Genomic DNA, 254,679 nt, shown 5'->3' on the forward strand with positions numbered 1-254,679 from the left:
AGTCCCCGGCCGTTATCCCCTGGGAATTAAACAGCAGAGTCAAGACCCCAATCCACAGCCTTTCTACACCTTTTTCTTCCCATTTTGCACAGTATTGGGGAGTTTTATTATCTCCCATTCCCTGACCCCTGCCCAGGGAACCTCCAGCCCCTTGTCTGGACCGGCAGACACAGATTTCGAACCACCTTGGAACGCTACGGAACATCACCGTGCCCTCCCGCTTCCCCAGTCCTCCCGAAATCTGCCTTTCTCGCTCCAAAGCTCCCCTGCTCCTCAGATAAATGGCAGCACCGTCCAGCCACTTGTCCCAGCTCCAACGCTGGAGTCACCCTCATTGGACCAATCCCTCCTGAAAGCAGAAACCGGGAAAGTCCAGAGCCCGGGGCTGATCCAGGAAGAGCCAGCGGTCCCTGGCGCGGGGTGCGGCCCCGCCCAGGGCGGCGCGGGGAGCGGCCCGGAGACCCGGGAGCGGAACACGGGGCGAACGCGGAAGCGCGAGGAGCCCGGAGCCGCCGCAGCCGCAGCGCCCCGACGCGCCGAGCGGGCCGCGTCCTCCGCCAGGTGCGTGGGCGGCCGACCCGGGCCCGGCGGTGCCGCCGAGGGTCCGGCTGTGCTGCCGGGGGCGGGGGCGGGGGCGGGGGGGGCCGCGCCGACTGCCCGCGGGGGCGGGGGGGCCCTGCGCTGCGGTTCCGTCCTCGCGGACGCCGGGGCCTGGAGACGCGCCCCCCCGCCGCCCCCGCCCTACGTCCCCCCGCTCGCCCCGCCCCCAGCCCCCGCCGCGCGCGCTCCTGCGGGGACGTGGACGCGCCCTCGCGCGGGTGGCGGGCCCAGGTGGCAGGACTGGGGGGCAGCCCGGGTCTCCCGGTGCGTCCCGAGCTCGCGACAATGAGCAGAGGCGATAAAACTTAAGTGTGTCTTGTTTCCAACATGCTGTGCAGCCCGGCCTTCTTCTGAGTTAGATTTCAAAGGAAAAGACGTGCAAAATGCAGTTATTTCCGTGAGCCCTCAGAGAATGTAACCCGACCTGGGGAGTGACCGGAGCTCCTGAGGGAAAACTGGGGCAGGTGCGTGCTGAATCCAGGTCTGGAAACCGGAGTGAGCGAGTGCGGCCTGTGCGGACGCGGGCCTCGCGGGGACCTCACCCAGGGCCCCACCCGGGCCTCACCCGGAGTCCAACCCCGGGCTCAGTGGGGCCTCGCTCAGGCCTCATTTGGCCCCACCCAGGCCTCACCTGGGGTGAGAGGGACCCAAAGTCTCCGCCTCCAGGAAGGCGGGCTCGACCTGTGGATGAGGACTAACCCTAAGGGAACAAACACTGCGCACGGCGCCCTAATGAAGGGGGGAGCGCACCCCGGACACCCGCACACAGAGTCTTTCTTCATGTGTGATGTGAGCACTTACCAGTGAGCACTGAGAGGGCCCCACCTGTGTGCCTAGAAGAGGCCCAACACCTAAGTAGGCGGCCTTTGCTTCCCCAGGGGTCTGATGGTCCCATTAGAGAGGTGCGGTATTGAGGCCCATTGAGGCCCTTTGAGTCCGAATATGCAAATAGTGTCAAATACGAGGAGAGGCTCTGTGTGCACTCACTGTGGAGAAGTGATCAGAGGCCTAGAGGAGCAGAAGCGGGGCGACAGTCAGGGCTCTGCTGCTGGGGGGGGGGGGGCGGGGACGGGGAAAGTGCCTGGATTCCAGGGGCAGGATGCGTAGGTGCACTGGTGCGGTCAGGCCTGGACCGCAGCCCAGCGGACAGGGGCCACCATCCGCCAGGAGCCGCGCGTGGGGAAGCGTCAGACAGACGTTCTGCCCTAAATTGGGGGTTGTCTGCAGACAGACGCCTTTAGGGCCCGGAGTTGTGGGCACAACTGCCCAGCAAAGGCGAAAGGGAACAGGGGCCAGGGGAACCGCGGTCAAGGGCAGGTGCGGCTGAGGAGGCCGGTTGAGGAAGGCCACCTGCTCGCTGACCCTCAATCCTGTGGGACCTGTGAACCCCTCGCAAAGCACCAGCCCACTGTGGGCAAGCTCTTAGAGATGACTCCAGGTTAAAATCCACAAATGGCTACTGTAAATTGAACCCAGATCTCACCATTTATTAGTTTTTTGTTAAACACACATCAAAGTTATTTCAATTTAAAATACGCTTTTTTTCTTAGAAGTATTTCTCTATATGTGGGAATGTATGACATGGTAAAATAAATTAACTTCAAATGTTTAAAAGTAAAAATAAAGGTATTGTTATTATTAACTGTTCAGTTTTTCTCCAGACTGGCTTAACAGAAACTCACTTAACTGATGAATCTCTTTGAATTTATAGAAGAATTACATATAAAAACCCATGGTTTTGAGACAGGAAGAGGGCAGGGCACAGCCATTCAAGGAATGCCACAGCAATTTGTTGGTGTCGCGATATCATGTACACATACACACCGTATGCGGAGAGAGCTGATGGCTACTCTGAAGCTTTATTAAGTTACACAGTCTTATATAGCAAAGAAGAATGATAAGGGAAATGGTTAACAGGCAGTGTCTGGCTCAAGGTCAGAAGACTCTTTATGTTTTGGTAAATCACGGTGTTGGCACCAGCGAGCCTTACGGCTAATCAGGGGGGAACGTGTGAGAAATGGCTGCTTCACAACTTTCTTCTTGGACTCAGGCGGCTGTGCCTGTCTTAGGTTCCCCCCCTCTGGGGATCTTACCCGTGATTGGCTAACCAGCCTTCTCACCTCTGAGTCTGCAGCTTTTTATAACTTGTTTACCAATCCAGCCCAAGGCTCGGTCCTTTGTTCCCACAGTTGGGGGGCCTACACAATTCACATCAAAATGGTGAAAGAGTCAACCTCCAGGAGGCCTTGAGGCTCAGGATGGTGGGAGATTTAACTTCTAGTAGACCTGGAGCTTCATTATACGCCCATTGTAATGTATCAGCATGCTGGATAATATGCCCACAGGCACCATGGCAGTCCCAACGCTGGCCACAAAGGGTCCAAGAGTGGGAAAATCCTGGGAATCCCAGCCCCTTCCCCAGACTAGTTCGAATGGTCCTTCCACTTATTAGCACATGAAGCCACTGAGCCCATAAAAACTGGCAACACGGTGCCTCACGCATGCGGCCTCCCTCTCTCTGTCTCTACCCCTTCTGAGATGGCCCACACTCTTGTCTATGGAATGTGTACCTACTTTTACTCTAATCTGAGCACCCAACCCCCACACTTCGTGGCCTTTCTCTTGCCTTTCAATGTATCTGTCTGAATAAATCTACCTTTACTCAACTGTGGCTCGCTCTTGAATTCTTTCCTGTGCGAAGCCAAGGGCCCACACCTGGCGGCATGTTCCAGGGGCTCAACCGAAGCCTGGGACACAGCCCATCTCAGGCCCCACATCCATTTTCCTGCATCATCTTCACTATCACATAATGTTAATTTTTAATTTAGAAATAAATGCTTCTGGGTCAGGGTATCACTCAGTGGAATAATGTGTGCTTAGCGTGCACGAGAGTCTGGATTCAATCCCTAGTATCTCCATTAAAAGAAAAAAAAAAAGAAATGCTTCTGTAGTCTTAAAAGATGCCCATTTGTAACTGAAATCTCACATTTTCATAAGGATGCATATCATAAGCTTATGCAAAAGGATTTTGGGTGTTACAGTATTAACCATAAAAATTAGAAACCAACATACATATTGCAAGCTTGGGTAATGTTCAGTTTTTGTGATTACTACATGGTTGCAATGTCTTGTTTTAAAACAGTGCCTGACTGTCCCGCAGTTTGCCTGAGGGCATTCTAAATTCACTGTCAATTACATTCACTGAAAAGAGAATCCTTAAAAACTATGACTTGGAATTTTTTTTTTCCTACAGGATGACTGTGGGGATCTTTGCAAATTGTACCTTCTGTTTGAAACTCAAGCACTTACCTCGTCAACAGAAGAAAAAGCTACAAACTGACATCAAGGAAAATGGTGGAAATTTTTCCTTCTTATTAAATGCACAGGTATCTGCAGGTTTTCTAAGAACCGTGTGATAAATGTTGCGCATCAAGGGAGTCGAGTCGTGGTTAAGACAAGCAGTAGAGAAAACTGGAGCAGGAGGGACTAAGGTCACCGAGAGGGAGGTGGACTTGGGGGGCGAGGAGGGAAGCCCCCCCCAGGCCCATCCCCTCCCTGTTCCCTGGCTGGAGGACAGCCCTGTGTGCTCTGTGGAGCTAACCTTATTGGAGCACAGCCGCAGGCATAAATGGAAATCATTTCAGACCGACCTGTTCTCAAAAGAGCAAGGTTACAGCGCACAGCGTTGCGGACAGCACTCTGCCTAGGCCCTCACAGTTACCCCGACGCTGGTGGGACCCCATGCGTGTGGCTCACGGGGTGGAAAGGAAGCCTCACAGCCTCAGCGATCTTTGCAGCACAACTGGTACTGTTAGTTTTGTTCATTTAAGGCCCAAGGAAGCTCCCGTCTGAAGTGAACTGTAGGCCTGACAGCTTAGGAATAGGAACTCACAGCTGGACGAAACCTCCACAGTAATTAAGGCCACCCCCCTCAAACCGCCTCATCACCAGAAGTGAGAACTGAAACTGGAAGCCGTGAGACCCCAGGCCAGCAGGCCCGGACCCGTCCCTGCCGGCCCCTCCCAGACCACAGCTGGGGTGTGTTCCATGGGGCTCTGGCAGCTCCAGCTGGGGGCTGGGGGCTTCCCTGGGACTCAGGAGTTTGCTGTGAACATCAGAACTGGAATGTCGCAGTTTGCCCCCAGTTTAGGCAGGACTGTACGTGCTTCCCTCCAGGGCTCTCCTCACTTACCTGTCTCAGCGTTTCTGTGGGAGGATGAACAGTTCATGCTTGTTACACCTCAGTTCATCTTCTGGGCCGAGCATGCCAACATGGTCTGCCACTTTTAAGACCGTGAGTGCAGCCTTTCTGTAAGCTGTTTTCCAATGTGCATAAATCCTAAGCTGCACAGACAGCTACTCGAGCAAAAGAGACAGTCGAATATGTGACAGTGAGGAATGTCTTTCGGATAACTCAGCATGTGCGTCTGTTGGGCTGTCCACACAGACAGCAGCCCCAGGCGGGCGCCCGACTGGTGCCTCTGAGGGGAGGAGCTGGGACCAGCAGTGGGGAGTGAGTAACCTTAGCACTCTTGTTTTACCTTTTAGATATTCTCCAATGTGTGCATGTCGTATATTTACTCAAAAGTAAATTGGCAAAATTATTGGTGAACCGATTAAAATAAATAAAAATAATGAATACCTTTTGAACGTCTTGATTCCATTCCTAAAGGAGTAATTAAATACATGTCTGAAGATGTGTAGATGAAGACATCCAACCCAGCATTGTTGACAGTCGTGGAAACTTGGGCACAACCCCTGGGCTGTGGTCCAGGAAGGGGCAGGGGGAGTCAGCTCCCAACCACTGACAGACGGAGAGCAACCTGCCTTTGCAGGCCTGGGTCCAATGACTTCAGACTTCAACTTTTACTTCTTACGATGCGGTGGTTAATTGGTTAATCAGTCCTGGGACATCCAAACCCATGCTCTTTTAAAACTTGGTTTTTTTTTTACATTTATGTAACTAGAAATTGTATTAGTCATAAAAGTTTTAGGAATCTGAGAAAAATGATTACAAACAAGGTTGAAAATGACAAGTGCAAACAATTTATTTGAGTTTTGTTTTTGCTAACGCATGGTGGGTTTATGTTTTCTTAGTGCACGCATGTCATCTTGGACAGCGCTGATGTTCTGAGCCAGTATCAGCTGAGCTCCATCCGAAAGAACCGTATCCATATTGCCAACCCAGACTTTGTATGGGACTCTATCAAAGAGAGGAGACTCGTGGACCTAGGGAATTACGGTCCCAGGAAGTCACTGGACAGCACACCGACTCCTCGTCAGAGGGCGAGCAGCGCTGGTAGGTACCTCGTATCACGCACTTACTGTATTACAGCTACTAGAGCAGATATTTCGGTTCATCAGTGATACTGTGGACAAAGGATTGTCCAGAAATACTATGAAGATAATTAGACTTTCTATCTCAGAAAATGGGCAGCAAACTACTGAAGGACAAGCAACTACTTTAGCAGCAGAACTGGGTTTCTCAATATCTAGTCTGGTGTAGTTAGATGCAGAAGGACTAAAAAAACCATGATAACCTCAGAAAACTTGATGTGTAATTTTTAAAGACCACACAAAATCTTATTGGAATCCTACAAAGGTTACATTAGGTCAAATACAACAAATACTATGATGTAACTGGGCATTTATTAAACTCCACTTCAAAGCACAGGTTTTCACATTCTGTATACACTGAACATATCCAATGAAGTCACACTGGTCTTCCACTGACGTCTGATATATCTGGGTGTAAGAAATTAACTTTACAAGACTTTTTAACATGGGTCCTTAGTATAAAACAGTGTACTTGTATGTAAACGGCGTAATGGGGAACCCAGGTAATGGGCTTCTGTCACCACTAGGTCATCCATTTTGTTACGTATTTTATTTTACATGCTTAAGGCGTAGGGCAAACTGGTCAGTTTAAATCTGGATGCATTACCTAAATCTCCCAATTACCCCCAGTGAATCATAGGTGAAAGCTGATTTCAGCTGGTCCCAAATAGCTATTGCTAATACTTTTTGTCTCCAAGAGAATTAACAGACTAAGATCATTCAAATTCTTTCCACTCTGAGATGAGGACCAGACAAGCTTCACCGGCAACTTCGGATCTAAAGAAGGGTTAGTGTGGGTCCGAGCTTAGTGGAGAAGCTGCCTTGCTGGCTCAGCTGGTGAAGTGGGGTGGGGGGAGGTTCTCCATCATTGTGTCTGAAGTGACTCCTGTGTCCTGCATCTCGTACAAGTTGCTGGACAACATGTCATGACTGGCTGGCTCTGAAAAATCATTAGAAGCAGATGGTTCGTGGAAAGAATCTGATCCCAGATTGTCAAGGAAAAGCATGTGTCCCACATTCAGGAGGAAGAGTTTTCCCCAGTTTGGTCAAGCTCTTCACAGGATGGAACCCAGGGCTGTTGTTAACAGGTTCGTCGTCCTTGTGTTTCTTTGAACCTGTGGGATGACAGCTAGAGCCTTAAACAGTTTACTTGGAAAAGAACCATCAACACCATCATTCATATAAGACACGAAGGCTGGTGCATCACATACGGCTTTTTCTACTCTGGAGGAAAATTTATCATTTCCAACAACTTTCTTTGCAATAATATTAACTGCAAACAAAAATGCAGAAGACATGTTGTATCTTCTGGGATTATTCTACTGTCAGATCCTTCAGGAAAGCAGACATCCAGCAAAGGGCTGGTAACATGATTAACCTGTTCTAGCCAAAATTCCGTTCCTGTGGAGCCTCCACCAACGTCTGACACGTTCACCGTGAAGCCAGGTTCACCAGGCACACAGCAGAGCATGGACGCATACTGGAGATTTTTGCAAGCACTTAAAACATGAAATTTAACCCCAGTAACTTAGACAACAAGTTCCTTAAGACATTCCCCCAAACACCTGCCATTCTTCTGGGACGTGTCAGACTTCCTGTCACCCTCTCCCCTGCAATACTGTCTTCTCCTGCAGTGAGTCGTGAGACCCCAGGTGAAGGGGAGGATGGTTGGGCAGACTCGGTTCACGTCAGCGGCAGCACATGTGAAGCCTGGATGGGGTGGCGGTGCATTGGCATTGCCAGCGCTCCCAGTCCAAGATGGACGAGTCCAGGGAACTAACGAAATACAGCCCTGGCTGTTGGGTGATTGTGTGTGATTTTCTGCTATTTGATTTAGTCACATGTTGTGATATTCACTCCAACTTTTGCTGCACACTTTATCTGGGGTGGTTGCTTGCAAGGAGTTATATACAGTAGGTTTTCTGGTGAGATACCCAATCTTGCCCTAAAGCCATTTCAGTTTTACCAGAACAAGCAAGTCCAGTTCCAAGAGCTGCCAAAATGTGAAGCCGGGCTGGAGTGGAGCCGCACTTCACTGTGTGGAACAGCTTTATCTGAGCGACCGACTGTGTTTCTTCAGTCTTTCCCAGATCTCCCACAAAAAAGGCATTTTGGCTGTCAGGGTATGTTCACAAACACAGTTATCGATGACATTTCCAAGGCCTGTTCCTTCATCCAGCAGGCCAGCTGAGCCGCTCGCTCTTCTCTCAGCCATGTTGCACAAAGTCAAAGTCCTAAACCGGGAAAAACAAGAGACAGGCCAGCAGGCCTCGTGTCCAGGACAGAACGGACAAGCTAGGAAACGGGCCCCATCATCAGCTGGGTCCCTGAGGGGCTCGGCGGTGAGGCGTGAGGTTGGACTGCTCTCTCCCCGGCCTCTGGGTGGTTGTGTGCTTGGTCAGAAAGTTCACCCTGAGATAATGGCCCGAAGCGTATTCTCTTTTTTGGCGGAATTTGAAGAGAGGGTTGTGGTTACCTTGAGCAGAAATGCCCAAGGTGGCGGGGCCCTGAGCAGCGGGGGCGTCAAGGGGGAAACGCAGGCACCCCTGCCCCAGGCTGTGTGGCTGCGGCAGGAGGAGGGAATGGACCGCAGAAGGACAGGAAGGAAGGTCAGGCCGCGGGGTTTCCAGCGGAAACACAGCTCCTTTAGTAACCTGCATTTTATCTCAGAATCTGTCCAAAACGAAAGCCTTTGGACATAGAGAAATGCACTCCTCATCAGTCACGTCAGAAGTCAAGTCGTTCTTGCAAATCAGAACTACAGTGAGATACTGCTTCATACCTGCAGGCTGGCCATCATCCAGAAGTCTACAGATACATGCTGCAGAGGGTGTGAAGAAAAGGGAGCCTCATACACTGTTGAGGAGAACGTAAACTCATGCAGCCATTGTGGAAAACAGTATGGAGGGTCCTCAGAGAACTAAAAATTCAGTAACTGTATGAGCCAGTAATTCAACCCCTGGAAAACAAAAACAGTAACTCAAACAGATCCATTCACCCCAATGTTCACAGCAGCATTATTTACAATAGCCAAAATATGGAAACATCTAAGTTTCCATCAACAGACGAGTGGATAAAGAAGATGTGGTATATATACACAATGGAATACTACTCAGTCATAAGAAAGAATGAAATTCTTCCATTTGCAACTGTATGGATGGACCTGGAAGGTATTATGCTCAGTGAAATAATTCAGACAGACAAAGGCAAATACTGTATGTTTCCACTTACATGTGGAATCTAAAAAATAAAATGAATGAAGATAAGATAGAAACATTCACAGATATAGAGAATAAACTAAGGGTTACTAATGGGGAAATGGAAGGGGGTAGGAGCAGGAGAGGGGTGGAGGATTAAAAGGTCCAAACTACTCTGTATAAAATAAACAAGCAACAAAGATATATTGTATAGCACAGGGAAATACAGCCATTATCTTGTAGTAACCTTTCGTGGAATGTAATCTATAAAATATTGAATCACTATGGCATATACCGGAAATGAATACAATATTGTAAATCAACTATACTTCAATTTAAAAAGTCAGGCAGTTCTATTTTTTGTTGTTTTTGTTGAAGTATAGTTGATTTAGTGTTGTGTTAGTTTCAGGTGTACAGCAAAGTGATTCATCAGTATATATACTCACACACATATGTATTCTTTTCCATTATAGGTTATTACAAGATAGTGAATATAGTTCCCTATGCTATACAGTAGGTCCTTGTAGGCAGTTTTGATAAATACTGATTTATAATAAGCACATGACATCATATTGTGTGATGTCAGTTGTATCATTTATGAGTTATAGAAATCTAAATGTTTTGGTGTGGTGCAGCCTCTTTAGACAAGTGATTGCCCAGAAGTGCTGTTATATCAGACTTTCTTGCTCAGACATTGGTAGCTAAAACAAAATAGGAAGGGTAGTAAACTCCTTTTACATTGAAATATTTTTCAATATCCAGAGTAATACAGTCTGATTCAGAATTACTATAAATACATTGATGACCTTTGAAATCTTGAAAGCATAATTAAAATGAAAGAAGTCCTTGCATTAAAAGTTATTCCTATATATCATAATGTTATACATAGCATTACAATTCCTCTGTAAGAAAAATGTGAAGCAAAATTGCTGGCCTCACATAGAATCCTGGATTTCTGTCTAACCTGGAACATCCCTGGTTCCTTTGTCTGTAGCGTGATAGCACTCGGGCACTCATTCTGGTCTGCAGAGTGTGAGAAATGCACTTCCTGGCTATGTTTGCCATAATCTCCAGAACCGAAATTGTGTACCTATCAGTGAGTTCCAAACGGTACATATTCCAACAGAAGTCTCGCTTGTCTAACAAATAGAATTACAATGTGTCCTGACTATCTTTTAATCACCTTCCTCTTTTCCCACTTGTCCTTAGATTACTAGTAACTATAGCTAACTTAAGGACACCTAAGAAAATAGAATAGCATGGCAAATATGACCACATTCAAGAATCTTAACAATTCCAGCATTTATTGTTAATTAATTTTAATAAATCTCGAAGCAGTAAACGTGTTTTATTTGTTTTAATTCTAGGAGTGAAAACTGGTGATGTGTCCCTGGACAGTTCCCCGGAGAAGGAAGTTGTGCAACTCACTAAGTAACTTACTTTTGATCCTTATGACTCGACAGTTTGCAAAATGTTTTGTAAACCTCGCGCACAGCATTAAATGCTGTTGGCACCTCAATGTTTTTGCAGTATTTTAATGGATCTTGCTTATCTAACTCTTTATTAAGTTTTTATTTAAGCCTTACTTCAGCTACTATACTGATCCTTACTTTTATCCCATCAGTATTATAGGAGATTAGATGTAATTGTTAGATTGATTTTAAAAAAGAAGACCACTGGAGATGAGATTTGGGCGGTCTGTTCGCTCTGCTGCCTTGCTGAACAGCCTTCAGAGTCAAGGCGTTACTCTCTACGTGGTATTTTTTAAAAATGAAGATAACATACATGTGGAATCTTCAAAAAAAAAGGCACAAATGCACTACTTATTATTTATAACTAAGATGGCTGATATCTTGAATGTGTGTCAGCACATCTGACTGTCCTTTATGACTGGATTACCGCATTCTGTTGATTCTTATTTTGTGGTTGGCTTTATTCATATGATAACTATGTAAGTTTAAAAGGCTGAAGCTCTAAACTGTCCTAAGAAACAATGAACAGTACATATATGTTAATTAAAGAAAGATATCCAGAATAGATAAATCCAAAGAGAGACTGAGAAGTGGGGGTTACGGGGGGCTGGGAGGAGGTGTCCGTAGAGGAAAGTGCTTAGTGTGGAAAGAGGTTGTATTTTGGGTGGTGGAAATGTTCTGGAACTAGATAGAAGTGGTGTTTGCACAACACTGTGAATGTACTAAATGCCACTGAATTGTTCCTTTTAAAATGGTTAATTTCTAGACTGTGAATTTCACTTTAGTAAATCATTTAAATAAATAAATAATGAAATACAAAAAAAAGAAAGAAAGAAAGAAAAATTTTTTTAAAAATGGAAATAACACAACCTTCCCCAAATGGAGTCTGTGAGTCTGAAGTTCTGTATGGCTCCTTACACTGCAGGCCCCTAACTGCAGCATCAGTTAGACATCATCACGTTTGGTCTTAATTTATTTGTTAATCTTCATGTTAAAAGAGAGAACAAATATCAAAATTAAAAGTACAGTTTAGGAGAAGTCTGACACCTTCACGTCATTCATTCACGTGTTTGTTTGTGTGCACGACACCTTTATCTGGAAGGGGAGTTGGCATGGCCTGCCTGGAGTGACCAGCTTTATGGCCGGAGCCCGGGTGAGCACAGGTCTCCTGTCCCTGGACAGCGGTGCGTCCCCGGTGCCCCTGCCGGTTCTCCTTCACCTCTGCTTCTGCCACCGCCCTCCAGGGCAGACCCCCACAGTGCTGGCATCGGGGCCACAGGACTGTGCAGAGGGGACCCAGGCATTTCCCAAGACCTCTCAACCATATTTTGCATCTCCAAGGAGGCGTTAGGGGCTTTATTTCATGTGAGCTAGGAGATCTACGTTTTTATGGAAATTCTGTTTAGTCTAAAAGTTCATTTTAATGTTAAACTTTTATTACACAAATTTCAGGTTTTATGCAGAGAATGTTGAAATTCCTCATTTTCCTCAAGATTTTGAAGTTGCAAAATACAACACCTTGGAAAAAGTAAGAGTCTGGTTTCTTCTTTTTTTAATTGAGGTATAATCAGTTTACAATGTTGTGTCAATTTCTGGTGTGCAGCACAATTCTTCAGTCATACACAAATATACATATATTCATTTTCTTATTCTTTTTCACCAAGGAGTCTGATTCTATTTGGGGGAAAAAAAATGTTTGAAGGCTTCAATTTTTCCTGTTTGATAATTTTCTCATTCATTTGAAAAATTGTGCATATCCTGAATAAATATTCCTTAATTTATCAGTTGATTTTTAATAGTCAAGAAAATTGTTACATTTAAGATTTAATTTGTTTAGCATTTTCTATAAAAGAAATGCATGCTTATAATAAAAATGTAAACAGTACAAAATCTTAGTAAGACATTAAAAATAAAGGTACTCCTCCCTGTTCTTAACAGTTTCTTATATTTTCAGAGTACATTTGACACCAAGTATTTACACTATGTTGAATTTCCATTACTTTTCATTAAAAAGAAAAACAAAAACTTTTTCTCCAATATCATACAAATGCAAAATAACACCAGCATTCAAAATGATGCTCCATTTGTATTTTTTAGGTATTTTAATAAAATGTAGTGTAGAAATAACATTTCCTCTGTGATTAAGAAAACATCAAAAGCAGTGCAGTTTAAATATACACAGATGAGTCTGAAGGAAACATACTGGAAGGAAATATAAAAAAACCAACAGTGACTAGATATCAGTGCATGAGCTCAGGTGACTTTTATTTTTTCTGTTTACTTTCTGTATTTTCTAAATTAAATCTGCTGATGAACATGTATCTATTTTGTAATCAGCATTTTAAAATGGCACATGTGGGTTGTTACTGAATGAGTCCAGCTTATGAAGGAGCACCCTGTTTTCCAGGCGGGGCCGCAGCAGGGCACAGAGAGGGCAGTGGTGGAGCTGCGGTGCTCCCAGGACCCTGGGGACCACACCTTCCTGATAGCCGCCCACTTCCTCCAGGCCGACACCGCCAAGGTAGGGGCTTCGTGCTGATGCCTCGGGTTTATCCACCCTGCTAGTGACTCACCTGCTTAGAACTGGGCACGTGAACCAGCCTGTGCGTTAACTTTTTCGTTTTAGCTGGTTAAGTTTTGAGGGGTGGAGGGTGTTCTTCTGCGATGTGGAGGTGGGAGAGCAGGTGAGACCTCACCGCCCAGAGCAGCAGGAATTCTTGGCAGAGGGGGGCATCCACTGGGTGCAGGCTCCTGCCTGAGCCACTCACGGAAATGCTCCCAGTGGTTACACCATGCAAGTAGTCCCCTCACTCACTCCATTAAGCATCTACTGTGTACCAAGTAATCCCGTAGAGGCCAGAACCCACAGACGAAAAGACTTCCTACCCCACCTGTGGGGAACAACACGCCACTGCAGCCCCCCAAGACTGAACTGTGCTGAGATGTGTATGGAGTGTCGGGGGCTCGGGCACAGCCAGAAAGGCTGTGCAGAGGCCATGATCCTTGCTTGGTCAGTGTCAGGTCAAGGGCATGGTTCCAACCAAAAACAATTACAAAAGGAAACCCAAAGCCGAAACCTAAAATTCAAATAAAACCTGCAGCCCCCATCAGGGTATCCTCTGGACGTTCAGACTTACAGGAGGAGACACGTGCAAGGGGAAGGGGTGCTGTCCACGGGCCCCTCGTCTGCCTTTGACAGGACCTGCCAGGGTCCCCGCCTTTCCCCTCGCCCATGGTTGTCCTTTCTGCTTGCTGTCTCCTGGCTCTCACAACGCCTCTTTCTGAGGCATTTTTCCTTCCATCTCCTCCCCTGATTTTTCTCATTTCCAGAAAGCTAGAAAGCCAGGCCTCATAGCTGATCAGAATAACATGTAGAAGACAGTGTGGGCTCTGAGGGACTGCCTGAGGCTCTTGGGTGAACCACACGTGTCTTTTCTGCAGGCTGTGCCTGCCCAGGCTTCCCCCTTACTTTCAGGTTTTAGGCTGTTTTGTGAAGAATTGAAGATGTAAGTAATTCTTTAAAAAAAAAAAAAAACTAGTTTCTAAGCTCCTGAATGTCAGGGAACTAACACCTCCTTTGTGTTCTGTCCCCAGGGTACACAGCAGGTGTTCAACAAAGACCCTTCTGTTGGTAAGTTACCATATCCTCACCTCCTAACCCTTTGCTCCATCTGCTCCATCCTGTAATTCACAGACTAGAAGACAATTCTCTGTGAAGGAGACGTCAGCAGATGCAAGCGAATACTACGAAAACTACATTGAAGAGCTGAAGAAACAGGGATTTCTACTGAGGGAACATTTTACACCTGAAGCAACCCAGCTAGCATCCGAAAAGCTGCAAACGGTGGGGCTGATTTCTTCACGTTACTTTGTGTCACTAACTGAGCACCTCTAATAGGAGCGCTTCCACGATGACACATAAGCTGGCGGGAGATAAAGTGGGAGGTGGGAGAGGGAAGGTCAGCCGCCGAGGGCTGCGGAGCGGAGCGGGAGCGGCCCGGCGGAGCCACACCCCACAGCCTTCCCAGCGGCGAGCCTCCAGCCCTCAGGCGGCGACACTGTAACCTGCGCCCGCATCCTAGCCCTGGGTGCCGCTTCACCTCTTTGGGTTGGGTTTGGTTTGGGTTTTGGGAGGGGGAGGTAATTAGGGTTACTTGTTTACTTATTTCACCGGAGGCCGTGGGGACGGGCCCCAGGACCGCACCGAGCTGCGCCTTCCCCGCAGCTGCAAGGCCGCTAACGCCGCCGGGAGCTCGCAGGGCGAGGGGGCGGGCAGCGGGGGAGGCGCCGGGGGAGCCGGGGAGGCGGGGGGAGGCGCCGGGGGAGCCGAGGAGATGGGGGGGAGGCGCCGGGGGAGCCGACGAGATGGGGGGGAGGCGCCGGGGGAGCCGACGAGATGGGGGGAGGCGCCGGGGGAGCCGGGGAGGCGGGGGGGGGGGCAGACGCCGGGGAGGCGGGGGGAGGCGCCGGGGGAGCCGGGGGAGGGGGCGAGGGCGGAGGCCGGGAGTGCGGGGGGGGCGCCTGCAGGCGGCGGTCCCGCCCCGCGCTCGGTGGCTCCTCGCAGCTCCGTCCGGTGTGTTTAGACCCACCCACTCACGTGCACGTCTTGCTGCTGTTCCTTTGTTACTTTGTCGTCGCAGTTGCTTTTGGAGGAGGTCATAAATTCAGGTGTTCCGAGCCAGGAGGTGAGCGCCTTGGTGGAGATGGTCTGGGCGGAAGCTCTCGGGCGCCTGGAGCACACGCTGTGCACACCTGTGAACGGGATGAGCCTTAAGGATGTGAGTCGAGGGGCTTTGGCGCAGGGCCTCGAACGCGGCTGGCCTGCCTCCCGCTCTGTCAGACCGCCTTTGCCCGAGCGCAGGTCCAGCCGCTCCACCTCCCTTTACCCGCAGCCTGGAGGTGGGGACGCCGGGCGTGGGGAGGGAGCGTCCAGCGAAACCGGGGTCCTGGGAGGCTGCCCCCGGGTCGGCAGGCCGGTGGCAGGCGAGAGGCTGGGGCCGGGATCTGCCGGGTCGCGTCGGCCCGGCCCGGAGCCTGCTCTCTCGCTGCCCCGGGAGCAGGAGGTGCACTTGCCGTCTGAGAAGGCGCCTTCTTAACTGCAAGCCGTTGAGGGAGCGAGTGAGGATGTCCCCGGGGGGCGGCGTACCACTGCCCTGTCCTGTTGAAGTAACAGACCATCTTCCTCCGTGGAGTTAAACTGATTCATTTCCAGAGAAGGAGGTTTCCTGGGGCAAAGTCCGAAAGTGCTTGTTCAGGAGGGTTTCATTCCTCATCTGATCCTGACGTCTCTCCAAAGCTCTCCTGTGGAGACGGTCACCCGCACAAGTGCTCCTCTCCGTGGGGACGGGTGTAGACACAGACCCACAGAGAGTCGGGACCCCCAGCCAAGCCCGGCTTTGGAAACGAGGTGCGCCTGCAACAGCACGGCCCTCGTTCTACGACGTGTGCTCGCAAAACGGTCGTGATGGACCCAACACCGTGTTAGGTGTCTTCTGCGTGTTCCTCTACTCTCTCTAGATTATCTGATTCAGTTTTTTTTTTTTTTTTAACATTTTTCCATTGAGTTACAGTCATTTTACAATGTTGTGTCAAATTCCAGTGTAGAGCACAATTTTTCAGTTACACATAAACATATATATATATTCATTGTCACGTTTTTTCCGCTGTGAGCTACCGTAAGATCTTGTATATATTTCCCTGTGCTGTACAGTATAATCTTGTTTATCTGTTCTACATTTTGAACTCCCAGTCTGTCCCTTCCCACCCCCTGCCCCCTTGGCAACCACAAGTTTGTATTCTATGTCTATGAGTCTGTTTCTGTTTTGTATTTATGTTTTGTTTTGATTTAGTTTTAATAATCGTATGTCTCCTCCTATATAAAGGTGAGCAAGGCCGAGGGGACCCTCCTTCTAGTAAAGGCGGCACTGAAAAACGGGGAGACCCAGGAGCGACTGCAGACGATGATGACCGAGTTCTACAGGCTGATCCCCCACCGGGACGCCGCAGCGGGAAGGGTCACCCTGAGCCTGCTGGCCAAGAAGGAGGACCTCTGCCAGGTGAGGCTCTGGAATACGAATGCCATTTAAAATTTGCTGGGTCAAGTGGGGCCTTTTCAAATCTGATGACTGAGGTAACACTGAACCACAGAACTTGCCTCCAGAGTTTGCTCGATAACAAACTTTCATTGAGCCGTTTGGGGCCATTTGAGTGTTTGTAGAAGCGACCTGAGCCGTGCACTCACGTGACTGTTGGAATCGTGGTGCGGGTGCACGTGCGTCAGTATTGACAGGCTGCAAAGTGACTTTCCAGATCAGGGGAGGAGTCAGGTATAGGGCACCGTGGTCCATTCACCTGGAGGCAGTGTTGTCAGCAGGGTCCGCTGCTTCTGTCCAGTGCCTCCTGCGGGCGACAGCTCCCCTCGCGGCTGCTCCCCGTCCCCCATCCACTTACAGCTCACAGCATCCCACCTGGAGTGTTTCTGTCTGTGTCTCTTGGAGGAAGCCCCCAGCAGAGAGGGCTTTTTAAAAAAAACAATTTTTTTACAGCACAATTCTTCAGTCATACATGAATATACGTATATCCATTTTCGTAATCTTTCTCACCATCAGCTATTACAAGATACTTAATTTATTTCCAAAAATAAAAATTTTAATTGAAGTCTCGTTGATTTGCAGTATTGTGCTAGTTCCAGGCATGCAGCAAAGTGTTTCAGTTACATATGTATATGTGTATATAGTATATATACTTTTTCAGATTCTTTTTCATTATAGATTATTACAAGATACTGAATGTAGTTCCCTATGCTGTACAGTAAATCCTTGTTGTTTATCTATTTTGTAAAGTATTTTGTATCTGCTAATCCAAACTCCTAATTTATACCCCCCCCCTTTTACCTTTGGTAACCATAGTTTACTTTCTATGTCTGTGAGTCTGTTTTTGGTTTATAGCTAGAATCAGTGTCATTTTTTTAAGCTTCCACATATAAGTGATATATGATATTTGTCTTTCTCTGTCTGACTTATTTCACTCAGTATGATAATCTCCAGGTCATCCATGTTGCTGCAAATGGCATTGTTTTATTTTTCATGGCTGAGTAGTATTCCATTGTATAAATACACCACATCTTCCTTATCCAGTCATCTGTCGGTGGACACTTGGGTTGCTTCCAGGTCTTGGCTGTTGTCAGACTCTTACTTCTTTGGTCAGAACTGAGTCGTGTGTGTCCCTAAGCCAGTCGCTGTTGAGGCAAATAGAATTACCAAGAGTGCTCAGAAGTTGGCTAGGTCTCTCTCAAGCTCTGGGGGAGGGGCAGACTCAGTCCTAAGAGGAGGCATGAGGGCAGCTCCTGTGTCCGCCCCATGCTGGGTGAGGCCTGCATCCCTGTGTGGCTCTGGCTGCCTTCTCTGGGCTTGGGTGTGGGCTTGGGAGAAATCCAGAGCTTCGTGACCTCCAGGCTTCAGAGGGGTTTGCAGAGGGGAAGTTCTACACTTCCCGCAGATTCCCAGAGGAGTCTACAGTCCAGAGGAATTGAGGAGCCAGCAGATGAGATGAGCCAGTGACTGAGGAGATCAGGGACCAGGGTCAGAACCATCACCTCCCTGGCGCCCAACACGCAGGACCTCAGCTGCCGGCTTTGCGGCTAAGAGGGCGTGTGTGGTGCCTCCCAAATAGTGTTAATTTAAATTCTGTATTTTCTGTAGGTAATACATCCGTTTGACTCAGCAGTCAAAATCGCGAAAAGGTCCCCTCTGTCCCACCCTGTCCCCGCCAGCTGTGCAGCTCCCCTCCACGACGGGCAGCCATTTCTGTTACCTTGTTGTCTGTGCACCATTGCTTCATGCAGATAAGTCTGAATGTGAACATACACATGTACTCTTCCCCTTGTTTTACAGAAGAGTCATTTCCTCCCTTTGCCGTTGGCACCCGCTCTCCTCACCGGGTGCGCCTTTGCTCGGGTCCCCGGTGCACGGGTGGACACCCCCCGCCAGACGTGGCTCTGGTCCCTGGATTTTGCTGCTGCAAATGGTGCCCCGGGGAATACCCTGCATGTGTGATTTCAGACATTTGCAGGGGTGGGGGTCTCTGAGACACGCCCCAGGGGCAGGAGCGCAAGCTGCAAGGACACGGGCATCTGTAGCTGGGGCGCATTTTGTCTCTTCCGGGACTTGTTCCGTGTTGCCCTCCCACCGTCAGCGATGGAGAGGTTGTTTCCTGTCCTCTTAGCCGGTGAGTTTGTCAACCTTCCAGACTTCCCAAGCTCGCGGGAGAAGCGGCCCCTTGCTGCAGAGAGCCCAAGCACTCTCCAGATTTTAAGCGACATTTGTGTTTCTTCTTCTATGAACTCTACCTCTTTTTCTTTTGGGTCTTGATAGTTTTCTTCGTGATTTTTAGGACCTGTGTACGTTAGGGAGCTTCATCTGTGATGTGAATTGCAAGTATTCTCTGCAGTTTATTTATTTATTTTTCTTTTCTTATGGTGAGTGTGGTGGTTGTGGTGGCGGTTGGCTTGTTCTGTTTTACCACACAGAAATGTTTTACTTTTATGGAAAAATACATCAGTCTTTTATGGCTGGCGGATTTGAATTACAGTTTAAGAACCCCTCCCCACGCTGGTGGCAGCAGACACCTCCTTCACTGTCTCTTTGGTCTCAGAGATGTGAGACCAACAAGTCCCTACAGTAAATGTGACTCAGACCATTCAGGAGCTGTGTCCCCTCATGCGAGCTCCTGACCTGCAGGACACTTGGTCCCCTCCCAGGGCAAGCCTGCGTCTGATTCGTCTTTGTAGCTTTCACACCTAATGCAACGCACGCAGAGCACGCCAAGTGAGGTTTTGTGACGGCGGTTAGGCTTGGAGTCTGCCCGTCTGAGCTCCTGTTGGCTCACCACCCTGTCCTTGCTGCGGGGACCTCTGAGCCTCACTGCCCGTGCACCCAGTGAGGACAGTGAGACTGGATAGGACGAGTGGCTGGTGTGGATGAAAGGAATGACGTCCTGAACACACCTGTGTAACAGTCTTGTCCTTGCTGGCACCGTTACTATCATCTTATATCATGCGGTCACTGAGGCACTGTGTCCGCCTTAACACACGTACAGTCCAGGCAGGTATCGGTCTCATGCTTTGGGGAAAAAAGCTTTTGGGAAAGTGTAGTACAATATAAATATTTTGATAATTCTAACATGTGTGAATCATTTCCACCTACAGCTAATCAGAGACATGGTTAATGTCTGTGAAACTAATTTGTCCAAAGCCAATCCGCCGCCTCTTGCCAAATACCGAGCTTTGAGATGCCACATTGAGCATGTTGAGCAGAACACAGAAGAATTTTCCAGAGTCAGAGAAGAGCTACTGCAGAATAACCACAGGTTCGCATGAGGGAAATGTGTTAGGGTCTGCTTTGTGTGACACTGTTTCAGATTCCGTTGGTGTTGATCTCCGTGGTTGCCCGCCGTCAGCATGATTGCGGTGTGATGGCGGTGACTTGCTCCGTGTCTGCTGCAGGGCTCGGGGCCACATTCTGGGCTTGAAAGCACTCCCTACTACTCCATTTCTCTCCATTTCGAGTTTACCTACTCTTGCTGAGAATTACATTTTAAAGCTTTAGATGGGAGACTATTGGTGTACATTCTCAAATACTGTTTGCATTCTGAAGGGTATTGCGTAGGAAAATCCACTCAAATCAAGATGTTAGAATGCAGAAATACAGGCATGGCAGCTTCTAAACTGGCCACTCCAGGGCATGGGAACAGCTGAAACCCGGAAAACAAGCTGAGAGGGACAGTGCCCCTGACGTGGATCTCCTCGCAGACCACTCTCTCCCGTGGACGCACCTTCTGCAGCCGGGGCAGCAGCAGTGGAACAGCGGAGACAGACCCTGCTGGTCAGCACCCTGTGGACTCGCCATGGCCCAGGGTCTGGAAGCTGACTGGTCAGGGCCTTCCGGCCAGCATGCGGATTAACAATATAAGGCATCAACGTGCAATGGAGTATTATTCAGCCATAAAAGAGGTGAAGTCCTGATACACTGCTGCAGCATGTGAACCTCGAAAACCTCCTGACAAGTGAAAGAAGCCAGACTCCAAGGATCACACGCCACATAAGTCCATTTACGTGGAACACGAGGAATAGACAGGTCAGCCCCAGGGAGACTGAGGCAGCTCCCTGGGGCGGGGAGGGAGCCAGGAGCCTGCCAGCTGGGTGGGTGTGGGCGTCCTTTCGGGAGGGGTGTTTGGAGTCGGGTGGAGGTGGTAGTCACGGAATGCACTAAATAACACTGAACTGTGTTCACAACAGTGGATTTTATGTTATGTGAATTTCACCTTCGTTTAAAAAAACCCCTTCCTGCAGATCTTTTCCAGGCTTAGTTTCTGTATATAATTGGGTTATTTTGACTTCTTGATTTGATTTGACTTTGACCCTCCCCTTGGTATCTAGAGTCTGGTAACAGTGGAGGCGTGCTCAGGAGGGGTCCCTGCTTCCTCCAGGGGTGGAAGGAAAGAGCTGCTGCGTCTTCAAGCCCTGGGGAGGGTGCTGTCAACCCCGTGATGCCCTCCCGGAGGCCCCTGGAGCCCTCAGCCCCACCCACATGCTGAAAAATTCATGCAGCAAAAGTGGGCCTCTCCCTACAAAGAGATTCCGCTGCTGTGAAAAGTTAGGTTTTCTCCATTTCATGTCACTAATAATGACTTTTTCATAATAATTATTTCTAGTTAGAAAATTCATATTCTTTGCTAAAAGTTTAGAAAATGTGTGAAAGCATGAAGAAATTAAAGATGACCCCAAGTCTTGCCACCCAGAGGTAGCCCAGAGACGGCAGGACCACTGCTGGCCCTCTGGCGTAGAACGTACGCCCGGTGAGGAGCTGGGGACCAGCTCTTGGAAAGAAAGGCTGTCATTTGTAGCTGGCTGATTTGCTGGGCAGGCCCCCCTCCACACCCCAAACCTGGTGCTGGGCAGCCCTCCACTTCCCCGTCCCTGTCACCCAGACCCACTGCTGACGCCTCCTCCCTCACCCTCACATCGTGGGTTCTGCCTCCAGAATGCCTTTAATCCTGGCTTCTTGCCGCCTCCCTGACGTTCTGTGCACCTGCCCCGTCCCGTTAATCTCCCTGAAATGACCGCTTAGAGCGTAGCAGATGGACTGGATTCTGCTGCCTCCCTTAAACACCACTCCAAAGAAAGGCCCCCTTGGCCGCTTTCTCCGACCCTGGATGGCTTTCTCAGCCACACTTAGGAGTAGGTGTTGTTGAGTTCTTGATTTCTGTCTCTCTGGTGAGAACATGAGCTCCACGAGGCAGAGACGGTGCGATCTTATTTCCAGCGCTGGCAGAGCACTCGGCTCAGAGTGTGTTTGTTGAATGAATGCACGAGTGAATGAGTGAGCTTATTCAGGTTGTTTATTCCGTACATTACGGATTTGACAAAATTTGGGGTCACGCTGTACGTAAGGTTTTGTAACCCTCTTTTAAAGCTTATTGTACTGTAAGTTTTCTTCATATCCTTATTTATTTTTAAGAGTGTGATTTCTTCAGTGGCTGCATAGTATTTCCAAGACATGTTGCATTGTGAGTCATTGAGTAAGTTCTCTAATAATTCGGGTTTTCTGCTCCTAATAACAGTTTTTTACTTTGCCTTCGATCATGTAGTCTCAAGGTTTTCTTCTGATTCTTACAGTAAGAGTCCAGGGAACATCTTGCAGATATTTAGAGTTGGCCGAGTGAGTGAAACCACGGAGTTTCTGAGCCAGCTTGGCAACGTGAAGGCCCTGCTGCACGGATCTCCCGTGCAGAGCTTCGTGGGGATCCTGTCCCGGTAAGCACGTGCCACTTTTGCTTTCCAGAGTTTTCAGCCTCAGACAGGTGAAGGGTTTCCTTTTTATGTAAACGACATGGTGTCTTCCATTAAAACCAGCCAGCTTATTGGATTCCAGACAAAACTGAACACTGTGAATTATAATTGAATGTATAATTTAAGTTGTGTGCTTATTAAAGAGGAGTGCATGGCTGTGAAACGCTTCTTGAAGACTGTATTTTGTGAAGAAAGGGGGCTCTCTGTGTGCTGACTCCCCCCTTCTCTGTATCTAGTCCAGGAACGTGCTAGAAATTAGTGCCCAGATACTGGGAATTCAAGGCGTGACTGTAACCATCTGCTTTGAATAACCAGCCAGCACTGGGGCTGCAATGGAGGTCGTGGGGAGCGGGGGGAATGTGAGTAAATCTGGATCCTTAGTTGAATACCTTTGAAGAAGCTTAAAGAGAGACATCAGATCCACCAGAAAAGCTCTAACTGCTGCTGACGCACCCAGAAGACGCTACCCGGAAGGACGCAGGTCTTCCTGGAACTGGCCTCTGCGTGCAGCGCCATCACAGTAATGCTCCTAACAAGAAATGAAAAGCTGACTCCGCAGCATGTTTTTTTTAAATTTGACTTTACCAGGGTAAGAATATTAAGGGAAGATCAACCAGTCAGGCATTAAAAACAGATTATAAAGCTTTACTGAGTGAAGCAGTGAGGTGGTGCAAAAACAGACAACTCAACGGGATAAAGAACCCACGGATAAACCGAGAACCGTAGGGAACTACATGTGTGATGAGAGCGGCTTTTATCTCCACGGAAGGGCTGTATTTTCTTACAAAGTTGGATCCTTACCTCCTTCCTCGCACTTCAGCTCCACACAGAGCAAAGATTTTATCATTTAAAATAAAACTGTAAAAATAATCTTTGAGTAGGAAAGATCCCACTACCCCTTTGAGCAGGTCTAAATCCCAAAGACCATTTCACAAAATGAATTCCATTTGACAGTACAGAATTCAACGTGCAGATGTAATAAAAGGCGGATGTCTCCCTCCCCGCCTTCCCAGATTTCAGCACAGTCACTGTTGATCACAGAGCGTCCTGAGAGGGTGGAGGTCTGGGGAGCCCGTGTAAGTTGGCTTAGCCATGTCCCCTGGGCAGCCCGGGCAGGTCAGCGCAGGGATGGGAGACCAGCCTTGGCTTGGTCCGTTTTCATGGCACCTGGAGTTCCTTCCGTGGGGTTAACTTGAAACACATTTTTCTTTTCATTTTCATGCGAATTATTTATGTATTGTCTTCTAGTTAGTGTATATTTTCAGCTTTATTGAGATATGATTGACGAATAAAGGTTGTGTATGTTTAAGTTATACAACTGATGATTTGATGTACAGATACATTGTGAAATGACATCCACAGGCAAGTTAGTTAACAGTCTGTCACCTCGTGGACTTAGCTTTTTTCCTGGTGGTGAGAACACAAGATCTACTCTCTCCCCAGATTTCAAATATGGACCACAGGCTTTCACACTGCGGTCCCCTTACTGCATGCCACGTCCCCAGAACTTACTCCCCTGGTAACTGAAGCATTGTAACCTTTCACCAGCCTCCCTCGTTCCCACCCCCACCAGCCCCCAGAGACCACCGTTCTACTGTCTGGTTTTGTGAGTCTGACGTTTTTAGATTCCACACATAAGTGGAGTCATGCGGTATTTGTCTTTCTGTGTCTGGCTTATTTCACTGAGCAGAACGTCCTTAAACAGTGCCTGTCCCTGCTAGAATTATGAGGCTATAATGAAAGATTCCTTTTCTCTAGTAAATCATTATACGGTTCTTTTTTTAGTGGGTTGCTTTTACCCGAAGCCGTTGAAGATCGTGGCGTGGAGAGAACAGACATCGGAAATCTCGGGAGTGGAATATACTTCAGCGACTCGCTCAGGTCAGCGCGCCACCTCCTCAACCCTGTTAGCCCATCACCGGGGAGCCGCGACGGAGCCCTTGCTCTGTGTTGTCCTCTGTCTTCCCTCAGTGATGGGTTTCTCACTGAACAGGTGATTAAAGCAACCGATTTTCTCAGTTTTGCAGAAGCCTATCTTGCAGTGGATATTTGGGAAAAGATACTTGAAATCACCTCAGTGATTTTACTATCCTAAGAGCTTTCCACTATATTTACTCACTCCGTCCTCACAGCAAAGCCCTGCGTCGGTCCTGCTGATGTCCCGTCTCGCAGTCGGGGACCCTGGGGGGCAGTGGGGGTGTCTTGCCAGAGGCCACACAGAGCTTTGTCGTCCTGCAGAGCCAGCAATCGTAACTTCTACAGCACGTGAGCTCTCTCCTGAACAGGCTGTCTGCTACCCACGATCTTTGTGTCTGGAATGTTTCTTCTTCAACATCCTCATTAACGTCTGTCCTCATTACAGCCACAGAGTGTGGAGCTTTCTAAGCACCAGGCTACATGCTTCAAGTGCGTGGTCTGAACACCTCACAGCTGGTGTTGTGAGATCATTTTATGAAAAGGAAACAGACTCAATGGAGGTTGTCACTTGCAAATCAAACCATAATGAGGCCATTTCACACTTACCATATTGACAAAAAAGTTCAGCACCTTTAGGTGCTGGTGAATCTCCAGACGCTGTTGTGTAAATTGATAGACCCTCTAGAGGAAGGTTGGGCATTTTCTGGGAGAGCTGACGAACGCAGTTGATGGTGGGCTCGGGGATCTGTGGATGGGCCATGGAGCCAGGAAGCAGGGCTCCTCCATCCCGGCTGCGCCCCGGACCGCCCCGGGGAGCCTTAGACAGCATGGGTGCTGATTCCACCCCGGATCAGCTAACGCGGGATCTTGGACGAGATCCAGTAGGTTTTCGGCTCGCTGGGTGATTGTAATAGTCTGGGCTGAGCATCACTGCCTTGCCTGGTGAGGCTTGTCTTCCTAGACCAGCAAGGGTGCAGAAACGACTGCGCTCATGGGACGTGATCTGACAGCGGGTGGACTGATGAGTCTTGGTGTGGCCACGTGGTGTCCTCCCTACGCAGCAGTTTAAACCAGTGCCCTAGAGCCACGCGTGTCAGATGGGTGAGCTTCAGGGCAGAGCGTGGAGCAGCAACTGCTGTGGGACTCTGTGTGCAAAGTGCAAAGACAAGAAGAGCTAACGTTATTACCGAGGGACACACTCCTGCAAGTCAACATGGTTAAAGACAGGGTGACACACACGAAAGCCCGGGCGGTGACGAGGTGCCCTCCGGGTGCGGGGAAGGCGACCGCGTGGGGCGGTGTAGGAACGTTGCCCATGGTCTGTTTCCTGAACTGGGCGGCAGCTGCGACCAGACTTAACGTTTATGATACGGAAGCTCTTTCCTGTGTACAAAACATTCCAAAGTAAAAATTTTTCTATGTTGAGGTATTTTTCAAAAAGTAAACTGGCGTGTACTTGAATTTAATCAACTGACGTCCTCAGTGACTGTGCACAGAGGGGTTCCAGTAAGGAAGTACAAGCAGACCAAACAGCAGGGGGCTGCAGGCTGGTTCGCACACGGGCCAGAGAGACAGCTGCTGAACTGGGGGTCGGGGGGTGCGGAGCCAGGCAAGGATGGGCGGGAGCAAAGCCAGGGTCCCACGTTTGTCAGTTACAGGGAAGAGAGGTGTGTGGGAGGAACAGAAAACTGATTATTAAAAACAGAAGTGCAAGTGTTAGAGGTATGTCCCCAAAAAGATGTGCTCCCAAAGGTGTCCCAGCTGTGCCCCTGACACACAAGTTGCTTCATTAAGGCTGCTGGTTCCTGAAGAAAGTTAGACAGGATCTCTCGTTCGGGCATCACTTGAAATTTTGTTTTTCTACTTGGATCCGGAGGGCTTCGGGGAGCGCAGCGCTGCCCATCCCTTGACCAGTTCTTTCTTACTTGGCACTTAATGGTCTTTCTGAGCTTTAGTGCCGAGAATCAGTCTACTTTTTCCTCCTGTGTATCTTGGTAGCCAGTGAAGACCTGCAGGAGCAGGGGGTCCCCGTGTCCCTGGAACAAAGCACTGAGCGCCGTGAGCACGCGGGAGGGCGGTATGTGCTCCTGACAGTGAAACTCCAAGTACACATGTGAATAATAAACTTCTAGATGGACTCTTTGGAGACATCTCAGCAACAGTGAAATTGGGACTGTTGTACCAGCGGCGTCCTCTGAATACTAGCTTCCCTGTGCGCTTGGTCAGTCAGTGTCGCCACGGAGCTGTGGGCTAAGGCACGCGTGTGTTTATTCCCTCTCACGCACAGTACGAGCACCAAGTACACACGCCCAGGACAGACGGATGGCACCAGGCTCCTGGTGGTCTGCGACGTGGCCCTGGGGAGGTGCGCGGACCTGCGTGAGAAAGACTTCTCCTTGACGGAAGCTCCACCCGGTTATGACAGCGTCCACGGGCTTCGCGGAACAGCCGCTGTCCCCACGGACTTTGAGGTACTTCTACTGAGAAGCGGAGAGGCTCCTGTTTGTATTGAATACATTTACCTTTGAATGAATTCAACATTTTCTAAATTAGCAAACATGAAACTCTGCTTTTATGAAAACGTTTGCCTGTAAAAGGTTTTCCCCCCACCTATTAATTTGTTTGTTCTAGGATGATGAATTTGTTGTATATAAAACCAACCAGGTGAAAATGAAATACATTGTTAAGTTTTGTATACCTGGAGATGAAGTAAAGGATTTTCATCCGTGTGGTAATACTGAATTAGAAGAATACAGACCTGAGTTTCCAAAGTTTTCTAGGCTTGAAGGTAAGACAGTTTTGTTTTATGTGATGTTTACAGAACGCAAACACTGTATTTTCCATGAAATTTGTATTCACGTTTGGTAACTGTATCTATGACCACTTGCATGAACACTTCATTTCTTTTTCTATCTTGTAAATATAGAAGCCTAGGTGCTTGAGAGAGGTGAGGTGATCTCAGAACCATGTGCTGCTTCATTAGCACCTGGCAGCCAAGCGCAGCTGCTTCAGGGCGATCAGCGCTGCCCTGACCAATTTAAGGTGCCAGCGTGCACAGGTGTAGTCATGAGGGTGCATGACGAGACCGAGGTGCAGCCTTAGAACCAGGAAGCTTGCCCCTCACTAACGAGGCTGCGTAGCCCCGGACGAGCCACGTGGCCTGTCTGGGCTCAGCCTCTCTCCTCTGGGAGGGAGACCACCATCTCCATTAAGCGAGGGTGCTCCAAACCTGCCATGTGGGCTCCGTGTTAGCAGTAGGACACGTGTGGGACAGTCACAGCGTCTCAGAGCATCATGAGCCCAAACTAGCAGGATATTGATTGACAGCACTTAAAACACATTAACATAAAAAGAATTTTAAAAACCACATTAACATTTAAACCGTGATCAAGTTATTTTTTATCAGAAATGTGTGACCTCACGTACCAGAAGGTGACTCTGATTTTTGCCCTGGGAGTCGCTGAATGAGAGGTCTGGCGAGAGTGTGTATTTGCAGCTTTAAGCGTGCCTGCACTTCTGCACACCTAGTTTGGTCATGGACATTCTCAGTCTGCTGTGTGAGGACGTGGGTTTCCCTGGACTGAGATCCAGGGGCCTCCAGTGGGTCCAACTTCTGTGGCGCGGTGAACGAAGGTGACAGCCCAATTCACGGTTACAGGCCAGGGAACGCAGAAACCTGGGTTCATGCTAAGATACACTTACTTATTCTTAAGACCTTTGTGTACTTGCTGTATATGTTTAAATGCATGTCTTCTAAGTGTTAGTCTGACTCTGAATTTTCAGGCTGACTCCTCAAAGTCAACAGGTTAAAGAGGCAGTCTCTCTCCTGAGAATGTTGCCCCATTTTCTCTTGTGAGTTCACCTTTCAGAATTAGCTGTTAAAAATCATAAACGCCATTTGTTCATTTTTCCTAAAATGTAACATTTGGAGGGAAGGGAAAGGAGTAAAGATCAAGATAAAAATAGACAGTCAGAGGTGGCTTTAAACCCTAACACCCACATTTCCACCGTGCAGATCACCAGTTACCAGACTCCAAGCCCTTTCCCGACGTCCAGGCCGGCCTCCAGGACCCCGCGGGGAACGTGGTTCCTCTTGAGGATGTTCACATCAAGGGGAAGATAATAGACTTCGTAGCCCAGGTGTGCGCTCTATGGCCTGACGGTGCTTAAACCCAGTAGTGTGACTCGTCCGTGCGAACTGGATTACAGTTGCATGAACTAAACAAAACGTGCATTTCTAAAATTCCTTTATCCCTCGAGCACCTACTGCATGCCCGGGACTGTTCTGGGATGCAGGCCTACCGACCGCAAGGAACAGCACGAAAGCTCTGCCCTCAGAGAGCCCGACTAGGCAGTGAATGTGGTAAATAAATACAACGCATGGTGCGTTAGATGGTGGTGCTGGCATGGAAAACCAGAGCAGGAGGGCTTCAAGCTTGTGAACAGGATGGCCAAGGAAGGCCTCACTGAGCACAGACGGGCAGGAGGCAGGGGTCTGGGCCGTGTGGACATCAAGGGGCAGCTCATTCCCAGAGGGGAAACAGCACGTGCAAAGGCCCTCAGACGGGAGTGGGCCTGATGTGGTCAAGGGGCCCCAAGGAGGCCACTGTGGCCAGAGCAGAGCAGGGACTGTGGTCTCCCGCTGTGGGTGGGAGAGGCGGAGGGTGGCTCTCATCAGGACTGCCCCTAACTCAGTGAACTGGGAGCCTCTGGGAGATGTTTGCCGAGGAGTGGTGTGTGTTCTAAGGGGTCACGCAGGCTGCGGTGCTGGGAACAGCCTGAGGAGGGCCGGTTAGGAGACAGAGGTCAGGTTCTCTGGGAGCTTGTTAGGACCTGCTCTTGGGAACAACACCTGAAAGAGAGCAAGGGAGGCGGGACCCCGGGGAGAGGTTGGCGGGTGTGACACGGTGGAGTCCTCGGACGGCCCCAGAGGGAGACGACATCCCAGAGATGTTCTGAATGGAGGAAGGGGGCCCGGCTCTGTGCCCTGACCCCGGGGACCAGTCACTGTCTGTGGCCATCCCTGGGGAAGGCCAGAACCCTGGGCGAGGCCAGGGGGTGAACACAGCATCTGTGCGGGTGACGTTGAGGAAACTGAGTCAAGGACGGTGGCTGGGACCAAAGTGCCAGAGCTGGGGTGGGACGCGGGGCCGCGCCTGACGGGGTGGTGGCCGTCCAGGGGTCTCGCTGACGGGCGTGCAACGTCAGGGACTGGGGCCTGAGCACCTGGGAGGATGGAGCGCGTCTGCATGAGGTGGTGGGTGGCAGGAGGACTGTGGGGTCATCTTTGGCCACGTGACATAGGTGCCGATGTCCAGATGGAAGATCAAGTGGGCGCCTGCTTATGAGTCTAGATGTCGGAAGAGCTGACTCCCGGTGGGGGTCACCAGCATCAGATGCTGTTTGAAGTCACAAGACCACAGAGATCAGTAAGACGGTGGAGCCAGGGAGCGGGGGCCAAGCCAGCAAGGGGCCCAGTAGGGACCCGCCAGTGACACAGCAGGAGAGTGGGTTCTCCAGAAGGACAAACAAGGAGGAAGGAGCGGTCTACTCCGGCGAAGCTGCTGGGGGACCCGGTGAAATTTGGGCTGGACGTGGCCCTTGGACTCAGCAGTGAGGCCTGGACAGCCACCTTTCGAAGGAGCTGGGGGGAGAGAGCTGAATTAGAGTGAGTTCCAGAGAAAAGTGGAGGAAGGAACTGGGAGGCTGACAGAGAAAATGACGGAGCTGAGTAGTGGGATCAGAGCATCTTCCTTTTACGACGTAAGAGCTCAGCCCGTGTGTGAGCGGGGCTTCCGTCCCCTGGACGTCACTTCTGGCTGGATGCCGCCTGCTACTTCTAATCTGATGAGGCTGTTCCCGCGGGGAGCTCTGCCCCCAGGGAACTCGAGAGTTAGCAGTGAACTTTCCGCGTTGGGGTCGGGTCAGCAGCCTGTGGGCTGGCCTTGAGCGTCCAGGCAGGGCCCGGCAGCAGGGGCCTTGCCCATCATGGCCCACGTTGGATTTGTCGGAATGAGTTTAATGTTTTCAGTTTAAACTAAACTAAACCGGTGGTTCCATTTGAAGAAGAAAGATTAAGACATCAAAAACGTGTGTGGTGCGCTAGTGTCCGTTCTGAGTCCGAGTAAAACTCCTTTATCCTGTTGTCGGAAATGTCTTCCCTTTTGGGTGCCCAGTCACATGAAGTGGTGTCAGAGACCACAAAGTGGACAGAGAGGCTGACCTCTGGGGACTCGTGTGCGAACCGCGTCCATCAACCCTTGTCCCTGCGAGTGTCTCTCCACCTGGTCTCACAGAGTATGTGTGCTTTTCCTTCTCCAGGTCGTTGTTTTTCAGACGTACACAAACCATAGTCACGTGCCCATCGAGGCAAAGTACGTTTTTCCCCTGGATGACAAGGCCGCTGTGTGCGGGTTCGAGGCGTTTATCGGCGGGAGGCACGTGGTGGGAGAGGTAAGGGGTCCCACGACTGCTCTGGGGTTTCTGTTTTCTGCTCACCCGAGTTCGCTTCCGCAGTTCCGTGGCTGTAGGGTGCAGAGCGGCCTCGTCACAAAGCGAGTATCCTCTGAAGAACCAGGCCCTGCCAGCCTCCACTCGGGGTCCCTCCTTGACGACCTGGCTTCTGCTCCCACTGCCCAGTCTGCAGCGGGCAGCACCCGGCGGGTCCTCTGCCGACGCACTTCAGAAGCTGGAGCGGCACGTTGAAAAGCGGGCGAAAGCCTGATGCGTTTCTGCAGAAGCTGAGCCTCTGGCGCCTGCCGTCAAAGTCAGGCTGAAGTGAAGGCTGTTGTAACCTTTTAAGAAAATTTGTACCAAAAGAAATAAGTTGATTCATTTTTGTTTATGCTGAGATTAGCCCACAGTTGCAACCCTCACATTATATCAGATTTAAGATAAACTTAATTTATTCTTTTTTTTGTTCAGTGTAAAGTCCCAAACTTTCTTCTCGCTATTGACTCTGTGAAAACTTTTAAGGAGAATTCTCCTCTTTTGGCCTTTTCTGATTCAGACTTGTATGAGATAAGTACATCGTTGTGACCACTTTAGATAAGTTTCCATTCGTCTTAGACGCTTAGTTTTCTGTTTTTTAGCAGAAAGATTAAGATGTCAAAAACGTGGTTTTAATAAACATTGATGAAATTTTCCTTTTTAAGGTCTGAAATCACGATTCATAGTATGACTGGTGTAAATAATCTTTTCCAGGTAAAAGAGAAGGAAACAGCCCACCGAGAGTACCGAGAAGCAGTCAGCCGAGGCCACGGAGCGTACCTGATGGACCAGGATGCACCTGTAGGTCTCCGCCGTCGTCTGTTAGTCCCGTGTACTTCCGAGAAAGGGGGAGAGGTGGAAATTGATTTGGGATAAGAAATTCGTCGTCCTAGAAACTGGAATAATTCTTGCTTTTTTAGGCCCTAGAGTTTCACTTGCTGTTAGTGAAGGGAGGTCGGACACATCTGACTTATTTAAATAAAGGAGGAAATGGCGTTAAGATAGCAAATGAGTAAGAGCTATTTCTGTCACTGGGAGCTGAGTTTCCCAGAAGTGACAACAGAAAGGAGCCACTGGGACAGGTGATTTTCATTTTCTGACGTTTTCCCTGGAACTAATAAGCTCACCAAGCTGTTCACCTAAGTGTCACCAGGTTGTGTCTCAGGAGGCATTTCTGCAGGTCCCGAGCTGGTCCAGGCTCTTTCCTTCTGGCTATTTGCTTCGAAAGGGCTGGAACGAGGGGCACCTGGAGGGAGGAACACCTGCTGTGTCCACTCGCTTCCCTCCAAACTGCCCCTCCTGTTGCCGTGGCCTCAGAAGCAGGCTCGCCAGGGACCCACCGGCCACACCGCACACCTGGGAGCCGGCCTTCGCTTCTGCCATCCCCTCCCCGCCCTCCCGCCTCCAGGTGCTCGTCTGTTTCCTAGCAGATGTCTGCGGAGTCCGCCCGCGTCAGCGCCTTCCCTAACCCGTCACTTACCTGAGGGTCCACGTTTTTCCCACGGTTACGGGGGACGCCGGGGCCGGGCTCATGCGGCCTCGTCACTCTCCGTTCTCCTCCCTCCACACCCAGCCGCCAGAGTGCCCTGACGTTCCCCGGACAGCACCGTCTGCGGAGGCCCTTGCTCTTCTGGCAGAATGCTCTAACTCTGCTTGCTTGCTCGATTTTTAAAAATCAGCTTTAAAATTTTAGCTTAAGCATTGTCGTGCCTTTCCCCAGGTTGGTGCCTTGCTCTCCGCTCCTACCAACAGTGCACGTCCCTCTCACAGCCCTCAGTGTGCTCTGTCCGGAGACGGAGGCCGACCTTGCAACCCCGTATGTAAGCAGGGAAGTCACAGGAGAGTTAGATAAAAAGTTCATGGAGAAACAAAGGGAAAACTTCAGGGCCAAAGCCACGGCTGGAGAGAGTGCCCAGCTCCTGTGGAGAAAAGATTCTGAGGGAGTCAAAGACCCCCGTGTTGGGGTCCCAGTTACCCCAAAACGCATGCCCCCTCCGTCCTCCTAACTCTGTGGGACTCAGTTCACTTGGTTGCTTGCAGCTCAGCTTTCTGTCTGACGGGTTCAGGGCAAGTTAGGATTTTGTAGGTTATCTGGGTCGACGTGACGGAAGGGGCGTCTTGCACCTTCTAGATCCTACAACAGACCTGCCACCCCACACGCTCAAGGGCGTCTCAGAAGATCCCCCGGCCTTCACACACTTCTCTTAGGGCCGAGTGCTGTTTATCCCCGCCCTGCAAGTGGGTGTCCTTGATGTCAAAAGTAACCATGTACGCCTTAAGTCTGCGTGATAATAATGTTATAGTTAATCTAAAGGCACTAAGTAGAATGGGGGCTGTGCTGGATGGGGGGTAGGTCGAGAGATTCTCCGTGTGTGGTCAGAAAAAATCCATCCAGCCCCTCTTTCCCTGACCCAGCTAGTCATGAAGTTGTTTCCTGGTGCAGTGATTATCCATACCCACGGAAAGAAAACAAAATACCTTTTCTGAAAAATAAAATGATGACTATTCCATAAGATGAAAGAATTAAGTGAGGGCCAAGCTGGTGAAGACGGCTCTTGGTCTGCAGCCGCCGGTGGAGCCGCTCTGGGTGCTGTGGCCACAGGGGGGCCGTGTGCAGGGGGCAGAGGTGACGCCAGGTGACGCTCTCTGAGGGGTAGGATCCTGCTGCCAAGGGACCTGCTCTCCCTAAGCCCCCTGTGGACGCCACACTGTCCCCTGCTGGGGACAGGCTCTGGGACTCCCCTGTAGGCTGCTTCCCTTTTCTGAGGAAGGACCAGGCAGGTTGCAATTCCCGGTGTTTCTGTAATAGGAGGGACTAAGCAGCAGGGAACACAGGCTTTTGAGGCACAAGCGAGGTGACATGTTTCTGTTTCAGGACGTTTTTACCGTCAGTGTTGGGAACTTGCCTCCCAAAGCTAAGGTCCTTATCAAAATCACCTACATCACAGAGCTCAGCGCCCAGGGGGCCTGCGCGGTCTTCTTCCTTCCTGGCACCGTGGCGCCCTGGCGGCGGGACAGAGCTCTCAACGAAAACACGCAGGTTCGTACGCGTAGGGTAAGATGTAAAGCAGCTTTTTTTGTGTGAGTTATGCATCGGGAAGAAAAAATTACCTAAAATAACCTAATCATTTGGGCATAAAGTCAATTTTAGCGACATTCTCATGTTTAGACACATGTAATGTCTGTGAAATGAAGAGAATAAACACCCTAATGTGCTCAGCGGTTCTGTTTTTATTCTATTCACTTAAAGTTTTGTGTCTGTACCCCATGCTCATTGTGGAGTATTTAGATAAACATAAAGAATGCAAAGAAGCCAAAGGGGGAAATTTAAACCGTCCTTAATTCCGTTGCCACAGATGGTAGCCCAACCTCTGGGTAGCGCTTTGGTGTAAATCCTTCCAGACTATACTCTGTGTGTGTCTGTAGAAATTGCGTGTACACGTGTGTGCTGTGTGTGTGTACACGTGTGCACTGTGTGTTGTGTGCGCGTGTGTACATGGGTGTGCACATGTGTGCACTGTACTGTGTGTACACGTGTGTGCATGCGTGTACATGTTGCACATCGGTGTGTGCGCATGTGTGCACTTGTGTGCGTGTGTGCGCACAGACACATGTATGGCTGAAATCTCTGTAAAATGGCCACACACCATCCCTGGTGTCAGCTGCGTTTTAAGTTACTGTCCATCCATGAGCAGATGCTCGTGACAAAGTGAGTCCAAAGTGAGACCAGCCGTCCCGTGGCTGTGGCTCTGGTGGCATTAACTCAGCCTGGAGTCTCATGGTGAACCTTAGCAGATGCTTATTTGTATATTTTTTTCTTTCAACAGGATGCAGTAGAGAAGATTTATGTAAAGGAAATAGGAGCAAAGCAAAGGTCAGCACCTAAAATACAAAGCCTGTCAGTTAACCCTTCAACGGACGTTCGCTTTATGCTTTTCATTTCCACTTAAAATTGTGTAAAAGACCTACAAGCAGTTGTCTAACATTTAAGACGTTCGACTAAGCCGGCTTTGTCCTCGTTTCTGGTAGCTTTTCCCTGAGCATGTCCATCGAGATGCCGTACGTGATTGAGTTCATCTCCAGTGACACGCACGCGCTGAGACAGAAGGTCAGTGAGTCTTCACTTCCACGTCTTCAGAACTCCTGCTTCAACGTTCATTTTATTTTACCAGAGGCACACGGTTTACCAGTTAGATCACGCACGACCACTTCCAGCAAGTCTCCCTGGCCTCCCCAGACCAGTGTCCAGAGACCATGAACCACTTTAAATATTTTAGCTCTTTTCTGGTGGCTTCCAAAGCTTTAATTTTTTTTTTTTTCCTGCTTGTTCCTGATTCATCTGTTTCAAAACCTACCACGGTAGATGGAAGTGGACCCTCTTACCTCCTCTCACCCACTGTCCACTCCGCTCCCCTTTACTCCAAAAGCTGAATCATGTTTTTGGTTAAAATCAATAGTCAGTGGGGGGAGGGTGTAGCTCAAGTGGTAGAGCGCACGCTTAGCTTGCACGAGGTCCTGGATTCAATCCTCAGTACCTCTACAAATAAATAAATAAACCTAATGACCTCCCCCACCAAAAGAAAAAGATTAAGAAAATAGTGCTTAAATTATTATGACTATTTTACACTGAGCCAAGAAATGTACTAGATGGCATATTTTTTTCTTTTTACTTCTTTATGTAGTTTTTCAAGTTGCCCTTTTCACTTAATTTTCTTGAACTGCTTAATTTTCTAGAACTGTTCCTTCTCACTTGCTCTAACGTGTCAACTGAAACCCTCCATCCATGTTTTTCTCCATCAAATGCTTCGGGTGATCCACTGATCTCCCGCGAGTCCCCGCCCCGCCGCTGCCCTGGCCTCCCTCACTTCTCCCCGAGAGCTTTCCTCTGCGGCCTCCTCTCTCTCGTTCTTCCATTTGGCAGAGCACAAGCTCCGCTAAGTCCCTGGGACCTGAGAGTGTCCTGGCCGCGTGCCACCCGGGCTGCTGGGCGCGGTGACGGATCCCAGGCTGGGCCACCTCTCAGGAGGCTGACATCGCCATCGTCCGGCTTGCAGGGTCTCTGCTGAGCTTGCGCGGTGTTCTTTGTATGAAGCCCGCCGTTTTTAATCCTGCTAGCATTTCAGAACTTCTCTTTGTCCTGGTCTTCTAAAAGTTTGTAATAATGTGATGTTCACTTATCACACGTAATTTGTGGCCTGTAGTTCTGGGGGATTTTCTTATATTTAAAAAACAGAAGTGTTGCTCTCCCCTTTGCCTTCTGCAGCGCCCTGTGAACCAGGCGTCCCCGGGCTGAGCCCCTGTTTCCTTACGTTCTCTCTCCTATTGCCCATTTTATTGTCTTTTTGCTTTACTTTCTGGGTGATTTTCTCGCTTTTAAATTCCATTCATTTTGCTGAAACTTTCATCTGAGTTCTCACTTTGTTGGTAAGAGCCCTTTTCTGTTCTTAAAGCATCTTTGTGTTTCCTGGATGCGCTATCCTCTCGCTCTCGACTCTGAAGACATTATGTCTTCTGTTTCCTGTGCTGTGTCTCCTTTTTTGAGTTCCTTTTTCTTCTTCTCTGGCGTTTTGTTTGTGTGGTCTCCATGTTCACGTTAGAGGCTCGTCCTCACACGTCCGGGTGGCCTCCGTCTGTGTTCATCTTTACTCGGGACACTAGAAGCCAGTTAGGTGCCCTGAGGCGAGTGGAGCGAGTGGGCAAGGCTGTGCCAGCGGCCGCCAGCAGCGGGTGGGGTGAGTCTCGGTGGTGTTCACCCTTGTGTGGTTCCTCAGGACCACCGGAGGTTCGTAAGTTTCGTAAGGTGTTGCTGGGGAGGGCGACTAAGGTCCCATGTTTAGGGTGCCAACTTTCACTTCATTCTTCTGTGCTTCATTATTCGGAGGAGTCCTGAGTCTGGATTCTGTTTGATGGCATTTCTCAGAGTGATAAATCCTCAGTTTCCCTCAGTGAGAGGACCGGATGCTAGCCACTGGCTGTGCAGGACGGGGAGAGGACCTGGGCTCTGACAGCCTGGTGCGTAACCTGTTCACTGGCGCTGCTGGTTTGCAGCACCCAGCACCTCCCCCGGTAACTTCCCGGGTTGCTGCCGACCAGGGAGCCCACTGCATCCACACACACACACACACACACACCCCAGGACTCAGGTGACAGCTGCCCCTGCTCTGGCTGAGCCACTTACACACCTCTGTCAACTTTCCATCTTCTTAAAACTTGTTGACATCTCTCATCTGCTTTTGTCTTTGTTCCTGTTCTCAATGTCTCTATGGTTCATCCCCTTTTCATTGCTTCCCTTTTACCGCAGGGAGTTTTAGGATTTTGCTGGGGAATGGAGATGAACACACGTAAATAACCCGTCCTGAGCAAGCAGCCCTCTGCAGCAGACAGCTTTTGCTGTATAACAAACAGTCTGAACACACTGTGGTTTAAAACGAGCATGTGTTGTTTCTCACAGTTTTGTGGGCTGGCTGGGCAATTCTTCTGGGCTAGGAACCTGTCACATCACTTTCATTGTTTGAAGATTCCCATCTATTTTTTCAAAAGTTGTTTTATATTAATGAAAATATAGTTTAAAAACAAAGTATAATTTGGGGGAGAGGGTATAGTTCAGTGGCAGAGCACATGCTGAGCATGCCTGAGGTCATGGGTTCCACCTCCCGTACCTCTGTCAGTTAAGAGGATAATAATAATAAATAAGTAACCCTAATTACCTCTCCCCCCAATTTTTTTGAAGGTATAATTCTAATATTCCTGGTGAATTTTCTGCTTTGCTATTCTCTGTCATGACTGGTGTACCTTCCACTGAATCCAGGTGACAGAATACACAGACCTACCAGTGCTGCATGCAGGGTTTGAGACTCTCCCGAATTACCTAAACCTTAGAATTTCAGGAGGGTGACTGATATACAGTAATGGTCACACTTGTAAACCCTACAGTTCAGAATTTCGGAGCGTGTTACTAGCCTGCTGGTTCTGAGTGGAGTCCTGTCAGTCGTGCGGGGTTTGCTCTGTGACAAAGTGCTGTTGCTCCATGATTCACCTGGTCATCCTGGCTGCTTGTTTTGCAGAGTACAGACTGCAAGGCTGTGATTAGCACTGTGGAAGGCAGCTCCTTGGACAGCAGTGGGTTTTCTCTCCACATTGGTTTGTCTAATGCGTATCTCCCAAGAATGTGGGTCGAAAAACATCCGGAGAAAGAAAGCGAGGTATAGTCCTCCTTACTTCCAAGTGGGAGACACTGACCACTAGAAATGGTAACAGCAGGAAAGCTGGACAAGTTATAAGTATGTACAAATTAAACACTCCTGAAAAACCAGTGAGTCAGAGAATAAATCACATGGGAAATAAAAAATTCTCAAAACAACTCAAAGTGGACATGCAGCAAAAGCAGTTCTAGGAAGGAAGTTCATAGCAAGAAACACCTGCATTGGAAAAGTGGGACAACTGCAGAGTGACGTGCCACCGCTGAGTGTGGCGTGTGAAGACCATGGTGGGTTGATGGGCCCGTGAAGTGCCGGGAGCAGCGTGTCGTGGCTCATCTGGTCTGCGACCTTCTTGCTCACTGGGTTTGCTCTCAGTGGCCTGCACACAGTGCCTGTGTCGCTGCTTTTATGCCTCTGTCATCTTTGGGGCTTACAGAGTTTTTGCCAACCACCCCCACGACAAGTGGCCCATCTGCCCCGGAGCTGAGACCTAGCGAGGCGCGGTGGGACGGAGCCGCGGGGCCCGGCAGGGTCAGTGGGCCATGCTTAGGTCTTTGTCATTCTATCCCAACTGCGTGTCCGTCATTTAGAAAGATTTTGGGGTGGGTTTTTGGGTTGAAATTCTGTGGTCTCGTGGCACACAGAGCAGTACCAGTGCAAACAACCCGCCTAGTTTACCTGATGAGCAGCACCCAGCTAGCCGTTGTTTCTCCTTGCAGGCCTGCATGCTTGTCTTTCAGCCAGACCTCAGCCTCGCCCTCGCTGAGCGAGCTGGGGCGAGTGAAGTGATCATTTGCCTTGATTGCTCCAATTCCATGGAGGGCACGACGTTCTTGCAGGCCAAGCAGATTGCGCTGCATGCACTGTCCTTGGTGGATGAGAAGCAGAAGATAAACGTCGTGAGGTTTGGCACAGGTGAGCTCTCTCTGAGTCCCTCCGCAGCGTACTGCCCCCTAAACGTCAGCGCCGCAGGGATGGAGCAGATGATGGCTGGCGGAGGGACCTGCGCAGGGACACGCAGTGCAGCGCGGCGTCACGAGCAAGGACTCTGGGGCCAGTTCCCCAGTTCCAGTCTTACCTCTGCGCTAATTAGCCCTTGGTGTGGCCTTGGGCAAGTCACCTGAACTTCCTGTGCCCCAGTTTCCCTGTCTGTACTGTGGGAGTAATAGTCCCCACCTCAGGGTGCTGTTGTGAGCACTGAGCTAGGGTATAAAGGACTCGAAACGGCACCTATTGAGTGGTAGGTGCGGCATAAGTACCCCTGTCATCAGTGTTACCAGCTGACCCAAATGCAAGGCCCTGGTCTGAGGGTCCCAGGGAGGAGGACGGGACGCCTGAAGTCCGCACACCAGTAGAAGATCTGTAAGGGATGGTCTCAGGAAGCATCAGATCAGCCCTATTAAAAGAAAGGTACTGCTGTCCTCCGGGGTGGGAGTTGGGGGCCGGGGACACGTCAGCCACCAGAAGAAGGCACTTCGGGGAGGAGAGAAGCAGCAGAGTGGAGCGAGGGGACACTCGGTCCTGCCTGCTGATCCCGATCTTCCAGCTGCTCATCAGAAGGCCCCGCGCCTTTACGAAGGAGCCGGGGTCGCCACTGCTGGGGGCAGGGGTCAAAACGCACGGGGTGCAGGGTAGGGAGGGACAGCGTGCCCCTGCAGAGGCCTGCTGCCCGGGCCCCACGGCCTGCATCTCGCTCTGCGGACCGTCTGCTCCAGAACAGGTGTCTACGCACCTGACTTGACTCAGAGCATTTGGCTCAGTAAAGTGCGTAGCTTGAAGGCACTAGAATTTATTATTTAAAGGAATCCTGCTATGAATTTTTACACGTTAAAACTATCAAACGTTATTGTTTGTTAACAGTCAAAAAAGTGAATATTTAATGACAACACCTCTTGCCAATCTTATTACACAGGTTACAAGGAGCTGTTTTCATACCCGAGGCACATCGCAGGCAGTGACACGCCCACAGAGTTCATCATGGTGAGCACACAAAGCGCCCCTCGTCCCCTGAGCCTTCTGCCAAGTGTTGGTTCCCTCCAGGACTTACTCCCAGTGAGACGGCCACCGGAACCCTGGCCCTTCAGTGTTTGTGCGCTAATGGGCTCTTTTAGTTCATTGATAAAAGTGGTATGAATGCGTTTGAAAAATGAGAAATTGTAAAAGGTAGAAAGAAGAAAGTCACAATTCCACCACCCAAACACAGCACTGACAGCTTGGGAATGTTTTTTGCTGTCCCCTTTTTTTTCTTTTTTTTTTTTTTAATTGAGCAAGCTAGGAATGCCCAGTCACCACCTCAGTCTAGGCTGGCAATCCCAAGGGATGTTTTGATGTAATTTTTTTGAAAACCATAAAAAAAAAAGTGCCAAGTGATAATATTGTATTTACTGTGTGACATGAAATAAAACTAAAAGGATATATGTGTAGTTGGTCCACAAATGAATAATTAGGAAAAAAATTTTCAGTGATGATGTCTCTACATTAAGAGATGTGTTTCAGTAAATGATTACCGTCACTGGTGAATGCACCCAAAAAGGAGTAAACACTCTTCCACTTCATTTCTCCAGGCTGCTGCACCCACCATGGGAAACACGGATTTCTGGAAGCTGCTCCGGTATTTGGCCTTGCTGTACCCCGCTCAGGGGTTACGGAGCATCCTCCTCATTTCCGACGGGCACGTCCAGAACGAGAGCCTGACGCTGCGGCTCGTGCAGAGAAACGCCCAGCACACCAGGCTGTTCTCCTGCGGCGTTGGGTGAGCGAGGGGCTCAGGCACATGGAGACCGCGAGGAAAAGGCCGGGAGGTTTTCTGTTGGCCTGACGGGTTCTGGGGACATTTTCAAGTCCATGTTGAGGTGCAGGCTCTGGGCAACCGCCCGCGTCTCAGAACCTGAAGTGGCTGCTTATTAGCTGGGACCTCGGAAGGCTTCTTAACCTCCCTCTGTGAAACGAAGGGGATAATGAAAAGGCCGGGGCTTTAGTAGGTTTGCCCTGAGAATGAAGTGAACTCCCATTTACAGAAGGCGCTTAGAGCAGCCGGCACAGGGCAAGCACCCAGTCAACACTGGATATTATTATTTCACGGAACAACCCCAAATTCCAGCTTATTCTCTGAAGCCTAAAGATCTGGCCGGGCTGGGCCCACACACCGTGGCTGACTGTGCCCCGGGCTGAGGACTGTCCCTGGCTTGGCCCACCCCAGCCCGGGCTACTTTGTTCTATCCCGACCCCAGCCCTTCTGACTGCTGTGAGCGTTTGTTTTCTAACCCTGTGATGTGTGGAAAAGCTAAAACCCCATGATTGTTGGAGGTAACTCCCTCCCCAGCTGTAGTTAGCTTTTTTGGATTGATCTGAGGATTATGATGAAAATATACAGAAAACAGCAACAGAGGGGCCAAAGCAGTCCTGTCCCTCTCCAGTGCGGCTGCCATCCTGGCAGGTGGTCCCCAGGCCCCCTGTTTGAGGCAGTGCCGAGCAGGACCCTCCGTCCTCCCATGGCAGGGGATGAGGAGGGTGTTGCATCTCTGGGTGGGCCTCAGTCTGAGCTCCAGGGGCTGCCCCCCACTGCCACCAGCCTGGTGGGCTCTCTTCTGTCTGCCCCTCCTCAGTCCTGGCTCTGGGTCCCCTTCCTGTCGTCTGAGGCCTAGCAGGGCAGCCAGACCAACCAGCAGGTTTGTCCAGCCCACAGTGGACTCCCATCAGGAAGGTTCCAGCAGAAGTTACCCGGCTGACTGGCAGCACTGGACACAGGTGCCCAGATCTGACCCCTCACCTCAGATCTGACCCCTCACCTCAGGTCCGACCCTCACCTCAGATCCGACCCCTCACCTCAGGTCCGACCCCTCACCTCAGGTCCGACCCCTCAGCTCAGGTCCGACCCTCAGTGCAGATCAGGCCCCTCAGTCTCAGGAGGCACTGGCCTCTGTGGGTCCTCTTCAAGGACAGACACTGCTCTGTGACTGACCAGGGGTCATGGGGACGTGCACTTTCCTAAGTGCCAGGAAGTGGATGAAGAGGAGCAGATGGGTGACAGTGGAGGGAGAGTGTGAGACTCCTCAGGGAGGTGACTTTGTGCTTAGACGCCCCCACCCTGAGGACACTGGAATTGTTACCGATGTTCTGTCCAGTTTTTAGTACCTTTCTCCATGTTTCGGCCTCATTTTACGTGTACTCGTTTGTGTCACAAACTCTAGCAACGTTTGTGAGTTCTTCAGGAGTAGAAACTGTCCGGCCTGTTTAACAAGCTGTCCTCTTAGGTCCACACAGCAGCCTCCCTAACCTACAAAATCTGCAAATACAAATAAACTCCTGCTTAAGGGTTATCTCATGGTATTGTAATCACTGCCAATTAATTTTGACAGCTGAAGACAAATTCAACTTTATCAATAGGCTCAAATATATTTCCAAAATCACTTTCTTGAGCTCTTTTTCTGAAAAATTATCCATCATTTCTCTAAAATTTCAAGAGGAACCTCTCTAAGAAAGTCATTCTTGATTAGTTGTAGAATCATTATCAAGAGAAATTTAATAGGACACAACACTGTAAAATGATTATGAATCAATAAAAAAATGTAAAAAAAAAAGAGAAATTTAATAGGACGTTGTTGTTTAAATATCATAGATTGTCTTTGCTGGAATGAAAGTTATTTCTCACATCTTTGATCTATAAATGTGGGTCACATTTTAAGATGCAGACTGTATGAGCTATCTTGCCAGTCTTGACTTTGGGGATCAGATTCGGGTAGCTTTATATGCACTGGTTGGTATCCTTATCAGCACTCTGATGCCTTTTGGGGATTTCTCAGAATCATCTACTCCCTCCTTTGGTAAATCAGAAGGCGAGAATTTCTGCTTTTATCTACCATGAAGGAGACACAGATATATGGGCACTTAGATTACCCAAAGCTTCAGATGTTTCATAAGTTTTATATCTAACCTCAGCTGCAGAGCAGTAAGTCTTCTGCATGTGATGTCTCTTCCATTGAGTTTTAAGCTGTGTCAACATTAACTGTATGTACTTCAAAATGTTTCTAAAATTTCTTGAAAACTGAAACGTGAAATGTTATCAGTTCTACAGCAAATCGTCATATCTTAAGGACTTTGTCCCAACATGGTGCTGGAGTATTTGAATATTTTAACTCAAAATCCAAACATAGTTGGAAAAAACAGGTATGTTTCTCAAACATCTAATTTCTAGTCTTATGTCTAAATATGGAAACATTATCTCCTTAGAAATCTAGTGACAGTAATTTCTGTGTTTTCATTAATGGAAAAGGGAGCTAAAAAGAGGCAAAAGCTCCCTAAAGCACATGTCCCTACCCTCAGTCACTGCCAGACTCGCACTTAGCAGGAACACAGGAAATAACCTCATTGGCGTGTTCTCCTAGCTAATAGTTTGATTTCTGCTTTATAAAATACCATGGGTTAATGTTTTTAAAGTGAAGCATTACACACATTTTGCTATGATTAATTTTTATTGTGGCAAAGTATACAAAAAATTTATCATTTTAACCATTTTAAGTGTACAACGCAATGTCATTAAGTTCAGTCACAATATCCACCACCATCCATCCATCCCTAGAACTTTTCCATCATCCCAAACAAAAACTCTGTCCCCAAGTAAACAGTGACCCCTCCCAGCCCCAGGCACCAACACTTCTACTTCCTGTCTCTATGAATTTGACTACTCTAGGGATCTCATTGAAGTGGAATCCTACAATATTTGTTCTTTTGTGCCTGGCTTATTTTATTTGGCATAGTGTTTTTAAGGTCCATCCATGTTGCAGCATGTGTAGAATTTTCTTCCTTTTTTAAGGCATAATAGTATTCCATTGTATATATAGACTGCATTTTGTTTATCCACTTATTTGTTGCTAGACATTGGGGTTGTTTCCACCTTTTGACTATTGTGAGTTATGCTGATATGATTATTGGCATGCAAGCTTAAGTTTGAGACTCCAATTTCAGTTCTTTTAGGTATTTACCCAGGAGTGGAATTGCTGGATCACATAGTAATTCTGTTTCGTTTTTTTAAGAACCACCATACTGTTGTTCACTGTGGTTGCACCATTGTACATTCCCGCCAGCAGTGTGCGGGGGCTCCACTTTTTCCCCATCTTCACCAACACTTATTTTCCATTTTTTTGTTTTTACGTAGCCATCCTAATGGGTGTGAAGTTGTATCTAATTAAGGTTTAGATCTGCATTTCCCTAATAACTAATGATGTTGAACATCTTTTTATGTGCTCATTAGCCATTTGTGTATCTTCTTTGAAGAAATGGCTATTCAAGTCCTTTGTAGTGTTAATTTTTATAACTGGAATCTACTTCTGCCAAAGCTGTATATTAATTATTAACTAACAGAATAATTTTAGGATGTTTTGTGAATTTAAATTACATGCTAGTGCTGTTATTAAAAATTCTACATAAAATCTTTTTGGAAGAGTACCCTGAAGCAGGAAGGAGGCAAAAAAAAAAAATAGCTACAAATCCCAAAGGAGAGAATATAAAATTATTTTAAGTGTTGAGTAACCATTTCTGGATATAACTTTGAAAGAGAAATAATTCCTCTCTCACACGTGTAGATAGAAGACCAGATGACTCGGATGCGTTCTCCGAGTTGCCACTCAGTCTCGGTCAGATGGCAGCAGCTGAGCACAGAAGCCCCCGAGCCCCTGCAGGCCCCTGCCCAGGTGCAGTCCTTGTTCCACAGTGACCGGCTCCTCGTCTACGGGCTTATTCCTCATTGCACGCAGGTAAGTAGCACACAACTGATTTACTGGGGGAAGAGCAATGTATTTTGCTCATAATTTTCTTTTTCTTTTTCTTTTTTTCTTCCCTTTCCTTCACCCTCAAATTCTCATTAATATGCTGGCAGATTTTCTCCTGGGAGCACAATGGCTGGTTAACCGAGGACACCGGGGAGCCTTCTGATTCTCATGGAAACCACTGAAAGAGTCACTGCCGAGCTAGCCAAGACCCTGTGACGTAGAAAAGCTCACGAGGAATTCTTTTTTCCCCATTTCAGGCAACACTGTGTGCATTAATTCAGGAGAAGGAATTTTCTACAGTGGTGTCAACTACTGAGCTCCAGAAGACAACTGGAACTGTAAGAGTCAAATCTTGAGCTGTGGACTCGCTGTTTTTGAAAGTTTAAGTGACTTTCTTTTCCCCTGTCATGCTCCGTGTATGTCCTGTGCTGTTGCTTTCTGTGTGGACGTTTCGCACGTGGTCGTTATCTGCACAGATCAGGACGTTTTCCTTCAGTTTCTAAGGCAGCATGTCTTCGTCTGGGGTCTTGAGTCCAGGTGGATCCATGTGGGCATCAGAATAACTGCAATTAATTTTGGCATTTTATGCATGAAAAATTTTTAGGGCAGTTCTCAAAGATGTCCGCATCTCCATAAAAACTGAGTGCCACTGGTCCGCCTATGCCACTTTAAAACATGAAGTGTAACAATACCAGACAGGAGTAAGATGGGTCACGTACTGAGGGAATGTTTGCTTTTTCTACTTTTGGATTAAAAGCAAGTGAATTGTCTCCAAAAAGCTTGTAGTACTTGCTTTAGTACTGAATCTGCTGTAGCTAAATCTGGACAACTCCTGACCTTTGTCTATGCTGTGTACGTAACTGGCTGTTCTTGGGAGAATTTGTATAACCAGGTAAACTATTTCCCAAACATTCCTGGCTGTTCAGTGTTTTAAATAAAGCACAGCTTCCGTTTTGGCCCTGAGTCAGTAAGTGTAACGTTACTCGCTGACAACTTACGTGTAGAACTGAAGGGCATCTTCATACTGTTTTAAAAACTGAGTTTAAGGGAAGTAAAAGGATTTTCCCTGGGAGGAGGTCGTGCTGCATACAGCCACAGTTGTTAGAGTTGTGCTTGCTCTGCGAACCGTGGCCTGTTCAATAACAAGACTGCAAGGGTTGGAATTATCACTGAAAGGAGAGGCTGCCTTGTAAGTTCTGTTTCTTAGTCGTTTGAGGAGACGGGGAGGAATCTTTCGCCTTGAGCCTCCTTGTGTGCTCTTGGCGGCCCCTTCTGAGTGGAGACCACACTCGTGGTCTGGCGTCACAGCACGAAGTTGGCTCCTCCTGTTTACATCTTTTGAAATAAGTTGAATTGGCAGAACGGCCTTTTATGGATAAGGCAAAGTGTAGGGACAGAAAACAGACAGTGGGCGCCCAGGCCCAGAGGGGGCCACGCAGGGACAGGAGGGAGCTTTTTAGGGTGAGGGAACCACTCTGTGTTCATTTCAGTGGTGGTCACACAACTGTGTGCGTTCGTTAAAACTCATTGAACCGAACACTGTGAAAGTCTTACCATGTGGAAATTACACGTCAAGTTTTAAAATCGCTTTCTCTGTGTGACTTTAATCAGAAGCCCTCTGAGTCTTTTCCCCTTTGCTGCACAAACACAGATGATCCACAGGCTGGTGGCGCGTGCTCTGATCCGAGACCATGAAGACGGCGTCCTCCACGAGGATGAGAGGACTCACGAGGTTCGCTCTCTCACAGTAAAAGCCCTTGTCCACGGCTCTCGGCCTTTCTTACCTTGATTACCCATGGAGATGTCACGTGAGGACAGCTGGGTGCAGGGGGGCGTTGGTCACCACGGCTGTGATTTCCGTGCTGGGGCGCAGGGTGTGCAGGAGTTCCTTGATTTCGCGTTTGTTAATTTAGTTTGTTGAATGAAGTTACAGGTGCCAGTGGCTTCCTGAGACCTCTGTGATGATTTGACCATCAGAGGGAGGCCAGAGAGGCCCAGAGGCCGCTCTCTAGGCGCTGGGGTGTCCGGTTGCACTGAGGAAGGAGCGGTGCAGGCCGTGACCCCAGAGCCCAGGCCCCCTGCAGGGACCCCCACGAGCCCCCCCACCTCAGATGGCTGGTCCTCTGGGCCGCTGTCAGATGAGGGTTGGGGCATTAGCACTTGGTGCCACCCCAGAAATAAGGCGCTGGCGTCCCACGCAGGGCGGTGGGTTCCCTCAGACAGCCAGGGTCCTCTGGTCCAGCCTCGGCTTCTGTTTTGCGTATGGCCCTTTCGCCTCTGAGGCAGCTGCCCAGTCGCACCCCCAGACAGCCCTGAACTGGTCGTTGCACCCCTCGCACGTGGGAGCCGCAGGCTGTCTGCGAGAGATGTGGGAGCTCAGCACCCTTGACGGCGAGGGTTTTCATAAACCAGCTGCAGAGGGCTGCTTACCGAGGGGTTCTTCCGTGGCTGAGCCAGTCCGTGAGTCCATTTTGCAGGAACGCTGAGTCACCTCCTTGAGATACTCAGACAGGGCCGCTGACTCAGTGTTCAGTTGGAGACTAATTACAAGGTGATTTACCTTTCACTCAATAGCACCCTCTTAGATTATCTAACGCTCGTTGAATCGGTCATGCGTAGCTAAGTAGTGAACAGTAAAACCGGACGTGATTTCGTGTGTTTTATTCTATCCCAGATGAAGAAGCAAACCTTAAAATCTCTGATTGTTAAGCTCAGTAAAGAAAACTCTCTCGTAACACAGTTTACAAGCTTCGTGGCTGTTGAGAAGAGGGTATGTATTGCTAATTCCTGGTTATCTAACTCATATTCACACACCAGGAAGATCACTCTTGCTCTCGCTGTGGCTGACGGGCAGGGAGGGGAGGGCCTCGGCGCGGGGCCGGCGGGGCTGGTGGGTGGGGGGTGGCGACGGTCTCCAGATGAGTTCCCAGTGTTTTTATTTTAATGTTACAATTAGATTACTTGCACGTGTACATTAAGATGCACTACAGTTTTGTTACATTTTTGGCCTTTCCCATTTTTATTAATCCAAGACCCTCAAAAACAGAAAGGCCTGGGCTCCCCTTACCCCAGAGAGGCCCTCTCTCCCTCCTGACTTTAAGAGCAGAATCGCAGAGGCTGTAAGAGGAGGGAGGGCCCAGGAGGAGGAGCTCCCAGCGTGCCATCCTCTGCGCCTCCTCCTCTCACCTGTGGCCCGGGACATACGCTCCCAATCCATCCGACCCCCAAACGTATTCCAGACGAAACATTCACGAGGCTTTGGGGTTTCTAATAATAGTTCAATTGATAATATCTGTTTTGTTTTTACCTGATTGTGATTCAATGTAGGATGGTAATGAGTCACCGTCCCCCGACAGTCCAGATATTTTGGAACTTATCGCCCAAGAAGATGTAGATTTTCTGCCGTACATGAGCTGGCAGGAGGAGCCGCGCAAGGCCAGCACGAGCCAGGGGAGCATTAGCTACCAAGTAAGTCGCTGTTGTGTTTTCTTACTTTCACAGTGGTGGGGGGAACCCTTAGCCAGAGCAGCACCCTTTCACCCATGTGCACGGAACCATTGTCTCCCTGATGCTGAAAACTTTTGCACATTTATAAAAACGCTGTCACGTGACCGAGAAGGTCACTGTACGTCAATGTAGTTGTTGTAGACAGGCGTCACCCAGCAAGGTCAAGCCATTTACTGAGTGAGAGAGTAGATGTGTCATAATAATCTAAACTCACCACCCGTGTTTCCTGTAGTGCACAGGGCTCTGTACCGGGGCTTTAAAGCCAGAAACGTGACGACGTCGAGAAGCGTGACTTGAGTGAAAATTGGGAGGCATAGTCAAAAGCCAAGAAATGAAACGGTGCCCACGAGACTCTCAGGCACCCAGGGTCAGAGAAGTAAAATTGCCAAAATTTAGGAATTTAGAATCTAAGGAAAAACTTTGTGAAGAGACAGATCTGGGGGAAAACACAATATATGCAATATATTCATTTCCTTTGATCCATTTTAACATTACTGTGTTCGTTAAGCATATAAAAACAGTTCGATGTCACCTGCTTTGCTCCTAAAATCGCGTTTAGTGTGTTTGAGATGGTGAATCACACGCAGCAATCATTTATACTAATTCTTCAAGTACCCTTGATACTTCCAGATCTAAACTGGTGAGATGAAAAATTACAGATTACAAAATTACAAGTTAAATTGATGACTTGATCATTTATCTTTATTTTAGTCGAAATAATTTTTCTGAATGAACCATGTAATTTAGCAAAAATCTTGAAGCCTCGGTTACTCTTCCTCAGAATTTATCTCACTTGCCAGAAATGTGGCCGTGAAGCATCCCCCTTGAATTACTTCAGGCAGTGGGAGCTCACGGGAGGAGCACCGGGCCCTGGGGTCCGTCCTGGCTGCGACGACTCGCTTGAGCTGGGGGTCTCGGTTTTCACGGCGGTCAGATGAGCCCCTCGCAGGTGCTCAGCGCCTTTCCTCAACTGCGCATTTGGTGAGGGGGTGTTCACGCTCAGGCCTGCAGGTGGGCGGGCACGCTTGATTTAGGGCCGTTCCTCGTGCACTCACCCCGACCACTCCTTTCCTCCTCACCTGTGAAACCACGTGGAAAACACGTAAAAGGCAGAGATTTTGTAAAAAAATAACTTCTGATCTAATTTTCAAAGTAAGTTGTTTCATTAAAGTCAATGATTTGCTGTTAGTAGCAACACACTGACGCGGCCCTGAGGCTGCAGCCCTGCACTCCCTGTTTCTGCATCTCTCTCTTGGGAGCAGGGCTGCCCCTCAGGAGATGGCTAAATGTAACTAGAGACTGTGGGCCGGAAGGGGAAGAGGAGGGTGAATGAGTTTGGTGAATGGAAGATTCATGCTGGGAAGTAGGGCTTATTTTGTTTATTTAGTAGAATTGGTTCTTACAGTCATGTGGTCCAGTATCCAGACAGTACAGCAGGGAGGCAGTGGACCCTCCCCGACTTCGTCCTTCACCCTGGTCCCCCCCAGAGGCATCCATTACTATGGGCTCCTTGTGGTATCTTTGCAGAGACAGCATGTGCATATAAGAGCTTAAGATGAATTTTCCCACCTGTTTAAAGGGACATGCTATACACAGTGTGTATACTATTACACACTGTTCTATACATTGTTTTAAATCTGTACCTTGGAGAGCGATTAAAGAAGAGCATCTCTGTTTTTATAGCTGAACAGCATGATGTCGTGTGGATACACTAGGGTTCACTTAGGGAAGTGTTTTATTCATGGACAGTTTGTTTCCTGTCTGTAACAAACAACACTACAGTGAATAACCTTGCACATGTTATTTCCCATGGGTTGTAGTGTATTTGCAGGACGTATTTCTGAAAGGAGGCTTAAAGGGCCGGAGGGTATGCGCATTTAAAGTTTTAGATAGCTAGGGAATTTCTGCTACTGACTGTGATGAAGTAACGTCACCCATTTAAGAGCTGGACTTATTCTCCCATTTTAAACAACTAAAATAAATGACAAAAAAATACCTGGACCAGAATATTTGAAACAATGGTTTCCAGACACTGGACAACAGACAGAGCAGAGGTGACCCCTCAGGGAAGAGAACACATGGGTGGGTCCTAGGGTCGTGCAGCCTGAGGCCTGGGAAGAGTTTCCAGACTGTAGCCTGAGGACAGTGGACCCTAGCAGAGCCTGGTGGTGTCGCTGAGCTCGGGAGGCCATGGGGGGGGGCAGTGTGCTCTCTCTGAGGGAGAGAGCCCCCGAGACCTGCAGAGGGTCCCTTTGTGGTCTTGGCTGAGTGCCTATCAGTGTCTGTGTGAGGAAGCAACCTGGGGCCCGAGGAAGAACCACCAGAAAGGACCAGCCTGAGAGGAAAGATCTCCGAGCAGCCGGGCGTTGGTGCAGCACCCAAAGAGCTGTGGCTCCAGACCCAGTGCCTTGCCAAAGGGTCTAGACTGAAAGCTATCCTCACCCCACCTACCAAGCTGGAACGCAGGACTCAGAAGGATCAAGCTATTTCCAAATACCTGAATTATGTCCCAGAACAAAGCTCGAAACTAGGTAAAAGAATTTTTTAAAAACTTTCAGCACCCCAACAAGGTAGAACTGACATGTCTGGTATCCATTCACAAATTACCAGGTAGGCAAAAAGGGGAAATAATGAGCCGTAATGAGGGGGAAAACCAATCAGTAAAACAGACCCAGAAATCAAGGTATCCCAGAGGCAGCAGACGAGGACATTCGAGCAGCTACTCTAAGTGGGCTCTGTGTTCACCCAGGTGGAAGGACTGAGCACGTGAACTAGAGATTCAGAAGATACAAGAAAGACCCAAATTGAACTTCTAAAGATGAAAAATACAGAGTCTGAGATAACAGATACGCTGGATGTGATTCACAGCAGATTAGATCTTACAGAAGAAACAGTGAGACTACAAACACAGCAACTAGAAACTATCCAAAATGAAATCCAGAGGGGGCAAAATGGACAGATAATCAGTGAACTGCAGGACAAAGATGGGCACCTGTTGTACAAGAAATCAGAGTCCCAGGAGGAGGACAGGCAAAAATTTTTTTCAAAAAAAAAAATAGCCAAAATTTTCCAAATTTCAATCAGACTGTAGACCCATAGACCCAAGGAGCTCAGCAAACCCAAGGGAAAGTATGGAGACAACGAGACCAAGGCACCTCATAATCAAATTTCTTGAAGCCAGAGATAAAAAGGAAATCTAAAAGCAGCCTGAGGAAGAAGACGCTCACACAGAGGAACAAAGACGAGGAGCGGGCAGGCTTCTCGCTGGAAACAAGACAAGCCAGAGGGCGGTGGAGCAGCATCTTTAGAGGGCTGAAGGGAAAAAGGAAGAAAACCCTTTGCACCCTTCCCTTAGAATTAATCCTTACTTAAAATATCTTTTGAAAGCCAAGGCGAGGAGGACTCTCGGAGGAGGGTGGAGGAGGGAGCACAACCGCCGCCCTGGCAGAAGCTGTCTGAGGCAACGGTGTTGGACCTCTGGAGTCTGTTGAAGGCTTGAAAGATGGCAGGGCAGGCTCGGACATTGAACTGCACCACATTGGGTTTGGCAGTGATTTCTTGGCTGTGAAACCAAAAGCACAAGTAGAGGAAAAAAAGGCAAATTGGACTTCATGAAAATTAAAAACTTTCCGCATAGAAAGACAAAATTTAACAGAATAAAAAGACAACCCACAGAATGGGAGAAAATATTTGAAAATGATTTGTCTGATAAGGGGTTAATATCTGGAATATATAAAGAACTCCTAAAACTCAACAACAAAACAAACAACCCATTCAAAAATGGGCAAAGGACTTGAATAGACATTTCTCCGAAGAAGGTATATGAATGGCCAATAGGCACATGAAAACATGCTCTACATTACCAATCATTAGTGAAATGCAGATCAAAACTGAACTGAGATACCACCTCACTTCCATTAGGAATGGCAACACCAAAAAAAAAAAAGGTAAACAACAAGTGTGCTGAGGATGTGGAGGAATTGGAACCCTTGTGCACTGTTGAAGGGAATGTAAAATGGTGCAGCTGCTGTGGAAAACAGTATATAGCAATGCCTCAAAAAATTAAAAACAGAATTACTTACATGATCCAGAATTCCACCGCTGCGTATATACCCAAAAGAGGTGAAAGCAGGGTCTCGAGGAGATATGTGTACACACATGTTCATAGAAGCATTTGCATAATAGATAAAACATGGAAGCAACCTGAAGTGTCTACCACTGGGTGAATGGATAAGTAGAATGTGGTCCATACACACACAGGAATATTATTCAGCCCAAAAAAGGGAGGAAATGCTGCAACACGCTGCAACATGGATGAGCCTGGAGCACATTGTGCTCCATGAAATAAGCCCGTCGCAGAAAGACAAGCGTAGTACGATCCCACTTCCATGAGGTACTTACAGTCGCCAGAGTCATGGAGACAGAAACGAGAATGGCGGTCGTCGGGGGTGAGGGGAGGGAGAATCGGGAGCAGAGTTTCAGTTCCAGAGGGTGAGAGGAGTTACGGGGCTGGGGGGTGGGGACGGCCGCACAGCCGTGTGCGTGTGCTTAACACCACGAACTGCGCACTGCAAACGGCCAGGATGGTCAACTCTATGTCGCGTATGTTTTACCACAGTTTTTAAAACGGGGGGAGAGGGGAGGTGAAATGAAAAACTCTTTCAGAAATACAAGAGCTGAAAGCATGGATCAGGACAAGGCCCTCACTACAGTAGATGTTAAAGGAAGCCCTCAGAGGGAAATGGTGCCTTCCCGTATGGATCCACACAAAGGAAAGAAGAGCACTGAAGCGGGGACCCTGTTTAAATGTAATCCAGTTTTTTCTTATTCTTTAAATCTCTTTAAAATGTAGCTGATTCTTTAAGACAAAAATAATAACAATGTCTTGTGGGATTTAAAGCAAATGTAGAAGCAAAATGTATGACAGCACAAGGCAGGGAGAGGGGCGTTGGAGGTGCTGTTTTTAAGGACCTTGTATTATCGGTGAGGTGGTGATACATCCTTGAGTTCAGGATGTGTATTGTAAACCGTAAAGCAACCACTTCAAAAAGAAAAAACCAGCATAGCTAATAGCCTAATGAAGACTAAAATGGAATCATAAAGAACATTCATCTAAGAAAGTGTAGTGAAAAAGGAAAAAGGGAAGAATGAATAGGACAGATACAAAATGAGTAACATGATTGTAGATTTTACTCAAACTATATTGATAATCACACTTAATGTAAGTGGTGTGAACACTCCAACTAAAAGGCAGAGATTGTCAGATTGAATTAAAAAGAAAGACCCAACCATATAGGGGCTATAAATTCATTTTAGACATAAGACTCTAAATACATTAAAATGATGGGAAAATGTTACTATACTCAACCTAAAAACATAGAAAGAAATGGAAGATAAAGCCTAAAGTGGCCGGATCTTTCTCCAAGTAGATTTCAGAACGAGGAATATCACCGGAGACAGAGGGATTTGTTTCATAATAAAAAGGGGTTAAGTGACCAAGAGGCTCTTTCCATCCTAAATGTTTGGTTATCTAGAAACAGCACTTCAAAAATACGTGAATGGCCCTACAGACTTACAGAACTAGGAGGAGGAGACAAATCCGTAATTAATATCAAAGATTTCAAGACCCATTTCTTAACTGTTACAGAACAAGTGCACAGAAAATGGGTATGGATGTAGAAGACCTGACTAACATCAACCAAATTGACCTGTGGATTTAACATCCCCCCAGCGCAAGAGAGTACATATTCTTCTCAAGAATTTACACAGAACATTTACCAAAATAGACCATCCGGTGGAGCATTTAAAAAGTCAGTGAGTTCAGAGGATTGAAATCATACAGAGTAGCTCCCGGAGCACAGTGGAACCAAACTAGGAATCAGCAACAGAAAGACACCGGGAAAACCCCCAAAGGTCTGCAAAGTAAACAACAGACTTTAAATAAACCGTGGGTCAAAGGAGTGATCACAAGAGGAAGTAGAAAATATTTTGAGCTGAATGAAAATGAAAACAAAGCACAACAAAAGTTGTGGGATATTTCTAAAGCAGTGCTCACAGGGAAACTTACAGTATTAAATGCTTAGTTTAAAAAAAGTCTCATAATAACACTGTCATAGCTTCCACTTTAATACGATCAAATTAAATACAAAGTAGAATAAAGGAACCCCTTATATACTCATTCCTGTTGCTGCAGCAGCAAATCACCAGAGTTGGCAGCGTGAAACAGCATTAACTGATACACTGCATCGCCGTGCAGTGGGGCAGCAGTGTGACGGGCTCAGCTGGCTCCTGGGCTTCACAAGGCTGGGGTCACGGAGCCCCCGGCGCTGCACGTCTTTCTGAAGGCTCTGGGGATGGACTTAGGCTAACGCAGAATTCAGGTCCGGCTGCCGTGGGGCTGCAGCCCCACCTCCTTGCTGGCCGTCAGCTGTGGAGCTGTTCTCAGCCTCTGAATGTGCTTGGACTGCTCGGCGCCTGGCCTCCTTCCTCCACCCTCAAAACTAAGTTCAAGTCCTCACACTTCAAATCTCTGCCTTCCCTCTTCATCTCCCTTCTGCTGGCCTTAAGGATTTATGTGATTATGTTGGGCCCACGTTGATAAATTTTTCTGAATTTCACATGTAAACGTAAAGGATCTTGGTTTGCCAGAACAACAGTGGAAAGGAAGAGGAGGCTGGCGGTCTCACACTCTGGTTTCCAGACTTACCCTGAGGCTGCAGTGATTAGGAGACTGTGGTATTGACATAAAACGGACATACAGACCTTTGGAACAGAGTCGAGACGTATGTCCACCTGTATAAAGTCAACTGATTTTTACAAAGGTACCAAGACAAGGCAATGGGGGAAAAATGATCTTTTCAGTAATGACTCTGGGAAAGTTGGCTAGCCATATACTAAAAAACAAAACAAAACAAAAAACCTCTACCCTTGCCTCACACCCTGTAAAAAGACTGGCTTATTGATTTTAATGTAACAACTAAAACAAGAATATCTGGAAGAAAATATAGGAGAAAATATTACTGAACTAGGGTTGGACAAACATTTCTTAAATTAAAAAAGCAAACTAAAAAATATTGCTGAACTGGACTTCGTTAATACCGACTGTTAAGAAGGTGAAAGGGCAGGCCACAGACTGGGGGAGAACGCAAAGCGTGCCTGACAGAGACTTATGTAAAATGCAGGAGGAAATCTCACAATTCAATAATAAGAGAACAACCCAATAAAATAATAAGCAAAAGATTTGAACAGACATTTCACCAGCGAAGATGTACAGACAGCAAGCAAGCACCCGCGAGGTGCTCAGCGCCGTCTGTCACATAGGGAGACGAGACGCAGATGGGGACGGTGCCTCCCGCACGTGCCCTCCAGACGGTGGAAAGGGAGCCGTGTGCCAGGGTGGCGAGGACGCCGAGCACCTGTAGCACTGCTGCTGGGCGTACAGAATGGTACAACCACTTCAAAAGACTCTTTCACGGTTTCTTAAAAAATTAAACATACACCTGTCGTTTGACCCAGCCAAAGAAACGAAGGCACGTGTTCACACAGGGAGCTGTGTGGAGTGTTCACTGTGGCTCTGTTTGTAGCAGCCAGAAGGTGGAACAACCATCGGGCGATGAACGAACAGACAAACTGTGAGAGCCACAGGATGGACTAGCACCCGGCAGTAAAAGGGGATTAACCGTTGATCCATACCGCAGCCTGGGTGAATGTCAGGACGGCTGTGCTGAGTAGAAGTCAAACGAAAAATACAGACTGTGACTCCACTGATAGAAAACGTATGCAAACCAGCCGAGAGCGCTCGGTGGCCGAGGGGAGGGTGAGGCGGGCTGCCAGAGGCACAGGGGTGCTTTGGGAGTCATGTGTACGCTGTTCTCTTCGTTGTGAGGGTGGTTTCGTGGACCTATGTTCACTCCAGAGCTCATCAGCTTGGTGTCTGTTCCGACCAAGTCGGTCTGTTTTGAGGTTTTAAACAGCTCCCAGCACGTCACCCTCTAGCGGGCTACACCGGGTCACACTCCCGTCAGCCGCCTACCAGGGCCTGTTCCCTGCTCCCTCCCCAGCCCAGGGTGTGAGGCGACTTCTGATCTTTGCAGATCTGACAGGTGAAAAGCATACGGGTGATAGTTAAATGATCATTCGTTTCTTCGTAAATGAAGGGAGGCACACTTTCACGTCCCTGAAAGCCATTAGCACTCACCATCTCTGTGGATTGTCTGTTAGTGTCTTGTGCCCTTTTTAGTTGTGATGTTGCTCATTTTCTCATTTATTTTAGTGAAATTATATATTAGGGAAATTTGCCCTTTGTGACATGAGTTGCAAAAGTTTCCCAGTTTGCCGTTTGTATTCTGATGTTGTTTACCATCTTCTTGTCATGCAGGTTTTTTTAATGCAGTCAAATTCTTTAATCTTTAGGTTTCTTGTTTTTGTTTTATATTGCTTTGTATTTTGTCGTGCTTAGAAATAGCTTTCCTGTTCAGAGATTATGCTTTAAAAAAATTCCCCTTATTTATTTCTTTGAATAGCTTTGTGGTTTCATGTTTACATTTCATTTTTCATCCAGTTGGAATACTTCACTGTTTATTGAGTAATTTTTCTTTTCCTCAAACAGCTCAAAATGCCACCTTTATCACTCGCTAAACTCCCACGTTTTAGGGTCTGTTGCTGGACTGGCTATTCTGTTCCACTGATTTGTCTGTTATAATTACTGCAATTTTATAAAATTCTTTAGTGTCTGATGGGTCTAGTCCCTCATTATTTTTCACTTTGCCTATCTAATTAAGCAACGTTTAACCAGATAAGCACTGTTTTCAAGTATTATTTTGAAATGTATGTCTTGTCACATGTTCTGCGTTAATTACTTAAATGTACGTTGAGATTTGCCTGAAATGGGAAGGGACTACTGTTTTTTAAAAAACAGCTCATCTACGTTGGTAAAATGAGAGGCTAATTATTTCCAAACTATCTCCAGGACTTGTAATTCATATAAAACTGAATTTTATTTTACATGCAAGTTTTAAGGAATGCTTTTTAAACGACATTCAAATAATAGGAGTGACATAGCATCCCTCGTTCCCTTTTGTTTTGCACATATTCATATTCTGGTGCAAAAGATACATTAATTTTGTTACTTTAAAGCTTTTGACTTTCTTTTCGGTTCTCTCATTTTCTAAATATTGCTGTAGTGCCGTATAGAGTACTTTGTTTCAAATTAATCGGCTTATTTTAGGGCTAATTTAACACAGGGATATTGCTGATTGTCAGATCTTGGGCAGGTCCCTTCTCTGGTCCTCTCGTGGGAAGTGAGGGAGTTTGAAATCCCGTGATTCCAGAGCAGAGAGACAAGGGCTCTGGTGGATCTGCCACTGATGTTCCCTCCAGGTCTCGGGTTCCATGTCTGTGAAAGGAGGGCACGTGCTCGTCTGCTCTCCCCACCTCTTATCCGGGGTAAGCGAGCGCTGGAGGTCGGCCGTCAGCGAGTAGCGTGCTTGCCTGGCAGCTCGTATTCCTCCGGCCTCTCCCTCACACTGTGATTTCTCTCTCTGGACAGCCTCTGTCATCTGTCTCTGAATGGAACAAAGACCTGAAACTCAAACTTCGGATTAAAAGATGTAAATCGTCGAAGCTGAAAGTTTCTAAAGATTCTGAAGTGGTTAGCTTAGGTTCCCAACCACCAGAAGAACCTGGAACACTCAGTTCTGAGTGCAGGGGTGTGGAGAGGCTATTGGATTTAAGTCAGATGGAGTCATTTAAGCAAACAGAAATTAAACCACTATTTACAAAAGCCATTTCACAGAAAAAAACGGCTGTTTCCAGTGTTTTTGCCGCCCCTGGCTCGTCCCATCTCCTGGCGCCCGCCTCTGTCGGCTCTGCTCCGCCCTGCCCTCCCAACTCAGCCCCTCAGAGCTCTCTGTTTGGTTCTCCTGAGGATCCCCAGCAGTTGTTCGTGTCCTACAAGGATGGCGAGGCTGATGAGGACCTGGGGTGGGACAGCTGCGCTGACGCTTCCCATGAGCAGGGTCTCCTTCGCTGGATGTCTCGCCAGAGCCCAGTTTTCAAAGTCTTCGCGGGGTGCCCTCCTCCGGGTGCCTGGTTTACACCACAGCCCCCTGGAACTGAGCCAGGGGGCGCCCCCTGCGGCCCTGCCGGTTTCCGCCCGGAGCTGGACTCTCCCCTGCAGCAGCATTGTTTTCCCCCTCCTCCCAGAGTTCCTCCCCCTGTTCTGACCGCGGGGTTCGGCTGTCACCACCCTGGTCTCTATTCCCAAAGCTCCCCAGCATCACTGAGTGCCAGTTACCAGCGTCCAGGAGGTCTGTTTGCCCTCACTAGCCAGGAACCGGGGGCTGCTCCTCCGGTAGACAGTCCTCCCAGAGCTGCACGGTCAGAGCCTCTCCAATGTGACTTTTCACGTCATAAGAGTTCTTCTAAAACAGACATTAAGAAAACACAGAGCTCCCTGGTGATGATGTTTAAGGTGCAAAGTGGGGCACAGTCTGACAGAAGCAGCGGTGACTTTGCCACAAGCTTTCAGGCACGAAAAGATGAGGAAGGCAGAGCCTGCGGACAGAGCTGGAGGCGTCCCGTGCCCTGGGCTGAACTCTTCAGCCTGCAAACTAAGGTACTGCTCTTGTTTCTCCTTGTGTCTGTCTTACTGAGCTCCAGGGTTAGAGCCGTGCTAGTCAGAGTACCTGGTCATCACACCAGCCGCTGCCGGTCCATAGTGAGGTGAGGGGCTGGGGCCAGATGTGGCACTGCTTCCTTCACTGAGAAAACCTTGTTTTGAAAAACGCCAGATGAACGAACAGTGTGCTCAATGATGGCTGGTGTTCACCTACCTGTATTCACCTGTTAGGCCAGAACACCGTGGAAGTGAGTGTTCATGTTCCTCAACTGAAAACCCGCCTCCCTGGGGCCTGGGCGTAGTCAGGGGTGGAGCCTGTGTTTGGCATGGGTGAGGTCCTGGGTTCAGCCCCCAGTACCTCCATTTAAAGAAAAAAAAAGGAAAAAAACAGAAGGAAACTAGCCTCCCTGGATGGGTCATGGGGAGAGGTTCTAGAGCTGGTGAGTTCACCGCGACCTCGCTGTGAGGCTGTGCGTGCGCTCTGCGCGCTTCCACGTGAGGTCTTCGGGCTGCCGCCCAACATGGAAGACTGTGTTCGGGATTATCATCCCATTCGTGAAGCTAGTAAAGACTCTATAAATGTGGTTCTTGCAGTGGTACTGAGCGGTACTAAGGCCCAATCTTACATCTGTAATTATTTGTTTTGATGTGATGTAGTTTCGTGAAGCAGAAAAGCAACTTGACTTAGTGTAAGTCTCAGTTTGGGTCCTAGCCCCGCCCTTACGTGATTGGGGCACATCAGGTAGCCTTTTGGGGTCTTCCCCCCATGGGAGTAATAATAGTGTCTGTTTCATGGAGTGCTTAGGGAGGGCTAGGGTTGTTAAACAGGACAATAACAGCTGCCCAGCTTCCCTGCCTGAGAGAACGTGGGATGCAGTGTGGCCGAGCTGCTGTCTGTGGGCCCTGCAGCCAGGCTGCGGGGCTCAAATCCTGCTTCTACTGCTTGTTAGTTGTGTGACTTTGGACCAGCTACTCACGTTTCTGTGCCTCAGTGTCCTCATCTGCAAAGTGGGCGTGAGAACAGTACCTCCACAAGAAGTGGCTGAGAAGATTAAAAAAACAGCCCTTGGTACTAGCTCAGTACCAGTTGGCACTTTTTTTAATCACTCCTGTTATTTTTCAAATTACTGCCGTAGACCCTTTAACCTGGCACCTGCCTATGACCTCACCTTTCTTTCTGATCCCTGTATCAGTTCACTGGGACCTGGGGTTTATCTCCTTCGAGGTTAGGATTTCCACATTCAGGCTTACAACACTCTTGTAAGCTTGAGGTAAAGATTAGTTCAGATATCATGACACATTTTAATGTTGAACAAAAGGAATCATGCTATTTAAAAGCTTGAGAAACATTGTTTCAAAGCATTACTAGAAGAAAAATGTATAATACTATTTCTAAAAATCTTTACACATGAGCCTCTTTCCTGACTTGTTGTAAATGCCACCAGATACTTACTGTCCGTAGCATTTTTGAGATTCCCACCAAAACTGTGTCACGAGTGTATGAAGAACTTTGATTTTACAGTAATAAATGTCTTAATAAACGGAGCTGAAAAAATTGAAAACATATTATTCATTACATAACTAACTGTGATGAAATTTCAATAATGTGACTTAAGTTTGTTTTCTTAATTTCATAGGATGGCTTCTGGAAACTTACACCAGAACTGGGATTTATATTAAACCTTGACATAAATATTTTAATCAGTTTTCTTGAAAAAAAAGGCATACGATCTCTAGGTGAGTCACCATTTTTCTGTTTATTAAATGGCATGCTCATTAAGTGTTATGAATTTTTTTTGTAAACTAGCGTCCTACTGTAGTAATTAAAGTTAATGTGGATGGAATTATATTTGTTTGTTAACCAACAAAGAATGGAACTAACTTCTAGTCATATCTTTACCACTAACTAGGGTACCACCTATGCAAATTTGTCAGCATAAGTAGCAATGGCTGCTTTAAAATCCCAAAATCTCAGTAGCTTAACACAGAGATCACTTTCATGCCCACGTCACAGACGAGCATTGGTTAGCAGGTGTCCACTCCACATGGTCGTTGAGAGACCCAGGCTCCTTCCATATTGTGGCTCTACCGTCAACATGTCTTTAAACTTACTTTGTATAAACTGACTATACTTTAATAAAAAAATAAAAATTTAAAAAATAAAATTACTTTGGTGAAAAGGAAAGACAAAAATCCCTCTGGCATCCCATCTAGCTGGTAGACAGGAAGGACAGAGAACATGAGGCAGGAGCTAGTCCCAGAGCCCCACCCAGACACCAGGGGGCTGGGAAATGTGCTCCTCGAATTGTCCTAGACCAAAAAGTCATGATGGAAGTTTGCATGAGGAGAGAGTTCCAGTTCCTGGAATGAAAGAAGAGCTGACTTAACTCCTGCCAATAACACTTACTAACCCTGGACAAGGTATTTTAAAGACATCAAAGGCCTGGAATACAATCAAAAGCAGGCAGAAACTAGAGGGGACTCAAACCTTGAAAGAAGGGAAGCAAACCAGGTGAGCCGCACGTTTAGCCCGCTTTTCACCTGAAGGCACTTCTCAGTTCACGAGGCACTGGGAGGTGAGAGCTGAGATAGAAAGTCTTAATGGGAGGATGGCACAGGGGTCAGAGTTTGAGGCTCCCAGAGGGGCTGGAAATTAAAGGTGAAAATCCTAGAAAGGAGGGAGCCACGAAACAGGGAGCTCTGAAATCTGCTTAAAAAATCGCCCTCGGATCCTTGGCTTTCCGTAGCCTATGCACGCACAGGGGGTGACTCCAAGGAATCCAGGAAAAGGCAACAGCAGCTGGGAAGCTGAAGAGCTGCGCAGAGACTTCACCTGCTGCCAGGTGTTGGGAAGACACGGTTTGGTGTTCAAGTCAGAGCAAATTAGAGACTTGATAAATGTCTCAGGCTTGCCGTTGAAACCACAAAAGAGCCCTAAGCACCGTAGCTCACAATCAAGGGCCCTACCACAGGATGACGGGGAGAGCGAAGTAGGCCCACCCTAACAATGCCCTAAGCACAGCCTTCAGAGAATCCCCCAGAACAAAACGCAGCAATCTTTAGTATAAGGTAACACAATCCAGAGTCTCTACAAGGTGTCGCCTTCAGTGTTCAGAACAGAACGAAAATAACTCACAAAGAAGCAGGGAAGTACGACCTGACATCGGGGGAAATGCGCCGCACACACTGGCCTGCAGTGCCACGGACGCTGGGACGCGTGGACATGGACCTGAACGGTGCTCGTGTGAATACAGTGAAGGACTTACCAGAAAGGACAGAGTGGCTGAACAGCGGGGGAATCTCAACAAAGAGATCTCTGGAAACTACAAGAACCAAAGGAAAATTCTAGAACTGGAAAATACAGTGTCTTCAATGAAAAGGTCGTCAGACGGGCTTACTAGCAGAATGGACAAAATAGGGAGAAAAAAGGGATCATGTAACTCAAATTATAATAATATAAAATGGTGAATGAAGATTATCCAAACTGAAGCATAGAAAGAAAGGAAGAAACAGAGTGAAAAAAAGAATTGAAGACCTGTGGAACAAGTCAGAAGGTTTAACCTTTGTGTAACTGGAATCCCTGAAGGAGAGAGAGAGGATGGGCAGAAAAATATTGAATAAATAGTACCTGATTTTTTTCTCTAAAATTTTGATGAAAGGGATAAGGGCGCTCGGGCGTCAGGGGGAGCAGTTCCCAGGAAGATGAGAAGAGGAAACACTTGTAAACCAAGGCCTGCCTGCCAGGCAGGTCAGGCTCAGAGAAGGCTGTCTCTGGCAGCAGCTCTGCACACACCCTTTCTAATTTGTTTCTGGCAGTTCAGGGCGACGTGAAAAGCTTCTCCTGGGTCTCCTGGGTCTTGACAGCCTTCAGCTCGAAATAATCTACTCGCCAAAGTGGCAGATTCTGTGGTGGCCTGATCTGAACCCTCTCAAGACAGCTGTGAAAAGTTTGGTTTCATGACATTAGAGGTTTGAAAAATAACATATTTAGAATCAAAATGTTTATATAAAGTCATTCAAACACATGACTTGCATTTTAAAATTTCAAATGTGTTAATTTCTGGGTTCAATAGACTTAAACATTGATTTTCAGTTTTGGTATTTCATAATACAGTAAAATATCTTGATTTGGGTAACTAACACTGGTTACCAGGATGCACGGTTTAAATAATCGATTGATCTGAACATTTTTGATTTCACACTTGACGAAGCAGGCAGTCTCCATCTTGAGCCGGGAGAATGGCAAAGTCAGCGGCAAGGGCTGCAGGCTTTTGTAGAGGCAGGTGAGCAGGAGACAGGAAGTGCCCGGCTGACTGGCCGACCTTACTTGGAAAGGTCGAGGAACAGGGAATCAGACCCCAGCGCTGGCTTGGTGTTTGAGGTTTGGCTGCCTGGATGTGGCATGTTTCTGGTCAAGCAGAGAGTTACCAGGGACACAAAAATTACCAAAATTTTGTTTTGCTGCCCAGGACAGGAGCAGCACCATCTTGGGCCTAGAAAACAATTTCAAGACTGCCGATCACTCAGAGTAATTTGATGCCGTGATCTAATCAGCCGTGTCAGTTGTTTATCTATTGCGTGTTTAGGGTTATGCCTCTGAGCTGCTTGTAGCAGGAGCCTAGAAGCACTTCCTGCATCTCTGGTTACTAAAGGTGGCAGAGAGGGGGGCTCAGGTGTGACTCAGGTTCCTAGCAGCCATCAGGATAATATGATGGCAGAACTTGCTCCAGTCGCCCTGCTTTTTTATTTAAATAGCAGGCTAACTAAGGACCTTGAAGAGTGTTACAGAGTTCTGTGATGCACGAACGTATTGTGGTTTACTGGTATTATAAGTCTTCATTAGAACTTTGGTAAGCAGGTCCAGGCGGGGTGCAGAGCTTCTGACAGACATAAAATACGTTTCCGCTTCTAGGTGTGAAAGGAAGAGAGCGGCTCCTAGACCTGGTCGCCACGTTTCTCGTCCTGCAGTTCCTTCGCTCCAGGCTGGAACGGCAGGGAGGAGCCTTCAGGTCACTGATGAAACTGGATGACGCTTCTGTTTCCAGGTGACTCACTCACTTGTCCTGTCAATCATTTCTTTTCTTTTTGCCCTCAGCCCAGTTTATTTGTTTCATTTTGTTCATTTGTTTTAATCAGGAGTGAAAAGAAGCTGTGGCAAGTGTATGTGTGTATCGGTGAGGTCTTTATTCTATGTTTGTGGGTCTAATATAATAATTATGAAGAGTCATTCCTAAACTAACAGTTATTCCCTCCTCCCCACAAAATAATCAACTTTTTTTGCCACCTTTACGTTGAATAAAAGTCGATGCCTAATTTATGCTGAGCAGCCACAAATCAGCTTGTTTTTATGCAATAATTGGAAGTAGCTTGTTTTACAATAACTTCCTGTTTAGAAAAGCTTTTTCAAGGCTGTAGTTGACACTGTGTATGGGGGTGGGGATGTGGAGGGAGGAGATGGGTTATTTAGGGGAAAAAAGCTCAGCCAGCTCCTTACTGACCTGAGAGGAAGCCACGCGGAATTGTGAGCACAGAGATGCTTTGTCCGCAGGGAACATATTCCCGGAGCTCTTCCTGGGGAGGCCAGACAGACAGTATTTTTACTTCTTGGGTTGAGAGGAAACTGGGGCTTGGAGAGTTTACGTGTCGCTTACACGGAGTCCTAGCTGTTCAGGTCCTGGTTAGTACTGTGTTTCACTGCAGTGTATTTCTTTTATGTGCTTTTGGAAAATCTAACAATTGCAGGGCCTGGGATAAGAATACAAATAGAAACCCACATGCTATATGTCTAAGTGTTAAAACTTGTAAATCAAACTAGTGAACTGTTAAAATAAATATGTCTAAAGCGCTACCCTGACAAATGCAACTTTAGAAGCACCTAGAAGACCAGGTTCAGATTTAGAATTTTCTGCTAAAACGGGGCTGTGTGGAAAGAGCCGGTTCTGGGGCCCCGCCCTCGCCCTTGGCCGGCCCTGGGGACCGCAAGAGGCCTTGGGTGTACGTGAGAATCCTCCTTACCCGTCAGCACCCCGTCCATACCCCAGCCAGGGGCCGCCTATGCACACACGCACACACACGCACCCGCACACGCACACACACACACACACACACACACACACAGTTTGCTTATGTTTTTCAAAAGGCAAGATGGGGGAAAGCTAATAAAACTAGTAAAATATTATTATCTCTGGGGGGTTGGGGAGGAGACAGGACGGAAGTAAGGCTTCGCCTAATGTACCTCGTTTTATGGTTTTGACTTGGAAACTGTATAGGGATTTTACATAATGAAGATCAGATGTCAGAGAACAGAGACTGGACATGTTAAGTCCTACTGCGGGAATGCAGGCAGCAATGTCTGGAATGGGAGGAAATAAATGACAGTGAAAGAAGAGGGGAGAGGAGGAACCTGTCGATTAAAGATGTTCGGCACACATAAAGGCAATGTGTGGACCTTGTTTGGATCCTGATTTGAACAAGACCCATTGCATTAAAAAAAAAAAAAGACAATTAGGGAAATTTAAACATTACCTAGATATTTTGTGATATTAAAGAATTATTTATCACTGTTTTTAAGTGTCATGTTTAAGAAAAAGTTCTTATCCCTTAGAGATAATATATTTACGGATGAAATTAAAATAAATTAGTAGATCTGTTTTTACCCTCTCACAACAACGATTAAATTCTCCATTCCCAACTGCACCAAACACAAAACAGACACTTACACAATCATTAACTGAGCATTTTACTCTATGGAATATGTGCCTTCATTTTTAAAAAGAGCAACACTTTCTCATTAGTTTGCCAAAACAACTCCTTGAGAAAAATGGGAATTTATTAAATGAGTATCAAGAAAAATACTTTGAAGAATGAATAGACTGAAAAGTTAGTATTTGATTTGACAGGCACAACCACTTCTATTTAAATCTTTTCCTTACTCTGTGATAACCGTTAGAATAAGGATTAATAACGTTCAGCCTCCTTTTGAACTGCAGTAGCAAAAATTATTAAACCAAGATTTCCAAGATAATGAAATATATTCCATCACATTACTCTTACTGTAATACTGTTATTGTGAGATAACAATATGGTTTGTTGGCACTTTAATAGATAAAACTCTTTTAAGTAATGTTTATTTCCTGCTTTTTACATATTTAAAACTTTTCTATTTTTTCTGCTTCATGATGTCCATAACATTAATGCGGCAGCACATTGCTTGGAGGGGTACAAACAAAATTTTCATACTGGTGGGGTGGTCAGTCAAAAGTTCAGAGACCAACTGGATTAAAGGAAGGCCAGTTGAATCTGTGAGAATACTTTAAATCAGTCTTTTTGCCTCCAGTGGTCAGTGACTCTAAGCAGACTAGTAATTACTGGGAACCATCAGTCTTTTAACTTCCTTGGGCTCGCTTGCCGTTTAGGTGTTCAGGTCCCCAGGTACTCAGCTAACCTTTATGGATTGCCTGCTCGGTGCCAGAGACCATTCAGTATGTTAAATTCATGCGTTTTGTTAATCCCCACAACAAACACATGGGATCTTGTATTAGTGGCATAACTGAGGAAACTGAGGCTTGCAGGGTTGAGTGAGGGCTGTACATTGTGTGATTACAGAGGCAGGATCGAACCCAGCTCTCAACCACCACAGGACCCTGATGGCCCACGTCCCAGCTCCCAGGGGAGAAAAATCAGAATGATAGACTTTCCAAATTCTTTGTGTCCCCCCGTATCCTTTAGTATATGTCAATGCTTGTTTGCTAACAAGTTCTAGCAGGTAACAAAACAAACAAGCAAACACCTATCTAACATTAATGAGAAATCTCAATTTTTCTCAGTCTCAAATAGACTTGAATATTTGACAGCATTTTATGGACACAAACTAGAAGTGTTTATGTTATGCACATTTTACTAGTAAGTTGTTCCCAGTTTGTGTTGTAAAATTAAATACATGCCAGTTTCGTGGGTGACTCTCAGGGACTTTACCAGTAACTAGTTTGAGGTGAGAATTCCCAGAAGAGCAAAAGGGAGGGGCAGGTGGAAGCCTAGTGTGAACACAGCGCTGGTTTTGTGCTTGGAGGATGAGCAGAGGATGACAGTCAACCATTGGTAACACGTGTGAAAGCTGGCGTGGTCCTGGGGGCAGCAGGGACGCCCGTGAAGGCGGTGGCGCCGGGCGGCGAGGGCCTGGTGTGCTTCACCATGTGAGGAAGGGGCTAAAAGCACCATGTCAGGCTGGTGGAAGAACTCCCATAAAAATGTCAGAACCGCTGCTATGAAGAGTGTTAATTTTTGACAGATTTCGTCTGATATAATGTGCTGGATCTGGTCCATGTTATATTTCATACATAATTATATCCCAAAATTGACAGAAAAACTATTTTTAATCTAGGCGTATCCCCTGGGCTTTTGAGGAAATACGGAAAGCAAGTGAGTGGCTAAGAAGAACTGAAGGACAATATCCCTCCATCTGCTGGCGGCTCGAGCTGGGTAAAGACTGGGACTCGGCCACCAAACAGCTGCTGGGGATGCAGCCTGCAGGCACCACTGCCAGGCCTCACTGGCGGTAACCACTGCCAGGGCCGAAGCAAATGACTGCAGTTTAAACTTTCTTTCTTCATGCTTCTGTGTACAAAATAATCAGATATTAATGGATACCTATACCAAAACTTGTGGTTTTATTCAATGTAGTGGTCACTTTAAAATCAGTGGAAGCAGTCTTTATTGTTGTGATGAACTAACAAGCAATTACAAAATAAAAATTTCAATATGGCAGATTTCGGGGTTTGAGTGTTTTAAGGTGATGGGGTGCACGAGGGCCGTCTTGGAAGCTGCTGCTTCTCCGCTTGGGATCTGGGAGGCAGCTGGCCCGGCCGCGAGGAAAGAGGGTCTTTGGACCCGGCAGCCATCCTGGCATCACGCCTGCGTCCAGGGCCCTTGGTGCGCGTGCTCCCTGGTGTGGTCCCGTCTGCAGATCCCTGGACGCCTCTCTTGTTACTTAGAGGAACTAGGCGTCCCAAGCAGTTCTTTCATGGGTCTCGCTTTTGGTGTTGCAACTAAATGTCACCACCACACGCAAGGGCATTAGACTTTCTCCTATGTTACGTTCTCCACGGTTCACAGTTTGCATTTTTTTCAGGTCTCTGACCCTTTGAGTCATTTCTTGCAGGGTTGCGGACCACCTCCCGCCACCACATCATTTCCAGGCTGTCACTGCTCTGCCTGGACGGGAAGCCCCCGTTCCTGGAGGCACATTGAGGCTGTCCCTCTGCCTGTCCTGCCTTCACCACAAACGCCGCTGCCACCCTGCCCCCCTGCCTTGGTTCAGGGCCCCGTTCTGCTGCTTGCTGTGCCTTGTCTCCAGTGGCTGACAGTAGCCGGACGAGAGACCCAGCCTGCTCCCTGAGTCTAGCAGAAAGCCTGTGAGCCTGCTGGTGCCAGAGATGGGGGCTGGTGAGGGCTGCCGTGAGGCCCCCTCCTCCCTGTCTCCCTGTCTCCTAGGGGAGGAGACGTTTCTCATCACCTCCTAGGGCAGACGACGCGTGAGCTCAGGGTAGAGCTGTGGCTCATGATCCAATCCCAGCTCCTTTGGGGGCCTAGGCCGAGGGCACGGGGAGCCACCTCTTGACGGCTCTCCCCTCTTGCTGGTTATGTAATAAGCTGTCTACGTCTACAACGGGCTTGTTACACTTTACTGGGCAGATCAGCCAGGCCTTGGCCTTGGCCTTGCCTACTTGTCTGCTGACATCATCACAAAAGACAAACCAGACACTTCCTTACGCTGTAACTGGAAACAGATACTAGTGAAAGAAAATTTTACAATGTTTGTCAAAATTTAAACCACTATGTGGTGATCACTTCATAATGCTTAGAAATAATCAAATTACTATATTGTGTGCCAGGAACTAATATACTGCTGTAGGTCAGTTATACTTCAAAAAAGCAAACTCATGGAAAAAGAGATCAGATCTTTGGTTACCAGAGGTGGGGGCAGGGGCAGGGGGGATTGGATGAAGGTGGTCAAAAAGCACAAACTTCCAGTTATAAGACAAATAAGTATTAGGGATGTCCTGTACAGCATGATAAGTATAATTAACACTGTCGTATGTTATACCTGAACATTGTTCATAGAGTAAATCCTAAGTGCTCACATCAGAAGGAAAAAATATTTTTATTTTCATTTTATTTGTGCCTATATGAGATGATGGATATTCACTAAACTTACTGTGATCATTATTCCAGGATGTCTGTAAGTCAAGTCATCATGCAGTAGTATATGTCATTTATACAGTAGTATATGTCAATTATATCTCAATAAAACTGGAAGACAAAAATTGAATTACTAAGCTCCTTGACCTATAAATTCCACTAGTAGGAATTCCACTTCTAGAAGTTCATCTTACAGAAATATGGACTCACCCACATGTGCATATATTATGTTACATATAGTGCAATTACAGAACCATGAGCAATAGAGTTCCTTTTAAAGTTATACAAATGGGTGTTTAAATACGTATGAGATAAAAATCTGGCATGTCATATTCCAAACTGCCTACCTTTGAGGAATAGGAACTTTATTTCTATCTTACACATTTTTTAATTAATTGAGAAAAATCTTACAATGAACATACATATAAATAAAATTTTTATTTCAGAAATACATAAAAACAGAGTAAATAGCATAATGAAACCCATCAAGACTTAAAATATTTTGTCAAGTTTTTATACATTTAGGACAGCCTTCTCTTCCCTCTTCTTTTGCTATTGGAGAAACAGGTCACTTTTCCTGCAAGACATCCCACATTCTGAGTTTGTCTGATTATTTCCATTGCTCTTTCCCCATAGTTCTTGTAAACTGGAAATTGGACCTAAAGTTCTGAGTAGATGAAGGATCCACATTTTTGTCAACATGAGCCATGAAGTCTGATTGTTCTACTTTTGGGGGGTAGGAGGTAACTAGGTTTATTTATTTATTTATTATTTTTTAAGTGGAGATACTGGGGACTGAACCCAGGACCTCCTGCATGCTCAGCATGCACTCTGCCACTGAGCTCTACCCTGCCCCTCGTTATTCTACTTCTAGTAATGCTAATGTTGGTCAGCAGGTTTCCAACCTGAAGCAGTGTTTTCCCCACAACCATCAATTGTCTGTGGAGAGATACTTTGGCACCCAGTTCCTCATTGGTCTCTCAGCTAATGATTTTGTTGTCTGAATCATTTATAAAATACTGAGATTCTCGATTTTTCTTCTTCACTTATTAGCTGGAATTCTGAAAAAAAAAATCAGCTTTCCACCATCAACTAGTGTTATTTTGTTATAATACTTTTCAAAAACTTATTTTTAAAAAGATATCTAATTATTAGAATTGCTGTGGGTCTTCCTGTATAGACTGAGAGTATCTGGAAGGCAGACTACGATGTATTGATCTTTGGAATCCTAATGCTTAGTATGGGATGGTGCCTAGGGTAAACTTAGTAAGCTAAACAAATCATTGAGCCAACTCAGAGACCTGGTGATCCCCTCCAAAGGGATCTGCTGGATCATATATTAGTCTTAAACTAACTTCAGAGAGTTAATTTAAAAGAGTTAATTTTGTAAATTAAGTTGCCAAGTATAAATTGTCAGTCACCACTTGGTTCTACGAGAATGAAGTCACTGACCACTGCAGTCGCTGACCTTCAATACACCCGGAGAGGGGATCAGGCAGGACCCACTCTGTGCTCTGGGGAAAACTGGCAAAAAAAAAAAAGCCTTCAGATAGCTAGATATTTTCAGGAGAAGATTTTATGAGCCCAATTTCTTACGTCTTCCTGTATCCAGAAAAGTAGTACAACCATTAGTCAGGACATCTGTCTGCTGCTTGTGACTAGCAGCGACCTGCCAAAACGTGTGCCCGGTTGCCCGTGCCGCCTTCACGGAGATCCCGCGTGCTTCCGGGGGCGTCCCTCCCAGCCCTCAGGCGGGCTGGCTCCCAGCGGGGGTCCTCGCTCTGCCCCAACTGCAACTGAACTCACAACCCTGATCCCGAGCATTTATTTTTAGACAAAGTCCACCGTCAAATAAAAAGCCCGCTGCCGTAAAGAGTCTGCTTATTTGCAATTCAAAGTGAGAAAAAAATCTTACCTATTAACTCTGGGTGACAATTCTTTTTTTTGAGGTGGGGGTCCTGACTGTTTCTGTCAATTATTCACAACCCGGACAAACTGCTTTTATGACGACTTCTGACTCTTCCCAGTGAGGGGGAAAAACCCAACTACAAATCAGAAAATACACGTTTTAGCCTGATGATTTAAAAAATACACCTTATCTTTAGCAGCACTCACTAAGATACAGCAGCACCAGGAGCTGTTTCACTGGGTCGCTCACAAACCGCACGGAAAACCAGGCGCCGCCGTCCCCAGGGAGCCTGGAGGCGCGGCTTGGAGGCCCCGCCCACGGCCCGCCCACGTGGCTCTAGCCCCGCCCCTCCGGCTCTCTCCCCAGCCTCGTCGCCGCGCTCTTCTCTCCGGCGGGGGCGCCTCTTGGCCCGCCCACCCGCTTCCGGGGGGCCGTGCGGGGCTCCGGCGCGCCCGCCCTGACGTCATTGGTGCGCGCGCGCGTCGCTCGTGGGTGGCGAGCCCGCCATTGGCCCGTCCGGCTGAGCGGCGTCCCGCGGCTCGAGGGCCGGGGCCTAGCGTGGGGCGCGTGTCGCAGCGTCTCTCCCGGCCGCTTGCAGAGCTCCGTTATGGCGGCGGCGGAGGGGTCGAACGCGGCCGCACTTCCCGGTTCGAGTGCCGACGGCAGCGGCGAGCCGCCCGGGGTCGAAGGAAAAGGAGTTGGGGCGGCGGGCGAAGAGAAGGGCGCGGCCGCGAAGGGAGCGGAGGCCGTCGGGGACAGCGAGGAGGACGGCGAGGATGTGTTCGAGGTGGAGAAGATCCTGGACATGAAGACCGAGGGGGTACGTAGGGGCCGGGCCGCTCGGCGCCGCCGGGGCCGTGCTGGGGGCGGGGGCGGGGGATTCCTGCACCGCAGGGTCACGTTGAAACGCTGCTGCGCTCCGTAGGCCATTGTCCCCGCCGCCACCCCAGAGGGTGGCATCTCAGGTCTCCAGAACCGGAGCATCCTCGTCCCGGCTCCCTGCGCGTGGGGTCCCGGGAGTCCTCGGCGCGCCCCGCTCCCTCTCCGGTGAAGTCCCGCTCAGCTTCCCTGATCCCTGCAATGAGGTGCTTCCTCGTTTATGCCCTTGTGACCCTTTGTGTAGATCTCTGTTTTAGCACTGAGGGCATTGTCATTCTGTCCTGGCTTGTCTACTGTAGATTGTAACTCCTTCAATACGGGGACTATGCTTTTTATTAATTTTTGTGTCACTAGCACTCTGATCCAGTGCCTAGCATGCAGTAATTGCTCAATGTATATCAGATTGTTGAATGAGGGGATGAGTTGTGGGCTGGAGGCTGGGGGCAGGTGAGGGAGGATGGTGGAATGACGGACAGTAGTCCGGTTGAGTCCAATAGGTGCAAGATGACCAAAGGCCCTACACGGTTGTCATTCTGTATATTGTATTTTTACTGTCTGTTATTTCCTATTTGTCATACGTTACTTTGTGTTAATTTTTTTGTCCATTCAGCAGACCTTTTTTGTGTTCAGCTGCTGCATGGTAGGCGCTGTGTTCGGTCCTGAGGATGTAGAGACGAACTGAGTCAGATACCGTCGCTGACATTAAAATTCTGTCCAGTGGGGGATAAATAACCGAAATCTAGTGTCATTTATGTTGTTAGTTGCAATACAGTAAATGTGGGAACATTTTTATGTATAATTTCCCCAAATGGATTGTAAGTATCGAGGTGAGAGGGGAAGCAATCTTAGATTGCTTTGTAACACCTGTATTTATTTAACGGTGCTTGGCAGGTGGAAGATATCTTCAGAATTAAGATGCTTTACTTATTCATACAGTGTTTAATTTTGCCAGTTCCAAGAACTGTCAGCATTGTACTTAAAGCCTCGTGTTCTAGTCAGAAGTAGATGAACCAAGAAACTTAAATGTTTAAGACAGTAAAGGAGGGTTAGACTTCAGTGATGTAAATTGAGTAAAAATTCTAGTTCTCAGGGCTTTGGCTTTTTAGGTGCTCTTGTAAATGGGTGATTTGTAAGAACTACTTTATAAACGTTGCTGAGTGAGCCAGCCAATTGACAGATATAAGGGTCCTGATAGCGATTTGTCAGAACTCCGTGTAACCCCACCCAAGTCAGGAAGTATAGACTGCCAGCCTCAGAAACCCCTTTTGAACCCCTTTCTGATCAGTACTCCCTCCCACCCCTCAGAATCACTATCTTGCGTTGTTATGTGGTCATTGCCTTCTTGCTCTTTGTGTAATTTTCCCATCTAAGCATGTGTTCCTGAGTACTTCAGTTTTACCTGATTTTTTCCTTCCTATAAATGGAATCTCACTATTTGGTGTGAGGGTGCTCTTTTTGCTAAACAGTTTATTAACTTTGTGAGATTTAACCCATGTTACTGGAGCTGTAGTTTCTTTCATTTTTGTTACTGCGTAGTATATATAGTTGACCCTCAAACAAGACAGGGGCTAGGGGGTGTCTGACCCCCACACAGTTGAAAATCCACATATAACTTTTGACTCTCCCGAAAACTAACTACTAATAACCTTTTGTTGACCGGAAGCAGAAGCCTTACTTATAAACAGTTAACATATATTTTGTATGTTATGTATATATACTGTATTCTTAACAATAAAGTAAGCTAAAGGAAAAAATGTTAAGAAAATCATAAGGAAGAGAGACTTCAGTTCCGTATACCCTGAGTTAACCTCCTCTGTTTACAAGGTGAATCGCCTGTCAGAACCTACATCAGTGTTGTCTTATATGATACAGAACACTGTAGATGTTACATGTGTTGCCAAAACTAGACATCAGAAATGAAAAGTAACATGAAAATGTAACAGTTCATGCATTGATGATAAAGCAACAGCAGTATCATTCTTTGCAGTGGCCTAGGGTAATTGATACGGCTGCTTCACAGCAGCCCAGCCTGTACACGAATGAATGAATGAATGAATGAATCACTGGGAAATGTTTATGACGTACAGCATTATAGTCATATTCATAATACAGTATTGGAAACACATTTTTAAAGACATCACTTACCTGTAATAATAATAGGCTGATACTCCTCATTTCTCCAATTGCAAAGGAATATGTAACATAACTCTTTGAAAGCAGAGTTACAAAACATTAAGAAAACTGACACATTAATGTTATGTTAAATATCACTCACTTTATGCCTTTGTAATGATAGACTAGTATCTGCATATATTTTATGCATTCATGACATACTTAACCTTTTCTTAGTTTTTTCAACATTCTAGGCGATGTGGTTCATCTGTGACTTTTTTTAAAATTGTCATGTCTCTAAAAAATTTTCCAGTATAGTTATTGGAAGAAACCTGCATATATGTGGACCTTGCAGTTCAAACCCATGTTGTTAAAGGGCCAGTTGTGTTCACTTGTGTGAATATATCACAGTATCTTTTCTCCTACTGTCTATGGGCATTTGGGCTGTTTCCAATTTCTGTGAATTTTATTGAACATGTCTCCTAGTGTATTGTGCACAAACGTTTCTCTTGGTCATATACACCTAGGAGTCGAATTGTTCAGACATAAAGGATGCATATGTCTTTAGCTTTAAGTGGAAACTTTTTGAAGATGGCTGTACCGGTTTACATTCCTGCTAATGGTTTACAAGGATTCCTGTTGTTTCTCATCGTAACGTGATATTGTCAGTCTGCATATTTTTTAGCCAGTTGTGGTGGGGTATATGATAGTATTACCCACTTGTAATTTGTATTTCTCTGAATCCTTCTTTAGTAATCAGTGTTGAAATGATTGAGCATCTTTTCATGTTTGTTATTTCATTTTTTTTGCGTCATTTTATGAAGTGCCTGTTCAGTCTCTTTCTACTGAGTTGTCTGTCTGTATTGATTTGTTGCAGTCCGTATGTATTCTAGGTTCAAACCCTTTGTTGGCGATATCATGCAAATATCTTCCTGCTGTGTATTTTTGTAGTTCATATGATCAGTGTAGGAAAACTTCGTCATGATGTTGAATGCTTTTTATGTCTGGTTTAAGAGATCTTTCCCTACCCTAAATATTCTGTAATTTTTTTCAATTGTTTTGCTCTTCAGGTATTATATTTACACTTCACTTGGAATTGATTTTGTGTAATTGATAGTGTAATGTAAGGATCAAGTTTCATCAAACAAATCTTTTTTGTTCTTTAATAATGCCTTGTAAATTTAAGAATCAACTTGTTAATGTCCTTGCACATATAAAAACTTGGAATTTTTATTGAGATTTACATTGAATCTGGATAAATTTAGGATCAATTTAATTTCTTTCAATAATTTTTATAGCTTTCTGTGTTGACGTCTTATTAAATTGACCTTTAGTTATAATTGGTATTTTTGATGCAGTGGTAAATTGTCTTTTGGAAAATTTCATTGTCTTATTGTTTGTTGCTCATATAAACATACAATTAATTTTTGTATATTTACCTTTTGTTAAAGAAATTTCCTTTATTTCTAGTTGCTAAATACTTCTACTATGAGTGGCCGTTGAATTATATTAAATTTTTTCCCTGCATCTGTTGAGATGATTGCATAATTTTTCTCCGTTATTCCACTAATATGGTGAATTACATTGATTTCCTAATGTTAAATCAACTTTGTGTTCATAGAATAAACCAAAGTTGGTTGTGATATTACCCTTTATTAAATGTTAGATTATGTATTTCTTTATTATTTCATTTATTTATGCTTTTTCTTTATAATTTTGTTTCCTTACTGTGTAAGTGTTTCTCTTACATCTTAAGGTGAATACATAGCCTACTGTTCTTATTTTTATTTTGTTTAAATGGAGGTGCTGGGGACTCAATCCAGGACCTCATGCACTCTACCACTGAGCTATACCCTCCCCCCATAGCTCACTGTTTTTAGCCTTTTTTATAAATTGTATGTCTTTAGGACTGTAAATTACCCTCTAATCCTACTTTAGTTGAAGCTCGTAAATTATGTAACATGTTTGGTTTCATCCAGATAAAATTATTTTCCAATTTCCATAAGTTATGTACAAATATATTGCATAATTCCCCAACATTTGAGTATTAGTAAATGTTTCGTGTACTTTAAAAGGATTTTTTATTTTAACTAACATATTTTTATATTGTTTTGCATTAAATATTGCTTGATTAATTGTGTTATTTAAAACCTGTAATACAGCTGCCAGCAAGCAAATTGGCTGTTACTTATGAACTCGAAACTCTGGGAATATGGGAAGGTAATTTGAAAATACTTTGAATGCAGGGGGTTATTCTCTACTTCATATTCCTAATATTATTGATATTTTAACTCATTTTTTATGATATGTTTAAAGCAATACTAAAACAGATCAGATACCATTATTTCTATTATTAACAAAGTCTTGAAATGCTTAAATACAGTTGCATTTTTTTCCTTAATATTTCATATTTTTAATACACTCGGACTCAGTGGCCTTGAGACTTTTTTAAACAAGAAAATTTAATTACCTCGTGTATATAATCTGGGAGGATAGGAGGACTGTCTGCTGCCCTTTAGTTTGGCTCACTGACTAAGCTAAAAGAAAACTTGGCTACCAAGAAAATGGACTACTTGGGGAACTTCGAAGATGCGTTGAGAGATCCCAGGGCTATTGTGACAATTTTTAATACACAGCAAAGCCCCGCGCAGCATTTGGATAGACGTGACTCCTGTAAAAGAACGTGTAATTTAGAGATTTCGTTTGTTTTGTATACTGCTGTACTCCTGAGAATCAGAAGGTTCCTGACACATAGTGACACCCAGTAAATATTTGTGGAATAAATGAGTGAATCAAAACTGCTGAAATGAAAGCTGTAACAAGTATCAGTGACTTAAATCTGGAGCCAGAATTGGGGTATACTCCGTAATACTTGAGGATGTTTGTTCTCATTGACTGGATCAGATTTAGTTGATAACTAGCATGAAGTTTATATATGTGTTCTTTGTTGAAATAAAACTTTACTAGTTTTCTGACTGCTTTTTTTAAATCAGAAAAGCTGCAGAAATTATATGGAATCTCCCATAGGCCTTCACTCAGATCCCCCAATGATTAATATTGGCTTTAATTTTTTTCCTCTATTTGTATACATTTTTTTTCCTGGCCCATTTGAAAGTAAATAGTGTGGGTTTTTTTAACCTGCATTCAGTAACAAATTTACCACTATTTTTACGCACACAGAAATAACATGGCCCACCAATCAGGATGGTTTGTTTCCGTGCCGTTACTGGGTACATTCACGTACCTTATGATTAGGAGGTATCCTGCACTCTGCCATGATGATGTAACTCTTTATGTGATGCTTCTACCAAGATCAAGAAGACTGCTCTTTCTAAAGGCAGTATTGCGCACTATTGACTAGGATTTCTTTTCCTCTGCCTCTGTTCATACGGGTTGAACAGCCACGCTGTCTTTCCTGGGTTTATCTTCAGTTTTAACTGCACCTTCGTAGAGGCTCTTTCCAAGTCGTACACTAGTAGTTTTCTCTTTGAGCACTGTTTTGCTAAAAAAAAATGTGTATACATTTCCCGTTGTTATAATCACTGTCCCCCTGCCCAGTTAGGTGGCTGAGCCATTAAACTGACATAGACTTTTAATTATTACATTAAAATTGTAAGGATTTTCAGGATTATTTTTGAAAGTTAAGAGATTAAGTCTACTCTTTTTCATTATTTCTTAGTTTCTGACCCTAGTGGATGCGGCTGCTTGGTGTTTCCACAGACAGCGAATGACTGAAAGGCAGTGTGCCCATATGTGCAAGGTGAAATGGGAGGGACAGTGCCTGGCCCTCAGTTTGGAAGTCTATTGCCTTGGTGGTTGTGTGAATAAAATCAGAAGAGTGTTAAATGTGTAGCTAGATTGGTACAGTTCATGCAGAAAACTTTTGCATGAGTGTGTTCTTGCTTCTCAGTGAGATTGGATATTGAGCAGAAAAGAAAAATCAGAAATATGGAGAAGTGAAAAATTGGGATATATATGACGAAGATTTAATAGCCATCAAATGTTTAAAATAATTCTTATAAATGAGCAGGAAAATGGGCAAAAGACAAGGAGGTAACTTTAAAATTTATTGTCTTACATATATAGATCTTAAAATTTTCCATTTTACCTATTTTTAAGTATAGGTTCAGTGGCATTAATCCATCCACACTGTGGTGCAGCCGTCCCCACCGTCCGTCTCCAGAACTACATCACCTTCCCGAACTGAAGCTCTGTCCCTGCCAAACACTAACTCCCTGCTCTTCCTCCTGCAGCCCCGATCTTCCTTTCCGTCTCTAGGAATCTGCCTAGTCTAGGTACTTCATGTAAATGGAATCATAGATATTTTCCCTCTGCATCTGGCTTATTTCACCTACCATAATGTTTTTAAGGTTGGTCCGTGTTGTAGCATGCATCAGGATCTCCTTCCCATTTAGGGCTGAATAGTCCATTGTGTGTATATACCACGTTTTGTTTATACATTCGTCTGTTGATTGTTTGGGTGGTTTCCCACTTCTTAGCTCTTGTGAATAACGCAGCACTGGACGTGTGTGTACAAATACCTGTTTGAGTCCCTGTTTCCAGTTCTTTGGGGTATATACCTTGGAGTGGAATTGCTGGATTATGAGGTAATGCTGTTTTACCTCCTTGATTAAGTTTACTCCCGACTGTTTTATTCGTTAGATGCTGTTATAAGTGGAGTTGCTTTCTTAATTTCCTTTTTAGATTGTGTGTTACAGATGTATAGATACACAGCTGATTTTTGTGTGTCTTGTACTCTACAACCTTGCTGAGTTTGCTTATTAGATCTGATTACTTTCTTGTGGATTCTTTGGGATTTTTTATATATAGAATCACATCACCTGTGAATATAGTTTTCCTTCTTTCCAACTTGGACGCTTTTTGTGTCTTTTTCTTACCTCATGGCTCTGGCTGGAACCTCCAGCACAATGTTGAACAGCAGTGGTGAAAGTGGGCGCGTAACAGGGAGTTTCTCAAAGAAAAAGTGTAAGTGTTTTAACGACAGTCTTGTAAGTGGACGTGGTGTATGGCAGGGGTTGGCAGGCTTTTTCTGTAAATCGCCGTATGGTGGACATTTTAGACTTTGACCGTTTAGAGGCAGTTTGGGGAATTATTTTACAGTTAGTGTTTCCTATCATGGTAGAAATGTGACTTCACTCTCCTAAAAAAATGCCTGCCTTCTCTCAAAGACAGGGATCTTCCCTCTCGGGAACTCAGTAGACTGTGTTGCCTGAGTCTGCCCTCAGGGCTCAGGGGCCGCCTTGGCCCTGCGGGCAGTTCTTCACGTGCAGCCCAGGTCCTGGGTTCCGATTTCAGCGGAACTACTCTTTAGCTGTGTAACCTTCTCTTGTTACTGAGTCTGTGAAATGAGCAGTAACTTCACAGGGTTGTTCTGAAGATGAAATGAGCTAATAGATGCCAAGGTTTAGACAGTGCACAGCACATTGTGGAACACTTGATTTGTTTTCATGTGTGTTTTACTTTTTTAATAAATAAAATTGACTTTGAAGGTTGTATTAGTTTCAGGTGTGCAAGACAGTGATGTGACGATTTGTTGTCAACCGACTAGAACTGTAGAGTCATCCTTGCTTAGGAGATGAGTGGAGCCAGAGGCAGCCTGTTCTGCAGGCTGCGCTGAAGCCTGCTGACCCCTGATGTGGGCGGTGGGCTGTTGTGTCTGGTCAGGTATGAACTGGAGCAGCTTGTCTGGAAGGCATTTGACAGTCTGCTCTTGCAGTGTTTAAATGGCTTTATTACTTGATCGCATCTGTCTCTCCTTTGGGAATTTATTCTAACAAGCTAAGCAGAGTTACAGCTTTACTTATAAAAACACAAGTTTGAAACAAAACAACCTTTGGTTTCCAGAGGGGGAGTTGGCATTGATTTTTGGTTGTATTTATAAAATGGAATAATGTTCAGTCCTAAAAATTATGTTTTTGGATAATATTAAAATGAGAAACGTTTGATCTGTAAGTGAGAAAGCAAGATAAAACTGGTAGTGTGCCGTGCTACCTGGTGCCTGCGGGCCCCAGACTTCCCGCCCGTAGGCGTCTGCCTGCTGGTCTTCGAAGAGGGGGTCCTCACGGGTGTTTGCCCTCAGAATTAGCAGCCCTGGGAGATGGCTAATCTCACCAGAGCTCAGGCTGACTGGTCTCAGCCACTTACCTCCTTGTCAGAGTCATAGATCCCACCACCCTGCTGGTGTCAGCTGGTGTCTCTGTCTCACGGGGCCACAAATCCACGCTCTTTCGGTGAACCAAGGCCCCTGCCTCACTTAGAGCCAGTCAGAAATCTCTTCCCTGTCCCTTTGCGTTCACAGCCCTTTCCCCGGTTAAAAGGCACTGCATACTCACAGGCGTGCTCACAGGTGTCTCTCCTCTGTGTGGCCCGCTGTTGCCTGTAGCAGCGAACCTATTAAACTTCCCTTCATTCTTAAACTTCTCCTTGCCTTGAGTAAGTTCTTTTACTGCTTGTGACATGCCCTCCCTGTGTCCCCCAACATGGTATTATTCCAGTGTTTTAAATATATATAAAACACATCCTTATAAATGCAAACCATGAAGGAAATAGGTCAAATTGTTACCAGTATTTTTGGGTGACTTTTATTGGGTTTTTCCTGTTTTTCATTGATTTTCAAAGGTTGCACATTGCTTATATAATCGGAAAAAGACCTCAGTCTTTGGTTTATAAAAAAATGGATCACTGATGCCATGGTTTCAGTTTTTTTATTTTAATTGTTTTTAAAATTGAGGTACAGTTGACATATAACATTATAATAGTTTTAAGTGTACAGCATAATGATTTGATATTTGTACACATTGTGAAATGATCTCCACAGTAAGTCTAGTTAAAATCTAAAAAATTCTATTCTTGCGATGAGAGCCTTTCATCTCTGCATTCTTAGCAATTTTAAAATCTGCACTGCAGTATTATTAACTGTAGTCACCATGCTGTACACTTACCACACACCCAGGACGTGTTTATTTTATACCTGGAAGTTTGTACCTTTTGACCCCTTTCACCTATTTTTCCCACCCCCACCCCCTGCCTCTGGCACTCACCAATCTGTTCTCTGTATCTGTGAGCGTGGGGTTTTGGTTTTGCTTTTTTGTTTGTTCTTTTTATATTCCATGTATAAGTAAGATCATATAGTATTTATCTATCTCTTTCTGACTTACTTCACTTACCATAATGCTCTTGAGGCCCATCCATGTTGTTGCAAATGGCAAGATTTCATTCTTTTTTTATTGCTGAAATAATATTCCTCTGTGTGTGCACACATGCATATATGTGTGGTCTGTGTGATTACGTATACGTGTGTGTGTCTGTATACACACATCACATTTATCTGTTCATTAATTTGTTGGTGGACACTTGGGTAATTTCCACTTTTGGCTGTTGTAAATAATGCTGCAGTGGTCCTAGCGGTATGCATACCTTTCTGAGTTAGTGTTTCCACTTCTGTGGGTAAATACCCAGACGTGGGATGGCTGAATCATATGGTAGGTTTGTTTTAATTTTTTCAGGGTCTCCCATACTGGTTTTCATAGTGATTGCACTAATTTACAGTCTCACCCAAAAGTGCACAAATTCCCTTTTCTGCATATCCTCATCAACACTTGATATTGCTTGTCTTTTTGATAACAGCCGTTCTGACAGGTGTTAGGTGATAGCTCATTGTGGGTTTGATCTGCGTTTTCCTTATGACTGGTGGTGTTGAGCATCTTCTCAGGTACCCGTTGGCATCTGCGTGTTGTCTTTGGAAAAAGGCCTATTCAGCTCTTCCGCCCATTTTTTAATCAGATTGTGTTTTGCTATTTAGTTGTGTCAGTCCTTCATATATTTTGGATATTGACTCCGTGTCAGACACATGGTTTGCAAGTATTCTTGCGTTCAGTAGGTTGCTCTTTCATTTTGTTGACTGTTTCCTTTGCTGTTTGGAAGCTTTTTAGTTTGATGTAGTCCCACTTGTTTATTTTGTTTTTGTTGCTTTTGCTTTTGGCGTGATTGTGTCTCTGTGTGTGTGTGTGTGTGTGTGTGTGTGTGTTTTAAGCCACTTGCTTCAGGAGATGAACATTCTCTTCTTTTTAATTTGTTTTATTGTTATGTTATTTAATTTAAAAACTCGTTATTAAACGAAAAGTAATACATGCAAAATGGATTGAAGATTGACTCGCCTTCCTTCCTCTTCCCCAGAAAGTGTTAGAATTACCAGCTTCTTGTGTCTTGCAGAGGGCATTTTAAGAGGAAACTTTCAGGCGATTCACGTTAGGAGGGAAGAGCAGTTAAACTACGATCCTTTACCATCCCACGATAGTAAGCAGTTGCCCTCTGAGGGAACCTGCGGCTGGATTTAGATTGAACAGACTTTTCTTACTTGTTTTTAGGAATTCGCAAATGATCTCAGAAAGTGAACGTTCTTTTTTCTTTTTTTTGACCCTTTTGTATAACACTTCTGAGCAGATGGGGACCTCCCATAGAGGAAGTGATAAGTTGTTTATAGTTTCTCCAAGCTTTTATTAGTTTCTAGGATGCATTCAGTAATTTCATCATATAGTGTTTATGCTGTCTACGATTCCAGCTAACTTTCCCCATTTTTAAGGGAGCCATGGATAAGTGCATTTTTTAAAATTTTTTATTTTTTTAAAGGAGGGTTTTTTATTCCTAACTCACTTTTTTTTTTAAATTTTTGTCTTTTTTGGGGGGTGTAATTAGGTTTATGTATGTATGTATGTGTTACGTATTTAATGGAGGTGCTGGGGATTGAGCTCAGGAGGCACTCTACCACCGAACTGTACACTCCCCCGCAATGCGAACATTCTTTACCGTGATTTTAACCTCCATTTCAAGTTGGTTCGCGTATTCTCAGCAGCTATATGGCTTTGGAAATTTAATCAAGTCTAATGTCTTTTGTTTGCCTATTTTTAATTTATGTAACAGGGTAGGATCCTTTATAAAGTTCGATGGAAGGGATACACGTCGGATGATGATACCTGGGAGCCGGAGGTTCATCTCGAAGATTGTAAAGAAGTTCTTCTGGAATTTAGGAAGAAGGTTGCAGATAACAAAGCTAAATCAGTCAAGAAGGATGTTCAGGTATTATGTTTTGTCTCATAGGTTTTTTTTTTAGTACAATATGTTTATTATAAACTTGACTGATAGAATGTACTGTAAGGAATTTTTGAATAATAATAAAATATTACAATATTCCTGTTGTAAATTCTGTATGGCCAGCTGATTCGTTGATTTTTGCCAAACCCTTCCATCTGTGGCCAGCCTGTGATTACAGTTGACGACCAGGTATGGTTTGGACGTGTTGATTAGTATTTTCCTTCAAGTAAGAGTAAGGTGACAGTGGAGAGAGAAGAGACATGTTGAAGCTTTGCTTGTTTGCCCCTGGTGTGAGCAGCGTGTTTTGTATCCCCAGGGGATATTTTTTGTGCTATTCACGTTACTACTACAGATGCAATGCATACTTCTATATTTAATCTGCATTATTAGCGTATTTCTAATGTCTGATCTTTCTGCCAGTTGAAACAATCCTTAGATCACTTTATATAGCTATACATTTAAATCTATTTCAGATTATTCACAGGTCTGATTATTCTGGTCTTTTTTTTTTTTCTCTTCTCTTTCCACTTCAGTTTTTAGCTACTTTGCTGCTTTTTTGTAGCTCTTGCTGATGGTAGGGAAGGATGAAGAAAGAAGGGAACTCAAATGAGTCAGACTTATGTCAGGAGCGGTTTGGGAAGGGGTCTGATGGGGCCCGGAGTGGGATGATGTTAAAACTAGCGTGCAGGTTTGGCTTAAGGGCTTCTTTCTGTGGGTTTGTCCGTTACTTTATCCTTGGTTTTCATGTTCCACACACTGAACTGGCTTTACTGATGGATCTTGTACGAATTTCCCATTTACCCTTCCATGGAAATTTCATTTATAAACGGAACCCACTCTCATTGCTTTTGGTTTTAGTTTTCATTTTTAGAAATAATTATTAAGTGTGGTGATTGTTAATAATAGTAGCAGTGGTGGAGGCATCCTGTTTACACCAGCTTGTGTAATGTGGATGGGCAGACACTGGGCCAGCACTTGTGTGGATTCAGATGAGAAACGGAGGCTTAGATGAGTTAAGGGGCCAGCCCAAGTTCACCAGTTAGTCCTGATAGGGCCAGGAAGCTACACTGGTTACCACTGTTAACCACTGTGATAGGTTGTATTTTGGTTTGGGCTGTGCTTTGAAATCCATTTAGAGGAGTGGCGTTACCAGTTTTTAAAAATGTTTTGTAGTGGCAAGGTCTTTAATAAATAGTTTTTAAATTACTAAGCAAAATCTTCAGTACTTTTAAAATTTTTATAAAGGAAATTCTTTACAAAATGAGTTCAGGTTGAAGCAGAGACTTTAAGTTTTTAAGTATAACAGTAGTTGTACTTCACTTTTCTAGAGTGGGTGTCTGCTCCCTCCTTCCCTGTTTCTTTCTCTGCAAATTCTGCACAAACAGTGCACCTGTCTTAGTAAGTGATTGGTGCATGGACATCTTCTTAAACTATATTTCTAATTTTCCTGCCTTATTAGTGAGACACGTTTGCTGAAACTTCTCCCCAAAAGTCTTATGTTCTAGAATGCTGGCTTTACTGTCCCTTTCACTTCACCAGGGCTCTGGTTAAACCCAACTTGGAAGTCTCTTGAGTTAAAATTATTGAAAATCTGAGTGAGGCTGATTCCTGATACACTGCTGTGTTTCGTTCATGCTTATTCTTTTTTTTTTTTTTTTTTTTTTTTTTTGCAAGGGGAAGGTAACTAGGTTCATATATTTAGTTACTTTTTCAGTGGAAGTACTAGGGATTGAACCCAGGACCTCATGCATGTGAAGCATGCACTCTACCACTTGAGCTATACCTTGCCCCCTTCCCTCCTGAGGCTTACTCTTAAGCTTAAAAATCCTTGTCTTAATTTTAGGAAGATACTTCTTCACTTCAAAGTGTCTTTTTCTAAAGCTGCCATTACTATTTTAAAGTAAAATTCCAGGCACTAATAACATTTTGAATTTTTATAAGACTGAAAGCTCTATTTTCTAGGTCAGGTCGACTTTCTCCTGAATTCTCTCATTTATGAATATTCCAATATTTATATTGCTGAGTTTTTGGCCTAATCATTGACCATTGCCGGTGGATGGGAACATGGAAACATGCCACTGGTCACTGCCCTTTCCGCTTTAGGAAGACCATTTTGCTGTCACCACCCCTGTGACTCTCTCACTGTCGATGCAGAGTGGGAGGTCAGCAGGAGGGACTGGCCGCCTCCATCGCTACCCCGTCTGTTTATGGAGGAAGCAAGCGCGCGCCGCCTGCGAAAGTCCTCCAATTGCGGAAGTCCTCCGATTGCTGTCTGACGGAGAGGTCTGACCACAGTAGTCCCAAGACTGACTGGTCAGGTTATCTGCTTAAATTTGGGAACACTGCTTGCTTAGGTCTTAGTAAGCATCACAGAAGTTAGAAGTGGTTTTTAGAATAACTCAAAAGTGATTGTTGATGCTGTTCACCAGAAAATATGCATGATGCAGAGATGGTATTTGTTCATTAAAATACTTTTTATTATGTGGCATTTGGATACCTTTTGATCTTTTTGCTGACCATTGAGTGTGTCAAACTAAAAGAAAAAAATGAGGTGCTGTTTAACATTGACTTGTGTGATGTGGTGCAGACCTTCATTTCAGATGGACTGAAAATCCACAGCTGAGGCAGCCGCTGGTCTGCCTTGAGCGTTGATGATTGATGTGACATGACCCGGAGGAGCCTCTGCTGGAGTGTTCCAGCAGCACTTTATTGCTTTTACCTTTCTGGTAGTTTTTTCAGGGATACCTTTTTTCAGTAAATGTAGAGTGTGTCCAGACCTTTAAGTGCTCAGTTACCCAAAGATAGACTGTATCTTTCTTTCGCTCTTGTGGGCCTTGCTAGTGGTGTGTGATCTTACTTTGAGGTGGCACCATGTGCTAAGTGTTTTGCCTTCTGCCTTTCTTTTAAAATAATTTTTTATCAGTGTATATTCTAGCCAGCAAACCACTATGTTTTTTAATGATTACCTGTGTACCCACTACTTAGCTAAGAGAGAGTTTTGCCTTTATTATAAAATTTGCCTGAGGTTAGCCTTTTTTTGGGGGGGGGGATAGCTTTTTGAAATACTGGCTACAAAATAATAAACATATACACCCTTCTAATGTAAAATGAATTAGGATTTGCATACCCAAATGAGTATTCTTTTTAAGAGTGTACACTCTGTGAAGTAACCATTTATTCCGGTAGTGCCATAGCCCAAAATGGTTTTAATTTTCTTCTTTTGGAATTGTCTTCATAAGAATTTAAATGTCGTTCAAGAAAATTAATTTCTAGTAACACCTCCTTTTTGTACTGAAAAGAGGCACGGTGGTGGTTCTGCAATTACAGGAGTGCCTTCCAGGAGGATTTGCTTGCTGGTCGCACTTGGACAGCTCGTGTTCTCCTGCGCAGGTTACCTGGAGGGAGTGACCTCCCTCCAGGGTGTGCGCGCTGTGCATCTCACAAAGGTGTTGCCACTTTGTCGTCTCGGCCCGTGTGTGGTCAGGGAACATTCCCGTGGACTGGGGTGTACCAGGGCTCATTTACTAGAAGGGCTTAGACTTGTGATATGTGTGGTTTTAATTTGGGGGGGGTTGTGGTTTTTTTAGTTATTTTTAGAGTTTTAACACGAATTCCTTTCCATCATCTAACACCCTTGTCCGATGGCAGGCAGTGACTGTTCGTTGGGAAGGAGCTGATTTTTGCGTCCTGACTGCCAGTCTGGCCAGTTATTCCAGGGCTGGATCCCCCAGTGCAGCTAACCTGCCGGTTCGTTTAAACTACGGCTAACTAATAATTTTACAGGATGGTGTTCTGATGCCTAAAGCCAAATGGCTGTATTGTCGTCTGTCTGCATCCACCCGTTTGTGTTTAAAACCCACAGGTTATGTAGCTTTCCTGGGAGGAGTCCAGCGACCAAGGGAAAGTCCTTCTTCGGAGCTGCTTGCTGAGGAGCCAGCACTGGAGCTCCTCGCAGATGGCTGAGGAAGAATGAGAAGCATAGGTGGCCTGTCCCGCACGGGGACCCGTCACCCTGTGGTAGTGACAGCGGCAGCAGCCACCACATGGGGCAGGTGGCGTTGCTGGAGGCCAGGACGCAGCAGAGATGAGAAGAGAGTGCTCTCGGGGCTTGGAGGCTCAGTTTCTGGTTTGAAGAGGGGACACTCCCCTGAAGATCTTTTTTATTTACACGAGTTAGAATTTTCAGAATTTTAGAATTCTTTTAAGTTGTTTTACCTGATAAAAGGGATAACTCCAGCCTCTTGCTAGTAATCATTTCATGTTCATTCGTTCAAAAAAATCCATTTTTAGTATGTCAGTCACTGGGCATAAGCAGAGTAGCTGCGTCCCTGCCTTTGGAGCGCTCGGAGCCCGGGAGGGGCCCGCGGGTGAGGGACAGAGCTGTGAGTGTGCTGTGCGAGGTCCGAGGAAGGAGAGTGACTCCCCAGATAAGCACCAGGGTGACATTACAGAGGACTCGCCACCTGGCTGAAGCCCCCAAAGACAAGGAATTCAGGGGATCCGTGGAGGGGAGGCAGGTACAAAGATGCAGAGTTGTGCCAGAGCAGACTTGGAGGGTGAGAAGTGCCCGAGCACTCGGAAAGGAGAGGGAGAGACGCTGGGGCAGCAGGGGAAGAGATGTGTATGCAGCTGGTTTGTATGCAGCTGTGTTTAAACCTGATCGTTTGGTCAGGAGAGAGGCCAACAGGAGTTTGGAGGGAAGTCATGTGATGAGACTGATGTGTTAGGAAGGTGATTTTTAAAGAACTTTTAGGAAAACTTGGACATGTAAAACTGCAGGGACTGTACCGTGAGATCTGTAGTCACCGCCCAGCCCTGGTCACTGTCATTATGCGCCGTCCTTCCCTCTGCTGGCCCGCTCACCCTGTCTGCCAGCCGCAGTGCTGTAAGCCAGGTACCGGGTGCCACGTCGCTTTACCCTGCGGTACTCTGGTCGATGACAGGCGCCCTGAAAACACAACCACTCTACCGTGATCACACCAAAAAAAGTTTGTACTTGTTTCCTAGTATCTTCTAATATCCAGTAATGCGTTGTTTCCCCCAGGTGTCTCAAAAAAACAAAACAAAACATCTTTTTGTTGATTTGGTAATTGGGATTTGAGAAAGGTCTGCACATGGTGCATCACTGATGATCTCTGAAGTCTCTCTTAATCTATGACAGCTTCCTCCCCTAACCTTCTCCCATTTTCCCCTCTTGTTTATGTGCCGAAGAGACCAGATTGTTTTTCGGTCGGGTTCTGCATGTGCTGGGTTTGGCTGAGTGCCTGGTGTCTTTTTACATGTTCCCCTGTACCCAGATAGAGAGGCATGATTCTGTGGGTTTATTCATTTTGCAGGAGGTCGCCAGGGGGCAGTAACACATCAGAAGCGCGTGTCTGGCTGACTCCCTCCCAGTGAGGTTCCTGGGACCGCTGATCATGGGAGCTTTCAGTCTGACCCGTCGTTAGAAAGTCCTCGTGTTTCACGTGTGGGGTTAGGAGCCACTGATGATCGTTGCGCAGAACCGTTGTTTTATTACAGGTTGGAAACTGGCGATTTTCTGATTCTGTCTTTCATTCTGCCTTTGTTACATTACGGGCGGGAAAGACGATTCCAAAATGCTGTGGTCCTGATTGGAATGGGGAGACCGCTGGCAGGAGAGGGGTTGCTGAACTGAGGTGGTGAGGTTGGGGAACTGACCCCCACAGGACCTGTGACCGGGCGATGAGGGGAGTGTAGCCAGAGGGGCTCACATGACTGCTTTGGGGACCTGGATAAGTGGTGGTGGTGTTTAGGGAACAGCTCCAGTTTTGAACACATTACACTTCAGTTACTTAAAATAAAAACATCTGTTTTGTTTGGAAATGAGGGAGTCAACACTAATTTTTAGGAAAATGGTTTTCAAGAAGATGGAAGTCAGTTGTAAACTCTTCAGGGTTGAGGGAAATGGAGAAAGTAGAGACTCTTGCAGAACTTGCTTGAAACAAAGGGGTCGCTGTCGAGTGAGCCCTTGAGCGAGCTGCACGCTTCGCTTTTGGTTTCCTCACCGTGTGTTTCACAACCGGGGAGCCCTTCCGGCAGCAGGGCCTGCGCCAGCAGCAGCAGCCCAACAGGGCTGTTCTCGTTCACGGCCGGTGTGTAGCGCCACCATGTGGGTGTGCTGTGCCCTATGGTCCCAGAGTGTCCTTGCGGCCCCGTCCTCCACGCGTTTAGTGGCCTGCCTTTCCATCTAGCGCACTCCAGAGCCTTTTGCCCCCCTTTTTTGTGTTTCAGCACATAATCCTTTTTTTTAAGGTTCAGGCCAGTTTATAGGTTCTTCAGATTGGAATTAGATGAATGCTCATTAATGTTAAGTCACAAGTAGTATTTTTCTAATTGGAATTAGGTTATTTGCAGACTGAGTGTAGACATCCTGGCACGTGTATTACGTCGATCAGGTGTGCAACTCAGGAGATGGGCCATGTGTCAGTCATCTCATTTCTGACATTAAATTAGCATTATATGGTCCAGGGAGGCCCCGTTATTTTTTTCTCCCTTTTTAAAGGAACATTTTTCCCTTTTAAAATAATATATAGCCTAATAATTAATTTTTGAGATTGTGAGAATCACTTGTTCCCCAACAGACTGTCAGCCTATGATTTTAAAATACTTTGATAACTCTTGCCTTAATTAGTTATTACTGTGGTGGTTGCAAAATAATGACTTTTCTAGTTGTGTTATATGTATTTTTCAGTTTGTATCCTACAAGGACCGGTTCCTCTCTCCCCTTAAATTTTGTTAAGTGTCAGTGCACTCGTGGAATCTTTATTTAACTACTGTTGTTGTTAATGTTAATACTAAAACGGTTCCACGGTTGGCTTGTGGGAGCCCCTTCCTGCTTTGGGCACGTCTGTCTCCTGGAACAAGGTGTCTGGGTCACCTTGTGCTTTCCTGCTCCCGCCCTGGCAGCAGCCGTTTCTCCAGGGAGCCCTGATTCTTGTGGGAAGAGATTAACCAAGATGTACTTACTGCTACTAGGCCATCATTATTTCTAGGCGCTTTGTAGACAGAGCTAAAGGAAGAAACACACGCTTATTTGTCCTAAATCAGGTTCCTACGAACGGCTGTAGTTTCAGTCCCTCACTGTCCACAGTTCTCCTTTTCCACCGTAGAGCTTTTTTTCTCTCAGACTTCATCTTTTTGCCTGATACCTCAAATTTTTTGTTTTCTCTACTGTTTTTTAGAAACCAGAATTTGGCTGAGTAAACTTGAAGGTCTGATTGGCTTTATTCAGGATTCAGGAATCGGGCATCATCCCGCCTAAGGAGCAGAACGGTGCTCCCTGGAGTGTGTGATGGGGAAAGTGTTTGCTGGCGGAGGGGGGAGGACAAGGAGTGGATTGTTTCCAGCCAGGTCACCTCCCTTAGGGGGAGGCCAGGGTCTTACAGGGAGGTCACCTCGTTAGTGCTGACGGAAGCTCCGCCCCGATGGGCTTGAAGTTCCACTCCTGGGAGAGGTTAGGCAGTAGGTCCCCCTGGGGGAGGGCTGGCCAGAGGGACGCTGTCTTTCTGGGCTTCTTACTCTTCTCCTTAGTCTTTTTTTCTTAGAACAACTTAGGAAAATACTCTGTCCTTATTTTCTGCTGCTTATATTTATAGGAGATTATTTTTTCTGGACTTTTAGAAGGCAGAGGAGGAGAGCAAGATACTTTTTTTTAGCTTCATGGCTCCTTAGCAGCCTTCTTTGTTGTTTTAATGAAGGTTAAAAAAATACAGCCTTTGACTGTGTGAGCGTCTTCCTGGCTGTGGTCTCACCGGCCACCACCACTTATGTCTGCAGCTCCGTTCTCTGTCTCTGTGCTCCCTGCGCCGCTTTACTTGGAGTCTCATCTCAGCAGTCTGTCCTTGTGGTGAACTTTGCCCTGGGCGTCCTGGCGTGTGCACCAGCAGGTCACTTTAGAGAGTCCCGGGGGCCTGGACCCGCCTGCACCCGGGGACCCACAGCTGCAACCTCACCCTGACCCGCCAGACTTTGTAGCAGTTTCTCCCATTTTCCTTGCTGCCTTGCTTCCTGCTGCTTATGTTTGGGGCTCACTGGGGTTCCTGGCTCCTTAGTTTTGCTGTAGATGTTGTCTGGGGGGGGGGTAAGTGCCATAGGGAGAACTTTAAAAAATACGTCTGTCTCTCCTTCCCTTCTTCCCCCCACCCCAAGTCATTTAGGAAAAGAGGGTTTGCGGGAATGGGACCTGCAAATGCTTCGCGTAGTCTTTTTGTGTCCGTACAGATACTTTATTCTTAATGGGGTTTTGGGGCTTTTTTGGTTTTGTTTGTTTTTAAAATGGGAAGAGATATTTTCCAGAGGAGCGATTTCGGGTTGTAACTCAGGCAACATCCGGCTCAGGCAGCAAGGCTTCGGGCAGTCTCGCTCCTCCACGTGTAACTGAGGTGCACAGCGAGTGTAAAGACACTCGGGAATCCAAAGGCTCAAAGGACCTTTGTGTTTGGATTTGTAACCACTTTTCCGGCAACAAATAAAGTCTGTACAGATTATTTCCTTGGTGTGTTTAGAAATGTTGAAGTTGGAATCGTGTACAGCCCCGAACATAGCAGTGACTCTTACTGCTCACATCTGCTTTCCTTGGAACCTACAGCGGCGCCAGCATTTTCTGGCCCTCTGTGTTCATCTGTTCCCTTGAATTGACACTTATCGCCACCAAGGCCTATTTGCTAAATCAGAAATATAGGTAATATACAGCTTCAGTTTAGGTAAGTAACTTTAAGGAGTTGAGAAACCGGGGGGGGGGAAACTCCTACCAGATTTCGTTAGTCCTGCTTTTCAGATACCTTTTAAATTACTACGTTAATGCGTATTTACATCTCTTTTATGCTTTATAGAGACTGTCCTTAAGTAATGACATATTCGAGGCAAACTCTGATAGTGATGAACAAAGTGAGGCCAAAGAAGAGACTTCTCCGAAGAAGAAGAAGAAGAAGCTGAGGCTTCGAGAAGAGAAGAGCCCGGACGACCCGAGGAGGAGGAAGGCGAAGACGGGGAGACTGAGAGACAGGCCCAGGCCAGACCTGGAGGGCTCCTCCGAAGGGACGAAGAAGAGAATTCTGGAAGCCAAAGAGGAATTAAAGGAACCCAAAAAGCCCAAAAAAGATGATACGAAAGAAACTAAGGAGTTAAAGAAAGCTAAAAAGGGTGAAACAAGAGATTTAAAGACTAAAATAAGAGAAGATTCCAAGGAAAACAGGAGAACAAAAAAAGAGAAATGTGCTGAATCTCAGCTGGAATCGGAACTGAGTGCACAGAGTGACTCCCCGCTTCCGGAGGAGGACAGTGAGGGCTTACTGTCTGACGGCAGGGAAGAGAAGCCGAAGGTGAGGGGTGTGAGAGACAAGACGGGACCAGATGCAGCGCCGGAACCCAGCTTTGAGAAACAGCAGGACGGCTCGGTCAGCGCTGATGAGGATGATGTCAAAGCAAAGAGGAGAAAAAAGAAACTGAGAAACACCGAGGAACCTAAAGAGAGCAAAAAGCCAGAAAACAAGAACCTTTTCTTAGAGAAGAAAAATATACAAAAAAAGCCAAGGAATCAAGACAGAGGCAGAGGTAACGCAGAGCCAGAGAAACAGATGCCAACGCCCGCGCAGGAGAAGCCCCGGCTGAGTGTGGAGGAGAGGGGACCCGGGCCCGCCGGCTCCCCAGGGCAGGTGGGAGGGGTTCCCCGGGGCAGGTGGGGGGAGTCCCCGTGGCAGGTGGGGGGGGGTCCCCGTGGCAGGTGAGTCAGGCCCAGAGGGCAGTTTGCTCTGATAGAAGGACCATGGTTTAAATCTTGTGGAACCCAGAAATGTTCGGGCCAGGCTAGCGCTCCTTTGATTGGTTAGGTAGCTTCACACGTGATGAAGAGGAAATGGTGGGGCACAGGCACACCTTTTAAGTTTTTACTGCACTTTGCAGATACTGTTGTTTTTTTTACAGATGGAAGGTTTGGGGCAACCCTGTGTTGAGCAGGTCTGTTGGCACCATTTTACCAACAGCGTCTGCCCCCTTCATGTCTCTGTATGACATTTTGGTAATTCTTGCAGTATTTCACACTTTTTCATTATGACTGTTTGTGATGGTAGCTGTGGCCAGTGCTCTTTGATGTTCCTATCACAAGAAGATTATGGCTTGCTGGAGGCTCACATGAGGGTTAGCATTTTTTAGCAGTGGTTTAACTAAGGTACGTATCTTTTCTTAGACGTAGTGCTGTTGCACACTTAATGGACCACAGCGTTGTGTGAACATGACTTTTTTGTGCACTGGGAGGCAAAAGAATTGTGACTCGCTTTATTGCAGGGGTCTGGAACTGAATCCGCAGTGTCTCTGAGGTGTGCCTCGGTAAGGAGGTCTTCTGTCATTAGAGACTTAATAGACGAAGAAATTTCTCTCCACCCTTCTAGATTCTTCCAGGAATTAAACTGACAGGAGACAAATTAACAGGATAAAATTTTTAAAAAAAGGTTGATAACATGTATTCATGGGAGAAACCCAGGAAAATGAAGTAACTCTGCAAAATGGATGAAGCCCTTACCCCAGATGCCATCCTCAGCCAAAGACAAAAGAGGCCTTGAGGGCGGGGAGTCAGTTATTGGAGGTGACCCAGAAAAGCACCATAAACAAGGGTGAAGTTGTTACTTCAGATCTAAGCCCTTGCCTTCTCCGTACACAGAGACTTGGGAGACAGCCTTATGGACGGCAGTTCCCCTCACACGGCTGAAGGGTGACTTCCGCCTGGTGTTCCGAGTTTTTGCCATGCCTGCTGTTTCTTAGGGGAAAGCCGGCTTAGAATAATGAGTACATGAGGCCGACACATGTTGGGTGGCAGATTCTGCTCCCTGTCGTGTCGTCTGACTGGTGAGAGGCAGTTACAAAAGCTGGAAGCCATCCAGCTTCTCTGTGTCTCCAGACCTGCCTCCTTTCTGACCGACTACAACTGGAAAACCAGCTGCTAGTCTGTGAGTGGCAGTCAGGGTGTTCAGAGGCCCTCCGGCAGGGCGTGACATCTGGCGGGGCTCACAGCCCATCAGCTCCCTTCACTCTTCACGCCGGGTGCCTTCCCCGCTGTGTTAAGAATGTGCCGCCTTTTGTGTGAGGAGCGGCACACAGAGTGCGCTAACCTCAGTACTGTAGTATTTGCAGAGGCACCTTTAGTAGTTTATCCCGCTGTTTTAAAAATTATTTTTATATGTTTTTTCCAAGTAGATGTATTTTCCACATTATGAAAAGATTGATATATGCAGTATCTATCAAGGGCTATAAAAAGTAATTTTTTTTCATCCATTATTCCCGTTTTGTGGGTTTACCTTTAGGAAGTCAGGCTGAAGGGGGAAGGAAGCTATGTGTACAGAGATGTTTACAGCAGTGCTGTGTCTTCACCAGAACTAGAACTGTGCCAGTCTGTCTAGCCCGGGGGAGGTGGTGGAGAAGATGTCATAGGTAACAGCTGCGGACTGCTGTATGCCCACTTAACACAGCAGAAACAGAACAGTTTACGAAGTACTGTGGTGAAGAAAACCATCCGTACACGTAAACACAGTGGTGTGAAAATATCTTTGCAACGTAAAAAAATAACTTTAAACAACAAAATTATCTGTAAAATTACAGAGCTCAGAAGGGAATGTGGAGAATTAAAAAACAGCCATGTTTGGCTAGTAGGACTGGAGGTGAATTTGGGGGGAATTTTATTTTTAATAATAACATTATTCAAAGAGAGTGAGGAGACTTGATGTTGACTTTTGAATGTGGTCATTTGTAGATTGTCCAGGTTGAGGGATGCACTTGACTGAGGACATGGCTGGTGTCAGCACTGCAGCCTGTTGTCCAGCTTTCAGGGTTGGTAACGGCCGTCTGTTCTTGTATTGGGCCTTGTGTGTGTCTTTTTTAGGAGAAAGAGACCAAAAGAAATGAACCCAAAGAAAAGTACCAGAAGAAGCATGATTTGGACAAGGAAGAAAAAGGCCGAAAAGAGCCCAAGTCATTGAAGGGTTAGTGTGAATACTGAGCTGCACCATTTATTTGCCTTGGTCTTTCGCAGGAGAAACCTAACTCATCTCGAAGACAGCCTCTCTCTTCTGGTGTGCAGAGTGGAGGGCTGGAAAGGCATCCCCTGGGGAGTCCCCTCTGTTTACCGGTTATCTTAGTCTACTGCATAAAGAGTTTACGTTATTAATATAATCAGCTCCCCCCAGCGCCCCGCCTTCCCCTTCTCAGTGCTCTTTTCCCCTCTGAATGTGAGGTGGAATTCGTTAGCTTCAGGGGCAGGAAGTTAGGACAGAAGGGTAAATCTCTCTTTTTTGGTGGATGCTGAGACAAACTGCCTTAAGTATTTACTGTGTTCAGCTCTGTCATTTGTGTAAATACAGTACTGAATGTACATTTTGATCACCGCAAGATAGAGTGTCATCCGAGAAGCAGATCTGAGAAGCAGAGTGACGTCAGCGCTGGAACAAGGGCTTTTGGGGCCGCTCACCACCGCAGATAGTTTAGCTCCTGTAGCAGAAGTGCTTGGAACACATGTTTTCTAAGAAATGGATAACTTCACATGGGTTTTCTCCCCAAAGCGGTGTGTAGCTGAGGTAATACTGAGAGTAAGTCTGGGCTCGGCCTCAGCACAGACTGGCAGTAAGTCGGGGGTGCGTCTGGGGAGCAGGGGTGCTGCTTGGCTGCCTCAGGGGACTGCAGTGAAGAGACTGTTCAAAGGAATGGAAGTCTTAAGCACCCGTTACTCTTCAGCAAGTGCTTGGAGCTTCAGAGTATTGTAAAATGAGAACTTTCTTCCTCTGAGTATCTTACCTGTCAGTTTCAGGTACATCTTTACTGTGAATGCTTCGTCTTAAGCTGCTGTTCATTAAATGCGTAACAGCACCCTGGCGGGTCTGCTTTTCAGTGTCCCTGTAATAAAATGTCCCGGTACCCAGAGTCTGTATAGAGGTCTTCCTCCTCTTGTTCCCCCTCTATTTCTGTCTGTATCACAAGCGTCAGGGGCAGTGTCAGCAGGTGCACGGCGTGCTCACACCTTCGTTTCTCCCACTCACCTCCAGAGGGCACTTGTGCACAAGGTTAACTCGGGAGACTGCAGCAGTCAGCTCCGCAGAGGGACAGTGGGGGCGCGGCGAGAGTTCTGCTCCCTGGTGGGGCTCCCCGTCCTCAGTGGGTCTTGTCCGAGCTGGCACAGAACACTGAACTAATAGCCATTCACTTTGGGCGTCCTTTCTAAATACTGAGTAGCCAAAGACCAATTGAAACAACTTCATGGCTGTGATAGTAAATTTGATCAGGCTTTATAACCAAAGCAGTAGTAGTAAAAATTAAGAAAATACCCATTTTTTTTAATACTAACCCAATTTTTCTTTAGCAACAAATTTGTGGCTCATATTTATTATCAATTTTATTTTTTCACTAGCATTTAAGGAAATCAGAAATGCATTTGATTTATTTAAATTAACTCCAGAAGAAAAAAATGATTTTCCTGAGAATAATCGGAAAAGAGAAGAAATAACACCAGACTGTAAAGTCACAGAAGATCACAAACCCAAGGAGAACAAGCAGCTGCTTAAGGAAGGGAGAAACACACGAGATGAGACAGACACGTGGGCCTACATAGCTGCGGAAGGCGGTCAGGAGGCCCTGGACGGCGGGGGCCACGCGGATGAGACTGGCGGTGAGTGGGCCTGTGCTCAGGGCTGTGCACGGAGTCACTTCTGCCTCACTCCGCCCCCACTGTCACTCTGATCTCAGGATGGAGGAGAGTCTTTTCAAGTCTCCTGAATAAATACCTTTCTACGTTGGAGACTTAAAAGTTCTTCTGTCGTTTCTAAATTGACCGATCAGATACTTTCTGAACTCCTCTAGTACGCTCAGCACGTTTAGAAACTGAAGGTTTCTGGTTTGCTGCCTTACCTCTTGCCCAGCAGCCTGCTTGTGAACCTTACCAGATTTCTTTCAGAAAATGACCAGATACAGACTTACTTGTATTCCTCCTTTTAACTGCAGTAAATAACACTTACTAAGTGACGCTCCAGGCACATCCTCTGCCACTGAGTCTAGAGGCAGAGCCTCTGTCTTCCAGGGCTGCCCTAGCAGACCCGCAGGTGCTGTCCCTGCTGCCTGGGGCACCTAGCGCCCCAGGTCCCAGGGCTTACAAAGCTGGAAAAAAGCGAAGCTGACAGGACGTTCTTTTAGGATACATGTATTTATGACAAAACTTTTTAAAGAGACTAAAAGCGAATGACAGACCCCTGCTGTGCCAGGGCAGGGATGGACCGTGTCCTGTGCTGCGTTCACAGAGGCTCACCCCATAACAGAACATGCAGTCTTTAATATATGTCTAACTTTTTATTTACAATAAAGAGGAAAAGTTAAAACTACCAGATGCTGAGGAATGAACAGAGTGAGCGCAGGCTTTTAAACCAATGGCTTCATTAATAGCAAACTCTGAGCTGAGAGTTGTGGGTGCACGTGCCTCAGTTGCTGCAACAGCCGTGCAGCGTGATCGTCTGTCCTGCCGTGTGGACAGTGGCTCTGCGTCATCACGCTGCAGTGGGGGTCACCTGCCCCATCCGTGCGGGGGTGTGGGTTCATGCAGTTGCTGCACGCTCCCTTCTGAGTGCTGGCCGCTTTTAACTGAGCACTGCCACTGTTCAGAAAGTGAGGTGAGGACTTACTCAAGGCTGGACGTGTCCCGTGGCGCCCCGGAGACGTACTGTTTCTGTGACGGAATGCTCTTAAATCCTCGAACCCTACCGTCAAACATTTGTGCTTCTCACGTTTTAGACCAGTGCCGTCATCTTGAGTTGCCCCCAAAGCCCGTTTATTGCACCGCCTCTGGGGCTTTTCCTCCCTGGCGTTGGCGAGCCCAGGACCAACGTGCTGGCGGTGTGTTGGCGGGGTCCCGGGAGGGGAGGCTTGAGCTCAGGCTGGAAGAACAGGTCTGGTTCGCATACTGAGAGTGCACCTCAGCTGGCCCTGCATGGGCCCCTCAGGTGTGGAGGGCTGCCTGTGTCCAAGGAGAACGGCCAGAGTCAGGTGTTGGAGATTCCTCTGTCTGAATCTCTGATTCCTTGCTTCCTTTGAGCCGCTTAAAATTGGTTGCTGTTTTGCAGTTAGCAGGATACCTGTGTATCCTCATGCCTGGGAAGCACCATGACATCTGCACTGCCAATCAGACAATCCAAAATTCAATTAAGGACTCGGTTACATGATGACATGTGTTAAAGCATGTGTGACGCTTTGGTTATGACACTGTGTTTAGTCAACAGCACTGGGTGTTTTTTTTAGTCCAGAAAAATGTATCTTAGTAAGGTTCTTCTGTGTTCCAGATGGCAAACAGCAGATCGTGAGCTTGGGCATGGATTTGCAGTTGGAATGGATGAAATTAGAAGATTTTCAAAAGCACCTTGATGGGGAAGATGAACATTTTACTGCCTCGGATACAGTTCCGAGCAGTGAGTAGTTGTGGGATTATGGGGGTCCTCTTCATGAATCTGGATGAAGAAAACTTAACTTTTCTTTTCTTTCATTTTAGACTTACTGAGGGATGCTGTGAAAAATGGGGATTATATTACTGTAAAGGTTGCACTTAATTCAAGTGAAGAATATGACCTGGAGCAAGAGGTAAGATGGCTCTGTAATCTTGTGAAAGGAAGATGGAAGGTAGCTCTGTCAAAATAATTCAGCTTTTTTTCATTTCTTTCCTTAATTGTAAAAGTAATGCATGTTCACTTTGTTAAACTGAAACACTGTAGAAATGTTACAGCACCTGTAATTCTAGCCCCCTGAAGTGGCCGTTCTGTTCAGCTGTGGCCCACGTGGTCTCGTCTGCAGTTTAACCTCCGCACTTAGGTTAAGTGAGTCCTCATCTCTTGTCACCTGCTGGGTTTCGTTGGTAGTTGCCTGTTGACAGCAACTGCCCATTTTTCTCTTGCTGCTTGGTTTCTTTCATACTGATTTATGAGAGTTTTTTATATGGAAGCGTATTAACCCTTCCTTTCTGTTTTGGGGTTTCGTTTTCTGAGTCTTACTGCTTGGAGGGGATTTTATTCTTAGGTGGTCGGATCTGTTGATCTTTTCCTGTGTGGCTTTTGAGTGTCCTGTCTTGCTTAGAAAAGACTTCTGTATCTTCTCTAGTTTTCTTGCTCTAGTTGTAGATTTGGGGGGTGAGCCCTTCGGTGTTGCAGTTCAGAGGTTATTGGGATCTTCATTAAAATGGCATGAAATACACAGACTAATATGGCTCAGAACTGACGTTTTTACACTTTGAGTCTTCCGTCCAGGAACGTGATGCCTCTGCACTCACTCAGCTCCTCATTCGCTCCCCGAAGCAAAGCTGTACGGGTTTCCTTCTTCACAGAGTTCTTGTACATGTATTTCAGGTGTACTCATAGTATCCTACGGGTTTTAAGTTATTTTACTGTGTCACTGGGATCCCCCCACACACGGTTCTTGCTGGTTATCAGGGTGGTGCTGCTGTCATCTCTGTGTTGTCTCCACTCACTTTGTGAAATTCTCTGCTCCATAGTTGTGAAGTTACTTGCCTTACATGGTCTGGGTAGAGTTTCATCATCTGCTAAATAGTAACTCTTTGATTCCTTTTCCCAGTATTTCCTTTTGTGGTCTTACAAACTTGGTAAGTGTGACTTGCGGAGTGAGACGCCGTCCAGCTCCGTGCCTGATCTGGATGGAGTCCTCCCGTCGGGTCTGAGGGTGCCGGTGGACTTGTCATGCTGCTGGCCTCTTGTGGAGAGCCTCTCTCTCACAGCTTCCTTTCTTTCTTTAGCTGCTTAAGTTTTTATCAGGGATGTGTGCTGGGTTTGTCCCGTGCTTCCCCACTCTACTTTGATAGGCAGCTTGGTCTTTATCAATAAAACAGTAACTGGAGGGAACTCTCTGAAGTTAGAAGTTTTTTCTTCATTTAACGTGTTTGTGGTAATAAGATACTCTGCACGTGAGAGGAGGCGGTTACACCCTCGTCTCAAGTTCAGTGGGCCCCATCATGTATAAAGTGCTTCTGCCACAAGGAATGCTTCTGCCTTTGTGTTCTCTCAGGTTACTGTAGACTTTGCTAAACTTTCAGATTATAGCCAGATTAAGTCACACTTTTAGAATTTAGTTTTATCAAATGGCATTTAATAAATTGGTTTTCTCATGTGGTGAATGCTTGAACTAATGCATGGGAATTTTAGCTGGTCATTACCTTTTAATCTTTTGTCAGTCTTGTGTAGTTTCATCTCTACTCAGAGCACTTTAATTTCTCTGCTTTGTGACGGCCTCTTAGAAACTAATCAGATCAGGGTCCTGTTTCCTCCTCTGAACTTTCTTCATCCTTGGAGCTCTCTCGCTCACTTCCCGACAGTTACATTTACAGAGGCCAAAGTCTGTCTAATACGCGTAGCATTCTTTCTGACTTGTAACCAGCAGAAGGGACTTGTGTGACGGTTAGGTGTCATTTCAAGCCTTATGTCTTTGGACCAACTGAAGTGTGTTTCACCCAGAGCACAGGAGACTCTCGGACCTGAAATGTGATGCAGATGAATGAGCACCTTTGCCATTTCTGTGACATCAGGGTTCACTGTTCTTTGTATCATGCGAAGTGTGAATCTGCCTTCAGAACTCAATCTGTGGATTGTAAAGGAACACATACGAAAAAAATTCTGAGAGTTTTTAGTTTCTGATTGTTTGTTAGGGTGCTTTAGTGAAAAGCCCAGAGATGCAGATGTGGAAATCCATGTACTTTAGCGATCTCACTTTGGAACATCGCGAATGAGAAGACGTAGTTCTGAAGCTTGTCTGATTAGACACTGACATGTTTTTTCACATACCAACCCGATCAAGGATTCAAGTGGGATGACGCTGGTGATGCTGGCGGCGGCGGGCGGGCAGGACGACCTGCTGCGGCTGCTGCTCAGAAAAGGCGCCAAGGTGAACGGCAGGCAGAGGAACGGGACCACCGCGCTCATCCACGCTGCTGAGAAGGTCGGCCGGGAAACCAGTCCTATCCTTGTCTCATCGCAGCTCGGCCACGGCTCGTCGTAACGGATATATTTCTGATGACAGTCGTACTTTGTAGCTGAATTTTCAAAATATAAGTTGTCTAGTTGAAAGTGATTTCTATTGGAAAAGAACCTCTAGTAAGGTTACTAATATTGATCTCTTTCTTAGACCTTTTTAAAATCTTCTGTGAGTAACGTGTTCCCATGTGGAGAATTGACACGCAGAGAGGCTCTCGTGTCCAGGCTGCTGGCAGTGTTTTGAGGCTGCACGTGGGGGCCGGGCGGGGGCGACTCCCAGAGCCCCCAGCTCTCGCCAGCCTGCTTGGGAGTCTTTTTCCTGGTGGCCGAACATTTCAGAACATCTAAAAACATCTTTCTTTGAAAGAATTCTGGGAATTAAATTTGTTTTTGTTTCTTTAACAGAACTTTTTAACTACAGTGGCTATTCTCCTGGAAGCAGGAGCATTTGTGAATGTGCAGCAGAGCAGTGGGGAGACGGCTCTGATGAAGGTGAGTGCCCCTCTTGCGGGGCTGCAATCGCACAGAGCAGGATGGTCTGGGGGGCCAGGCGGTTGAATATGAGCTGGAGAAGCGGACCCGCAGAGCAGCTCAGCTTGGGCCAGGGGCCTCGGGCCGGGTGCGGAAGGAGGCTGAGCTGAGCCAGAGCAGTGAACCTGGCCCGCAGGGCTGAGGGCAGTGGTTGGGACCCCGCGTGAAGGAGAGTGAGGTATGTTCCCTGCCCCAGACCCCGTGCGCGGAGCTGCGTGCGCAGAGGGTTGAGTGGAAGGTGGGGGCTGACCCTGTGGCAGCTCCAGGTTTCTGGCCAAGATGCTGTTGGCACAGAGCAGGCCCTGCCCTGAGTGTGGGTGGCGTGGTGGTCCCTGTGGGGGCCCCCTCCCGACGGACGCAGTTCTGTGTGAGCGGCTAGCCCAAGTGGGCGTTTGCCTGCGGCAGTTTCTAAGCCTCTTTCACGATAGGGCAGGGGTAAGTCTGGTCTCGGCTCTGCTGTTGGGAAGGCCGGGGTCACCTCATCCACACTTGAGGCTGAAACCTTGCTCACTGCTTGTGTTTCTCTTTCCTTTTTGTTGCATGGAAATGTTTGTTTTGTTCAGGAGCCCTCCTTTTGAATTTTAATTTTCCTTATGTGTTTCGGTTGCAGCATGTTTAGAGCACAGGTGGCACCCAGAGTATAAATACTGAGAAACTGCCAGGCACGTGCCAGGCACAGTCCAGGCAGCAGATACTTGGACAGTCTGCAGCGCACGGGTGGGGGTGGGGGTGGGGATGAGCACAGAAGCTTCCCACATCTGTCCCGAGGAGCTAGCACTTTGTCCTGAGAGCAGCTGGGCGCCATCAAAAGGTTTAATCTGGAGACATCATCAGGGTAAAGTTTGGGTTCTGTTGTTCTAATGTCCCCATTACAGTGGGGGCAATGGATTGGTTTGCAGACTTTCAGGGAGGTTCTTAAAATTAAGTGTAATGGTAATAGGCCGTCCCGAGGTAGTGACAGTGGAGAGAGAAGGGGACAGACTAACCTAGTTTTTAAGGAGGCAGGGTTCACGGGGCCTGGTAACTGAAGGTGATGCTTGGTGACTCTGTTCGTGTGTTAGGGAACGGAGGCAGCACCGCTGGCAGCTTTCCCGTGGATTTGAGCTGGAAATGCTCAGAAGATGCTTCGCGTGTGGCTCTTTAGCTCAAGAGCGAGGTGGGCTGGGAACGGGGCCATCCACTAAGAGCCAGAAAGGAAGCAAGGAGGCTGAGGCTGAGCAGGAGAGACAGGAGGGGGTTGGGGCGTCCGTGGTTTGGGGTGAATTGGCCGCAGGACGAGGCTGGCCCTGGGAGCCCCAGGTGGGCCATGGCAGGGGGATGGCGGTGGCTTCTCCCAGAGGAGCTCAGGGTGTGAGCTACCGTCTGAACTAGGTGCCTGTGCTGACACTTAATTTGGCTTCTTTCTTTGGAGATTTGTTCCTGACAAGCACGCTTTCAGCTGTTTAAGGATTTAGTGTATTAGTTTCATTGAGTTTTAGACAGAGGCAGTAAATAAGGGGAAAGGTTTTCGGAAATGGAGACAAAATGGAGACCTTTCACCTCGGGAAGTAACGTGTAATCGGTGGTTTCCGGTGCGTGAGGGCCTCACCGGTCCTGGCAGGGCTCACCCACCTGCCAACACCTGTCACAAGGAAGGTCCTTCCTGCTGCCCCCTGTGTGACAACCAGGACGGTCCCGGCCTCTGAAGGGCTGGGGTCCGCTCGCCTGCGAGGTGCCCACCCCCGACTGCAGGTGCAGGTACTCGGCCTAGAAGCATCTCCGGTGACCCAGGGGCCTGGTCTTCTGATCCCGTGTGTCCAGCCTGGCCCCCATCCTTGACCATCCGGCAGTGCCAGCCTCAGGCTTGTGAAGCATAAGTGCCGAGAACTCCTTTGTGATAAGCTGATTTCAAGGACAGGCCTGAAGTCACGCGGCTGGGGGTGATAGACAGGAGGGGACCCGTCATGGGGTCTGCATGGCAGCTCCCGCCTGCGATCTGCTGCATTCAGATGTGGAGCCCTGCCTGACGGGTCCCCCTGAGCAGCACCAGGCACGCTGACACGTTCCCTGAGCAGCACTAACCCTGAGAGCGGGGGCTTCCGGGGGGCGGGGGGAGGGCAGTGCCCAAGGGGCCCAGTGCCCCTCTGTCCTGAGGACTCAGCCTGCGCGGTTCAGTCCTGCTCACAGAGAAGGCAGAGCACAGGCTTCTCATCTCCAGGACAGTGTCCGGCCTCAGGTGTGTCCCCCGCTCAGTGCGGAGAGCGGGACAAACACTGGTGCGCGGGCAGGAATGATCACTCCTCTCCTGACACAGGCCTGTAAGAGAGGAAACTCGGACATCGTTCGGCTCGTGATCGAATGTGGAGCCGACTGCAATATCCTGTCCAAGCACCAGAACAGCGCGCTGCACTTTGCAAAGCAGTGTAACAACGTGCTGGTGTATGAGCTGCTGAAGAGCCACCTGGAGACGTGAGTGTGGGGCGGTGTCCCTGGGGAGGTCCCACACATACTCAGAGTGGACTGGATAACGGCTCAGAAAAAGACGCCAAGTACAAGCCCTGATGGGCTTCTGGTCTCAGGAGATGACGGATTTAAGAAGTGGGGAATGCATCATTTTTCTGCAAGTTATTGAGGCCTTGGAGGAAACAGTTAACGCTGTTCTAACTGGCAGTGTCATCTTACATTCTCAAATTGGCTCCCAGACACTTCCTTAAAACCATTTAAACCTTTTCTAATTTAAAAATTTTTTAATTTAAATTTTAAAAATTTATTCTTTTATTTTTATACATTCTTTTATTTAAACAACTTTTCAGATCAAGTTTTAGGTTCAAAGTAAAACTGAGCAGAAAGTAGAGATTTCCCACAAGCGCCGCCCCCCCCCGCCGCTGTCACGTCTCCACCAGAGAGTGCATTGTGGCAGGTGATGCACCCATGCTGACTCGCCCCAGCACCCAGAGCCCCAGGCACAGCAGGGCCACTGGGTGCTGCGCATCCTGTGGGCTTAGACGGGTGCACTGCCGTGGACCCACTTACTCATCTCTCCCGTCCCCCAGGCCTTGGAAACCACTGGTATTTTTCCCGTCTTTCCCAGAATGCCACATGTTGGAATCATATACCATTTGCTCGTTTCAGATTCACTTCTTAGTGATAAAACATTTAAGTTTTCTCCCTGTCTTCATAGCCTGATAAGCTTGTTTCTTTTTAGTGCTGAATAATAATTCCATTGCCTGGACATACATGACCACAGTTTATCCATTCAAGTTCGTGCTTTTTCAGATAAATTCTAAATCATTTTATTTTACTGGATGTTCATGGAAGTAATTTAGCAGCTTATTACTTAAGAGTTATTTTGGCAACACACAGCAGGAGCTTCACAGACAGTAGCTGGTACAGTGAGGCGTTTACTGCTTGTACAGCAGGCTCCAGGGGAGGGCAGCCCGGGTGGGAACAGCCACGCTTCCCTCTTCCTCATCCACCACGTAGGACGTGACTCGGGTCTTCACGCCTACAAGACGGCTGTTCCATTGCGGGTGTAGGACCTTTGTTCTAAACAGAAAATAAGGTAAATTTCAGACAAGAGACAGAAACGGCAAAGGCCAAAAAGGGGGTGCATGCCTGGTGACCCCCCTCTAGGACAGCCTTCACTGGGGGCCCTGCCCAACCAGTAGTTTGACTGTGACCCCGTCTGAGGCTGCAGCCTGCCAACGTGGGAACAGTCACCGTAACGGGGCAGAAACCTTCCTGGTTTGCCCGTGGCTGAGGGCTTCCTGGGCTTCGTCTAAGTGGTGTCTGAAGGGTTCCTGGGGCTCACAGTACTGAAACTAGAGCATCCTGGCAAATGGGGGAGCAGACGTCTGCACAGCAGGACAGTGAATTAGCGCTGAGCATTTTATTTGAACACTTTCCAAGCCCGGTACTGTGACTAGGCTCCCAGTTCTTGAATTTTCAGGAGAATTGCTGTTTTTTGTTCGATGAGACGAGTATGCACTGAGCTGAGTGCGCCAGGCCGGAGGTGGGGAGGGCGTGGGGGAGGCTCACCCCTCTGGAGCTTGAGCTCCTGTGACGAGGTGACAGGTACGACCCTGACATGCCACGTGTCCGACGCTGAGAGGAAGCAGGGGGCGCCGTCCACCTGGGAAGGCCCCGCTGGGGTCAGGTCAGGTAACTGTGGCTCATGGTTCTCTCCTATGTTAACAGCTTGTACTTTTTATCAGACTTTCGAGAGTAGCAGAAGAAACGATAAAGGACTACTTTGAAGCGCGTCTTGCTCTGTTAGAACCAGTCTTCCCAATAGCATGTCACCGTCTCTGCGAGGGGCCAGATTTTTCCATGGATTTTCATTACAAACCCCCACAGAACATGCCAGAAGGTAAGCCTGTGTTTTCTCTCCCTTTGAAGTCTGACGTTAAAAATATTCTGATTTTTAGGCAGAACTCTTTGAACAAAACCGTAACAGATTCCATCATGTGAAAGCAGCTGGGCTGCTCTGGTGGAGAAGGATCCCGGCTGACGCCCACGCGACTTCGAGACGCACCAGTGCTCATGCTGGTTTAGAAAGTACAGCACTTGGGTCTTAATAGTCATATTAGTTTTTATTAAGAGTTTGATTAAAATTTTAAATGTAGCTTTTAAATCTTAGGTTTTAAGATTTAAGCCCAGAATCAGTGTTTTCCCTGAATTTTATTATCCGTAATTAACAGCCTTGCCATTTTAAAAAGAAAAAACATCTTGCACCATAGTTAAGTTTAGCAGCAAGAGATGGGCGCCTCAGTGCTGCTTCGCATCCACCTGGCAGGCGGGACTGCGGCCACGGGCTGCCTCTCGGACACAAATGGTGCGCGTGCTGGGCGCAGGCCATGCCGTCTCTGCTGAAAGGTGGTAGGAAGTTGCGCTCGTAAAAAAAAAAAAAAAAGATGAACCACCCATTTTAAACTGATCAAGGACAGCCGCTGGTAATGCCTCGGTGGTCAGCGGCGCCGGCGCTGCAGGACCAGTCTGTCCCGACTGTCGGGGGTGGGGGGGATGTGAGCTTGAGCAGGGGCTGTGGGGCTGGGCCCCCACCGTCCACTGCTCACGTGCACAGTCTTCTGTGTGTGTGTATCTGCAACCACTAGAAATTGTTTCCGTTCACCTGAAATCTTAACCAAAGATACCATGTCATCCTCAGAAGATCCTGGTAGGTTTTCCTGACCCTGGGTACATGCTCCTCAGCCCAGACCTGGAGGAGTCTCAGCCGACACTTGGCGAGACCTCAGGTGACCTAGCAAACTAATCAGGGTCCCTTGTGTCACACTGCGTGTGAAACTGGAGTGTTTGTCAGAGAGGTGCCTAAGGTACCCTCTTCCTCCCCGTGGCTGGTCTGTGCGGTTGCCCCGTGTCCTCCCCACTGGGGTCTCGGGGGAGCCAACAAGCACCTCCTCCTGGTCAAACCTCAAAACAGCTTGACAGGAAAGATGAGAACCTCCGGACCAGAACCAAGGAAGCATGGTTCTTTGGGTTCCCTGGGATCGCCTTCGTGACTGGCCTGAACCAATGTCTTTGTTAAAAAATGTTTTTTTATTATTAAAAGTACAGCTTATGGGGGAGGGTATAGCTCAAGGATAGAGCACGTGTTTACTGTGCCCGAGGTCCTAGGTCCAATCCCCAGAACCTCCATTAAAATTCTTGGTAATTTTTGAAGCACAGGATGTGCTCTGCTCAAACAATGAATCTTGCAGAATATTTGAGATCCTCAAAAGTTCAAATCTCATGCTTTCTCCTTTAATCATAAAGTTGAGAAAAGGCAAAATAGTGTGTGGACACAGAGGTGTCCATGGGTTTGCTTCTGTGGACACTTACACCACTAAGTAACGTAGAAAAAGCGTATTTTTGATTTTTTTCTTGATGGGGAACCGGGGATTGAAGCTGAGACCTCGTGCAGAGTAAGTGCACTGAGCTACTCTCCCCTTGAAAAAGCGTGTTTTTAAAAAATCTGTCCATGAGCTGTCATAGGGTTACGTGGACTGAAAGGAGGAGGGTTCTGTGGTTTGCTAGACAAACACCGGCATGTCCTGGGGTTGGAGGCCTGCTCTGTCCTCCTGGGGGAGGGGCTCCGGGAGGTGCCGTGCCAGGTGGGGATTAAAATCTACTTGCATCTCCCTGATTCAGGCTCTGGCGTCTTGCTGTTTATTTTCCACGCGAACTTTCTGGGTAAAGAGGTCATTGCCCGCCTCTGTGGACCGTGTAGCGTACAAGCGGTGGTTTTAAATGATAAATTTCAGCTTCCTGTTTTTCTGGTAAGATTTTCCATGGTTCATTACTGACAAGTACCTTCTCATCAAAAGCACAAAAGGCTTATAAATTTGTTAATCCCATAATCGTGAAGTAAAATTATTCTCAATTTACCAAGTCTTAGAACTAATGTTCTGAACATAAGTTCTTGTGGTGCAAGAAGTATATTTTTAAATATTATGCCTTTTCATGCAGTATAATCACAAATGTTCACATAAAGAAAATTTAAGGAATTCAAAGGGGAAGAAAAGCATACCTGTTTAAGCTTCAAAAACCCAAACACAGCCACTCTGTAACAGGGCTGTGTTCTGCCTTAGTTTTAATGCATCATTTTAGGTGATAACTGTAGTATATAATTTTGATTTTTATTCATCACGAACATTTAAAAATACAGTGTACAATAACTCATCTATCAGTGGCTGTATCCTTTTTAATATAAAATACTCTTGAAGAATGTTTGTGCATGTTTCTTTTACCACATTGAGAATTTTTTCCTTAGGCTGAATTAAAATGGTTATAAATCAAGGGGAAAGTTAAAAAATCACAGCATGTTGCATGGTAAATAAATTCAGGTACAAAACTTGGATTCTCTCCTGCATCGCTGAGTCTCAAAGGTCTCTGGATGCAGAAGTCTGTCTGAGGACATACTGACTGACGCTGGGGGGTCTCTCTCCCTAGGACAGCCACTTCGTTTACTCATTCAGCCCGGCCGCAGGCCTCAACAAGCTCTTCATGCGGCTGACGGAAGCACCCTCTGCCAAGGTGAGGACCTCTCCGCGTACCCAGTGTCACTGGGAAAGCTGTTCCTCCAGGTAGGAAGCTTTTGGGGCATGTGGCGGTGTTCCTGGTGAGCCCAGGGGGCAGTGCTGGACCCTCCAATGCCCAGTGGTATAGAGGAGCCGCAGGTCTCCCCGTGCCCAGCAGTCTGGCTGCTGCTGAGGTGCTAGGCTTCGGTACTTAAGAGTCTAACATGTGACAACCTAAGAATCAAATGGTCGCCAACAACCTACGCTGATGACCGGTTTGAGAATTCTGCCAAGTCAGGAATGTCTTGACCGTCTGTGTCTCCCCACTTCTCATCTTGATACCTGTGCGCTGTTCTCTCTCAACAGGTTAAGCTGCTGATCGGCGCGTACAGAGTGCAGCTGCAGTGACCACAGAGGAGGGGACAGACTTGTCTTCAGACCCGTTTCGAAACCCGCTGGCAAGCAGTTTGGGATCTGGGAGAGCTGACACTTGGTTTCATCTGTAAGCCTCTTGCATTTAAGGCCTGTCCTCTGTTACAGTCTGTGAGGGGACACGGTGGGTCTAGCATATCACAAAACAGATGTAAGTACTTGTGCCCGTGTCTGAAATCTCAGTGTTATGTCCAGACTGTGTGTTGAAGTTTTTCCACAGTGTGGAAGGGTACATATGAGAATTATTTAAGAAAATTAAAACTTTTTAAACTTGGAATTTTTTTTAACTATCCCTGATGAATTTTTGTGTTAAAAATTGTAAAGAATCCAGTGAGTGTACACTTACATGTAAGTTACCCAAGGAAACTAATAAATCAAGCCACCTGGATTACAGAAACATGTAAAAAGAAGTTTCTAGTTAGTTTTGTAATTGAGATCCAATGAATTTCACGTACGGTCATCCCTCAGTATCCACAGGGAGTTGGTTCCAGTAACCACACATCGATACCCCCATGTACTTTAAATCCCCCTGGATCAACCTGTACACTGAGGTGCACATGCTGTGTAAACAGCTGTGCAGCAAACTCAAGTTTTGCTTTTTGGAACGTTCTGGACATTTTCTTTCCTGCCCTGGATATTTTCCATCCAAGGTGTGTTGAGTCTGTGGACAGGGAACCCACAGGTGTTGAGGGCAGACCACACATCTTGCATGGACGTCTCAGACCTTTACTACCTAACACCTTTTCCTGCAGTTTTCTCAATAAACACCACAGTGTTGGTCTATTTTCTTTCTGTCCAAGTCTCAGGACTTCAACACAAGGTGGATGCAAAATGTATAGTTTAGCCCAACAATGGCTGGGAACAGACCTTCAACTGTACTGACTCCTGTGCTGGTAACTGCATCTGACTTCACAGCTTTACAGAAAAAAGAAGCAGGAACGTTAAGGGGACGGCAGCAGTACCTGGTTCGCTACACGTAAGAGAAAACGGGCTTTTAAAGAACATTTCATTTCAAATGATGTGGAGGATACCAACACCTGTACAGGAGCACATTAAAAGAGGACACACTGCTTATCAAGGCAGCAGGGCCATCAGAGTAGGAACCAAGGAGAAAGTGTGGACACAGCTCCTTTGAGAGCTTAGGCTGAGTGGTATGAAAGCAGTGAAGTCAGGAGCAAGGGTAAGATCCTTAACATGTAAAACCAAGTTACAGGGAGAGCAGAGCGGGCTGGTGGTTCTCACGGAACCCGGACATCTGGGGTGACTCGCCCACACCGGCTCCCACCACCTGTGCGCGACGTGCCTGTGTGCAGCTCTCTGTCCACCGTGGCCTCCAGCAAAGCTCAAGTTCTCTCCAGAGGCAGGTGCACAAGCACACATGCCCTTCAGTCTGTTTTCCAGAGGATGCACACTCGCCCTTGATGAGGCGGGGACTGACACAAGTGCGAACAGCGAATCCTCTGAGAAACAGCACTTCCCCAGCAGCCCCTCGGCACTGCACCCAAAGATGTGCAGACAGGCCAGGCCAGGGCCTCGGGGACCTCGTGACTACACATGGTGGCCTCACCTCGGGCCAGACTCACTGAAAAGCAGTTACTACGCAAGTTTTACCTCAGTTTCATCTTAACGTGATTGGAAGTCCTCACTCCACCTCTCCCCCGCGTCTCCAGACTCCGCCAGCACACGTCGTCCCGTCCCAAGCCAGTTCTCTGGGATGTCGAGGGGCAGCCGTTTGGGGCTCAGGTGCTGCTTTTACAGTCCCGCTCAGCCGCGTTACACTGACCACTTTTAAAGTTCAGCTACATACGGAAGTCACCCCTGCCAGCCAGGCTCGGCACCCCGAAGGCTGACGGTGAGCGGCCCTGGTAAAGCGTCTGCTGTGAAGCTGACTCTGAGTAAAACCTAGGGAAACAGCCAAGTGCAAGGAGGCCGCTGAGCAAAGACGGAGGGAGAAAGGAGAGCCCAGAACATCCAAGGTGATGTGAAATGTAGGATGCCTCGTGGCATGTCGTATAAACCCCCAAAGTTACTTTCAACTTGTAAAACGTCACTGGTCTCACAACCACATCTTTACGAGGCCACTTCAGGGACCACTGACGGGATCCACACCAACTCCCTCCATGCTCTGCTGACTTGCACGTAGTGCTCCTTCTCAACCAAATCTGGGATTTCCAGTCCTGACTCCCCTGCCCGGGTACAGAAGAGCCTTCCCAGTGGGCTGGAAAGTGGGAATGACACTGGAAGTTCACAATTAAAATCAGGAAACAGGCATCCTGAGAGCCCAGAGAGCCACCCCAGTCGGAATCTGAGCCTAACATTTGGCATCAGTTCGATCTGGAAGATTCCCCACTACCGTCTCTGCCTTGCTCATACCCCCCTTATCTGCCTTCCTTGGGCCAAGGTTTACGTGCTGGTAAAAACGTGGTTTTTCACACCTGCATAAATTCCTTTCGAGTCCGTCCCTACCTCGGGGGCCAGGCTACATGAGGTCGTAACATGAGTTGTAAGGGGGGCTGGGGTTACTCTGCAGCGCTAACGTTCCCCGTTAGCCAACAAGGGCGCCAAGGGGGCAGGCGTACGACTCAGGAGAACAAACCTGAATCAAGATGGAGAGTCTGTGCTACTCCGGACACTTCAGACATGGTTTTCTGAGTGTCATTACTCACAGCCATTAATTGTTTCTGTAGACTAAGAAATTCACAAATAAAACAAGATTTTTCTAGCTTGCTTCTCCTGTGTTAAAATAATTCCTCCCACAAGATGGCCTGACTGGGGGAGGCGGGGGAGACACTCCTTGCTGGGGAACAGGAGGCGTATCTGCAGCATGTGTTTCTAAAGGAAGGACGAGGCTATCTGGCTGGCGTGGTCTGCATGACCTGAAATTCTCACACCACAGGCAGCTTCCAGGGCAGCGTGGAGCAGGACTAGATCAGAGTCACCAGTGAGGGGGTGAGGGAAGAAATACACTTAAAATGACACCTTCTGGGTCTGTCAGGTGACAGTATACATCAGCACAACTCTGTCTGAAGGATCACACAGTGTAAGCGTGTCCGCAGGGTTCTGTGTCTAACTTAACAAAGTAATAGGAAAGCTGTTACCCTCTATAGAAGCGTAGAAACAACAGGGGAGAAGGAGCTGGGGTCCCTTGCCTGGCTCTTGATTTTACGATGATAAACCATTTTTAAGATTACACGCTTTCCAAAAGAATGCAAGACTAAAATTTTAGACGTGCATCCACTGAGCCCTGTTTAATACGTCATTTCTGTCCTCAGTCCAGTTCTACCTAAAGGCAAGTCAATGCACAGTTACTATCGGTGAGGACAGACAAGGGCAATTTAGAGCTAAAAATAACCTCAGATCTTTCTGGAAGAAGCAGGCAGGCCGAGGAGAAGGGGTTCCAACCTCACGCAACATGATGCACATGGTCCCACCAACGCAGCACCCAGACAGCCTGGCGCGCGGAGAATGACAGAGGGGGCAGGTGCGGCCGGCGCTGACCCACCTGGAGGGGAGGACGCCAGCATCTCCTGCTCTCTCAACTTCAATTCGCACTGGAAGCCAAGGTTCATGTAGCTTCATCCACATTTTCTTTTATCCTAGGAATACAGTAACGTCAGATTTAGCCTTTCGAAAATCAGTTTCAATAATCAATTAAAAAACAAGTGTTAACTCATTTCTTAAAGTTGGTAACTAATCAGGGCCTCTTGTCTGGGCTGCTGGCCCTCAGTGCATCACAGGAGACCCTCCCTCACAGCCCGGAGTCCTGCGTGGGCTCCCAGCTCCTCTGCTTGTACCAGGGCAGGGTGGGGCTGTGCTTCACCAGAAAAGCCTTCCCCACCTAATGTGGGGACCAGGGCTCCCCTGAGAGAGCACGTGGACCCAGAGTTTCCACTGGGGTCCAGACTTTTGTTTACCACTGTCTCGTCTTTATAACACACCTGACACAGTGGTGCACAGTTACAACTGAGAAAGAAATACCCAGATCTGTGCTCAGTGTTTTTAACATAGGGGTACATGACCAAAAGATACTGGAAATAACTATCCTAGATTAGTAGGTTTCAAAACCCATTTGGGTCTCAAATTCAGTTGAGCACTGGATAAAGTAATGAGCCTTTCCCTGAAAAAACGCATGAACGTTACATCTAGAAACCCTGCGTGTGATTTAAGCAGCTTCATGGGCTCCACTAAGACACCTCAACAATCCAACAGGATCATAGTCCCAGTTTCAAAGTCTTAAATTTTTGTCAAGGAATGGCATAAATTAAAAAACTTCCTATATGTCCATCTGCAACTACCATTCCTACACTTGTTTTGTAAGTGTGGTACTTCTGTATGCACTGCCGTTGGTAAAGTTAACACTTGACAATTAGAATAAATAGAACTGTCAGTCACAATAGACAACTGTATCACTTAAAGACACAGTAACACCACCTCAGGACCACTAAACTTCTAATCAGGTCTTCTCAACTTCTCAAAAAGGGGAACCTGCAAATTTTACAAAGCGTTAACTACACTACAACCTAGAAAGAGAATCTCCAGGTATTAGAAACTTCTGGTTGGCGACAGTCTTTTAAGAGTGGCTAATCTTAGTGCTTTTCAGCGTTCACAAGCAGAATCTGGAATGCTGCGTGAGGAAGTGGTCTTACAACCAAGTGGCCAGGCACTATGCACTGGGCTGCGATCAACGCTGGTCACCCGCCACCTGCGCCCACTCAGTGTGCTCACGAGTGGGGCGTTCTACTCTGTGAGGTCCTGCAAGGCTGAGGCACCAATATTTCCTTATCCTGAAGAACAGCCAAACATGAGAAGGAAAATCAGCCCAATCACTTCCTTAACTGGACTCTTAAACCCTAACTGTAATAAGACTGACACAAAAGGAGTCTCTTGTTAATGAATTTTAGGGTAGAACTGGGTCGGTAAGAACTGTCCGTGAGTTAATGCCAAGGCATCTGAGTTGGTGAGAAGGACACAAGACTAAGGCTCTAACCACGCCAACACGTGAACTGTGAAAACCCAGAAAAGGATGTTAACAGCGGCGCACGGGGAAGAACACTCGCCAGAAACCAGCCTGAAAGGGGATGATTGCTCTCCCGTGGGCCTGACCAGCTCGCTGTGCATCAGGGTCTCCTGAGAAACACCTCGAGTTTGCAGCTACGGCGGGGGGTGTCCACACCGGCAGAATCACCATTTTATTCCAATGTTAATAGATTCTCTTTAAGTAGCAAATAATGTGTCTTCAAAGAGCATAGGGAGGTGGTGTGTGATTAAGAAAATAATACATCAAAAAGGATAAGGCCAAAGACACAAAAGCCATCCTTCCTCAAGGAAAGCTGAGCGGCCGTGAAAGCAGCGGATCTGTGACACTCGTGACACAGCTGCAAGCTCGTCCTACTTTCTGATGTCGTAAAATCTCCACTGGTGAACAAATGATACAAGAAAATTAACTTCCAATTAACTGAATTAACTAAAAGACAAGTTTTCTCAACAGGCTTAATTTTCACATAGACTCTTTTGGACTGAAAAGTTGCAGTAAAATAAAAATAGCAAACTAAGGCTTTGGTTTTCTATCAAATCCATGGACCTTCCACCCAAGTCAGCACCACAGAGTAAGTTCAGTTAGATAGTAACTACCATCTTTCAGCTGACACGTGAAAATCTGTAATTTGAGCGTTCGTTTCTGGATTCCCACAACCATCTGGCTTTTCAGAATTCTAATAAAGCTACCCGTGCTTTTTTTTTTTTTTAAGTAGGTTTCACACAGATCCATGAGTTTATTACATCAGGGAGCAACGAACCCACAGGACCTGGTTATAAATAGCAGACTGGGATGAACAGGAGAAAGGCAAGTGTTCTTCACAAAAGAGGTGTCTGAGTGGCAAAACGCGTATGGAAAGGAATTCAACATCAGAAGTGAGGAGGGAGACGCAAATTAAAACAGCGGCAAACGCTGGCACGGCTGACGACAGGGCCTGGGCAGAGACGCGGAGCCCAGCGCCCTGGACACTCTCCCCACGACAGGCCCGCGGTGGGTGAGCCATACAAGGATGCTCCTAACGACCCAAACTGGACACGACTCAGCATCAGCGGGAGACGGGCAGCACATGGCTCGTTCCCATCATGGTCGTAACAGCTGAGGCTCAAACACAGCATCAAGTGGAAAAGGCCATTAGGCAACGTGCACACGTTCCACCTGCACGAAGTTCAGAATCCGGAGACACTACCACGCGGAGGCTGGAGGGGCTGGAAGGGAGCTCGTGAGAGCTGCTGTTAGGAGCCTGTGGCTGGCAAGCCAGACAAAACTCGCGAGTTCTGCATGACAGCCCAGTCCAGATATTCAAAGAGCAAGATTTAAAGTATTTTTAAAGAATCAGAAAAAAATTATTTTAAAGTTCGTGTAGCAAATCAAAATTAAGAAATAAGTAGGTAAAATAAGGTCATGTTCAAACAAATAGGTAAAAATCATTTATCATTCATAAATACTACATAACATTGAAACCTGGAAAATATAATGAAGACTGGAACTTTTATATTGCCACAAGGCACATTTTTTTCAGCTTTATTGAGGGCAACTAACATTTTCAGCAAAATAATGTACTGATATTATATACCATCTTTTTCTTCAAAAGTCATAAATACACTGTAATTATCAATGTAAAGTTCAGCAAAGACTCATGAAATCTAATAAAGTACAAATTGATGATTTTATCAAACATGACTAATGCTTCTGAGAAAAGTTAAAATTCATCATTTTCCAAGACCAAGACCGTATCAATCTGCCATCTCTGTGAGCAACTGCGATGAGATTAAAAAAAGTGGGGGGGAGGTTTGGAATAGAAAGACAACACTGGAAATTTTCAAACTTACTTTTGTCCCCAAATTCCTACAAAGGCATTTCAAGGAAAAAACAGAAAGCAAAAGTGTTTAAAACAAAAAGAAAGCCATCGGCATCATCCTCTGGTGATCACCACAATTTCTCAAGTGTCCTCCCCACAGAGTCAAAGAAAACCTGCCTGTAAGTCGCATGACAGGTTACTTTTTAACAACAAGCCGGACCACAGCAACGACAGGCAGCATTTAGCTCAAGACATGATCACTGTGGAGTTACCTGCTCAGCCTCCACTATTTTCTTTAAAAGTTCAATACTTCAAAGAAATTACTGCAGGAGTTATTTCATGAATTCACATATAACGTTCGTTCACATGTAACAAAAAGGCACTAAATGAATTGTCAAATGACATTCAGAGGTTTATTTTTCAACATATACTCAAAACCACTTAAAAGCAGCACACGGGGAACTAAATTCAGTACCTTGTAAAGGCCTGTAATGACAAAGAACATGGAAATGAGAGAGAGAGAGAGAGAGAGACAGAGAGTGTGTGTGTGTGTGTGTGTGTGTGTGTGTGTGTGTGACTGAATCGCCGTGCTGTCCGCCAGGAACTAACACAGCACTGTACACTGACTATACTTTTTTCAAATAGCCGCCTACTGTTACTCTGAAGACACCATGTAAGTCACCTAACCAGGAAAAGTACGTCTTGCAGAATTAAACCGCATCACAGTGCTGTACGGGGGAGAGGTCAGACGCCAAACCAGCCTAATGTGCCTTTCTGTGAGGTGATCGTCGGTTTAAATCCACTTCGACACAGGCTGGAGAGCAGGTGCTGGACCCCCAGTGGTGAGGCCCCTGCAGTCTGGACACCGAGCCCACCCTGCTGAGAACGTGGCCCGAGTCTGCGCGTCCCAACGTGTGTTTAAGTGAAACTACTCTGAGCTGGCTGAATGTTTTAATGCTTTGTTCTGAACACAAGATACCAACACATCTTCTCTTATAAAGGGACTGAAAAGTCTAAAAACAGAAGGGAGAGTTTAAAAAAAATTCTTGTGCCACATTTCTGTGTGTCACGTTTTTAAAATGCATAAAATTTCCTGTTTATTGATCATTGCTGAGTATGAGAAATTGAGACTATTCAAACCAGACTAATAGAAAACACAAAAACAAGGTATAAAAAAAAAACCCGTAAGATACTGTCATAAATCTCACTTCTCAAACTTCTCATGCCTCCACCTCACTTGTATGTGAACATGCTCCATCAGCAAACGCCCTGGGCACCTGCACACTGTCTCGCAGTGCTGGCCCGTGGGCCCCACACCTCCTCTACAGGGTGACACAGATCTCCTGGATGGCACGTGCACCGCGGAAGACCTCCCCAAAGTCCCTTGTGTAGACCATGTTTCTTCTCTTTTTCAGTCACTGTGAGGGCTAAGAGAACACTCAGTGTGTTCAAAACTGTAGTATACAGATATCCCATGCTCCTGGACTGGAAGAACCAGTATTGTTAAAATGGTCACACTGCCCAAGGCAGTCTACAGATTTAATGCAATCCCTACCGAATTACCCAGGACATATTTCACAGAACTAGAACTAATCATAATAAAAGTTATATGGAACCACAAAAGACCCAGAATTGCCAAAGCATTACTGAAGAGAAAGAAAGAGGCTGGATGAATAACTCTCCCAGACTTCAGACAATACTACAGAGCTACGGTCATCAAGACAGCATGGTACTGGTACAAAAACAGACATACTGGACCAATGGAACAGAAGAGAGAGCCCAGAAATGAACCCACAAACTTTTGGTCAACTCACCTTCGACAAAGGAGGCAAGAATATACAATGGAATAAAGACAGTCTCTTCAGCAAATGGTGTTGGGAAAACTGGACAGCAGCATGTAAAACAATGAAGCTAGAACACTCCCTTACACCATAAACAAAAATAAACTCAAAATGGGTCAAAGGCTTAAACGTAAGACAAGATACAATAAACCTCCTAGAAGAAAATTTAGACAAAACAGTCTCTGACATATATCTCAAAAATGTTCTCCTAGGGCAGTCGACCCAAGCAATAGAAATAAAAGCAGGAATAAACAAATGGGACCTAATGAAACTTACAAGCTTCTGCACAGCAAAGGAGACCATAAGTAAAACAAAATGACAACCTACGGAATGGGAGGAAATTTTTCCAAAAGATGAAACTGACAAAGGCTTGATCTCCAGAATATATAAGCAGCTCATATGACATAATAAGAAAAAAACAAACAACCCAATCCAAAAATGGGCAGAAGACATAAACAAGCAATTCTCCAAGGAAGAAATACAAATGATCAATAGGTACATGAAAAAATGCTCCATATCACTAATTACCAGAGAAACGCAAATCAAAACTACAATGCAGTATCACCTCACACCAGTCAGAATGGCCATCATTCAAAAGTCCACAAATGACAAATGCTGGAGAGGCTGTGGAGAAAGGGAAACCTCCTACACTGCTGGTGGGAATGCAGTTTGGTGCAGCCACTGTGGAAAACAGTATGGAGATTCCTCAAAAGACTAGGAATAGACTTACCGTATGACACAGGAATTCCACTCCTGGGCATATATCCAGAAGGAACCCTACTTCAAAATGACATCTGCACCCCAGTGTTCATAGCAACACTATTTACAATAGCCAAGACATGGAAACAGCCTAAATGTCCATCAACAGACGGCTGGATAGAGAAGATGTGGTGTATTTATACAATGGAAAACTATTCAGCCATAAAAACTGACAACATATCGCCATTTGCAGCAACATGGATGTTGCTGGAGAATGTCATTTTAAGTGAAGTAAGCCAGAAAGAGAAAGAAAAATACCATATGAGATCGCTCATATCTGGAATCTAAAAAAAAAGAGAAGAGAAAAGAAAAAGACAAATGAACATAAATACAAAACAGAAACAGACTCACAGACATAGAATACAAACTTTTGGCTGCCAGGGGGAGGAGGGTGGGAAGGGATAGACTGGGAGCTGGAAATCTGTAGATACTGACAGGTATACATAGAGTAGATAAACAAGATTATACTGTATAGCACAGGGAAATACATACAAGATCTTGAGGTAGCTCACGGTGAAAAAGAATGTGACAATGAATATGCGTATGTCCACGTATGACTGAAAAACTGTGCTCTACACTGGAAATTGACACAACATTGTAAAATGACTGTAACTCAATAAAATAAACTTTTCAAAAAACTGGTATAAAGAAATCTCATTTTGACTCCACTAACGAATGCAGTGTGACTTTAAAAAACCCGCCTGTTCACAGATTCCACGGAAGTGCAGTAAACACACGTGTGAGGGTCCCTGTGCCTTCAAGAACTCACAGCAGCACCCCTTGGCACACTAGATGAAAATCACTTAATTTCAACAGGAACAACTGGAATTTAACTGGAACTACTCACTTACTAGCAGCTACTACTGCGGTCAAACTAGAAGGCCTAGGCAGGCTTTAAACAGATGCCCCAGAACAATGTCTGTAATGAAAAGGCACAGAACATGGGGGTGTGCGCCTAGTGAAACAGACAGACAGCTGAAAGAAATCCCAAATGTGTGACCGAGTTGTCCCCTGAATGACTGAAAACGAGCAAACATTTTTAAATGATACCCGCCAGGCTGAAACCCAGACCCACGCTTCTCACCCCATTCCTGGCACAGATCAGGGGTCTCGAGGCCCTCCCCTCGTGTCTCCACCCAGGACTCAGCACACAGCCTCAGTTTACGACCACGTGCGCCAGGCCGCCTACCCTCTGCTCCTCCGTCTCCACTAGTCAGCTTGGTTTGCCTGTATTTTCTGGCTCCCCCTGTCCAGTCTCTCTGAACCGCTAAGTCTTTTCGAGACATGAGCCAGGTCATGTCACCGCCAGCCGGGCCCCCAGACGACTCCCTACCTGGGACCCCGGGTCCCAGCCCGGGGCTCGGGCCGCAGTCTCATAGCCTGCACCGCCCGAGGGGAAGCAGATTCATTGGACGACAAGAATCTTAACTTCTCTTACGTACAAAGCACAGCTACACTTACAGTATATGAGCAGCTCTCTGTGATGCCACAATGTCCGGGGGGGGGGGGGGTCCTCAATCAGAAAAGAGGGGGTCTGAGAACACCCGTGCCTTGTTCACTCAACCCCAGCTAAGCCCCAGTTTCCACTTCCTGGCGGGTCACCCCCAGGCTGGAACCAGGTTCACCTTCAACCTCCAACTCCTGTCCTCTCTTGTCACGGTCACCAGCTCAAAGGCCCCTCATCTCCAGGGCAGTCTCCCCGGCCAGCCCAGCTGAAACAAGCTGCTGTTGACCTGAGATGCAGCCGGGCCGAGGGGCTCCGAGCACAGGGCGCGTGGGTCTGAGCACCACCCAGGGGGCAACGCCGCCCACTCTCCAGCCCCACCCAGGAGACAGGACCTCATGATAACAGAGGATACTGGGAATGAAATGACCTGGGACCAAGGAGAGTCCCATTTTTCAAACAGGAAACTGCACTCATTCAGTCTTTGGGTGTACCTGTACACACAACTGTTCATCACTATCTTAAGAGACAAAATTTTTAACTTAAAATAATTCATTGTGCTATGAAGTGTTCAAAGTTACGTAATAATTCACTGAATTATGAACCAATAAAATTCCCTGAGGATGAATACAAGTGTTTTTAAATGTTTTATTAATTCTAGGTAAAACTAACTTAAAATACAGCTTGAAGCCTCCATCATTTTTTGGTTTGTAAATGTCTCTCTCTCCCTCCAGTCTTTCCAAATAGCTCAAGATTTGAAATTCAAAAGGAAACTTTAATAAGAACCAAAACAAGGGAGGAGAGACTCCTCCAGAAGGAAGATTTCATGGCTCTTTCTATTCTCGACATTTAAGACACGGAACTCAAGTCAGGCACACACCGTTAGTAACATTCATTCCCATCACTGAAGAACTGTGCGATTTTTTTTAAATGAAAGGTTTCTGAATTCGGTCAAGCACCCTCCTCCATCACAAAAGAGCCAATGTTAACCCAGTGCAGGTCAACTGTTCAGCACGTCACTTAAAAACCCTGACATACTGATACTCTCCCCAACACGTTAACATAGTTTATATAATGAAATAGGTGTGTATTTAATGTAATCTAATATTCAGAGCACAAGAAAGCTCTCCCCAGGTCAGTCATATCTCTGTTTCTAAACCTTCACCATCACCTGCAACAATTCCATCAGTTCTTACCAACATCTGATCTGCACTGACGGTCTGCAGTTGGCTGAGGGCTACAGGGGATACAGTTAAACCTTCACCGTCCATAGTCAGGACAGCCAGCATCTAAAAAACGTGAAAAATACACATACCCAAGGACCCAGCAATTCAACTGGTAGAAATTTCATCCTACAGACATGTGCACACACAGGGTCCGTAACATGTATCCAACAACATGCTACAGAGCATGTAACAGGGAAGAAAAAGAGAACACCAAGCACTGTCCAGGAACGGTCTGGTACACACACCTCACAGTGACCCACCAGTGAGCGTAGAGAGCAAGGGACCTCTGATCCCGAACAGTGTCCAAAACAGGATACTGTGAGTGAGTAAGCAAACGGTAAAAGTGTGCCTGCGTCTGTATTAAGAAAGAATACAAATACGCCTTGAGTGCACAGAACCTTCTGGAAAGACGCACAAGGAATGAGTAATAGTGGCTGCCCTTGGACAGAGAAGCCAGGTGCTGGGGGTGGGGGGAGGGAGGTGGCGGCACGAAGAAATCCTCCCTGGGCGCCACCATGGTTTCCAGGCTAGTGTACCAGATGAACCTTGTTCAAAAATGTCAGTATTATGCTGAGCTTAGTTTATGCACCGGTAGCATCTGGAGGCTGGATGATTTTTATTAGGTGCTAATGCCTTCTGAACTACAAGAGTGAAGTGAAAGTTAGCTCTACATCTCACAGAAGGACCTGAACAACGGCCGCAGCACCTACGGGGCTTATTAGGTAACGCTGAAGTTTGAGTAGTAAGAGAACAGGGTCATCTCTCCGGGTCCACACTTCCACGTGCTGGCCATTAATCAAGTGCGAGTAAAATGAGTGTTTAATAAGCGTCCATTTCTATAGCATGCTTCTTTCTGCAGTTAATGCAACTGCAGAATGCTATGGAGACTTACAGGCTTGGCTGCATTCCAGGATGAGACTCAGTCCACCAAGCCCTTCAAGATCGACCTGAACAGCTACATGTAGATGCGCAGAGGGTGCATCAGCCCTGGAACCACATAAATTCTGCACTGGTGACTGTCTGTTTCACACTTTCATTTATCAACTGGTGTTTGCTTTGTTGATGACAATCAAAGTTGTCGAGCCAAGACCATTTCCCAAGCAACACGATTTTACATACGGAACAACTCTTCTAGACGTCACAAGGTCTGAAGACCTTCATCCTGACCTTGCTGCTCTGTTGCTGGGAAGCTGGGAACACCAAAATTATGTGCCTTGGGGATAAAAACCAGTCATTCTTGCGTTTCTTCCACATAATCCTCCCAACATTCAATTAACCACCACGTCCTGACCACGTTGTAATTAACTGATGTATCTTGATTTCTACTCCCTCTCCCTTTCCAGGTCTCAACTGGTTTCCCTGCCTGCAGTCAGAGTTTCTACAAACGCATCCTTCCACAATCTAGTTAACCTTTCTGAAATACAAATCTTACCACCAACACTCTTGCCAAAACATTCCTAAGGGTTCCTTATCACAGAATAAGACCTGACTAGTTTTCCAGTCTCTTTTGGAGTAACTACTAGCGTCATAGACATGTATGAGCCGCCAACCTCTGTTCCTAACGGGCCCTTCCCTGATACCACCTGCTCCCAGAACAAGGTATAACTCACCTCAGAGATGCCACCAGGACATCTCTACCTCCCCAAATCCTTGGACACACCCCTCATGTCCTCCCCCTTGTGTCTGGAAGGGTCCGCGAACCCTCCCAGCCTAGGCAGGTGTGCTGTCTCCCACTAATCCTATGCGAATCCTCCCCAATTCATTTACCCTACTTTCTTTTATCTTCTCCAAACTCCCTCGAACAGTTCTGGACAAAGGCTTTATTTGTAATGTGTCAAGTCACCAAGTAGAGCCAGCACTGCTGCTGAACTGTGCACAAAGCCAGTAATGCTGTTAATGGGTCCTGGGACACCAGAGGACCTGCTGCACATTGCTCCAACGAGCCCTTCACAGCAAAGCACGTTCCTTACTGACCACACGGCTCCAAGGTTTAGCTGTATCCACACGTGCTTTCCTCCACCTGCCCATGCAGATGTAATGCACATCTCAAGCTGGTTATTAAACGTGCTACCCCTGCTGAAGAGGACCGTCCTCCTCTGCGCTGTGCTGGTCACTCAGCCTGGTCGGCAGTCTGGCCGCCGGAGCTCTGAAGCCACTCAGGAACCGGAGCCCTGCACCAGCCCCACCGGCCGCCGAGTCTCAGTGAAGCCGGCGTCTGCCAGGGGAGCTCACGCTCCTTCCTCAGGACCCGTGACATAGGCTCCTAGGCCACTCCCAGCGCAGCCTGCCCTAGGCTCCTCCCCAGCACAACAATACTATAATCCTCTACAGTTCATTTGCGGGTCCTATACGTGTTTTAAAAATCACTCATTTTATTGAACAAATACAGTATGAGCACATATCCAACCATCGTATGGCACCAACAAAACAAATGCATTAAATTATCATTTTACTATCTGTTATTTTTAATGTTATAAAACTTTTTTTTAAAAAAGCAGTACTCATTATAGTACTAGCATCCTGCTATTTGTGTGTGCACGTGCTCAAAACGCTGTCGAAAAGAAAGTAATAAAAAAAAGAAGAGAAGAATCATCATGAGGATGAGGGCAAACGGGAAGAAGCACAGTGCCTGTCAAAGTGGACTCTCGAGTCTCACTGGTGACACTCCGGCCAAGAGCACACCCGTCCCGGGAGAGCGCCGAGGTCACAACGGGGACAGCCCTGCTCTGACGGGAGCAGGGGGCGGCCCCCGAGGGGCTCCTGCGTGAGAAGGGTGCCCAGGAAAGAGCACGGGGAACTGAGGACGTGGTAAACATAAAAAGGACGCTGGGAACAAATTTATGAAAAACTACACAAAATAGGTCACACAGCTACTCGATGGCCTTAAAAACCAATTCTCTTCCCAAACTATGGAGTATGAATAAATTTTAACTATGGTTCAAATAAATGTACTAACATACATGTGTATCTCACATACTACATATTCGCTACACAGAAAAGACTAATTTTTGGCTAACTCAATTAGATAACGTTTCTCTAACTTCCGTAAAAAGTTAGACAATATACACTATTGTAACATGTAGATTATTAACCAAAATTGTACCATAAACTAGAAAAAATTTTAAATCCTTTCCAAATATAGCATTGTACATTTATCTCTCAACTTTTGACCAGCTGTGAGGTCAAGGAGAGAAACTGCAAGACAGAAAACTGTTTCTGGCAGGTGCCCAGACTTGGTGGCATCCCCATTCTTCCTAACTTGCACATATTAATTTGCATTTAATTTGCAAAATACATAGCCCAGGAGATCTACAAAGTATACTAAATATACTTAACAAATGAAAGACAAAACCCAAAATGCAGGAACTGTATCTACTAAGTAAGTAAGAAAAAAGTTAATCTGTCTTCTTAGAAACATTTCAAAACACTGTTTTAAAGGCAACCCACAGATTAACAGCAAGGTCCTACTGTACGGCACAGGGAACTGCATTCAGTATCCTGTAGTAACTATAATGGAAAAGTATGTAAAGGAAATTATGTGTGTAAGTATATGACTGAAACACGATGCTGTGTGCACCAGAAACTGACACAATACTGAAAACGACTGTATTTCAGTGAAAAAGAATAAGAATTAAGAAAATAAAGGCAATTCAGAAAAGCAAACAATGCCTATTTTATACGTAATTTTAAAAATCTTTACAGTTCATCCAATTGAACAGTAATAAATACTAAGTAAAAAAGCATAAGGGAAGCAGTGAAAACAGTCTGGGCAGGAGAGAGCCAGGGGCCTGCAGGCCCCTCGGAGCGCAGAAAGGATGGCCCACCCCTGAACAGGAGTTAACACGGGAGACCAACAGAGAGAGAGGTTTCTTCAAACTGTACCACACGCTTCTCCTCCCGGTATCTGTACAAAATACTCCTTGACTCTCCTTTTGGTACAACTCACTGCAGAAAGCCTCTGGGAGGACCAGGCGCTCCCTCCGTAACAGACAGGTTTTCCGCAATTATTTCCCCTGGAAATCTTAGCCACTGGGTGACAGCAAAGTTCAATCACTAGAAGAACGACCCTAACCAGACCTTCAGTGCCGGCTGGCAGGCGTGGTGCTGCGTGTCAAGGAGGCAATGTCGCCAAGTCTCAACGTGAGACTGTCCTCAGGCTCCTGATGTGTGGCCCTCGGCAGCCACTTGCCCCCTTCGCTGCTTCTCACCCCTCAGAGCCACCAGCAGGGAACATACAAGTAACCTGTGACGACACCCCATCAGAAATGGCCAGGCTGTCCTGGGAAGACACTCGCGGCTCCTCTGGGCTCCCGCTTGGGGCCCCCCAACCCACCACCACCACCACCACGTGGGGTTCTGCCAATACGGAAAAATGTGCACTGTGATCTTTTTTTAGGTTTAACATTTTTAAGGGCCCCTTTGAGTCCTGCTCCAAGTGCTGAAAACTCATCTCCGTCCACACTCCAGGCTCCCCACCATCCAACCCAAGTCCTCCCTTCCTGCCCCCTCTCCAGCCCTTCCTTCTGGTCAGCCTTCCACACAGGCACGCGAGAGACATGTCTCTCAAATCCTCACTCCCCACCTCTGCGCCCCTCCTTGCTATGGATTTACCACTGCTTCCCACGGTTTCTCTTGCCACAGTAAGAGAGACCAATTCTACTTTCATTATTTTACACATTCAACAAAAACTGCCATTTACTGAATGAATAAGCAACCTGGGGTTCTCATCCACACACATTAACTGGTACTGAAAACTCTCAAGCCTGTGCCATTCCTATTTTTACATGAGTTCAGAAATACCGAGTCCCAGCTGTGCCGTGACACTGGGAACTGGCTGAGGTGAGAGACATGGGCACACCGCACACAGACAAGCACGGCCACATGCTGACAGCGACCGCAGTGAAGGAAGCGGTGTCGGGTCCCACTGGGAAAGGCTCTTCCTTCAGAGTCTGACAGAAGCCCCAGATAGACGAAGGACGCCCCCCAGGGCTCAGTGAGCAGAGCAAGTGGGGGGCTGCAAACAGACCGAAAGCAGCTCAGCTAAAGCCCTCTGCCGGCGGGACAGCGGGGTTTAACTCAGATGGGAAGCAACTGCATTTGAACAGGCGAGAAGGTGATCTGATTAGTGCTTTCAGACGAGGCACAGGACAAGACCTGCAAAGCAAAGAAACGCAGGACGGCCCGGGGGTGCGGGGCCGCCTTCAGGGATGAATGACAGGGTCTTAAACAGTGACCGTTTACCAGGTAGGCAAGTTTCATAGTTTTTAAAATCCCAACAAATCACCACAGGAACTCAAAACCAAAACATCAGAAACAGTCCATGGATAACCGCCCCCAGCAGCTGCACACCCCAACCCTTACACTTACCTTCGAGTCTCAGCAAGCGCATCACCCCTCCCCCAGCACTCAAACTACAGACTGCCGGGCCCTCCCGCACCCGCTCCCGCCGAGACACCCAGCTGACCCTCCGCATCTGCAGGCACCGGATCCAGGACCCCGCAGGTACCAAGTCCAAGGCTGCCCAGGTCCCGTCTACAGAACGCGGCAGGATTGGTGAAGAGTCTACGCACACCCTCCTACACTTCAAGTCATTACCTCTAAGCCACTCATGACACCGAATAGTGTTACTGTTACATACATACTTGCCTGCCCATGGCAAATTCAAGTGTTGCTTTTTGGAACTTTCTGGGACTTTTTTCCCCCAGAAAATTTTCAATGCATGGTCAGCTGGACCCAAGGATGTGGAACCTTGCAGAAACAAGAGCCAACGCAGTCTGTTAAACTCCACCACGTGCGAAGCACCCCCGTCTGGAACCCGAACAGCCTGCACTGACACTGAGGACCCTTCCCAGTCCCACGTGCGGGACTGGGTGGAGATGGTCTGTGTGGTCCCTCTGCGTCCCAGTGCTGACTCGGTCACTCCTGCACTTAAAGTAAGTGTCCTGACTCCCAGGCACCTGGAGGGTGACAAGCAGCAGCCGCGTGACCCACACCTGCCTCCTCTCCAGCCTCGCATCCCGCCCCGGGCAGCCCCAGGTTCCTGCTCACAGACTCTCCCCTCAGCGCTGTGCGCTCACCACCCACAGCCCTCCCCCCTCCCCCCTGAAAGCCCACAGTGGGCAAGTCCGTACTCACCGTGAAGACCTGCTCAAAAGCGATCACCTCAGTGTCGTCCTCCCAACAGGAGCAGACGCGCGCTCCAGCTTTCAGAGCACGCCCCGGCTGCGCCACGGCACCCACTGGTCTAGCCGTCTGCTCCCAGCTCTACGTACACCCATGAACTCCAGTTCCCAAGGGGCAGGGGCCAGACTTGGCTCATTTTTGTGTTCTCCTTGGTAAACACACTCTGCCCTAGAGCTGGTGTCATTCATTCACTACAGAAACATTCAATGAGGACTTGCCAGGAAATGAGGATAAATCACTAAACGATGGATAAGGCCCCTGCTCTCTCAGAGCTGACATTATGAGTTAAATGAGGTAAATAAATGAATAGGAAAACTTCACCAAAGTTTTAGGAGAAACCTTGTATGACAATAAAGCTTTTTCAGGACTTAAAATATTAAATATTTTATGAATAGAATATCAGGCAGATAAACAGAAGAGAAAAAATAAGTAAAATGTGGACAACGTGTACAATTTACTTCCTGAGAACCGGCAGACCAAGCCTTTCTGCTGCGCAAACACCAGGTAATTAAGGGTCCGACAACAAAGACCTCACCCTGACACCAAATGTGGTGAATCATACAAACTTAACAAATTCCAAAGTTCAACCTCAAATTCTTCATTTAAAAAGACAAAAATAAAAAGATTACATAATTAAAGACCATGTAACAAAATTCTGGGATTACAATCACGTTAAGAAAAGTTTACAGCTACTATTCTACACCAGCATTGCCCAGAAGAAAAATGCAAAAAAAAAAAAAAAAACCAAAACAAACTTTTAAATTTCTTAGAAGCAACATTAAAAGGGGAGAAAAGCAGATGAAATTAGCTTAATAGCGTATTTTACTTAACCCAATATAGCCAAAATATTATTTCAACAAGCAGACATATAAGAAATTGGTATTTTATTTTCTTCATACTAAATTTCTGTAACTGTGTATATTTTACACACCTAATTTCAAATGGTGAGTTGTCCTCCATACTTATGGATAGGTTTCACTAATTTAGGATGCAGAAGTAGATTCATATACTCAAATGTTCCAAATATGCTTGATACCGTACTGATTAACTGAATCTCAGGTAACTACAATTACATTAAAACTCACGTCACAATCTCACTAGTCCCATTCCAAAGATTCAACAGCGGTCTGTGGCCACCACACCCGACGGCACAGCTCCAGCGGCAGACTCACTGCACTGCGTACTTCACAGCCTCGTCTCCTCAGCACAGACTAAGCCAGACAGGCTGCTGTCCCTGGATCTCCCGAGATGGCCACTTTCTGGTCCCCTGATCTAAACCAGTAGCTGTCATTTTTCTCCACCCTTATGACCACATGGTAAGTTACCTGAAACACCTGTCACTGTTGCTCTGGGTCTAGAACACAAGGGCGAAGGAGCTGCGGGCTGGTCTGTGTGGTGCATAGCTGTGTGCGCAGGGCCAAGACCGGGAGGCACGGCTTAACTGTCAATACAGCAACTGCTGGAAACCAGTACTGAGTGTTCCACATGCCGCTAAGCTGCACATCGTACTTACATGACCTACAAAGAAGAATGGCTAGAAGCTGCTGGTGACGGGTAGTCTCCTCCCATATTGTTCAAGTAAGTGCAAAGTAATTCAAATTATGAGATCTGTGTTTTCAGTCAACCCAGGGACTATTTCATCCACCCATTGGTCTGAAAGATCCTAACATGAGCCACTACCCCTTAGTTTTACTTTATCTCCAACACTTCAAGCACAAATACGATACAGATTAACTTTACTCTTCCTTACATACAAGCACATCATACTGCAAAGCAGTAATGGAAAGTCTGAATATGTATTTTCTCTGCCGCACTTCCCACCCCCAAAGTGTGGAGCCTGTCCTTTGTGCTCATGATCTTCCTCTTACCAATATTTTAAAAGATTTAACAGGTCCAGATAAAGGGCCACTAAGCATAATACAGAGTGAAGAAGCAAGAAAAACAAGATCCTTCACATTTTCCTAACAGACCATCATGCGTAAATCCAAACAGCAGCAGCAGATCATAAAACTTCCAGGGCTTCCCAGCAGGACATGATGGGGCTAGGTATTGGCGGGGGTGCCACGGGAGCACAGGGAATCATAATCTGAATCAGGAAACTTCAGTAACACACAGACTGGGCACACAAACCCAAGAACATGTCCTTTTTCAAAATGTTTCATTGTCTGCATTCTCGTGCCTAGAAATAGTGAAGCACTGACTTCTGCATATGCGCGGTGCTCAAGAACTGCCCCAGGAGTTCAAACCACTTCTGGGTTGAAGAAAATTAGTGATAAATAACTGAATAAGAAAAACAAATGTATCTAGAAATTGTAACATGAATTTTTTTTAGAAGACAGACGAAACAAAGCTTTACTCTCATTAGCCTGCAATGAGAAATCCTGTTGGAAAACAGGTTAGTAGGACACCTTGGAGTAGAAGCCCTGGGCTCCCAAGGAGCAAGGAACCTAACTCTTTAACGAGGATGCCTTCCCTGATCACAGAGCCACACCCATCTCTAGTTCACAGAAACTTAAGTTCTTGGTCAAAGTGGATTTCCTGGGGAAACGGAGAGGGCGCTGTGTCAGGGTCAGTCCGTGGGCAGCAGAGCAGAGAGGCGCCCAGAGCACATCTGGATTGTAATCAGAAACTCGTCTCCAGAACTGTTTCCTTTACAGATATATTTGGCTGACGTTCACCACAATGTTGCAGAAACTACCTTCTGAGAGGCTTAGAAGGCTGCAAACCAGGTGGCTGTTCCTCTGCACTGACACAGTCTCAGTTTTTTGGAAGAAACCCCTGCCAACACGGCTACATGCCCTCATCACAGACCAATTTCATTATTCTAATGTACTATATAATTCTGATTAGATTCTGAATCAAATATACATGTAGCATAAATCTTTGTAAGGCCTCACAAGGCGGGCTATAACTCTTCACATTAAAATTACTTAACAATTCCCATTTATTGAACTTCTTGGTGGGCATCACTTTCTAAGTGACTAACAAAAATGGAAGCTGCAAAGCAAAGCAAATTACATTTAATAAACACACTCATGGTCTTAGAAAATACATTTATCAAATCTTTATCTTCAATCTAGAAAAGGAAACAATAAGCTCAAAGAAAGCCCAGGCCATCATTTTAATCCATCAGAATGGTGTCATTCTGCTCATGGTTACCAGGACGGGAGCAGAGTCAGGGAGGGTTTCAAGCCACTTGAACCATCCTCTGGCACAAGCATGTTCAAATACACTGACACAAAAACAAAGTATTACATTGTTCCATTCTCATATTGGCGAGGATACTGAAAATGAGCTAAGGTGAAAAACCTTTACGAAATTTTTAACGTTTTTTTTCTGTATTCCCTCCTCACTTGAATTAACTAGATTTGTGAACACAACAATAAAATCCTAGTTCAAAAAGAGCATTACATAATAAATACAAATTATGTCTAAGACTCTGCACTCAACAGCAGTGACATCGCCTGGTCAAGACTTGTCACACTGTCAGCAGGCCACAGCTGGCAAATCTGGGTGTTCCAGTTTGTCTCAGCAACTGCACAGGGTCCTACACAGGAACCGGGGCAATCATTCATGCCACCACCCACCAAAATCAACCAACCAAAAATGGTCCTGCGTCTCTCTTGAGTAACTCTCTAGAACAGAGGTTTTCAAAGTGGGGTCCCCAGACCCAACATCAGTGTCACCGGGAACCTGCTGGGAATGCCCACTATTTGGGTTTGCTGAGCCCTGCTGAGCCAGAAACTCTGGAGTGGGCCCAGACGCTGCTGTTCGGAGGAGCACTCAGGTGACTCTAAGGCCCACTGAAGGGCTGTCCGAGCTGTTGCACCGAGTTTGGAGCAGGGACTCCCGCTGCTGCACCTCAGCCCTGGGAAGGGCCGGGACGGAGCAGGGGCCCACAACACCTAACTGATACAACAAACAAACGGTACCATGAGGTTCTGAAAGACACGCCCCTCACAAACTCTCTGTGACTGAGAAAGCATCATTTTGCAGACAGTCACTCAACTGTTATGCTCAGTTTCCTAAACTGCTGGCTCCATAGTTTTTCCAGTGTTTAAAATATTCTAACCAACTTAGAGAATTAACATTATAAACTAAATAGCCACTGAGCGAGGTAAGGCACTACTGCCTCCAGCACTAAAACGGTCAGAAGTCATTCAGAGCGGACTATGGAGTGCGGTTGTTTGCTTCTTCTCGTTACATAAAAAACACCAGGTAACATCTGCAAATCGAAGCAGTTACCACATTTGGTATGAATTTACATTATCTGATAATCTAAGGAGGAGAAATTAACTAGAATTATTCTCGCAAAATGTACAATAAAGTAAGATGATTTCTTTTTTTCTCATACATTAGATTAAGATTAATTTGCAGAAAATAAATTATTTAAACAAGCATACAAAAACAAAAACCTACATAACCCAGGCCGAACGTGGCAAAGACAGTGATGACAGAATTGTATTTACACGGTTCTTCTAAAACCCAAAACACACACAACGTCTCATTCACAGAAGCCCGGCTGGTTGGCATTTTGCATAAAAGAAGACAGAACTCCAGGGAGAATGCGTCTCGGAGATCCGGTCACAAATGACATGAAACATTACGGACTTCTGTGTCTACTCATTTAAGTCTTTTCATACTACCTGATATACATAAATTTTCTAACTTAAGATGAGATGTGTAACATCTAACAAGAATGAATTTGATTCTGCAATGACAATTCTAGAGCTAGAAACAAAACACAGGTATAAACGTCAATTCTAAAACCTTCCACATCAATGCACTTACAAGGAGCATTTATGACATAAGGTCCACTTACATTACTACTGATGCAATCAATACAGGGCCCTTACTCTTAATGAATAACTAAGTACCATTTATTGAATATATGTTTTTTTTTTTAAAAAAGAGCATTAAAAAGAAAAAAGTCATGTATTCAAACTAAACATACTTCTTAATTCTACCTAATCCTAGTAATTCCGGTCTTAATTTTGAAACAGAAGCGCCTCACATGAAATTTGGGTGATTACATTCCATGAAAAGATTGAAATTTTATTTAGAAACATAATACCACCTCTTGTGAAAGTCATTTCTTTAATTCAGAATGACAAATTAAACAGTAGTTCTAACAAAATTTTTAAATAAACAGTCAACAAAATACAGTATCTGATGCAGTATTATAATGGTGATTTGAGTCATTAATACAATATACTTGAAAAAGAATTTTTTAAAATGTGTATTATGAACTCTGGCTACATTACTTTAAGAAATGCAGTACCCTTTCCATCTTAAAAAAAAGCTTCTATTATTGAAAATATTGTAAAGCCAAAAAAGTACATATTGCTAATTCCACCAGGTAAAGAAAAATATGACATAGTAAGTTTCAACCAAAAGGAACCCTTAAAGATACTTATAATCTAAACATGGTTTCATAGAAAAAAACAAAAGGTCAAATAATATTCCCAGGGTCAGAAAGCACTCTGGAACTTTAAATATTCAGTCATATAAGATTCAAACTTCAACCATTAATACTGTTACTCAGTAATCAAGAAAACAAAAGAAAATTTCAAAGTATTTTTCCTACACTCAGAAGATAGTGCTTTTGATTCAAAAAAAAACAAAAGCTAATACAATATATAATGCATAATCCATATTTTAAAGATCAGAAACTATTAAAATAGTGAAATTCTTCACTATTTCTCCATAGAGACATTCTGTAAATTACCTGACCACATTCAACTGGGATATGCACACTTCATCTTCCACAACTGGGGAAAACGCTATTTCACACGTGCTGAAAGTGTTTCCCCTTACACAAATTTAGTAGCGAGGGGTTCTGGAAAGGAAATAAGGCTCTTGGTAAAGTATGAAATGACAATTCTCAATTTATTTAATCATGATTTGTTTACAAGGAACACACCAGGTGGGGCTACACCACCAGAGATGGCCGGGCAGCGCCCCAACCCCTGTGAGCCCACGGCTAGTGTCTAAGTAACCTGGCCAGGGAGGGAACACCCACCACTGCTGAATCTGGGGCTCAGGAAGGGGGGATGGGGGGGTTCACTACTCTATTCTTGAAAGTAAGAAGTCCGACTTTAAAATCACTGCTACCCTCTCAAATTTAAGGAAAAAATTTTAACATTATTAGATCTTGTAACAAAACTCAACAAACACACAAAAAAACATTTAAATACTACACTACTCCCCAAAAAACTCCATTTTTGCAAAATAACGTGTCCCTTTTATTTCTGACTAGTGACATTTAACACTAAATATCAATATTTTTAAAGGTCTGAACATACATTTGATCACATTCATTCACAACATACTTCCTCTCAATCACATATTTATGTTCTTTCTCTTTTAGAATCTAAGTTACAATTATAAACCCAACCCCAAATTACTAATAAGTGACTATTAACCATTCACAGTAACATTTAGCAATTATTATAGACTTTACATGTAAACATCAAGTAACTGAAATACTCAACAAGTCTGTTTCTGAGTAAAATGTAAAGGTATAATTTAATCAGCATTTAGGAAACGAGCCAATGTTTCAGTCATGGTCATTATTGATAATTTCTATTTCCATTAAATGGCAATTTTAGGTAAAGCAGATATTTCCCCCCATTATTGATACTGTAGGATTAAAGGCAAATATTTAATCTCTTTCAAAGAATGCTCAGCACTTATTTTAAACAGAAAAATCCAAAAACTCAAGCAAGAATAACAAATAGTTATAAAATACAAATGAACCAAAAGTCCTTTAAAAACTAGATCTGTCAAGAAGCAAATACATTTATTTTCAAAATAAATAAAAACGGGGAAATTGACAAAATACATTGCTGAAATAAAAGTTAGGGAAATGGGTATTCCTTTATTTTGTGCATATTAATAACAGCATGAGACCTAAATCCTGCAGTCTTTAAAGCCAGTGTTTCAAATCATTACACAAAAAGAAACATAATATCGTGATCTTGTAATACTAAAACTGTTTCATATTAACCGTTTTATGGAAAGAATCATGGGAGCATGTATAACAAATCCACGCTTACCTAGAAAAGCTAATACTATACTTTTATACCTACCAGTTTTAAGCAAATGACATTCAAATGTCTTCCTTGGTATACTAATCCACAAGAAAAATTACAACTGATGAGCCACAAAGTTGTTTAACTATTAAAAAAAAAAACACTAAAAACTGAGTAACTAGGAGTTCACAGATTCTCCACTTGACTGTCACTCAGAAGCTGACTGTCCTCAGGGTACACTTGACAAGCACTGGAACAAGGGTTTTCTTGATGCAGGAAAAGGCTGTGTAGAGCTCTGTTCTTGGAGCCAGAGTGAGCCGGACACTAGAATGTTCAGGAGACTGGGGCATCTCTGTGCAATGCTTTCGAATGTTCTTGAATGAATCTCACAGAATTTCTCAGCCTTGGTCAAAGTTAGCTTGGTATTAACATCAAAGGATAAAGTTTCTCCCAATCTTTTCCCACTATGACACAAAATACAATGCTAAAAATTACCTAAAGACTGTATGAATAAAAATACAGATGATGGGAAAGGTATATTGAGGTGCAACAGATCTCACTGTAAAATTACAGCTGATGTTAAAATTCCCTCCACCACAATTAATGGTCACAAATTGAGTCCCACTCCCTGCCAATTCATACTCATGGAAAACACAAGAAATAGTCTTTGAGTATTGTTTTATAATATCCAAATCACTTTTTCAAAGATTTGCCGAAATCAAAAAAAGACTACAAATTTTAGAAAACAATTCCATCTATACTGTTGTACCTATAAAACAGAACATAAAAGGACACAAGAAAGGTGTAACTGATACAAAAGAATGCATCTCATTGCGCTTTACACCCAGCTGCTTTTATGCAAGAATTTTTTTTAAAAGGAACCAAATTTCTTTCTTGCCAAGGTATGCCTTCCCGCAGAAACAAAAACCATGCAAAGATGAGAGGTAATATTTACATACTGTTCATTTAAAAACAGCACATTATTCTTCAGAAAAATGCTAAAAGCATGATATATTAACACATTGAAATGTTATATGAGAAATAACTACGCTATGACCAATGGCAGATGCCTTATATTTGTGGTTTATGTTAAATATGTGATTCCTTAAATGTAATTTTAAAGTAAACACAGCTCACACTCAAGATTTAAAATATAATGAGAACTTTGTTTTGGAATAAAAATTATAATGTGGTAAGATGGTTCTCCCTACTACTGAAAGTCAAACTTCAAACATGTGTTTGACAGTAGAGGGAGCTAATCTGATTCCAATCACCTAGCCATTCAAAGTTCATTCTGTTTTGTAAAACCGCCACTTGAGCACGGTACTCCCTGGAGACAAGGACACCTAACCTGTCAGACAAGTTCTGCAGGAGAGACTCCCGACTACAGGAGAACATGCACCACAGGCAGAAGAGCCACGTCATCTTGAACACTTTCAGAAAACTAAACACTCAAAAAATGCCCAGTTTCTTCTAAATCACACAGCAAATCCTCACTTAACATCCAACCTAACAGTACTGTTTGATTTTAAAGAAAATTTAAAGTGTAAGATCTAGATACTGACATCAAATAAATAATGGCAGATAAGATTAAAAATAAACAATCATTTTATAAGCAATAGATTTGCCTTCAAACAGTTTTTTTTTCCAAGATTCAAAAGATTTATTTGAAAAAATCAGCACAGGACAAATATATCCTTAATATTCCTCCTCAGAATATTTGAATACTCAGAATCTATATGAAATGTAAACAGCAACTCTGGTTTCACAGGACATCAATGGTGCATACAGACGTGGATTCCAGCACCCGCCCTCCCCAAGGTACCACTCTGTCGGCCCCTCACTGACATCAGTCTTCACTAAGCTTCTATTTTTAGGGCAACTTGCACAAACTAAAAAACAAAGTCATTTTTATTTTTAAATGGCTGGGATTAGTCAAAGAAACCAAAGTATTACTGCTACAGCAAAGTTCAGTAAACCTTTAAGAGAATACCACTAATAACATTTTTAAATTATCCAAAATGATGTCTTTATTGAGATTAACTACACAGAATTCACAGTTCTAGGGCATACTTGTATTCAGCTAAGTCACAAACACATTTGAACATTCACAATGATGCGTGTCATCATTTCCATTCTAAACTACAAAGCTTATGAATGAAGAAAATACAAAAACCTCAAGTTTTACAAAAGAAAAACTTTAAAGTCTACATACAATAACAGTAAAACCATTTCTTCTAGGTAACAAGTAAAAGTGTAAAGGCATACCAATGAATTTTTTTTCTCTAAATAGCCAGGAATGAAAGAATGTTTAGTATCTACGACGCTTATTAGGGCCTTCAAAGTTGCTCCCTTGGTTCCCTCTGCCAAACCCCCCCGGACCACCACTCACGGGACCTACACCGCTCATCGGCGCTTGTGGGGTTTCAGAGCCCGTTCTACTACCCATGGGCGATCCCATCTGAGACGGCGGTCCTTGCGGAAATCTATCATTGTGCTACAGCACCACACAATAAATGTGAAGTCCATTTGGAACACGCCAAATACAAGTGACAAGAAAAATTGGCAAAATCCCAAGTGGTGGTGTCATGAAGTTCAGCAGAAAGTCCAGCAGAATCAGGATACACATAGAAGGAAGAAAGGAGCAATTTAATTAGTTACTACATAAAAAAATAAAAAATTTTTAAAAAGAAGCATCTGAATGAAGAGTTACATACTGCTAACGTTATGGCCCAATTTCATAAGCTGAATGCCATCTTAAACCTAATTAGTTATTATCACAGTATTCTGACTTTTCTCTGTTTAAAAGTTTAAACTCCATGTGACAGTCCTATGTAATAAAAATACTGTTGTTTAAAAATCAGAGATAAAACTGGGGAGGAACAGCATCACACTGTATGTAATGTAAAAGCAAACACAGAAACTTCAATAGCAACGCTTTTTAGCACAGAAAGCACTAGTACAAACACAGCTAAATTTTCAGCATAAACACTTTTGAGGTGTTTTTCTGTAAAGACTATTACTGGGGAAATAGATTTAGTTCTAAAAAACTGACAGTATGTACTACTAATAGCAGAATTAAACATCTGAATTATGTATTTTGAAAAACTTCACAGTAATAACCATATACATTAACCTCAAAGGTTGACCAGAACTCCCCATGTGCAGTAGTAAAATGTCACTGTGAAAAAGACCAAGGGGGATATTTGATAAATTTATCATTGCAGTGGGAGGTGTGGAAAAACAAGCCAATTACTTTTACTCCTAAGTTTCTGCGGATGATTCATTATATGCTACACAAAAACTTAACCAAAGCAGTACAAGTTTTTACTAGCTCTCAGACATTTTACTATGAAATAAAGCCTCCACTGAAGGAAATGGGTACGCTGAGTACCATGCACCACCCTATCACAGCAGGTACAGCAGGTGCAATTATCACGGCACTGCCTCTTCACCTCCCTAAGTGAACACTCACTTTAAAAAACTGTTAGCATATCCAATTTGTCTAAATTTGTTAAAGACTGCATTTACAGTAAGTAAGTTTTAAAGCAGCAGAACACTGCAGTCATCAGTTCTAGCTCACACCTCCCCTGCTCGCAGCTCCGCAGTCAGGAGGGTCTGGAGCTGATGGCAGGTCTGAGTCTGGCTGGCAGTGCCTTTCTTTCTTAGCAGCAATGGCGCCTTCAGATCTGTGGTTCCAGAACTCAACTGCCTTTTCAAAATACGCAATCAACCAACTTCCCTTATCTAAATGTTACTTAAAACAACCATGAACAAAAACAAAACAAGAAAATGTTTTACCAATAAAAGCCTCTAAAACAGTGATAGACATTGAGGGAAATGAAAAATGGTTAGTCCACTGATACTCAAGTACAGTATGAATTACAACTGAAAAGCATTTTTGTAATAACCCACACAAAGATATCTTCACACTCTCAAATCAAGACATGAAATTGTCTACTTCAAATTTAGTAACAACTATAATTAGTAAACCTGTAGTAAGAATGCAACAACATAAATTTAAAATATATTTTAAGCTTTAATGTAAATTACTTTACAGTTAAATTCTCTGAAATTAATCATAAGTGATCTTTTTATCAAAAACATTTACTGAAACCTGTGTTTTCACACGTATTGGAGTTTTATACCCCACCAAAGGTAAGGAGTCCACACAGGAAAACACAATCACGAAATATCTGACTGTTACGGTGATACTGGTAAGAAGTCTATACAAATTAAATTAAAAGCACTATAAAAATAACTGTAATTAATATTTGTATTTGCTATAAGCACTTAAGTACAGAAGCATGCCATGGATGACAATCCTAGCTCTCACGGTAAACTGTCTCTCATAAATCAACATCTAACCTCACAAAATTACCTTTTCTTCGCTGGATACGGATCTTTATGTTAAGTGTGAAGTTACCTTTGGGGCAGAAGTCTATTACTGAATATAATCGCAATAATGTGTGTGATACATTACCACTGCTCCATTATCTGGCATCATTGGAGTTCCCATATTTGCAGCTCCTTCTGGCCCCATGGCAGGACCAGGGCCCATTGGTGGGCCAGGGATAGTTGCTCTGTTGTTCATATTCATACCCATCATTGGAGGAGGACCTTGGTTCCCAGCAGGTGCTGGGCTAAACGCATCTACGCAAAACAATCTATACTTAGAGCTGTCCTATCTTAGTTGAGTAAACATCAAAAATTTAACAATACTTAAGCAATCTACACAGCAAGACTATTATCAAAATCATGTTACTTCCTTGAGAGCGAAACACTCAATTACCTACTCTGTATAGAGCGTTACATTCGCTAAACAAATGTACATAAACAAATGAGACAACTACCAATTATTTTAGCACACTTGAGCCTATAAAGGCTTGAAAGATTTTTTTTAATCAGTATTATTTGCTGCAGACTGCTTTTTAACCAAATACTCTCTTACAAGTGGTGACTACACTACTGTTTTAAATTAACAGCAAAGGATTAGCACTTAGGAAAACACTTAACTTTCTTATAGTCGTAACTAAAAACACTAGCATATAAATTGCATTGAATTCTGAAGAGAGAAACCATTTCCTCTAATATATTAAGCTCACTGTAAATAATTCTTGACTTACATAGTTACTGAACATCTCCCAAAATTATAGTAGGTACTGTTTAACTTTATGTTGAAATATCCAATTTAAACCAAAAAACTGAAATGAGTCATCATGATAAAACTTATTTCTAAAAGCAACTGCAACTAAATATAGATAAAATATTAATACAGCTATTTGAGTTTTTTTGACATGCTGAAATTCTGGAAATGACAACAATCAAACACTTCAAATTTTTTCATCAAAAGACATCCACCTAACTCATGTTAACTGCAAGAGTGTGTAAGCTGTAATAGCACATATGTTTATAATGGCCTCAAACAACATTTTTAGGTATCTTTGAATTTTTTCAAACTATTCACACTTGTTTATCATTAAAAATTCGTAACAAAGACTGGCTCTAACTTAGGAGTTTTCTTCTAGTATTTCATTACCGAGGTAAGTTTTATGACACTCAGAACTCAATTTCTCAAAAACACGTAACAGGAGTTGAAGTTTTCACTCAAACCCACAGCTCTACTCAGTATCGACTGCAGCTCAGCTCCACAGACGGCTGAGTCCAGGGAGCAGCTGAGAGGAGGAAGTCTTGCCCCTGCCAGCCTCCTCCCGCTCCCTCTGAACCCGGCCCCCAGGAGCCCAGCCACTTCCTAGGGAAGGAAGTGTTCCCTCAACCCCAATGCTCTTGCTGATAAATCTATACTTTACTTATCCAAGACTATTATTTCTATTCCTTTAGCATAGCTACCAACAAATTTTCACTAGACTTCCACAACATCCCCCACAATGAAAATGAGGAAGGGTGGAGACAGTATTTAGGAGGAATCTTGTCTCAACTTTCCCTCAAAAAGAACAGATCAAGAACTGGGTTTTGTTTTGTTTTTTCTTCTTTAATAGAACATAACTGTCACACTTGTGAGGTTCAAATATGACTATACAAGTATGGGTATAATAAAATAAGTAAAAAATATTTCTATCAACAGTTGGGAGTCTTATTTTTAGTAATTATGTCTTCCACCACATGGCTATAATTAAACTAAATTTAAAGATCTAAGGAATGCTATAATTATCAGGCCCCTTGAAAAGCAGTTTTGTAATCTATGTTCCACTTGATACACTGGTAATACACCAGAAAATCTACTGCCCTGTTCCGTCCGTGTAACTTGACAGGGTGCGCCAGCTCAGCAACGTAACAGCAACATGAGCTGCACAACAAGGACAACTCCATTAGGAAAAAGCAGAAAATTAAATCGAGTGGACGTTTGGAGGAGCTGACTAAGTGCTCAAATGTAAGTAAACATGCTCCTCTGGTGAATAAAACGCCATTAAAATTTTTAATTCTTGAATTTCTAATTAAATAAAGAATCTAAAGGTATATTCCCACATTTCTTCTGATAAAATTGCTTATCAAATAAAAAGTCAGAATGTTTTCAAGGTCTCTGAAATAGCAGAAGTTTTTCAAGTTTGGTTCTAATGTTAATGACAACCTAATAATTATAAGGACATTTCAAACTACCTGCAATCCGTACTAATCTCACACTGAAAGTCCTTAAAACCACCTGGATTATATTATATACCATCCCATAATATACTCTGAAAAAGACATAAATACTGAACTGTCTGTACATTCATTATACACTCAGCTGTGCTTCTCAATTTAAAGCTTCTCAAGTACTCTTAATTCACCAACTTTTTTCACGTACCCATTGTACTAACTTCACAACTACACTCTTTTTGTCAAGGGCCATGTTTTGTGTTTCCTCTGCACACCAGAGGTGCTCAGTAAGTACTTCCTGGCAGGTGAGAAAGGCGACCAGGTAAACAACAACTGCGTTAAAGATTCAGATTCTCTGACTGGCGTGAGAGGCTGGGGGCGGGTGGAGGGCTGACCACGGAAAATGCTCGATCCACACATTAGATGCCTGCAGACTTCTTATTCCGTACACTGCAAACACACTTTCAGTACAGTGTGGATCTTCTCAGTGGGTGCACATGTTATGCACACTGTAATGTTAAAGTAACATAATCCTTACAACAATATGCACATTTGAGTTATAGAAAAGATTTTAACCTCAGCTTCTGTGGGACAAGGTGAAACTAATATATAAAATTTAATTATTTACCTAATTTTCAAATGTATGACAATTCAAATTTAGTAAGAACTATGAAAACATCCCACACTTATTTTTCCCTTAGCTTACTTACTTGATAATGCTGCCCTGACAATCTGGTATTACAAGCAATCAGTATTAAAGATGCTAATATAAAGCACTTTCTTAAAAACGTTACAACAACTCTAAAGATACACATGAGCCTAAATATGCAAGACACATCTCATGTACTGACGTGTCGCAGTATCCCCCAAACAGGGCATTTCTGTGAGCGACACTGCGGGCTAGGGCAAAACAAGTTCAGCATTCAGTGAAACGAACAAAATTAGCTTCAAAGTTCCACAAAAAGTTACCTTAAAATAAAAATTTATAAATAGTCTCAGAAAGTTTAAAAACACAACTCAGAAATTTATCAAAATTCCAAGGTTAAGAAAAAAAGTCACTGAAGGCATGAAACTTAATTTTCAGAAATGCAACCACATAGCTGTGCTACACCATGCAATGGCTCAGTTAGGTTTCAGGTTACTTATCAAAACCTGGTTACAGGTTTCTTTTGTTAAATCTATTAAAACATAAATACATCTTTTAATTTTCAAATAAACAAAATAAAAATGTTCTTTCTAGGCATATATTTTTAATATACTGATATTTTTTCTCAATTTAATAAACGTAAGATATTTTCACCATTTACAAATGTTTTCAAATTTTAGTTCGTTACTCATATGCAGATACCACAAACAGCAAGTACACCTTCCCGAAAAACGACAATTAAGTTACAGAAGCCTCCGCTTCAGATCCCTACCTCCCATGTTTATTGCTCCACGGGGACCCATATCACCCATTCTCATTTCCTGTTCTCTCTGTAAGTAAACATAGTTGTCACAGTCAACCTATCGATCTTAGGACTTTACATTTCCCATCTAAAATCAAAAAGAAAAGAACAAATTGGGACATCATGTTCCATTAAAATATTTTAAAATTTCCAACATCATTTACTTAATCAGAATACTGGAAAGAAAATTCAGTTTCCCAGGCTTAATACCCTCCAAGTGTTTGAAGCACCAGTGTGTACTGTCAGATCATCAAGAGTCAGAGTACATAAAATCACAGACCGTTTCTAATGCTCTTATTCCGTGGATCATAGACACATGCCTCGGTTACAAGAGGAGAAACGCCCAGTAACGACAGTCGCCAGGACCACCTGTTTCTTCCTCCCAGGTCTCTGGCGTCTTAAACCGGAAATGACCGTTCCCACTTTTACATTTCAAACTATCCAAGCACACAACACAAACAGCTGTGGGGCACTCAGCTAAAAATAAGGTTACAGGCAACTTTCATTTTTGAAATACTGTAATTCATATTCCCACACACAAGCATTCCTTCACCGAGGATCTATGGATAACACCATCAAAGCCTGCACCACACACAAGCAGTTACTGAAAGCTCAACGTAACGCTGCTTCTTTTACTTGAACAAAGATTTTACTTGGAAACCTAAATAAAAGTGTTATTACACAGTTGGAAAGTTCTGAAACAAAATGCTCTTGAGGTTAACTATGACAAAAAAGGCCATACAAATGAACAAAATGTGTTACGTTTCGTACAGAAACTACTTCCTAAAAATTCATTTACCAACAACAGTTATACAGAATTAACTTCAATAAAACCTCTAGGTGAATCACTCAACATAATATGATTGAAATTTGCACTATTATTTAATAATCTTTTCCAATCAGACAAGTGTGTTAAATGCAGTAATCATAAAAAACATCCTGAGACAAAAGTAAAGAAAGCATAATTGTTCTACTTTTAAAAGCAGTTTTATTAAAATCGGTTTATTTAAAAAGAATATGAAATGAATATATGTATGTATATGCATGACTGGGACGCTGCGCTGTACACCAGAAACTGACACGTTGTAACTGACTGTACTTCAATTTTAAAAAATTAAATTAAAAAAATAAATAAAGTGGGTTGATTTAAAACACTGGTGAAAAGCACCTATGAAGCTAAAGAAAGGAACTAAAACCCTACAATGGATAAATGTCACTAAGCAGCAAATTGACTGTCCAGCTACTCTAATGGTGATGCCTCAAAAAAGCAAATCTTTAACGAAGCTATGGCACAAGAAACACACCACTTACACAGTATTGTGAAGAAATGTTAGCATGTTATTTAGAAAATTTTAATACCAAATCTTTCTCAAAGCTGCTTTTTAACTTTCCTAAAAATAAATGTCTTATCATAAAACATTTGGCTATCAATGGATACTACTATTAACTGGCAAAAAAGCTAGACTATTTGATAAAAACTGACTACTGATAAGATACATAATTTTCCAATTACAGGGAAAATGCTATTTATTCTACAGTCACACTTAGCACTTTTATCAATAAATCAAAACTAGTTGCAATTTCCTCGACACTAGAACCTACCGATAAAGTGGAGACTGTTTCAGCATACCCCAAGTGTTCCAGGTATTATTTACAGCAGATCCTTGTTATGAAAAGCTGGTTGCACTAGAGCAACAGATAGAAAAATACATGGTTTGTAGACCCGAACATTTTGGGGGGGACAGGGATTTAATTTCTATTTTTACTTTTGATTTGCCTTAACTATGCCAGATTAAGAATGCAATATCTAACCAGCAACATAGAGTAACTATTAACTGTCTCACTGAGACTTCAGTTTTCAAATCCCCTTCATACTCCAATGCCTTACCTGAAGGTCTGAGATTCATGGGGGTGGGGATGAGGCGGAGACAACCTTTTTACTGTCTCTTTATAATCTCAGCTTCACCTGTCACTTTCTGAAATAACAATGCTTAGAGCTTTATTATTCACAAAGTTCAGTACTTTTAAAAACTTCTTCTATTATTCTATTTCCTTCATTCATAGAATTCTGTGGAAGGCATATCAACACACTAAAGAGATCTACAGTTTTCAGTCAGCTATTCAACAGTGGCCGTAACATTCCCTTTTTGATGCTCTATTGTAAACTAGTTTCAGGCCTAAAATACCTTTCTTTAAATAAGATCATCAGAATGTCTTACAATAATCCATGCGAGTGTAGCGTATCACTAGGTTAAAATGACAATTCATGCTGTATATATACAGCATTTTTCACTGAACATACACACACTCAATTTAGGAATGTTGACATTTCCTTAAAGAAAATTGCTGAATACTACTTTACATAGCTATACTCACAAGATTAAGAAAAAGAGATGGTATAATTAGATGACAAATAATTTTTTAAGTATTTTAGAGCAAAAAGTTTTCAGCCTCCTAGTCATGTCTTAAGGATGCTACTATAACTTTCCATAAATCCACTGCTAAAGACTTCTGGTAAAATGCGAGGCAGAGGTATTATCTAAGGGTAGTGTTATCAACAGAAATCACAATATTACTTCTCATCATAACCTGATACATCAATATCAATCAGGAGAATCACCGATTCTCTGTAACTGTGTACTCACCCAAAAACCAATACACAAGGCCCTCATTTCTTCAAACTACTTCTAATACATTTTAAATCAGAACTGACACATACTGTATATTTTAATACAATGATTGGAAATGATGCTTTATTAATTACTTTACCCAAAATTGTGGTTTTACATGCAATAACTTGTATGTAAACAAAATCTCAAAGAATGCAGTGCAGTAAAAAGGATCAAGCTATGATGAAAACTGTTTTAGTTTAATTCAATACATCCTCACAGCAACTCTGTCAAGTAAGGTCTACTTTTATCCTATTTTAGAGATCATAAAGCTGAGGCACACAGCCATTCAGTAACTTACCCAGGGTCACACATACAGTAAGTGGCTCAGCTGACTATAAAATTCTGCCAAAACAGAATTCAAAGAATCTTCTCCTTCACAAGACACCTTCATTTTTCAATAATTCCAATAAAGACTAACAAAAGGCAAGATTTTTTAATGAAGTTTTACAATGTTTACAAGAAAACATGCCTTCTGATTAAATGAATTATGCATACATGCTCCTGAAAGCTGGTCACTGAAATATGCTTAAGTTCATAGCTGACTAGAAAAGAAAGCAATGCATGACTGATCCCAGCCCCGCGCACCAAAGCAGGGCTCTGCTGATGGGTTCTCACGCTGTGGGTTCTCACGCTGTGGCTCACGGAACGCCAAGAAGTGCACAAACTATCTCATGTCTCACTACCATGAGAACAGTTGTAACACTGGTCTAATTGGACTTTTCACTCGAGACACTCATGAGGATGGTGCAAAAACAACAGTGAGCAAAACCCCTGGTGTTTTAACACAAATCAAGACACTTGCACTCAAGTTTTACTAGTAATCACTCTATTCTTCACATTTCATTACAACTGGTTAAAAAATTTCAACTATGAATACCTGGATGAAGCAGTAAAAATTATTATTATGTCACTATCTTTGGGTATGTCTTTATTATTCTAGGCAACAAAAAAGGTACATAGATGAAGCACTTCTGCTCATTCTGAAGTAGAGTGGTTATCTCAAGAAAAACCTCCTGTGACTGGGTTGCAAGCTGAATTAAGACACATTTTCCTGGAGCAAAAGTTTACTTGAGATAGCATTTGACAGACAAACAGATTACTGATCTGTGTATCTGGCAGGCATTTTCTGACGAGCTCAGTGGTGGATATTAAGAAATGTAATTTGTTTTTAATTCTGTATAATAATGGATCAATATTTTCCAACATGACATGACAAACCTCGTGCGCAGGTAAAAGATCCATTCAAAGGTCAAGGCAGACTGTGGATTCTACTGCAAAAGGGTACTTTTACGAAACTATTGCTTGTAAAGTTTTACTGCAGAATCCAACAGGAACATTCACAATTATCTGGAAAGGTTAAAATATATCAACTTGTCTCCATTTAATAATGACCTATTCATGTGAAACCAGATTTTCTTCATGTACTTTAACCAAAAGAGCATTTTGCAATAGATGGAATGAATGCAAAAGCAAATATGGGAAGTCAGCCATTTCCTTAAAGTCAAACATTAAACAGATTCACAAAACAGTGAAACACTACCACTCTTCCCACTACATAAAGCGGAGCATTAAAGAAATTTGCAAAAAATGCAAAGTTAAAGCCACTCTTCCCACTATAACCCATTTCCTTTCAAATTCCTTTTAGTTTCTATTATGGTAAACACCGATAAAACCTAAACGAAAGTTCTTTGGGGTCTTCAACAACTTTTAACAGCTTATAGAAGGATTTGAAACCAAAAAGTTTGATAACAACTCTTTTTAAGTTCCAGTCAGCATCAGTTCACAAAAATGTAAAGGAGCATAAAATTTGCACTAAACCAATGCACTCTAAAGTGCAGAACTTGACTTTTTTTATGTAGAATATTGATTTTGTTCCTTTAATACTTAATACTTAGGATATCAATCTGTGATTTTGAAGACATTTGGGGGTCCTTTTTTAGATACTCTGATTTAAAAAAAATAAAATGGTGTCAATATCAGGCTAAAATAAGGTACAATCTGAATGCCTAAGGTTTAAGAGACAGTGGAACCAAACAAATACTGACTTTCCGTAACGATCAACTGGAACAACCACCAATGACAAGGTCTGTTCAGCTAAGACCCTGATCCATCTAAATTCTTGTCTGAGTGAAGAGTCTTAACGGCAACAAAAACTACTCTTCTTTAATTTGCAAACACCGCTCACATAGAAACTTCTAAGGATTGTCTAAAGATCTTCATGTGCCACTTAGGTTCCCTGTTATAATAAAGGAAATACTAAAAATCATGGTATAAAAATACTGAAACAGAATTTTTAAATCTTCCAAAGAAAATATAATTCTAGAGAAACGTGTAAGTTCTGGCAAGTAACAATATTCAATCTTTTCTCATCATTAAATATTCCTAAAATTTTTCCTAAATATAAATTACTTTTAGGACTTGAAAATATGTATTTTCCTTTACTAGAGAAGTTTACATGAAAGAATAATAGGATGATTAGCTAGCTAGTCAAACGTTCATTGGAGAAATTAAGAAGAAACCGTCAATATCTGAAAAATACTAGGAACAAATACAATATATTTAAAAGTAAAAAAGCAGAATAAAAGTCAAATATGTAAAAAAAAAAAAAAAAACAAAGGTAAAAAGAAAAAAAAGAAAAGCAAGTCACTTTGCCAAAAAATTACTCATTTAAAATCTGCTGAGATACTGAAAGGTGTACATCAAGAAACTAATCTTTTAATAAAATAATTTTAAACTAAAAAGAAAAATAAAACATGTTCCCACTAATAGTGCTCAAATAGCATGTAAATTTCCAACATAACCAACAGACAATGCTTGAAGACTTAACATTTTTAATGCAAGCAATCAAAAACATACTGAGCTGAAATGAAACTGCTCTGACATTTCATCATTCATTTGTTTGTTTAGGGCAGAAGTCAACAGACTTTTTCTATAAAAGGCCAGGTAAAAAATATTTCATCTTTGGAGCCATGTGGTGTCAGCGGAAATGTCTCAGGTCTGCTGTTAAACGAAGGCAGCCTGGATACGTGAGCAAGTGGACGTATGTTTCAGTAAAACTACCTGTGAGGTCAGAATGTCATGTAAAAATAAAACTTCCCAGACATTTTATCACTAACTGCTATGTGGGGAGGTGGAAAAAAAGTTTAAGTGACGTAAGAAAATCTTTAAAATATATAATCCATGGTGGTTTTTCTTCCCTTCAGTCTGAACACATGCATTCCAAAATTTCTGCACCCATGAGTATTGAGGGAATGTTCCTCAGTTTTATGATTGCTAAAATGGAACTTTACATCACAAATCATTAGGAAACTGCAAATTAAAAACTAGATATCATAACACACATATTAGGATGTCCAAAATCCCACACAATGACAGCATGAAATGCTGGTGAGGCTGGCGAGGACGTGGAGCAACAGGAACTCTCATTCATCACTGGTAGGAGTGCAAAACGGTATGTCCACTTCGGAAGAGAACACAACAGTTTCTTACAAAACTATACATACTCTTACCATATGATCCAGCCATCATGCCCCTCAGTATTTACCCAAAGGAGCTGAAAGCATGTCCACACAAAAACCTGCATGTGGATTATTTATAACAGCTTTCTTCAAAACTGCCAACCAAGACGTCCTCCTTCAGTGGGTGAAGCGATAAACAAGGTGTGGTACCTCCGGATGATGGATTATTATTCAATGTTAAAGAAGAAATGAGCTATCAAGCCATGAAAAAACACAGAGGAGGAACTGGACTTAAATGCATATTACTAAGAAGCCCCTATGAAAAGGCTACATCCTATATGACATTCTGGGAAAGGCAAAAATATGGAGGCAGGAGAAGAATCAATGACAGCCAGGGACTGTGGGAAGGGGTAGGGCCTGGGAGGTGAGGTCACTCTGTGCAAGACTATAAAGGGGGCACGGGCCCTGACCCAGAGAACGCACAACCCCACGTGTTAACTATGAACTTGTGTCAGGGCAGGACAGCGGATTCCCTCTGTGCTATGGGAATCTGACGGCAAAGGGGACTGTACGTATGGGGCAGGGGGCCGGGGGGAATCTCTGTACCTTCTGCTCAATTTGCTGTGAAACTAAACCTACTCTAAAAAACAACCTTTATTAAAAAAAAAACTTTAAGATGTTTCTTTTCAAATAACAAATTATATCTTGACTTATATCACAACTCTGAGTTATGAGATAGTGAACATTTGTTGTTAAATATCAAATCAGAAACAGAGGGAACCACAAACAGAAACAGCAGGCTTCATTCTTAGCTTGCCATGCCCAGTAAACACACACGCCTCTTAACCTACACTCACTCAACAGTGTTTAAAGCCTGGTTCAGGTAACTGAGTGAACAGGTTGTTCTGACGTCACTGTCAACTTCAACCGACCATGCAGCAAAATTGACTATTACTTTTCAATACGCAGGGTGGCTTTCTAGTTGAAGATGAATTAAATGTAACTACATATATTCTAACACGCATCAGGAGACAGAAGGGAATAAATATTATTTAATTGTCTTAAATAAACTTCTATTCAGCTAAGAATTTTATTTTTAATCTATATACCTGAGGAACATTTTCAAGATTATCACTTTCAATTGTCACGCCAAGCTCCCTCTGAAAAGCTATTTTTCAAAACTGAAATTAGTTAGGAATGCTTACTCTTCACATTTAGTTATTTTATCCCAAACTCCCAAAGAAATGAGCGATAGTGACACCAGCTACAATACCGAAGTAACACGTTTAACAGCATCTCACCCAGGCTCACGTGACGCTGCCGACTGGCCTGCACCTCCTCCCCTGTAATCTGCTGCCCAGTGCATGTCCACACCAGACTCGCAGCAGCTCCCACGACTGGACAGATCAAGGTACAGATGAAACAAAGGGACAAACTTAAGCATCACAAGCGGCAATTCCAAACTGGTCCCACCAGCACCCGAAAGCAATTAAATCACATGTTCCAGTGTATGAAGAATTAAGTACGTGTTCAGTATTTAGTAGAGAAGAGCACCTTTGTCTGTTTGTGATACTAGACATTAAACTAATCATCTCAGTAGTCTACCAGAAGCCTTCACATTCTAATTATATACTGTTTCTAAGTAGATCACTCTTAGCAACAGATTTAATACACATTAATGTTTAAAATATTTAAGTGGTAACTAAATACAATTCAAAGTTACTTAAAATTTACAATTACAAGAGAAACTACTATACAAGCATTTCAACTGTTTAAAAGCAAGATTTAGAAAAAGCAGTAATACGCCAAATTAAGAAGTTGTATGTTGAGAATCATGGTAAATTTACAACCAGAAAACACAGGATTTTAAACGTAGTTCAGCGTAGTGGAGAAGATTATGAGCCAAAGAGGCAAACTTACCCATATATTTTCCATGACTTGAAATTCTAGACAAAAGTAAGTGCACTTCACCAGCAGTGCACGTGCACAAACCCAAGGTCCCACTCCCCACCTTGAGTGGTCAGTTACACATGGATACTGACATTCACACTTATCTAATTTGATTTGGTAGAAAATTCTGACATTTCAGGTGACACTACAGAGCTTCACTGTCCTCATACAAAGTACAGAAGATACTGGATATTGACTGATCTAAAAAAAAAAATTTATTTTTACATGATCACCCTGCAGGACAACTCCTGTTAAGGGGCTCTAAATACTACATTAAGAAATAACAAAGCAGAAGTACCACGTTTTTACGTCTTCCTAGAATCCTTTGTTATTGACTCAAAGTATTTAATAACTGAACAAAATTCCTATTATTTGTACTGCATGCAGTTGGACATTTAACAAAACATGTTCAGGGGAGTAAGAGGTAGAGCTCAGTGGCGGAGTGTGTGCTTGGCGTGCACAAGGTCTTGGGTTCAACCCCCAGTGCCTCCATTAAGGCGGAAAAAACAAAACAAGAAACATGTCCACTTTACTTGAATAACTGTGTTCAGTAATCTTGACCCTCCTCTTCTCCAGCCCCTCTAAAAAAAGTAAACATGAGCTAAAATATCTTACCATTCTGAACCAAATAAGATTAGACAAACTTACCATTTCAAATGAAAAGACATGAGGGTGACACCTATAACAGTGGAATAATAAATCAATTACATCAGTTTAAAATATACACCCAAAATACAGCCCCACAACAGTGCTGAGACCACGCACTTAGTCTTCAGTAGACAATTTTCTGTGAACTCTCAGAACTCTTCAGCTGTGTCTCTTAACCTACCCAACAAGGTCCTCTGTACCTAAAAACGCTCTAAAACCCTCAAAGATGTGACACTGGGCTTTACTCCCGTGTCCTCTACAGAATGCAGGACTGTTCTGAACACAGGAGAACAGTGAACAAATTTTTCTTACTAAATGGAACCTCCAGTTTTCCTGCAAGTCGAACAATCTTGAAGGGATATTCAAGTGGTAGCCACATACTAAAAAGTTACAAGTGCTGGAAACCATGCACAAAAAAAAGGGTTACTTTACTGTTCTTTAAAATGTACTCTTCATCATGTGATTCCATCATGAGTCCACAAAACTACATCAACATCTGCATCTCAATGCCACCTGTGTGTCAGAACCATGAATGTCAACACCTGAGACTTCAGCAGTCAATAAATAGTGAGGTTTGGTGGCTCATTAAAAAACACTGAAAACCATATAATTGAGTTGCACATTGGCATTTGAAAAATAAGACATCAACTATTTAATTCTCTTAGTTTACATCTACGTTATTACAATATTAACAAAAACAAGATTTCTGACCTCAAAAAACTCAGAGACGTAAGTACTGGGCAGCAGTGTTAGAAAATAATTTGAAGGCAGTATGAAAAGTACTAATAAAGAATCATTTTTAAAATGATACAGGATCACTGCTGGGACAAGTAGTCAGAGGAGGTTATCCATGCCCTGAGTATACACAGACATTTCTGGAATATGAACCTCTTTTTGAAACACTAATGGAAGGTAAGACCAAAAAAGAGTCATCTAATATGACTGACATGGAAGTAAGTCCAACAAAGTGTCCTCTGATGAAGTGTATAAAAAATATAAAAGGGCTCAGTAATCATTTCCATCTGGATTCATTCATAAGACTTACAAATATGAACGATAAACCAGAGGAGGAAAATGTTACTTATAACCGTGACATATGATTAGGGTGACCACACATTCTGATTTGCCTAAGATAGCCTAACTTAAGCCTGATATTAAAAAAAAAAAAGTGATTTTACATAGCACTCATGTTCACTTGTCCTAGTTTGAATGAAAATTTTACTTTTCCCTACAAATGATTAGACAGTATAAAAATTTTCAAATAATCCTTTTGAGAAGTAATCAAAGATGTCAACAGCTGATTAAAATTGACATATTATCTTCAACTCAAATACCCCAAATTGTCAAAATCCTAAAGATCACTTCCAAGAGTGCATGTTAACATTAAAAACATTTATCTTTGTCTTCATTTGACTACGAAAGTTCTAAGTTCCAATTATGTACCATCCCAAAATTCAGAAAACTTCTTGGCTCACTGTATGGAACCAATTAAATTATTTCATTCAGCAAATAAATGAAAACATATTAACAACAAAAAAACTGGTCATAACTAGAGCATTCTGTGAGACCACTGCAATGTAACTGTTCTTATCCATTTAGATTTTCACCATCATGTGAAAACCACCAGAAGCAGGTTGCCACTATATCAACAATAGGTACTAACCTGGCTAGCAGGTCACACCTACCATCTGGCACCAAACCCTGCAGCAAGTAAGTCTTCAGTTATTTCCACAGCCTGATCAAGAGGTTGTAAGAGCTTGTGTCAGGGGTTTAGCCTTCCAAAAACACAATCTTCTACTGCAATACAACCAAATCACCAAATAATGTACTGAAAGAGAAGTTATGGCCATATGAAAACCACAAAATGGCAACTTCTCTCAAAAATTCACAAACCATTTCAGAAAACACACTTGTACCCACTCATTAAGTGACAACTGGGATCAGTTCTCTCTGTCAGCACCTAGAAATGAAATTTTATTACTGCCTAGAGTTTCTGCTCTGAATTTTGTACACGGGACGGGGGGGGTTATAAGTAAATCACAGAGTGATGTTAATAGAAACAATACTCACTCAAGAAGCAGGAAAAGACTGACACAAAATTAAACAGGCCAAACCTGGCAATCCTTATCTGAAAGAACAATGCTGTTGTCTCTACTGTCTGACATTAGCAAGGTCTGAAAGCTCCAGGACATCGGCTGCGGGCAGTGCGGGACACCTATCAGCTCTTCCCTTAATTTCTGCCCTGACACCCCAGACTACCAAAGAACCTTCTGGACACTGACTTGAATTCTTCAGAAACCTTGGTTCTAGGATATGAGGTGATCTGCTCAATTAGCATTCTAAAAACACTGAAAAAGAACATATAAATTAATTAAATTGCACTTCAGTCCACAAACTTTATGAGTTTGGTTAACATGAGACACTTATTATAGATTCCACCCCAGCGCTCAGACTGGCCCTAGACTAGAGGTCAGCAAACATTTCTGGTAAAGGGCCAGACAGTGTTTCAGGCTCTGCTGGCCAGTCTCACAATGATGTCGTAACTAGTCAGCCCTGCCATCTGTGGGCAAAGTGCCATAAACAAAGCATAAATAAGGCTGTGTTCCCATAAAACTGTTCCAAAAACAGGTAGTGCTCATATTTGGCCTGGCTTAACCTAGTCTGCCGACCTCCAGGATAGATGAATCATTTGAAACAATACCCTCTCCATACACAGGATGAAAGCTCAACTAAAAGTTGCCACACCACGATCCCACAGAGCATGACTCCCGTAGAACGCAGTGCTACTTACACTGTTAACTGCATAAATCCTGTCTGCCACGTCAAGTGACCCTGAGCTCTGCCTTCACTCAAACTCCCCAGGCCCCATGAAAATTCACCACTACTACCATTCTCATTTCAACATATGTCTCACTTCAACGCATGGCCACAGGTTGTCTTTGCTCAGGAAAATAAGCAGGTGGAAGAGCTTTCTAAAACGCAGATACCACGGCTCTAAGCCACACCCACGAGACTGGATCTCAGGCATTTTCTTTTTTAAGTTCCACAGACCTGCTGCAAGGGTTGAAAACTACTGGATTTAGTCAAAACTGTGATCAATGGACAACCCATCAGAATCTACTGAGACCACAAAATAAATCAATTTGTAGGATGGAGACCTGAAAACCCTCATTTTTTAAAAGCTCCCTGTGTTCACTATGTACTATTTGAAACCACCGTGGAAGAGGCATTACACTCTTAGCCTGGCTACATCTGCTCAGTGCTTTTGGCCTCAGTGATCAATAATCCCAGGGAGTTACAGCGGAGCACCTCTGCCAAAGGAAGACAGGTCCCGTCTGAGCATGTAACACACGTTTATCTTCAGGTTTATCGTGAACATGTGCTCATTATCCCAGGTTATTCCACCCTACTCAAACACAAGTAAAAACTCTTCAATATCAATTAATATATATATATATATGCATACATAAATTATGTGTGTATATATATATATATATATGTCTTGAAACAGATCTGAGGGGCAACTCTTTTCTTCACTAAAAACCAAACATTAATATTTACTACGCCAGAGATTTCCAGTCAAGATGGTGGAGTGGTAGGACCACGAGCTCACCTCCCCTCGCAACTACAATGAAATCACAACTGAATGCTAAACAACCATCAAAAACAGACTGGAACCTAGCAAAACAGATGTGCAACTGGAAACATAAAGAGGGAACCACAGCAGGACAGTAGGAGAGGTGTACTAGCGATATAATTGGGCCCCATAACCCCAGATGGGCGACCCACAAGCTGAAGAACAGTGAAGCCGCAGAGGCCCTCCCATGGGAGTGAGAGCTCTAAGCCCCGCGTCGGGCTCCCCAACCCGGGTTCCGGCACTGGTAAGAGGAGGAGACCCCAGGACATCTGCTTTTGAAAGCCAGGGGGCTTGGCTCCGGGAGCCCCACAGGACTGGAGGAAACTAAGACTCCATTCGCTTGGAAAGCAAACACAGAAACTCAGAAACTCGAGTGTACCAGGTCCAAGGGCAGAGGCAGTGATTTCCTAGGAACCTGGGCCAGACCTGCTGGCTGGATTTGGAGGCGTACGGGACAGCTGCGGCTCACTCAGAGAACATAAAGCTGGTGGTGGACATTCCAGGAGTGTTCATCTACATGAGCTTTCCTGGAAGCTGACATCTCGACTGGATCATTAGCACCAAGACCTAGCGCCACCCAACAGCAGATTCCTAAGCCACAAAGGCCTCTAGACACAGCCCTACCCACCAGAGGTCCAGGACCAAGCTTCACCCACCCAGCAGTGTGCAGGCCCCGGCTCCTCCTGCCAGGAAACCTGCATAAGCCTCTAGTCCAGCCTCATCCACCAGGGGCAGATGCCAAAAATAAGAAAACAACAATCCCAAAGCCTGTGGAAGGAATCCACAAACACACAGAAAGATAGACGATATGAGGTGGCAGAGGAATATCTCCCAGGCCAAGGCACAAGATAAAATCCCAGAAGAAGAAATAAGTGATGAGGAGATAAGCAATTTATCTGAGAAAGTTTAAAGTAATGATGGCCAAGATGTTCAGAGAACTCAAGAGGAGTATAGATGCACAGAGCGAAGTTTTTAGCAAAGAGTTGGAAAATTTAAAGAACACCCAAACAGAGCTCAAGAATAAAATCACGGAAATGAATAACACACTAGAAGTTACCAAGAATAGACTAAATGAGGCAGAAGAATGGATCAGTGAGCTGGAAGACAGATTAGTGGAAATCACTCCTGCAGAACAGAAAAAAGAAAAAAGAATGAAAAGAAATGAGGATAGTTTAAGAGAACTCTGGAACATGAAGCACACTAATATTCACATTATAGGGGTCCCAGAAAGAGGAGAGAGAAAGGACCTGAGAAAATTTTTGGAGAGATAATCACTGAAAACTTCCCCCAAACGGGGAAAGGAAACAGTCACCCAAGTCCAGGAAGCACAGAGAGTTCCACATAGGACCAACCCAAAGAGGAACACACCAACACACATAGTCATCAAACTGCCAATAATTAAGGATAAGGAGAAAATATTAAAATTAGCAAGAGAAAAGCAACAAATAACATACAAGGGAATTCCCAGAAGGTTATCAGCTGAATTTTCAGCAGAAACTCTAAAGGCCAGAAAGGAGTGGCATGATATTTAAAGTGATGCAAGGGGGAAACTTACAACCAAGAATACTCTATTCAGCAAAGCTCTGACTTGATGGAGAAATCAAAAGCTTCACAGATAAACAAAAGCTGAAAGATTTCAGCACCACCAAACTAGCTTTACAACAAATGTTAAAGGACTTTCTCTAGTCATCAAGCATTAGAAAAGAGAACAAAAAGAAGAAAGAGGGGAAAAAAAAGAGAGAGAGACAGACCTACAAAAGACTGTTTTGGCTGTTCGGGATCTTCTGGTTCCTTATAAATTTTGGAATTGTTTATTCTAGTTCTGTGAGGAATGTTGTGAGTATTTTGATGGGGGTTGCCTTTGGGTTGTGTGGCCATTTTGATAGTATTGATTCTTCCAATCCAAGAGCACAAGAAATCTTTCCATTTCTTTGTTTCATTTCAGTTTTTGGAGTATACGTAACCTCCTTGGTTAAGTTTATTTCTAGGTATTTTGATGTTTTTGATGTAACAGAAATGTTTATGCCAGTTATAAAATTCTGGTTTTCGAAGTGAAAAAAAAAAAGTGAATGAAGGGCCACAAATGGCAAAATATCCTTCCTTCTTATGGGTGAGTTGTATTCCATTACATATATATATGCTGCATCTCCATTATCTATTCAACTATTGATGTGCACTTACGATGCTTCCATGTCTTGTCAATTATAAATAATGTTGCTGTTAATAGCAGGGTTTATGTATCTTTTTTAATTAATTCTTATTTTGTGGTTGGCTTTATACCTTTGATAACTATGTTAAGTTTAAAAAGCTAAACCTCTAAACATTCTTAGAAACAATAAACAGTACATATATGCAAATTTTAAAATATATGTGCAGTTTAAAAAAAAAGAAATGAGCTATCAAGCCATGAAAGACATGGAAGAAACTTAAAAGACATATTACTAAATGAAAGAAGCCAATGTGAAAAGGCTACAAACTGTATGATTCCAACCAAATGACATTCTGGAAAAGGTACAACTACAGAGACAATAAAAAGATTGTGGTTTCCATGGATTTAGGGAGAGGGAGGAAGGGAGGAATGAATAAATGGAGCAGAAGGGATTTTTAGGGCAATGAAATTATTCTGTATGATACTACAGTGGTGGCTACATGTCATTATGCATTTGCCAAAACCCACAGAACGTACAACCTCAAGGGTGAACCCTCATGTAAAACTACGGACTTTGGTTGATAATAATGTGTCCATGTTGGTTCATTGACTGTACCAAATAAGCCACACTGATGAGGGTAGGGGAGTATACATATGTGAGTGGAGAGGGCTACGTGTGAACTCTGTATTTTCTGCTCAATTCTGCTGTGAACATGAAACTGCTCTAAAAAAATAAAGTCTATTAATTAAAATGAACAAATAAATAAATAAATGCCAGTGATTTAAAAAAATTTTTTACCATGCCAGAAAAAGAAACTTAGGTTTTTAAAACAAAGTAGCATCCAATCTAAGCACTGCCCCAAATCTCCTAAACAAAATATTTTATAACTGCATGATACTACTACCAAAGCCAGAATGATTTAGGTATTTTTAAGACAGTATCATCTTCTCAAGAACGCAAAGTTTACTCTAGGAAACTTCATTAAAAAAATACTTTGATTAAAATCTCCCCTTTACTCCAACCCAAACTGAATCCAAAAATAATGACTGGTATACAGCAGTACTTAAATGCTTAAGCTACTTAATCTACAGTAACTGGAACAGCTTAATTTAAAAAAAAAAAAAATCACAAGACAATCATAAACAGTGTCACAAATTCTTACTGTTAACAGAATAACCTTTGTGATGTGTTCAAAAGCAACAAAATCGTAGTAAGCAAAAATTTCAAACTCAGTAAATACTATCTAGAAAACAGTTCGAATACACTAGTCCACACCATGGTAAAGTAAACCTAAACGTAATTAAGGTGCAGCATAAAAACACATTGTTAGAGCAGGCAAAAATGCGTTACGCTACAGGAGTGAAAAATAACATGCTTAATTTAAAATTATCAGATATATTAGCAAAGCACACGACCTCCCCTAAGGAGAAATGAGGTATGAAATTGAAATGACAGCTTCTGACTGATCGAGAGCTGGCATATTCTTGAAACTTAAAAGTATATTCACATGTAGTCATAACATTATGATAAAGCTGAAGACTGCCAAAGAAAAGCATGGCCAGACATGACATGTGTTCTACCTTATTTTTTGTTACATTAAAATATATATATTATTCAAGACAAAATCAGTATTTATTTTATACTTCAAAGCCCATACTGTTGGTTGTGTTGGAGCAGTTCTAACAGGAATACTAGATAGAAATGAGGTGGCATCTTAAACAAGCCAGGTAAACCTACTTGACTCCTGTTACTCAGGCAAGCTGAACACTTACCATTTGATTCATCTTTCTAAACTGAACAGTGAAAAAAGAGAAGCACATAAGAGGGACTAATTCCAAAGCTTTTAAAAACAAAAATAAACATTGTAATTGTTTAACAATTTTTCCCAAAGACAATTTTCAAAATAAATGCAGAATAACTGATGCAACAATTGCTTCGATTTTTTTCTATTAACACAAACTAGTCAAGACCAGTAGAGAACTTTGGTTAATACTTCTTTAGTGTTGATTAGTTTATATTAACAAGCATTACAAAGCTAAGAACCAAATAAAACTGACACCAGAAAAATGTGTCTATTCATAATTTCTAATCTCAAAAAAACTGAAAATAGAACAAAGACTATATTTTCCTGTAAGTATTTAATTTCATTTTGTTACATACTATTTTAAATAGATCCCTTTTCAGAGAATAAAAAACATAGTAACTTTGTGGCCTATCTAATATATCAATTAAAAAAAAATCACCAATACTCTAGCCTATGGCTCAGCAAATTTTTTCTGTAAAAGGCCAAAGAGTAAGTATTTTAGGTTTGCTCTGTGGATCACAAATACTCTGTTTAATAGTCTTATTTTTCCCCTATCCATCACTCCTTTAAAACTGTAAACCCCGTTCTTGGCTCTGTGGTAGAGTCATACAAAACGGGTGGTGCTCCCAGGCCACAACTGCAAACCTCTGCTCTAGTCAAATTACTCTTATGACCATTCAAATAGAAAACATATACTTTAACTACTTGACAATAAATTATCTTAATACTGAAATATATGCCTCATCTAAGTTTTGTAAGAGCATAATCCTGTAAAAAAATAAAAGATCTGTTTTCGAAATGCTAATAAATCCACGAGTATTTTTAAATATTTATTTCTTCTCAAAGTTCATTGGGTATCTATAAAATTTTACCCACTATTAAAACGAATTTTAAACATTCAAATGTTTTTAAATTAAGAAGATGCAGTAGGTGAAGTAATAGCTCAAGGGGTAGAGCGCATGCTCAGCACCCAAGAGGTCCTGGGCTCAATCCTCAGCACCTCCTCCAAGAAGAAATCAAGGAATAAACCTAATTACCCCCCCATTAAAAAAAACAATACAAGAATTTGCAGTACTTCCATTACAAATTGTAGCAACATTTCCATATAGTTTTTGAATAGAAGAGTTAAAACTATCTGTCCTTCATTCATTATACCTACGTTAAATGCCATTGAACATATTAAAAATCATTGGTATAGGTTTGTAACTGTGAGATGATTTCAAAGAATGAAGAGTCTGCAACCAAGCTTATGATACAGCCAACTTAATCAAGTTTAACGGCAGAATATATTTCACTTAATCATTTCCTTCTAGTCCCTAAGTAATTTACGTATATGACATCACTACAAATAGCTACACATTCACTCCAAGAATGTAAAGTTTATGCCAGAAAAATATTAAGAAAGCTAATTCCACGAAGTTTACTATAAGCAAGCACTTTACTGTAAGCAATGTTCACGTATATAAAAGGTCTAGGAATATCCTAATCCTCACAGAACAAAATAAAGTTTCTCTAAGAAATATATCCCATGTGGTTTACATCTTGATAATATTTTAAGATTAAAAACACTAGTTACTATTCTTCACAATATGGGCCTGAAAATTTTTTTTGCTTCCACATTCTTTTGTAACATCATAAAATATCCTCACATTGATAAATCTAACAAATTTATGTTCAAATGCAAACAAACAAAAAGGTTAAGATCACAATTTAAAATATCACTATGCAAGTGCTATGTATCCAGGAGGAAAAGAGAATTGCAATAACGCCAGAAATTACCCCCAAAAATTTCACACTGCTTAAGAAACCTACTCAACTAATTTGGTAATGGAATTTAAAAATCTATTAACTTAAACCTTATTGTGACTTACAAATAATAAAAAAAAAATTTTCTAACTCAATTTAAATGCAACATAATTTTCACTCAAAGGACACTTGAGTGATGGAAGGTAAGATAAAATTTTTTGCTCCTATACAAGTTAGGGTTTATTTTGCTGTGTATTCATTTTAACTAAAAATTTAAAATTTTCTAGGGATAGAAGAATAGAGACAGAGAAAGAAAAAAGGCACCAATGACTTGAATTAATACATTTAGCCTCAGAAATTAAAGAATCATGGTTTTTGAACAACTAGAGAAAAAATACTGGTATATATTTTTCAGAATAAGTTGTTAAGCTGGCATTCACCTAAGGTGAACAATAAGACTGTTGGTTGTTATTACGTGTAAGCATATTTGACTGTCCTTTATGACTGGATTACCACATTCTGTTGATTCTTTTTTTGTGGTTGGCTTTATTCCTTTGATAATTATGTAAGTTTAAAAAGTTAAAGCTCTAATCTGTTCTTAGAAACAATGATCCATACATATACATAAACTAAAAAAAAGTGCAGTATATTGTATATCTTGTATTTACATGCAATATAATGTATATGTGCAAACTGGAGTAATTCTACCTAATTAAACTGAAAAAGGAAAAAAAAAACCTGGTTGTACTACTGTACCACTCATCTGGAAATGTGTACTTCTTTCATTCAATAAATTGTGTTCCTACTATATGTCAAGTATTCTGCTAAGTGAGGATACAATAAAATTAAAATAAAATTTAAAAACTAAAAAAAAAAAAAACTGTGGATTTTAACACATTCAAAGTATCTTTTTTTGCCCTATCATTTTGCCTCCCAGAAACAAAAACCTGAGTCAGATAGTCTTTGGAACTAACTTCAGTTTACAAGAAATTCAGGCATAAAGAAACTTGCCGAACACCATGCAAGGATAAAATCAACAAAATCCAGGATGTGAGATACTCTGTATAACAGGGGTCTGTTTCTTTCTTTCTTTTTTTTTCCAAAAGGAAAAAATGAAAAAGAAGAAGAAAACCTATGGACTAAAAAGAATGCATTTAGCAACCAATCTGAAGGAACCAGTTGTTTAAAAAAACACAAAACCCATTTGTATGACCAGAGCAAACTGGGGCTTTTACTAGTTAACATTAAAGTACTGACATTTTTAAGATATGACAGTAATTTTTTAAAAAGTCCTTATCTTTTAAGAGATATATACTGAATACTTATTAATAAAGTCATAAGAAGTCAGGGGTTTCATATAAAATGATTTGGGAAAGTGGGTATACTTGAAGATGAAGAAGATAAGCCAAGGGCTGTTAACTGCTATGGCCGGGCAATGAGCACACACTAGATTAACTGTGTATGTCTGAATCTCCGAAAATAAAGAATTTTTAGTACCGATCAATGTGAAAATCAGTCAAGTGAAAATGATGGATTATCAAAACTTCCAAGTTAGTAGCAATTAGAAAAAGATAAAGTAATATGGAGAAAAATTTAACATTCATTTCATAAAACATCAATATTATCTTCAGAAACTAATTTTCATTTACTACCTGTAAGAGGTTAAGGAAATCGTTAGTTTAACATAAACATGACAAACTCAGAAAGATTAGAAAATACACTACAATACAGAGCAGCATCTAAAGAAGTCTAATAGACACTGCCCACCTGACAACATAAACCACCCTAGCTGTAGCCAGTGTCTCACTTACATTTTCCATATAGTTTGGCTTAAAGCCCTCTTGCTGGCGCCTCAGCTCCTCCTGCTCCCTGTGCCGGATCATTTCCTCCTCGCGACGGCGGTGCTCTTCTTCGTGCCTGAGAGGGTTTTAAATAATAACTTCAGGGACGCTGACACATGAGCCATCACCAGGTAAAACAAAATCATTTCTGCAAGTTACACCATGCCAAATCTGTGATAATGACTAGCTTGCCAGTTTACCTTCCTTCTAGTTTGCTCAAAATCTTTCACAAATCAACTATTAAACTGTAGTATAGTTGGGGGAGAACTCAGCAGTAGAGCATGTGCTTAGCATGAGCGAGGTCCTGGGCTTAATCCCCAGTATCTCAATCAATCAATCAATCAATCAATCAATTCAAAATAAATTTTTAAAAAATTATTAGTATTAAATTAAGTCCTGAGACACTATTCTTTCCCTTTCCTTGATACATACTGCAAAATTACTCAGTTTTAATACTGGTTGTTCACATTTCTTAAATCAAGATTCTTACAATTAATAACGCATAGGGAAAGACTGTTAACAGATCACCGCGTGTATCTGCTAGAATATAGCCAAGCATAGACATTACCCATCAAATGATCGCCTCATTATTGAGATATTTTCACTGTTAGTACTCAGTTACCTAAATTTCAAATTGAATCTGACACAGCTCTGCACATTAAACAAAGTTAGTGAAAGACCACTCAATGAAACTACCATGCACACAGAATACTGACCACGTCAAGCAACCAATATCTCACTTATTATGAGACTAGTAACCTATTTAAAATTCCAGTAAGTGCTCTATTCTATTCCGCACACTTCACTTTGTTTTTAATAATCTGACCATTCCAACTAATGTCTGCCTCCTCCTGTGCTACACAGATTCCACAGTGGTACAGCCTGTGTCTTTCCTTCTCTGCTGTATCCCTAATACCTAGGGTGCTCTTTTTCTTTTTCCTTTTTCCTTATTTCCAACTAATTTTAAGCTTACAGAAAAACTGGGTTCCTATCTCCCTTATGCAGCATCCCTAACAGTAAATGTTAACAGCTTACATGACCACGGTACAACTATGAAACCCAGGAATGAACGCTGGTGCAGTACTATAGCTAAACCACGGCTCTTATTCAAATTCCACCAGCTTCCCCACTTTCATTCTCCCGTTCCAGGACCCTCCCCAGAGTCCCACACTGCATTTCTTTATCATTTCTCTTTAGTCTCCTCCAGTTTGCAACAGTTCAGTCTTTCTTGGTCTTTCACTAACTTGACACTTTTAAAGAGAACTGATTATTTTTGTACAGTGTCCTTAAACCTGGGTTTGCCTTAAGTTTTCTCATGACTAGCATAAGGTTATACAGTTTGGCAAGAAAACCATGGAAATGACAACGCACACTTCTGAGTGCCTTGTATGAGGGCTTCCCGACGCCCGTATCCATCTACGGGAGATGTGGATCTGAGCACTTGCAAGTGCTGGTGTCTGCTGGGCTTCTTCACTCTGAATTTACTATTTGCCCATTTTTACCTAGTAAGTCTGACCTGCAAATCTCAGATCTCGAGTTTCGTGCCACAACCTTAGCACCTGAGGGAACCCTGTCTAAGATGACGACAGGCAGGCCTCATGGCCACGCTCCTGAATACCGTGCTTCTACACGTGGAGGTCTGTGACAATCCCGTGTTGTCAGGTGACAGCATTTTTTTTAGCAATAAAGTGTTTCTACTTAAAGTACATACGTAATGCTATTGTACACTTAAAAGACTACAGTATAGCATAAATATAACTTTTCTATGGCTGGGAAACCAAGACATCTGTGTGACTCACTTTACCGTGTTATTTGCAGGTCTGGAAGAAAATCCCCTGCCTCTGTGGGGCTGCCTGTGTGACTGCACTTCGCCCCCAGGTGACTCTCTCAGATACCATCCTGTGTTATCTGGAATTCTAACAACTAGGGAAAAACTGTCCATTCTCCTCCATACTTATTTACTCACTCAATTATTTACTTCCATCAGCATGGATATTTACTTTATTCTACAGTTTAAAAAAATCTAACACTATCATTTTTTATTTTGTTCCTGAAACTGTTCCAACTCGGGCCACTTGAAGCTCCCTTTGGTCTGGCTTGTGTGTCTGTCAATATGCCCCAGACTTCTTTATTAAGTACTTTCCTTCTCTCTGGCACAAGATTTTTCAGGCTAATCTTGGACTTTCCAATCCTAGCATTTACCACTTCTCCAAATAGCCCTGGTTCCTTTCGCTGGAGAATGATGTTCAGAAATGATTATGTGGGCATCAGATGTGCTCACTGTTCCTAAGGGATCACTGTGTCTGGGTGGGCAGGGCTAGGGAACATCTGGACATAAAGCACCCATGAGTTTAAACCTCAGTATTTCTGTCTTTGTCTGTCTAAACTAAATGCCACTGAGTTCATACCAATATCTCAACCCCCATTAAACACCACAGGATTCATTTTAATTTTAGCCTTTCTCCAACAATAAGAAAACTGGGTCACATCATGCATATTTACTAGTCTATTCACTTTAAAAAGTATATACATTATTTTCAATAAAGTCTTGATCAAAAAAGGAAAGTATATACACAAAGTAGTTTCTGAATTCCAACCCTAATCCCTGCCAGAAATATTTACTAGCTAGATTACAACATTTATACACAGTTCTTGACACTGGCCTACGTACCCAAATCAAGATACTGTTTTCCAAAGCTGTCTCAGTTCCTTATTTTCTTCCCCATCTCCTTCCAGTGTGACAATGCTGTCCAGCTATCATACAGTTAGCTTCATTTGCTATGTTTTTATACCCTATTTTGTGTTCTCCTGCATTGTTTAGTTTTAACGATTTATTTTTTCAGTACGAGAAGTATGGGACACTAACTTTAAAAGCCAAGCTGTTAAGGATAAATGGAAGATAAACCTGGATTCAAGTGTGTTTATGCCAGAGGAGGGGAAGTTTCCTTTGTTTGTAAGAGCAGAAGAAACTCCACATTTACATAAAAAGGAGAGCAGCAGCAAGAACGAAAATGACAAAGGTCCCTGTGTCAGGGGGTCACGGGGAGTCGTGGACAGTAGTGGTTCTCAGACCTCAGGATGCGTCAGAATCACCTGGAGGATTTACTAAAGCACAGGTGAATCAGTTTCTGATTTGGCAGTTCTGGGTGAAGGTTTGAGATTTTCTAGTAATTTCCTAGGTTAGGATGCTAATGCTGCCTGTCTAAGTACCATAAACTAAGAATAAGTAACAGTAAAATCAGAGTAGTTCCAAAACAGAAATACATATACACTGATACATACTCAGGTACAAAACTTGAAAAAATACACTAAAATATACTGACTACTACATTCTCCACACTGTGACGGCACTGCACACGCATTTTCTCACTTTCTTTTCTTATTTCCCATGATCATCTTACTTCCTATCACAAGCACTATTTGTATAAGCAAAATTTTAAGTCTGCTTTCATCACAGCTTTGTTTACAACAATTCCTAATTATCATTTCTGAAACTTATAAGAGTAATATTTCCCTCAAAATTTAGAATCAAATGTTGCAGGTACAAGGAAAGCTGTTAATTTTTGTTTCTACAGCTTGGATCAACAATTCTCTTTAACTTCTTTATTTAACCTAAACGATTTTAAGTTGCCCTACACAGTTGTCTGCTATGTACTGAGCTCTTAAATGCCCTTACCCTTTCTACCACAGATTCCAATACCATGTATTTTTTGTAAACAAATTATCAGAAGCACAAAAATGCATAAAGACATTCAGAGTAATATTATACACATAAAAAAATTAAAACTAAGGTCAATGCAAGTATATCCATCTCTGGAAAAATGGTCCTGTAAGTCACAGTGCATTCTTACAAAAAATTATATGCAATAATGCCTAAGCCACTCATGTAAGCTTACAGTGTATGCAATGTGTCCATAACCAGCTCCAAAAATTACAGAATAACAAAGAATCACGCTAGCTTGTGGAATAATACCCTGAGTATAGTTAAAAATGGACAACTTTTTTGTGTATTTTCCAACCTGTACACCTTACCTATAACACATTAATGACACAATGAAAACTACATGCATTCACATATATGCAATAATGATGTTCTTTTACCTCAGTTGTATTTGCTTCCGTTTCTGCAGCTCTTGGTTTCTAAGTTCTTCCAAGCGTCTGAGTTCTTCTTGACGCCTCATTAAATCTATAAAATATTGATTACAAATTACTGTTTTTAGTTTCCCCTCCTGTATTTTTATATCCACAAGCATACAGAGTCTCTATGACTGGCAGTATATTTAGTAACTTACTGATACTCACACAGCTAGCTTCTCTTTTGTGTCTACTGTATCATTTTACAGTGAAAGATTAGAAGCTGCATAATAAATCACAGTATCTTTTCTGGGCCTGTTTCTTCATGTGTATGAAGAAAATAATAAAATTCATCCTTATGTTAAGAAATTTAAATGGGTAGTAACTGTTTCAACATAAGGCCAGGAATATACTAAAAACAGAGTAAATGGTGGCTATATTTTCACTTACATAGTTTAAAACAAACTAGATTTTTTTCAGCAGCAAGAGCAAAGCCCAAAAAGATGCCTTGGGAGATATTAGCACAGGGCACATAAGAACTAGATCAAACAGTAGGAATAATGAGACAGGACATGACAACCCTAAAAACAGCCTTCCCAGCACAATCAGCCCAGACTCCTCCTGCATAAGTCAAGGTCTCACAAAGGAGGGCAATGAGGAGAGTGCTCCCCCAAGGGAAAACGGCCGAACACTGGTCTGAACGAGAGTATTTTAACAAGAGGAGCGCCCCCACTGTCCAATCCTCGTGGCATCATCGCGAGGGTTCCAGAGCAGTATCAGATAAGGAAAGGTACATCTGTTCTGCACATCTGAGCAGCAGTGGATAAACTTCCCAAGTGCTAACTAAAAATCTCCATACTATCTCACCAAATTACATGTGCATACATAATTAAAACACATAAATATAAATATATACACAAATACCCTAGATAACACAATTATCGGTTGCTTTCATTTTTTTCTATAATCATGTTATCTGAAATTTCTAAAATGAACATAAACTATTTCAACTGAATGTTTCTTAATAACCATAACAACACAGGACTCATAATGTAAACAAGGTAAATAGTCTCTTCCCCATTTTATAGACTGAAAATAGACTGAATTATGTATTAATTAGGTCACAGAAAAAAGATTCAGGCAGATTATAAATATGTTCTCGCCATCCAGCCTCATAGTTCAACTGGGATACAGGACAAACCTTTTCTTATCCCAAAGCTCTTTCCAAAATGCCATCATCCCAAACCTGGATGATCCGGCTCAAGTGAGCAACTTAAAAACAAAACTTACAAACCAGATTTTGGGGCTCTGGTCAGGGAAGTTTGCTTTGGTACATGTGACAGGGGATTCTGAGAACATGCCAGTTGAGAAAACATTTCATTATGTTAAAAATCAAACATGACTGGGGGCGGGGTAGAGCTCAGTGGCAGAGTGTGTGCCTATCATGCACGAGGTCCTCAGTTCCATCCCCAGGACCTCTATTAAAAATAAATAAATAAACCTAATTACTTCCCCAACAAAAAATATTTTTAAAAAAATCAAACGTCTAGAATGATTTTCAAACACTAATATCAGTTGTCAACTGCTCATTAGAACTATACAAGTACCTTTTAACCACAGACCAATTAAACCAGAATCTCTTGGGATGTGGACCAAGCACCAATACTATTTTTCTGGACGCTCCTTAGATGACTCCAAAGCGCAACCAACATTGAGAACTTGCAACTATCATATAATTCTATAGTTGGCCAAAACCGAGAGGAGACCAAAGATATACAACCTATTTATATTCCTAAGAGGGAATGCTTCAATAAGCTACTGCATGGGAAGTATCTTACTACCATTAATTACCCAAGAAAGTCAATACAGTATATCCTGTAATAATTTTATTATTGATTTTGTAGGTTAGCTACTCTTAAATCAGGGACATACATATATATATATATATATATAAAATATATATATAATATATATATAAAGAAATGTAAAAATTTGCATTACAATGTCTTCCATGAAAAAGAAAAAGAAAGGAACAAGAACATTTGCTTTCTGATAACTGAATCTTCTCCTTTTAAGCCCTGCCAGTCAAGAAAGCTGCTTTAACCTCTCTGATTCTTCCTCACCAGTAACAGTGGTGTAATAATGAGTTCAAAGAATCTGACAACCAAATTGTCAGATAAGCACATCATGTGATACTCAGTAAAAGCACTATCAACTTAAAACAAAAATACCATTTTACATCTACCAAATTATTTGAGTTACTAATACTCAAAGTTCCTGAAATTTCACTAAAGCTTACATATTTGTACACTGTCATGATAACATCCTTCTGGAGGAAAAAAATCAACCAAAAAAAATTAGTTATATACTATAGCTGTTTTTATCCTTTGAACCAGTAAAACATACTCATAGCAATTTCCCTTTAAAAAGATCCAAAGGCCTCCACAATTAGAACAGCAGCTACAGCACGACTTAGTGCTAGATGAAGTAACATTTAACAATGCATCCTAACAAACAACAATAGAAGAACATAAAACTACACCTATAACTTCAACATATCATGAATATGGGTACACAGCAAAAGGGAACAGAGGGGAATAATTTTGAAGTCTGATTTGCTGGACAGCAGGAAAGTGTTCTCTCAATGTAATGTTCTTCAAGTCATGAAGAAAATGTATCTCTCTGATCTAAGACAGCTCCTTCCCAGAAATACAAGAATTGAATCTACAGATTGGAACAGCATATCTAGTCCCAAGAAAAGCTGAAATATTATGGTGTACAAGACAATACATGGCAAATATTAATGAAGGACAGATGCAAAGATGCAATAAATAAAGCAAATATAGAAAAACTTTAATAATAAAACCTAAGTAGTAAATCCCTTAAAATTCTTTCAATGTTTTTCATGCCTAAAATTTCTCATAATAAAATGTAAGGGAGGAAAATATATTCAGGACAAGTTACTGGATTTTGAAAACAAAGAATTTATATGGAAGCCTGGCAAAAGGATCAAATCACTTACAAGGAAGTGAAAAATCCAGGCTTATCTCATACTTTTCCCACAGAAACATGCCATCAAGTACTCAAGGAAGGAAGGGCGAGAAAGACCCACGTACTTTAAAGCACAAGGATCATGGATGTTTCGGAAGATGCAAGAACTTGAGGAGTGCTGCTTCTATGAACCTTCTTATAGAAATCATGAGAATAAACACCAATTAAGTGATGAACAGAAAAGTAATGACTTAACCTATTTAAAATAGGGCTGAGATTTAAACACTTACGAGAATTATGGTCAAGGAACATTAAGTCAAAATCAAAACAAGATCTTGAGGAGACTGCACTTTCACGTGCACTGAAGCATTACTCATTACAGCCTAGGTGTGGAAACAACCTAATGTCTGCCAACAGAGGAGAGGATCAGCTGTTGTGTACCTACAGAGAATGGACTAACACAGACACAGACAGACAGACAGACACACACACACACAAAAGGATTCAGCCATAAGAAAAGGAAATCCTGCCATTTGCAACAACATGAATGGAACTTAAAGGCATTATGTTCAGTGAAACAAGCCACAAAGAGAAAGACAAATACTGCATGTAAGTATAACTTACATGCAGAACCTAAAAAAAGTCAAACTTATATAAACAAGAGAGTATAAATGTGGTTACCAAGGGCTGGGAGGTGGGGGAAGTAGGGAGAGGTTGGTAAAGGGGTTCAGACTTTCAGCTCTAAGATGCATAAGGCATGAGGTCTAATATCTAGAATAACATAATACAAAAGTATATATTATTAGTATATAATAAAATAATAATATTTAATATACCTGTTACACAGGTGTAACACAGTAGCTATACTTGATAACATGGTATTGTATAATTTAAAGCTGCTAAGAGAGTAGAACTTAAATATTCTCAGACACACAAAAAACAGCTTTTATACCCAAAGAAAACACAAAGAAACATTAAGTCCATATCATAAATCCAGACAAATAAGAAGAAAAATAAGTTGAACGGAAAGGGGAAATGTAGGGGCCAAATATGCCTATTTCATCCTTTTTTCTTTGGTAATCAAGAATCAAAAGGTACCATTTAAAGGAAATACTACTTATATTATCAGTACAAAGGCTTACTTAAAAAAAAAATCCAGTGACAGAAGAGGAGAAAGTAATAGCAAAACGCACAGCAGTTAGCACTCTCCATTTTAGAACAGCTCTACAGAGTTACAGAGCCACAGTAAGAAAGGTAATAAAAAGTAACTATGACAAAAATTCAGTCTCCTATAAATTCATGCCTCCTGTACTGATGATCAAAAGTAGGAGAAGCAAAAAAATTACCTGTAATAAGTGTAATGGGATGTGGGTCTAGAAGGGACTACATAAACATCAGTAAAATATAAAACAAGCAATTATTAAATGGAGGTAAGAATCAACATTCACAAGTTTGCTAAGATACATACATATTCACTGCAGCACTGCCTTCTACTGACAAAGTGGAAAGAGAACTGGACATCAATTAACAGAGGATGAGCTACATAAACTAATTCTGGCCATTTAACAGTGTCACACAGCCATTTAAACAATAAGGCAGAGCTGCGTGAACACACATGCAGAAAGTAAAGTGTCAAAAAGATAAAAAGGCTTTCTTTGATTACAAAGAAGTTCACAAACATACATCTACTGGCACTTGCATGATTTTTTCATTAAAGGATACAGAACAAACTGTTAAAATACAGAAGAAACTGAATCCTACCAGAACGCGTAAGATCGGGCCAGGGAAGGGGCCCCTCTTCTGAGCTGTGGGCTTTCTACCTCCACGGCAGGCCAATGGAGGCCTGCACTTCTGCAGACACAGGACCAAGGTTACCTAGAGCTGTTCCCCTCCCTGAACATACCCTTAGAAATGCCGGACATAGTACAAAATTGTAGAACAAAGACAAAATTACAAAATGTTTTTAAATTTTTAAACAAACACTGAAATGAATTTATCACCTACAGACTTTTGCTGGAATAAATACAAGATGTACTTCAGCAGAAGTAAACCCAGAAGAAGCAAGGAGTAAGATACACTAAGCAACATGCTTTCCTAATAATATAAACCAAAAACTGTTAACAGGGATTATAAGCACACAAAAAGCAATAAAACGAAAGCTCATAGGAAGCAACTTCACGAAATTACTCTGCTTCAAAGTCAAAATACCCTCGGGGTGAGGCAAGTCTGAGAGTGCACAAGAGTTCTATGAAGTCGTCATCACCGCATTCTCAGTACCTCAGACGGTGTCATCCACAGCCAACGTGAAATGCAGGCTGAAGTAAAGACCATTACATTACTATCTGTAAGCAGCAGTAACAAATATCTTCCAGTACAAATGCCTTCACATCCAGGCAATGGTAATTCCTAACTATGGCATGACTGTGATACAGATACCGGGAAAATGAAGTGGCAGAGCACCTGGCAGGCTATGCACAGAGAACAACTCACAGTGGACAGAAGGGCTACAGCAGCCACGGAGCCAAGGAAACTACAGTTTTTAAAATTTCCCAGTTGGTTCTGGTGGGTAGGCAAATCAGAAACCACAAAACCACCAGACTGGAGAAACCTGAAGCTCTCACTTCCAGCCCCGAGCAACCAATGATTTTGCAACTTTATATTAGGTAACAATTTTCAAGTTTTCTGCAAGAGACCTGCTTTTATCTTTAAACATACTAGTACATGGTACGAATCAGTTCCATTGTTAGAAAAAGTGATTTACAAAACAGCTAGGTTAAGGGTCCAAATGAAACCAGAAATGTCTGTTTTTGATCGTCTGTTGAGCTGGATTTTGTTTTAACTTATTTGACATCAGAACAGTTATTCATTGACTTGATCATAACTGCTCAATAAACATTTATTGAACAGAGGGAAAAAAACTAACCTAGACTTTATCCTAAAGGAAATGAAAATCTACTAAAAAGATTTAGAGATGAATGATGATCAAATTTTCACCTTTTAAACAAATGCAGGCTCTACCATAAAGAATAGTTTGGAGAAGGCCAAGATTAGATGGCACAAAGTCCAATAAGAAGGACGGTGCAGAAACCCAGGCAGCTGTCTATGCTGCCCTGATCTCTGGGGGCAGCCAAGAGAAGGCAGATGAAGTTTACTGAAATTCTCAATTAAAAAAATGAAAGCAAAAAATTTGACAGCAAAATAAAAAGCAATCATCATTCTAAGTGCAGTAAGCCAGAAAGAGAAAAAAAAGTACTAAATGATTATCACTGATATGTGAAATCTTAAAAAAAGACACAAGTGAACTTATTTACAAAACAGAAACAGATTCACAGGCATAGAAAACAAACTTACCGTTACCAGAGGGAAAGGGGGTGGGAAGGGATAAAGTGGGAGTCTGAGATTGCAGATACTAACTACTGTATATAAAATAGATAAACAAGTTCCTAATTTAGAGCACAGGGAACTATATTCAATATCTTGAGCAACCTATAATGAAAAAGAATATGAAAAGGAATACATGTACGTGTATGAATACTGAAACATGATGCTGTACACTAGAAACTGACACACTGTCAACAGACTATACTTCAATTTTTTAAAAATGGGGGGAAAAAGCAAAGAAAGCAAGCAAGCAATCAGAAGCTTTACATTAAAAAATACAAAATTACTATAGATAGTGAAAAAGACGAGTGACAGGAAAAACTACCTGGAGAATCAAGAACAGAGCAGAAGGAAGGAGGGAGACGAACAATAAAGGTCGGCATGAAAGGAAGTGTAGAGCAAAAGGAGACACTCTGAAAGCTTCTGAGACAGAGTGAAGCAGCTTGTCATGTTAGCTATGTGACCAGTCACCGTAAGTTATCACCCACTGTGACTGCTCCTAGAGATAAACCCAGCCAGCTCCGTCTCAAGTGTTTACAACATTCCTGCCAACTACGAAGAATTCAGACTTCCTGAATCCCCATATTCACCCATCCCCATGAAATCTCCTTCATCTCTGCCAAAGAATACCCATCTGCGATCTTTTGACAAGTGTTAAGAATCTTAAATAGCTAGCATTTGCCCTAATTCTTCTTTCCACCAGACAAAATCTTGACTTGTGACTTTATGCCCCATCTACACACCAAGGATTACCCACCATGCTTCTCTTCTCACCAGCAGAATCACAATCCACCGCCGGCAAAAGTTAACAACTTTAATTACCTCCAACACGATTACTTATGGAGGGAATTTATTTTCAGTAACGTTTTTTTCCTTAAGGAAGTTCTCTTGGAAAAGTGAGATTTTTTTTCCTCTCTAATGTTTCAAGGTCCAACTGTCTCCAAACTCCTATCTGGCAGCTCAAGCAGCAGCAGACAGCAGTGGGAACTGCAGCCCACAGGAGGTGCCCCTCACCTTGCCTCATCAGCATCAGCTGGTGCTCGTGCCTGGCTGCTTCCATCTCTGCCTCCAGTTTCTCCTTGGCTTCTCGGATGTTTCTATCAACCTGCTCACGCTGCTGCTTCTCCATCTCGTCAAGAGCCTTCCATCGAGATGCGTACTCAAACTCAAAGGTCCCAGGCTGAGCAAAACGTGGCGGCTGCTCTCTTTCCCTAAGGTTACATTTAAAGACATACAGAAATGTACACACACGTAAGAATAACACGCACTGCCATTTATGGAGCACTGTCAGGCATCACCTCCTGGCAACATCATGACGCAGGTTTTAGCAAGCCTGAATTTGAGTAATTGCACAAAGATGTCAAACTGGTAAGTAATGAGACCCAGGACTCAAAGCCGGGCAATCTGAGCTTGCTACAGCCTACTCTCCCCTAACTCTCACCTCCAATATTATGGTCTATCTGGTTTTCACACAGAAATTTTACAAAAGGCAGTCTGCAACATATAAGTCAAATGTGCCTTAAGTTAACTGTCTGAAGTCAGATTTTTTTAAGTAGTAACTTTTAGAGATAGTAATAAAAGTAGACACAGATTATTGAGTGTTATGTGCCTGGTTAGGTAGGTACGCCAAAAAATATAAGCCTAACTTACTACAATTTGTTTAAAACTTATTTCCCTTGCTAGACTATAAACTCAATAAGGAGGACACAAAACTTCTGTTAATTGCTGTACCTCAAGTACCTAGCATGTATCTAGCACATTATACACATTTAACTTCTTTAATGAATGATAATTTCTTTAAACTTTTTAAAATAAAGACCTTAGAAAGTACCTGAATTTCAAAGACATTCTTCAATTATTCTTGCCTATCACAGATTCTATTAAAAAGTATTAATAAGAACACAATTCCTACCCACCAATAAAAGTACAGATGCCTTGCAATCATAAATTTTAACTTTTATTTTGAGGTGAGGAGGGGAAGGCGGTGGATGGGAGAAAGTTGGGAAATAAAGGGGGAGGTGGTCACAGATGGAAAATGTAGTGACAAGAAACAATGTCAAAGATCTTCAAGGGTATGTAAGGAAAAGCTAAGTTAGCCATGATCTAGGTATTCTAGACCTAAAAAACAGACATGGATGTTTTTCTTTTTAAAGCACTGACTGCAAAAGGGAAAGAGACACGAGGATCTGCCACCCACTAATTTTTTTGGAAGAATTGTTTATTGGTCAGTAGTTTCTAAGTCAGACATTGACTATAATCATCTTAAAAAAAAACTCTTCATTTGCTCCAAGGGACACACTACTGGAACAATATGGATTTGGGGTCCATACTCAATTAAATTTCAATTAAATTTGAGTCAGGGCTCTTATGTTTTGTGAACATTCCTTTTGAGCATAATTCTTTAGCAGTACAATGGGAGTATCATGAGATCTCATGATGTTTGCTGGGACAATTAAACCATTATACAAACAAGTACTGACTACAAATACCACTTCTTATTAACACCCTTATAATTCCACTTCTATAATTCCTGAACTCAAGAATATGTTCTATTTCAAATTTGTAATAAACTATTACCAGGAAAAAAGTTAACTGAACAGGAAATAACAGCAAGTCTTTGAAAAACAGCGTAAGAGAAATTTAAGTGGTTATGAATTACACTGATCCTTCCCTAAAATACCTTCTTCCCTTGCTACTAGGACACACTCTGCTGGCTGTCCCTCCTATGACAATGACCATTCCCACTCGGTCTTCACTGATGCCTGCTGATCTCTCAACGTTGGTAAACTGAGTCTCCAGAGTCAGTCCTCTGGCATGCTTTCTACCACATGTGGTAACTCTAGCCAAGACAGCTCACCTAAGCTCCAGAAACAAATCCAACTACCCACCTGATGTCTCCACTTGAATGGTCAAATTTAACACGCCCAGGGCAGGGCTCCTGATCTTCCTCCCCTAGATCTGCTCCCCGGCAGGGTTCTTACACCAGTCACTAGCAATTTCCATACTTTCAGTTAATGAAGTCGAAAACCTCGACATCATCCTTGCAACTCCCTTCTCCCACAACCCCATACCCTTAAGCAAAATCCAGTCTGTTTCCAAACTACATCCAGAATCTGACCACAGCTCGCCATCACCACTGTGACTGCTCCATGTCATCAGGACCCTAAACTCACCTCCCCACTTCCACCCTTGGCTCTTCACAATCTATTCTTAAAGCAGCAGCCAGAAAGCTGCTGTTAAATTTAAGTTAATACTCTGCTTCTTCCTTTCTCATAAGCCACAAAAGCCAAAACAGTCTACAAGGCCCAACAACCTGCACTCCTCCCAGCACATTCTAGCTCTCTGCTCACCCCTCCTGCTCCCAGACAGAGACCTCCCTCAGGCCTGCAGAGCTGCTACTCCTAGGCTGAGACCCTACCCTCTACTCCATCCCACCTCCGACAGCCTCCCCTCCATTCAAGCTGCTACCAGATGCATACTCACAGATGCTTCCTTAACCACAGCGCACAAGAGCCACACTCCTCTGCTCCCAGGCACCCACTTTCCCTGTCTTTTCCCCACACTCTCCCTATTTGTTTACCCACCGACCCCTTACCACCACCACAGAGCATGACTTTCTGGTCTGTTTTGTTCACTGATACACCTCCAGCACCAATTACATAATAAGCACTCATATTTGTCACTTAAATCAACAACAAGGAAAAATACCAAACTACACTAAAATCAAAGAATGCTAATTACAATATGCATAAAATGTCATTCTGAACAGAGTATCAAATCTTAAAATCGTAACATCCATTTTTTGGTCAGGATGAAGAAAAATACTTTTATACACACCCAATGAGTATAAATTGGGACAATATTCTTAGAGAATCATCTGCCAGTATTAACCAACTTTAAATACATACACCCTTTGATCTAAGTCCTTATACCTCATTCTCGTGGTTTTTTACAGTGCCTGGCAGAAAGCCACTCCAGTATTTGTTGAATTCATGATGCAAACACTACAGTGCTACTTATAATAAGCAAGTGATTGGTTAAACACACACAATGTATTCATACAGGTAACTTATGTAAAAATACTTGAATCACAGAGTGGAAAGAAATTGGTAAAATAATAATAATACAACATTTTGAAAACATGCTGTTTTTCTTTTATCTTTAAGAAGAATTCTTAACCTTTGCCAAGCTAACTAACTAGAGCCTCCCCCACTCTAACCCCATCCAAGTCTCCTGACTCATACTCCACCTGAAGCACGCTAACTAAAGATTTTCACATCTCAATTTCATTGTTTTTCTGGCATACATATTACTAACAGTACCCTACCTAACCCACCCATGCCCCAGTTATGAAAGTTGAGACTTTTCAAAGTAAAGTTAATGTTTCACCAATATACAGAAGAAAATCAGCATTCTGTGTAGATCCGCCCACTCTGTTAACCAGGCTAAAACCAAACAGAGCACCTTATAAACCAATAATAATTGCTCCCCCACGCGGCGTCACACCCTAGATAGCACACGTCTGACGCATCCTTACTTGTGATACTGCTGGGTTTTCTGCATCAGTTTCTCGGGCAGGCCATCCTCGTCATCAAACTGCTCCATCGGCTCCACGATGACCGGGCGCGGGGTCCTGGGCAGGTAAAAAGCATGAACGAGTGTTCATACAGTATCTACGACCAATGCCCTCCTAGAAATCTTTTACGATAATTCCAAGATATATACTTGGAAAATATCTTTCTGAGAAAAATGTTTCAGAAGTTATAAGATCAGTCGATAAGCAGTGGCCGCGCAGAGGTGAACATCCAACTCAAAGGTGCCTGTTTTAGAGCACGGAGTCCACTCAAGATGACAGAAACGTCAACCAACCACCGTGAACCTGTGTGATCACCGCCGTTCATGTTACAAAGCACAGTGGGAGCGAGCACCAAGCTCAGTTCTGTGTGTCGTGTCATCATTCCTGTCCCCCTGCCTCAAACTCCCACCTCACCCGCCTCCCAGCTCCCTCTGCGTCCAACCAGTCTTGTGAAGAAAAGTCCTTCTAAAACCTAAAATAAGAATTAAAAGGTATCAGCCAAGCAAAAGGAGAGGGAGCCAGAAGCAACACATTCAAGGAAGAACTGGGGTGGGGGAATGAGAGTGGATGATGAAAGACATGACCTGGAAACCCTCCTTCTTTACTGCTTCCCAAGGAAAGGAAAGCTCACCAAAGACACGACAGGGACATAGGGGACTGGATGACACACTGACACTGCAATTTTCCTTGCTATTAGTCCTCCACCACACAATCAATTTATACTGTCTTCTAAACAGAGATGTTCAGAGAGAAACAAATCACTGTTAATTTTTGAGGTATTAACAGAAGAGCCAGAGAGACGAAGGGGCTTTCTGGATTCCAAATGCTTCCCTTTACAAATAAATAAAGATTCAGAGATTAACAGAGACTTTAGGGCTTTTGGCTCAGAGGCCAAACTGCAACTTTCTTCCGTCATCCTAAACCCAGGTTCGTCCAACACCAGCCCCCTCCACCATGCCGCCTAAGTGCGACCCCACCGAGATCGAAGTCCTATCTATACCTGAGGTGCACCGGTGGGGAGGTCGGTGCCTCATCTGCTCTAGCCCCCAATGTGGGCCCCAGGGTCTGTCTCCAAAAGAGGTGGGTGATGACATCACCAAGGCAACTGGGAATTCCAAGGATCTGGATTGCAGTGAAACTGACACTAAGAACAACAGGCCCAGACTGCGGTGGCACCTTCTGCCTCTGCCCTGATCATCAAAGACCTCGAGGAACCACTAAGAGACAGAAAGAGCAGAAAAACATGAAGCATAGTGGGAACATCACTTTTGTTAAGAGTATCAACAGTGCCCGACAGATGCGGCCCCAATCTTTAGCTGAAGAACCCTCTGGAACCATCAAAGAGACCCTAGAGACTGCCCAGTCTGTGGGCTGCAACGCTGAGCACCACCCTCACGACATCCCAGAAGACATCCACAGCAGTGTGGTGGGATGGCCAGCAAGTTAAGAACTACCAAGAAAAGTGATTTAACAAAGGGCTATTTGACAACAACAACAGAGACTTTAAATCCTCAACTGTAGGGAAAGGAAAGGTATAAAATGATTATTTAAAAAATTATTCCTGGGCTAGCAAACAGATTTTAGAGAGAAAAAGAATTAGAAGCAGGTGTGGAGTATCTTGGGGTGATGAAGACAATAGATTATAGAAACCTCAGATAAAGTGAGTGGGAATCCAAAACAAAAAGGACTTACAGGCCTCATTCTCCAGAGTGAGATCTCAAATCTGGTATGTAAAAATGGAATGTAATGAAGAATGAGTAAATACAGCCTCAAAGAGTACATGCAACCACTTTAGATGGACACATGTGCAATAATTTTTTAACCAAACAAACGGGTGGACATTTACGGTTTCCCTGTGTTCTGTAAAGACACCTGGTGGCTAACTGTGAGAACAAAGTGGCACATACAACAGCAACAGCACAACTGAGGACTGAGGAGGTGGGCTCAAGACCGCAGGGGGGAAACTGAGCCCACTTCCTCCCACAGACACACCAAAACCACAACCACATAAAGAACAACTGCCTGAGGACGACCACAGGGCTAGCAGAGCAGATCTCCTGCAGCTAACATCACGGTGACTTAGGCGATGACGCAGCATTTCACACATGGAATTTAGAAAGGGCTACATAATGAGGACAACCTGTTCCGCTACTAATCATCCTCGCAGACACACAATGTTCTGAGCAGGCTTTTATTTTAAGCCATTTTAACACAGTTAAGAATTGAAGAGTAATGATAAAATAATTCCTAGACTGACAAAATGCTTTATGATAGAGAAAAAATAAAATCACTAGGATCTGATAATGTTATCTCAGATTTATAAAATGATCCAATGGAACCATGTGCTAATTTTAAGAAAAAATTAGTTTATTCTATGTTTTAAATCTTTTTGTTTTTTGAAGTCCTCTAAAAAACAATAGAATATCAATCCTTACCGAAAAATTTCAAAACAGCATAAATATATAATTTACACATACTTTTGCATATGAGGTGTTAATCATTACATATACTATATCAGGCTGTTTACCTAAAGCCATATATAGTATACATTTTATGACAATTTAAAAGTATTTTCAAGAGAAATTTTGATTACACAAGATGTTTACATTTAGAAACTAAAACCCTATGAAACCACTTGTACTACCTCAGATGTATGAGATTCAGTCAGTCTGTCAATAAATATCTGATTAATAGGTACCAAAACTGTAACTGGGGCTAAGGGTACAAAGATAAAACAATCCCTGAAAGCCTTCTAAGAGATCCCCCCACTGCCCAAAAAAAGTAAAAAAAAAAAAAGAATCATTTTAAGAGCTCAGAAGGATAAAAAACAATGTTATCAGAAAGAATAACAGAGGGGCCCACTTCAGACAAGGCAGTCAGAAGAATCCCCCCCATGAAGTGACATTTCAGCTAAGACCAACTATTTAAACAGCAGAGAAGAGCATCCTGAGTTTCATGAGAAGTTTTAACAACAAAGTTCCTGAGCAAGGAGAGTCTAGAGAAAAGATAAACCACTACAGCACAGTATAAAAAGCCAAGTATTTGGGATCAGACTAAACTCTCCCATTTACTAGCTGTGCAATCTTAAGCAAATTACTTCATGTCTCTGGGCCAATTTTCTCATCTGAAAAATGGGACAAATAGTAACCAGTGCTGTATAAATACAAGTGATCGTGCTTATGAAATAAGACACATAAAATGTTCAACACCTTGTCCGTTCCTTCAAAACTGTTTTTAAATTATTCTAAAAGCTACCTACAAAACATAGTTAAGCATTTACCAATGTCCAGCTACGACTTTAAACACCAATTAATCAAAGCTTGTAGTGGGGGAAAAAAAAATACTAACCATATGCCCTGCCTATTGTTTTAGTTCCAGCCTTCCCTCACCCATTAAATAATTACTGTAAGATTATTATGTGGCCAGGAATTATCAGAATACAGGTGCTAGGATTATGGTGTTGAATCAGACAAAGTCCCTGACCTCTTGGAGGTTACATACTACTACTAAGAAAGAGATGCAAGTTAACACTGAGAGCTCTGAAGAAAAATAAATTGGAGAATAAAGCATCAGCTATTTTAAGATAAAATGGGCAGCTTCTCTAAAAAGATAACACCTTAGCAAAATGTGAATAAAATGTGAGAGCAAGGCCTGTGACGACCTGGAAAGCATCTCTAAGCAAAGAAAACAAGATCCAACTCTCTGAGAAAACAAGTTGGCAGAGCTTTAATTTTCATGCTACACCTGCTATAAAACAGCTTTAGCATGAATGCTTAAGTGTCAAAAACAAATTGAAAAATTTTTTACAAGTGTGGCCAGGAAACAATTTTTTCATTGCCTTTGTACCCAATTCCCTAAACCCTAAAATATTTGACCCCAACCAATAGCACAGTCAGTGTCAGAGGTGGGCATGGTTATCAGCGATAAAAGAAATCAATAATCAACTAAGGAACTTTTATACCAAATCCAATCTGAAGACTAAGGTTGTGTATCAAAAGACTAAGGGTGTGTATCAAAACCTTCTTTGTGGGCAAACCGAAAGGAAAGGCATGGTAATATGATAGTTTAATACCTATAATTACTTGAAGACATTTTTAAGTAAATGGAGAGACACATCACATTCACAGACAGGGAAAAGTTGATACTATGAAGATGTCAATACTCCCCAGAATGATCTGTAGACTCAGCAACTCCAAAAGCCCAGTTGTGGGAGCCCATGACTGGGTTAACAAATTGTAATAGCCCAGCTGCTTGTCTCCTTTAAGAAGAACAAATGTGCTTAGTAACTGCTTTGCTAGCAGGCCCTGTGCGTCCCTCCGCACTCCTGTCTCCTTGCCGTAAAAAGCAGAGACAGTGCCTTGCTTGCACAGTTGAGGCTGTAGATAGTACGCTGCTCATTGCAAAGCAGCAACCCAGGCCCTCAGCTATAAACACTGGGCGTGCCTGCTGTTCAGGCAGTCTATTATCCCCCAGACAAGGAACTGGCTGGTCTGGTGGTCTGCTTCGTAATTAACATATCTAAAGAACGTATCGTGTCCCCCTCTCGCCATGACTTCCCTACAGGTAAACTAAGCCTTCCTACTCATTGTGGATTCTACAATCTCTCTCTCATCCTGTCTTTCCCTAAGTTCCTGCACTCCATCACACAACTGTTGGTGATTTTTCCTTTGATTGTACACAATAAATGTGGGAGCATTTGAGAGGCTTGCGGAGTTGGTCCCCGATTCCCTCTCGCTCTCGACTTTCCAGAATCTCAAGCAATTCATTTCATCTAGGTAGGACTTCTGCTGGACAGAACCCACAACCGGTAGATTTTTTTAACTGACAAGTTGATTTTAAAACCAGTAAGGATATTCAAAGAAATGATAATAACCAGAAGAATTTTGAAAAAAAGAATAAAGTTGGATGATACAACCTGACATCAAAGCTTAGGATAAAGTAATTAAGAAAGTATAGTATTAGTGTAAATGATACCCTGATCAGTGAAACAGAAAAGAGTGCAGATTTTTCTTCCAGTTTTTTGATAACGTTAAAAGGGAGCAAAGGGGAAATCACAATCTTTTCAATAAAGAGTGCTGGAACAACCGGATATCTGTATTAAATCAATGAATTGTTACCTGACATCATACTCAAAATGGATCACAGGTTTCAATTAAAAAGCTATCGGGGGGAGGGTACAGCTCAATTAGTAGAGTGCTTGCTTAGCATGCATGAGGTCCTAGGTTCAATCCCCGGTACCTCCATTAAAAAATAAATAAACCTAATCACCTCCCCCGCAAAAACAAAACAAAAACAATAAATCAAAAAACTATAAAACTTTTCAAGGAAAACGTGAGAAAAGATTTGCTACCTTAGAAAAAGGGAAGATGTCATATAAAGATTCAAAAAGAACCATGAAAGAAAAAAGCTGATAAACTGGACTTCAGAAAATATCAAAATTTCTGGTCTTTCAAGAACATTATTAAGAAAATTAAAAAGGGGCGAGAAAAGAGGGCTGCACCCTAGGACCCTCAATTATCGAGAGCCTATTCTCTAATATCTCCTGTGTTGGAGCTCGTCCTTGTAATAAATTTCAAATATTTTATGGGAAAAAAATCATAAAAAGTAAGCCACAGACTGGGAGAAACAGTCTTAAAACAGACCAGTACCCAGATTTGCTAATAATGTAAAACAAACCTCTCAATTACAAAACAGGCGAAAAATGTCACAAGACACTTCACAAGACATAAAAATAGCCAAAAGCACATGAAAAGATGTTCATCATTGGAATTAGGAAAATAAAATTTAAACAATGTGACACCACTACACTCACTAGAATATCTAAAAGACTACCAATAACAAGTGTTGGTGAGGACATCATCAACTAGAATTCTCTCATTCATTGCTGGTAGGACTGTAAACCGGTATAAACATTTTGGAATACAATTTGGCAGTTCCTCATAAAGTTGAATATACAGCCATTTACTCCTAAATACTACCCAAGCCACATGAAACCATCATGTTCACAAGAAGCCTTGTACACAAGTGTTCATGAAGGTTTATTTACAATAGCCAGTAGTCAGAAGCAACATGAACATCCACCCACAAAGTTGTAACTCAGCCATAAAACGGAACGAAATACTGATAGAGTGGTATCGATGAAATCTCAAAAACACTGTTAACTAAAAGAAATCAGACACAAAAGAGTACACATTATATGATTTCATTTATACGAAATACTAGAAAAGACAAAAGTAATTTTAGCGACAGAAAGATCAATCACTGTCCACATGGGAACTAACTGCAAAAAGGCACAAAGGAACTTCTGCTGTATGATGAGAATGCTCTACATCTTGATTGTGGTGGTAGGTTACATGACTACACACATACACTTTTTAAAATTCATTGAGCTCTACATTTAAAATTGGGGTCATTGGGGGAGGGTATAGCTCAGCGGTAGAGCATGTGCTTAGCATGCATAAGGTCCTGGATTCAATCCCCAATACCTCCATTAAATAAACCTAATTACCTATCCCCTAAAAATTTTTAAAAAAAATTCTAGCACTGGAGGGTATAACTCAGTGGTAGAGCATGTGCTTAGCATGCATAAGGTTGTGTGTTCAATTTCCAGTACCTCCATTAAAATAAGTAAATAAAAGACTAACTACCTTCCCCACGAAAAAATAAAAAAACAAAAATAGTGGGTACACTTTAACATGTAAATTACACCTCAAAGTTTATTAAAATGTCATTCATTCGTTATTTAGATATAACATTTTGCTTTACATACAGATGTTCAGTAAGTTGAATGAAAATCATAAGAAACATTCCTGAGATTCAAATACGAATCCATACACTAAAGTGTGAATACAGTATGACTGTAGCACCTAGAAAGAAATATACCCTATTTGTAGTCACTGAGAATTTACTTACCTACTTCCCATATGCCAAGACAATGTATGAACTAGAAGGAAAGACAGAAATCTGAACACAGACAAACCTATCATCACTGCACAGAAGAACAAGATGTTTCAACTTACGTTGTTAGCAAGAATGCTCCATCCCCACATCTTTCCAGAGCCTTCCGTGCAGGAGGTTTTGCTGCAAATTCTACAAAACCTTTCCCCGTAGCTCTACCACGATCATCCACAACCACAACAGCTTTCTCTACTGGACCAAACTGGGAAAATGCTTGCTCTAGAAGCTCATTGGAAACAACTGGAGAAAGGTTCTTGACAGTCAGGGCTGCTCCATGTGTAGCAAAACGAATTCGCAGAGGTCTGCTCTTCAAAATGGTGCCATCCAACTCTGCTTTTGCAATCTCAGCCAGTGTTCTGGATTCCTTTTTAGAAGGAAAAAAATCACCTTTTAAAAATGACAGTACCACAAAAGCCTTTAAATAATAATCTGTTTCTAAGGAAAAGAGGTGGGTAGCTCTAGGAAACGGCTGATAGTCACTTTGTTTTTGTCTATCAATTATGGTATCATAGGCATTTTATTAATTATTCAAAGATAAGTAATTTAAACATTTTAAGCAGACAGTTCCAATCCCAATTGCCCTGTTAACAGTCATCACTTAAAGATTATCTGCGCATAAACAAATTACAGCTATTAAATATGCAAAACAACATCTTTTATAAATCTGCTTGTATTAAAAGAAATACATTGGGGGAGGGTACAACTCAAGTGTTAGAGAGCATGCTTAGCATACACAAGGTCCTGGGCTCAATCCCCAGTACATTCTCCAAAAATAAGTAAATCTAATTATCTATCCCTACTAAAAATAGTTAAAAAAATAAAAGTGGAAAGTGTTTCTAGAGGGAACCTCCTGTTCAGATTCAGATATAGTCACAATGTCATATATCTTGTTTTTTTCAGGGGAAACAAGAAATCTCCATTTTTATGTTACCTCAAGTAATTTTTTACTATTGGCAGAGAATTAAATTTTTAATACTCTTTGGGCCAAATAAAATGTTTATGCTGTCAGGTATTTTCAATGCCATAATCCTTTATCAAAGTTTGTACTTTTAATGGTTTTAAATGGTTCTATATGAGGGTTTCCCAACCTCAACACTAGTGATATTATGGGCAAGATAATTCTTGTTGTGGGGGAGCTGTTCTGTGCATTACAGGATGTTATGTCAAAACACACACACACACACAACGAAGGATATTTATGGCAGGAGAACCTCCAATTTTTACAACCAAAAATGTCTCCAGACATTGCCAAATGTCCCCTGGGAAGCAAAACTACTTCAATTGACAACCAGTGCTCCATATGTGTACTGAAGTAGCTGTAAAGTCAATTAAAATAATGTATTTGAAATGAATCCAAGATTTCTTTACTTCATACCCCAGAATAAGGACAATAAGATAACTTTTATCAAATGGTTACTACATATTTCTCTGTCTCTCCCCGCGCCTGGCTCCATGTGTGTGTATACATTACCTTTCATTATCCTCACCAATAATTTTATTAAGTGGGTTTTGTTACTATCTTCACTTCATATATAAGGAAACAGGCCTAGAAAGGTTGAAGTAACTTGCCCAAGATCACCGACAAATGCTGACTTAAATCTACAGAATTCACAATTTCCACCAATACACCATATATCTCACCTTGCAGCTGGTATGCCTGCATCACTCTGCATAAAACGTACAACTACAGGTTCTTAACTGAAAGGAATGCAAAAACAAACAAGAAACTAAAGTGACTACCCCAAGATGAGAGACTGCCTGAACTAGGGTCTAACAATTTCCACTGGACCTTTTCCAAAGGCTCTTTTCAAAGCACATGATCTTTTCTCTTATAGTATACTAATGGTCAAAATTCCCCTACTGCAAAAGTACTAAGTTAATAAATATAAGGAAATCCAGTGATTCAAAATGAAAACATCTTCCAAGACAATCAATAAAGCTGATTAAGTAGCATACAGTACATTCTTACTATGAAATAGTGGGGAGGGTATATCTCAGTGGTAGAATGGTGTGTGTGTGTGTGTGCGCGCGCACCAAACAAAAAATAAAGTTGAAAACATACTGTGAAATACAATGCGGTCATTAAAAAGAAAATAATGACATGAAAAGAAGTCAAAGGTACACTAAATGAAAAACTGAAATACTGAAAGCACAATACAGTGTGTATAGTATGACATAAATTTTATGGAAAAATTACACAATGTTTAACAGCGATCATGTTTAGTAAATGCAGTAAGGGAGGAAAAATCTTTCACTAACGTTAAAATTGTAATTAAGAGAACATCCCTAAAAAAGGAGAGAGAGAACATCCCTGAAATAAAAGATGACTTCAAATTAAATGCTAGGCAGGACAAATTAAGTACCTTCTCTGTCTTCCCTAATATTTGAACATTCTATAAGAAGCATCTCTCACTTCATAATTAAAAATAAAAAGCATGAGGTGAGGGGGTTTAATCCCCAGTGACTAAATAAAAGTAAATTCAGTTGACTTTTAATTCTTTAATTAGAACAATAGTTCTCAAACTTTAGCAAGCATCAGAATAACATGCAGGGCTGGTTAAATCCCAAAATTGCTGGGCCCCAACCTCAAATTTTCACATACAGATCAGGGCGGGGCCCTAGATTTTCCATTTCTAACAAACTCCCAGTTAACTGATGAGGTGAGACAATTCTTGAGATGGTACAGGGTCAGCACTGCTAACATGAATGGTAAGGGAAATAATTTAAGTGGCCTTCTGCTTGGAAGAGATCTGAAGCTACTGGACAGGGACCACACTTTCGTGAAATCACTGCTCCAGAAATCTCACGTACTAAAGCTAAAAGTAGGGGAAAATAAAAGTAAAAGTCAAGCTCAGGTCAAATCAACAACAGTTTCCACTACATTAAACTTGCTTTAAAATGCACTACAACTTTTTAGTTAATTTACTCAATTTAAATTGTCAGTAATCATTCAAAAACTAAAAAGCATCGGGGTCTAAAATTACACAAAAAGTGTCCACATTACACACACACTCTATTCCATCCTTCATGTACCAGAGACTCACAACATGGGTTAGAACCTCAAGAGTAGCTGCCACTTAAATTCTTTTCCCCAACATTACAGGCAACAGCACTGACCATACACCATCTCAAAAATGTGGTCTCACCTCATCAATTAACTGGAAAACTACAAATAACTGGAAATAAATTTCTAAGAAAATTTACTTGCATTTTAAACTTTAATTACTGAACAAGTAAAAAGTATTCCTAAAAATATAAATCAGATAAAATTACACCACTATTTTAGAGACACTACACCATCACCACAAACTGCAGCCTCCATACCATTATCTATATTCAGATCAGGTATGTGCTTTGTGATTTTCCAAGTAGAAAAAAATAAATGATACCTCAGAAACATTTAAAGCTTTTAGATTAACCTGTTAATCACAGAGCTCAGACTAAACAGTAAAGTTATCCATGAAGTCAAATTTGGAAAACTAAATTCTTATTTCTGACTGGCAAATCTTCAACATTCCTACACAAAACTTTAGAGTGATGGGTTAGGAGGAGCATATCCCAAAGGAGAAGACATAAGTAGCCCTTCTCACCTCTCCATTTCATAATCCCATAAAAAAAATGTTTTAATAGTGAGGAGCTGTGCTGTCCAATATCTAAATTGAGAATAAATAAAATTTAAAATTCAACTCCTCGACAACAATAGCCACATTTCAAGTGGTGAACGCTCCCATATGGCTAGCAGCTATTATACTGGATAGCGCAGATACACAGCATTTCCATCACCGCAGAAAGTTCTATTGGACAGTCCAAGTACACGAAAGGAAGGATTTTTAGGAACTTTAAAGACAGGAAGAAAAAAGATTTTTCCATGTCAAAAATACATTTATTGGCTTATTTTTAAGTGAAAGGTTAGAGAAACAAAGAAATGCAGCCCTACCATTCTTCCTCCGCAATGTCAACTTCAGAACAGACCAAGATGGTGCCAGAGGCGCAAGACTATGAAAATGTTAAATATCACCTCATCGGTATTTAACCAAAAGTTTCCTGTAATACTTAATTGTAGAAACCTAACTTCCTTTATTTTAAGATAAGATTTGGATTTATATTAAAGACAATTTTAATCAAGTGACAGCCTGCTTTTCTGATGTGCAAAAGATAATTAAATGCGCTTATAATTTCGTGTTCAAAATGCCGATTATTAAACTCGAATTTTAAGGAAATCTCTAACCCTTCTCTTGAAACCATTTAGATCTCCAAATGCTCTCCCTAAAAGCAGTGTCATTTAATTACAATCAGTTTTCACTACATATAAAATTTTGCCTTGTCCACTCAATCATGTGCTTTTGAAAGTTAAAGTTCCAAAAATAGAGCCTCCGCAAACTACAGTGAACATAAAACTTAAGGGTCAAACTAGAAAGACAACACACACACAAACCTCTTATTTATATACAAAGGTCTCCAAGAAAGACGATTTTGTTCAGGAAAAAAAAAGCCCAGCACGTAAATACGAATTACAACAACGCTGTGTAACTGACACTGAAGGGATTCACCAAGCACACAGGAAAACCCAATAAAGCATGTATCTGGTCCTGTCAGTGTGAAGCCTCACTGTTCAATGTTTTTTTTAACGTGAGAGAGGCACGACTTCTGCGTGGTATTGGAAAACGTATTAAGATTTAGATGAAAAGGGGCAAAGCCCGTGCTCTCCTAGTATTCAAAGCTACAGACAAAAACAGGAGACGGCCCCTCGTGGAAAGCCCCTCACGAGCGGCACGACGCCCCCGCGCCCAGGCGGTGGGGAGAGAGGGGCGCCGGGGGCGGTGGACCCGCGACCCCCGCCCACCCGCCCGCCCGCGCCGCTCACCAGCCGGATGAAGCCGAAGCCGCGGTCGCGGTTGATGAACACCTCGCTGGGCTCGCCGTAGCGCTCGAACAGCCGCTTGAAGTCGTCCTCGGTGATGTCGGTGGGCAGATTGCCCACGAAGAGGCGGCAACGCTGCGTGTACGTCTTCTCGCCCGGCTTGAGGAAGCTCTTGATGTCGATGGTGAAGCCCCCCTCCTCAGCCGGCCGGTCCTCGGCGGGCGCGGGCGCGGGCGGCTCCCCGGGCAGCGCGAGCGCCATGGCCGCCGGCTCGCCCTCGCCGGCCGCCGACTCCAGAGCACGGAGGCGCGCCGGGTTCTTCTCGATGCGCACTTGCTTCAGGTTTCCTCTCAGCATCATCGCGGCGCGCGCCCTCCGGACTCAGCCCTAGGGCTCGATGTGCGTCTCTGAGTCCGCCCGCGGAAACAGGGTCGCGAAGGACACGGACGGGGACGCCGCCAAAACCCAGCCGCGCTCACGCCCCGGCCGCACGCCCAAGATGGCGCCGCCACAGCCGCGGTCGCGAAGAGACGCTGCGCACGCCCCGCCCCTCGCTGAGGCCGCGCCGGAGTCGGCGCGCCTGCGCACTCCTGCGCCAACGGCGCCTGGGGCGCGCGCATGCGCGGCGTTGGCGCGCCCGCGTTCCCAGCCTCCCCTGGGCGCGGAGTCTGGCGGGTTCCTGGCGGGTCCCTGCAGGTTGTGATTGCCGGGGATGGGCACGTTGCCCAGTGCGTGAAGATGCGGTGATGGGGAGCAGCCCGAATCTCCTGAACGTCCAGCTCAATCCTCAACACACAGCACTGAATAACGATGTGTTCCCCAGTAATTGAAACAAGTGAAGACACATTTCTGACCGTTGCAAGAGCAAGGATTTTATTATATTTCCTAATGAAAAATGCAATTCTATAAAGTAATTGTGATGTTGATTATTCACCTTAGAGAGGGACTCCATGGAATTGCCAATGAAAGTAGTACAACCAGGCTGTGAACTCCTGAGTGTTAAATGAATTCACAGTCACTTGACAACACGATTCAGCAGTTTCTCGTAAATGCTCACTTAAGAGCTACAATCCCATTGCTATTTAACCAAGTGACATGAAAACGTGTTTACACGGAATCCTGGATGCAAATATTTATAGGGGCTTTATTTGTAATCAGTGAAAACTAAAACAACCCAGTGTCCGACTGGTGAATGGGTTAATAGTGATACATTCATATAATAGGATATATTCAACAATAAAAAGAAATAAACTACTGATAGAAGCAACAATGTGACTCAAAGGCTGCATACTGAATACATGACATTCTGGAAACTAGTCACAACACAGATCAGTGGTTGCCAGGAGCTGGGAAGTAGGGAGGGGCCGACTAAGTTAAAATACAGGGAAATTTTTGGAAAGATAGAAGTCTATCTTGATTGTGGTGGTGACCACAACAATTGTATGCATATGTCAAAATAGGCAGACCCATGCACTAAAAGGGTCAACGTTACTGTATTTAAATTACACTTTAAACAAAAAATATAACTATCCAAAAGAATGAAAATGAAACACCATCAGAACTAATCCCTATTTACCTCAATTACCACTCAAATTCTAATCACCCAAACTCTAATCCCTGCACATCTCTGTCAATTCCCCAATCTGACCCAATTCCCCTCACCCCTCTCAGTTGTACCAAAGCCTACAGAGTGTTTGGAAACTCACTCTGTCATCAGCAAAATCCCTTATTTCTATTTTTTTCTCTGAATACCCCTTCACTTTCCTGCTTTAACTGGAACATGGTTTTCCTTTGGAGACTGCTTCCCCTGCAATCGTTTCAAGGAGGGGATATGTTTATTTCCTCCATACCATGTGTCACCAGACTTGAAGATGACATTCTCTGTGATCTCTGGCAACTTGGAGACCATTTCCCCTCCACTTGGACAGAAAATGCCAACTTCAAAAATCTCATGCCAACATAGACTTTCTCTTCCCCTCGCCCTCTCTTTCACCCCTTGCTATCCCCCTATAGTAACTATCTTACCACCCTAAAATTTTGATCACAAATATCGGTAGGACTTCAGCCCCTAGTTATTTCTCTTGCCTAATTTCCTATATAATCTCAGACTATTTTCTCTATCCTCAGACCAACACTCCTCCCCCCCTCACTCGTAGCTGATATTGTCAACTTTTATTAATTTCACTGAAGACAAAGACATAATCAGAATAAAATCGCCTCCTTCTATCAGCACCATATCTACCAACTTCATTCCGTATGTGGCCACACGCACTGCTTTCTTTTCCTGTTACCATAAATGAATTGTCAAAAGATCCCCTCTGAGGCCAAACCACTGGATGGAAACTTTCCAAGTACTTTGCTTCTGCAGTTACCCAATCCCCTTCCCAAGTGATCAGTTACTTGATCAGTACTGAACTATTCCCACCAGCCAAAGGAACTGTTGATAAAGCTTTCATCTTGGGGAAAAAAGAAAGAAAGAAAAAAAACTTCCTAAACCACATGTTGTCCTTTAGCTGCTATTTCTTTACTCAAGAAAGAAAGGAAACAAGAGTTGTCTAGATTTTGTTATTGTTCTGTTATTGATTTCTACGTTGATGCCATGGTGGTCAAGGAGATATTGTATAATTTCTATTCTTTAAATTTGTAAGATATATTTCATGACCCAGAATGTGCTCCAGTTTGATGATTGATTCATGTGATCTTGAGAAGACTGTGTAGTCTGCTGTTGCTGGATGAAGTGGTCTGTTGATGTCAATTATATCCATTTGGGTGATGATGTTCTTGAGTTCAACTATGTCCTTACTTTATCTGCCTGCTGGATCTGTTTATTTCTGATAAGTGTTTTGAAGTCTCCAACCATAATAATGGAGTCATCCTTTTTTTTTTTCCTTCAATTCTATCTGTTTTTGCATCTTGTAGCTTGATGCTCTGTTGTTGGGCACATACACATTAAAGACTAATGTCTTCTTGGAGAACTGACCCTTTCAAATTATGGAATGCTCTTCTTTATCACTGGTAATTTTCCTTCCTTTGGAGTCTGCTGGGTCTGAAATTAATAATGCTGATCCTTCTTTCTTTAGATTAATATATTATGGTATATCTTTCTCCACCTATTTACTGTTAATATATATGTGCCTTTATATTTAAAGTGTGTTTCTTATACACAACGATGAATTGGGTTGTTTTTTGATCCACCCTGAGAATCTCTGCCTTTTAATTGGTGCATTTAGATTAATGATGTTCAAAGTGATTACTGATGTACTTGGATTATTATCTACCATATTTGTTATCATTTTCCACTTGTTGCCCTTGTTCTTTGTTCCTTTTTAAAAAAATTTGGGGGGGCAAGTAACTAGGTTTTTTAATATATTTATTTTAAGAGAGGTAGTGGGATTGAACCGAGGACCTCCTGCATGCTAAGCACACACTCTACCACTGAACTACACCCTTCCCCCTGCCAAACTATTTTAAATTTTTATGGTTACACTTTGGGCACTGCTTTAGAAATTCTTGCCTCTCCCAAGGTCATAAAAATATTTTCCTATGTTTTCTTATAGAAGTTTTATTGCTTAATTTTTCACATGTAAGTCTATGATCAATCTCAAATACGTTTTTCTGCATGGTGTAAGACAGGTCAAGGTTCCCGTTTTCATATGGAGACCCAGCACCATTTATTGACAAGACCATCCTTTCATCACTGAATTGCAATAGTGCCTTTGTTGTAAACCAGTGATTAAATATGTGTAGTTTTGTTTCTACTCTACTTATGGATCTATTTGACCATCCTTGCAATGATGTCAGACTTGACTGCAGTTTTAGAATACATTTTGATGGGGCAGGGTAAGATAGATCCTCCACATTTGTTTCAAGAATGCTTGAACTTTAATTCTAAGATCTTGCATTTCCTATCTTTAAAATCAGTTTGTCAAAAAAAAATCAGTTTGTCAATTTCCACCACACACAAAAAGACAAGATGAGATTTTGACTGGGATTGGGTGGACTCTAGATCAATGTTGGGAAAGCTGACAGCTTTATGTTCATATCAAGTCTTCCAATCCAGGTTTTCATTAATGTTTTATAGGCTACTGTGTAGAGATTGTACATCTCTGTTACTAGATCACTCCTGTTTGACTTTTTTGTACTGTTGTAAACAGCATTTAACTTCATTTTCTAATTGTTTATTCCTAATACATAGAAATACAATTAATTTTTAAAAACATACTAGCCTTGCATCTAACTTCCTTCTTAAATTATCTAATTAATTCTAATAGTTTGCTATAATTCTGTTTCTCTGTATATAGACATGTCAAATGCAAATGATGGTTTTATTCTCTCCTTTTCCAATCTTTGTATCGTTTCTCTCACCCTATTAAACTGACTAGAACCTCAAGCAATGTTGAGCAGAACTGATAATAGTGACTGTTTGTTTTTGTTCTTAAACTCAGGGAGAAAAGTGTATTTAACTCTTAAGTATGATCTTAATTAACTGTAGGGTTTTGTGGATTCCCTTTTTCCCAAGTTTCCCTCTATTCTTAGCTTGCTGAGTTTTATTAGTAGTTGTTGAGTTTGATCAAATGCTTTTCTTCTACTGAGATGTTTGTAACTTTTTCTTCTTTTACTTTGTTAATGGGGTAAATTATACCAATTGCTTTCAGATATTAAACAAGCCTTTTATTCTTGAAATAACCATAGGTATGATGTATCATCCCTTTTATTATTATAGTCAATTCCTAATATTTTGATTAGGATTTTAGTTGTGTTCATGAGAGAGAATGCCCTGTAATTTTTCTTTCTTGCATTATTCTTGTAAGGTTTTTGTTGTTTATTTGGTATTTATTCAACATCCTTGTCAGAGTATTTTTGGTTGCACACAGCAGGCTGGGAAGTGCCCTTTCCTTCTGTGCTCCGGGAATGCCTACTCAGGGTCGGTGCTGTCTCCTCCTCGAGGAAGATCTCACCAGAGAAGGGTTCCGAGTCACCTCTGCTTCTCTGTGTGGAAAGGCCTGTAATTTCAGAGTCAGTATCTTCAACAGACACAGGCCTGTTCAGATTTTCTCTTTTTTCTTGGGACAGATTTGTTAAGTTGTTTCTCAAGTGAGTACTTTATTACATCAAATTCGTCAAATTCTTTGAACTAATCTGATCATAATACCTCCTTATGTTTTTAATGTCCACAGGCTCTCCAGTGATTCTGATATTGGTTATTTTTCTCTTTTTTGATCCCTTGATCGGTTTTGCTAGTCAAAAGGAGCAGGGCCTGTGGGGTGGGCCTTCCTGAGTATGAGCCTCTCCAGGTTCCCCATCTTTTTGTTTGTAGAAAAAGCTTTAATCTCCTAGGCCTTCCCCAAGTTCCAAAGTGCAGACTCAAGCAGTCAATAACCAGAGAAGTGAGAAAATGCAGAAACAATAACAGCTTGAACAACAGTTCAGCCGTAAGGGTCGGAGAACCTCCAGCTCCTCCTCCAGAGACGCAGGTAACAATCTGCTGCATATCCTTGAGTTGCTTTACAGAAAACAGGACCCCACCAGATGGAAACTGCTTAACCTACTCAGAGGCCCAAACTGGAGCCAGAAGAATGATGACCAGGATGCCAGAAATACCTTTGTTGCTTTAGACCCAACCAATCAGAAGAACAATGGGCTGATCACACACTTAAGAGCTTTACCCTTAATTTTAGTCTTTAAAAACCCATGCAAGTAGGCCATCTGGGAATTTGGGTCCTTTGAGCTGGCTGCCTGTTCTTGCATGGCACCTTGCAAATTAATGCTGGACTTCCCTTCACACCAGGGGTCAGTAGATTGACTGCTGTGCCTCGGGCTGGTGGATGGACTGAGTTCGCTTTGAAGACACTAGAGGTTTACAATTTTATTAGTTTCAAAGCACGTGACTTACGAAGGCTTAACACCCATGTGAATTAAGTGTTAGTCCCATTTCCCAGGTCTTAGGTTCCCCTGCTTTATTAACCTGTAGGAGCACATCTTCCCTCCAAATGTGACTTCCAGGGCATTGATTCATCATCATCTACTTTTCGTGTTTAAAGTCACCACTGCCTGAAAAACAACAAGCCATGATCTGTTGTTGTTGAAAACCTCTATTCCACAATATTACACCATCATTTCCCCAAACTAACTTCACACTTTCTCAAAAACAAAGACTTGGCTCAGATTTTTCTTTTAGCTTGAGTTATATTCTCAAATTCTTAATTTCATCCTAACAGGGTCACACTTTGTAATTCCACATTACAGAGGACTATTTCCGTACTAAGAGTCTGTGCTTGAGGTTGACTTTACCTACAACCCTTCCCTTTTGTCTGCCACTGATGACTGCAGCTATCAATCTTGCCAGGGAGTTGGAGCCTTAAACTGAAAACAAGGGGCCCTTCTTTGCTCCCCCCACCTTCGGAGACGGCCCGCACTCTGTTTGTGGCGTGTGTACCCACTTTACTTTAACCTGAGCACCCAATCCTACACCTCTTTCCTTGCCTCTTGCTTTACACTCTATGCAGTCTGTATCTCTCTAAATAAATCTACTTTTACTCAAAACAAACAAACAAAAAACTGAAAACAATCAAACAAAAAACTGAAAACAATGGGGAACTTCAAAGCTTTGAAGCAGAAATGGTATGAACATTATTCCTTCCACTGAACTTGACGGAGCTCTTTACTTCAGTTACTTACTCAGCAACAAACTGTGACTTGTACATACAGTTAGCAACTGCTCCTGGCTCTCAGCACTGCGCAGGGGAGGTGGGGAGGGAGCCACACGGAGAGGATGGCTCAGTGTCATGAACCTTCAAGGCAGCAATTTTGAAAATCTGAGGTTTATGAAAAAATTTTCAATTGTGCCCTGTGAGGTGACAAAACCAATAAATTGCCATTTCTTGAGGACTGTTATTCTGAATTGTCTTTCCTAATTTTTTATATTAAATTTGTAGGAGATTTTTTTTTCTAATGCCTTTTCTCAGTAAAATTAAAATGATGGAAACAAACCCTGGGTTGTCCGGATCATTGAGGACACAGCCTGCAGCAGGGGAGTTGGGGGATGTAGACAGGACCTGCCCTTCTCTGTGCTTTCTCCCTTCCTTCTCTACAGGCAGCACATACTAATTTTTCAATGTTTAAAAAAAAAACCAAAATAAGTGGGAAAAAATCCTAAATGATGACGCTGCCTGGAGTTATTTACTTTTATTATCTTCTGAATTTACATTTGACTTTTCCTTCAACATTTCATTATGAAAAATTTCATAACCAATAGGTTGGAAGAAATTTACAATGAACACATAAATCTAACACTTACATCTTTTGAATTTTTCACATTTAACTCATTATTACATGAAGAGTTCATGGTGTGCCATGCAGTGTTGAAGAAATCAAAGAATTCAAAGGTGAGACTCTAACTTTGTTTTCTCAATGGATAAATTTTACCTTTTTTCCAAAATATCTTAAGTGGCCACTGGTTAGTTTGCTCATGTTAGAGCAGGCTATAGCTAGATATGAGCAGAGAAAGGGGGATGCAGACCAAATGGCAGGAATTGGGCAGGAAGGAGGGGCAAGGGCCAAATGCAGGAAACCACACATCATGTAAGCACCAGGGGTCCATGGGCAGAGAAAGAAAAGCAGGAAGCTCTGGGCTGGTAAGTGGTCACACCTTTTGAGGTGATGAGTGGCCTGGAGGTCGACAGAAAAGAAGGTGGGAATAGGCAGGGATCTCCAGGGTCCGAATGTAACCTTTTGCTCATTATGCCCTCGTTACAATAAAATTAGCCTTGCAGATTAGAAGTACCCATCATGCACCAACGCCATGACACTTCCCATCCAGACCAAATAAAGACAAAAATCACTCCTCCCTTTGGGAGGGTGGAGTTGGGATGAAAATCACGGAATATGACCCCAAACCCTTCCCTCCCAAATGAATATTCCACCTATTAATTTTTACACCCTGTGTGACCAACTTGCCAAAGAAACTCAGCACAGATGCTCATCTGAGCCTGCCTGCTCTCTCCCTGAGTGTACTAGCTACCTCTTAGTAAGTCCCCACTTAACTTTCTCGACCTCCCTGTCTCATCTCTGAACTCTTTCTGCGATGAGACAAGAACCTGGACACTGGTTACATCCACCAGCAACACTCAGGAGTCCAGGTCTATCTAACATGATTACATAACAAACCTGTCATTCAATTAACTGGTAAGTGTTAATGGAATAGTGGCCACATGAACAGTTTGCAAAGGAACTTCAGAACCTGTGATACACTTTGGAGCAGTCTGGATTTTTGGAAACACCCCAGAGCCTCATTCAGACCCAAGTCTGAAACACTGAAATGATCCAGTTGTCAGAAAACAAAATGGTTATAAAAAGAATTACATGGTGAAGGGAACACTGATTAACCATTTGAAAAAGTTGAGAGCCTTAATTTTCAATAGAGTATTTTATCCTTCAGAAAAGAAAAAAAAGTCACAATAGCTAAAGGTTAACTTAATATATTTTATTTTAATATTTCTTATATTTGTACCAACATAAAAATAGGTATACACTCTTTATGCTTATGGTTTTCACATGACAATAAAAACTAAAACATTTACAAATTAAATTAAAACCAAACCAAACCAATAAAACACAAATTAACCATCTTAATTTAATGTAACAAATGATGCTATTTTGCTGAAATAAAAGGATGTTTTGCCCAAATGAAATAAATCACAAGTATTTGGTTTAACAGCAAAAAGCTGCAGTTTCGGATCCCATTCCGTTTCTGAATGACATGCCTGTTCACATAAATATCTTGTGCAACTGGTATTGATAAATTCAAGCCTTTCTCTCACTTTCAAGATAATCAAACAGAACATCAGCCTCACCAGTCAAATGTCTTTCCTGAAGTGCCCATTTAAAAAGGTGTGAACAGACAGACTGGAAAGGTAACAATTTACCTTCACTGAAATTGGCATTAACCACTATGAACGCCATTACCCTTAGAATTTGGAGATGAAACGAAATCTTACTAGTTATGTGCCGTGATACTTATTGCTAATGACTGATGTGCTGCTCTGCCAAGAGCCTCAGCACAGGCGATACCCACTGGCGGATGCAGATCTGAGTAAGCACATGACTGGGTCATGTCAGACCAGGTCGACCATGTACAACAGCTTCACACCATCGCTTCCCTCAGTCTCCTGTGATCTGTGTCCAGCAGCTTCAACCACTTTAGTTTTTTTCAAATCAGATTTTAATTTTGAATATTTAACACTATTGTTGATGTGCATTTCACTTTCCTCATGTTTGCTAAGAATATGTGATAAATGCTGCCAGTCTTTGCACCCATTCTCATTCTTCAGCTGATTTTTCCCTTCCCCAAAGAGTTTGCAATACAGACAAAACACAGAATCTTTTGAGGTTGAATACAGTAACCAGGATCTAGTGGTTTTTTCACCATTTGGAAGAATTCTTGTATAGTAAGTTTCTGAAAACTTCCTCCCTGTACTGTCTTTTGGAAAGTTAAAATTTCTTACTTGAGGTGGATCATTTTCAACTAGAGTGTCCCTCTGCTTAATACTCAAAATTCGGGGCCATGTACCTGGATCTGCAGAAACCACAACTGGTCTAATGGAGTCTTCTGTTTTTTTCTCTTCCAGTTGCTCCTGCAATTTATCAGCTGTGGTTGACACAGGAGGAGGTAAATTCACATCCTGCAGGATCAGTGATGTGTCTTGGCTACATTCTGCTGAAACCTGTAGCTCTAACGTCTTTCCCCTTTTTTCCGGTATTCCCTCTACTTTTTCCAAAAGTGTATTCAACGATCCACAAAATTTTCTTTCATTTTCTTCTCTAACAGCATTCCTTTTTCTGTTTTCTGACGCTAATAAATTTTTTGAGTTTGTTTCCATCATCTGAGGAGAAATAGATTAAAATTTTACCTTAAATTGTTAACACTGAAAAAATTAATGTATATACAAATGCCTAATAATCATCAATGAAATACAAATTATTACCACCACACACCACTTCACACCCACTAGGACGGCTATAATAAAAGAATGACCAGAGTCAGGTAAACAGAGTGACCCTACGACCCAGCAATGCCAAAATGAAAATATGTCCATGCAAAGACTTGCACAAAATGTTTGTAATAGCCAAAAAGCAGAAATAAAAATATAGTATTACCCACACACTGCGGAAATATAGCACATGGACAATTAAGCATCAGCAATGAAGGCAATAAAGTGCATTAAGTCTTCAGATAGTCAATTCTAGCTGTGTGACTTTAAAGACACATTCTCTGAACTTCATTTTCTTTAACATATTTTAAAGGTTTTTATTTAATTGAACTGAATACACACTTAGTAAAAAGCATCAACTAGTTATACTTGGCTAACAAAGAGGAACAGCAGTCCCTCATCCCTTTACATTTCCCTTTTCCCAGAAGCTACTGTCAACATTTTCAGCTGATTCTTTAGTTTATTTCCAAATATTAAAACAACATCCGTGTATCACTATTTAGTGATTTTTCTCCCAGTTTCAGGCATCACTACTGACTTCTCAGAGGGGAGGATGGAAACTTAGTTCTCCTCCTCCTTACTATGCTTATCTCACAGTTGCCATTCTCAACTTAGCCTTTAGACACAGGGCTTCTCGACGTTGGCACCCCTGGCACCTCTCTGGGGCCAGATACTCTGCTGTGAGGGGCTGCCTGGCGCGCTGCACATGTTTAGGATCTCTGGCCTCCACCCTCTAGGTGCCAGGAGCACTCACCCAGTTGTGATAATCAAATGTTTACAGACACTGACAAATGTCCCCAGGGGGCAAAATCAGCCCTGGTTAGGCCACTGACTAATACCAAGACCCAGTCTTAGCATCATGACTGTGCGTGGTATTTTGAGATAAGCCACTAACTGCAAGAGTTCAGTTTTTTCCTTAAGGTTTTCATACATCACTAAGGTTTTCTGTTGTGAGGCCTGCCACTCATCACTTAAAAACGCATTTATAAAACTTCTGTATTACACAGAAATGTCATTCTTCTATTTGCCAAGTACTAATGAGCTATCTGCATTACTGATGTGGACAGACATTTCTGGGGGGATCAGAGTGGCAGGTAATGTAGTTATTCAAGCAATTCTGGATATATATTGTTGCTGTCTATTCTGACTATGCACATTTTCCCATTTTTACCTCCTCTGGTGTTCATTTAGGAGTAAAAAATTGATAACCTTTGTGCAAGCTGTCTGCTCTTCAGAGAACAAACAGCGTATCTGTCTGAAGTTTATGCACTCATTGTCCTTGGCTGAGTAGAAGCCTACGGCCTAAGTAGACGCAGGTAAATCATCCATTAAAAAAAAAACCAAAACATATGACCTAAAATAGTTGTTTATTACCAAATCAGAGGTTATTTTTATATACTCTTTAGAAAAGATAATGTATGTATGCTACATCCTTTTGCCTGTTTTTAAACCGTCCCCTGCAATCTTATCCATAAGCCACACCCAAAAGCTTTTAAATATGAGGTGCAATATATATAAAGAAAACAATAAAGATAATATAAATAAGCCTTCGTACAAAAACTCAAAAGTCAACACGGGACCTACTGTTTCTTCTGCTGTCCAACAAGTCTGCAATTCAGAGTTACTGTTCCCCAAAAGTGAACCACCGAGATCTTTATTCAGCAAAATGAGAGTTGAACATGCTCCTGATTTTACATTTATGATCCACAGTGAATTAATTTTTATACATTGGATAAAATGAGGTCAGGTTCACTTATGCCCATACAAACAAAAAAGTTGTCCCAGCATCGTCTATTGAAAGTATCTTGCTTTTCCCATCAAAATGATTTTGTCCTTTCTCCTAAAATCAATGAACTATATTTGTGTGGTTCTATTTCTGGCCTATCTAGTCCATTGATATGTTTATCTTTATATGTCAATACCACACTATCTTAATTACTGTAGCTTAATGTCTTTTTTCCCCAGGTTTACTGAGGTATAACTGATAAATAAAAATTGTACATATTGGAGGGAGGGTATAGCTCAAGTGGTAGAGCACATACTTAGCATGCACGAGGTCCTGGGTTCAATACCCAGTGCTTCTATTAAAAAAAAAAAAAACTAACAACAAATAAATAGACCTAATGACCTCCCTCCCCTCTCAAAATAAATAATTTTTAGAAATTATACATATTTATGGTATATGATACAATGTTTTGAGGTTTTTAATGTCTTGAAATCAGAAAGGAAATTCTTTAACACCTACCTCACACCATCCACAAAATTAACTTGAGATGGATCACAGACTTAAACATAAAATCTAAAACTAAAAAGCTTATATAAGATGACATAAATATCTCGTAACCTTGGTAGGCAAAGATTCCTTAAACAAGACACAAAAAGTATTAATCAGAAAAGCAAATAGTAAATTGGACCTTATTAAAATTAAAACTTGGGCTTTTTAAAAGCAACAGTAAGAAAACAAAAAGACAAAACACTATCCAGGGGAAAAATCTTCCAAGTACATTTATTTTACAAAAGATACATATCCAGAATATATAAAGAATTCCTACAACTCAATAATAGGAAGACAACTTAATAAAAAGGTGAGCTAAGACTTGAATAGATACTTTTACTAGAGAAGATATATGAGTGATTAAAGGGGAACAGTAGTTACCAGGAAATTAAATCCACAATAAGATCATCATTTCATATCCATCAGAATAGTTTAAGTCAAAACAGACAATACTAAATTTAGCTAAGAATATAGAGTAACTGGAACTATTAAGTTGTCAGTGGGAGTGCAAATTGGTAGAGAAAAGAATTACTCATTGTAACGTCTACAAAAAAAGTAAAGATCTAAAACAAGCTTACTTAGAAATCAATTTCAATACCTAAGAGTATTACTCAATGAGAGACTGCCAAAAATGGAACCAAAGGAGATTCTAACTTAAATCTGCTCAAAGTAAGCTAACAGGGAGAAGCTATTGCAAACTTGCTCATTAATACTCATTAAGAAAGAATTACCTGTTTATATTCGTTAATACAACTTTGGCAGCAAAATCTCATCTGCTGACCTTCAATGACCAAGACGTTGTTTCCAACATCTTTGCTGGGCAAGTACTCCCCACACTGCTCACAGCAATTCATTATCAGACCATTGGCCAACCTGTACTTATTAAAGCACTGGTTACTGCACAGTTTATGTGTTACATTATTAACGCTGACTTCGTGGCGAATCTAAAAGAAAAACCAATTTTTAAATAAATGAGCCATTATTAGCACCAAAAATGAGATAACTAGTTTCTTCAACAGAAACAAAGCACCTCTAGTAATTTCTCAGTGGAAGAAACATTCAGGGAAGACTTTAAAAAGCACATTTAGGGCCCTTTTTCACTCCCTCCTCTTTGGAGACAGCCAGCACTCTGTCTATGGAGCATGTACCTATTTTACTTTAACCTGAGCACCCAACCACCACACCTTTCCTTGCCTTTCACTCTATGCAGCATGTATCTCTCTAAATAAATATACCTTTACTCAAAAAAAAGCACATTTAGCTACTTTCATTTTTACTTTTGATTTCTTTGTAAAACCATTCTTTGGTTTTATAAAAAAAGAAAAATAACATTCACAGAACAAAAAGCAATAAAACCAGTAATAACCTCCCCAGAGACATTTAAGAATTACAGAAGATGAACTGGTTAGCAGGCTTTGATATGACCTGCTTAACAATAAATGGATTGGGAATTTGTAGGTATCATAAACTTCACTCTCCTAGAAAACCTGGTGGGAGTAGGGGTGGGGGTCAATGTTGCCCACACCCTGTATATACGTAAGGGAGATAACACCACATCTGGGTTTGCACAGCTGCCGAGTAACCGACACCTCATTCAGTTACCCAGGGCTGTGTTAAGTGAAAATGCCTGGATACACTCTTCTTTCGAAAGATGGCAACACTACCTAAGAAATATGAAGCAACCGACTCTGCTTGTTCTATGTGTTCTTGCAGGACTGGCTGTTTCCTTTACATCCTAAACCTACATTTTTTAGTGTGGCTAGTAAAAACAAAATCCGCCATAAAACTATTGCTTTGTTTATGAGTACATCTAATTCCACAGACAGGGATGTTTACTTCGCACACCACACAAATGGCCATCCGTTTACGGGGCAGTCTGACGTATCCTGGTTCTTCCCTTAACATCATAGGTAGACTGGGGAGATGGTAGAGCACTTAACAGCACCTAAAAGTTAGAATGATCACTGTAACCTAGATCATAAATAAGATGTAAAACTCCAGACCTCCGTAAGTTTACTACAGATTGTACATCTTGATTTATTCAGAACTCTTTTTCTAAGATTCTGGTTGTCTTCAAAGGGAGACAAACAAGATGTACTACACAATTTTTGGAAGGATCCACTTGACTCCACTTGAGGAACAACAGAAGCTTTTTTTGTAGGTGCATCTCTGAAACACAATGGATAGACACAATTTAAGAACATATGAACAATAACTGACATTTCACATTTTCTCATGATTTAAACCTAGGAATCAACTATAATTTTTGGTCTAGAAGAATCTACTTTTTGGTTTCACTGCCAAGAGTTCATAAATAATGTGAGAAGAGATTTAGAGATGAAAATATTTTGTTGTCACCGTTACGACCTTTTAAACCTTGCCACAGGTTCTTGCGACTTTCAGAAGCATTCAGAAGGGTGTCAGCAAGTGGACAGAACTAAGGGAGAAGGTGGGGGAGGGGCGAGGCAAAGGCAGCAACAGGGAGAGAGAGGGTGGATTTACTTCTACACCGATACTCTCCTGCCTGAGTTGAGTGCAGCACAAACGACCCACGGCTCTGACACTCTAGGCAACAGCTCAGTGAACCTGAAGACACCTGTGCATCAATTCTACCCACGAATCTTTGCAACAATTACTTTCAGAACACACATTCACACTGCCAGGGTCCAACCACATGGAGCCGTGCTGAAAGGTAATCCTTACTTTTTACTTGTTACATTGCGTTTCTTTGGAGTACGCTTATGAGAGAAGGAAGAGAGGCAGGTGGTGGAACAGAAGAGGTGAGCTGATCCTTTGCGCTGATAAGCTGTCTGTCCCTTCTGTAAAGGCTTTTTGCAGTTTGCACAAGTGATTTTAACTGGTTTAGTCAGTTGCTGTTGGGCAGAAGGCTGGAAAATCTGTTTAGGAAGCGAGGCCACTGGTGATAAAGAATCCACCCCTGGCTGTTTCTGATTACGGGGAAACAATGCTGACTGGGAGATCCAAGAATCTTAAAAAGAAAACACACAAGAAAAAGTCACTGAACAGTTCAAAATTCACATCAGAAAACGTTCATATTGCACAAGTAGGAAAATATCAAGAAAGCCTTACAAGTGAGTGGTTCGGGCCAGGCGGCCTGCTATCCACCCTGGGGAACCACCACTTTGTATTCTGAGGGGTGGTGTCCTACTGTGCCAGCTGTGGAAACAGTGGCTGTGCAGCTGTGCGATGCGGCAGCCATCGTCTCTCAAGTCAGATCCCCAAGCTTCAAAATGTATCTCCTGCACCGGAGACTGTGTAAGTAAATTAAACTGGGTCTCGGTTTTCTCAGCTACAAACTGCGCAGATACCTAACCTATCAGTGTTATGAAGACTAAATGAAGCTGACTCTCTCTGTCCCTCTCTTGCTTTTTGAGATGGCCTGCACTCTGTCTCTGGTGTGTGTATCTCCCTGAATAAATCTACTTTTACTCTAAAGAAAGAAAAAAAAAGACTAAATTAGATAATGCATACGATGAAGCATTACATTTTGTACTCAGGGCACTTCCTAAGCCACTTTTTCTAAGAGGAAAGACTACAATACAAAACAAAGCAAATATGCAAATAAAAGATAACTGAAGAGTATGATATATGATACCCATTTTCTTAACAGCTTCCCTCTAACATTTTCTTATGAAAAACTTAAAGCATATAGAGATGTTGAAAGAATTTTACAGTGAACACCTGTATGTCCAAGTAGATTCTACACTATTTCGCTTTATCACATCTTTCAATCTACCCTTTTTATGTATTTTAAGTAATATATAGACATTAGTACATTTCCCTCCAAAATACTTTGAAATAAATATAATTTAGACATAACATTTTAAAGCAACTCTTTGTACAATTACTCCCTAGCCTTCTGAAATCTCTCCTAGGCATCAGTAGAGGTGGTGGATCACACAGGGCCTCCATCATACATTACCATTAGCTTCAAAACGGAACAACATCGTATGCAGGTCATAGTGCCTCTCAGACTTAAACATGCATAAGATGACCTGGGGACCTTGTTTAAATAGTGATTCTAAATCAGTAGGTCTGATCCTCCCTTACTAGGTGCAGCCATCTTGACTCATAATCTATCAATCATGTTAATAAAACTGCCCCTGGTCACGATCATTTGTGGCTGGACTGAGACAGAACAGCTTGACACAACCCAAGGGAATTACTGCATTGGGAGAGCTGCCTTCTAGGTAGAAGCCAGTGTGGGTCAGGCACGTCTCCTAGCATGTGCTGTGGACATCACATTATCACAGCTGTGATGTGCACGTGAGTCCAGGGTTACAGATGCACGTGCAAAGCCAAATGGAGGCGTAAACCCTCAGGTGCTGCTGATGGTAACAGTGAGGGCACTGTTTATGATCTTACCTTTCCAAATTTCTACATTGGGTATGGTTACCTTTAAAATCCAAAAAGCACAGAATGTCATTTTCTTAAAGTAATAATTAAAAAAAAACCACAGTGAACTCACAGAAAGGCAAAACAACAACAACAAAACAGTAGGTCTGAGGAGGGGCTGAGATCCTACATTTCTAACTAACTCTGGGTAACAGTGAATCTTTGAGAAACAGGGCCCAGAACTACTACATTATTCTATCATCTCTCTTCAACAGCTTTTGTTATGAGCCAAGGCCTGCGGCCCCTCCATGCATCACAGCTCCAAGGCCTCTCGTAATACTACCAACACTAACAACTCTTTTCATTTCTAATTCCCACCCACTGTTTCTGATCTTGTTTTTTCCTTTTCGTTCTTTCATTCCACAGGATGACTTGCTGGCGAATATGGACTGGATTCCAAAACTGTTTTTTATTACGAAGTACTCAGAACTTTCTTTATTGCTAAATTTTCCTACTTCCTAACCATTTCTTTAGAAAGCAAATATTATTTATAAACAGGGTGCATTCTGGGACCAAACTTCACTGCATATCATACTGGATAACAAACTAGATTTAATAAGTAACAGAAATAAAAGATAACTATTACAAGATTTGTTGCTACCATTAATATGGGAGAAATAAGAACCCTAAATACAAAAATATTGGGCTTTTAAATTTTGCGGACTTATCCATGGATAAATACCATATATTTATATATAATTATGTACAGTGAGACATCAACAATACTGCTCAATTGGTTCTGAAATTTTTTTCACTTTAGCTTTTGTACATACATATATAAAGCAAATGTTCTGTTTATACTTCAAGTATTCAATTTCTTCTAATTTTAAAGTTTCTTATTTCATCAAATTCTTATTTTTGGTACTAGTGTCTCCAGGTTAAATGTAAAGAACTCTCAAATTCTTCCATGCTCTATCCCGAGGATACATTTTACGAGAAGGGGCCTAGCAGACTACTTAATCTAAATCCCTCATTACATGCAAGGAAAATTAAGACCTAGAAGTTAGAGGTGATTTACACCAAAGTCCAGTAAGGACCATACCCGCTATTTGAGTTTTAAATGTTCTTCATTTCTTCCTGCATCTAAGCTCAGCCTAAAGAACAACCTTTTAGTGTTTCTTTAGCGTTGGGCTGCTAGTGAGAAGTTATTTCAGTGTCTCAGTAGGGTTTTTTTTAGTTATTAAAGAACAATGCATACACATAAAAGTTTACACATCTTAAGTGCAGAGATCAATGGAGACTTTTACGATGAGTATGTACTTGTACGACCATCACACAGATAAACAGCAAACTTCCACGTCCCAGAAGTCTTCCTGATGTCTCTTCCACTCAGTTACTTCCCTCCTTTCCCACAAACCACCCCTATTCCGACTTCAAAGATTAGTTTGTCTTATTTTGTACTTCATGTATGAAATCACGCGCAATGTACCCTCTTCTCTCGTGTCCTTGACTCAGCATCTTGCCTGTAAGCTTCATCACACGGCTGTGGTTGTTTGCTCCTTTCCACGGGGGTGTTCCACAGTGTGGCTAATACTGCTGCTGCGGACACTTGTATTGCTTCCCATCTGTGACTGTGAATTCTGCACGTCTCCTAATGGTTTCTTAGGTATTTATCCTGCTTGGGATTTGTAAAGGTTCTTGAATTCATACATTAGTGTTTCTTCTCTATTTTAGGAAATTCTCAATTGTACCTCTTCTGTCTGGGACATTAATTACATATCCTTTTCATCAAGTGCAGTTAAGTCTCTTACATCTTTTTCTGTTTCCCTCCTTTCAGTTCTCTGTGCTTCAGTCTGGATAATGTTCTGATACACTCAGATGCTCCTCAGCTGTGCCCAACCTGCAGTTAAAGTGTAGATTATCTAATAATCCTATTATCTGTACCCTTTGTGGGCTCATTCTATTGTCTGCTTTTTTTCCTCTTGATTTTGTTATATTGTCTTGCATCCTCATATCCCTAATTGTTATTATTTTTATATGAAAAACAGAAAAAAAATTTCAGAGTCTAGATTATGTTATTCTATCCCCAATTCAAAGGTTGGAATATCCCCAATTCAAAAAATTCTGCTGAAAGCGCCCTTTGGATTCCCAGCAGCCTTTTCTGGACCTCAACACATACCCATAAGAGAAAAGCAACCCCAAGTAAGAGATGACATCTCTAAGGCTCCTTCTCAGATATTAGAAACCTAATTTTTTCATTGTATTTATAGCTCTATGATGCTTTTCATATTTTATATATTCTCTGGAGGAGGGATAGGAGTTACCTATCTATTATTAGTCCACAGTCTATTATTATCAGAAGCAGAACTTCCTAGAATCAGTATCATGGACAGAAATGCTTATAATGTAACAAAAATACAACACAGATGCAAGAACAATTTCTAAGTTTAGGTATTTTCTGCAATGAGATTTTGCTATTTACATAAAGATATGTGATAAGTGAAGAAAAGAAAAACAGTCTACCCTAAAAGTCAATGAAAGGGTAAGTGATTGAAAGTTCCATTCTAATGGACGGTCCCATTTTCATAAGATGGAACAGAGTTTCATTTGTACTTTAGAGAGAGTCACAATTTTATAGAATGAAATCTGAACTTTTAAGCCCTAGATTTAAATATAACTCAACTCCAGAAACCCTCATCTTGCCCTTGTTTGTCTATAGAAGTGGGATGCACACAGCAGCTAAAGCGAGATGCCCTGGGGGAGTTGTGACTCTAAGCAGTAACAACAGTCGCAACAGGAATACAGCTGCTGCTTTCCTGTTCTGTACGTCGCCTGGGAAAATTGGCTAGTTTTACTAATGCTGATAGCAAGCAATAACAAAATTTAGGGTTAATACTAAGATCAGCTTTGCTACATTCAATTTAAACGAAGAGTGAAGGCATCAACGACAAGAAGACAGGCCTTGTGACAAGTGGCTTCACCTTTCAGCAAGCTTAAGACACATCTTAACCATCTCTCTTCACCTGACACCTCGGTAGACCTCTTCAGAATTTGACACCAAGTGGTATTATTTAGTTCTCTAACTTTTGTCCCCCAAAATAAAACCTTAGAGAACACAGTAACACTGTAAATCCGTACTTCAGAATATGGAAATTCACTGCCATATCATAAACAACACAGTTTAAACATAGTTAAGAACATGTATATAAATGAACATCAAGTGGGTCTTCTAGTGCTTTTTGTCTTTGTCACATTTTAAAATCACTGAGGGGGAGGGTATAGCTCCAATGGTAGAGAGCATGCTTAGCATGCAGGAGGTCCTGGGTTCAATCCCCAGTATCTCCTCTAAGTAAATAAATAAGTAAACCTAATTACCTCCCCCTAAAATTAAAACCATTGATATTTTATGTCATGAAAAATATAGTAACGTAAAATACAGTTTTGAATGAATGAGATAAAGAGATGACAAGAATAAACACACACTCAGGAGTAATCAAAATTACTTTCAAACAACATTTGGAAGTTTCCTTTATGCCCACAATTTGAGTGGCCTTGACAGCATTTTCACAGCTAAGTATCAGGCTATGTGCTGTGCTTTTAAACAGAAAGGCATCTTATTGATCCACTTCACCATTAAATACACAATTTCAATTTATTTCAGAAGGTGAAAAATGGTCAAAGCTGAAACAAAAGAAACACAGCAAGGCTTTTTGATTTTAACTTCACTTAAGAGCTTATATGTATGTAAGATGGAATTCATGCTTCCACAAATATACATCTAAAATTTAGGAAATAATTACAAAATTAAAAATAAGTCAATGAGTAAAAGAAACAAAAGATCCAAAACAATTATTTTTCAGTGAACACTATTTCTAGTATTCAACATCTTTTTCAACTGCTTTTAACACATCCTTCAATACAGAGATCACAAGTTTTTATATTTATCAAGTTTAACTCTTAATAAACAAAAGGTATACAAAGTAACAAGTGGATGAACATGAATGAACAAATTCATAAAAAGTTTGCAAATGTACTTTTAAAAGTTCAACGATACATAAATTAAGATGATACCACCTTTAAGTGATCAGTTTAGCGAACATTAAATAATACTCCTACCTCTAAGAACTTAAAATATGGAAGAAAAAAACCAACTTCTTATGGTGTAAGGAAACAAATACAATTTTTGTATTACCCATCAAGAGCTTTAAAAATAAATTGACATTTTGACTTAGCAATTTTACGTACAGAAAATTTTCAGAAGAAAATAAAACAAGTGTTGACAAACTTACAGAGATTCATGAGAAGCCTGTTTATGACTGCAAAGACCAGAAACACGCTATCAGATAAATCATGCTATCAGATAAACATAAAAAGCTTATTATATTTGACACAATCTAATACATTAAATGATGAAATGTCAAATGCTTCCCTTCCACCCCAGGTCAAAAACAAGACTTTATACTCTGATCACTCTACTCAACATCACATAAAAAAGAAATAAAAGGGACCTGCAAAGCCAAACTATTTCTATAACAAGACCAAGATAATTTGCCTTTTTCGCCATGTTGGCATTTGCACTAGTGATGCAGAAGCAATGCTGGTGAAACTGCTGGTGGCGGAGCCAAGCTGTGCTGTACCAGCACGACTACATTCTGACTGTACTGTTCTCTCCACTAAGAGGCACTCGTAGAAAAGAAAGAAAAAGTGGTATCTTCACTTACGGCTGTTATTCCAACACCAACTGGTCAATCATTATAATTCTGCCATTTAACCACCTGGAGCCAGCATCAGCCTCACAGCTTTAAAGGCATAGTCCACAACAAGGCTGCCCTGACTCTGGATGCCACCTGCACTTCTAGACAACTCACTGTAAATCTGGAAGGTCCTAAGACCCCTCCAGGTTTGATAATTGGTTAGAATGATTCACAGAACTGAGGAAAGCTCTACACTTACAATCATAGTTTTATTTGAAGGATACAAATTGGGACCAGCCAAATGAAGAGACATACAGGGTGAGGTCTGGGAGGGCCCCAGTGCCAAGCTTCTGTGCCCACTCTCTGTGGAATTAGGCACCATCACCCATCTGGCATGGATGGGTCCACCTACCAGGAGGCTACGTTGAGCTTCAGTGTCTGGAGTTATTATTGAGTCTCATTGTGTGGGCATGACTGCATATGACTAAACTCAATCTCCAGCCTCTGTCTCCTCCAAGGAGGTGAAGCTGGCTCAAAGGCCCAACTCTCATGACATGCTTGGTCTTTCTGGTGACCCTCCCTCAGCCTCAGTCTTTTGTCACTAGGCATTTGGTAAATTCCAAGGATTTAGTCTCTCTCCCAAGAGCCAGGGACAAAGGCCAGTGGAACGATTTATTATACAATAGACAAATTTGATGAAAAAGTGAAAATTACTATTAACTTTATTAAATTTCAGCCTTTGACTACATCTCAACATTCTATATAACGAACAGGGACGCATACACAAACCACTTCTGTTTCAACCAAAGTACAATGGTTGTCTTAAGAAAAAGTGGAAAAGCACTTGCAAAATTGTTGCACTGCAAGCTGAACTAGCCGTTTTCCTGAATATCACTTTTACTTTAAAGAATGCCTGACCAACTGGTTATTGACATTTTGTTGAAAATCAAATGAGCCTGTCAGTTTAAGAAAAACAACAGTATTTGTTGCCAATGGGAAAATTTGAGCTTTCAAGTGAAAATTAGGATCTAAGAAAACTTGCACTCATTGTAAACTGACTATAACTCAATTTAAAAAAAAAAAAGCACTGTTAGCTTGACAGCTTTCTAAAGTGTCAACATTTAGAAGACCTACGTAACTCAGCAAATCAATTCTTTCCAAATAACCAAAGCACAATGTTTACCAAATCATACAAAGGTAAAATCCATTCAAAGATAAATGAATTGTAATACAAAAGAATGAAAAGTTCATTATGTGGTTTCAGATTCCACACTATGAGAACTGTGTCAAAAGGAAAAGGAGAAGAAAAAACTATCCACAATTATCTAAAAAACAAACAAATAAAATTTTAACAGTGATCAAGTCACCTCTACTTAGTAGGGTAAGTGACAGATACTATTTTTTTTTAGGTTTTTTTTTTTTTTTTGAGATGAGGAGGGAGGTAATTAAGTTTACTTATTTATTTACTTTCTTTTTTTAGAGGAGGTACTGGGGATTGAACCCAGGACCTCACACATGCTAAGCGTGCTCTCTACCACTCTGAGTTATACCCTCCCCCCGATACTATTTTCTTATTTCTAATTATGATTTCTTCCAAATGATCTGTAATATTCCCATAACCAAAGAAAAATTAATTTTAAAATGTTTAAAGAAAAAAAAATACTAGCATTCCATTAAAGCAGTAAGTGATTAGATTCTTATTAGCTCTGGTTGCTTCCTAGTCCTTTCATAAAATTCTAAGACGGTCAATAACTCAGAGAACTAAAATGGCCATTAAAAACCAAAACAAACAAACAAACAAAAAATAAGCCCCACACTAAGTCATGAAAAAGCCACAAAAGAGATTTGTAAAATTTTAAATAACTTTCATTATATTTTATCAGAACAAGACTGGCCACATAGAAAGTTTTTAAAATACAGGTGTCTGATTTAAAGGTAAGAAAGTTTTCAAACTTTTAAAATGAAGCAATTAATAAAATGCTTATTTAAAAATAAAAATCAGAGACAAGCAGTCCAAAAGTAAATACTTGAAAAGTAAAAATTGAAATGTCAAGTTATAGAATTAAAAGTTAAGTAATATTTAATTATTATGTAACATTAATCTCTCAGTTCACTAACCATCTTTTTATTCTACGACTTTTACGTTAAAATAAAGATGCTAGTAAACAAAGATATAGGTAATAGTTATGGGACTTTTCAATTAAAATACTTTGGATATAAATCAAATTGGGCAAAACAGTACACAGTTTTATTAAGTAAAACATTCTATCTTAATATGAAAGTCAAGAGTAATAAAATATTTCACATACAGAATGTAAATAAAATAAATATCAATACTAAATATAACAGCCGAAAGTTTATTTACTTGCGGTGGAAAGAAAATACTTAATATCACTTACTGCTTACCAGGACTATGATGAGTCGCAAATTCTCCATTCTGAAATTCATCTCCTGCCAAATTCACTCTACCAGGATTAAAAGGTCCTACTGCAGTCTTGGTCTGTGAAGTTAAAGATGGGGTGTATGTTTGTATATTAACACCAAAATTACTTGACTGCAGTCCGTTAGAGACATCTCCCAAGTTGGTATTCTATAGTGATGTTACATGTGTAATCATTAAGTTCATATCTCGCCCAGCATTCAGAGCTTAATACCTCTTTCTAAGGTTGTAACATTAGTAATATGAATTTCAGAGTCGATTCTGTAGTGATAACACCATTACCCATTCCTGCATTTACCTTACTTCTTGAAAGACTCGAGGTGGAGAAATCCAAATCTTTGGTTCTGTTTTTAGCTCTGGGAAGTCCCCATTCGATAAAACTGGAAGAATTTCTCTTTTCTCTTCCATTTGTTTCCATGTCCTCTTCATCATCAATGACAATTGTCTCGCTTAGACTTCCCTTCTGAGAAGCCAGATCTCTTGAGGAGGGAAGAATTATGGAGTAATTTCCTTGTAGCTTTTCATTTCTTGATGAAGCAAATGTAAAATTTCTTTGAACAGCTATTACTGGAGCAGAAGTTGAAGGAGGCTGTATAGATTCAATAAATACAACATCATCGTCATCTTCCACTGATGAGTTTCTAGATCTGTTAATTAAAGGGCTAGCTGGGTCACCAAATGAGTTTCCTATGTCCATGAGACTAGCTGTCATGGCTTTACTCCCTAATAAAACAGGAGTCTGTTCAGTCAAGTCTAATCCTCCCACTGAACATTTATCCATGCCAAGAACCTGTAACAGAGAAAAGAAAAAAAAAGTTCTAGTATATATTTTTTTATTGAAGTACAGTTAAGACTAGTATGATTATTGTATTTTACTGCAACAAAATAGCACAAATGAAATTTTAAATTCTTTTATGTGATTTTTATCCAAGTCTTTCCTTGAAATAGAAAACAGTAACAAATTCTGTCAAGCACCAATACCTCAGGGTCTAAATACAATCACTACACTAGATATACTTTTAGCTACTAAAATGACTATGATACCATCCAATCCCTATTTCCCCAGTGTCTTTTGTCACTATTCGAATTCTCTGCTTCCAATATAACTATGCGATTAAATCTTTCTGAATCTTTTTTCTCCTTGTCCAGGAACTGCCAGACACTATGCTATGGGGTTTTTTATGTAAAATTCTGAGAAAAACCCATGACATAGATATAATTTAATTCATTTTACAGATCAGGAAACAGATCTAGATAAGCCCAAATAGGACCTAAAACTCAGAGCTCTAACTCTAGGTCCCAAATTCTCAGTCACTTTATTTTATTCAACACACTTCCATGTACCTACTGGGGAACAAAAGGATCTGGCAGAAAGACCCAGTTGGAAGGATCTGGAGAAGTGAGTAATCAGTGAAACAAGGCTCTTAAGAGAAGATGAGGGTTTGTGCATAGGTGGTAGTGAAACTGATCATAAACAGGAAATCACCTTTTCTCAAAGACAAGGGGGGAAAAGTTAAGTATATGGCTGTTCTGTGGTATCTGCGAGGGTGGGAGGAGGTGGTCCCAGGACATCCAAGGATATCCAGGACAGCTGGCCCTCTGTATCCAAGGTTCCACTTCCGCAGATTCAGCCAACTCGGACTGTGCAGTACTACAGTATTTACTGAAAAAAATCTGAGTATAAGTGGACCCATGCAGTTCAAACCCGTGTTATTTAAGGGTCAACTGCAACTGGAATGTATATAAGTATGCAGAAATAACAGAAAGCTGAGGTAAGTTTATACAAGCTGGCTTCAATTTTCTTAGAAACTCAAGACAGTGAAGGAGGAGGGAACTTTTTGAGTGTGAATAATTAAGAAAACTCACTCATAAAGCAGTCATCATTCAATTTTGAACATCTCATACAAAAATATGCCAAGTAACATTCTATTCTAAAATCTTCCCAACTACTTTTTTTAATTTAAGTATAGTCAGTTTACAATGTTGTGTCAATTTCTGGTGTACAGCACAATGCTTCAGTCATACATGCATATACATATATTCGTTTTCATATTCTTTTTCACTGTAAGCTACAAGATATCGAATATTTTTCAGTGTGCTGTACAGTATACACGTGTTTATCTATTTTATATGTACCAGTCAGTATCTGCAGATCTTGAACTCTAAATTTATCCCTTCACACCCCGTTCCCTGCTAGTAACCATAAGTTTGTTTTCTGTCTGAGTCTGTTTCTGTTTTGTAATTTCAGTTTGTCTTTTCCTTTCTTTTTTTGGGGGGGGATCCCACATATAAGTGATATCATATGGTATTTTTCTTTCTCTTTCTGGCTTACTTCACTTAGAATGACATTCTCCAAGGCCATCCATGTCGCTGCAAATGGCATTATTTTATTTTTTATGGTTGAGTACTATTCCATTGTATAAATATACCACAACTTCTTTATCCAGTCATCTGTGGATGGACATTTAGGCTGTTTCCATGTCTTGGCGATTGTAAATAGTGCTGCTATTAACATTGGAGTGCAGGTATCTTTTCGAAATAAGGTTCCCAACTAATTTTAAGTGGCAATAGTTATAGTCATACAAAAGGTAATGTTTATTCTTAATAACTGACATGCCATTAAATATATTAATTCAATTAATGCTTATGTAAATGAGGTAGAACTATTCTTTTTCCCATTTTATCCATTAGGAAACTAAGACTCAAGATAAGTAATCTGTCTGGCCTGCCCAAGTCTCCACTGCTGGAAAGGGTAGTCAGGATTCAAATCCAAGAAATCTGACCCTATAATCTATTTCATAGCCACTACATTTTGTGCAATTAATGTATAAAGCAATTTTTAAAAATTACTTCTTTTAATAAGGACCAAATTTATTTTAAAAAATCAACATTCAAATAAGTCTATCTCAAAGAATAAGAAATAACTAACCTAAGGGACGAGTTTAAAAAGGTTATAAAAGAAACGCGAAAATCAGGATCACAGTTAACATTCATCCAGTAAGCTTACTATATGGTTGATTTTCAAAGGAAAGAGGCAATAATTCAGCCTAAACTGAGTTATGAAATATAATAGCTGTTGAACATGAATTCTCTCAGTTCTTTATGTATTTGAATAAACCTTAAATAGAAAAGAACAATTTCTGGAAAAGGGCTGTTAAGTGACTACACAGTATCCTCTGGAGGCTGTTAGGTCCTAACTTAATCTTTCCAAAGAAGTAACAGAAAGGGCATTCTTTATGCTAAATTCAATGTAGTCATTTCTGAAAAAAGATTAAGTATTCACCTATTTTCAAATCCTAGATTATGAAAAAGTTAAACCACTATTAAAAGCCATGTGCATATAATTTAACCATCAAACATTTTAATTCCATAAACATGGCCTACAGAGAAGTTTTAACTATTTTTACAGTATTATCCAAAAACAGAAAAAGTTATGGTTTAGCTAATTAGCTATGTGGCACCAAATTACCTTACTTCAATGAGTTTTAATTTTCTAAACTACAAATTGTAAATGGTGATAATACAGGAGTCTTGAGATATTTATCGTGATGACTGGACATGCAAAGTCCCTAGTCTCTGCCTGGACCATATTAAAGAGTGCAAAAAATATTAAATCCATCTCCATGAGAAGGTATGCAGGCAAATACTTTGCCTACACCCTAGAATTTCAACATGTCAAATTAATCTTAAATATTTACCCCATCTTCCTGTGGTATCTTACTGATCTACAACTATTTAATGTTTAATTGATTTTCATTTAGATACAATGAAAATTAACATAAAATCAATGGAGAACCTGCATACAGAAGATCAATACAAAATTGTACTACAACCATACATAAAAGTTAGGCTTAAACCCAAGCAAGACTCATAAATGCAAATGATCTCTAGGTAGTGGGTAACAACCTTGCAAAGTTAAAAAGGTATTTAATTAGAGGTAATGATAAGAGTTAACACTAAAACAAAGATACAAGTCAGGGAACTTTGCCCTATTGTGCTTACTTTTGTAACATCTCACAGCAGTTTTTATTTCCTGAAGATTGCTACATTTACCTTTTTAAAAAATTGTGGGAAAATATATATAGCACAAACTTGTCATTTTAACTATTTTTAAGTGTGTGATTCAGTGTTACACTTTTTAAAACATGCTTTTTCAAAGTTGCAAAAAATTTTACTGAAATTTTAAGTTATAACTGAGTATCATTAATCTTCCCGAGACCATCTTCAATTTTTAAAAAATCAGTTGAATAATTTATTAGTTACTTAATATTCAATTGTTAATACACAATTAAGTAGAACTTACATATTAAAAATAATCAGTTAAAAAAAATGGTAGCTAAAATAGAAATAGTGAAGTATTAACATGACAGATTAGGATACGATTAGAAAGGTAAACTATGAACCTTAAATATTAAAATCACCAAGAAAGTATTTTAAAATGCTTAATTATTGCTTCAAACTTTCATTTTTTGGCCACCTGTAAGCACACCTTTATCTTCTAGGCTCTACAGCAGATAATTAGGATGTATGCTACAAAAACCTGTTCATCACCAATGAGTTCAAAAACATGTTCTGTGGCACCTCTGTGGACATATTCAGTCACAGAACAGATCTTTCTTTACAAAAACATTTACATTAAAATAGTATCAACTTTAAAGCCAGTTTCATGTTTAGTGAATATATGCTACAAGCATTCCCATCTAAAATCATAAGCAAAACAAAGCTGTACCATGGTTTTGGGTGTATTGACAAATACAATGAGATAGGAGAACAAAGAATTAAATGAAAAACTACCACAAATACCAAGAGAATTAAGAGCCTAAGTACAAAACTACCACCTAGAAATCAAGAGTCTGGTAGGGATTAAGATGGCAGACTGATCACACAGAACTAACTTCACTCCCTTCTAAAACCACCCCATAAACAGCAGTAAAGTTCCTCCTCCTCACAGGAAAGGAAAAACAAGAGAAGAAACAAAAACAACAAAAGCTGAAAAGCTGAAAAGCAGATGGATGAGTAGTTAACTAACTCTGCCTATCTGAGATAGCCAAACTCTAACGCAGTGCTGGAAAAAGCTGAGAAACACCCTGATTTATGCTGCAGAATCCTCAAAAGGCTCAGAAGCCTATAGCTTCAGGTTATCACTGGAACAGAGGAGGTGGCTAAAATAAAGAGGCTGTGAAATCTTAGGTCCCTCCCCTCCCATCACGTTGATGATAATAGTTCTTTCTACACCCTGGCCCAAGTTCTAGACTTTAGTTCTTTGGAGAGGATAAGAGACAAAGCTACACTTCTTATCTTTTTTTTCTCTCTGTTTCTTGATTTTTTTCCAGCTACGTCTTGGGTTCACCTAGCACTGGTGAACACTTCAACACTATGTGCATGAAATGCCCCCTCTCTCCCTCTTGATTCCCAGAAAGCTGGCATCCAGGTGTCTTATCTTCCAGGCAGCAGACGTCCCTGGAAAACTTCTTTGCCAGAAACACTCTTCTGTGGAATCAGGAACCCACAAAAAGTAAAGATCTAAAGATAATGACTTTAGAGGTTCTCCATATATTGGTCAAGAGAATCATCCAAGTGAAGCTCCAAGTCGAAAGCTGCACTTATTTTTCCAATCTGTTTTCTATTTCCCAATCTTTAATCATGAGACCAACAAGAATTAGGAAATATCTGAAAAAAGTTTCTAATAAGAAAAATACTTGTTAAAAGAGAGAAAAAAAAAGGACAGAGAAAAATGCAGGAAAAAGAAAATATAAAATGAAAACCCACAAACGACCAGTACTCTATGGATACAAGATAAGCAGAAGACCATGTAAAAATTAACATTTCTAATACAAAAAAGAGATTCCAGAAATGAAAAGCTTAGCAGAAATGGAAAAATCAATAAAAGGGCTTAAAGATAAAGCTAACAAAATCTCAAGAAGTAAAGAAAAAAAGGTAAGAATTGCAGCTACCATTAACAACCTCTGTGTGTGTGTCCTGAAACTTATGGGCCAGCTATTTTACCTATTTTTAAAGTCATTTCAGTCTTCATCAATCAGCAATCTTGGGCAGACAGACAAAATTCACTCATTTGTAAAATGTACATTAAAAAAAAGCATTTCACTGAATAAGATGTGCATTTATAAAGGTTCATTTATTGACTCCTGTTTAGTTTGCACTTGCCAAAGTAAGAGAGCAGAGAGATGAACCCCAACCTGGCTAACACTAAACCTAGTCCTTTGTATGTCAAGCCACAAATACCCTAGGAACACCCTGAAGAGAAATTCAGATTTTTTTTTTTTTTGAAAAGCGGCTTTTCCAAGTGATAGTAACTGAGTCAATGGCTTTTTACCCTGCCAATCTTCTGAAGCCCCACTAGTTCCCTCTCCCTGTGAAGCCTCCTCATAGCTCTAGAACCATACCCATGTTCCATCATCTCACAAAACTACCAAGCAATGTGAAACACCAATACTTTCAGTATTCTATGGAAACTTTTGTGTAAATAATTTTTATTCTTAAAAGCTGTCTAACTACAGCAGCGTGATGAGAAGCATAACAGAGTAAGTAAGGGTAAAGCCAAGTTTGCCAAGAGGCAACAAGGGCAGAGGGAAGGCAGAAATCTGACTGCAAAAGAGAAACGAATTAGAAGCCTCTTTTTGATGACCAGTGGAAAACCGATCAACTAAAAGGACAAAACAGGCAAATAAAACTGTACAGAATTCCAAACAATAAATGTAAAATCAGAGAATTGTTTAAAAACAATCATTTTGAGACTCCTAGTAAAACTACTGATTAAGACAAGGATTAGTGTTAAAGCCATTAACGGAACATGACAAAACGGGGCATTTTACTAAACCAAAATGTACAGCACATAGATTACTTTCTAGTAACAAGGGGAAAAAGCACATTAACTTCATGATGGAGGATGTCACCACCATTTCAGTGGTCTATCCTAGAATTACGACTAGCATGAAACTAGACTATGTATTCCTAATGTGATGCTTGCTGGAGGACTGTGAGGATACAGATACAAATCTTCCTCAAATAAAAAAAACACAAAAGATATTGTCTCCATCAACCTTGAAACAACAGAAAATTCAGTACATTTGCCTTAATCCAACAGCAAAGAAAAAAATCATTTCTCTCCATTAGAAAGGAAAAGAATATTAAACAAAAAAAAACATTTAAGATGGAACTAACTTAAACTAGAACTCTGGAGAACACCGGTGGTGCAAACATCAGCACCCAGTCCCAGAGCTTCCCGGGGATTGCCCTGGCCTGGCTCTGGGGACAGGGTCCACTAAAGAAATTAGCTCTTTGCCTTCAAGATAAAAGTAAGTTCCACAGAAACACATCCTACCATTGCACCAACTGTATTAAACAGAAAAGCGGGGTAAAACTACTCACAAAGGAGATGTTTTCCTTCTTAATTTATGCCAGACTTTCACCAGAATGGCTTGAAGGTGATTTCCGGTCCTAGAGAGAGAGGAGATGAAAACAATCTCATTATAGCCAACCTGGACGCAGTACCAACCCGTAACCACAGGAGAAGGAAGCGAAGGGGCAAAAAGTCTAGGGTTGCAGAGCTCTTCCACCCTCCCCACTCCAACGCAGTGCAGAAAACAGGTAAAAACAAAAACTAAAGGCACCGCCACCACCAGACAAGACTAAACTGTTTCTTCGTACTACAGACAGGGAGGCGGCGGGCGGCGAGCCCGGCCAGGAGGAGGGGAAGGACGAGCGCAGCCCGACACCAGCGGGGACTCCTACCCCCGAACCCGCCCACCCAGCGCAGTCCCCGCCGCGCCAGGGTCGGCTCGCATTTGCCCGGAGCCCGCAGCTCGCCCGCTTCCCGTCCGCCATTAGAAACTAGCCCAAATAAACCATGAGGGCGGCGGGCCCGGCGGTCGAGAAAGGGAGCCGGCGCGGGAGGTCCGCACCCTCGTCCCCAAACTTGGGGACCGCGCGCCTTGGCCGGGAGGGTGCCAGCGCTGCCCCGAGCGCGCACAGAGGCGCCCCTCCCCCACCCGCGACCCCGGCCGCCCCGCCCGCCTCACCCGGCCCTCGCGGCCGCACCCGCACTCCCGCAGCCCGCGGGCCGCCCGCCAAGGCGCCTGAGACATGAGAGGAGCCGCGAGCAGCCCGAGGCCCCGACGCGGCAGCAGCGGCGACGGCGGCCGCGCCGCGGGGCGCTCGTCCTGGGTCGGTGGGAGGCTCCGGAGGCCGCCCTCACCCATCTCCGCCTCCCGGCGCCTCCGCCTCCGCCTCCGCCTCCGGAGGCTGCGCCGCTCCCGGCCACCCCCACTGTCGGCGGCCCTGAGCTGGAGAGACAGCGGGGACAAGCCTCACCCGGTTCTGGCTGCGGCTCCGCGGAACGAACCTCCCCGCCCCCGGCCCACCCCCCTTCGGCAACACGCGCAACTCCGCTCGGCCCAGTCCCGGCTTTAGCGCTGGTGAGGAGGCTGAGGTGACTGCCGCGGCGGCGCGGCCCGGCCTGACAAGCCCTGCCCACCGCGCCCTCACTGGCGGGCGGGGAGGGAGGGACGGCCGCTTCGGGTACGCCCATTGGCTGCGTCCGCCTTCCTTCAGGACCCCCCTCCAGGGGGTGGGCCCGGCCCCTGTCCGTCAGGCGCAGGCCACGCCCCCGAACCTCCATTCCACCCCCGCCACCCCCACCCCCACCCCCACCCCGGCCCGTCAGGGTCGGGCCGCCGACTCCCGTGTCCGCCGCACCGGCCGCGGCTTGGACCCTAGGGTTGGGGACTCTTGGGGCCACGAAGCCCTAGGGCCTGAGCCGGGCCGCCACCCCCTGCTCGGGCCTGGGCGCCTGGCTGCCGCAGCGGCTGCGAGCGACGCCGCCCGAGGAGCGCCGCGGCCTCGATGTCCCCAACGCCCTCCCTGTCCAGTGTCTGGGAGCCCCGTGAGGGGCGGGCGGGCACGGCCGGCGGGGACGGGAGCGGAGGCCCGGAGGCCCGCAGGCGGGCGGCGGGGAGGGCCCGAGGGCTCCGAGGGCCAGCAGCGCTTCCCCTCACTCAGCCCCGTGGGGAGGCGTCCCCCACTCCCGTCATGGCTGCGGGAGGAGACGACGTCCTCCATTTTGTCGGGGCCGCGGGGGGACCTGGGGGCCCTTCCACCTCGTCCCGGGAAGCCCGGGCTGGGCCCCGCCGCCCGGCCGCGGGGACGGCGCCCGCCGCCGGCGCCCGCACCCCGGGACAGGCCGGCGCGACGGGGCTGGGGCCAGACGCCGCTCCCCGCCTCCGCCAGCCAAGATGGAGGCGGCTGCGGGCGCCCCGAGTCGGGCGCCCGCCTGTCGGAAGGGCTGGGCCGCCCCGCGCCGGGTCCGCCCCTCGGCGCGGCCGCCGCCTCCCGGCCTCCCCGGTCCACTGGGCGGACGGAGGTCCCGGGCCGGCCCTGCGGCGGGTGAGCCGGGCCAGGCCGGGCGAGCTCCGACCGCGGGCTCCTCTTTTGTTCGCCGTCTACACCTACGTCTCGGGCGCACGTCCCCCCGGCGGTGCGGGGTCCGAGGGTCCACGTCAGGAGGCGAGCGCGGAGGCCCGGGCCTCGGCCTCGCCCTCGCCCTCGCCCTCGCCCTCGCCCTGGCGGCGGTCGGTGGGACTGCGGCCGGTGCGGTTGGGTTTAGTAGAAGTTGGTGAAACACCCTATGGCCATTGTCTGGAAGTACAGATGACATGTTTTCTTTATTTATGTTTTAAAAGCAGATTGAGCCCCCTTTGATTACCTCTTCTGGGGGATGGTAAAGATACAGGTTTATTGAGTGACAGATCTGCTGAGGCAAAAGCATGTCAATGGACTGATGAGCGTCGTGTATGATGTTTTGTAGTTAGTACTGTATCGCATGGTTTTCTTAATGTCACCAGGATTTTAATTAAGTTCTCAATTATTGGTTGGAAATAAATGCCAGCACTTTAATAGCTGATGTACATTATATCGTCCCTTTTCTGTTAAGTACGTGTAAATGCAAAGCCAGAGGTCCGTTGAGTTAATAGAGAAAAACTCTAGAGAAAATTTAAAGTAGGGACTGTATAATGTTACGTTCAGTAGCCACATGTCATGTTTTATCCAAAGCACTGTTTAGCTAACAATTCTCTGGCATTGATAGGTTCAAAGATGAAAAACTGGTAACACTTGTTTTCCCTGATAATGGCAAGAGTACCAGGTCCGTTTGCCAATGAAAGCCCTTACCTGGGTATGCTGCCATGATTTCAGAGAATGTTACTAATACAGAACAGCAAAACGTATTCATTAGTGAAAATATATACTTCAATAAATTCAATGTCATATTAAATTCATATTCTATATAATTTTTCTTTATTGAAGTAGAGAATTTTTCCTATACAGACCACAAGAGCAACTAAAGAAGCAATATGATATAATGGATTTACTTTAAACTTCCCAGGGCAGGATAATTTGCATTCAAATTCTTAGTCTACTGCTAATCACAAATCCTTGACCATATCTTACTCTCCCTCAGACTCACTTGCTATTTAGTAATAGAATAATACAGAATGTTGTCTGGTCCAAATAAAAAAAAAATTTGTGAAACTGATAAATAACAAGACAATGTTATTTATTATAGATCTTTTGATAGTTAAGGACTTACCACTTGTAGAAAAGCACAGAAGCGCTGTGACTACGAATACAACTTTTGGAGCCATATTGCCTGCCTTTGAATCTTGATTTTACTTTTTTTTTTTTGAAGTGTAGTCAGTTTACAATGTTGTGTCAGTTTCTGGTGTACAGCACAATTCTTCAGTCATACTTAATATACATATATTTGTTTTCATATTCTTGAATCTTAAGTTTATCGCAAGCTAGCAAGTTACCCAAACTCTGTCACTGTTAGTAGCTACCATATTGGTCAGCACAGATACAGAATATTTCCATCATTGCAGAAAGTTTCATAGGAAATCATAGCATTCATCTTAAATGTTATTGGGAGAAAGTGAAGAGAGATAAAAAATCAATCAAGCATCATATTCAGCTATGGAGTGTACCAAGGAGGAGTTTATAATTATTCTAATTTGACTTCTTGTGTAAACACTTTAATTTTTCTGTTAGGAAATTTTTTATTGTCGTAGATATTCTGCCATTTTACCATGATTGTTTCTTTGAGGACTTGTTTTTAATTGTCCTGTTCAGAAATTAATATACATTTTTCACTCTTTAATACTGAAAAATTCTCGACTTTTTAAAAAAACATATTGCCTCACCCTAATTATCCCTAATGTTTCCTCTTGGAACTTGTAATGGACACATCCTTAAACTTCTCTTTAATTGTTTTTATTGTGGTAAAATGCACATAACAAAATTTACTTTAAAAATTTTTATTGGAGTATAGTTATTTACAGCGTTGTGTAAAATTTACCATTTTGAAGTGTACAAGTCAGTGGTTTTAAGTACATTCATATTGTTGTGAAACCATCACCATCCATCCATCCCCACATTTCGTTTTATAAAAATGAAACTTGGCCCCCACCAAACACTAACTGTTCACTCTGTCCTCCCCCAGCTCCTGGCAACACCATTTATTTTCTGTCTTTATGACTTTCACGTGTAAGTGGAATTACACAGTATTTATCTTTTTGCAACTGGTTTATTTCACCTAACATAATGTCCTCAAGTTTCATACGTGCTTTTTTTTTTTTTAACTTTTTCTTGCCTAATTTCTCTGGCAATTTGGAGAAATAATAGTCACTTCAACAAATGATTCTGTGACTGCTGAATACCTATTTGGAAAAAATGTGAAATTTGTACATTTTCACAAATAGTTTATATAGAAAAATTAACAAAGTGGATTCATGACCTAAATGAAAGATCGGAAACTATCAAAATCTTAAGAAGAAAACATAGGGTAAATCTTCATTACCTTGGATTTGCCAATGGTTTCTTAGATATAATACCAAAACCTGAGCAATGAAAGATTAAATAACTTGAACATCAAAATCAAAGACTTGTGAATCAAAGGGAATTATCAACAAAGTGAGGAGACAACCTACAGATTGGGAGAAAATACTTGTAAATCATATATCTAATGAGGTCTAGTATCCAGAATATACAAAGATTTAAACAAGTTCATACTGTACAGGGCATGGAACTATATTCAATATCTTGTAGTAGCTTATGGTGAAAATGAATATGAAAACTAATATATGTATGTTCATGTATGACTGAAGCATTGTGCTGTATACCAGAAACTAACATAATATTGTCATAAGTATTGACTATACTTCAGTAAAAATATATACCAAAAAAAGTTAACAGAATATATGGAGAACTCTTACACCTTAACAATTGAAAGGCCATTGTATGTTCCTGCAAGTTGACAATTTATCTACATCCTTTAGATTGGAAATTGCTGAATATGATTCATGGCTCACAGTTTTTCCTCTTGATTTCTTAAATATACTTATTGTCTACTGGCATTAAGTATTGCAGGCAAGAATATCTGGTGACAGTTTTCTTTTATTACCGTTTTTTTTTTTTAGACCCCCAAAGAATATTTTGTTTTTCTTTATTTCTTTTTAAAAAAAGTCTAACAATTACAAAATATGTATCCATGTTTGTCATTCAGGGTCAGTTTTCCCAGCTGCATAGTGGGTCTTCTATTTTTAAATTTTGGTACATTTTCTTGAATTATATTTTTAAATATTTACTTCATGCTCTGATTTCTTGTTTGGTGACACTTGCTGCGTTCTGACCTGTTGAGCTTTCTCTGCCTGTCTTCTCTGTTCTTCCTCCTGTTTTCTCTATTTCTTCATCTCTGGTTTTCCTCCTTTCCCTGGTTGTCTCAGTACTACTTATGCTGTTTACTCACTTGTTTTTCTTCTGTTTCTTTCATTTCTGAAGTGAGTCTTTTCTGAATTTTGTCACTTCATTCCTGATTTTCTCTGGTTCTTATTTATGTTGTTTTTTCCTATTCTTCATACATTCTCATGTCTTTTAAAAATAGTTTTATTACAGTATGATTCCTGTACAGTAAACTACACATATTTCAGATGTATAAGTTGGTGAATTTTGATATATGTGTACAGCTATGAAACCACCACCGCAATCAAGACAGCTGACATTTCCATCCTAATGTCTTTTACACTGGAAATAAAGTTTCCGTCTGTTTTGTAAGCGGGTCTTCTTCTATTTTAAGGAGCTTACCTGGCTTTTTATTCTCTATTAAAAAATTAACCTTTTATAAGATTCAACATGGATCTGTTTCTGTTATTGACTCTTGTGTTAGTTTTCCAAACTTTAAGAAGGGAGGTGTAGTAAGCCAGAAAGAGAAAGAAAAATACCATATGAGATCGCTCATATGTGGAATCTAAAAAACAAAAACAAACAAACAAACAAAAACAAAGCATAAATACAGGACAGAAATAGACTCATGGACAGAGAATACAGACTTGTGGTTACCAGGGGGTAGAGGGTGGGAAGGGATAGACTGGGATTTCAAAATTGTAGAATAGATAAACAAGATTACACTGTATACCACAGGGAAATAAACACAGAATGTTATGATAAATCACAGAGAAAAAAATGTGACAATGAGTGTGTATATGTCCATGAATGACTGAAAATTTGTGCTGAACACTGGAATTTGAAACAACATTGTAAAATGATTATAAATCAATAAAAAATGTTAAAAAAAAAAAGGGAGGTGTAGTTTAATAGCGTTTTTTCTAAATTTGTGGCTCTCTAGCGCCATCTTCCGTTACTTTTATGAAAAGTTAAAAATGTGACGCCGTTAGCTTTCTGAGGTCTGACCCTGCCCGCCTTCCACCCCGTTTTATCTGGGCTCTTTTTCCTTTGTGTCCTTCGTTCGTGAACTGCTTAAACCTTAAGCACTCCGTCGGTTAGTTTTGAGAGTTTATGGGGAGGTCTCCCTCACCAGCTTTCGAACACCTCGTACGAAATGCTAGACTCAGATTTGATTCTCAAATTGGCTCAGAGGGTTTTGGTTCTCACTGGTGCTGTTTCTCCCCCTTTCCTCTTACACAGATGTCGGCATCCTTCATGTCTTGCCATGTTTGGTGGTTTGTTGTTATCTGCTCACGTTTTGGAGATCTTGGGTTTGATGTACCATCTAATTTTGTTGTAGATACCATTCAAGGATTTTGTGTCTTCCATCTTAGTTTTGTGTGGGTTTTTTTTTTTTTAATAGAAAAATACTAGCATTTTTTTCTGAACCAATAAAGATATGGTTTTTTGTTTTTGTGTTTTTTGTTTTTTTTTTAATTCAGAGCCTGAGCAGTCGTTGTCATTAAGTCCATGGCATGAAATATACTTGTCATCTTTTCATGAGATGGCAACAGCAGTCAACAAAATATCAGTATTTTCAACCTTGTTAGGATTATTCGACCCATCTAACTGGATTAGAAATATGCACAGGACTACACCTAAAACTGTCAACCTCGTGAAGACATGGCAATAGCATTTAAATTAGAAAATATATTTCTCTTGATTTACATACCCCTGCTTTAAGACTGTCTGGTAAGAATGGGAGCATCAGTATCAAGAAACATACATACAAAACTTTTACACAGCAAAGGAAAAAATAAAAAAAATGAAAATACAAGCTACAGAATGGGAGAAAATACTTGCAAACAATGAGACTCAAAAGGGCTTAGTTTTCAGAATATATAAATATAGCTCATGCATCTCAATAACAAAAAGAACAAACAACCCAATCAAAAAGTGTGCAGAAGACCTAAATAGTCATGTCTCCAATGAAGACACACAGATGGCCAATTGTCACATGAAAAGATGCTCAATATCACTAATTGCCAGAGAAATGCAAATCAAAACTACAATGAGGTATCACCTCACACCAGTCAGAATGGCCATCATTAAAAAGTCCACAAATGATAAATGCTAGAGAGGGTATGGAGAAAAGGGAACCTTCCTACACTGTTGATGGAAATGTAATTTGGTGCAGCCATTATGGAAAACAGTATGGAGATTCCTCAGAGACCTAAAAATAGAATTAGCATATGATCCAGCAATCCCACTCCTGGACATATATCCAGAGAGAAGCTTAATTCAAAAAGATATATGCACCCTAATGTTCATAGCAGCACTGTTTACAATAGCCAAGACAAAGAAGCACCTAAATGTCCATCAACAGATGACTAGATAAAGAAGTTGTGATATATATACACAATGGAGTACTACTCAGCCATAAAAAAGAATGGAATTATGCCATTTACAACAACATAGATGGACCTAGAGATTATCACACTAAGTGAAGTAAGCCAGACAGAGAAAGACAAATACCATATGATATCACTTATATGTGGAATCTAAAACCTGAGACACAGCACAGGGAACTATATTTGATATCTTGTAGTAGTTTATGGTGAAAAAGAATATGAAAATGAATATATGTATATTAATGTATGAGAAGCATTGTGCTGTACGCCAGAAATTGATACAACATTGTAAACTGACTATACTTCAAAAAAATTTTTTTAAACAGAAGTGAATAAAAAATAAAAAATGAGACAAATGAACTTATACAAAACAGAAACATATAGAAAACAAACTTATGGTTACCAAAGGGGAAAAGGGGGAAGGATAAATTAGGAGTTTGGGATTAGCAGATACAAACTACTATATACAAAACAAACAACAAGGTGCTACTGTAGAGCACAGGGAACTGTACTCAATAGCTCGTAACAACCTATAACTAAAAAGAATATGAAAAAGAATATGTATACATATGTATAGGCAGATCAATTTTCTAGTTATTCTAATCAAGAAAGGATTGTGCTGTACACTTGTTACCTCTCAACGTCCATTCTCCACTTCTTTCCTTTCTGCTCTAAGATCTGGGAAGGTGAACGTATGTGGACTGCTCCGCTCAGGCCCCTGCTGAGCCAGGAGGGAAGGGGTAGGGCACAACCACTGAAAGAACACACAGCCATTGGCACCAAGACAGTTCTAGGATTTCTGGAATTGGCTCCCTAATCTAATTATATAAAGATGCTAATAACTCTGTTTCCAGGAGTAAAGAGCTTACCGATAGTCCATGATACACTGAATACCTCCACTGTATACACTTAAATAATTGTTTATAAGAAACAAGGAGGTAGATGACTGTGTATGTAATATTTTTAAGCATTTTTTAAAAACTGATGAATAGAATGAGATTGACTAGCTGCTCCTACTGTCACTGTACAAATGGCGGGGGTTGGGGGTGGGGGGCAGGATTAGCTCTGGTATTCAAATTCCCTGCATAATGACCTGAGGGCTTCTACCTACTGCCTGAAGGAGACCCCCACCTCTTGTAGCTCCAGGGCTGAGACTGACTGGGTTCCACGTGAGCTGTCCTGCTGTGTTTGCTCTTGAAGTGCGGACCCTGCTGGGGAAGAAGGGTGATGCGGGTGGAGTGGGAGTGTGGGGGAGACCCTGACGAAGGTGGGGACACAGAGCCACTAAATTCCGATGAGTCTTTTTAGACGGATGAAGAGAACCCCCACCCGGTGGAAGTAACCTTCCCACCCCCAGTGGAATCTCCTGAGGACACCAGTGATCTCCCCTGAGGCCATTCCCCTGCAAGTCAGGGGACCCACCCCCATGACCACACTCATCCTGTGACTAACTAGTCAAGTAGAAACGGCCCCCTGCAGGGTAGAGTGAGGCCCGTAGAGGTACACCGCACGCAGAAAGGACGACCTGAGTTCTCTGTTTTATACTTGGGGAAGTCCGGGGGGACAGTGTGGGAAGGGCCGAGTTGTGGTGAGTTTGGATCAGGCTAATTTTGAGATGTGAGCTCATGAAGCAGAGACTCTGCCGTGAAGCTTGCAACTTGGGAGGTGGGAAAGGTAGCCCTTAGTGAGTGAGCTGGAAATGCAGCCCTGCCTTAGTTTAATGAACAAGAAGAGATGCAAAGGCTTCTGGAAATTTGGGCGTTAGAGTGGATTTGTCTTCTAAGACTTACTCACCAACCCTGGGAGGGTTCAGGAAACATAGCTCTCACCAAGACTGGGAGGAGTACATTAGTGAGGGGAGCCCGGCGCCCCTAAAGATCTCCGTGATCAGTCTTCTCTGTTGGCCAGGCCTTCCAGCGGGAACTGCAGACGTGTACTGGGAAACCTACACGCATGGGGAATAACTGGGTCCCAGGTGGCAGGGGCCAAGTGGTGGCACGCAGCTGCTGAAGGCAAGACTGATAGCCTTGGTCTGTTGATAATGGTGTTCCTAAAAATAACACAGGTAGGAAGTCTACTAAATTCTTACCTGATCTGTATCATTAGAACACATCTAGGTCAACTGAATTAAAGTCTAACCTGAATCATAAATCAGAGGGTCATGGGTCCCTCAATCAATTCCCACCTGAGCTAATTTACAGACCCAGGGCCCCTTGAGTGGAGGAGAGGACAGGTCCTCATGAGGAAGGACCCTGGCGCCCTGTCCCAAATTTATACTGTTTATCTTCCTCCCAGCCTTCACCAGCAGGACCTGTGGCCTTTTACCAGGGTAACTGTGTTTTGGGGAAAAGGAGGTAATCAGATCTTTCAGGGACCACTGGACACTGATTCTGAACTAACACCGACTCCGAGAGACCCACTATGTCACTGTGGCCCCCCATCAGAGTCCAGGCTTCCAGAGGTCAGGCGATCAGTGGAGTTTCAGTCCTATAGTGGGCCCAAACACATCCTGAGTTTTTCCCTCAGTTTCATAATGTGTAACTGGAACAAACTCAGCAAGTGACTGCCTCCCCCTACCGGTCCCCTGACTTGGGAGTAAGAACTAAAAGGTGAGAAAGAGCAGCATGTCTGTCAGTGAGGCTCAGCAGAAGCCGTTTGCGCTCAGCTGGCAGGGATACAAATACTCCTTCACTGTCCCACCTCGGGGGTGGCCCCTCTCCAGCCCTGTGTCACAGTTTAGTTCATAGGGATTTTTATTTTTTCAGTGTCTTTCACCAATCTTGTATTGGTAATGTGAGGAGACACAATTTGCATAAGATTCAGAAAGTGATAAATTAGAAAACTATAAAGTAGTTTGCTATTAATAGTTTATATTTATCATAATATATAATTAATATATATTGTCCTTTATGATTGAATTTGTAATGAATGTAATTAATTAATCATGCTTTATTTGCTTTTTTAGGTTAAAAGCTGTTCTCCAATGACCCTCTAAGCTGGATTCTCTTATTTTATTTTTTAAATTCCACATATAAGTGGTATCATATGGTATTTTCTTTCTCTTTCTGGCCCACTTCCCTTAGTATGAGGATCTCCAGGTCCATAGTTCATAGGAATCGCAAACACATTTGTGAATGTACATAATTGCTGTGAAGGAGCTCTTTATTTTATTTTATTTTATTTTAGAAACTGTTTATTTTCCATCAACCTATTTCCATTTTAAGAGTTTGTGGAAAGAACAGCTTATGACCACTCAGTGGTTGCTGCGACCCATTCGGTGGCCTGAGCAGCAGGAGGTGCAGACCAGTCTTCGTGGCGGGCTGAGCGCCCCAGTCTTCGGTAGGGAACTGCTGAACAGGCACAGAGGGCACCTGCACGCCTTTGGACCAGTCCACCGCCTCAGGAGTGGGAGCCGTCCATTCACCCTGAAATTCCTCCTTTGTAACGGCCTTTTCAGCTGCAGCCTGCTCTTCCTTTTCAATCTCTTCAGGATCTCTGTAGAAGTAGAGATCAAGGGTGTTCCCAGGAGAGGGTGCCGCGCATGCGCAGAACCTCCCGGAGAGCATCCACCACGTCAGACCCACTGAGTGAGATGTCCACCTAGTGCAGAAGGGAGTCCGTGTTACACAGGGTGATGGCAGGCAGGTTAACGTGAGGTGCCTCGGTGAGAGGCTGGTGGTCAGCCCTGGGATCAGTAACCACCAGAAGTCTCGGCTCCTGGAAAGCTGCCTGGATCTGGTTAGTGACGGTTCCAGGTGCGAAGTGGCCAGCAGCAGGCGTGGCTCCGTGGCAGCAGCAAACTTCAGCACAGCTCACTGTCCAGTATTCCTGGAGGATGTGACACCGACATCAGCTGGGTTTTCAATAGTAACAGTGGCACGAGCTGCCGCAGACGCTTCTCCCAGGTTCTCTTCAGCTCTGTGATGTCGATGCCATCAGGGAGTAGATATACTGTTCCACTTGGAAGGCAAGGTTGGTACCGCCTAAGTGGGTTCCTGCTGCAAGGAATTTGAGTACCCTCCTCCTTCATTTTCAGGGTATCAGGGCTCTGGACATTGTGAGAGTTTCCCTTCAGGTCACAATGGGAACCCAGAACAACGCCGTACAGACCCCTCTCTGGGCAGCGTGGAAAGAAGGAGCTCTTCACATGTTCTAGATATTAATCCTTTACCAGATATATGCTTATAAATATTTCTCTCACCCTATAGGTTGATTTTTCACTGTTGATTGTCTCCTTTACTGCACAGCAGTTTGTTTGGTGGGGAAGCTAATTAGATTTATTTGTTTACTTAATGGAAGTGCTGGGGATGGAACCCAGGAACCCGTGCACACCAGGCACACACTCTACCACTGAACTACACCCTCCCTGCTGCACAGTAGTTTTAAATTTTGTTTAAATAGCTTTATATTTTGTTTATTATTGTATTATTTAATTATTTTATTTTGGTGGGGGGCAGTAACTAGGTTTATTTATTATTTTTTTTAGAGGAGGGACTGGGGATTGAACCCAGCACCTCATGCATGCTAAGCATGCGCTCTACCACTTGAGCTATACCCTCCCCCAAGTAGTTTTAAATTTTGATGTAGTGCTATTATTTATTTTTGCTTCCGTTGCCTATGGTTCTGGTATCATATCTAAAAAATCATTGCCAAAGCCAATGTCAAGAAGCTATCCCCTCAAGTTTTATTCTAAGGGTTTTATAGTTTTAGCACTTCAGGGGAGGGTTTTGATCCATATAAGTTAATTTCTATATATGATGTAAGATGAAACTCTAACTTTAAAAGAAAAACAAAGCAGAGGACTCACACTTCCTGACTTTGAAACATACCACAATGCCCCAGTCATGGAAACAGTGTGGTCCTGCCATAAAGACAGCAGTGCAGACCAGTGGAGCCAATAGGGGACCCAGAAAAGAACCTCAAGTGTAGGGTGCAAAGGTTCAAATGCAGTTGCTTATGCTAAGCCCCAGGTCACAAAACTGAGACGTAATTACAGTTCCAGAGCTCCTGGAAATGGAATCTTATACTTGTCAGTCAGAAGCACCTGCATTCCCTAGATTACTTACTAGTTAAGTCATCTACCTCACAGACCCCAGCCATCCGCTGTAGGAAAGTGACTTTGCAAAGAACCCACGTGCTCCTGTGCAGTCTGTCTGGTGTAATGTCCTTGTTCCAGCTGCCTTCTGCCTGTAAAAGTCTTTCATTTTGTGCAGTTTCTTGAAGCCCCTTTCTATGTGCCAGATTGGATGCTTCCCAATTTGAATTGCTTTTTGCTCAAATAAACTCTTAAAAATTTTAACATGCCTCACTTTACCTTTTAACAGCCTCTTCAACAAATGGTGTTAGAAAAATTGGATATCCACGTATGAAAAAAAGAAGTTGGACCCTCATCTTACTCCATATAAAAAAATTAATTCAAAATGGATTAAAGGCCTAAATGTAAGACCTGAAACTTATAAAACTCCTAGAAGAAAACATAGGGGAAAAACTTCATGGTGTTGGATTTGGCTATGGTTTCTTGGATGTGACACTAAAGGCACAGGCAACAGAGGAAAAATAGCCAAGCTGGCAGGGAAAGAACCGACAGGACGAAGAGGCAACGTGCATAATGAGAGGAAGCATTGGCAAACCAGGTACCCGATACAGGGTTGACACACAGAATATACTGACTCCTCTAACACAGTGTATGCTTCACAGTTGTTAAGAGGGTAGGTCTCAGGTTAAGTGTTCTTAATGTAATAAAATAAAATTGGAAATCTCATGCAACATTGTTGGGAATGTAAAACTGCAGCCACCATGGAAAACAGCAAGAAGGATCTTCAAAAAATGTAAAATGTTACTAGCATACGCCGCTGCAATCCCACTTCAGGATGTAAACACAGCAGCACTGTTCACAATAGCCAAGAGATGGAGACAATATAAAGGTCCTCCAGTGGCTGAAAGGAGAAACAGAAATATTGAACTGCACATACAGATGGTGAGACATCATTCATGTTCAGAGAAGGGAATCCTTCTCATTCTACGGTATGGGTGACTTGACATTCTGCTCAGTGGCATAAGCACGTCACAAAAAGACAAACATTGCATGATTCCGAGGTGCCTAGAGTGGTCAAACCTTAGAAACAGAAAGTTGACTCGTGGTTGTCAGACCCAGGGGAGAGGGAAAAGGGAAATTTCTCAATAGACATCATTTCAGTTTTGCAAGATGAAAAAGTTCTAGAGGTCTGTTGCAGAACAGTGTTATTGACTTTTCACCACATAAAACAGAAAAAGAATCCAACTTCACTATTTCTCACGTGGGTGTCCAGTTTTGCCATCATCACTTGTCCTCTCCCCATTGAACAGACTTGGCGTCCGTCTGGAAAATCACTTGACCATATAGGAAACTGAACCCAGCGGCATATTAAAAGGATTATACACTGTGACCAATTGTGATTTATTCCTGAAATGAAGGAAGTTCCAATATACAAAACTTGAAGACACTGTATGAACAGAACCAAGGGGAAGAAATACATGATCATCTCAAATGATGCAGGAAAAGCATCTGACAAAATTAACACCTTTGCATGATAAACACACAAAATATACTAAAAATAGAAGGTAACTATCTCAGCATAATGAAATCCATGTAGAAAAATCAACCAGCAGTGAAAAATTTAAAGTTTTTCCCCTAAGAGCAAATATAAGAGAAGGAGTCTGTTTTCCCCCCGCTTTTGCTTAACACAGGATTGGAAGCTCTACCCAGAACAATTAGGCAAGAAAAAGATATAAAAGGCATCCAAATTGGTTAAAAAAAAAAAAAAGAAGAAGAAGTAAAACAATCTCTGTTCACAGACTCTTATATGAAGTAAGCCGTAAAGATTCCATGACAGGGGCAGGGGTTGAAGGGATATTAAAGCTAATTTAGTAAATTTCAAGATACAAAATCAGTACACAAAAATCAGTTGCATTTCTATACACTAACTATGAACAATCTGGAAAGAAAATTAAGAAATCAATTCCACATACAATAGCAACAAAAATGATAAAATACTTAGGCATAGATTTAACTATGGAGGTGAAAGACATTTACACTGACAATGACAAAAACATTGCTGAAAAAATTACAGAAGATACAAACAAATGGAAAGATATCCCGTGTTCATGGACTGAAAGATGTTTTCATCTTCCAGTCTTTTCAACAAATGGTGGTGGCAAAACTGGATATTCACATGCAAAAGAATGAAATTGGATCCTTACCTAACACCATATACAACGTTTGATTCCAAGAGGATCTAAAACCTAAATGTAAGAGATAAAATTAAAAATCTGTTAGAAAGAATCATAGGGCTAAATCATCATGACCTTGAATTTGGCAATGGTTTCTTTTACATAACACCAAAGACACAGGCAACAAAAGAAAATACAGAAAAATCAAACTTCATAAAAAGCTAAACTTCTGCACATCAAAGGACACCATCAACAGAGAACAGGGCAACCCACAGAGGGGAGAGAGTGTTTGCTCATCATGCTTCTGACTAAGGGTTATAATCCACAAGACAGAGAGAGCAAAAATTCAAAAACAAAGAAACAGCCTAATTTAAAAATGGGCGAAGGACTTGAATAGACACTTCTTACAGAGAAGATGTACAAGTAGCCAAAAAGCACGTGAAAGATGCTCAGCATCACTAGTGATTAGGGAAAGGCACATGGAAACCACAGTAAGATACCACGTTTCACACCCATTAAGAAAACTAGAAACTTCATAATATGTGAAAATTAAACATCACACTCTTTTTTTTCCCCAAACACTACACTCTTTAAGCGTCAAAGAGTCAAAGGAGTAATCACAAGGGAAATTGGAATATATATTGAGACAGATAAAAATAAACACCCAACACACCAAAACTACAGCAAAAGCAGCACTAGAAGGAAAATTTATAGCTATCAATGCTTACATGAGAAATGAACAAAGGTCTAACCCAGGAATCCCACTCCTGGGCACATATCCAGAAGGAACCCTGCACCCAATGCTCATAGCAGCACTATTTACAGTAGCCAAGACATGGAAACTGCCTAAATGTCCATCCACAGATGACTGGATAAAGAAGTTGTGGCATATTTATACAATGGAAAACTACTCAGCCATAAAAACCGACTACATAACGCCATTTGCAGCAACTGGAGATGTTTCTGGAGAATGTCATTCTAAGCGAAGCAAGCTAGAAAGAGAAAGAAAAATACCATATGAGATCACTTATATGTGGACTCTAAAAAAGAAAAAAGAGGACACTAATGAACTCATCTACAAAACAGAAACAGACCCGCAGACATAGTAAACAATCTTTTTGAAAAAGAATATGAAAACAAATAAACGTATGTATATGCATGACTGGGATGCTGTACACCAGAAGTTGGCACACTGTAACTGACTATAATTCAATTTAAAAAAATAGAAAGAAACCACATACATATACACACACACACACACACAAAAGCTGAACCATGAAGAAACAGAAAACCTGATTAACCTCCTAATAGAGTGATTGACTTCAGTAATCAAAAACCTTGCAATAAGGAAAAGCCCAGGGCCAGACGTCTTTACTGGTGAATTCTACCAAACAGTTAAAGAAGAGCTAACATTATCCGAAAGAACTGAAGGGGAGCAAACACTTCTTAATCCATTGTATGAGGCTACCACAACCTGATACCAAAGCCAGACAAAGACACAAGAAGAGAAAACTAAAGACCAATATCCTTTATAAATATTGATGCAAAAATACGCCACACAGTACTAGCAAACTGAATTCAGATTTTAAAATTGTAAATCTTTAAAATCAATTGAAAGAATGAAAAGAAAAAAGCACTTCATTATCTCAATAATGCAGAAAAAGAATTTAACAAAATTCATCATCTCTTGATGATGACAGTACTGAATAAAGTAGGAATAGCAGGAAACTATGTCAAAATAATAAGCGTTTATGAAAACCCACAGCTGGCATCACACTCAGTGGTTAAGACTCGAAACTTTCCAAAAAAAAAAAAAAAAAAGACTCAAAACTTTTCCTCCTCTCAAATCAGGAACAAGGCTTATAAAGTTACTCAGGAAAGTGGTAGGACACAAAATCACAATAAAACAAGATCAGTTACACTTCCATACACTAATAATGGGCCATCAAAAAGGGAAATTAAGCCACATTCACAGGTGCATCACAACGAGCACAGTGCTAAGGAGCTAGGAATCAGCCTCCCCAAGGAGACGGAGCAAGTGAAGCAACGAGCGATGAGAACTGAGTAGCGCTGCTGGGAGAAGTCAGAGAAGACACAGATAAACGGGAAGATATCCTCTGTTCACTGGAAGACTCAATAGTGTTAAGATGACAACACAATCCAAAGTGACCTGCAGGCTCAACGCAATCTCCATCAAAATCCCAACAACAATTTTGCAGAAACAGAAAAATCCATCCAAAAATTCATACAGAATCTCAAGGGACCTCAAATAGCCAAAATCATGTTGGGAAAGAACAAAGCTGGAGGGTGCACACGCCTTCATTTCAAAACTCACTGTAAACTTTAGCAATTAAAACTGCAGTACCTGCATAAAGACAGACACGTACACAAATGGAATAAAAACAGAGCCCAGAAAGAGATCCTTGCCAGTGCTGTCAAATGGTTTACAAAGCTGCTGAGACCATCCTGGTAATATTTTAACAAAATTGTGTGACTTAAAATTCTTCCCAGGTCGACTTTAGTGGCCAGGGAAGCCAGCAGCCAGGGCTGGTTCCCCACCTTAAGCATGATGTGCACTTTCTGATCCCCAAATGCTGACATTTCTGTGTCCCTTTTGAGACACTCCTGGTGAACTAGACGCCAGCTTACCTCACTTTGTCAGGCGTTGCAGTGTCTCTGCACAGTCATTAAAAGGACCTCACGGGAGGGAATGACATCTCAGCTGTTACGTGAAATTCCTTCTACATCAAGTTTCTTGGCCCCTGGCCCCTAAGTCACATTGCTTCCAGCCCAGCCATAAACAGTGGCTGCCAGGCTGAGTTCTTCTTTCCCAGGTCCCCGGATCAGAGGTGTTGCTGGGCAATCTGCAGCAGTTTTCCTGACGTAGGAGATAGAGTCAGTCATCCCGGGAAGGGTGATCAAATAGGGCACAAGTCCATCTGTTCTCGAGTTCCTTTTCATAGAAATAAAAAGTGATTATCAGCAAACACCAATTAGCTGTGTGAACTGCAAGGGTCTTAACCTCTCTGTAACCCTGTTCAGCTTCTACGTCGGTCATCAGAAAACATTATGAGGAGAGTTTCAAGAGATTCTTTAAAATTCTAAGCATGATTTGTACCTGTCAGATGGAATGAGGGCCTCTCTGGCCAGCAACGGTGAAGGCTTTGAAAGTCTTAGTCTCTTCTGCGCCTTTGAGTTAGTTCTCAAAGCTCGACACGTGAAGGATGTAATGCAGGACTTCTGGGTAATACTGCTCTCTATAGAGCAAACTCTATCGTGGGGATAGACTTCTCCAGAATTAAAGGGTCATGTCACATGTAACTTTTCCTGTAGAATTACCTCATCACATGTATCTTAGAACATTTAGAGCTTTTGGTATATAAAATATTTCTTGTCTGCTCATTTAATCACGGGTTGTACTATTAAGAAATTTATTTTTGCAAGTGAGTGATTTGCTAAGTCAGGAAGAGGCATGCGTTTTTTTCAAAAGAACAGAAAAAAATGTAAGAAGCATTGACGAATAGTCGGTCACTGAGAGAGGTTTCCCTCAGTTTCTTTCCTAGTATCTACTAATTGTTGTAATTTCATAGATTTACTAAAATACTGGAAATGAACTGGTAAATGTTCTATTAGAAAGCAAACAGTGATTCTGGATTTTGGTTTTCACAGGATACAGATTACAGATGAAGTAATTTAGAATCTGATATTCGTTCAAAGAATATTAGCATTGTCATGATTTTCTAAATGGAATGATTTTTCAACTGGGTCTTTTAATAAGCTTTTATATTTTCAATTAGTATATAGTTTCAGTAATATGAAGTATAATTAAACTTTTCAGAAAAACAACCTCCCAAAAATGAAATAATATGTTGTTACAAATGACTGTCCACTGGAAAAAAATGCACAACCTAAAAGCTGAGAATTATGTTTTATCTGGTGGACAAAATGAGGACTTAAGCCTGGGAGACAGCCTCTAGGATAGCTCTGAGGGTCTGTTCCAAAGAGGTAAGGGAGGAGCCAGGATATGTAGGAGTTTCTGCAAACAAAAACAAAAAACAGGTCTTTGGTCACAGACATAGAAAATGAACTTATAGTTACTAGGAGGGAAAGGTGTAGGGGTGGAGGGATAAATCTGGAGTTGGGGATTTGCAGATACAAACTACTATATATAAAATAGATAAACAACAAGGTCCTACCATATAGTACGGGGAACTATACTCAATACCTTGTAATAACCTACAATGAAAAAGAATATGAAAAGGAACATATGTATATGTAGAATTGAATTATTATGCTGTACACCAGAAATTCACACAATACTGTAAACACCACTATACTTCAATTAAAAAAAAAGTTAGTGGAGCCAATTAAGAAGCCAAAAACCAAAAAAACCAAAACAAACAAACAGAAAAAACAGGTAGTGGAAAGATCAAAAGATTATTGTTAATTAAAGAAAACCCAGACAACTCAAATTAATGAATTTAGCACTCTTCTATGTATGGGAAGATGCGAGAGTCTGGGCTCATTGAAATCAATCCTTTGATCTGCACTTTAACTGTCCAGGGCCAGGATCCTGAGTCCCCTGGGCGGGGTGGGGCGCACCGTGCAGGAGGGGCCTCTGGGGTGGCTGAGGGCTTGGTTGCCACCACATCCTTTGTTTACTGATGTGGCAGGAGGCAATCTTTGTTCACATGACCTAAGTTAATAATCCACTTTAACAAAAGAAAAAAAATCCATTTGGGTGAGCTTTAAAAAGTTTTCTCATAAATACTTTATTTCATAGATAAAATCTAACACCCACGTGAATTTTTAAAATTTAGCCTGTATCTGTTTCTGTAGATTGGGGTCCTAAAGCTAGAACGCGAGATCACAGTACATGCAGATTTTAACTCTAACAGACCCTTGTACCCACCTACTACCTCGTACTCCAGCTGTTAGTGTGTGGGACTAACTTTCCTCATACTTCTCAGCATCACTGTTGTTAACGGTTTTTTGCTGTTATTTAAGAAGCAAAAAATTGTTAAGAAGTGAAAAACTGTAATTTTTGTTTCAGAATGCTTACTGCAGCTGAATTTGTGATAGTAGAAAAGTGAAAATACCCTATGCATTTATCACCATACAAATAATTAGAAATTAGGGAATATACTTGTTGTGCAATTTCTAGTTAGATGTGAAACAGAATGAGGTTTCCCCCAAACTGACACAGCCCCTCCTGCACCAGGACAGTACTAAGTACTTCATGTAACCAACGCTTGCTTCCCATTGCAGTCGTGTGTGCTAAGTACTGTAATTACACCTATCTCTAATTTTTAAATTTTTTATTAAAGTATAGTCAGTTTACAATATTGTGTCAATTTCTGGCGTACAGCACAATGTTTGACTCATACGTATACATATATATCATCCTTTTCATATTCTTTTTCATTATAGCTTGCTACAAAATACTGAAGAGTTCCCTGTGCTCTACAGTAGAAACTTGCTATTTATCTATTTTATATATAGTAGTTAGTATCTGCAAATATCGAAGTCCCAATTTATCCCTTCACCCCTCTCCCCCCCATAACTATGAGTTTGTTTTCTACATTATACCTGTCTTATGTTAAAACAAAATTCAACTAAGTGTATCTGGAGAGTTAATTGGTTTTATTCAACGATTCCTGAACTAGGCAGCGTTCCATCTGGTAGATAGAATGGTCCCCCAAGGAGCTGTAAAAATGGAAGGTTTTTATAAGCAGGAGGGTGGAGCAAGGCAGTCATTAGCAAAAGAAGAGAAAGGGTTGTTTTGGGCCAGGACATCATCTTTTGGGGGGGAAAAGTACTGGGCAAGTGTTTGATCATGCAAATTACCTCTCCTTCCGGGGGGAGGGGCAGGAGGTGATGGAGAGGAACTAAGGGACATTACTTCACCGGTGCCAACCAGAAAATTCCACACTGGGTGATTAAGATCCCTTCTCTGGAGAAGGCTGAAACTGCAGTTAGGTGTGGGATTAAACCTAGGTTTGGTATCAGGGGCCTGTGGTTCTACCCCGTTAACAGCTGTAAGAGAAGGAACGGAGGCAGTGAGGCAGAACAATACTGTAGACGGAGAGGCAGCAACTAAGAAGGACTAGGGGCACCTACGTGGGCTGATTTGGAACGTTTATAACATTGTTAATTGGAAAGCCAATGTGAGATGATAAATAACTCCATTTTCTATTTTAAGAATAGAAATGTTTATGTAAACATATCTGTGTAAGCATAGAATCAAGTATAGACTAATATTCCATTAACGGTGTGGACTTGAAAGATTTATGAGGAGGGTTCCCATTGGTGTCTTAATACCCACCTTACTGATTTTAAAAGAGAAAAAAGAGGAAGAAGGAAGAGAAGGAAGCAACATAGAGAAATGAAATAGACTTCATCCTTAATCGTGGGCCAAAACTGAGGACTAGACCGTGGATGAAGCAGCTTTTTTCTTCCACTGAGTGATGGAGATTATTAATCTACTCAGAACTTGGAAGCAATTCAAAGCAGTCTTTCCCTTAGCTCATTTAAACAAAGTTGCTACGTTTTCTCCAATCTTGCTGTTTACTACTTGACCTGATCTTTACTACGTTACAGTAGTAACTACCACACCAACTTCCTCTGCATCCTCTACTTGCAATACCCACTAGCCTCCAGATTTTTTTCTGAAAACAACAAAAATTTTGTTTCTTAAGGCAATTAATTCCAAATAACTCTAACATCTTCACTCAGCTTTTCTGTAAGAGAGGCCCACTATACTATACTTCAAATGGCTTGGGGCCTTTTACTTGGTTTCAATTCAATTATTCTAGGTAGTACCAGACATTTCCTCAGTGTATTTTGGGATTAAAATGCATATTTTTCTACCAAAATGTTTTCTACCAAAAGTTATTTCCACCGCAAACTCTAGGATAGGACTATGTTAGGGAAATTCTTACAAACTACGTAGTCGAACAAATTAGTCAGCACATATTCTGCGTCTATAGTCACGCCCTGCAGGCATACAGATAGAAACCACCCGTCGCTCCTGTCCTGCCGCCGGCAGTAAGGAGAGAGCTGCAGACCACTGATCCTTCCCCTGCGTTACAGCATCCTCTTTGTTGTAGCAAATGGTGAAGCAGTTCTGGGGAAGAGGAGAGAGAAAGGGCAGGGAGCCTGGACAAAGGAAGCAGTGTTTCCACTGGACCTTCAAACAACGGTCTTCAAACTTTTTTTGCTCACATACTTTCTAGGAAGATTTTGATGAACTGTAAACCTATTTACATGAATAAAGTGACAGCTAACAGTTCCTGTGTAGTGCAAATATATACCTTAAAAATAAAAATCTTAAATCACTTTTATTAATGTATTCAATGGTGTCTAAATACTGTATGGTTTTGACAATCACCATCATCCTTTTAAAAAGTACATGAAATAGAAATTCTTCAGTAGCAGGAAATTTTACATGATTCCTTTTTCACATTTGAACTTCATGTCCTTTCTACTTCCCTCATAGAATCTTACTCTGCTGTAGTATTATACTTAAAAGTCTTCTATCCATCTAAAATTAAAATAAGTAAATCCACCTGAAAAATTTAAATAAAGGGGGAGGGTATAGTTCAAATGGTAGAGTGCATACTTAGCATGCATGAGGTCCTGGGTTCAATCCCCAGTAGCTCCACCTAAAAAAATAAACAAATAAAAATTAAAAGTAAATAAATAAACCGAATTACCTCCCCCCAAAAGTCTCTAACAGTCATCCTACCACACTACTCTGCAACAAAAATATGTAAATAAGTTAAAATATTTAACTTAAAAATGTCTAGGCCCATAAAGCCAAGTGCTAAACATTTTTTATCAATGAAATACAAATTAATTGTTAACAAATTAATTGACTAAACCAACACAAAGGATTACACACTTCAATTCATAATTTATGAAAAGTAGAACTTTATAGTAATATCTTACTTAGTGGTATAGAAAGTAACTTTTAAATAGCTTGTGAATCCTAAGATGAATATTTTTTGCTGGAATGGACCAGATTCTATTTCCCCCTCTTTCATGGATTTCCTCTCTCCTTTTTCAGCTTCAGGGGTGCACATGATGAGAAAAGTGGTTAAAGCAGGAGTTTTGCTTGAATGCTGTCTCTCAATTATTTTGAACTCTTCGGGAATTAGTTACCGAGAAATCTGTATTTGTTTCCTGGGGCTGCTATAAGAAAGTACTGCAAACTGGGTGGCTTAAAATAACAGATTTTTTTTTCTCACTTTTGGAGGCTAGAAGCCTGAAATCAAGTTGTTGGCTGAGCCAGGCTCTCTGCGAGCTCTAGGGAACGTTTCTTTGCCTCTTAAGGCATCAATCCAGTCAAATGGTTGTCTTCTTGCTGTGCGTCTTCAGGGTGTCTTTTTCCTGTGTGTGCTTGCCTTAGTGTCCAAATTTCCCCTTTGGATACAGAGACCAGACTTACTGGATCAGGGCTCACCCTCATGACCTCTTTTTAACTTTATTAAAAAGACCCTATTTCCAAAAAACCTCACGTTTAAGGTACTGGAGGTTAGGAGTTCAACATATTATTTTGGGGGGACAGAATTCAATGCATAACATCATCTACTATAAAAAATTATTTTAAAGACATATCAGCTGACATCTTAATTGGGTCTTCCTTCAATTTTGTTGGAAATAAAGAACTGAATAAAGTTGCTACCCAGTCATGAATCATTCATTTCCATTAAAACTTACACCAGTATTTCCAGTTGTCCTTTGATGGGCATCATGCCTGCATTTTGATTTGAGTGAAGGGTGGGTGTGAAGGAAGGGTTGGACCCTATGGAATTCTCAGGCAGGTCAATTCTAGGAAAGAGTACAGTTGAATTTGAGGGTCTGGAAACAGATCACTCTAAAACTTTTCTTGCCTAGTTCCCCTTGGGAAGTGGCTGTGAACCCCAGGGGTTGTATACCCAAGTGTGAAGTTTTCTGACTTAAAGAAGAAATAGTTCACCTTTCATCTGAGTGGAAGGCAAGTTTTCGCTGGTTTGAGGAAACAGCACAGAGGCAGGGTCCCTTGGAAGTGTGCAGAATGATTGGGGGAGTGTGTAGAGTCCAGGTGCCAGGAGTGTGGGCAGTTGGAGAGGAACCAAAGTGGGTGACGCTGGACTGGCAGGCAAAATTATGAAAACTGCGAAGTACTTGTGGCCACAGAAAGAACTTTGGATTTTACATCATTTAGGAAGCCTTGGAAGACTCAGATCTTTCTTTGCTACATCTCTTTTGATGCCTGTATAGAAGGACCCTTTAAAGTACAGGGACAGTAACTTAGCAATCAAAAATTACCCTTTTCTTGGGGTAAAATATTTCAAATTAAATTAAATTTCATTTTACTTTTCATTCAGATCAACGACCCAGGGCCCTGATGTGGTTTTATTTGACACCACTTCGTCTGAATACAAACAGCCAGGAAAGAAGAAAGTCACATCCCTGTGAGGGCGGGGTGGGGTGGTGGTCGCTTGGGAGCCCAACCCTCAACCCACAGCGGGAAAGGTGTGCAGCAGGGGAAGTGGCACCAAGGACGACCCAGTGCATGACCCGGCGGCCAGAGGGCGGGACCCGTAGGTCTGCAGGCGCCTCAGGTTCTCAGTGGTGGGGTGCTGTGCAGGCCCCTAAGACCGGGATGACTCAGGGGAAGAAATTGGACCCAGGAGCCTGCTTCTGTCCTTCACATCCTCTGCTTCCTTGGCCAGCATTCCTTGCTCACAGCATCTGGAGAGAGCACAGGGCAGAGGAGACCTACCGTGGCCACCAAGCAAGGGGAGAAGAGAAGAGTCTCAGAAGGGAACAGAGGGTCCTGTGGTCCACAGTGGGACGTACAGGGGGGCTCCCAGGAGGAGACGCATTCCTCCGAGTGGTCGTGGTCGCTGTGGAAGGGGTGCTGAGACAGCAGACCGCTCGCCCCCAGGCCGTTTCCAAATGCAACCTTTAGGTACCAGGTCAAGTTTCCAGCCCTCAGTGAGGCTCAGACGAGGTCTTCGCCCCTCCTCGTGCCCTGGGGCTGGTCTAGAGCAGAATTCCGTCCAGACTCGCACTGGTTCCAGAGGACTGCGGCCAAACCCCCAGACAACCGACCGGGAAGGATCCTAGAGCCAGCAAAACACCCTCATCGCTTCCACTTCTCTCCGGGGGCAGGCTGGACCCGGATGCGCCGTCCTGAGGGGGCTCGCGCCCCTCACTCCCGGGGCGGCGGCTTTGGGGCGGGATGGGAGCATCCTGCACACGGGGGAGGGGGTGGGAACGCACGGGCTCCGTCTCCCCGCCGCGAGCGCGCAGCCCTCCCCCGGGACCCTCACAGCCACCCGCACGCGCACCGGGCTGCTGGGAGTTCGGCCGCTGTCACCACCCGGGGCCGGATCCCGGACCCTGCGCGGACCTCGTCACCCCGCATAGGGCGCAGCGCCTCCCGGGCGCAGACTCGACCCCGCACCGTGCGCGGTGGGGCGCTTCCCGAGGGCTCCCTTCCCCGGGGCGGCTCCCTCCGGGCCAGGGTCTGCAGAGCCGGGGCGCGGGAAGCCGAGCCCCTCCCCACCAGCGCGCGGCGGCTGAGGCTCCGGCCCGCAGACCTCGGACCCGCTTCCCGGACTCGCGGCCCAGCCCGGCCACCACCCGCGGGCTCTTTCTGAAACGGGCTCCTTCCGCGGCAGCGGGCCGGCCCCGGGGACGCGGCTTCCCCGCAGGGCCGGCCCCGTCCCGGGCGCCCGCCTCACTGGTCTCCTGCTGCCTCCCCTGCGTCTGCCCCCCGGACGCGTGGCGGGTCTCCTCCTCCGTGTCTCCCGGGGGCCCCTCGGTCCCTCCTCCGCGGACGGAGGCATCCGGGCCTCTCCGCGCGCGGCCGCCGCGGGGCCTGCGGGTGGGGCTGCGCGTTCGGGGCAGGGGCGCGGGGGTCCTTCTGGGAGGCGACTGGGGGCGGGGCTCCTCTGTGGACGCAGAGGTCTTTCTGCACCTGGGCGGCCGGGCGATTTTCATACCTGGGCGGCTTGGCAAACACACACACACACACACACACACACACACACACACACACACACACACACCCTCCCAGCTGCCCACTGCCCAGGTACATACATACGTATATATATACACACACGTGTATATATAGACAGGCAGCTTGAGGATTGTATACACCTGCATAGCCACGTTAACTGAAAGGCACAAGACCTTTCAGAAAAAAACTCTTCAAGGTTATGGCTAATATTATAAAGAACTATTGTGGTATTACATGAAAATAATTAAATTAGAAAAATGAAACTTGGACAGCTCTGACTTTAGTAACAAATAACAGTCATTTATTCGTATTCAGAAGTATTAATGTGTTCCCAACAACTGCTTTTCCAGGTTAGTGGAAAAAAAGTGTTCATAAGTAAAACATTCAATAATGTTTTATTTATAAAATCGTAGACTCTATTTCTTTGAAAAGTTCAGTCAATTCAAATTAGGTTTAGTCTATTATTCTATTTGGGATGCCTCCTATCAGCTGCCCTTTAAAACATTTTTTCTTGGAGGGGGGAGGGAGGTAGTCAGTTTTGTTTGCTTCTTTGGTGGAGGCGTTGAGGTTGAAGCTGGGACTTTGTGCATGCTGAGCACACACTCTCCCACGGAGCCACACCTTCCCCATGCCAAGAAGTGCTGCCCTTCTTGATAGATAGCCTCTATTTTTTGTGCATCTTCTCATCTTTTCTTGAACAAAATTGCCCAGATTTGCTAATACTTTAATATCAGCAAATTTTGTGTCAAATTTTAAACTAGCTTCTAAATCTTAGAAACAACAGTGGGTGTGTGTTTTGCGCCCCACACCCACCCAGCGTTGAATCCAGCCTTCTCTGCCTCCATCACTGAGGCTTCCAGCATCAGTTCCTGCTCAGACCACTCAACGGCTTCCCAAATTCTGCTCTGGCTGCTCTCTAGCCACTCTGCACAAAGTGGCCAGCGTTATTGCATAACATTTACATCGTATTGTATCACTTTTTTGCTTAAAACCCCTGTTTCTGGCTTCTCCATGCCCTAGAATAAAATTCACGCTCCTTAGCACGGCCTACAAAATCCTGCTCGAGCTGCTCTTGTCACGTGCTATGTCCTCATCTGGTGTCATTCTTCTGATGGAGTACACACCACCCTAGTGATCTGATTTTTAGGACAGGTTTAATTCTTGCTTTTCCTGCTGTCTAGAACAATGTTCTCCCTGTCATTCCAATGGTTGCTCGTGTGGCAGGACTCAGTGCTCATGTTTCTTGCTCTGAAAGGTCTTCCATGATCATTAGCATTGGTCTCCGTCGATATTTCCTCTAAAGAAGCTACGTTCCTTTCTGTCTTCGTGGATTCCCTGTTTGTTGGGACTTTCTAGTCTAGTCTAGGCTGTATTTCCAGTGAGGGTAGGGATTACATCTGTCTTATTCTCTGCTGTATCCCTAGCACTTAGCATAATATCTGGCATAACTTAGACACTCAATTAATATTTGTGGAATGAATGAATGCCAAAGAACTTGAAAGTTCCACACTATGCTAGTAACAATGACTAATTTTTGTTACCATCCTTAAGCATTAGTTGATAAAACTTTTTGGTTTTGTTGGAGGAGGAGGTAATTATGTTTATTTCTTTATTTTTAGAGGAGGTACTGGGGATTGAAGCCAGGACCTCAGGACCTCATGCATACTAAGCATGTACTCTACCACTTGAGCCATCCCCTCCCCACTAAAACTTTTTGGTTTTATCAAGCTTGATGACTCAAGCTTTTATTACACTTCTTTTTTCTTTATTACATTTGAAGAATGATGATTGAATCCCAAATTAGGTTCTTATCAGCATAGATATGGTTTCTCAAAAGCATTTGCCACAAACTGTTTTATATCACATCACACGTGAAAAATAAGTAGGTACAGAGGGAAAGAAAAGCGCAAGTCTTTTTGTAACTGCATAGTAGTCTTCACTGTATGTATGTCATCTCAAAATCTTTTTGCCTGTCTGACCACAGCAAAACGAAGATGACAATCCTATTCTCAATGACAGTTTCATTCTTCTAGGTGTCATCAGTTTTTTCCCTGAATTTCTTCTTCACTTCTATGCCACATAAGAAAGAAATTAGCAAGACATAGTCCTTATGGGTGATATAAATATTTTGAAAACATCCTGCGGAAAAATACTGGTATGTCAAAATGTTAACAGTGTAAGACATTGAGATACCACTGCACACCGGTTAGAATGGGGAAAATCCAAAACACTGACAACACCAAATGCTGGTGATGATGTGGAAAACAGGAAACCTCATTCATTACCAGTGGAAATGCAAAAGTCTGCTCTGAAGACGGTTTGGCCATTTCTTATAGAACTACACATACTCATACCATAAGACCCATCAACCATGCTCCTTGGTATTTATTTAAATGGGTGGAAAACATGTCCACACAAAAATCTGAACTTGGATGTTTATAGCAACTTTATTCATAATTGCCAAAACTTGGAGGCAACCAAGATGTGTTTCATTGGGAGAATGCATAAGTAAACTGTGGTGCATCCAGACAATGGGATATTACTCAGCACCAAAAAGAAGGGAGCTATCCAGCCGGAAAAGACATGGAGGAATGTGAAATCCTACTGCTAAGTGAAGGAAGTTAGTCTGAGAAGGCTGTATACTGTATGATTCCAGCTATATGACATTTTGGAAAATATATGACTATGGACACAGTGAAAAGGTCCGTGATTGGCATGAGTTATGGGGCTGAGAAGTGAAATAGAAGGGGCATGGAGGATTTTTAGGGCAGTAAAATTATCCTTATGATGCTATAATGGGGGATACATGTCATTATGCATTTGTTAAGACCCATAGAATGTACCACACCAAGAGTGAACCCATGTAACCTATGGACTTTGAGTGAGTATGTTGTGTCAATGTGCGGTCATCCACTGTAACAGATGTCCCATCTTGTGGATAACGTGCTGATGGGGGAGGCTCTGCATGTGTGGGAGCAGGGGGAACGTGGGAACTCTTTGTACTTTCTGCTTGATTTTGCTGTGAATCTAAAACTGCTAAACAAAAAAGTTCCGTTAAAAAACTGTTAAGAGTCATCTTTGGGTGCAAGAATTATATGTAATTTTTCTTCTTTTGCACTTTTCAGGTTTTCCAAGTTTTGTTGTTGTTGTTTGTTTTTTGTTTTTGTCTCAGTGTATTTATTACCTACAGAAGCAGGAAAAATGTTTTAATAAATAAGTATGCTAACTTCAAAACTGTTAGACTTGCTTAATTTTAGGTTTTAACCTCTTAGAGACTAGCTATCTAGTATAGAAACTCAAGAAATAATTGTTGATAATGTAAGGGACCCTTAAAATTATTTTAAATAATTACTTTGAGCTTATGATTTTATAAAAATCATAGAATCTCGTTGCTGGAAAGGGTCTCCATAATCATCAAACATAATTTTCTCTTTCAAAATTCCCTTCTATTTTCCTGGCAGGACCTCTAAAGCTTAGAAGGCACTGGCAGGGCAATGCTGCCTGAGAGAGAAAATAAGAAACAGGACCAGCCCTTGCACTCCAGCCCCAACCAGGTAAGGAGGAGGGTGGGGCGTTCTCTGTTAAGAACATAGTGGTAGACATATTGCATTATTTAACTTAAAAAAGCCACAGGGACTGAAAGGAAGGCAATGTTCATTAAAAATCTGGAAAAGTGAGAAGGGCTGGTGGAGGAACTGGGATCCCAAGGGGTGAGAAGACCATGTGAAGAGAGGTGTGGACATTCCTTGAAGGCCATATTTGGTACAATTCCCTCATTTTCCTGAAAGAGAGACAGAGGCTCAGGAAGGCCAAGGGCCGCAGAGCTCGCAAACGGTGGTGCCAGCACTTCAGATCATCGCACTGCTTGTCCAGAGACTTGTTCGTCAACTGCATTTCACTCTCATTAAATGTAAAGCGTTTTGTTAGGACGAAATAAGTATTTCATATATTTAGGATGAATGGCAACTTAAATCTCTATTTAAAAAATTTTTTTATTTGCATGCTTGTTTATAAAATATTAGAATAATGTGTCAATTTCTGGTGTACAGCATAATGTTTCAGTCATACATATACATACATATATTCATATTCATATTCTTAAATCTCTTTTTTAAAATGAGTTTTTCAACCTATAGTTCATTCCGGATTACTGTCAGTATTCAATGTCATCTATTGTTTTGCTTTCTCTAGAATAGTGTTTTTCAAACCACAGTTAGTAAGCCATATAATCAATTTGGTGTGCTGGAACCAATTTTTTTTAAAGGAAGAAAACAATATAGAGTAGATTTAAATAGACTAGAATAGAAAATATTAAAATCTATCTAAGGTAATAAGTGAAATAATTCTTCTATGGAACTTTTGCTTCAGTTATGTAATTATGTATAAATGTGGATTTGCACTAGGTCTCCATATATAATATAAATTCTAGTGATCGTCATGATAAAAAAATTAATAAGACTTAGCCAAAACAATCAGACAAGAAAAGTAAATAAAAGGAATCCACATCAGAAAGGAAGAAGTAAAACTGTCACTGTTTGCAGATGACATGATACTATACATAGAAAATCCTAAAGATGATGCTAAAAACTGCTAGAGTTCATCAATGAATTTGGTAAAGTTTCAGGATATAAGATTAATATGCAGAGAGCTGTTGCATTTCTATACACCAACAATGAATGAACTGTCAGAAAGAGAAGTTAAGGAAACAATCCCATTTACCATCACATCAAAAAAAAAAAAAAACTATCTAGGAATAAACTTACCTAAGGAGGTAAAAGACCTGTATTTGGAAAACTGTAAGACACTGATGAAAGATGTTGAAGATGACCAAGATGGAAAGATATACTGTTTTTGTGGATTGGAAAAATTAATATCATTAAAATGGCCATACTACCCAAGGCAATTTACAGATTCAATACAATTCCTATCAAAATACCAATGGCATTTTTCACAGAATCAGAAAAATTTTTATGGAAACACAAAAGACCCCAAAATAGGCAAAATAACCTTGAAAAAGAAGAACAGAGCTGGAGGAATCACACTTCCTGACTTCAGACTATACTACAGAGCTACTGTAATCAAAACAGTATGGAACTGGCACAAAGACAGACACATAGATCAGTGGAACAGAATAGAGAGTCCAGAAATAAACTCACACACTATGAACAATTAATCTAGGACAAAGGAGGCAAGAATATACAATGGAGAAAAGACATTCTCTTCAATAAGTGGTGCTAGGAAAACTGGATGGCTACGTGTTAAAGAATGAAATTAGGACATTTTCTCACATCCCCCAAAATAAACTCAAAATGGATTAAAGACCTAAATGTAAGATGGAAACCATAAAACTCCTGGAAGAAAACATAATCAGAACAATCTTTGACATAAAAGTAGCAACAGTCTTTTGGATCTGTCTCCTAAGGCAAAGAAAACAGAAGCAAAAATAAACAAATTGGACCTAATTAAACTTAAAAGCTTTTGCACAGCAGAGGAACCCACTGACAAAATGAAAAACCTTCTGAATAGGAGAAAATATTTGCAAATGATATGTCTGTTACGGGTTTATTATCCAAACTATATAGACAGCTCATACAATTCAATATCAGAACAAAACAACCCAATCAAAAAATGCGCAGATGCCCTGAATAGACATTTTTCCAAAGAAGACACATGGATGGCCAACAGGTACATGAAAAGATGCTTAACATTGCTAGCCATCAGAGAAACGAAAATCAAAACCACAATGAGCTATCATTTCACACCTGCCAGAATGGCTATCATGTGGAGAAAAGGAAACTTGTATGCTGTTGGTGGGAATGTAAACTGGTGTGGCTACTATGGAAAACACTACGGAGGTTCCTCAAAAAATGAAAAATAGAACTATCATATGATCCAGCAATTCCACTCCTGGGTATATATCCAAAGGAAATGAAAAGATTAATTTGAAAAGATAAATACACCCCAATGTTCATAGCAACATTATTTAAAATATCCAAGATGTGGAAGCAACCTAAATGTTCATCAATAGATGAATGTTATCGATAAAGAATATGAGATATATAGGTATATACACACACAATGGAATACTACTCAGCCATAAAAAATGAAATATTGTCATTTGTAACAAAATGGATGGACCTGGAGGGTATCAGCTTAGTGAAAAAAGTCAGACAGAGAAAGACAAATACCACGTTAATACTCATATGGAATCTAAAAATTAAACAAACTAGTGAATATAACAAAAGAGAAACAGATTCACAGATAAAGAGAACGAATTAGTGGGGTGAGGGAAGGGGGAGGAGCAAGATGAAGTAGGGGATTAAGAGACAAACTACAAGGCATCAAATAAATAAGATACAAGGATGTATTGTACAGCAAGGGAATATAGCCAATATTTCATAATAACTATAACTGGAGTATAATCTTTAAAAATTGTGAATCACTTTGCTGTGCACCTGAAACTTACATAATATTGTACATTAACTGTACCTCCATGACAACAAAAAGTTCATATGTCACTGCTCTGGAAGATTTATTTTGTGCTATGTTTAAAATGTTCTAAGATGATATGTGTAAGAGTTAAATTTTAAGAACTATGATAAGACAATCCTGAAGAGGCACCATGATGAGTTGGTTAAGGTTGTCGACTCTGGAGCCAAGAGTCCTAGGGCTGCGAGTCCCTCTCCACCACTGGGTAGCCGTGTGATCTTGGGTAAGTTTCTTAACCTTTCTTTGCCTCAATTTCTGCTTCTGTAAAAGCAGAACAGTAACTAACTTCTTCATAGAGTTGTCAATAGGATAAGCTATCATTCACATCAAACACAGAACATTTCCTGCCACTATAAGCACCATACAAGCAGTTTATTATGTAAAATTGCACAATTGGCTCATATTTTAATTTTCAATACTTTATCTTTTCTCCACAATGGTAGAACACCATTAAGATTTTTGATTACTGTAGTATGCTATCAACCATCACTCAGTATAAGCAAGTTAATGAAAGTCAACTCAACTAACATTCTACCTGATACCAAGTAGGTAACCCAGTGAACATTTTCATGGACAAATGGATTTGAATGAATACAAAATGTGAATATTATACACTACAGTAATTATTATTTTTGTTGCTAATTAATTATAAAACAGCGATAATGTCAGATAATTAGTAGCAGTATAGAGAGCTTCTGCAAATTGAACAGACTGCAGCAACCCAATCTATCATTTGAGTCTATGACAGAGCTTATTTGGAAGAATCTCTGCTTAAGCTTTCTCACTATAAACTCAGTCAACAGAAGCGATTGCAATGGTACCTGGTAACAGAAAAGGATAGTGTACGTTTTCACGGAGTTTTAACAGTGTTGCTCTGCTTTTGGTAATAGAGGACGTTTCTGTTGTGAAGGCAGTGACATCAAAAATGTCAGTGTAAAACAGTACTGTGTAACACATAAACTCTTACAAGTATATTTTATTGAAAACCGAAAAGTTTTACAATTATGAAATAAAATGCTGAAAAGTGATACCATTTTGAGAAAGAGGGTTGAAACACATGTTGGATATCCTTCAATTGAAATAAATAGCAGTATATTTATTGCATTTAGCCCTACGTAGAAAGATTACTTGATTTTTTTATTCATAATGAGTCTTCATTTGTAGTGAAGTATGCTGTTAGTGGTGTCTATAAAATCAGTCTTTGCTGAGACCTTCGTGGGTAATTAACTTCATTAAAAGCTTCGTGTTCTTCATCACCCTGTTGAACTTTACAGTGTAACATCACCCGTCTATTTACTAGTAGGCAGTCGTGAAATAGGGGTCCAGCTCCTCTACCCACTTACTCCCCAACCGCACCGGCCGCAGTCCCACCGACCGCCGCCAGGGCGAAGCCGAGGCCCGGGCCTCCGCGCTCGCCTCCTGACGTGGACCCTCGGACCCCGCACCGCCGGGGGACGTGCGCCCGAGACGTAGGTGTAGACGGCGAACAAAAGAGGAGCCCGCGGTCGGAGCTCGCCCGGCCTGGCCCGGCTCACCCGCCGCAGGGCCGGCCCGGGACCTCCGTCCGCCCAGTGGACCGGGGAGGCCGGGAGGCGGCGGCCGCGCCGAGGGGCGGACCCGGCGCGGGGCGGCCCAGCCCTTCCGACAGGCGGGCGCCCGACTCGGGGCGCCCGCAGCCGCCTCCATCTTGGCTGGCGGAGGCGGGGAGCGGCGTCTGGCCCCAGCCCCGTCGCGCCGGCCCGTCCCGGGGTGCGGGCGCCGGCGGCGGGCGCCGTCCCCGCGGCCGGGCGGCGGGGCCCAGCCCGGGCTTCCCGGGACGAGGTGGAAGGGC

At 42.8% G+C, this 254,679-nt stretch overlaps 4 protein-coding genes, 3 long non-coding RNA genes, 1 other non-coding gene and 2 pseudogenes across 18 annotated transcripts; 2 read left to right on the plus strand and 8 right to left on the minus strand.

The window, feature by feature from the left end:
• Positions 1-428: 428 nt before the first annotated feature.
• Positions 429-67,714, plus strand: PARP4 (poly(ADP-ribose) polymerase family member 4). 2 transcript variants are annotated; one of them, XM_072975921.1, is made up of 35 exons: positions 444-561; positions 939-1,064; positions 3,854-3,986; positions 5,698-5,899; positions 10,502-10,565; positions 12,059-12,134; positions 13,014-13,127; positions 14,301-14,450; positions 15,247-15,384; positions 16,489-16,662; positions 19,812-19,972; positions 22,281-22,418; positions 24,240-24,335; positions 26,659-26,842; positions 27,003-27,159; positions 28,387-28,511; positions 30,693-30,824; positions 31,575-31,661; positions 33,736-33,900; positions 34,688-34,734; positions 34,890-34,968; positions 37,925-38,062; positions 38,779-38,974; positions 39,972-40,039; positions 40,624-40,811; positions 43,126-43,225; positions 44,641-44,811; positions 45,084-45,164; positions 46,478-46,558; positions 47,501-47,596; positions 48,154-48,294; positions 57,881-58,948; positions 60,589-60,688; positions 63,864-63,996; positions 67,332-67,714. In XM_072975921.1, exons 3-35 carry the CDS (start codon positions 3,855-3,857, stop codon positions 67,507-67,509), a joined length of 5,160 nt encoding a protein of 1,719 aa, XP_072832022.1. In that variant the 5' UTR covers positions 444-561; positions 939-1,064; position 3,854; the 3' UTR covers positions 67,510-67,714. The 2 variants fall into 2 exon arrangements, with proteins under 2 accessions (XP_072832021.1, XP_072832022.1); XM_072975920.1 differs by lacking the exon at positions 939-1,064 and having other exon boundaries at positions 429-561.
• On the minus strand, positions 6,715-8,152 carry LOC102524925 (antizyme inhibitor 1 pseudogene; annotated as a pseudogene).
• Positions 67,715-71,534: 3,820 nt separating the features above from the next.
• On the plus strand, positions 71,535-109,405 carry MPHOSPH8 (M-phase phosphoprotein 8). 3 transcript variants are annotated; one of them, XM_072975922.1, is made up of 14 exons: positions 71,535-71,877; positions 82,989-83,144; positions 92,012-92,833; positions 95,050-95,149; positions 96,568-96,825; positions 98,483-98,608; positions 98,689-98,777; positions 100,995-101,135; positions 101,576-101,662; positions 103,995-104,149; positions 105,895-106,049; positions 107,828-107,955; positions 108,629-108,762; positions 109,063-109,405. In XM_072975922.1, exons 1-14 carry the CDS (start codon positions 71,665-71,667, stop codon positions 109,073-109,075), a joined length of 2,577 nt encoding a protein of 858 aa, XP_072832023.1. In that variant the 5' UTR covers positions 71,535-71,664; the 3' UTR covers positions 109,076-109,405. The 3 variants fall into 3 exon arrangements, with proteins under 3 accessions (XP_072832023.1, XP_006219179.1, XP_072832024.1); XM_006219117.4 differs by having other exon boundaries at positions 108,629-108,712; XM_072975923.1 differs by lacking the exon at positions 100,995-101,135.
• Positions 84,874-84,950, minus strand: TRNAV-CAC (transfer RNA valine (anticodon CAC)). The gene has a single exon. It is a non-coding gene; the product is annotated as a tRNA-Val (tRNA).
• A 3,225-nt stretch (positions 109,406-112,630) lies between the features above and the next one.
• LOC140701045 (uncharacterized) lies at positions 112,631-121,359 on the minus strand. Its single transcript, XR_012079792.1, has 2 exons — positions 119,895-121,359; positions 112,631-112,724 (listed from the first exon to the last, which is right to left on the minus strand). It is a non-coding gene; the product is annotated as an uncharacterized lncRNA (long non-coding RNA).
• A 14,982-nt stretch (positions 121,360-136,341) lies between these two features.
• On the minus strand, positions 136,342-190,078 carry PSPC1 (paraspeckle component 1). The gene is made up of 9 exons (XM_072975924.1): positions 189,243-190,078; positions 184,441-184,742; positions 177,383-177,478; positions 173,860-174,056; positions 166,501-166,585; positions 162,370-162,475; positions 142,464-142,521; positions 138,932-139,101; positions 136,342-136,945 (listed from the first exon to the last, which is right to left on the minus strand). The coding sequence occupies exons 1-9, from the start codon at positions 189,597-189,599 to the stop codon at positions 136,760-136,762; spliced, it is 1,557 nt and encodes a 518-aa protein (XP_072832025.1). The 5' UTR covers positions 189,600-190,078; the 3' UTR covers positions 136,342-136,759.
• A 7,628-nt stretch (positions 190,079-197,706) lies between these two features.
• ZMYM5 (zinc finger MYM-type containing 5) lies at positions 197,707-222,537 on the minus strand. Of its 8 annotated transcripts, none has more exons than XM_072975929.1 (8): positions 222,462-222,537; positions 220,383-220,451; positions 213,292-213,783; positions 212,960-213,053; positions 204,207-204,492; positions 203,507-203,672; positions 202,235-202,447; positions 197,707-199,120 (listed from the first exon to the last, which is right to left on the minus strand). In XM_072975929.1, the coding sequence occupies exons 3-8, from the start codon at positions 213,772-213,774 to the stop codon at positions 198,353-198,355; spliced, it is 2,010 nt and encodes a 669-aa protein (XP_072832030.1). In that variant the 5' UTR covers positions 213,775-213,783; positions 220,383-220,451; positions 222,462-222,537; the 3' UTR covers positions 197,707-198,352. The 8 variants fall into 8 exon arrangements, with proteins under 8 accessions (XP_072832030.1, XP_072832027.1, XP_072832031.1 ...); XM_072975926.1 differs by lacking the exon at positions 222,462-222,537 and adding an exon at positions 221,325-221,624; XM_072975930.1 differs by lacking the exon at positions 222,462-222,537 and adding an exon at positions 221,209-221,231.
• Positions 222,538-231,379: 8,842 nt separating this feature from the next.
• LOC102525344 (small ribosomal subunit protein uS2 pseudogene) lies at positions 231,380-233,186 on the minus strand (annotated as a pseudogene).
• Positions 233,187-235,038: 1,852 nt separating this feature from the next.
• LOC116283376 (uncharacterized) lies at positions 235,039-238,580 on the minus strand. Its single transcript, XR_004192986.2, has 3 exons — positions 238,464-238,580; positions 237,995-238,298; positions 235,039-235,417 (listed from the first exon to the last, which is right to left on the minus strand). It is a non-coding gene; the product is annotated as an uncharacterized lncRNA (long non-coding RNA).
• Positions 238,581-242,939: 4,359 nt separating this feature from the next.
• LOC116283375 (uncharacterized) lies at positions 242,940-244,587 on the minus strand. The gene is made up of 3 exons (XR_012058706.1): positions 244,326-244,587; positions 244,067-244,177; positions 242,940-243,009 (listed from the first exon to the last, which is right to left on the minus strand). It is a non-coding gene; the product is annotated as an uncharacterized lncRNA (long non-coding RNA).
• Positions 244,588-254,679: the final 10,092 nt, after the last annotated feature.

Source organism: Vicugna pacos, chromosome 14 (genome assembly GCF_048564905.1).
Source record: "Vicugna pacos chromosome 14, VicPac4, whole genome shotgun sequence".
Classification (NCBI taxonomy): Eukaryota; Metazoa; Chordata; class Mammalia; order Artiodactyla; family Camelidae; genus Vicugna; species Vicugna pacos.

Coding starts and splice junctions, on each gene's coding strand:
- ZMYM5 (XM_072975929.1), bottom strand. CDS start 213,774: ATGGATAAATGTTCAGTGGGAGGATTAGACTTGACTGAACAGACTCCT. Junction 213,054..213,291: donor CGAGTCTTTCAAGAAGTAAG/GTAAATGCAGGA, acceptor TTAACTTCACAG/ACCAAGACTGCAGTAGGACC. Junction 204,493..212,959: donor TGCGACTCATCATAGTCCTG/GTAAGCAGTAAG, acceptor TTTCTTTTTAAG/ATTCTTGGATCTCCCAGTCA.
- PARP4 (XM_072975920.1), top strand. CDS start 3,855: ATGACTGTGGGGATCTTTGCAAATTGTACCTTCTGTTTGAAACTCAAG. Junction 10,566..12,058: donor GAAGTTGTGCAACTCACTAA/GTAACTTACTTT, acceptor CACAAATTTCAG/GTTTTATGCAGAGAATGTTG. Junction 30,825..31,574: donor GGAGGCACGTGGTGGGAGAG/GTAAGGGGTCCC, acceptor AATCTTTTCCAG/GTAAAAGAGAAGGAAACAGC.
- PSPC1 (XM_072975924.1), bottom strand. CDS start 189,599: ATGATGCTGAGAGGAAACCTGAAGCAAGTGCGCATCGAGAAGAACCCG. Junction 184,743..189,242: donor GCTTCGGCTTCATCCGGCTG/GTGAGCGGCGCG, acceptor CCTTCTAAAAAG/GAATCCAGAACACTGGCTGA. Junction 177,479..184,440: donor GGAGCATTCTTGCTAACAAC/GTAAGTTGAAAC, acceptor TTACCTGCCCAG/GACCCCGCGCCCGGTCATCG.
- MPHOSPH8 (XM_072975922.1), top strand. CDS start 71,665: ATGGCGGCGGCGGAGGGGTCGAACGCGGCCGCACTTCCCGGTTCGAGT. Junction 104,150..105,894: donor CTGAAGAGCCACCTGGAGAC/GTGAGTGTGGGG, acceptor ACTTTTTATCAG/ACTTTCGAGAGTAGCAGAAG. Junction 107,956..108,628: donor TTCAGCTTCCTGTTTTTCTG/GTAAGATTTTCC, acceptor CTCTCTCCCTAG/GACAGCCACTTCGTTTACTC.